The 265,449-nt window shown below is 44.5% G+C and overlaps 6 protein-coding genes and 5 non-coding genes across 14 annotated transcripts; 4 read left to right on the top strand and 7 right to left on the bottom strand.

The window, feature by feature from the left end:
• Positions 1 to 18,137: 18,137 nt before the first annotated feature.
• On the top strand, positions 18,138 to 33,204 carry PPDPF (pancreatic progenitor cell differentiation and proliferation factor). Its single transcript, XM_026697361.2, has 5 exons — positions 18,138 to 18,292; positions 26,786 to 26,876; positions 28,902 to 28,979; positions 31,355 to 31,451; positions 32,776 to 33,204. Exons 2-5 carry the CDS (start codon positions 26,822 to 26,824, stop codon positions 32,888 to 32,890), a joined length of 345 nt encoding a protein of 114 aa, XP_026553146.1. The 5' UTR covers positions 18,138 to 18,292; positions 26,786 to 26,821; the 3' UTR covers positions 32,891 to 33,204.
• An 11,362-nt stretch (positions 33,205 to 44,566) lies between these two features.
• Positions 44,567 to 71,149, bottom strand: PTK6 (protein tyrosine kinase 6). Its single transcript, XM_026697360.2, has 8 exons — positions 70,652 to 71,149; positions 68,986 to 69,107; positions 65,212 to 65,375; positions 53,734 to 53,887; positions 52,364 to 52,525; positions 50,769 to 50,950; positions 49,377 to 49,530; positions 44,567 to 48,459 (listed from the first exon to the last, which is right to left on the bottom strand). Exons 1-8 carry the CDS (start codon positions 70,888 to 70,890, stop codon positions 48,263 to 48,265), a joined length of 1,374 nt encoding a protein of 457 aa, XP_026553145.1. The 5' UTR covers positions 70,891 to 71,149; the 3' UTR covers positions 44,567 to 48,262.
• Positions 71,150 to 73,444: 2,295 nt separating this feature from the next.
• On the bottom strand, positions 73,445 to 73,560 carry LOC113434563 (U5 spliceosomal RNA). Its single transcript, XR_003373815.1, has one exon. It is a non-coding gene; the product is annotated as a U5 spliceosomal RNA (small nuclear RNA).
• Positions 73,561 to 76,082: 2,522 nt separating this feature from the next.
• On the bottom strand, positions 76,083 to 121,059 carry SRMS (src-related kinase lacking C-terminal regulatory tyrosine and N-terminal myristylation sites). The gene is made up of 8 exons (XM_026697358.2): positions 120,353 to 121,059; positions 96,246 to 96,367; positions 90,818 to 90,984; positions 88,161 to 88,302; positions 85,086 to 85,241; positions 80,538 to 80,719; positions 78,574 to 78,730; positions 76,083 to 77,484 (listed from the first exon to the last, which is right to left on the bottom strand). The coding sequence occupies exons 1-8, from the start codon at positions 120,706 to 120,708 to the stop codon at positions 77,291 to 77,293; spliced, it is 1,476 nt and encodes a 491-aa protein (XP_026553143.1). The 5' UTR covers positions 120,709 to 121,059; the 3' UTR covers positions 76,083 to 77,290.
• Positions 121,060 to 124,239: 3,180 nt separating this feature from the next.
• LOC148126003 (uncharacterized) lies at positions 124,240 to 138,645 on the top strand. Its single transcript, XM_087928900.1, is given in 6 exon segments — positions 124,240 to 124,391; positions 124,621 to 126,315; positions 126,318 to 126,419; positions 126,455 to 126,531; positions 127,941 to 128,190; positions 136,404 to 138,645. Coding segments are annotated over 6 exon segments (4,092 nt in total). The 5' UTR covers positions 124,240 to 124,312; the 3' UTR covers positions 138,293 to 138,645.
• Positions 138,646 to 145,519: 6,874 nt separating this feature from the next.
• LOC113434287 (uncharacterized) lies at positions 145,520 to 149,466 on the top strand. Its single transcript, XM_087928885.1, is given in 3 exon segments — positions 145,520 to 145,639; positions 145,861 to 147,970; positions 147,973 to 149,466. Coding segments are annotated over 3 exon segments (2,262 nt in total). The 5' UTR covers positions 145,520 to 145,574; the 3' UTR covers positions 148,060 to 149,466.
• Positions 149,467 to 156,976: 7,510 nt separating this feature from the next.
• LOC113434286 (peroxidasin homolog) lies at positions 156,977 to 256,366 on the bottom strand. Of its 4 annotated transcripts, XM_026697357.2 has the most exons (22): positions 255,351 to 256,364; positions 202,434 to 202,505; positions 198,336 to 198,407; positions 197,113 to 197,184; positions 194,102 to 194,173; positions 192,449 to 192,520; positions 189,790 to 189,959; positions 185,936 to 186,053; positions 183,229 to 183,398; positions 180,172 to 180,444; positions 177,636 to 177,752; positions 174,696 to 174,854; positions 173,859 to 173,971; positions 170,498 to 170,654; positions 168,695 to 168,803; positions 166,849 to 167,006; positions 163,611 to 165,114; positions 163,126 to 163,260; positions 161,999 to 162,207; positions 159,172 to 159,286; positions 158,392 to 158,479; positions 156,977 to 157,717 (listed from the first exon to the last, which is right to left on the bottom strand). In XM_026697357.2, the coding sequence occupies exons 1-22, from the start codon at positions 255,512 to 255,514 to the stop codon at positions 157,619 to 157,621; spliced, it is 4,218 nt and encodes a 1,405-aa protein (XP_026553142.2). In that variant the 5' UTR covers positions 255,515 to 256,364; the 3' UTR covers positions 156,977 to 157,618. The 4 variants fall into 4 exon arrangements, 3 of the variants coding, with proteins under 3 accessions (XP_026553142.2, XP_087784999.1, XP_087785000.1); XM_087928873.1 differs by lacking the exon at positions 158,392 to 158,479 and having other exon boundaries at positions 255,351 to 256,366; XR_015742671.1 differs by lacking the exon at positions 156,977 to 157,717 and having other exon boundaries at positions 162,081 to 162,207; positions 255,351 to 256,366.
• On the bottom strand, positions 211,286 to 211,400 carry LOC113434566 (U5 spliceosomal RNA). Its single transcript, XR_003373818.1, has one exon. It is a non-coding gene; the product is annotated as a U5 spliceosomal RNA (small nuclear RNA).
• LOC148126002 (U5 spliceosomal RNA) lies at positions 217,534 to 217,648 on the top strand. The gene has a single exon (XR_015743375.1). It is a non-coding gene; the product is annotated as a U5 spliceosomal RNA (small nuclear RNA).
• Positions 228,010 to 228,124, bottom strand: LOC113434565 (U5 spliceosomal RNA). The gene has a single exon (XR_003373817.1). It is a non-coding gene; the product is annotated as a U5 spliceosomal RNA (small nuclear RNA).
• LOC113434564 (U5 spliceosomal RNA) lies at positions 244,584 to 244,698 on the bottom strand. Its single transcript, XR_003373816.1, has one exon. It is a non-coding gene; the product is annotated as a U5 spliceosomal RNA (small nuclear RNA).
• Positions 256,367 to 265,449: the final 9,083 nt, after the last annotated feature.

Below are 265,449 nucleotides of genomic sequence, written 5' to 3'. Positions count from 1 at the left end.
CCATCCGTTGTTTCCCTTGTTCTGTTGTCTGGTGTTTTGGAAAATAAGTTGAACCCCCTCCTCTTTGTGACAGCCCCTCAAATACTAGAACATTGCTCTCATGTCTCCCCTTATTCCTTCTTTTCTCTAGACTGGCCAAATCCAAATCCCGCAACCGTTCTTCACATGTTTTAGTCTCCAGGCCTTTAATCATCTTAATACCAGGAGACGGTGAGTTCTAGTCCTGCCTTAAGCATGAAGTCCAGCTGCGGGATTTGGGGCTAGTCACTCTGAGCCCAACCCATCTCACAGGGTTGCTGTGGGGAAAATAAGGAGGAGGAATATTGGATATCATCCGCTGCCCTGAGTTATTTGTAAAAAATAATGAAGGCGTGATACAAATACATCAGTCCAGAGCTCTCACTCAATGCATTAATGACCCGACTGAAATGAACACAGTTTGGTCACAATGCAAAGTGTGTCCAAACATTCTTTGAAAAGACTATTATTTTGGAAAGAGTAGAAGTAAAGAAAATAGCATGACCAACATCCTGATGTGTGTGTATTTTTGTTAGTTGCAAAGTCATATCCAACCCATTTTGACCCCATGGACAACGTTCCTCCAGGACTTCCTGTCCTCTATCATCGCCTGGAGTCCATTTAAGCTCATGCCGACTGCTTCAGTGACCCCATCCGCCCATCTCATTCTCTGTCGTCCCCTTCTTCTTCTATCGCCTTCAATCTTTCCCAGCATTAGGCTCTTCTCCAGCGAATCCTTCCTTCTCATGAGGTGGCCAAAGTCTTTTGAGTTTCATCTTCAGGATCTGGCCTTCTAAAGAGCAGTAGGGGTTGATCTCCTCTAGGACTGACCGGTTGAATTGCCTTGCAGTCCAATGGACTCGCGGGAGTCTTCTCCAGCACCGCAATTTGGCGCTTAGCCTTTCTTATGGTCCAACTTTCATGCATATACATGTGTATATGAATGTATGAAATATATTAAAACCTGGAAACAACAAGGCAAATAAAGCAACTCTCAATTACTGGATTTCATGGCACTCTGATCTTTGTCACATTTCAAGCAATTGCACCATTTTCTACACTTTAAAATACCACTGACCTAACTAAGTATACATATTTTATATGCAGCATTACCCATTATTTCTACGCAGCATTATTTTGATGTAGAATCTCTGGCAGCCAAGGGGTAGTGGGGAGAAAAGCATCATAGCTTCCTTGTTGCTCGTTTTATACATCTTACAAAGCTACACCGGGATGAATTATTAAAGATTCTTCTTCTTTCTTTCCCATTTCTTCAAAACCGTTCAAGCAAAATGCTTGCTAATGGACACCGGGCAACCTCGAAACACTTTGATTAATGCCATTTTAATCCCAAGGGATATCATATCATCCATAAAGTATTCTTAGCTCATCCCTATGATAATAGTGACCTTTTGCAATGATTAACAAAATCTGCTTTTCATCATCTGCCTTTGAAAACAGTAGCATCGGAACTGTGTGTACGGTGGTACTCTGTTTATCCTGGGACTCTAGAATTCAGACAGACAAGCTGTCATGCCCCAGCATATAAATTTTTATATACTGTTGTTGCTCTCTAGCCCCATCTAGTTACCAGAGACACAAATGCCAAGTATATTGTTTGAAGCTGACTCCATCCCTTTACCCAATAGCCTGCACTCTCAAAACAAATGCACACTGGAAAGCCAGACTCCATTTCCTTTAGTATTTTGGAGAAGGCAGGAGCCATCTTAAGAATGCATCTTAATCTGTGGCACATGGACAAACCCACATCCAACACACAGAGCATCACTGGTGAGATTTAAATGGCTTGTATTTATTAATTGTTATGTTCAGCAGGAACTCAATACTGTCTATCTTGCATTTGGTTCTGATTGTATGTATCCCTATTTCCCCAAGTTTCACCATATCATGTTCTTTCAATAAAGCATTCAGACCTGTGCACATGGTCTGTTTTATTGGAGGGTAGGTGGGTTTAGCTACATATCGAGCTGCACACAGACTTATGTGTAGTGAGGACAGAACACAAGCACCTGCCACCAGATTTCATTATCAACAAAAAAGTCAAAAATGACTAGAAGGGGGCATTGCCATACCTGGAGACCTCAGAATAGAAGTGAAGTGGAGGAAAATCACAAAATATAAACAATTGCAAAAAGAAGTAGAATGACTTTGGCAAAAGAAAGCAAAGGTTCTACCAACAGTAATAAGAGTTTTGAGTGCAATCCCAAAACACCCTGGAGAATCGCAGAAATAACTACAGGAAGTCCTTGACTGGCAAGAGTTCATTTTAGTGGCCGTTCAGAGTTACAATGGCACTGAAAAAAGTGACTTGTTCTGGCCTTTACAACCGGTAGCTGATTATAAGGCAGACAGATTAAACTCCACAAAGGCATCCATACAAAGTCTCTTTATTGGTCCATCAAGCATCCTCAAATATAACTTACGGTTACGTCAAGATTCATCTCAATGTCCAGTTTGCTGCATAGCTGACTTTATGGTGTAAAAGGATAGTGCTCTTTCATCCCATAGTATGGAGCAAAGGTGAGAAACGCCAGCACGATGCTGGGGTCCGAGCAGGAGTGAGGGAACCTCCCCCAACCCACCAAGGGTCAATTCAGTGACCGATCAGGATTGCAGATGTGACCACATGACATGGACTACATTTCCCAGGATACCTTAACTATATTTACCATGATGCATTCCCTTAAAGGGATAGCTCCCTATTCCTAACTAACTATCCCAGTTCCCTATTAACTATATATTGGCTGGACAGCACATGACTGCTTTTCACACTTACAACCCTTGCAGCATCTCTATGGCCACGTGATCAAAATTCAGACACTTGGCAACTGACTCGTATTTATGACGGTTGCAGTGTCCCAGGGTCACATGATCCCCTTTTGTGACCTTCTCACTAGCAAAGTTGGTGGGGAAGCCAGATTCACTTAACCCTGTAACTCATTTAACAACTGCAGCAATCCACTTAACAACCATGGCACGAAATGTCGTAAAATGGGGCACAAGTCACTTAACAAATGTTTCCCACAGCAACGGAAATCTCAGGTTCAATTGTGGCCATAAGTCAAGGACTACCTGCACTACATTTAATTAGTGCTAGACCTACAAGTTAGTTAAATTTATCTATCTGTCTGTTTGTCTGTCCGTCCATCTGTTTGCTCCACCCACCCATCCATCCATCCATCCATCCATCCATCCATCCATCTGCCTGGAAACATTAATTCCACATTGTTAGATTGTTGAATTTCTGAGCTGAATTTGAATCAGAGCCATTTTGGTTAAAGACATATCACAATGAGGAATTATTGCTGCACCAGCATATGGCTGCATAGAGTTCAATTTTCCGATCATCTATAGTAGAAAATTAATCTATAAAATTAATCTATTCATCTTGCACTGATGATGTTACCTAGTTTGGGTAATGAAGAGTCTGCAAGAAAGCAAGCAAGCTCAGAGACCGCTCATGTCAACCTTGAGTGACAAATATTCCTCTTTATTAGAAAATCAATCGGTTTAATGCATGCAAAATAACAGATAGAAACCGGATAAGAGTTTCTGCTCTTCAGAACTGCCGAAGTATTCCAGGGAATCTTTCAAACAATTTTGTACCCACCTTATAAAGTATATTTTGTACTTGGCCTTATAAAGTATTATTGTTATATATATAAAACATATGTGTGCGTGTGTGTGTTCCTTTGAATATATATATTCATCAGAATTTCATTTTTAATGTGTGCCAGTGTGTTCACAGAAAAAAGTGACAATAAAAGTTATCTTAACATTACTAGTATATATTACTAAAATGTACTAATATATATATATGTGTGTGCATGTATGCATGTATATACAGTACTTATAGATATTATTATATTATTACTAATATATATACTGTATTTACATGACATATTGTATTTTCTTTGTTTCCTTTTTCCTTGTTGGTTTTACTGTACTTTTGTATAAACTTCCGTTTTAATTCTTCATCTTTTTATGGTTGTGAGCTACCTATAGTAGTCCCATTGTGAGATAAGCAAAAAATGTAATAATAATAATAATAGCAAAGAACTGCAGCAAAGAACTGGAGCAAAGAACTGGTGGGATCATAAGCCTGAGAAAGTAGTCAAAAATGAGCATACAAAACTACTGTGGGACTTACTTACTTACTTACTTACTTACTTACTTACTTATTTTGTCAAGCGATTATAAGATAACAGGTATATGTATAAACATAGTTATGAATACATGAAATGGATAGATATAAGAAAAATAAAAAGAAACAATAGGACAGGGACAGTAGGCACGTTGGTGCGCTTATGCACACCCCCTACAGACCTCTTAGGAAAGGGATGAGGTCAATAGTAGACAGTCTAAGATTAAAGTTTTGGGGATTTGGGGAAAAAACTACAGAGTCAGGTAGAGCATTCCAGACACTGACCACTCTGTTGCTGAAGTTGTATTTCCTGCAGTCAAGTTTGGTGCAGTTTACTTTGAGTTTGTATCTATTGTGTGCTCTTGTATTGTTATGGTTGAAGCTGAAGTATTCATTGACAGGTAGGACATTGCAAAAGTATAATTTTATGTACTATACTTAGATCGGACGGAAGGTGGAGTAGTTCTAGATTTTCTGGGTCTAGAATTTCAAGTCTGGTGGTGGTGGTGCATGATGGAACCCAGAAGAACAACAGGCAATGACTGGTGTGCCCGGAGACATAGCTCTACGTGCCACTTCCAGCAAGCGTGCCATAGGTTCGCCATCATGGTCTTATACCATTTCAGACAAGTGGCTGTCCTGTTTTTTCTTTAAAACTTCCAGTGATGGAGCACCCACAACTTCTGGAGACCAGTCATTCCACCGGTTAATTGTCCTCATTGTCAGGAAATTCCTCCTTAGTTCTAAATTGCTTCTCTCCTTTATTAGTTTCCATCTGTTGCTTCTTGTCCTGCAGGTAGGACATTGCAGTGTATAATTTTATATACTATACTTAGATCGGACTTTCAAATAAAGACTGACAAAGTTTTGGAACACGATACCTCGGATATCACGATTGTGGAGGAGAAAAAAGTGTGGATCATCGACATTGCCATAGCTGGTGACAGCAGAATCGACGAGAAACAACTTGGAAAACATCACCAGATATCAGGAGTTGAGAATCGAACTGCAGAGACTGGCATAAACCAGTGCAGGTGGTTCCAGTGGTAATCGGCACACTGGGTGCTGTGCCTAAAGATCTAGGCAAGCACTTGAAAACAATTGGTGCTGACAAAATCACCATTGGTCAGCTGCAGAAGGACACCTTACTGGGATCTGCTGGCATAATGCGCCAATACATCACGCAGTCCTAAACGCTTGGGAAGTGTTCAACTAGTGATTTGTGATATGAAACCCAGCATAGTTATCTCGTTTGCTGTGTATACTGTAGTTTTTTGTGTAGTATAACAACAACAACAACAACAATAATAATAATAAATGGATCTACTCAGGGATGGGATTCAAAAATCCCAACAACCAGTTCTCTGCCCGGTTGCTGGGTGGGTGTGGCCATGGTAGGTGTGGCCTACTAGAACTTCCCAGGAGGGCCATTTTTCTCCTTCCCCAGAGTTCGGAGGCTTCCCTCACGGTCCAGAGGCCCTCCGGAAGCCAGAAACAGGCCCGTTTCCAGACTTCCGGAACTTCCGGGAGTCCTGTTTTTCCCCCTCCCAGAGCCTCCGTGGGGACCCTGCCCTTACCTGCATCAAAAATGGGCTGCGTGGAGACTCCGGGGAGGGGAAGGGAGAGGTGGGACAGGCCAGCCAATCGGTTCAACTACCAGTTTGGTGAATCAAAAGTAAATTTAACAACCAGTTCGCTCAAACCAGCCCAAACCGACTGAATACCACCCCTAGATCTTATGTAATAAAATAAATAAGGAAGAAAGGATTGCTTGGATTCTTTTTTAGTTTAGTTATTTTTTGGACCTAACTAACCATCTTTGTGACTGATGTTATTTTACACACGCACATTCTTAAAATTGAATATACACCCGTCCTAGGGTAACTGGTTATAATTTATGGTCTTCGTGTTAATGCACAGATGAAGAAGGAACCGTCTCGGTCTGTCATGCTTCTTATTTCAACAATGAAACACAGCCCAGCAGCCAAGTTGCTGTTATAAATAGCAGAGCACATGATTAAGACTCAGCCTTCTCTAAGCAGTTTGGCCAACATTAATATGCCTTTCTCCAATATGCCTGGATCGAAAAATATTTCAAGTCAAGTATTTCAGAATCCTTCCTACATATCAAGGCACCTGTTTTGCTTTACCCATTCATCTCTGAATAAATGTCACTGGATGATTTGCAGCCTCCATTTCTTCAGGTGCACGCAAAACCTCCCTATGCAAGGGTCCCCTTTGGAGACTTCAGTTCAGCATTCAATACCATCATGCCAGACATTCTTCTAATTAAACTAAGACAGCTAGTGGTACCTGAACACACTTGTAAGTGGATCATATGCTTTCTAACAGACAGGAAGCAGCAGGTGAAGCTAGGCAGAATAACACCTGATACCTATACAATTAGCACACACACCCACACAAGGCTGTGTGCTTTCTCCACTTCTCCCTATATACCAATGACTGCATCTCAAACGATCCATCTGTTAAAATACTGAAGTTTGCAGATGACACAGCAGTGATTGGTCTCATTCAAGACAACGACGAATCCGCATACAGACAGCAGCTTATACAACTTGCCTCGTGGTATAACCGGAACAATCTGGAACTGAACACACTCAACACCGTAGAAATGGTGGTAGACTTTAGAAGAAACCCTCCCATACTTTTATCAGTGCAGTTGTCACTTCCAATGGTCACTAAACGAACGGTCCTAAGGCAAGGACCGGGGAGAAGAAACTGAAAAAATAAAAATAGTAGAAGAAACAATGGATAGAAACTCATCAAAGAGAGAAGCAACCTGGAATTAAGGAGAAACTTCCTGACAGTGGAGACAATTAACCAGTGGAACGGCTTGCCACTGGACGTTGTGGGTGATCCATCACTGGAGGATTTTAAGAAGAGGTTAGACAGCCATTTGTCTGGAATGGTATCTAGGATCTCCTGCTTGGGCAGGAGGCTGGACGAGAAGACCTCCAAGGTCTCTTCCAGCTCTATTCTGATTCCAGTTCAGTTGCCAAGCGTCCCCATTTTTGATCACGTGACTACGGGACTCCTGCAAGGGTCCTAAGCATGAAAAACATTCCTCTTATTTTTTTCCCAGTGCTGTTGCAACTTGGAATAGCCACTAAACAAACGGTTGTAAGCCGAGGACTGCCTGTAGCTGAAAAGGACCGAGTTGTGCTAATGTGGCAACACACAGCAACAATGTCGAGTGGAAAAAGCACCCGTACAAACTACCCGTGTTGGCGAACCTATGCCACGTGTGCTGGAAATGGCACACATCACCATTTCCCTCAGCATGCAAGAGGTCTCCCGGAAGAGCCCCACTGCGCATCTGCCCGACAGCTGATTGTCAGCTATCTGGCGCACATGCACAGGGGTTGGAGAGGTGTGTGCGCGGGAGATGCACGCACATGCACAGGGATGCACTGCACACAAGGGGATTGTGTGTGCATGTGCAGACATGCAAGGGGGAATCACGCGTGCATGTGGAAAGATGTGCAGCATGTGAGGGGGGAATCGTGTGCACACGCGCAGATGCACGGCATGTGAGGGGGAATCATGCCCACATGCACAAAGACGCGTCGCGCGTGAGGAGAGAGCTGCACACGCATGCACAGATGCATGGCACACAAGGGGGGTCACTTGCGCATGCCCAGGGAGCATGGGGGACGGGGCAGCACGCATTGCCTTCTGGGTGCTGGCATGTGAGCTCACAATTATCGGCACGGGAGCCGAAAAAGGTTAGCCACCACTGCCCCAGAGGGATTTTTCGGAGGCCTGTAAAGGGGACAATGAAAGAGTCCAAATTTTGGCTGCTGCCCAACCGAAGTCAGGAACTTAAAAATAGCCTCCGAGGTGATGGCTCAGGTCAGCTGGGGGCTAAATTTAACCCTGGACACCTCTCGGTGGGCAAGCCGCTTTTCACCTCGCTTTAAGCTTGTTTTAAATGGTAGCCCATGCTTCGCGCATCCAGTTCAGACAGGCTGGTGTCACTCATGAGCTTTCGAAGGCACAGTTTGGAAGTTCCATATACAGTTAGTCCTCGACTTAAACAACAGTTTGTTTAATGACTGTTCCAATATTTCAGAAGCACTGAAAAAGGTGGCTTATAGCCAGTTTTCACACTTAATGACCATTGCATCATCCCCACAGTCACGTGATTCAAAATTGAGACGCTTGGCAACTGGCTCATATTTATGATGTCCCCGGGGTCACGTGACTCCCCTTTTGCGACCTTCTGACAAGCCGAATAAATGGGGAAGCCAGGTTCAATGAACAACTGTGTTGCTGACTTAACAACAGCGGCAAGAAAGATCATAAAACGGGGCACCATTCACTTCACCGATGTCTCACTTAATGTTGTGGTCTGCTGGCAGCCTGCGGAGACGGCAGCAGGGTCAAACAGTGGGGAGGAACATGGGCCAGTCCGGGAGTCTGGGGAGGACTCAGTCCAGGGTCCTGCGTCCGATACAGAGATGGAGCCAGGACCATCTGGGAGTGTGGTGCTAACTCCAGAGCCTCCAGAGTCTGGCAGCAGCGAGGCAGAGGATCCCGGGGAGCCTGTTCCCAGTGCACGTATGCGCAGAGCTGCCAGAAGGCAAGAGCAGTTAAGACAAAAGAGATGACTCGGGAGTAAGGCTGGGAGGTGATTGTCCCCTCCCATAAGACATAAAGGAGGAACAAAGGAACAGGAACCTTTGCAGGAAGCAACTTTGCTCGCTCTTTTCAGATTAAACCTTAAAGCTCTGTTTGGACTTTGTACTCCAACTTTTTAAAGTTAATTTGGCACTTTAGTTGTTGGCAGCAATTCAAAGGAGATAAAGGTGGCTGCTTATCTCGAGGGACTGTTTGGGACACATTACAGGTCGGGAATGCACATAATTCCCAGCCGTTGGAATAAAAAGAATGTTCTTTGGACTAAGCGTGTGATTAATTATGGTCTTGGGAATCTTTAGTCAGAACACTATGAGGGGTGTCAAACTCAATTTCATTCAGGGGGTCCTGGGGGGGGATGGCTGACTGGGTGGGTGTGGCCAATTGGGTGGGTGTGGCCAGCTTGACACCACTCCCCAAACTGCTGGCATGTTTCCTCTTCGCATTGGCTAGACCAGGCCGAAGATACGCTGGCCCGATCTTTCCTCCTCGCATTGGGTAGACCAGGACAGCCCTATGGGCCACATCCGGCCCACGGGTATACCTCTCGTGTATGGAGTCAGTTACGAGGAAAAGCTGGAATGGGGTCATTTTCCTCATGGCATCATGCCCAGAGAGATCATGTGCCCCTTTCCCACAGATGCCCATGGTCATAAACTTTTCTCACCCCCTCCATTGTGACTGTGCAATTCTGCCTCCACCATGTTCGCACTGGCCCTCATAACACACACCCCATACCGATGTAGCCCTGAAAGGTGAACCTTAAGCCAAAGGGGGTTAATTTTGAACAGTATTTTTCCTCAGACTTGGCAACTTTAAATTTTTTGGACTTCAATACCCAGAATTCCCTAGCAATCAAAGTTTGAGAAACACCTACCATCAGTGGTGGGATTCAAAAAAAAATTATTACCGGTTCTGTGGCCGTGGCTTGGTAGGCGTGGTAGGGGAAGGATACTGCAAAATCCCCATTCCCTCCCCACCCCATTAACCTGCTTTCCAGCTCCGTTCTCCGTGCAGGGCAACCAAGAAAGATCCAGCCAATCAGCTGGGACTCGGGAGGCAGAGAATAGATGGGCCAGTCAGAGGTGGGATTTGCCGATTCTCCAAACTACTCAAAATTTCCACTACCGGTTCTCCAGAACTGGTCAGAACCTGCTGAATATCACCTCTGCTGTCGAGCCTGTCTTTCTTTGAGCAACACAATCTTTTGCTGTTGAATTTTTTTTTCCTTCAGCACTAAAAAAAAGTGGCTTGATATGACAATTTTTCATACTTTTACAACCGTTGCAGCATCCCCAATGGTCACGTGATCAAAATTCAGAGGTTTGATTTTGATTATCAATGTATTAACAGCAGCTAGGATTGTATTTGCACAAAATTGGAAAAATGGGAAAATTCCGAGGGAAGAGGAAATAATTAAGAAAATAATGGAACGTGCAGAAATGAGTAGATTGACAACAGCAATTAGAGAACAAGAAGAAAAAGATTATTATAAAATTTGGAATTTATTTTATGAACGGTTGGATAGAAGAGTAAAGAATTGAAACATTTAAGTACAGTATAATACAGTATATTGTTATTGATAAATGGACGAGTTAGATAAAGTAAGAAAACAAATTTGAAATATATTATTGAAAGTCAATAGCTATAAAGCTAAGGATAATATAACAAGTCATACATGTTATATAAAACACTGATTTGAATGATTATAAACAATTACAAGTAAAATATGTATGATAATATTATTTTATGCACAAAGAAATATGTACCCAACTGACACACTGTGGACCAGAAAGAAGGTTTTATATGTTTGTTTTTGTTGTGGTTATAAAAATAAAAAACTTTTTATAAAAAAAAAATTCAGAGGCTTGGCAAATGACTCACATTTATGACGCTTGCAGTGTCACGGCGTCACATTTCCCTTTTGTGACCTTCTGACAAGCAAAGTCAATGGGGAAGCCATATTCGCTTAGCAACCATGTTATTAACTTAGCAACCATAATGGTTCTCTTAACAACTGTAGCCAGAAAGGTCACAAAATGGGGCAAAACTCACCTAACAACTGCCTCGCTTAGCAACAGAAATTTTGGGCTCAATTGTGGCTGTTAAGTGTAGAACTATTGGTAGTCCAAACACAGATTTAGTGGGTTTTTTTCTTTCTCTTGATCAGAGGCACTTTTGCTTTCCAGGTGCTCAAGGAGGTGAAAGAGATCACTTGGACAGATCCCTTTCCCCCTTCCCTGTCCTGAGAGCAGGGGTGGGATTCTACCGGTTCGCACCTATTCGCTAAAACTGGTTGTTAACATTCTAAGCAGTTCAGAGAACCGGTTGTTAGAAGAAATTACTGGCCTAATCCTGTAAGAAAGGCAGGAAGGAAACATTCTGGTGTTGCTTACAGAAACTGCCTCTCCATTAACTCTTATTCCATTCTTGGCAGGACTAGAATTCCTGTCTCAAGAACTTCTTTGGAGTTTTATTTCCCTCTTTTGCTGGTACTTTGCTTGCGTGGAGTGACCATTCAAAGTTACAATGGCACTGAAAAAAGTGATTTATGACCATTTTTCACACTTACGACTGTTGCAGCATCCCCATAGTCATGAGAGGCCAGGCGAGGAGATGCGTGCCTCCGATGTGAGTGATGTTGAGTTGGCCACGCCCAGCCAGTAACAAGGCACGCCCACAGAACCGGTTGTTAAAAACTTTGAATTCCACCCCTGCCTGAGAGCCCTGATTACTATCAGACTAAATTTAATTTGAAGGCTCCTTGATGGTCTCTGAGCTTCCTTGTTTCCTTGCCAACTCAGAGAGCATCAAGGACCCCTCGTTTCAACCCTGAGCTACCAATATTCACCCTAGTTGGTAAATTTAATTTTTTCGAGTCCTAAAGTCACCTTTCCACCGCATTTAAAAGCACCTCTTCCATTATTCTCGAACAGCCAAGGAAAACAGGGAAGGACCAATTTCTTGCCTTGGCTGCTTCTTTATCTAACTGCAAAGAGCTGCATCCTGTCGCTATGGAAACCGATGCATTCCAGCCTCCCCTCTCACCCTCTGGGTGTTTGCTAAAATACTCTAATGCCCAATCAGTTCAATCGTCGAGAAGGAATTGCTGGAGCAATAAAGCAAACTCCTGCCATCCTGCACTGGAGGCAGTCTTCATTTGGCTGATCATTTCCCTGTTGGAAAACCGTCAAAGGATGGTGGAGCCATCATCATTCTTTCTCCGAGAACAAAGACAACCGGAACTGGCCCTACCGTTGGATAGAGAAAGTCGCTGTTTATTTCAGGCAGGAGATACAGATAGCTCTCAACTTACAATCAAAAATTGGGACCGTTGTTTGCTCGTTAGGGCGTTTGTGCCCTAACCAGTGGTGGGATTCAGCCCATTCATACCGGTTCAAGAGAACCGGTTGTGAATTTTCTGAGCAGCTTGGTGAATCGGTTGTGGGAAGAAATCATTAGGGCAGAGAAGAGAACCGGGTGTTAAATTATTTGAATCCCACCACTGGCCTAACCCCAAAGTTCAGCAAAAATGCCACAAACTGTGGTCACGGGGAGGCTGCAAACAGCCGTGAAGGCAAACCACTTGCCGAACACCTGAAATGCGGTTGTCAACCCTGAAGTGAATCTGGCTGAGGCCATCTTGGAAGTGTCAGGGTTGCCATGCAACAGAGGGAGGGTGGGGGGAAAGAGCTAGATGGGGTTTTGTACCAAAAAATAATAATAAACCATTTCCTGTGGGAACCAAGGACCTTCTCACAGGTGGCTGGCCAGAGGAGGAGTGAAGTAACCAAGCAACCAGCTAGCACCTGGACTGGTCTACATGACCAGTGACTTGGGCGAAAAGAGGAGGAAACGTTTACTTTTGAATTAGGTGAAAGCTATGAGAACTTCAGCATCGGCTTTCACCAGTTGTGCCAATATGATGGATCCAATAAATTGTTCTTTGAGGAATTTGCCTGCCTCGGAGTTCTGCTTTCTGTGGCTGCATTCAGGGGTGGGCTTCAAAAAATTTAGCAGGGGGCTCTCTGCCCAGTTGCTGGTGGGCGTGGCCATGGTGGGCGTGGCCTAGTTGGCCTCCTGCACCGTGGCCGGGAGGGGCTTTTTGCCCTCCCGGGCTCCGGAGGCTCTCTTGAAGCTGGAAATGGGCCCATTTCTGGCCTTCCTGAACTTCCGGAAGGCCCATTTTTTGCCCTCCGAGCCTCCACATGCACCCTGCACTTCCCTGCATCCCAAACGGGCCGTGTGGGGACTCCTGGGAGGGGAGGGGCAGGGTGGGTGGGGTCAGCCAGGAGTGGGATTTGGGGGTTGTCCAAACTGCCCAGAATCTTAGCTAGGGGCTCTGCCGGACCCCTGCGAACCCCCAGCAGCCCAGCCCTGGGCATTACAGCGGTCACGTGACTCCAGAACCTCAGAACCGGATCAGAAATACAAGCAGTCCTTGACTTATGACCACCACTGAGCCCCTAGTAGTCTGTTGCTAAGTGAAACATTTGTGAAGTGAATTTTGTCCCGTCTTACGACTTTTACTGCAGTTGTTAAGCTAGTAACACAGTTGTTAAATGAATCTGTCTTCCCCATTGACTTTGCTTGTCAGAGGGACACAAAAGGGGATCACATGACTCTGGGAACTGTCATATGACTGCAACCGTCATAAATAGGAGTCAGTTGCCCAGCGTCCGAATTTTGATCACATGACCACGGTGTGTGTATGCCGTAACAGTTCTAAGTGTGTAAAACGGTCATAAGTCACATTTTTCAGGGCTGTTGTAACTTTGAATGGTCACTAAGTGAGCTGTTGTAAATTGAGGGCTACCTGTAGGTTTTGGAGGGATCCATCGTAACTTTGAATTGTGGCTAATGACTGGTCGTAAGTCGCGGACAGCCTGTACTGAAAACATTTCCCTGTAATTCAGTCTCTAATGAGATAAATAGCTTAGCTTATTAATCCACTGATTAATTAAGCTGCCCAGAGTTACTGCGTGGCAAGAGGGACGGCTAATACATTTTACAAATAAATAAATTGCCTTTCTCCCTTGTGCACTTGTGTTTGAAATGATTCCTTATTCTCACGTCAAATGCTTTAAATGTCGGTGACTTTACAGCAGGGGTGTCCAACCTTGGCAACTTTAAGACTTGTGGACTTCAACTCCCAGAATTCCTCAGCCACAAGCTGAGGAATTCTGGGAGTTGAAGTCCACAAGCCTTAAAGTTGCCAAGGTTGGACACCCCTGCTTTACAGTAACTTAGAGATATCCAGAAAAAAGCAAAGCAGCCTTAGATTTCAGCAGGGGTGGGATTCTAAAATCCCAGCAACTGGTTGCTGACAGGTTGCTGGGTGGGTGTGGCCATGTGGGCGTGGCCTACCGGAATTTCTGGGAGGGGCATTTTTTGCCTTCCCCAGGGTCCGGAGGCTTCCCTCAGGCCTCTGGGAGGGTGAAAACGGCCTCCCCCTGTTCTGACCCAAACCTTGTTCCAAGGAAACAAACACGAAATGGAGGTAACAGCAAAACCTTTTAATGATTCTTTATGAATTCTGTTCCTTCCCGGTGAAAAGGCTGTTTCAAACTAATCGTCTCTGATAAGAACGAGCCTTGCCAAGGTGGTACAAGGCTGCCAAGAACAACAGATAAAGTTGCCAAGGAATATTTCAAACACAAAGAGTCTCCAAACACAAACTAAGAGAGTCCGAACTTCCACAAGGTTTGAGCGCAAAAACTTCTTTGCTTCCTGCAAAGAACTGCCGTTTCTCAGCTGGCTTTTATCTCTTGAGGGAGGGGCCATTACTTTGCAGCCTTACTCCCGAGTCGCCCATGCTTCTGCAGCTACTCTTTCCTTCGAGCAGCTCTGCACGCACGCAAATTTGGCACAGGCTCCTCAGGGACCTCTTCATCACTGCTGCCAGCCTCCACAATCTCCGAAGGCAGCACTCCACTCCCTGATGGTCCTGGCCCCATCCCTGCATCACACACAGGCCCCTCACCTGAGTCCTCGCTCTCCGAGACCTCAGCCGTCTGCACCTGTTGCCGGCGAACCACAACATCCCCGGGCTCTGGAGGCCTTCCAGAAGCCGGAAACAGGCCCGTTTCCGGACTTCTGGTACTTCCGGAAGGCCGGTTTTCCCACTCCCAGAGCCTCCGTGTGGATTCTGCACTTACCTGCATCGAAAATGAGCCAGGTGGAGACTCCTGGAAGGGGAGGGGAGGGGTAGGCAGGGTCAGCCAGTCGGTTCAAATACCGGTTCTGTGAACCAAATGCAAATTTAACATCTGGTTCACCTGAACCGGTGCAAACCGGCAAAATCCCACCCCTGGATTTCAGGTAGTTCTCAACTTCCTATTATTTCTTATTGACTGTTCCAAGTTACAACGGTCCTGAAAAACGTGATTTAGGGACGTTTGTCACACTTAGGAATATTGTAGCATCCCCACAGCCACGTAATCAAAATTTAGTTTTAAACATTTTATTATGTATAGAATAAAATACAAAACAAATAATAGGACACAGGAGGGGAAGGAGAAAAGCAAAAAAAAAAAAAAAGGCATTGACTTCTGACTCTCTCTGTTGCAGTAGATCAAGCATTGAACCTCAACTTTTGTACTTTTCCAAAACCATAAAACAGATAATAGATAATCAGAGTTGGAAGGGACCTTATAGGTCATCTAGTCCACCCGCCTGCCCAAGCGGGAGACCCTACGCCATTTTGGACGAATGACAATCCAATCTCTTCTTGAAAGTCTCCAGTGATGACGCTCCCACATATAAAGTAGCCACTTCTATAACAACAAATCAATCTAATCAGTAAAACCCAAAATCAAAATTTCACTTTTTTTTTAACCACCTCAAGCACGAAATCCAGAAGCGGTTTCCATCTAGGAACAAAAGATCGTTTTTTTTTTTCTTTGATCAAAATGGTTAATTCGGCCATCTCTGCCAGTTCCATCAGCTTCTGCAGCCATTCGTCCATGGTTGGAATCAAAATGTCCTTCTATTCTTGTGCATACGGCAGTCTTGCTCCTGTCAACGTATATAAAAAGTTCAAAATTCCACATTTTTCCGCCCAAGTCTTTTTCTATTAAACCCAGAAGAAAAATTTTTCACCTTTATCTTCCTCTTAAGAATTTTCTGCATTGAAATATGAATCTTGCTCCAAAATTTCTTTGCTTTAGTTTAGCACATCTCCACCATAAAGGACAAAAGTTCCCTTCTTTATTTTTACTATTTCCAACAGTCATTTGAAATATCTTGATACATTCCCTGCAACCTTGCAAGATCAATGGGGGAAGCCAGATTCACTTAACAACCGGGTTACTAACTTGACTGCCAGTGGTTCACTTAAAAACCGTGGCAAGAATGTTCGTGAAATGGGGCGAATCTCACTTCACAACTGTCTAGACTTAAGCAGCGGAAAGTTTGGGCTCAATTGTGGTCGTAAGTCAAGGATTTGTTTGAAAGTCAAAAGCAGAAGAAAGCAACCCGTGTTCTGTTCCATATACATATTCTGAGGTAGCAGGATAGCAATAGCAGGGTCTGGCATTTAACCTCTAGGGCTATTTTTTTTTTTTTTTTTGGTGCTATTTCACATAAATCAGCCAAAGGACCATTTGTTTGTGGGAACAATCTCTCTTTCAGGCGGAAAACATGCACCTCTGGTTTGGAAACAGAGACGCCATTCTTGCAGGACAATCACCCCTCCCTGGTCTTAAACACTGCATTACTGTTTAGTAAGTATTCCTCAAGATCTTTTCTTTGCAAATGTAATAGAATTGGTGTGGTAGTGTGGAAGTTAGCTGCTTTTCTATGCGTACTTTACCCAGGAATCAGAATCAGAAGAGCTGAAGGGCACCTCGGAGGTCTTCTAGTCCAGCCACCTGCTCAAGCAGGAAATCCTATACTAAGGTTGTGGCCTGCTAGCAGAGCTGGAGGCTGATTTGGACAGCGAGGAGGTTGGGGAGGAACATGGGCCGTTCCTGGAGTCTGGGGAAGGCTCTGACGATGGCTCTGCGTTGGAGGCAGAGATGGGGCCAGGGCCGTCTGGCAGTTATCAGCCGCCTTGGGAGTCGGACATCAGTGGGGCAGAAGAACAGCGGGAGCCTGTTCCCAGTGTGCACATGCACAGAGCTGCCAGAAGAAGGGAACAGCTAAGGAACAAGGGTCGACTCGGGAGTAAAGCCACAGGTGAATGGCCCCTCCCATAGGGAATAAAGAGGAGCAAAAGGGGAGTGGGGTTTGCAGGAGACAATTAGCTCAATTCATGAGGGTGAAGTTCTGTTCCTGACTCCTTGCCACGTATTGTCTGCTACAGCATGGCGTTTGGAAGATAACGGCCTGGCAACTCTCCAAGCCTAATAAAAGTCTGTAGTTGGGAAATCTCTTGAAAGACTGTTTGCCGGGACTTTGCCGGAGAGGAATGCCCTTTAAACTAAATAAAAGGGGTTTTATTGGGACGAGGAGTCGGCTTCGTGCTTTTGGGAAGCCTAGAACAGAACAAGAGTACAAGTAGTCAACTAACGACCACAATTGAGCCCAAAATTTCTGTTAAGTGAGACATTTGCTAAATGGGTTTTGCCCCGTTTCATGACCTTTCTTGCCACGGTTGTTAAGTGAATCACCGCAGTTGTTAAGTTAGTAAAACCCGGTTGTGAAGTGAATCTGGCTTCCCCATTGACTTTGCTTGTCCGAAGGTCCCAAAAGGGGATTGCAAAGTGATTGGCCCAAAATCACCCATCCTGCTTTCTTGCCAAAGGGAGAACTAGAACTCCCCGTCTCCTGGTGATCCGGCCCAAAGTCACCCAGCTGGCTTTCATGCCTAAGGCGGGACTCAAGTCCCCCTCTTTCTGGCTGATCCACCTCACAAGGTTGTTGTTGTTGGGAAAGAGGAGGAGGAGGAGGAAGGAGCATTGGTATATTCTCTGCCTTGAGCACAGCAAGTAATTATAAAAGCAGGATCAAAATCTAATACCTAAATAAATAAAAAATAGAAAGAGCGCCTGTCAACATAGGGACCTCCAGGAGGGGGGAAGGAGGGGGCTCCGGTAGCTTCCCCGTTTCTTACAGGTCCTCCCTCGCCCCCAACTCGCCCCCGAAGGCGGCTTCTTACCTCCTCCAAGCCAAGACCGGGCTCCGTGGCTCACCGAGCGGCCGCAAGAGGGCGAGATCGGCCCGCGAAGCCGAGAAGCGCCGGTGGGGAGGCTCCCTCGCCGCCTCGTCGGAGAAGGGAGCGTGGCCTGAGCTGACGCAGGCACCCAGCCCGGGCTTTGCCTATATAAAGGCGACCGCGCCGCCCTCCGCCTTTAAACCATCATCGCCTGGGTGTTTTTCGTGGACGTGGAGACTCGCAGCAGCTCCTTCGCAAATGGGCTCGCCCGCCTAGCGGTTGCCTTCCTGAGCCAGGTCACCTGTGGTCTCAAGCCGTCGGGATTCTGCTGGGCGCAGCACTAAGACTTCAAGGTAAGGCGGGGGGGGGGCTTCTTTGCAAACTCTTGCCCCCGGTTTTGTGTCTTCGGTCCCTTCCTTCCACGTAAGGATTCCCACGTTGGGGTATATGTGACAGAGAAAGAGAGAGAGAGAGAACGCCTCTGTTTCTCGCGCGTGGAAGCCCCTAGCGCCTAAACGGCTTAACTTGCCCGGGAAAGCGCGAGGGGCTGCGTTCACACAACGTCCTAAACTCGACACGTGTCAAGCACGGGGATGTGTTGGAGAGGTGGGGTGAGGGATCGGACCCCACCCCCTAGATTGAAGGGCGGCTCGGAACCAGGGTTGGACTCGAAAAGGAGAGCGAAGGAAACGTGCCAGGCGAATCCTGGCACGCTTTGTGACACACACGCACACACAAGACACAAACCGGGAATCGTCAAGGCGCGGCCATGTTTTCGGACCTCTTCCGGTTGGGGTCCGTAGCTTTATAGTCCTATAAATGTTCCGGTTTGTAATGCGACTTCTGGGGAGTAGGATCCGTGAATTGGGGGGGTGGGGGGGAAAGGGTGCTTACTGGTGAGGAACGAGCATTACTCACGCCTAACTACTCCGGAGTCAATCTTAGCTCAGTTCGGTTTCTCCCGTTGCAAGCGCGTCTTTTGACAGTCCCAGCCGAAGTCCCGAGAACTTAAGCTTTGGAATTGGGCTCAAGACCCAGCTTTTACACCTTTAGGATCGGGATGCTACTACGGCTGGGGAGGGTGGTGGCGATAAGTAGCGGAAAGCGAAAATGATCGCGGGGGGTCCTACGTTTGAGCCTGCAAGGGGAGGCGAAGGGGGCGCCCGTTGGGTCGGTATGTTCTGTTTTGTTAGAAACTAAAATAAAAGAAACGTGTCGGTTTCGCTTAGCGGTGGTCGTTCCCAAGCCTGACCGGCGACACGTGTCCTGGTTTTTTTTTTTTCCTCACCGCTTTCGCGACCGTCCCTCCGGATCGGAAAAGAGGACGTGCGGCTTGAACGTTCTGAGCTTTCATCAAACGTTCCATTCCGGCCCTCCGCGTTCCATGCGGTGTCTCAACGTTCCATTCTGTGTCTCAGCGTTCCATTCTGTGTCTCAACGTTCCATTCGGGTTTCCGCTTTTCTCGGTAGCCGTCAAAAACCACTGAAACGGGGGGGGGGGTCTTTTGGGGGGCGGGAGGACCCGGGTGGAATATTTATCAAGGTTATTTTACCTCTCTAAAATCCGTTCGCCTTGAAGCGGCTGCTCGCCAGGATGGCAGCCTTGTTTACTCTCTGCCCCCGCCCCCACCCCATCATAATGTTAATAGTTAATCTGCGTTATATCGGAAAGAAGTATTTTTAGTTATTCTGACCAGCCGCCGGGTTTATTTGGCTGACGGCTGTCTGGTGGCCATATTGGCCCCAAATAGTGAAAAACCCGAGCAGTATAAAAGGACAAAAACAAGAACAAAAATGCTAACTCGCTTTTTTGAGTCTTACACTAATTCGGTTTTTTTTTTAAAAAAAAAAAACCCACCATGCGCGATTTCTTCTCCCAGTGCTTCCTGCGGCGCGCACGAAAAAACCACACATTCTGCTAAATGCAAAGGCTGTGTGCTTAAAAAACAAAAACAAAAAAAACCGAGCGGAGGCAGTTTCTTTAAAGTAAGCAGGCGGTAAGCCAGTTTATTCCGGTTTTTCAGATCGGAGGTTTCTCTTCCTTCAGTCAAACAAAAGGCACACACAAGAGAAGTGAAGCAAGAATCAGTTCAGCCTTCCCCTTCGAACTCAGCTGCATTTTAAATGACTCAAATTGGAAGGTTTATTATTCTTAAGACCCAAGTTCTCCTTTTCTGGTGGTAAATTGAGAGGGTGCTTCAATCCTCTGGGGATGTTTAGAGAGAAGGAGGACTAAGGGGGGAACATGACAGCAGTCTTCCAGGATTTGAGGGTCCGTCACAAAGAGGAAAGGGTCGACTTATTTTCCAAAGCAAAAGGCGGCAGGACAAGAAACAATGGATGGAAACTAATTAAGGAGAGAAGCAACTTAGAACTATGGAGAAATTTCCTGACAGTGAGAATAATGAACCAGTGGAAAAACTTGCTTCCAAAAACTGTGAATGCTCCAACACTGGAGGTTTCTAACAAGAGACTGGACAGTCACTTGTCTGAAATGGTATAAGGCTGTGTTGGCAAAACCTATGCCACGCGTGCCGGAAGTGGCACGCAGAGCCATTTCCCCCAGCACGCAAGAGGTCGCCTGGAAGAGCCCCACTGCACATGCATGCACCACCGCCCGACAGCTGGTTGTTGGGCATCTGGTACGCATGCACAGGGGGCGGAGGGGTGTGCAGGGATGCGCTGCGCGTGAGGGGAATCTCATGTGCATGCGCAGACGTGCGCCGTGCAAGAGAATCGCATGGGCAAAGACATGGTGCGTGAGGGAATTGCACGCATGCACAGACACATGGCACGTGAGGAAATCATGCGCAAAGGTGCGTGCGCAAGGAGGGAATTGCATGGGCAGATGCACGGGAGCCGAAAAAGGTTAGCCGCCACTGGTATAAGGTCCCCTGCTTGAGCAGGGTGGTTGGGCTAGAAGAGCAATTCTTTAAGGTAGCTTTGTCTTTGCAGGCGTACTGCAGTTGTAAAGTGAGTCATGGTCGTTAAATGAATCCGATGTCCCCCATTTACTTGTGAGAAACCAGCTGAGAAGGTCCCAAGTAGTGATCACAGAACCCCAGGATGCTGCAACTGTCATAGAACCATGCCGGTTGCCAAGTGCCTGAATTTTGAGACCATGGGAATGCTACGATGGTCATAAGTGCAAGGAAAAGTCATAAATTGCTTTTTTCAGTGCTGTTGTAACTTTAAAGGATTGCTAAACAAATGTTTGTAAGTCAAGGACTGCTTGTGTAGCTGCTGAGGTGACCAAAGGTGACCCATGGAATTCCTTCTTCCTTCTATCCAGTTGACCTGTTTTCCTCCTGCATTTCACCCTGTAATTGTACTTTACTCATACATAACCTATTGAGTAATTAGAGATTATTTTCCACTTTGCTGTTGTGGTTCGTCAGCAGCCGGTGCAGATGGTAGTGGAACCGGACAGAGGGAAAGAATGGGGACCAGTCAGGGAGTCTGGAGAGGACTCGGACGAGGGTCCTGCATCCGATGAAGACATGGGGCCAGGACCATCTGGGAGTGGGGTGCTGCTTTCAGAGTCTGGCAGCAGCGAGGCAGAGGAGCAAGGGGAGCCTGTTCCCAGTGCACGTGTGCACAGAGCTGCTAGAAGGCGAGAGCAGCTGAAGCAGAAGGGGCGACTTGGGAGTAAGGCTTGGAGGTGATTGCCCCTCCCATAAGGGATAAAAGTCAGACCTCAATGACGGAAAGCTTTGCAGGAAGCAAAGTAGTTCGATAGATTCCAAGTCCTCTTTGAAACTCTGGTTGGGTTGGTTTCTGTATAATTGGAGATTTCTGTTTTGGGCAGCATTCCACAGCACTGAAAGGCGTGTGCTTATCTTGGGGAACTGTTTAGTCCTGGCTGGGAATTAAAGCATTTCCCAGCGTTGCAATAAAATACGTTTTGTTTTGAAAACGAGTTTGTGTTTAAGTTCGTTTGACAAATCTGGGTCAGAACACAAATGTTTGTAAGTCAAGGACTGCCTATATAGCTGCCGAGGCTTCCAAAGGTGACCCACGGAATTCCTCCTTCCTAATATCCACTTGACCTGTTTTCTTCCTCCTCTCACCCTGTAATTGTACTTTACTCATACCTAACCTATTGAGTAACTAAAGATTATTTTCCATCTTGCAAACCAAGCGGCGTTCCCTTGTTTTTCAGGCCTAGTCAGCAGAGGTCAAGTAACCCTTGACTTACGACCGCAATAGAGCCCAACATTTTTGTTGCTAAGTGAGACAGTTATTAAGTGAATTTTGGCCACATGTTACAGCCTTTGTTGCCACAGTTGTTAAGTGGATCACTGCGTTTGTGGAGATAGTAGCACTATTGTTAAGGGAATCTGGTTTTTCTGTTGACTTTTTCCCAACCGTCGCAATATTCCCCCTGGTCACGTGATCAAAATTCGGCTGTTTGGCATCTGACTCATATGACGGTTACAGAGTTCTGTCATCATCTTCTGAGACCCTCAGACAAGCAGAGTCGATGGGGAGGGGCAGATTCACTTAACCATGTCACTAAAAACTGCAGTGATTCACTTAACAATTGTGGAAAGGAAGGTCGTAAATCAGGGCAAAGCTCACTTAACAAATGTCTCACTTAGTGTCAGAAACCAATTGTGGTCATAAGTTGAGGACTACCTGTAGAAGAAAAAAAAATTAACGGAATACAAAAGAATGTTTAACCCAAATTGATTTAAACCTGATTTTTATTTTTTTTATATTTATTTGCCCTCACCTTTTCCTTTAGAATGGACTTCCTAAACGGCACTAAAATGTCAAATATATCCTGAAAAGTGTCTGCTCCTCTATTAGAATTGGAGAACCAATTAAGTTGAACTGGTAGTGGTTAGTTTAATGTACTTTGTGGTTTGATTTAACGTAGATAATTAAGATATTGACACTTTGGGAAAAGTGCAGAGAAGAGCAACCGCGAAGATGATTTAAGGTCCTGGAGACTAAAACATAGGAAGAACGGTTGTAGGGTTTGGGTTTGGCTAGTCTAGAGAGAAGGACTGGGGTGACATGATAGTATTCCAGTATTTGAGGGGCTGCTACAAAGAAAGGAGGAGGGGATCAATTTATTCTCCAAAGCTCCAGAGGGCAGAACAAGAAACAACAGATGGAAACTAATCAAGGAGAGAAGCGACCTGAAACTAAGAAGAAACTTCCCAACAGTAGAGGTTTTAAAGAAGAGCCTAGACAACCACTAGTCTGAAATGGTATAGTATCTCCTTGCTTGAGCAGGGGGCTGGACTAGAAGACCTCCAAGATCCCTTCCAGCGTCTATTCTGATGGATTGTGATTTGCTAATCCAAGTTACAGAGAAGCACCCATCTTTAAGAGTGTGCGAAGGTCCCCTTGAAATCTGCCAGTGCAAACAAGAAAATGTGTCGACGCTTCCATCTTCAAAGAGGTGCTTGGGATTTACTCCCTCGTTTTAAGTGGAGTTAGTCAGAATTTTAGGCTGAGGTGGCATTGAATCCTAGCAACTCAGCAACAACTGAGTAGGCGTAGCATGGGGTTGCCAGCTACTGTGGGAATGATTCAGATCGCAGGATGACTCACAGCCTTTTATGTCTTAAGCCCTACTAAGTCACTCTGTCTAGAAAGGGGGAACCCCACCTAAATAATTAGAAGCCTGGCTTTTCCAAAATGTACATGTGTGTCTTGTCTGTGAGTGCGTGTTTACAGACTGAGTTGTTGTCTTTGTCAGTCACAGCAACTTTTAATGAGGGAAAAAAATGGCAAGATGGCTGACAATTTAACCGATATATATATAGATAGTCCTTGCTTAGTGGCCTCAAAGGGGTACTAAGACAACTGGGTTGTTAAGCAGAGCAGTCGCTAAGCACCACTGGGAGTGTGCTTTTGTTGTGGTTTGCCGGCAGCAGGTGTGGATGGCTGAGGTCTCGGAGAGCGAGGACTCAGATGAGGGGCCTGCGTGTGATGCAGGGATGAGGGCCAGGACCATCAGGGAATCGAGTGCTGCCTTTGGAGATTGTGGAGGCTGGCAGCAGCTGTGAGGAAGAGGCCCCGAGGAGCCTGGGCCAAAAGTTCGCGTGCGCACAGGGCTGCTCGAAGGAAAGAGCAGCTGCAGCAGCACAGGCGACTCGGGAGTAAGGCTGCAAGGTAACGGCCCCATCCTGAGAAGATAAAAGCCAGCTGAGAAACTGCAGTTCTTTGCAGGAGGCAAATAAGTTTGATACTGGAGCCTGGTGGACATTAGGAATATCTGAGTTTTAGAGTCTCTTTGATTTATTGTTTAGGAACTTTATCTGTTGTTCTTGGCAGCCTTGCAAAAAACTTGGCAAGGTCTCTTCCTTCTCAGAGCTAATTAGTGGGAGGCAGCCTTTTATCTGTGAAGAAACAGGATTCGTAAATGAAACCTTAAAAGATTGTGCTGCTATTTGGGTCTTGTGTTTGCTCTCCTGGAACCAGGTTTGGGTCAAAACAGCTTAGGTTTCGTTCGCTTTAAAGCAGGAATGTCCAACCTTGGCAACTTTAAGACTTGTGGACTTCATCTCCCAGAATTCCTCAGCCAGCTTTGCTGGCTGAGGAATTCTGGGAGTTGAAGTCCACAAGTCTTTAAGTTATAGTTGGACACCCTGCTTTAAAGAGCTGAAAAGCAGTGGTAGATACAAGGGTTGGTTTTCAAGTTGCTTTTTCCTCACTGTTGTGACTGAGAACAGTCGCTAAATGAGGATTGCCCGTAGCTGTAAAAACTAACTGAGCCTGATGCAGTGTTTGTCATTGAAGGAAGCGGCCTTTCCCTGAGCTCAACCACCCCAATAAATCCCAGTCTCCCCCCAATATATCCCAATATTTAAAAGTGTGCAAACAAAAAAAGAGAAGCAGTTGTATTAAAATTGGTGCTTGGGGTGTTTTGTAGTAGATAAAAAAAACCATTGTAGCCTTTCTACAAGCTAATTACAATCACAAATTGTTAACAGAGGGCTTTGAAGTTTATTGTTGATTAAACTGTTAACGATTATAGTAGCTGGATGTTATAACAGGTCAAATTGGGTTGCAAATAGATGTAGAAGTTTATAAACCTTAGACCTGTGAGAAAAGTATTATTCTTGCAATATATTTGTCAGTGCTCATCTAGGTGGGAGTAAGGCTGCTGTGTTTTTGTCTTTAGTCTTTTTAATCCACATTATTAAATGTCTACTTAGTTTTGCTTTGTCCTTGTAAAAATCTCCATTTCTCCTCCCTTTTGGAGTTTGCATTTTAATTTTCTGTATTAAAAAAATAAAAATTTGAACCGTGGAAGTAATTGTAGGATCAGAGACTTAAATATTGTAGTCCTCGACTTACAACTGATCGCTTAGGTACTGTTGAAGTTAGGACAGACCCCATTTTACAACCATGACACGGAAACAATGCAGTCATCGTAAATATGAATCCATCTGAATTTTGATCACAAGTGCGAAGGTCGTAAGTCTGAAAAACTCATAAGTCACTTTTTTAGTGCCTTTGTAACTACAAACAGTCACTAAACAAACTGTTGTAAGTCGAGGATTAGCTGTAAATCTTGTGGCCTACCAATAGAAACTTTTTCGTATCTGTCTCGAAGATAGAATAAGAGTTGGAAGGGACCTTGTAGGTCATCTAGTTCAACCCCCTGCCCAAGCAGGAGACCCTATCCCATTTCTGACTGATGGCAGTCCAGTCTCTTCTTAAAAGCTTCCAGTGATGAAGCTTCTACAACTTCTGAAGGCAACTTCTGTTCCATGGGTGGATTGTTCTCACTGTCAGCAAATTTCTCCTTATTTCCAGGTTGAATCTCTCTCTGTTCAGTTTCCATCCATTATTCCTTGTCTGGCCTTCGAGTTTTTTAGAAAATAATTTGACCCCTTCCTCCTCTCTGGGGCAGACCCTCAAATATTGGAACTGTCATGCCCGTGGTGCAGACTGACTCTGAGGGAGAGGAGGAACAGCTGACAGGGAGTGGAGGTGTGGCTCCGGAGGTTGTGAAGGAGGCTGGGGAAGGGCAGAGGCCGACTGGGCAGTCAGAAGAAGAACCGGGCCCATCCCCTCTTCATCCTAGGATATGCAGAGAGGAATGGAGAAGGAAACAAATTGGCTTACGAGAGAGGAAGTGGCCATGATCCCCCTCATTGGTTGCAGCTGGGGAGAAAAGTATATAAGAGAGACGGTTGAAACACAGCGTTGCCAGAAGCAAAGCGTGTTTTATTTTGGGCTGAAATTATCTTGGTTGGAGACCTTCCAACAGACCGTGCCTTGTTATCTCCTTGAAGTTGGTAATTACTTATTCTGGTCCGTTGTGGAAATTCCTTCATTGTAGTTTGTTTTGTTTTTTTATTTCACCTCTATCTGTTCATTAAGTTCGGATTGTATTGCTTTCTTTTGAAGACTATTTTTGAATAAGTTTAATCTCCAACTGAGAATTATTGAACAGTGGGGCCAAGTTGGAGGCATTAAAGAACATTTATTTACGTTTTGGATTTTATTACGTTTGTGTTACACTCCGGGTCATCACAGGACCACTGCTATCACAGTTCCCCTGGTCCTTCTTTTCATCAAACTAGACATTACCCAATTCCAGCAACCGTTCTTCGTATGTTTTAGTCTCCAGTCCCGTAATCATCCTGGTTGCTCTTCTCTGCACTTTTTCTAGAGTCTCAACATCTTTTTTTATAGGGTGGTGACCAAAAGTGGATGCAGTAGTCTAGGTGTGTGGTCTTACTAAGCCTTACTAAGTAGGTACTAGACATATCTCTGCCTTGGGAGAGAAGTGGAGGGAGTCCTAATTTGTTTTATGACTGTTTTTTCTACCTTCTGATAAGAGGCTTAATGTTTTGTTTTTTTCTTATGTGTCCCAGGATTTACAACTTGCGCAAGAAAGAAGACCAAGAAACATGGCAGCAATCCCGTCCAGTGGCTCCCTTGTGGCAACCCACGACTACTATCGAAGTAAGAGAAGAGAAAAAAAACCCATTGTTAGCCCTTGCCGATGGCAGGTCAAAGAAACTCAACAGGATTGGGACATGCTGGGCTTTTTCTACCTTGTTGACCTCAGAAGGGTGTACGGTACAGATCTGCACACCATGTCACATCAACATTGCTTGGACTAGATACCTCTGAAGTGGGGTGGGAAGAAGGGGGATTGTCCTACTATACCCACTCCCCACTTTGTAGGGAGTTCTAGACTCACCTAAGCATCCAGCTGGGTGACTTTGGGCCAATCACAAGGAGACTGGGGTGGGAGTTCTAGACTCACCTAAGCATCCAGCTGGGTGACTTTGGGCCAATCACAAGGAGACTGGGGTGGGAGTTCTAGACTCACCTAAGCATCCGGCTGGGTGACTTTGGGCCAATCGCTAGGAGACTGGGAGTTCTAGTCCTGCCCTATGCTTGAAAGCCAGCCGGGTGACTTTGAGCCAGTCTTCCTCTCTGCCTTAGGAAGGAAGCAATGGCAAACCACTTCTGAAATCTTGCCAAGAAAATTGCAGAACTTTGGTCAAATAGTTGTCACAACTCAGTGAAGGCACTAAAAACAACATCTCCAAAACAAGCTTCTTTCCTTACTTTGTTTACAAAGAAAGAAGTCATTCGTTTCCTAGTAATAAGTAATCCAACAAGTTTTGAAGCTGATCTCCATTTCGGCTGTTGAATCAGATTAATTTAAGACTCCGCTGGTCACATGAAAATCCTTCACCTCCTGTTCCCTGACCTGAAGGCTTATCGGAATGGGGGTTGCCTGAAACTCTGTCCAAGTTCTTGCAATCAATCCTTCACTGTTTATTTTTCTACCCTGGGTGGAGTTTTGGGACACAAAGGCACTAAGGTAAAGTTCATTGGTCTAGTGCGAAACTTGGCAGCGTGGGAGGTGCGCTGCATTGTTTGCAAAGGATTGTGTTGTGACCTTTGGAGCGTTTGTGTGGGAAGATGGGATATGCCAGTTGTGGCTAACCTTTTTGTGGGCTCCTGTGCCAAAAATTGTGTGGTCACTCATGTGCCAACATCCAGAAGGCAATGCGGCCCCCCCACGCCCCCTCCATATTTTCGGCCTCCCAGAGGCTTGAGGAAAGCCTCTGCAATCTGAAAAATAGACGCGTTTCGTCACTTCCGGTATTTCCAGAAATACAGGGAGTGATGAAACGGGATTATTTTTCAGGCAGCAGAGGCTTTCCTCAAGCCTCTGGGAGGCTGAAAAAGGCCTCAAGCAGGCTGAAAATCAGCTGTGAGGCGTATGCAGGCACAGTGGGGTAAGTTTGCCTGAGGTGCACGTGCCGGCACAAACGGCTCTGCGTGCCACCTGTGGCACACGTGCCATAGATTCGCCATCACCGGGATATGCTCTGAGTTATGGGGTTTTAAAGCTACAGGTTGTTAGTTTTGGAAAGGTTTTCTGGGTTTCTTCTTTCAACCCCAAACATCTCTCCATTGCAACCTTTTTGAAAAATGGTATTGATAATACACGTGATGCATTTCATTTAATCATTACGCAAGGTGAGCGTTTAAAGCAGAGGAATCTAACCTTGGCAACTTTGAGATTTGTGGACTTGGCTGGTGAATTCTGGGAGTTGAAGTCCACAGGTCTTAAAGTTGCCAAGATTGGACCTCCCTGGTGTAAGCAATTACAGTTTAAAGTCTTAGTGTGACCCCAATGAATGTCTGTGAAAAAGGCTTTGGATATTGTTTATTTCTAAGTACAGATAATCCTCAATTTACAACCACAGTTGAGACTGGACCTTCCGTCGCTAAGCAATGCAGTCAGTGAGTTGCATCTGGTTTTTTTAATTTCTTTGCCATGGTGGTTAAGTGAATCTGGCTTCTCCTGTTGGCTTTGCTTACTGGAAGTCCCTTGAGAGAAGAATAAAATGGGACAAAACTCATTTGCTTAGCAACAGAAATGTTGGGGTCAATGGTGGCTGTAATTTGAAGACTACCTGTAGCAATATTGTGGCTAATCTGGTGCTTGGTCTTCTCCTGCAGGACGGTTGGGTTCCACCTCCAGTAACAGCTCCTGTGGAAGTGCTGAGTACTCTGGAGAAGTCATCCCGCACCATCCAGGTCAGTATTTTATAGAAGGCCAAAATTCATTCTCGCTTTGAGTTGAAGGCCTTTGCAAATCCAAGTCCCTGATTTAATGTACTAAGACGACCGGAAGAATGTCAATGGAGAGGAATGTTTACTAAATGGGGGATAGAATTTTGCGCATAAATATGAGTGCAAATTGTGTGAATGTTGACTGGACTAAATCACCATGCAGTGCACTGGATCTGTCTTTTGGGGTCAAATCTCTCATTTCTTGAAATTTGTCTGTTAAATCCATAGTCCATTAAATCCATAGTCTGTTGAATCAACATGCTTGTTCTTCTCATATGACTAAAGGCTTTTAAATCCTTTTTATGAAGCTTTATGATGATTTATTGTCAGGAAATTGGCTTATGCTCTGGAGTGGGCCTTGGATTGGATTGGTTTGCACTCATGTTGTGCTATCAAGCATTGCATTGCGATTGCTTTTCTTGTAGTAGTCTCTTCTCAATTTTGGATTTGGGTGAGCTGAGACCTAGGAGTCCCACTTAAGCAGGACTAACTTAGTTTAAGTTGGTTGGATTCAGACTCGCTGAGAAAGTGGCTGAGATTTTCAGTAGCCAGTTCTAATCCAATGACTGTAAACTAGGTATTTGTAGTCTTTTTTGCTCTCTATAAGAGAGCTTTTTGGTATCTATAAAGTTCAGAGGTGAGCGCGTTGATTTCAGAACATTCTATGTTCTTAGCTATTTATTCTGATTTTGCTATGTAAGGTGCATGAACATCTAAGCGCACACTTTTTTGTGAAAAGACGGCTCCATGGAGAAAGGTTGAAGTATAACAGGAAATCCTCGACTTGTGACTGGTCACTTAGTTGACCATTCAAAGTTATGGTGGAGCCCCTGGTGTATCTATGATCTAAACCAGAGGTCTTCAAACTTGACAGCTTTAAGACTTGTGGACTTCAACTCCCAGAATTCCTTCTCCAGTCCTGTTAGCTCAGGAATTATGGGAGTTGAAGTCCATAAGACTTAAACTTGCCAAGTTTGAAGACCTTTGGACTATGGAGTCATAAAAAGAAAAAAATGTTGGCTGGCAGGTCATTTCCCATAGAAATAGGAGAATTTGTGGGGAAGTAAATCCACCTAATTTTTCTGCTTTCTTTGCACATCTTTAATTTGGTTCAGGTTGAAGAGGAAGGACATTCTAGCCAAATTCAAAGCAGATGCAAAATTGACTTCCTGCCATCTGGGTGCAACTGATGAGTTGGTCTCAGTCCTTCTTTGGCCAAAACATTACATCCATCAGCAATCTTATGGTGCTGACTCTTATGTTACCCCTTCCTTTTGCTAAAGAAGGAAATGGAAATGTCCTTGTGTGATTAACATTGATTGGCAGGAGAGTAAATAATTCAAAATACCTTCAGTTCTTTCACTTGGGGTTATCTAAGGGAAGAAGGGTGGATCTAAGAAAATTTGAGCATAAGCAAATAATCTTGTTGGCAGAGATTTTGCTGGCTGGCCTTCTCTAAATTGAACCGAAGCCCGACGTGCTGTAGAAATATTACATTCTGCACTCACCTCTTTTCCTCTTGCATGTTCACTCTAGTCAAAAAGAAGAGTCTAGAAAGATAGTCCTCACTTTGCAACCATAATAGAGTCCTCCAATAATGATTGTAAAGCCAGTTGTCACATGATCAGACCGGATTGTACGATCCTTTTTGTGGCAGTCCTTAAGCAAACCTCAGGTCATGAATTGTGAACCCTTTGTTCACGAACGGTCATCTTTACCAAAACCTAGAAATAAAAACTGGCTTCTGCTATGTAAATAAAGTCAAGTAAGGGCAAATGTGGCTGGTTTCTGAGTATCCAAAATACAGTCACAAAATTGCAGGCGGCTGTCCGGACTTTGGAACCGGGTTGTAAATACCTTTTGGCAGTCCGTTGTACGTTTGAACAGCTGTTAAGCAACCAGTCGTAAGTTGAGGACTACCTGCAATCTAGAACCAAAAAGACCCATTGTAAATCCATTCTTAGTGCAGGAAGTAGCACACTTTGAGTAATTTCGTGTCTCCGTCAAACCAGTGTATCCTACCAGGATGAGGTGGTAAGAACAGTAGGAGAACTTTCTGGGCCACCTTGAGTTTCTAAATTAGGGGTCTCCAACCATGGCAAATTTATGACTTGTGGACTTCAACTCCCAGAATTCCCCAGCCAACATGGCTGACTGAGGAATTCTGGGAGTTGAAGTCCACAAGTCTTAAAAGTTGACACTTGTTGGAGAGCCCTGTTCTAGAGGATCGGAAGGCTATAAATTAAATTAAATATTTGATAAGACAAAGTGGTCTCTAAGCTCAACCACTTTCCTGTTTCTAATAACTGGTTTTTGCTTCGTTTTGTCCTTCCTTGTAGGACTTCCCAAGTCTGATCCTGGACATTGGTGGGCTAGTTTTTTCTTTGGAAAACACACCCATCCAGTGATGACAACTGTGTCGGAATCTCCAGAGAAGTAAGTGAGCTGGGATTAGACCAGAGTTTGTCAACCTTGACAACTTTAAAAGGGGTGGCCTTCAACTCCCAGAATTCCCCAGTCCTCTGGTGGGATGGGCGTGGCTTGGAGGAGGGCTTTACAGGTAGTCCTTGACTTATAACCATTCATTTTGCAGTCATTTGAAATTACAAACGATGCTGAAAAAGGGTACAGTCCTCCCACTTACAACCTTTGTAACACCTCCTGAAGTTCACGTGATTGCAATTAGCTCGCATTTACGGCCAACTGTGCTGTCCTGTGTTTGAGCAATTATGATTTGCAACCATTTTTGATGGTTTCTAGCAAAAAAACCAAAAAAGTTCCATTCAGAAGAATGGTCTTGTGGTTTGTGCTTAACAACCACAGATTCGTTTAATGACCATGATGGTTTGCATAATGTTCATCATAAAATCATATGCGACCGCAATGACTTAATGACAGAAATTCCAGCCCCAATTGTGATAGTAAGTCAAGGACGACCTGGGTGGGATAATTTTAACGTGTGAGTGGGGTGAACATGTGTTGTGGCCTGTCAGCTGCTGGCCCCACCAGCAGCCAAATCAGAGGAGGAAGAGGAGGAGACATGGGGGTCAGGGTCAGCATCAGGGCAACCTGTGAGCTCCGAGTGGGAAGAGGGAATGGAGCTGGCAGAGAGAGAGAGAGACACGGAGGCAGAGCCTGGGCCGTCCATCAGCCCTCAGGTGGAGAGTCAACAGCCCCCCAGGTCTGGAGGTAGCTGATGAGGAAGTGGAGGAACAGCTGAGTTCAGTGCCTGACGCTCAGAGGAGAGGAGAGCAGTGGAATTCTATGAGCCGATCCTTGGGAAGGAAGAGCCACCGCTCCTAGCAAGGCCCCACCCTAGCTCTGGGGATAAAGGCAGGGGCGGAGATGAATAGGTGTGGCAGACAACTATTCACCTTCCAGCTGGATACACTTGTTAGCTTGTGAGAGAAACTTTGCCGGAATGCGAGGAGAGGAGAGCAGTGGAATTCTATGAGCCGATCCTTGGGAAGGAAGAGCCACCGCTCCTAGCAAGGCCCCACCCTAGCTCTGGGGATAAAAGGCAAGGGGCGGAGTTGAATAGGTGTGGCAGACAACTCTTCACCTTCCGGCCAGGTGGACTTGTTAGCCTGCAAGAGAAACTTTTTGCCATGGCATTCCTAATAAAGGAATCTTTTGAGTTCACGCCAGAGAATTTGTTGCGTTTCGAGAGCTGGGTCAGAACAACATGGCAGAATGGAGTTGTAACGTAAGCAGTACATATCTGAAAAGTAACATGCTCTTACCTGGGCTATTTTTACAGCTCAGGAACCTTCCAGGTAGCCAATGGCATGATCACCTGTGACCTGGCCCAGGAAGTCATGAGGAAGCGCCACGCCAGCGAACCCAGCAAGACCAGCCCGGCTCCCACCGCGTGAGGAAGGCCGGCGTTCAACAGCTGACGCTTCTGATTTGACCGCTAAGGGGCTACCGCCCATTTTCCACTCCCCTTCCCTGTAGACTAGTTTAGGCTGCTTCTGAGTACAATTAATTTAGACGTAGGGCTTTTATAAAAATGAAAATGACAACGATAAATATATATATATTCCACACGCACCATTCTTTTCTACTCTCTTGGGGATCAACACAACTACGTCTTTTTTTCCACACTGCCGCCTTGTTAAGGCATTTTTCTTTCGTTTTGTACTTGTTGGATGGGAACTAATAAATAAGATCTGAGCAGCCTTTTAAACTGCTAGCGTCTGTGGTGAATTCTTGTGAACTCGAGATTAAATCGTGGGGGGACAAATTTTTTTTTCCTCAACATTTGTCTGAACAGGTCACTGAGTCTTGGTTTCTATCGAAAGATACAAAGTGCATGAAAAGCAGCACCACAACAAGCCAAAGATGCTTGTTTTTATTGAATTTCGGTTTGTTTATTTTGGAGGCTGTTAATTCCCTGCTGGAGAAGAATTTGGACATCAAATAATGTCGTTCTGAGCCTGGAGTAAAAAAAAATCCTATTCATGAACCTAGGATCCCTTTCTGAACCGGGTGCCTCTAGATTGAATTAGCCATTTGAAAAGGGTTTTTTGCATGTATGTAAAAATAAGGTTTAAAACTAGACATGGAAAACTCAAATCAGCCACTTACGATGGAGAGCGGTGCTACTGCAACTTCTTAGTTCCCCTTGAGTTCTTGGTGACTTTCACTGCCAAAGATCATTGAAGGGAGAAGTCATGTGGTTTAGTAATTAAGGATTCGGGCTAGACACCAGGAGGTGGTGAGTTCTAGTCCTGCCATAGGCATGAGAGCCAACTGGGGGACTTTGGGCCAATCACCAGGAGATGGGAAGTTCTAGTCCTACCTTAGGCAGGAAAGCAGGCTGGGTGACTGTGGGCCAATCACCAGGAGACGGTGAGTTCTAGTCCTGCTTTAGGCATGAAATCTGGCTGGATGACACTGGGCCAATCACCAGGAGACCGTGAATTCTAGTCCCCTCTTAGGCATGAAAGCTGCCTGAGTGACTTTGGGCCAATCACCAAGAGACTGAGGTCTAGTCCTGCTTCAAGCATGAAATCTGGCTAGGTGACTGTGGGCCAATCACCAGGAGACTGGGAGTTCTAGTCCCCTCTTAGCCATGAAAACAGGCTGAGTGACTTTGGGCCAATCACCAAGAGACTGAGGTCTAGTCCTGCTTGAAGCATGAAAGCTGTCTGGGTAACTTTGGGCCAATCACCAGGAGACGGTGAGTTCTAGTCCTGCTTTAAGCATGAAATCTGGCTGAGTGACTTTGGGCCAATCACCAAGAGACTGAGGTCTAGTCCTGTCTTAGGCACAAAGCCAGCTGGGTGACTGAGTCAATCACCAGGTAACAAAGAGTTCTAGGCCCACTTTAGGCACTTGGCCAGCAGGGTGACTGGGCTAGTCTCTCTCACACACACACACCCCTCAGCCCAACCCAGCTCAAAGGTTTGGGGAGAAAATAGGAGGAAAGGATTAGGTATGTTTGCCACCTTGACTTATTTATAAAAATCAAGGCCAAGTAAGTGTCTTCTTGTGCCATATGCATCATCAGAAGTTGGTGATCCTATTTTTATCAACAGCCACATGAAAAATGCTGCTAAGTTTCCCACAAACCAGTCTCTTAGATTTTGAAGCCATGATGTTCTACCTGGACCTTGTTTGCCTTCAATAGTTTTGGGTTTATCATGCTTCTAGTGGACTGGGAGATTCTTAGCACCCCTGCCCCATTTAAGAGTGCCCAGCCTCGGGGCTGTGTTAGGCTTTGCCACCTGTAACATCATTTTCCTGGGAAATATATAGTCTACAACAGGGTTCTCCAACCTTGGCAACTTTAAGACTTGTGGACTTCAACTCCCAGAATTCCTCAGCCAGCTGGCTGAGGAATTCTGGGAGTTGAAGTCCACAAGTCTTCAAGTTGCCAAGGTTGGAGACCCCTGGTCTACAAGTCTTCCCTTTGCTTTCTATACCGCTGCACACACATTGTTCAAGTGGCTGCCACCACACAGTGTGCTAAACTTCTGATCAATGATGTGGTCTCTGTCTTCAGTTGATACCGATGAGCCAGCTGTCACTCACCAGTCCTCTTGGTCTATGGGAGGTATTTGATTCCCTCCAACTCACCATTACAGCATAAAAACCATACTTGGTAGGGGCCCCCAATCCGCCACCTGAGAACGCACTCTGTGTAAATATAAATAAATTAAACATGGATCATCTGTGAAGATCAGTGAGGGCCTCAGACTGTGCTGGTGGTTCTCCACAACCAGTTCCAGTCTGTTGACAGATGGGTTGAAGTCCTTCATGGAGCTCCTGGTTTGTAGATGCCTCAGGGCTTCACATTCTCATATTGTCTTGTTTACCATCGACATGAATCTGTTGGACAGGGTCATCCATCAAACACGGGGTCAAGTGCCATCGGTAGGATGATTCCTTGCTGTACGCTTTGACCACAGTTGCCGAGTGATACCATTGAGGTCTTGCATAAGCGCCTGGAGGCTGTTCAGGTCTGGATGAGGAGGAACAGGATTAAAATCAACTTTGATATAACCAATTGTGTGTGTGTTCCATGTTCCCCCACAACCTCAGACTCTGCGTCTTTCATTCTGAATGAAGTAGCATTTCCAGGAAAAATGCAAAGTAGTGTTTAATTTGGAGGTCCTCCTAGACTTACAGCTTCTATCCAAAGCTGAAAAGCAGCATTGGCCAAGGGACACCATTGTCTAGATGGTTCTAGAAGTCCCTCAACTGTTACATGTGGACTGTTGCAAAATAAGTTGCATGGGGCTGTTTTTGAGGCCCATCCAAAGCTACATCTGCTCCAGAATACAACAATGCAAACACTATGAGTGTATCTTCCCATATAGGCAGTCCTTGACTTACAAACCTTTGTTCAATGACTGAAGTGACCATTTTTCACACTTAATGACCGTGGCAGCATCCCCACATGATCTAAGTTTGGACGCTTGGCAATTGGCTGATATTTATGAGGGCTGCGGTGTGGTGGTCATTTGATCATCTTTTCTGACCTTCTGACAAGCAAAGCCAAGCCCTACGAGCAGAACCATCAAGACACTTGATAAAAAGAATGTGATGTGATTTAGGAAATCCTCCCAACTTGAGGTTAGCTGGACATATCTGTGATCAACATAGAAACAATTTGCTATTGTTTTTTCTGGTTTTCTTATCTTGCTGGTCTACTGGCTTGAGAGTCTCCCATCCAAGTGTTAAACTGGCCTGACCCTACTTAATTTCTGAGCCTAGACATGGTCAGCAACAGAGCGCCACCTGTTGAAACCTAAGTATAATTACAAAAGTATCTCTTACTTAATACCTGATATACAGTATACTCTGCATATTTAATATACATTCTAGTTAGTAAACATTTCAGATAGTCCTTGACTTAAAGCTATTTATTTAGTGACCAAAGTAACAAGGGCCCCTAAAAGGTGACTTATGACTGTTTTTCACACACTTGCAGCATCCCCTTAGTCACGTGATCAAAATTCAGAGGCTTGGCAACTGGCATGTATTTATGACGGTTGCAGTGTCCAAGGTCATGCGACCAGCTTCGGCGACCTTCTGAAAAGCAAAGTCAATAGGGAAGCCAGATTCATTTAACAACCTTGTTACTAACTTAACAACTGCGGTAAGGTTGTAAAACGGAGCAAAACAAAACTCACTTAGCAATTGCCTTGCTTATTGACACTTTGGGCTCAATTGTGGTTGTCAAGGAGCACCTGTACTGTTGCTAGGCAGCTTTGGGAAGCTCTTGGGTTTCATCCAAGTTTGTGAATCTTTGGATTGACTGGCAGATTCTGCGTTCTCCTTTTAAAGCTAGACCTACTCTGAAATCAACTCAGCTCCAAGTAGCTACACAGCCACAAACCTACAGTTGTAACCCTTCAGCCTGTTAGTACATCTTCAGTTGCTGTAGGCTAATCATCTGTAATAGATCTACGCTTTTGTTCCTGGGCCCTACAATTCCTTTATAAGGTTTTTCTTTTTTTTCGCCTACTCTATTTCTGGCCTTGCAGACTCCTGGGTTTTCCGCCCATCAACTACTGGACTTGTGTTATCCTCAGCCAAGGCTCTGGCATCAAGAAAAGACCCCCCACCCATCCACAGGCAGGCTCTTACTCCAGCTTTTCTAGTATTATATGTGCTCATTCATTGCTAGGAAATGGGTCGGGCTTTGAATGGGGAAAGACTGATGCAACCGTCTCAGGGGGACGCCCCAGGAGGAAGTGGCTTTTTTTTTCACCCATCTAGGACACTTTTCTTAAATTGGTCTGCTTTTCACAGTTTTCACCTCCACATTCATCACTCACTGTTTGCATGTTATGGGTGTCAGGGCTCCAACACATCCACCCCTATTCAAATCATAAGTCTCCAGCCACATCTCTCAAAGTTAAAAAAATAATAATGTTTGATTAGGAATAGCCATGTTGGCGTTAGCTGGGTGCAGCCAACACTAAAATACATCATTCATTTCCCCCTTGACTCTGGTCTTCTCCCACCCCCTGGATGTATATTCTCCAATGGGACACTTCCATAGACAAGAGTCATCAATCATGCTCTCCAGTAAAAGTCTTGTGCATGGACAGCTTTGGGCTGCCAAGGTGATTATCTAAGGCATTTGAGGAATGCACTGCTTTCACACACTCCCTTTCTGCTGGCAACTAAAACAACCAAAGGAGTTTTTATTTTTTTTTTAGTTGACAATGGTACTTGTAATCTTGATTTGTGACATCAAATTGTTTTTGATTCTTAGCTGCCACATAGGTAGATGTTTTCCATGATGAGATGTCCCTCATCTGATCTTTCAGGTCTTCTAAAGGTACCCCCGACACTACTGGTCTTGATTGAGTCCATCCAAGATTATGTGCCATCAAGTGTTGTTGTATTTACTCTTAGTACCATATAGGTAGATGTTCTCCATACTGAGATGTCCCTCTCCTGGTCTTTCAAGTCTTCTAGTGGTGTCCCCACTAGAACCTCTGGTCACGACCATGATTCATTCCATAAATTCGTCTTCTAATGTTTTGTCTTCAGGAACTTCTGGGTCAGTGGTCGTGTTTGATTGCTACCTGAGTATATGTTCATGACCGGATTCAAAAATTTTGTGAATTTTTGGGTTGGAACCCGTTTTGGTCATGGTCAGAAGCATTTGTGAGCAGGGGTTCTACTACAATGAGATGTCCCTCACCTGGTCTTTCAGGTCTTCTAATGGTATCCCCCTCACTACTGTGACCTAGTCCATCCATGATTATGTACTATCTAGTTGGTTTTGATCCTTAGTCACCACATGGGTAGATGTTCTCCATAATGAGATGGAGACCCTCTCTTGATCTTTCAAGTCTTCTAGTGGTGTCCCCATCTCTACTGTGACTGAGCCCATCCACAATTATGTGCCATCAAGTTTTTTTTTACTCTTAGCCACCACATAAGTAGATGTTCTCCATGATGAGATGTCCCTTAACTGGTCTTTCAGGACCTCCAATGGTGTTCGCACTTCTACTATACTTGAGTTCATCCACCTTGCTCCTGATCTTCCTTTCTTTTTCCTTCCACTTTTCCCAGCACTATGGATGTATCAAAGGAACTCAGTCTTCTCACTGACTGATCATGTGCCATCAAGTCCATGTTGACTCTTAGTGACCACATAGATCGATCTTCTCCATGATGATCCTCCCCTAGCCTGATCCTTCAGATCCTCCAATGGTACACCCATGACCATTGCAACTGACTCCATTTAACTGACTCCTGATCATTCTCTTCTTCTCTTCCCTTCCTTTTTCCCCAGCATTGGAGCCTTCTCCAAAGACATGGGTCATCTGCTAGTTTGGAGGACCCTTCTATATCAGGGGTGTTCAAACTCGACAGCTTTAAGACTTGTGGACTTCAACTCCCAGAATTCCTCCTCCAGTCATGTTAGCTCAGGAATCCACAAGGCCAGCTGTTCCACTGGATAATTGTTCTAGCTGTCAAGAACTTTCTCCTTAGTTCTAGGTTGGTTCTGTCTTTTATTGTTTTCCATCCATTGTTTCTTGTCTTGCCTTCTGGTGCTTTGGAGAATAGATTGCCCCTCTCTTCTTTGTGGCAGCCCCTCAAATATTGGAAGATGCTATTATGTCACCCCTACTCCTTCTCTTTGTTAGACTAAACTTATATAGTTCCCCTCAATCGTTCACCAGAGGCTTCAGGCTACAGTCAGCCACACTAATCATCTTAGAAATGATGATCTAACATTTTTCTTTGGGTTGGGATGAGATTGGAGTGGCTCCCAAATTTGGAAGCTGCAGAGGAATGAGAAAAGCCATGTAAAGTCCTCAAAGTGGGATTGGAAACACATTGAAGCTCAAAATAAGAACCAGCTTGTGAGATTTAATACACTTCAGATGTCTTAAAGCATCCTTTTGTATTCCAGACAGAAAGCTAAAAATGGCATCCCTGTCCATTTCTGAGCCAAAAATCGAAACTTATTGCAGCCAAAGCACAAAACTGCCAGCCAAACGATACAGCTGTCTTGAATTCATAACAGTTGGAGTCTGAATAAAACATTTGTTTATTAATTATTATGAATTACTTACTCTGGTTTATATGCGGCTCCTTTTCTGTACTCTTTGACTTTCTGAAGAGTGTTACAAATCGGGTTTGAAAATATAAAAATAAAAGAACCAGTTAAACAACACACGAAGCAACTAACTCAATGCAGCTCCAGTTGGCTCTCTGGGTTTGTCAGATAGACCATAGGAGACACTGGGTGACAGGCAGGAACTAATTAGGAAGATACTCAAATCACTATCAAGCAAACACCTGTATATGGAGACCTGAGATATTCACAGTACAGCAAAACTTTCCTGGATATGATGTACATTTGTTTTCTCACACACTTACACACTCATAGCTACTGAGCTGCTTCCTTCTCGGCTAGGCTGCCAGAACCTAGTTAGAGGGACAATTCTTTAAGTTAGTGGGTTTCAGGACCCCTGTGATCCCCCAAAGTCCTTGATTTAGTTAAGGAGGAAGAGGAAGAAGAGGAGAAGAGGGGAAAAGGAGGGAAGGAGGAGGAAGACAGGAAGGAAAAGAGGAGGAATGAAGGTGAAGGAAGGACAAAGAGGAGCAAAAGGGAGGGCAGGGAGGGGAAGAGGAAGAGGAGGAGGAGAGGAGGAGGAGGAAGAGAAGAAGAAGAAGAAGAGAAGGAGAAGGAGAAGGAGAAGGAGAAGGAGAAGGAGGAGGAGAAGAAGAAGAAGAAGAAGAAGAAGAAGAAGAAGAAGAAGAAGAAGAAGAAGGAGGAGGAGGAGGAGGAGGAGGAGGAGGAGGAGGAGGAGGAGGAGGAGGAGGAGGAGGACCAAAATTGAGACATTTTGCTACTGACTCGTATTTATGGCAGTTGTAATGTCCCAGGGTCACATGATCACCTTTTGTGACCTTCTGACAAGCAAGGTCAATGGGGAAGCCAGATTCATTTAACAACCATGTTACTAGCATGACAATTGCAGTGATTCACTTAACAACTTTGGCTAAGTCATTAAATGGAGCAAATCTCACTAACAGCTCTCTCCCAATAGAAATGTTGGAATCAATTATGATCATAAGTGGAGTACTACCTGTATATGCACATAAAATCTCTGTCATCTGGAAATGTAACTCGCAGAGTCACCCTGTCTTCTGGCTTTCTCTCCTTTCTCCAGTTCTGTCTCACCCCGATTGAAATTTTAAATCATTTTAGCCACTTTATGCAGCCATTAAAGGGGACTGCACTTCACAAACACTTGATAAATTGCACTAGAAAAAATGCTTTCAGACTCCTGATGAACTGGATGTAAACATCAGTGCTATGAAATTTGTGTAGGATTGCCCCACCCATTGGCTGGAATCCGTGAAACAAGGCAACATTGTCTGACTCTGCCCAATTTTGGATGAAGTCATTTGAGGACAGTTGGTGGAGTCTTGAGTTCATCCATTACGCAACCAGAAACAAAAACAGAATCCAGTAAAAACAAGCCTGAGAACTATGGCAAAAGAGCATCACTAGACAGTAGTCAAATAGAAAGTCAAAATCCAGCCAAAACTCTGTTGAGGCCAACATTTTTGTTGCTAAGTGAGACAGAAGTTGTGGGTACTCCAACACTAGAGGTTTTTAAGAAGAGATTGGACAACAGTCTGAAATAGTATAGGACCGTGATGGCAAACCTATGGCACTTGTGCCACAGGTGGCACGCAGACTCATTTGTGCCAGCATACGAGCTGCAGGCAAACTTAACTCATTGCGTATGTGTGCGCCTCACTGCTGATTTTTGGCCGGTTTGAGGCCTTTTTCGGCCTCCCAAAGACTTGAGGAAGGCTTCTGCAGGCTTCAGCAAGCTTTGTAGGCCGAAAACTAGCCCCGTTTCGTCACTTCTGGTATTTCCGGGAAAACAGGAAGTGATGAAACGGGGCTAGTTTTCGGCCTGCAAAGCTTGCTGAAGCCTGCAGAAGCCTTCCTCAAACCTTTGGGAGGCCGAAAAAGGCCTCAAACTGGCCAAAAATCAGCTGTGAGGCGCAGTGCAGGTAAGGGGGCGGTGGTGGGAGGATTATGCACGCATGCGTGGGGGGGCGCGCGCATTGCCTTCTGGGGGCTGGCATGCGAACGTGAGCATGCAAGTGCGGGCACAATTTTTGCCACAGGAGCTGAAAAAGGTTAGCCACTACTAGTATAGGATTTCCTGCCTGAGTAGGGGGTTAGTCTAGAAGACCTTCTAATTCTGAAACAATTCTGAAATGTCCTGACGGTTAGAGCAATTATTCAATGGGACAACTTACCTTCAGAAGTTGTGAATGCTCCAAAACTGGAAGTTTTTAAGAAGAGATTGGACAACTTGTCCAGAATGGTGTGGGTCTCCTGCTTCCAACTCTATTATTCTATATTCTTTGTAATGCTGCACTCACAACCTTTCAGATTTTGACCATCCCATTCCATCAGGCACTATTGCCTGATATATTTGACCGGTGCCGTACCAGTTGCTTAAGCTATTCTACCATTTATTGTCAGTGAAAGATCTGATCCTTTGTTTGTTTGGGGTTCTTTTTTGGCCATTTTCTATAACTCATCTCTTTTCTTTCCCCACTTTGTGTATTTTAGCACTCCAAAACAAACAAAATGATCCCTCACTCTTCATTGTTCCCCTAAATTGTGCGGTGTGCTCTCAGCTGCCTGCTTCCCCCACCCAGGACCAGGAATTTCTGGCTCTTCCTGAGTTTAAACCAAGGTTATTTTTAGATGCCAAGATTTTTCAAGGCTTGGCAGGCAGCAGAGAGGAAAGAATTACAGGGCCGGAGACTGAAGAGAGCAGATGGATGGAATTCCATCTGCCTGGATAAATTGAGCTAAGGAAGTGGGCCCATTTATTCACAGCAACCTAGCTAGAGAACTTTTGATTGCCAGTACAAGATTTTTTGTCAGATCAGAGGCTCTTCCAGGGTTAGAGAAACTGCACCGGTTAAATATTAGTTTGGAAACAGTTTCATCAAGATAGAAACTGCTGTGAATTGCACTCTGGAATTCTCGGTTTTTCTGGATTGGTTGCCAGAGGCTGTGAAATTTGTTTTCTGGATTCACATAATAAAGGGATTCGTAAATGAACAAATCAGGGATTGGTGCTACACCACAACAAGAAGGAAAAAAGAAAAAGAAAAAAAAAGATTTTATACATATGTATTGCAGGAACTCCCTTGCTTCCTCTCGCCCCTCCCAGAGCAGCCACTTACTGTACCTGCCTGCTGGGAAGGGGAGGGGAATAGAAGAGAGGAGAGGGGAGGGAAGGATTTTTATGAGGCTCCTGTCCACCATTAAACCATCTTTCCAAACAGCCTCCGTGTTTCCAGTGTCTTTTTCCCACTTGGAACTGAACCCAGAAGGATATTTCTTCCAACACTTACTTTCTTTTCCTTCCTTCCTTCCTTCCTTCCTTCCTTCCTTCCTTCCTTCCTTCCTTCCTTCCTTCCTTCCTTCCGTCTTTCTCTTTGTCCCTGTCTCTTTCATTTTTCTTCCATTCCTTTCTTTCTTTTCTGTCATTTTATTTTATTTTATCTCCTTCCTTCCTTTCCTCCCACTTTCTATCCTTTCGTCTCTCTTTCATTTTTTTCTCTTTCATTCTTACCTTTCTTTTTTCCTTTTTCGTTCTGTCTGTCATTTTATTTCTATCTTATCTTTCTTTTTTTTCTTTCTTTCTTTCTTTCTTTCTTTCTTTCTTTCTTTCTTTCTTTCTTTCTTTCTTTCTTTCTTTCTTTCTTTCCTTTCCCTCCCTGTATCTTATTTTTCTTTTTATCTTGCCTGCCTGCCTGCCTGTCTTCCTCTTATTCTGCACTTGTGCATAATATGCCTTAATTCTAAACGGGAAGAACTTGCTGGCTACCTACAGAGATTATTTTTGCCTAATGGGAAGATCAAAAGAAGCGTTGAGTTTCTTGAGCTCCTATTTAAAGCAGTCGCTTGGAGCAGGATGAAAAAAATGCTGACTCCACAGCGCAGAGACAAATGGATTTGGGGTGTGTGTGTGTGGACTCTGCCACCTGTTAGAAGTCTGGCTACTCGACCGCTGCTCCATTATTCAGCAATATTTGCTGTCCGAAAAGCAGCCATTATTTAGGGGCTTGTAAAGGCCAACTAGGTCCAGTTCTCAGGGCAAACATCTCTAGGCAGTGCCTGTCTGGAAGAGAATCCTGGCTTTATATTTACCTACTGGGAAGAACAGAGCTTGGACACCCTTCCAGCCATCTGCTGAACTGCCATTGTGTCACCCAGATCTACTTGGCAAAACTGAGAGTGCCCGGCTGCCAATTGCACCCATTAAGTGCCCTTTTGCTGCACTTGGGTGGCTGGAAGCTGCTGCACGGTTGATGTGATTAAGTTTCAATCAAGCACACAACGATGCTCCCAGCTGAGTCACAGCAACACAGTATGAGAGACCTGCGGTGAAAACTTAAAGAGAAGCTGGCAGAGAGGATTATAATTTATATTCTCTCGTTCTTTACCAATTTCTTTTTTTATTATTATCTAGGAAGTTAGCACCCACCCCTCTCCTAGAAAATTGAAATATCCTATGAAATATTAAAAAGGCAGAATATTTCCCCTAAGAAGAGTAGAAACTCAAGAGCAGAAACACCTCAGAAGCAGAAAGTCACCCCCACTTTTGTTAATGGGTGGGCCATTAAAACTTGGGCCAGAATACTTTGCATAACGAAGATCTCCAGGTAAAGCTATAGCAATTGCCCAAAGCCCTTTCATTACATCATCATCATCCAGTAAGGCTCAACCAAGCCTGGGACTCAGGACAGCCTATAGAGTTGTCCCTGCATGGCCCCATGGGAGTCTGACAACCAATCAGAATACAAACTCCAATTCCAATCCCAACAAAGGTTATAAAACTCAGGGACTCTCAGCATATCTTCCCTTCCTTCTCTTTTCCTTCACCTTGGAGCAGGTGATCATTCTTCTTTGGAGCTTCAAACCCTGTGGTCCTGCTGTCCACCATTAAACCACCTTCCAAACAACCTCCATGTTTCCAGTGTCTTTTTCCCTACTTGGAACTGAACCCAGAAGGATATTTCTTCCAACAATTATTATTTATTTCATTTTTAAAAACAAAATTACAAATCTCTATTTACATTAACAGCATTGTGTCATTTGTAATACCTGTTTCTTTTTGTACTTATACATCAGTTCTAATTCCTATATTCTACCCATTTGTACCACCTATTCAGGGGTGGGAATCAAATTTTTTAACAACCGGTTCTGTGGGCATGGCTGAGTTGGTGGGCATGGCTTGGTGGTCATTTTATTGGCTGGGTGTGGCCAACTCAACATCACTCACATTGAGGCACGCATCTCCTCGCCGGGCCTCACATGGCTGTGAGGATGCTGCAACAGTCGTAAGTGTGAAAAATGGTCATAAGTCCCTTTTTTCAGTGCCATTGTAACTTTAAATGGTCACTCCACACAAGCAAAGTACCACCAAAGGGGGGAAAGAAACTCCTGAGACAGGAAGTCTAGTCCTGCCGAGAATGTCATAAGGGTTAATGGAGAGGCAGTTTCTGTGAGCAACACCAGAATGTTTCCTTCCTGCCTTCCTTACAGGATTAGGCCAATAATTTCTTCTAACAACCGGTTCTCCAGACTGCTTAGAATGTTAACAACCAGTTCTAGAGAATAGGTGTGAACTGATAGAATCCCACCCCTGCACCTATCCCAAACCACGTAATAGTCCAATTCGTCCTTGCCTATTAATTCCACTGTGAATTTATCCATTTCCACACAGTCCATTATTTTTTGTATCAGATCTTCTTCGGATGGTATTTTTTTTCTTTTTTCTAGCCCTGTGTGAAAGCTATCCTTGCCGCCATTATAATATGTATAATGATGTATTGGATAGACTTGCTAATTCTTTACCAATTACTATATTACTGCTTCTTACAAAGGGTGACATCATACCAATGGTGACTCTTGTAACCAGAAAGCTTTGAAGCCAGATGGAATTTCGTTGCACTTGATTCTTATTGCAAGCTTCTAAAGCTCTGCTTCAAAACCTTGGTAACTTGAACTTCAACTCCCAGAATGCCCCAGTAAACACGAGAGTTGAAGTCCAACCATCTTAAAGTGGCCATGCTTGAAAAAAAGCCACTCATCAATATGATTGGTTTAGTGGTGGGTATTTCTGTCTCTCTGAAAAAAAATGCTCTTGGCACCGAATTTATACTTTATACCAACTTTGCTTGTCAGAAGGTCATAAGAGGGGATCCCATGACCCCAGGACACTGCAATAGTTGTAAATATGAGTCAGTTGCTAAGCATCCAAATTTTGATTACATGACTATGGGGATGGCACAATAGTCGTAAGTATGAAAAACGGTTCTAAGTCACTTTTTTTTAGTGTTCTTATAACTTCAAATGGTCATTAAATGAATCATTGTAAATCAAAGGATTATCTATATCTTTACCTATAAATCTTCAACCAACAGGAAAATATGGCTTAAAATTCAGGAATCCTTCCAGACACGCTTCCCAGGTCAGAGTCACACAATATTCTTAACCTTCAACCAAAATGAATGAGCAATGTTTCTTATTATCCCATCAAAATAAATCTGCCAAAATAAACAAACCATCGAATGTGCTTCATTCACGTAACATGTTAAGATAATGGTTGGATTCCCACAAGTGGCTGAATCACCAATCCTAGAGTCGTGCATATTCGATGGACAAACTCAATTTGGGATCTTTTCCAGTCTCTGAAGCAAATGAGAATACATTCAAGTTTGAATTTCGCAGAACCCAAGGGCACCAAGAGGCAATATATACAGATTCATCAGCCCAGTTCTTCTGCTTAGCTTTTTCCAGTCTTTTTCCATTCTGCCAACATTGGACCCAAATTTTTGTCTTGGATTTCAACAGGCTCGCTATCCACAGGAAGATTTGTGAGGTGTGGTGGGTGCTAATTAAGTATTGCGTTGCAAAGTGTAACAAAAGACAAGGAAGTTTAGTCGTGGCCCATTGGATCATTCATAGAACATTGAATAACAGAGTTGGAAAAGACTTTGGAGGTCGTCTAGTCTGACCTTAGGGCAGGAGACCCTATTCCAGTGATGGCGAAACTTTTCAGTACCAAGTGCCCAAAGTACGCAGGCACATCCCCAAAATGCAATGTGTGCCCGTGCCCTGTGCATGCACCCCGTGCATGTGTGCATAACCATGTGTGTGAGACCCCCTGCACCCACCACACGTGTGTGTGACCTCCCTGTGACCCCATGCATGTGCATGCAACCCCTGCATGTGCACCCCCACATATGCATGCGCGCCCCACCCCCTGCATGGCAGAGACCTGAAGACCAGCTGGCCGGCAGGAGGCACATGGGTGCATGCACAGTGGAGCTGAGCTGGGGCAATGGCTTGTGTGGTCAGAGAAAGCGCTCTGCTTGCCACCTCTGGCATGTGTGCCAAAACTTCACTATCACGGCCCTATTCCATTTCAGAGAGATTTCTTCTTGAAAGCTTCCAGTGGGGCCACAACTTCTGAGTCAGTGTCATGCCACTGGTGGAGACTGACTCTGAGGGAGAGGAGGAAGAGCCGACAGGGAGTGGAAGTGTGGCTCCGGAGGTTGTGGAGGAGGCTGAGGAAGGGCAGAGGCTGGCTGAGCAGTCCCAGGCCCATCAGGGGTGGGATACTACCAGTTCCCACCTATTCGCTAGAACTGATTGTTAACCTTCTAAGCAGTTCAGAGAACCGGTTGTTAGAAGAAATTACTGGCCTAATCCTGTAAGGAAGGAAACATTCTGGTGTTGCTTACAGAAACTGCCTCTCCTTTAACCCTTATTATGTTCTTGGCAGGACTAGACTTCCTGTCTCAGGAACATCTCTGGAGTTTTTTTCCCTCCTTTGCTGGTACTTTGCTTGTGTGGAGTGACCATTCAAAGTTACAATGGCACTGAAAAAAGTGACTTATGACCATTTTTCACACTTACGACTGTTGCAGCATCCCCACAGTCATGAGAGGCCAGGTGAGGAGATGCGTGCCTCGATGTGAGTGATATTGAGTTGGCCACGCCCAGCCAATAACATGACTACCAAGCCATGCCCACCAACTTAGCCACGCCCACAGAACCGGTTGTTAAAAAATTTGAATCCCACCCCTGAGGCCCATCCCCTATCCATCCTAGTGCACGCAGGGAGGAGAGGATAAGGGAGAGACATGGTCTACTCAGGAGGAGAGGGCCTTCATCCTCTTCATGGGCTGCAGCTGTGACAACTGGATAAGAGGACGGACATGCATACGGGCGAGCGCTGGAAACAAAGCGTGGAAATATCTCTAGTTTATGGTTCCTCTCTGAGTTTGGCGTCCTTCCCAGTGTGCGTTATCTGTGGACGTCCTCCAGCCCTTATCTTGCCTGGTTTGTGTTGCTTTTTTCCTTCTTCATGTAACTGTTTGTGTGGGAGTTTTTTTGTCTTCTGTCAAAGATATTTGGAGCTTGGAAGCAAAGTGAAGGAATAAAAGGGGCTTAACCTGTTTTCTGTGGCCGTGTTTGTTTCGCATCCCGCCCTGGGTCATCACAGTCAAGCTGTTCCATTGGTTGCCTACTCTCACCTTTAGGAAATGTCTCTTTCATTCTAGGTTCAAAGCCTTTTGGATTAAACCTACATCCCAACAGGGCTGATGGTAGGATAATTTGTCAATCACCTTGATCTTACCCTCTACCCCTTGTGGTCAGGTGATGGTGTGTTGGGGGCACCACTTCTGCCCTGAAGGGCAGTTTAAGAGAAAGCTTCAAAGTTCTCATAGCTGGTGAAGTTCCGGAGGAGTTCTCTGATGTTCTGGAAGTCCGGCCTTTGGTTGGGATCCAGGTTCCAGCATTGGCACATTAGGGAGTACATGACAGGAGGGCACCTGGGCGGGCAGTGCATCTGGAAGCCATTTTGAACCTTGGTGGAGACCTCCAAGTTACTCATGCCTGTGGGAAAGGAAGGGAAAACGCAGCCTTATTGACGTATTCCGCGTATGGCATGAAATACCCGGAGAGCAGTAGATGTAGTCCTCGACTTACGCCCACAATTGAGCCCAAGATTTCTGTTGTTAAAGTGAGATACTTATTCAAGGAGTTCTGCCTCATTTTACGACCTTTCTTGCCGCGGTTGCTAAGTGAATCAATCAGAGAGGAAACCCCCCCCCCCAATGCCCTGTTTTCAGCCTGGACGGCCTTCAGCAGCACCCTGGTAGAGTGCAGAGGGTCTCTGAGTCCCCCTCCCACACACCACGGTTTGGCTGCCAGAGGCGCTGCAGGCCGGTCCTTTGCTATTTCCAGGTTGGCCCTGCCGGCCAGATTTAAGTACCTCGCGGCCTGGATCTGGCCCCCGGGGCCTTGAGTTGGACACCCCTGTTCTAAAGGGATCCAGAAGGGAGAAGCCTGATCCGATCTGAGAGTTTTGCAGTGAAAATTCAGCACCAGAAAAAAATGAACACAGATGGCTGATGCTTCATTTAACATCTTTATAAACAGAATAAGTAGATTTTACAAACCGGCTGTAGATTTCTCCAACAGGGAGCAAACTCAAACAGAAACGTGTTGCAAGTTCAGAGCAGAGCTCCGGTTTTCAGCAAGCAAGCAAGCTAGTTTTGCAGGCAGGCAAAAGGAGAGAGGCCGTTTCATCTCCATAGACAGAGCTCAACATAGCTTCGGAGCTGCAGAGCTTAACGTAGCCACGCCTAGGCTACTTCTAGTTTCAGTTTCCAAACTGTCCTCATTGGCTGATTTAATTGCTATGGCTATTCATTGGCTGATCTTGTTACCAAGCTCTATTTCAGTTCGTGAATATACTCTGACAGGGTCCTAAGGATACCCAACCAAACTCTGTGCTCTCGTCCCCATACCTGGATACGGGTTCTGCCCGCGGGTCATGATTTCATACAGGAGGATGCCAAAGGACCACACGTCCGATTTGATGGAGTAGCATCCGCAGGAAAGGGCTTCCGGTGCGGTCCACTTGTAAGGAAAGCTCTGGGTGTAAGAGAGGTAGATATCTTCCTGCAAAGACAGAAACAGAGGGTGATCCACTTTGTACGGTGTCTTTGGAAAACTTGACATTTCTAGATCCCCTCAAAAAGGGATCTGTTATGTACAGACAAGGTCCAATCAAGGGACCGAGTGTCGGGGTCATAATCCACAGTTTCTGAACATTATAGGTCGTCCTTGACTTGCAACATTTCAATGAGTGACCGTTCAAGGCTACAATGGCACTGAACAAAGTGACTTACGACCGTTTTTCACACTTATAACCGTTGCAGCATCCCTAGGGTCATAGGATCTAATTTTGGGTGCTCAGCATCTGGTTCTTATTTATAACGGTCGCAGTGTCCTCGAGTTATGTGATTCGCTTTTGCGATCTTCTGACAAGTAAGATCAATGGGGAAGCCAGATTCACTTAACAACCACGTCAGTAACTTAATCGCAGTGATTTATTTAACCACTGTGGTAAGAAAGGTCGTAAAATGGGGCACAATTCATTTAACGAACGTTTCGCTTAGCAACAGAAAATTTGGGCTCAGTTGTGGTTGTTAAGTCGGGGAGTACCTGTAATATCAGGGATACGTTACATTCCTTTTTATTTTTCATATTATTCTTAGGTTGCATTAGTTTGGTTTTTTTTTTAACCTTTATACTTTTAAACATCACTAAAAGCTATTTAAAAAACTGACCAATTGCCATCCCTAACTTTTCAGCAATAATAATAAAGTTATATTTAATTTAATATATAAAAATATATTGACAGATCCAAATCTTTATTTATTTATATATATATATAAATATAAAACAATGCCAAATAAGTTGATGTAGTATAGAGAGATCCAAATCTGTCTCTGTCTATCTATCTATCTATCTATCTATCTATCTATCTATCTATCTATCTATCTATCTTCTATTTATGTCTCCCTCCCTCCCTATATCTATCTATCTATCTATCTATCTATCTATCTATCTATCTATCTATCTATCTATCTTATCTACCTACCTACCTATCGTTTATCTACCATCTACCATCCATCCATCTATTTATATTTCTACCTCTACCTCTACCTCTACCCCCCACCTCTCTCTCTCGTAAATTGAGGATTACCTATCCACTAATCCTTGATTACCAGTCTTAAACGGAAATAAAGTTTGACTGGACATATTCATTCTGCCATTTGGCCTTTCTGGATTAAATCCTGGATTAAATCCTATTTCTCTGGATGCCGTTGCGTCTCAGAAGGATTGAAAAATACCTCGATCAGCCTGGCCATCCCAAAATCTCCCACTTTGCAAATATAGTTTTCTCCCACCAGGACGTTCCTGGCAGCCAAATCCCGATGTATGAAATTCTGCGATTCCAGGTAGCTCATCCCCTCGGCCACCTGGGAGGCCAAGCAGACCAGTTCCACCAGCTTCATCTGTTTCCCCTCTGGACCTGGGAAGAAACGGACAGTGACATAAGAATCCCCCAGACCATGAGTTCCCCCACCACCACAAAAAAGTTTCACTTCTTTTTTAGATGGAGATAGCAAGAGGAGGCATCTCATACACGGAGCTCAGAGAAAGATAGATTAACAGATTAACAGAGTTGGAAGGGACCTTATGGGTCATCTAGTACAACCCCAATGTAGGTCATTAGACAACCCGGTGCCCACAGGCACCAAGAGGAGACTCCCATTACGGGGACCACACACTAGTGGGCCAGAGGTTTTCAGGTGGATGGTGGGGAATGGAATTCTTCAGTCAGAGCTGAAGAAGCTTCTTGGATGAGCAGTGAAATGTCTTCAAAGAAAAACCAGAAAGTCCAGTGGCCCCTTGGGGAAAAAAGCACCTTTGGGACAACCATGACCTGGAGGACTGAGCATCTCCATAGGCATCTTGGAAAGAGGAGAAAAGACTAGAGAAGGACTTAGAATAGAATAACAGAGTTGGAAGGGACTTTGGAGGTCTTCTAGTCCAACCCTCTGCCTAGGTAGGAAACCCTACACCACTTCATACAACTGTTATCCAATCTTTTCTTTAAAACCACCAGTCTTGGAGCATTCACAACTTCTGGAGGCAAGTTGTTCCACTGATTAATTATTTTGTCAGGAAATTTCTCCTTAGTTCTAGACTGCTTCTCTCCTTGATGAGTTTCCACCCATTGCTTCTTGTCCTGCCTTCAGGTGTTTTGGAGAATAGCTTGATTCCTCTTCTTTGTGGTAGCCTCTCAAATATTGGAACCCTGCTATCACGTTTCCCCTAATCCTTCTTGTCATTAGACTAGACATACCCACTTCCTGCAACTGTTCTTCGTATGTTTTAGCCTCCAGTCCCCTAATCACCTTTGTGGCTTTTCTCTGCACTCTTTCTAGAGTCTCAACATCTTTTTTACATCGTGGCGACCAAAACAGGATGCAGTATTCCAAGGGTGGCCTTACCAAGGCATTACAAAGTGGCGTTAACACTTCACGTGATCTTGATTCTATCTATTCTGTTTATGCAGCCTAGGACTCTGTTGGCTATTTTTTTTTGCCAGCGGCTGCACACTTTTGGTCACCAAGGAGGATGCAATGGACCATAACACCATTTTGTGAACAGGCCATCTTCTGGCGAGCTTCTGTGGGGTGGGTTGCTGATGTTCTTACAATGCACTTTTGTCCTCATTTGGGCAAAATCTAGGCTTAGCTATGGATACTTTTGGACAGAGGGGCGGAACCAGGAAAAAGGCGATGGTCTTACCCCAGAGGTCTCCAAATTGGCGACTTTTAAGACTTGTGGACTTCAACTCCCAGAATGGGAGTTGAAGTCCACAAGTCTTAAAGTCGCCAAGTTTGGAGGCCTCTGCTTCTTACCTTTCTGGTCTTACCTCTCAAGAAGGCGAGCAAGTTCCCTTTGGTCATGATTTCAGTGATGATGTAGACGGGATCCCCGGCCGAGCAGATGGCATAGAGAGAAAGAATATTTTTGTGCTTCAACAATCTCAGGGCCTCGATCTCATTTCTGAAGGTGTCCTGGCACGTCAGATCGGCTGGGATGGGACGAAAAGCAATGGTAAATTTCTCCCTTCTGGTATACCTCAACTCCTGATTACTTTACCAGGCGTATAGGTAATCATCGACTTACAACCACAAGTGAGGCCTGTTGTAACTTCGAACAGCCGCTAAGTCAAGGATTACCTGTATTTAAGTCAAGGATTCATAAGTCAAGGATTACCTGTATTTAAAAAAAGGGGGGTGGGGCTTCATTTGCCTGAAAAACTCCAGCGGATGGATCTCGTCATCAGAGAGAGTATCTTAACTTACTGCACCTCTGTATGGTTTGCCAATTGCACAGTGGCAGATAGGACAGCGCTCCAGAGGGTTAGCGTCATTGCCCAGAGGATCATGGGTTGCCTTCTCCCCTCTTTGGAAGAGCTTTATAGCTCCCGCTGCCTTAAGAAAGTTCAAAACATTCTCAAAGATCCATCTCATCCTGGGTTCCTTTTTTTTTTTTAACTATTACCATCTGACAGATGGTACAGGATAATAAAAACAAGGACAAACAGGCTGAAAAACAGCTTCTATCCCAGGGCAGTAGCTCTTAAAGAATTCTACTGTATAGTCTAATATTAATGCAACATCTGGGGTTTTCAATTCAATGTATAGAAACGGTTCTCTACGGATGGTGAACCTATGGCACGTGTGCCACACGCAGAGCCATTTGTGCCGGCACACAAGTTGCAGGCAAACTTGACTCACTGTTGATTTTCGGCTGGTTTCAGGCCTTTTTCAGCCTCCCAAAGGCCTGAGGAAGGCTTCTGCAGGCTAAAAACTAGGCCCGTTTCATCACTTCCTGTTTTTCCGAAAATACCAGAAGTGACGAAACGGGACTAGTTTTCGGCCTGCAAAGCCTGCAGAAGCCCTTCCTCAAGCCTCTGGGAGGCCAAAAAAGGCCTCAAACTGGCTGCAAATCAGCTGTGAGGCACAGTGCAGGTAAGGGGGTGACGGGGTGCAAGGGTGGGGATTGCGTGCGCATGCATAGAGGCGTGGGGGGCATATATTGCCTTCTGGGTGCTGGCACGCCAGTGCGAGCGTGCCAGCACGTGCCCAATTTTTGGCACAGGAGCCCAAAAAGGTTAGCTACCACTGGTATAGAATGTGTGTTTGTGTTTATTTTCATAGTCATAATGTACACTGAAGACAATGACAATAAACTAAACTAAATCATCTGACTTTCATTTCCATGAGACTACTTTACCTCTCTTTAACACTTTGATAGCAACTTTCACTTTCTCTTTCCAAAGTCCCTCGTAGACTTCTCCAAAGGAGCCTGAGTCCAACTTCCGGATCAGACGGAATTCGTCTCTGGGCCTCTCCCAATTGTCCCAGTGCGGCATGGCCTTTGGCTCCGGCTTGGGTCAAAAAGAAAGTCAAAATGGGGGTTAAGTTTTCTCCAAGATTTATTTCGTGTACCGTTGGCAACTTTTCTTCTCCCAATTTCAAGTAGTCCTCGATTTATGGCCATTTGTTTAGTGACCGTTCGAAGGCTACGGCCCTAAAAAAAAAAATGACATAGGGCCGTTTTTCACATTTACGACCGTTGCTCAGCATCCGCCCAGTCACGTGATCAAAAATCGGATGCTAAGCAACCGACTCATATTTATGACGGTCGCAGTGTCCCTGTGGGGGGGGGTCATGCAATTCCCCTTTTTGTGACCTTCTGACAAGCCAAGGGGAAGCCAGATTCGCTTTACAATGGTGTTACTAACTTTTAACAACTGCAGTGCTTCTCTTAACGACGGTGGCAAGCTAGGTTGTAAAGTGTGGCAAAACTCACTTCACGACAGTCTTGCTTAGCAACAGAAATATTGGGCTCAGCTGTGGTCCTAAGCCGGGGATTAGGTGTATCGCTTGCCCTGAATTTTTTGTTTTGCCAAAAAAAAAAAAAACGGAAAAAAAAACCCGGAAGAACAGCTGCAAAACTTCATTTCTGCAGGTAGTTTCAAGATGCTGAATGGCTGATATTGTTTGACCTGAAATGCAAAACTTCCTTTTAAACAGGACTTTCTTTTTGTTCGGGGCGGGGGCACTTGGGGAATTAGGGGAGGGGGAGGAGTGGGCCCAGCAGGCTGCCTCCTCTCCCAGCCAGTTCCAGCCTGTTGTCACCGTCCTTTTCATCACACCTTTATGCTATTGGATTGGCTAATTGTGGACATGGGTGCCAGGTGGGGGCTAAATAGAGGAAATTAGCTGAACATTTCCCACGGGAAGTTTCAGACTCCGCCGGACTTCTCTGCAATTGCTTGTCTCAGTAAAAGTCCCTTTCGGAATGCTAATGGTTTCGAGAGTTTCCTTTCCTGAAAAGGTAGATGAGGCAGGTCCTTACATTAGGCAGAGTTTGCAAAACAAAAGGCCAACCCAGAGAGGCAGCTGTCATACCGTAGGGCAGTGGCCCCCAACCTTTTTTGTGCCACAGCCCGCTACCGGCATCACAGAATGATCCGCGGCCCGGTACCGGCATCAGCACGCATGACAAGGCAAGGCGAGCCGAGCGACCGGCCAGCCAGCCGTCCCCCGCTTCTCCCCACCACCTTCAACTCCTCCTTTGTACCTTTGTCGATGGGCTTCACTTCGGGACGGTCGCTCAGCTCGCCTTGCCTTGGGTGCTGAAAGAATCCTCGTGCCTTAGTTTCGTTCGAAGCCCCCCCCCTTCGATGAAACTAAGGCGCGAGGATTCCTTCAGGACCCAAATGGCGCTTTCCAACCGGAAAAGCTCACCCGGAAGCACTTTCTCGTCAAACAAGATGGCGGTGCCCAGCAAACCAGCGGCGCGGTAGGAAATGTTCCATGGACCGGTACCGGTCCGCGGCCTGGTGGTTGGGGACCCCTGCTGTAGGGAATCGTGAGAACGATGTCTAGTCAAGGCAGGGACCAGGAGGAAACTGAATGCTGGTGGAAAGCCTTCACATAAGGAAAAAACCCTGCCACACGGATAGAGGAAGCTGTGACCCTGCAGGACTCAGCTAAGCCCAGGTGTGCCATAGGTGTTGGAAAGAAGAACGACTGGGATGGAGGACAAAAGGAGTCAACCTTGCCCGAGGCAATCATCAACGCGGGTGGAAAGAGGAGCTGAAAGGGCTGGAGGCCGAAGAGGAGGAAGGGGACGAACCTAGTCTCCTCAGGAAGCAAGCCATGCGATACATGATAGATGCCTTCCAGAACATGAAGACGCAGGAGGCTCTGGCCTGGATGTCGGCAGATAATGGCCATCAAAGCCGACCAGAGGATGTAGATGGGAGGGCTTCACCCTTGGACACCACTGCAGGAGTAGCTGGCACCCCAGCTTGGGCGGCAATGGTGGCAGGAACTCCACAGGTGGGCACAAAGGGGGCCAACGTCCCAAGATCAGATGACGGGGCAGTTCCTCAAAGACAGAAGAACCCCCCGCTCGGTGTGAGGTTTGATGGAGACCCTCAACAACTAGGGTTCTTCCTGCTGCACGTTCTCATCTACATGCAGGAGTACAGCCACGAGATCCCCACCGAAGGAGCCAAGGTGAGGGTTGTCATGCTGGCACTAGAGGGGGCCGCGGCCAGTTGGATGGTCACCCTCCACAACGCGAATGCTCCTGAGTTGAGAAACTTCAACCAATTCATGACGGCTCTACGGCGGCGATTCGAAGACCCTCCTGGCTGACTGCAAAACCAAAGGCCGCATAAAAACTGCACGGCAGGGGCGCCGGCGGGCGGCTGAGTACACTGAGGAATTTCGAGACCTAGCCTGGCGTCTTGACTGGCCAGAAGACATCCTAGTGAGTTACTTCAAAGATGGGCTAAACAACGACCTGTACACCACTTGCATCGCGAGAGGAGACCCATCTCATCTCCACGACTGGTATGTGCTAGCCGAAGAAGTAGAGATCGACCAAGCTCGTAAAAGGTACCGCTCGGGCAAAGTGTGGAAGAGATCGCCTCCGGAGAGGAAGAGAGCCCAAGTCCAGCCGACGCGCTCCACCGCCTGCTTCAAGTGCGGCACAGAAGGACACCGAGCAGCGGAGTGCCAAGCTAAGTGCCCTGCTAAGAACAGGGACCAAATGCCGGGCAGAAAAGCCACAAAGCAGCAACCGCACGTGAAGCAGACGACCCTGAAGAGCTGGAAGGTCATGGAGGTCACCCACTCACTCGCTTAAACAAGAGGAGGGAACTGCCATCCCACTGGAGAGAGACCAGTGGTCGACCGATACCGACTCTGACTATGACCCTCCGGTAAGTGGCCCAATCTAATCTCTAATACTCCCGTGATCCCTAGTGATTAGATTAAGATTAGATTAACAGAGTTGGAAGGGATCTTGTAGGTCATCTAATCCAGGGGGCGTGGCAACTTTAAGACTTGTGGACTTCAACTCCCAGAGTTCCTCAGCCAGCTCAACTTTGACAACTTTAAGACTTGTGGACTTCAACTCCCAGAGTTCCTCAGCCAGCTTTGCTCTGGGAGTTGAAGTCCGCAAGTCTTAAAGTTGCCAAGGTTGGAGACCCCTGATCTAGTCCACCCCCCTGCCCAAGCAGGAGACCCTACACCATTTCTGACAGATGACAGTCCAGTCTCCTTGAAAGCCTCCAGTGATGAAGCTCCCGCAACTTCTGAAGGCAACTTCTGTTCCATGGGTGGATTGTTCTCACTGTCAGAAAGGTCCTCCTTGTTTGCAGGTTGAATCTCTCCTTGTTCAGTTTCCATCCATTGTTCCTTGTCTGGCCTTCGGGTGCTTTAGAAAATAGCTTGACCCCTTCCTCTCTGTGGCAGCTCTCATGTCTCTCCTGGTCCTTCTCTTCCCTAGACTAGCCAAGCCCAGTTCCTGCAAACATTCATCGTATATTTTAGCCTCCAGTCCCCTAATCATATTGGTTATTGTCTTCTTCATTTTTTTAGAGTCTCTACCTCTTTTTTATGGACTAGTGATTTTTTTTGAAAGACTAGTGCTGGCCCACCTGAAAACCATCAGAGACCCTCTGTTAGACTCCTTGCAATTGGCCCACTGAACAAATAGATTGACAGATGATGCTGTTAATATGACTCTGCACTACATCCTACATCTTGAAACGCCAAAGACCTCTTCGTAGACTTCAGCTCAGCATTCAATACTATAATTCCAGACATTCTTCTAACTAAACTAAACCAGCTAGCGGTACCTGAACACACTTGTAAGTGGATCATAAGCTTCCTAACAGACAGGAAGCAGCAGGTGAAGCTAGGCAGAATCACACCTGATACCTGTAAATTAGCACAGGAGCACCCCAGGGTTGTGTGCTCTCTTCTCTTCTTTCTCTATACCACTGACTACATCTCAAAGGATCCCTCTGTTAAAGTACTTAAGTTTGCAGATGATACAACAGTGATTGGTCTCATTCGAGACAACGATGAATCTGCGTACAGGAGGTTTGTGCAACTAGCCTTGTGGTGCAGCAAAAACAATCTTGAATTAAATATACTCAAAACTGTACAAATGGTGGTAGATTTTACGAAAATCCCTCCTATACCACCACCAACAATGCTAAACAACACAGAATCAATAGTAGAGACCATGTTTCTAGGTTCTATTTCAAGACTTAAAATGGACATCTAACATTGTTAGGAATAACAAGGTTACCTAACGTAGTTTGGGTAAAATAATATATATAAACTATGATAGTAAGTTTAAGTGTGTGTCACTTTAAACTGCAAAGCATGTAATTTTGGGTGCGGTTGTGAACCGCCATAAGAGGGAGCAAGAGAACCTGCTGAATTGCTGACGATTCCTGATGATTGATGGTTTGATGGATTGATGGTTTGCTAACTGCGTGTTTTCCCTACTGCTGAGTTGCTGAAGGAAGAAAGGAGGTTTGACTTCTTCATATCTCTACTGCGAGGAGATATATTACTGGACTGATATTTATAAGTTTACTGACCTCTTTTTCAACACTGGATTTTGCAACTGAATAATCCCTGGACGGACTGAACTAGTGAATGATATATGGACTGTTTTGACTATGCTAAAACTATTACTGGAATAAACTATTTAACTAGCACAGTGTATCTGTTTTACTGAGTGTAAGCTACAAAAACGTTTATCTCATATATTTTGCCTGCCTGCCTGCCTGCCTGCCTGCCGTGCAGATTCTGCTAGGGTGTATCCCTAACAAACATCAAAAACGTCATCAAAAAAGCACAACAAAGAATGTCCTTTCTGCGTCAACTCAGAAAGCTCAAACTGTCCAAGGAGCTGCTGATCCAGTTCTACAGAGGAATTATTGAGTCTATCCTCTGCACCTCTATAACTGTCTGGTCTGGTTCTGCAACCCAACAGGACAGACACAGACGTCAGAGAGTAATTAGGACTGCAGAAAACACAATTACTACCAACCTGCCTTCCATCGAGGACCTGTATACTGCACGAGTCAAAAAAGGGGCTGTGAAAATATTTACAGACCCCTCACATCCTGGACATAAACTGTTTCAGCTCCTATCCTCAAAACGACGCTATAGATCACTGCACACCAGATTAACTAGACACAAGGACGGTTTCCCCCCGAATGCTATCACTCTGCTAAACAACTAATCCCCACAACATTGTCAACTTATTTACTAAGACTGTATTACTATTATTCCTCTACTACTAGTTTATAATAACACTTCCTTAGAATTAGAATTCTTTATTGGCCAAGTGGGATTGGACACACAAGGAATTTGTCTTTGGTGCATAAGCTCTCAGTGTACATAAAGGAAAAATAAAATACATTCATCGAGAATCATAAGATAACAACACTTAGTGATAGTCATAGGTTACTAATAAGCAATCTATCTCTTCCCACTTATGACTATAACTGTGTTGCTTGTATCTTTACAATTTATATTGTTTTATTTGTTTCCTAGTATGATTCGATTGCTTATTAGTAACCTATGACTATCACTAAGTGTTGTATCTTATGATTCTCGATGAATGTATTTTATTTTTCCTTTACGTACACTGAGAGCTTATGCACCAAAGACAAATTCCTTGTGTGTCCAATCCCACTTGGCCAATAAAGAATTCTAATTAATTCTAATTCCGATTCTTATCTATAGTGTGGTGACCAAAACTGGATGCAGTATTCTAGATGTGCTCTTACGAAGGCTTTATATAGAGTGGTATTAGTATATCAGTTGACCTTAATTGTACGCCTCCCTCGTTTCAAGTTCTTTTCGATAAACGATCTCAATTCCTCCAGCTCCCGTGGGGTCATCGAATACAGCTTCGGTTTCGGGAGCGTCACCCCCGGTAGGAATTCAATGCTACAATCGGTTGACCGATGAGGAGGGAGCTCATCGGAGGCCTCTTCACTAAACACCTCTCTTAAGTCCCAGTACTCTTTCGGGATTTTCTCCTCCCCCTCCACGCGCTCGGCCCCCGCGGAAGCTGTCTCAGCAGGGCTTCGGAGCTTCGGATAGGGTTTCTCCTCCCCTTCCGGCGGGGGTTGCTCCTCCCCTTCCGGAAGCCGATCGGTGCGGGTCCGTATCCACCCCTCTCTCCAGTTCACATGGGGATTCCACTTCCGAAGCCAGGCCAATCCCAATGTTAGAGGCTGTTCCATCCCAGGGGCCACAATAAAACACAGGGTCTCGTGGTGGTTTCCCACGGTCCTCTGAAGGGGTTCCATTATAAAACGTGCAGGGCAACCTCCCGCCTCAGATCCATCCAGTTGGCAAAAGGATATGGACGTTCTCAAAGTTCTCAGTCCGATGCCCATACCCTTGACTACTTTCATGCTAATTACTCACCTCGTGCACCCCGAGTCCAATAAGGCCAGCATCTCCCCCTCGGTCCCTGAGGTGGGCACCCTTAACTTTATTGGGATGGTCATGGGCCCTTGGTTAGGACTTACCGGGACGTCATCTTCCGAGTCGGTCTCGCTCTTGTCGAGGGGTGTCGGAGGTCCCAGCTCCTCTCCCGTTGGAGGGGCGACCTCGACAACCTCCCCTATCTTTATCCCGGTTTCGCGAGGCTTGGTTGGGGAGGTTTTGGGCTTCCTCCCTGGCCCCCGCACTCCCTTTGGATCCAGCTTGACCCAGCAATCCGCTATCCGGTGGCCCTCCTTCCCACAACGAAAACAGGCGGTAGATTTGGCTCTTGCCATCACCCTTCCCTTTCGGGGTTTAGGGGTCTCTCGGAGACGTGGGGGGAGCAGGTTGCTCCATGCGGGGCCTCCTCTGCGTCTGCTTCGGGCTAGATCTATTTCCACTTCTTCCGCTAGCAAGTACCACAACTGCAAGTCATGTGGATCCCTTCTGGAGATGCACATGTGGTATATATCTTCATTTAAGCCATCTTTGTAGGCTTCTATCAGAGCCTCCTGGGACCAGCCTCGGATGCGGTATGCCAGCTGTCTGAACTCTTGGGTGTAGTCAGCCACCGATCTTCCCCCTTGAGTTATGGTTTTCATTCTGATCCTGGCCCTTCTCTCCGCCAGAGGGTCCTCAAACCTCCTCCTCAAGGCAGTCATGAAAACATCGAGGCTCCACAGTTGCGGGGAGTTATCATTATACAAAGTCACCACCCAGTCTGCTGCCAACCCCTCCAGGGTCCTGGTAACACATCTTACTTTGGCTGCTTCAGAGGTGAACTCCCTTTCATATTCTGCCATATAGAGCCCGACTTGTACCAGGAAAAACCCCAAATCCTTGGGATTTCCTCCAAACTTCACATCTAAGGGGGGCAGGTGGCGTCTCTCAGGCATCACACCTATTGCTGGGGCTCCCCGGGCGGCCGCTGGCTGTTGCGCTGACGCGGGCTGGGCTAGTGGGGTGGGGGCAGCCCGACTTTCCCAGGCTGAACTCGCTCCTGCTTCCCCCTCATACTTTGGAGCCATGCCGGGTTTCTCAGAAGCGTCCAGAAAGAATTTCCCGGCTTGATCCAGCCTGCATTCCATCTCCTCCCCGTCTTGCCACAGCCGTTCCCTCGCACCTCTTCGACTTACAGTGATTCCAGGAGGGGGGGGGGTCTTCCGGATCTCTCCATCCAACTCCTAACGACCATCTGGGCATCTCAGCTGGGGTTTCTTCCAGAGTAAGGTCAGCCAGCAGGTCAGCGGCTGGCATCTCTGGTAACAGCATCGACTGCAGCTCCCTGGTCATCTTCATCGCATCGGCTGTAGCTCTCTGGTCATCTTCATCGCTGGCTGGAGATGACATGATGTGAAACCCCCTCGGAAGAAAAATTGGTGTTTTCTCCGTTTGGGCTGATGGTGAGATTCGGAATAATGTCAGTGTGTGCTCCCTTCAAAATCCAAGAAAGAAATACTCAAGACTCCACAGATTAGAGCAAAGTTATCCTTTTACTGGAAATTAAAGCGGAAGCTACAAGATGGAATTCCGAATCTGAGAAATTGGCGCGCAGATCACATATACAAAGGAATGGAATTGTTCCCACCCCGCCAAAGTCCAAAAGACTCTTCCAATTAAAAGTTCTGAATATGATCATGTGGGCATCTTCAGGTGGCGATGAGGCCTCTGTCCGTTGACCTTGACATATTTTGATAAGACTTCGCAGCTGCGCAAAAGGGGATAGAAGCTAGCAAGGAAATGGAAAGTTGAAGAGAAGAATTCATACACCCCCTCCCCTTGCTTACCCACAGTAAAGGAATGCAAAACACCTCCAGCTCTCTTCCCCCCAAGTCACCCCTCCCCCCCTGTTGCTAATGACAGCCGAAAGAATTAAACCTGGCAGCAGAGAAGATGTAGCCGAAGAGATCTTGAGGCTGAGACCCTCTGTTAATGCAATTTAGGATTTTTCTTTAGAGATACGATTCCCGGGGAGAAGGCAGAGAATGTCCTTAAAGGCGCTTCCAGACTCGGGGTGCACCAGATGCTTAGTGAGCGCTGCCCTGGTAGAGAATTGGGGGATTCTGCCCAAGAAGGCTAAAAACCCCAATAGCCTTTTGCCAACTGGACCAGCTCAGTCGCTGGAGACCTCCTGGCCACTTTCGCCACTGGGAGTCGAAAATGGGGCCCCACTGAGAGACGCTAGACTTCCTAGTAGTCTCCGGGATGGAGAGAAACCCCACCCCTTGTCCTGGGGATGGCCTAGCTGAGAAAAAGGAACCCAGTAATGGACTAGAGAAGGGGCCATTGAAATTCCCGCCCAAGGACAAACCTCCAGGCAGCAGAGGGTGTTCGGCTAAAGACAGCCTGTATTTCAAAAGGAATTTTTTTACTGTGATTGCAGAGAAGTCCGGCGGAGTCTGAAAGTTCCCGTGGGAAATATTCAGCTAATTTCCTCTATTGGGCCCCCACCTGGTACCCCATGTCCACAATTAGCCAATCCAGTGGCACAAAGGTGTGATGGAAAGGACGGCGATGAACAGGCTGGAACTGGCTGGGAGAGGAGGCAGCCTGCTGGGCCCACTCCTCCCCCTTCCCTAATTCCCCAACCGGTTATACAGCGAAAGGGAAAGCGTGCAAAGCGTGCAGCCCCCAAGGTGCAGCCCCCTCCTCCCCTGTAGAATGGCAGCTTTCCAGCAGGGAAGATTGCTGTACTATTTTCACAGCTGTATCCTGCCTAACAACCGGGGAAATATTTACTTCTGAGCCTCGTTTAAGGATGTGGTTAGGATCAGTGGTGGGATTCGAATATTTTTAATCCCGCTTCTGTGGGCGTGGCTTGGTGGGCGTGGCAGGGGAAGGATACTGCACAATCCCCATTCCCTCCCTACCCCACTAACCTGCTTTCCAGCTCCGTTCTCCTGTGCAGGGCAACTAAAGAAGACCCAGCCGATCAGCTGGGACTCAATGGGAGGCAGAGAAAAGATGGGGACGGGGCCAGTCAGAGGTGGGATTTGCCGGTTCTCTGAACTACTCAAAATTTCTGCTACCGGTTCTCCAGAACAGGTCAGAACCTGCTGAATTCACCACCTCTGGTTAGGATCCTTAAATTCCTAAATCATCCCACGATAGCCCACAGAGATCCTATTTTTCCTCTGACATCTCCGATTGGTTGCTGCCTCCATCAAAGGAGATCCAGTCGCTAAGACAGTGTTTTCCAAAGGTGGAAATTTTAAGAGGTGTGGATTTCGACTCCAAGAAGCCAGCATGGCTGGGCGGAAGAATTCTGGGCATTGAAGTCCAGACTTATATAGTAGCCAAGGTAGAGAAAGGCTGGGCTAAGGTGAGCAGAGTGCCACCTGGTGGAGATATCGGTCAGCTCACTTCACAGGCCGTACCATAGCAACGCTAGTTTGCGGAGGCAGATTGAGTGGTGCGGAGGTAAAAGGTGGGTTAAGACCCCCAAGGCACAAAAATCAATCTGAAATATCACCATTAAAAAAACAATAAAAATTAGAAAGGCCTCCAAATATTCCGCTCCACTCATTCTGAAGGAGGAATTAAACAAAAAAAAATACTAGAAAGGACTCCCTGGTTGTATTTTTATATGCATACCAGTAAATCCATGCCGGTTCCCAAGCACCTGAATTTTGATCACGGGACCTCCAGTTGTTATAAGTACGAGGACGAGCCACAGGTCACTTTTTTCAGCGCTGTTGTAACTTTGAACGGTTGCTAAACGAACGAATGCTTGTAAAACAAGGACTATCTTTATCGCTACCCATCTCATCATAACGTTGCAAAGGTTGAGACTGGCCTACACATATATAAACAACAGCAATAGCCAGGGGTGGGATTCTACCAGTTCGCACCTATTCACTAGAACCGGTTGTTAACATTCTAAGCAGTTCAGAGAACCGGTTGTTAGAAGAAATTACTGGCCTAATCCTGTAAGGAAGGCAGGAAGGAAACATTCTGGTGTTGCTTACAGAAACTGCCTCTCCATTAACCCTTATTACGTTCTTGGCAGGACTAGACTTCCTGTCTCAGGAACTTCTCTGGAATTCTTTTTCCCCTCCTTTGCTGATACTTTGCTTGTGTGGAGTGACCATTCAAAGTTACAATGGCACTGAAAAAAGTGACTTGTGACCATTTTTCACACTTATGACTGTTACAGCATCCCCACAGTCATGAGAGGCCAGGCGGGGAGATGCGCGCCTTGATGTGAGTGATATTGAGTTGGCCCACCCAGTCACATGATCACCAAGCCACGCCCACCACCTAAGCCACGCCCACAGAACCAGTTGTTAAAAAATTTGAATTCCACCCCTGGCAATAGCACTTAAGATTTATATACCACTTCACAGTGCTTTTACAGCCCTCTCTGAGCGGTTTTACAAGTCAGAGTGTTGCCCCCTCCCCCCACAAAAAACAATCTGGGTCCTCATTTTACCGACCTCAAAAGGATGGAAGGCTGGGTCAACCGTGAGCCGGTAAGAATCAAACTTCTGGCATTTGGCAGAATTGGCCTGCAATACTGCATTCTAACCACTGCGCCACCACGGCTCAAACAATGCAGACCATATGCAATAAATGCATGCAATTGATGTACGCCACACATGCATGCCACAGGTGTGTGCCACGCCCAGGTGCGTGCCACATACAACTGAGCGTGCCAGTTGGACACTTGAAAACCAGTCTCTCCTCATCCCCAGATGAAGATCAGAAGGTGTAGGTCAGGGGTGTCCAACCTTGGCAGCTTTTAAGACTTGTGGACTTCAACTCCCAGAATCCCCCAGCTTAGCCACGCTCGGGCAACTTGCTAGCTGGGGAATTCTGGGAATTGGAGTCCGCAAGTCTTCAAGTTGCCAAGCTGCAAGTCATTCGGTGTCCAGCCCTCTCTCACCTTGTAGCAGGGCGCCAGAAGTTTCAAGCCGTGAGTAAGAACCTTTTCCTTGTAACACGTCACCAGGGTGAGCAGGTCAGGGAACGTCCTCGTTCCGTTCATGTAGAACCTCCCTTCGCCGTCTCTCAAGATCTTGTAATGTCTGGTCAGGTTGCCGTCGCGGACTGTCAAATTCAGGAAAGCAAATTGAAAACAAGGCAAGGGAAGACTATTATGGGGTGGGGGATTCAGAACCCCCCCTCTCTCTAAAGGCTTTGGTTGCTTACTGTCCCCATAAGGAAGAAGGAGTGGTGGTATTCAGCAGGTTCTGACCAATTCTAGAGAACTGATAGCGGAAATTTTGAGTAGTTTGGAATACGACCTCTGACTGGCCCCGCCTCCATTTATTCTCTGCCTCCCGAGTCCCAGCTGATTGGCTGGGTCTTCTTTTGTTGCCCTGCACAGGAGAACGGAACTGGAAAGCAGGTTAGTGGGTGGGGAAGGACTGGAGATTTTGCAGTAGACTTCCCCTGCCATGCCCACCAAGCCACACCCACCAAGCCACGCCCACAGAACCGGTAGTAAAAAGTTTTGAATCCCACCACTGGGAAGAAAGGATAAGATGCTGGCTTGCTGGGTGCTGCATTGTGGAAAAGAGCAAATAAGGTGATTTGCAGATTATTATTTTTTTGCAATGGGTAGTGAAAGAAGACAGGATTTCAGGGGTTAAGCGATAAAGGGGATCCTGGAATAAAAGCGGATTGTTTTAGGATCAGAGCATTTATGGCAGCATCTAGCCAGCCCTGATTGATCGTAAATCAAACGAAGTCAGGTCAGATCTGGTTATAATTTGGATGGGAGACCATGAGGAAATCTTCTAGGCAGGGTTGCGAAATCAAAATGTGATATTCGAAGAAAGGGATGGCAAACCACTCCAATCCTATTGCCCAAGAAAACAAGGGCGTGTGTGCACGAAGCCATCCTGTGCCTTTGTTTACCTTTGGGGAAATTGGCAAGGAGACCCAGAAATACCTATTGAAAATGCTTCCAATTCTTGCTCAGTTTGAATTGCCTTGTAGAATAGGAATGGAAAGAAAGAGAGAGGGAGAGAGAGAGAGAGAGAGAGAGAGAGAGAGAGAGAGAGAGAGAAAGAGAAAGAAAGAAAGAAAGAAAGAAAGAAAGAAAGAAAGAAAGAAAGAAAGAAAGAAAGAAAGAAAGAAAGAAGATGGAGGGAGGGAAGGAGGGAGGGAGGAAGGAAGGAAGGAAAGGATGCAGAGAGGGGGAAAGGAAGGAAGGAAATAAGGAAGGAAGGAAGGGAGGAAGGGAGGGAGGAAGGAAAAGATGGGAGGGAGGGAGGGAGGAAGGAAGGAAGGAAGGAAGGAAGGAAGGAAGGAAGGAAGGAAGGAAGGAAGGAGGAGCAAGGAAATATTTGGCATCTATTTTAATGAAGTCTTTAGATCCACGTTTGTCCACTTCAGCAACTTTAAGATGAGGGAACACCAAGAATTCTGGGAACTAAAGTCCACACATCCTAAAGCTGCCTTAATTCAACTCTGACCATGCCACAGAATGCCCTGCGCTCTTTTTGCACGTACCAGTGTACAGTGCACATTAAAAAGGGGAGTGGGCTCAGTTAACATAGTTGAGGTCTCTATCTTGACTCTTTTAATCCTGCAGCCCCACGTAAAAGTTTTGCAAATTCTGGCCCAAAGAGATAGCCCTTTTTTTTTAAATCCTTCCTTTTAATTTCCTCTGTCTTCTTAAGAGTCGTTTTAGAGGGTGAGTCAGATCTCCCGTTTCTATTCTAAGCTATTCCGAGAGGCCAAAAATCTCCTAGTCATTACGGCCGCTCCTCAACTTATGACCACAATTACGTGACTCACGACTGATTTTACAATCTTTTTTGCCGCATTCTTATGTGAATCAGTGCAGTTGTTAAGTGAATCATGCAGCCATTAAGCAAATCTGGATTTCCCCCCCATTCCGACTTTGCTTGCGGAAGCCAGTGTGATGACCCAAAGGGACGTAGCACAAAGGCAATACAGTCAGATAATCAGTAGGGGTCCCCCAATGTCCTGGTTACCTTCTGGGCTAGAGAAAAAAACTCTCCCAGGGACAGCCTTTAGCTGCAGAGAATCAAGTCCAAAACGTGGTCAACAAAAACTGTAACTATAAGTCCAATCAAGGCAAAATCAAAGTCAACACAAGATAAATTCACATTTGCTCCCAGCAGCTGCCTCACTCAGCTTGCATCTCTTTTAAACTCTCTTCCCAGGTGTGCCTAATGAAGGGAATCAGGACCCACTCCTCCTCCATAAGCCATGCAACCCACGTTGCTCTCTTTTCTGTTCCTCCCTGTGTGCCCTTGGATGAAGAGGGGAGGTGGGCCTGGTTCTTCCTCTGAACTCCCTCTCCCTTGTTCTATCTCTCCCCTGCTCTGGCTAGCCGGACTTTGCCCTTCCCCAGTTTCCTCCACAGCTAACAGAGCCACCCTCCCACTTCCTGTCAGCTGTTCGTCTTCCTCCTCGGATTCAGACTCCGACAGGGGCATGACAGCCAGCTGGGAAGGTCACACATGGCGATCACGTGACCCTTGAGGCTTTGCAACCCCGTCATAAGTACACGACAGTTGCCACGCATCTGGATTTTGATACTGTGACCAGGGGGAGACTGCGAAGATTGTAAATGAGAGGGCTGGTTGTCATTTTTTTCCCCCCAGTGCTGTTGTAATTTTGGATGGTCACTAAACCAAGGGTGTCATACTCAGGGCACGTTGGGTGCTTAGATCTGGCCCACGCGGCCAACCCAGAAACAGACCGGCCCCTGGTGCCTCTGCCAGTGAAAACACCCTCCCCCGCACCGGGCTCCACTTTTGCTGGCAGGGGCCCAGGGGTGGGATTCAAAAATCTCAATCACCATTTCGCTCCCTGGTTGTTGAGTGGGCGTGGCTACGGTGGACGTGGCCTACTGGAACTTCCGGAAGGGCCATTTTTTACCTTCTTCAGCATCCAGAGACGTCCCTTGGACACCTGGGAGGAAGAAAACGGCCTCTCCTGGGTCCCAGAGGCCCTCCAGAAGCCGGAAACAAGCCTGTTTCGGGACTCCTGAAACTTCTGGGAGGGCCGCATTTTCATCTTCCCAGAGCCTCCACGTGGATCCTGCACTTATCTGCATCCAAAACGAGCTGGGTGGAGATTCCTGGGAGGGGAGAGTCAGGGTAGGTTGAGCCAGCCGGTCAGTTCGACTATCGGTTGGGCGAACCAGGTGTAAATTTAACATCCAGTTTGCAAGAACTGGCCTGAACCGGCTGGATGCAGAGAGGGCTGTCAAAACAAATTAGGAACAAATTAGAAACGTTTCCCCTTTTGCATTTGAGCATGCAGGAAGGGACAGGAAGAAAGGGAAAGAGGAAAGAAAAAGAAGGGAACGCGGGAAGAGAGCAGGGAAGGAAAAAGAGCGAAAGAGGGGAAGGAAGAAGAGAAGGAAGAAGGAAGGTAAAAGAAGGAAGGAAGGAAGATGAGAATGAGAATGGGGGAGGGTTAGCACTTGGACACCACAGGTGCCCCCGACACGAGTCCCACCTACCATGGCCACGCCCATCCCGACCACACCTGCCATGGCCACGCCCGGTATGGCCACACCCATCCCCTGGCCCTCCAAGGTCAAGCACAACCCTGATGCAACCCTCAATGAAATTGAATTCGACACCCCTGCACTAAACAAACAGGTAAAGTGGAGGATTACCTTCACAAGAATCCGGTATGTTTTGTTTTTTTTTTCAGCACAAAGTCTTACCTGAAAGTACGAAATCCGCTCCAATTTTCTCACTGATCCGAACCAGGAAAGCACCGGATTTGTTTTTTTCCGACATCAGCCGGAGCACCGCTTCTGAGCGAGAGATTTGCCCAAAGAACCACCTGTATGGCGACAGTAGAGGGGAAAAGAAGAAGAAATAGTGAATTGTATCAGATTCTCATCCATCTATTCCAACAATCTTTTTCACAAGTGGGGGGAGGGGTGAACAGGGGATGATGGACTGGAGAGAGCCATGTATTCCTGCTCCTCTCCACTTCCTATGACATCACTGCTGTGTCTGCAGTTTCCACCTCTATACAGCTTGGCTGGCTGACTTGAGCCGTCTGCAGCCTGGTTTCTATGTGCGGCAGTGACGTGAAGCGTGGGATGGATTTCCTAGCGGGCTAGTTGGGAGGTTGGCGGGGGGGGAAACTGGGGGAACTGGTGTGTTTGGAGAATGCTTCTTGGAAAACAAGCTGAATTGGAACAATGGTCCTTTCCGTGAAAAAAATGTCCAGGGAAAAATGTTGGTTATCCTCAGGAGCTGAAAGAAGATTCACACGATGATGAGGAGTGTGTGAAATGTTGATGGTCTAATCTAGTGCTTCTCAACTTTGGCTGCTTTAAGATGCCTGGACTTCAACTCCCAGAATTCCCCAGCCAGCATCCGGATACTTTAAATGTGCTAAAGTTGAGAAGCTCTGCTCTAGCCTCTTTGGCTACCTCCCTGCCTGTCAGTGATGTGTGGACTTCAACTCCCAGCATTCCCATGGTGGCTGGGGAATTCTGGGAGTTGAAGTCCAGACATCTTGAAGTTGTAAGATTGATAAACACTGCTCTAGCCTCTCTGGATGCCCTTATTCCTTTTCAATGATGTGTGTACTTCAACTCCCAGAATCCCCCCCATTTAAAAGTAGTTAAGACTGCTGTAGTCTCTCTGGGTGCCCCATTTCCCTGCCAGTTATGATTCAAACAGTTTGAAAAAAACATCTGGATTTCAAGTACTCCTTTCAGCCAATGTTTATTTGCACAAAACTGCATCAAGGCCCCAATATCAGTAGCACTTAGAGAAGACTTATATACCATCTCACAGTACTTTATAGCATTCTCTGGGGAATTTATGTCAACGTATTGACCCCAACAATCTGCGTCCTCATTTCAATGATCTCGGAAAGATGGAAGGCTGAGTCAACCTTGAGCTGGTCAGGATTGAACTGCTGGCAGTGGGCAGAGTTGGCCTGCAATACTGCAATCTAACCACTGTGCCGCCATGGCAATGGCATGCAATAGAATAGAATAGAATAGAATAGAATAGAATAGAATAGAATAGAATAGAATAGAATAGAATAGAATAGAATAGAAGGTAGGGGTAGGATAGAATAGGATAAAATACTTAGTCTTATATACCACTTCACAGTGTTTTTACAGCCCTCTCTAAACGGTTTACAGAGTCAGCGTGCTGCCCCCCCAAACAGTCTGGATCCTCATTTTACCGACCTGAGAAGGATGAAAGTCTGAGTCAACCTTGAGCCGGTCAGGATCAAACTGCCGGCAGTGTGCAGAGTTGGCCTGCAATACTATATTCTAACCACTGCGCCAACAGGGTTCCTTAAGCTTCGCTGCCAAAACCTACGGAGGATTCGAGTTGTAACCTGCTAGTACTTACGGCTCCGTCTCTACCGTCTCTTTCTTGGCGAGATAGTTGTAGGGAACGTAGCCTTCCTCGCTTCTTCCTCCCTGAGCATCCACCTGCTTGGCCCAGCACCATTCTCCGGTCTTCTGAATCACCTCAAACAAGTCCCCTGCTTGGAAAGTCAACTCCGTTTTGGTTCGGGCTTGAAAATCCCACAAGCTGGTGTAAAGAGAACAATTGGCTCCGGGCACCGGATCTGTTTTGCAGGCCATGGTCGAGCGCAGGATTGAAAACCGGGAACGAATCAACTAGTTACTTTGTCGGCCTTTCTGTCCTCCCCAGCTGCAAGTCCTGTTCAAGTTAACATAGGTATGCACTCCTTCTGGAATGTAGCAAAGGGATTTCTCGTAAACCCAGGGAGGCGTTCCCCAGAGCAGGTAAGCCCTACTACCAGCCACAAGGTGTACAAACCGGAAAAGCAGAGAGGGAGGGAAAGAAGGAACAGGGGAAAATCCCTATCTGCCTCCTATTGCTAAATGAACCTTCGTGATACATTTCAGCCCAGCCCGTTCTGACTTGTTACAATGGCCTTTTTTAAATTTTCTTTTTCAAAAATACAAAAGGTTTTTCCAGTGTGTGGTGGTGGGGGGTAAGGAATTTATGAGTGGGTTATATACAGAGTAATACAGAGTAATAGAGTTAGAAGGGCCCTTGGAGGTCTTCTAGTCCGACCCCCTGCTCAAGCAGGAAACCCTATATCCGTGATGGCGAACCTATGGCACTGCGCATCCACGCGCCTCACAGCTGATCTTTCGGCTGGTTTGAGGCCTTTTTTCGGCCTCTCAGAGGTTTGAAAAAAAAACCTCTGCAGACTTTGCAGGTTGAATAATAGGCCCGTTTCGTCACTTCTGGTATTACAGGAAATGACAAAACGGGCCTATTATTCTGTCTGCAAAGCCTGCAGAGGCCTTTGGGAGGCTGAAAAATGCCTCAAACCAGCCCAAAAAATCAGCTGTGATACACAGTGCAGGTAAGGGGGCGGCATGGGGGGGGGAGTGCGCGCACATGCGCAGGGTGCATGGAGGACACCACGCAGTTGCCTTCTGGGTGCTGGCATGCGAGCACGCATGCGCAAGCGCGCAAACAATTTTTGGCACAGGAGCCCAAAAAGGTTAGCCACCACTGCCCTATACCATTTCAGATAAACGGTTGTGCAAAAATATTTCCGGTATTGGAGAACCCATAACATCCAAAGGCTAACTGTACCACTAATTGTTCTGTCAAGAAATGTCTTGTTAATTATAAAATAATTTAATCATATGAATTATAGTTATATTCTGTTGGAAGTTAAAACCCACCCCTCTCCTGGAAAAATGAAATATCCTAGGAAATATTAAAAGGGCAGAATATTTCTTCTAAATAGAGTAAAGTAGAAATTCAGAGAGGCAGAAACTCATCCCCCTCTCCCCCACCTTTGCTAATGGGCCGTTAAGGACTAGGCCAGAGTATTCTACATAATAAAGGCCTCTACCCATCTCACCACCTGGCCTGGGAAGATTGTATCGGCCAACACTTAGGTGAAGCCATGTGGTCCAAAGTCTACAAAGTTAGCTAAGACCTCCAGCCCCTGGGAGTCTGACAGCCAATGGGATACATTTCTTACACGGGAACAGGAAACACGAAGATGGAGGCCCAACAGAAGTTATAAAACTAAGGGTCTCTCGGCAACTCAGCCCTTTTCCTTCTTTCTTCATCCAGGGCATGTGATCCTGTCCACCATTAAACCATTTTTCCAAACAGTCACCATGTTTCCAATGTCTTTCTTCCCCACTTGGAACTGAACCCAGAAGGCTATTTTACTAACCAGTTCTGTGGGCGTGGCTTGGGGGGCGTGGCAGGGGAAGGATACTGTCAAATCTCCAGTTGGAGGTGGTATTTGCCGTAACCTGCTGAATACCACCTCTGAGGTGGTGGTTTGGCATCCTTGCAACATAGGCCTTACTCTGGAGAGGACTTCTGTGTCTATCTAACATCTTGTCCTGCCATCCATATTACACACAGCAAAGAAGTCACTGCAGCGCTGCTGTAATACAGGAAAACGCACATCGAAGCGTTGTTGCACTGCTCTTCAAACTTGGCCAGTTTAAGACTTGTGGACTTCAACTCCCAGAATTCCTGAGCTAATGTGACTTGAGGAGGAATTCTGGGAGTTGAAGTCCACAAATCTTAAAGCTGTCAAGTTTAAAGACCCCTCTGCTTTAGTCATTCCTACCTGAACCCACATATTTTTTTTTGTATAAAAATGCTTCAGAGTTGTGTCCCTCCTCAACCACAGCCTGACACATCTTGGGCAGCAGAGGTGGGGAATCACTAGGTCCTCCAAGGCTTACACCAGAGGACTCCAACCTTGGCAACTTTAAGACTTGCGGACTTCAACTCCCAGAATTCCTCAGCCAGCAAAGTTGCCACTGGCTTACACGACTCTAGGTCCCACATAAGCGTCACTAGGATACGCACACTTTACCCGTTCTCTTGTGATAGACAGAACAAGGGTCTTCAACCTTGGTGGCTTTAAAACTTGTGGACTTCAACTCCCAGCACCCCTGAGCCAACAGGACCAGAGGAGGAATTCTGGGAGTTGAAGTGCACAAGTTTTAAACCCGCGTTATAGCACCCTATTTAAGAAAGCTATAACAATAACTCTCCTCCAGGAAAAACCTGTTCTGCATTCACGCAACACGCTGCACTCTAGCACAACTCTAGATTAACAGCCTAGAGTTACACACCACAGATATAAACTCTCTATTTTTAGAACCAGGTAAAGGTAGCCCTACCGAAGCAGGGCCTCAAAAAATTAACACAAAACTCATAAATGTTCCTCTCCACGGAAATCTTTAGTAAAAGGCGAAAGATTTATACGATCTGAAGAGAAACCAGAGTATACCTAATTTTAATTCAACAGAGCAATCCCTGCAACGATGCCTATTCAATACATCATGGTGACCCTCCCGATGGGCAAATAAGTTACATTGTGAGTATGTGTATCGTTACGAAAATGAACAATGGCGAAGCTGAAATGGAAAATAATTTTTTGCAAATTGCAGAAACGACGGCAAAATTGCATCTTCTTGCTGCGCAATGCATCATGGGTGCGGCTGAAGGGAAATGAGGCCTCTCGGGTCCGCTATAGGTTCCGCCCCGACTGCATGCGGGCGCTCGTAACTCGAGCGCGACTGGGGATTTGGAGTTAGTTTTTGCTCACACTTTCGCCAATAATTTGCCGAATTTTAACCAATCCGGAGAGTACGATTCAGTGCAGGTACAAACGATCTTTCATGGTTGTCGTATTTATTTATTTTTAATAAATAAAGGCACTCTCTAATAATGTATAACTTGATATCTCCCACAGCTTTTCTCACTTGGTATCTTCCAGGTAAATCGGAACTGCAACTCCCAGGAATCCGAGCAGTTTACTTTTGGCTAGGGAATTTTGGGAAATGTAGTTCCGACATATGTGCAAAGCGCTGAATTCAGAAAGTTGGGTTGAGAAAGAGCTGAAACATTTAAAATGTGTTCTTTTTTTCTCTAGGAACAGCAAAAACTCTATGGTAGAAATCTGTGACTTTCCCAAAGATTCTGCTTTTCCGTTGATGCAAATTCAGGACAGGTTAATAATATTCTATGGAGAAATAAGCTTTAATACCGTCTTTCCTTCTCTCAGTTGTTTGGGTTAATTGTCTGAAGTTTGTCATTTATGATTTATGTTCTGCTTTAGTCCAAGAGGTTATAATAGCAAAAAATTAGCTTGATCTCCTTATCTGTTATCACATTCAATATTATCAATATTCACAGGGATCCTTTGAAGCAGGATAAGATCTGTTAAACATGGAATATAACCTTGAACAAATGTTATTAGAAGATCATTAAAATTTGAAAACATTTTGGCTGCCCTGAAAAAAAAAATTAAGGAAGACCTGATCTTAGTATTGCTTGGATGAAAAGTCACTTCAGATCTGCAGGCTGTGAACTAAAATCTCACAAAAATACAGTGTGAAATCACTTCTATTACAAGAAAGGGATGTAGACCTGGCCACAAAGTTTAGAGAAACGGTGCTTGACTCCACAGAGACTTCAGTAAGGAAAGTAATGTTGCTTTGCTTCTCGAGCTATTAGACTAGTCTTCTTTGTAGGTAGCATACAAATTAAGGAAAGGAGGGAGTGAGGGAGAGAAGAGGAGGAGGGGGAAAAGGAAAGTAAGGGGAGAAGAAGGAGAGGAGGAGGTGGGAGGAGAAGAAGGAGAGAGGGGAAGGAAGGAAAGGAAGGAAGGAAGGAAGGAAGGAAGGAAGGAAGGAAGGAAGGAAGGAAGGAAGGAAGGAAGGAGAGAAAAGGAGGGAGGGAGAAGGAAGGAACAAAGGTAGGATGGAGGGACAGAGTGAGGGGGGGAGGAGAAGGAAAAGAAAGAGGGAGGAAGGAGGGAGAGAGGGAACAGTAGGAAGGAAATTAATTGAATGTAACCTTAAATTCATGGGTCAAAGCTCATTCGAGGTTGTCCTCAACTTACGACCGGTTGGTTAGTGACTGTTCAAAGTTACAACCTACCTGAAAAAGGGGACTTACGACTCAGGTCCAAAGTTCCAACAGTCACACACACACACACACACACATGTCATGTGGGTGCACTTTGGGGCACATGGCAACACGATCAACATTGGCTGCCATGTGCAGCATCCCACGCTTGCATGACCCTGGTTTATGACAGTTTTGCCAAAAAATGGCACGTGCTTCTGGTTTTCCAGCAAGACAGCACCCATAATGAAGCATCAGTTCGCTTAACGTCCACCGCAGAACGCATCATGAAATGACTATTACGACAGGTTCCATTACGGTCGTAAAATCAAGGAGTACCTGTCCTTTTAGCCAAAATGTATTGGAAAGGGGTAGGGAGAAAAAGGAAGGGGAGAGAAAGTAGAATAGGGCCTGTCCCTCCCTCTCCCCGTCCCTCCCTCCCTCCCTCTCCCTCCCTCCCTCCCTCTCTTCCCCTCATACAGGTGGGCTCCATGACAATTTGCTGCACCCAGTTGACTGCAGGACACTCGCTGCAGTATAAGAATTACACTAATATCAAAGAAATAGTGGAATACAGGTAGTCCTCGACTTACAACAGTTCATTTAGTGACTGTTCAAAGTTACCATGGCACTGAAAAAAGTAACTTATGACCATTTTTCACAGTTATGACCTTTTCAGTATCCCCATAGTCACGTGGTCACAATTCAGACGCTTGGCATGTCAAGCCTGAAATTGACCTATGTGTAGCCATTTTAGTTAGACTTAGTATACATTCTTTTTCTTACTTTCTCTGTGGCAGTCATGGGGGGGGAGGGTTTTGTGCTTGCCACATTCCTAAGTAGTGGAGATAAAGAAAGTTGTTTTGGCTAGGTGGTTCTTCTTCCTGTGGGAAAATGAGCTGTCCGTGCTTAGGCCCCTTGAGGTGGAGATTTATGACATCAAGTAATGTTGAATTACTTCTATTGGAGAATGTGACTTTTGGGGGTTGTTTCTATATTGTGGGGTAATTCTGGGTTGTGTCAGATCCAGAATTACCGCGGACTTTGCCAATTTGATGCTTTCCTAAATAAAAGAAATTGTCTTGGAAGATGGACTTTGCTCTTTTCTTTTTTTAAATGGATTTCATCACTTGGAAACCTGACATGGCAACTGGCTCGTCCTTATGACCGTTGCAGCACCCCAGAGTCACATGATCCCTTTTTTTTTTGCAACCTTCTGACAAGCAAAGTCAACGGAGAAGCCAGATTCACTCAACAACCAGATTACTAACTTAATAAGTGGTTTACTTAACAATTGTGGCGAGAAAGGTGGTAAAATGGGACAAAACTCACATAACAAAATTCTCACTTAACCACAGACCTGTTGGGCTCTGTTGTGGTCATATGTCGAGGACTACCTGCAGAATCTTTGAAGGAAGGAGAGCAAAAGGAGAGAACAGAATGCACTGTGAAGGACCTAAATTCAAAATATTTTTAAATGATTTTAAAATAATGAAATGGAATCGCTCAATGGTCCCACAGCGAGTTGTCTGTGGCGAGTCGGCCGCTGCAAATTGGCCTGTGGCGAGTTTGTCCCCTTCCATCCTCACCCATAGAGACAAACGTAACAAAGCTACGTCTCTCTCTTTCCGCACGGACTTCTTTCTTTTTTGTCTCATGGGGTGGGGTTCCGTTTTTCTTCGGGCCATCTTGGACCGAACACATTGCTCCCAATCGATGCACCAGGAACACCCAGAATGTAAGAAATCAGGTGGCTACATTTGTACACGTTTATTGACTAAAGGAAGCCATTTGGGGCCTACAGCGAGGAGACTCCATAACTTGCACAGGGAAGGAAATGCCGCGTTTCTGTTTCTGTCCACCAGGAGCTCTTGGCTGTACGGTATCTCTTACCGTGAGCTATTTTCGGACCACTAGAACCCATAACTCCACCTGCTGAGGTTGAAGAGCTCACGTAGTCCGCCTTCAGGGCACAAATGTTCCTGCAGGCTCAAGAGACTCTGAGAACCTGGAAGGTCTGCAAGACTTCTACCAGCTTGTTGAGCACAAAGGGATGACGGTTGTTGCAGAAGGCGTGGGAGGCGCCTCCCCCGCCCCCACCAACTTTCAGGAGAAGGAGTGACGTGCCCATTTGTAAATCGAAAAGAGTGCATCCCTCAAGTTGAGAAAAGTCGGGCGGTCTTCGGGATGGGCCTTCCAGCATTCCAGCATGATGCTATAGACCTCAGGGGAGCAACTGTTGGGGCGAGGAAGACGGTAGCCCCGAGTGATCTGCTGGATGGTCTCCTGATTGGTCATCCCTAGAAGAAGACAGAGGAGAGAAATGGTCAGGTTCACGAGGAACAGCGAGGTGGGACAGGTAAGGGAGGACTCTCCTTACACAGAGATGGGGTTCCTTGCCCATGTCAGGGTGACCAAACCGTTCTGGAGGATTTCCCGCACCCCAAACTTCTCAAAAGGGACTGTAAAGCTTCGATTTCTCACTTCTAGCTGGAGTGTTGACTTGACCCCAGCCCTCCTTGTTGGGGCTTCTGAAATTGGAAGTATCTGCTTGGACGTTCTAAGAAAAAAAAGGATGGTCAGGCCTGGCCCAGGAGATGGAGTTGGGGTGGAGAACTAACATATCTCCAGGATGATTGGGCATATTACAATGTGTGTGTGTGTGTGTGAGAGAGAGAGAGAGAGAGCGATGTTGTGGCCCGCCGGTGACTGACGGAGCTGGCAGCAGAGTCAGACAGCAAGGAGGTTGGGCAGGAACCCAGGCCAGTCCTGGGGGCTGAGGACGGCTCGGACGAGGGCTCTGCGTCAGAGGCAGCGATGGGGCCAGGGTAGGCTGGCAGTCATCAGCTGCCTTCGGGCTCTGACAGCAGTGAGGCGGGGGAGCTTCTGGAACCGGTTCCCCCAAAGGAAAGAACAATTAAGTACTCGGGGTCAACATGGGAGCAAGGCCACAGGTGGAAGATGAATGGCCCCTCCCATCAGGATTAAAAGAGGACCAAAAGAGGAGGGGGCTTTTGCAGGAAACAATTTGTTCATTCCAGCCTCGTGAAGATTTGTCTGTGTAGCCTAGAGATTCTGTGCCCAGCCCATGTGGAAATATTTACATGTGGAAATATTTACCAGGCGACTTTCCAAGATAGATACGATCTGAGCTAATAATTATACCTTTGCAAGACTGTTTACCAAGCCGTTGGCTGAATGGGAAGGCAATACATTCACATTCATTTAATAACAAAGGTTTTGCCGGGACTCAGAGTTTGCTTAATGCTTTTTGGGGAAACCAAGGGCAGAACAAAAGAGAGAGAGAGAGAGAGACTCCTTCTTCCCTCCCAAGAGCTTTCTGTTGTCATGATCCTCTCTGTAGGGCATCCATTGAAATGAAATCGTACCATCGTAGGGGCACTGTCCGTAGCTAAAAACCTCATAGAGTAGGATTCCGTAGGACCAAACGTCCGATTTGGGGGAGTACGTCTGGTAAATGGCAGCTTCCGGTGCCGTCCACTTAACCGGGATCATGGCGCTGCCGGTGGTGGAGTAGATGTCATCCTGAAGGAAAGGCAAGAACAGGTGATCAGCCAAAGGCAGGGGAGATGCTTTCACCCGGAGATTCAAGGAAGAGAAGCTAAAACTGGCTTGTTCAGAATGAATAATACAGTTGGAAGGGACCTTGGAGGTCTTCTAGTCTGACCCCCTGCTCAAGGAGGAGATGTTATACATTCCAGATTAAGTGGCTGTCCAATCTCTTGAAAACCTCCAGTGATGAAGCACCCACGATTTCTGGAGGTAAGCTGTTCCACTGATTAAATGTTTTCACTATCAGGGAATTTTTTCTTTGTTCCAGGTGTGATCTCTCCTTCATAAATTTCCATCTATTACTCCACGTCTTGGCCTCGGATGCTTTCAAGAATAGGTTGTCCCCCTCTTCTTTGTGACAGCCTCTCAAAGATTGGACGACCGTTGTCCCTAGTCCTTCTCTTCATTAGACCAGCCATACCCAGTTCCTGCAACCATCCATCATGTGTAGCTGTTCAGACCCACCTTTGTGGGACCGCTTTGTCATCTTTGGTACCCTCCAGATGTGCTAGCAGAGAAACTCCCTGAACACATCGGGAGGATATCAAAAGCCATTTATGGGTTTTGTCTGAGAGTTGAGCACCTAACCCTGAAGAAGTTAAGAGCTGGATCTACACTCATTTCCTCTTTTCTTCCTTCTTTCTTTTTTTTCTTTCCTTCCTTCCTTCCTTCCTTCCTTCCTTCCTTCCTTCCTTCCTTCCTTCCTTCCTTCTTCCTTCTTCCTTCCTTTCCTTCCTTTCTTTCTTTCTCTTTCTCTTTCCCTCCCTTCCTTCCTTTCTCTTTCCCTTCCTTCCTTCCTTTCTTTCTCTTTCTCTTTCTTTCCTTCCTTCTTCCTTTCTCTTTCCTTCCTTCCTTCCTTCCTTCCTTCCTTCCTTCCCTTCCTTCCTTCCTTCCTCTTTTCTCTTTCTCTTCCTTCCTTCCTTCCTTCCTTCCTTCCTTCCTTCCTTCCTTCCTTCCTTTTTATATTTTGCTTGTTTGTTTTAGATTTGTTCCAGATAGGTTGGCGTACAGGTAATCCTCAACTTAATAACTATCACTGGGGCCAGAACTTCCACTGCTAACCAGGATGGTTATTAAGGGAGTCATGCCAGATTTTACCACCTTTTTTGCCATGACGCTTCAGCACATCACCACAGTTGTTAAGTGAATCTTGTGCTCATTATCAAGCTTTCCCCATTGATTTTGTTTGTGGGAAGTTAGCTGTGAAGGTAATCCCAGGTATGCTAAGAGGATGGCTGGTACGTCGGCTTTTTCATTCGGATGTTTATATTTTTGGAGTCAACAAAAGAACTGTAAATGTCTGGGCTCTGTCCTGATTTTTGGAAAAAGTGCAGAGAAGAGCCACTAAGTTGATTAAAGGCCTTAAAACATATGATTAAAGGCCTTAAAACATATGAAGTACTTTGAGGATCTGGGTATGGCTAGTCTGGAGAAACGGACTAGGGGTGACATGATAGCAGTCTTCCAATATTTGAGGGGCTGCCACAAAGAAGAGGGAGTCAAGCTATTCTCCAAAGCTCCAGTAGTTAAGATAAGAAACAATGAATGGAAACTACTATAAATAGAGAAGCAATCTGGAATTAAGAAGAAACTTCCTAACAACGAGACAATTAACGTGTAGAAGAGGTTTTCTGAAATGATGGGGGTCTCCTGTTTGAACAGGGGTTGGACTAGAAGACCTCCAAGGTCCCTTCCAGCTCTGCTTTGATTGGGTAACAGCTAAATCACGGAGGGCGTGTGGAGTGGGGTGCAGGGGTTGTCAAAGCCTCCTTGGATGCACCTTGAGGAGCCTGGCGAGGCCGAAGTCGGCTATTTTGCAAGCAAGGTCATCTCCCACTAGGATGTTCCTCGCCGCAAGGTCTCGATGGATGATATGTTGCTCCTCCAAGTAGGTCATCCCATCAGCCACCTGGCAAGAGATGCTGAGCAGGTGGTGTGTGGTCAATTCCTTTCCTGCAGCACCTGAAAAATCAACAAGGCGCCAGGGTTAGAAGGCAGGGTTGCAGGCTAACTTACTGCCCATTGCCAGGAGTTCAAATCTCACCAGGCTCAAGGTTGAATCGGCCTTCCATTCTTCCAAGGCAGGTAAAATGTGGACCCAGATTGTTGGGGGCAAGAGGCTGACTCTGTAAACCACTTACAGAGGTCTGCAAAATGTTATAAAGCAGTATATAAATCTAAGTGCTCTATTCTATTCTATTCTATTCTATTCTATTCTATTCTATTCTATTCTATTCTATTCTATTCTATTCTATTCTATTCCTTATTCCTTATTCCTTATTCCTTATTCCTTATTCTATTCTATTTTGTTCCATATTTTCTATTCTATTCTATTCTATTCTATTCTATTCTATTCTATTCTATTCTATTCTTTATTCCTTATTCCTTATTCCTTATTCCTTATTCTATTCTATTCTATTCTATTCTATTCTATTCTATTCTATTCTATTCTATTTTCTATTCCTTATTCCTTATTCTATTATTTTATTCCATATTTTCTATTCTATTCTATTCTATTCTATTCTATTCTATTCTATTCTATTCTATTCTATTCTATTCTATTCTATTCTATTCTCTATTCCTTATTCTATTATTTTATTCCATATTTTCTATTCTATTCTATTCTATTCTATTCTATTCTATTCTATTCTATTCTATTCTATTCTATTCCTGTATTCTACTCTATTCCTGTTTGATTTGATTCTATTTTCCGTCCCATCCCATGCAGTATTGCAGGCTAACTCTAACTCTGGCCATAGTCTGGAGTTCGATCCTGACTGACTCAAGGTTGACTCAGCCTTCCACCCTTCTGAGGTGGGTAAAATGAGGACCCAGATTGTTGGAGGAGGGGGGGAAGAGGCTGACATTGTAAACCTCTCAGAGAGTGCTATAAAGCGGTATATAAGTCTAAGTGCTATTGCTATTAACCTTTGACCCTTTGCTAAAAACTCACTTTTATTTACAGCAGGCTTGTCCAACCTGCGGCCCAAGGGCCGCATGCGGCCCAGGTCACCTTGTAATGCGGCCCAGTGCCCACCCCAACTTTTGTGCCCGAGCCAGTGAGGAGGAGGAGGAGAAGCAGGCGCGAGGCAGGGTGAGGCGAGCGCCAGGCCAAGCAGCAACAGAAAAAGCAGGCGCCGTCAGAGCGCCACCTCCTGCTGTTGCCACCACCGCCATCACCGCCGCTTCTGCCCCCGCCGCTTCTGCCCCCGCTGCCACTTCTGCCCCTGCCGTCTCTGCCGCTTCTGCCCCTGCCGCCTCTGCTTCTGCCCCCGCCACCACTGCTGCTTCTGCCCCTGCCGCCACTGCCCCCGCCGCTGCTTCTGCCCCCGCCGCCGCTGCTGCTGCTTCTGCCTTCCACTCCTGCCTCATCCAGCCGGGCCATTTGCAGGAGGAGAGGTAGGCGTGAAGCGGGTGAGCTTTCTCCCCCCGCAAAATTTGGCCAGAAAATAAACCATGATAAAAAAAACCGTGATTAAAAAAACTGTGATTAAAAATAAATAATTTTTAATTAATAATTAATAATAAAAACATCTCACTAACTTCATTTCCAAATAAATTTAATATGTTAACTATGTTTTCTATGTTTTTTTTTTGGATGATCAGGTATTGTTACTGTTATTTTATTTTACGTGCGGCCCAAACCAAATTTTCATCTTCTAATGTGGCCCAGGGAAGGTGAAAGGTTGGACACCCCTGATTTACAGGTAATCCTTGCTTTATAACCATTCATTTTAGTGACCGTTGAAAGTTACAACGGCACTGAAAAGGCGACATGTGACTGTTTTTCAAAAGTTATCACCCATGGCAGCCTCGCCGTGTGATTCAAAATTCAAACACTTGGCAACTGGCTCATATTTAGCATGGTTTGCGGTGTCCTGGGATCCTGTGATCATCTTTTGTGACCTTCTGACAGACAAAGTCAATGGAGAAGCCAGATTCGCTTAACAACCAGGTTTACTAGCTAATTAACAACGTCAGTGATTCACTTAAAAACCGCTGCGAGAAAATTCATAAAACTCACTTAACAATAGAAATTTTGAGCTCGGTTGTGTTCATGTCAGTGACTATGTTTTTCTGGCAAGAGAGGGCACTGTTGTGTCAGAAGTTAGTCAAAGGAGATGAAAAAACAACATCTGCTGAGGTCCTTTTACAATACTAACATTAGGGGAATTCTCTAGCACCCTTGCTTAAAGCACAATCCAATCCTTTCTAGGTAATTTCCCCACAAAATATTACCTGAAGCAAACTTAAACCCACAAGTCTCACTTTCTGGATTAAGCAGCTTAATTTTGAAGCAAAATGTTAACTGCCAACTTCTAAGCTTCTTTCCACCCATTATAGCAGTAGGGTGGATTTTTTTTTTCCTGATTCAATCTAATCGTAATTCTTAGAGAAATAACATCTGGGTTTGACTGACACATCCCACAAGGGCCTGGAGTCCCTCAAAGCGGGAATTCAGACTTCTAACCCTCAGCAGAAAACCAGTTTGACGGTTGCATCTCTGTCCAGTGTCTTAGAACAGGAGTCAGCCATCTGCGGCTCTGGAGCCGCATGTGGCTCTTTCATTCCTCTGCTGTGGCTCCCTGTTGCCGGTCGGCTCTACAATTGATAGGGCTTTTGGTTAGAACAGTTAGAGGAAAAAGGACGCCGTGCTAGGAGGAGACTCTATGGTGGGGGGAACTGCCACAGAGTCTGGCTGGCTCCAGAATTTAATGGGGGGGCTTCCATTAGGATCTTTGTGGCTCTTTGAGTGTTTAAGGTTGCTGACCCCTGCCTTAGAAGGAAGAGGCTACACTTTGTAAACACAATGCACCGTGCAAAGCTATTTTGCTCTGGGATGACGCAAGAAAGAAACTCATTAGCAGGCAAAAGCATTTAGGCTCTTGGAAACAGAGAACGTTGGCTCCAGACTCGTTCTCCTAGGGAGTTGTCCCATCTTAGGTAACAAACCAGATCTGGAAAGAAGGTCAGGTCCTTCAACGCAGGAAACTTCTCATGGGAAGGAGCCAGACTGGCTTCTCTTGGACAAGAGATTTCTCAGCCGAGAAGAATCTCCCTAGAAAAGGGTGGCAGGTTGGGGATGGCGAAATGGCATTGGGAATTCGTCAACTTTGGCTGAAACTGGAGATGCCTCAGATGGCATCCGAAGCCAAGGAAGCTGCCCAACTGCCCGGTGGAGAGGAAATTTGGGGAAGGAATAGCAATTTTCCCAGGGGAGTTTATAAAATTAAGTTTAAGGAAGAACCAGTTCTTGGGTGGTTCCCAGCTGGTAGGGTAGCCTTTAGCAAACCATGGAAGGCTTTTGACTCAGTCTGTCTCTCTGTCTGTCTGTCTCTCTGTCTGCCTGCCCCCTCCCCACCCCCTCTGTGTGTGTGTGTGTGTGTGTGTGTGTGTGTGTGTGAAAACAGAAGACTAATACAAGTAGATCTTGGCTTACAACCATTCACTTAGTGACTGTTTGCAGTTACAAGGGCACTGAAAAAAGTGACTTATGACCGTTTTTCACACGTATCACCATTGCAGCATCCCCATGGTCATGCGATCAAAATTCAGACGCTTGGCAACTAACTCATACTTATAACCATTGCAGTCTCCCGGGGTCATGTGATCCCCTTTTGCAGCCTTCTGACAGGCCAAGTCAATGGGGAAGCCAGATTCACTTAAGCGCTGTGTTCATAACGTAACAGCTGCAGTGATCCACTTAACAACTGTTGCAAGAGAGGTCATAACAGGGAGCAAAACTCATTTAACCACTGTCTTGCTTAACAACAGAATGTTTGGGCCAGAGGTGGGATTCAGCAGGTTCTGACCAGTTCTGGAGAACCGGAAATTTTGAGTAGTCCAGAGAACTGGCAAATCCCACCTCTGACTAGCGATTTTACAGTCTCCTTCCCCTGCCACGCCCACCAAGCCACGCCCACAGAACCGATAGTAAAAAAAAAATTGAATCCCACCATTGTTTTGGGCACAACTTAGTTGTAGGTGAGGACTACTGGTAAGTGTGTGTGTGTGTTGTGTATGTATGGGATGGCACCCATGAGGCGGAGTCATACAGATCCAGCGGGTAGCCACAAGCCATAAGATAGAACCTCTACCATGTTGTGTGACTTACAATTATTCATTTAGTGACCGAATTTGGGGCTCAATTGTCATAAGTCGAGGACTGCCCGGATTCCAGATGTCTGAAGAATGCTGGATTTCTGCAGGCTGCGTTGCAGCCTATCCTGGGTTTTAGTCATTTGTCATGCCCACCATTTTCACCTTGGGCTGGTCAACCATACGAAGATGGGGTCTGGAAGCATCATCCGAGAGTGGTGATACTCACTGTTGAGGTAACTATGGAGGTTGCCCTTCCGCATCAACTCTGTGACGATGTAAACTGGCTCCCCCACAGAACAGACCGCCAGCAGTTTGATGAGCCTTGTGTGCTTCAAGCTTTTCAAGTTCCGGATCTCCTTGACAAAGTCGTCCCTCATGTCAGCTGTGAAGGAGACAAAAAAAGGACATTTGAAAGATGGATGGCTTTGCACAGACAATGTCTGGGATTGTTCTCTCATTCCAGCACATCTGGAAGCCCTGGGTCATGGTTTCTCCACCTTGGGAATTTTCTGGAGGGTGAACTTCAACTCCCAGAAGTTGACAGCCAGTGTGATTATTGATGAGAATTCTGGGAGTTGAAGTCAATCAACCAATCAGAATAGAGCTGGAAAGGACCTTGGAGGCTTCTAGTCCAGGGGTCTCCAACCTTAGCAACTTTAAGACTTGTGGACTTCAACTCCCAGAGTTCCTCAGCCAGCTTTGCTGGCTGAGGAACTCTGGGAGTTAATCCAGTTGAAGTCCTGGGACAAGTCTTTAAAGTTGCCAAGGTTGAGCTGGCTGATGAACTCTGGGAGTTGAAGTCCACAAGTCTTAAAGTTGTCAATGTTGTGCTGGCTGATGAACTCTGGGAGTTGAAGTCCACAAGTCTTAAAGTTGTCAAAGTTGAGCTGGCTGAGGAACTCTGGGAGTTGAAGTCCACAAGTCTTAAAGTTGTCAATGTTGGAGACCCCTGTTCTAGTCCAACCCCCTAGTTAGGCAGGAAACCCTAAGTCCATCCACCCGGAAATGCCCAAGGCTGGGAAACAGAATAACAGAGTTGGAAGGGACCCTTGGAGGTCTTCTAGTCCAACCCCCCGCTCAGGCAGGAAACCTTATAACATTTCAGAAAAATGATTGTCCAATCTCTTCTTAAAACCTCCCACAACTTCTGAAGGCAAGTTGTTCCACTGGTTTATTATTCTCACAGTCAGGAAATTCCTCCTTAGTTCTAGGTTGCTTCTCTCCTTGATTAGTTTCCATCTGTTGTTTCTTGTCCTGCCTTCAGGTCTTTTGGAGAATAGCTTGACTCCCTCTTCTTTGTGGCAATCCCTCAAATATTGCAACCCTGCTTTCATGTCAAGGGAAAAGATTCTCTTACAGTTTCTCAAGCAACAGATTCCTGAATTGCTAGACCAAGCTCACAGGCTCACTCATACCCTAGTCACCTTCAGATTGATTACTGCAATGCACTCTTCAGAAGGGCTGCCCTTGAAGAGTATCTGGAAGCCTCGGCTGGTACAGAATACAATAGAGCAGGCAACTATGTGTGTTCCTAGAACAGTGCACGTTATAGCTCTGCTCCCCAAGCTTTCTTGGTTGCCAATTTGCTTCTCGGTCCAATTCAAAGTGTTTTTTTAAAAAATATCTATGGTTTTTATATGGGGTTTTACCTGCAGTTCCTAGATTCGCCTTGGGGGTCATAGCAGTAGCTACTTAAATTTGAGTAATAAATACAATAAATGAATAAATTCCCAGGGAGTAGTGATTTCTGGAGAAAGTTCTAGATACCTTCTGTCAGGATTTAAACTGAAGGGTGGGAAGCCAAGTAGCAGGTGTTTGCAATAAAAATTAGAACACTTGCTAGAAGCACTAAATAAAAGCAAGGATGTCTTGCCTAGGAAGCTTCCTCCAAACTTGTCTTGCTTTTTGGAAAAAGACACACGCCCCAGGATCATAGGGCTGGAAGGGGCCTTGGAGATCCTCTAGTCCAACCTCCTGCTCAAGTCGGGAGTCCTTACTGTAATCCAATCTGATTTAATCTAATCTAATCTAATCCCAGTGGAAATTTTCTTTCATCAGATTGAATGAGAACTGGAAGAAGAAGTTTCTGTCCAGCTTGGATAGCTTACATTGGACTTGGAACATGGGTTCTAGGATCCTATCATGCCCCTGGTGGAGTCAGACTCTGAGGAAGAGGAGGAACAGCCGACGGGGAGTGGAAGGGTGGCTCCAGAGGTTGTGGAGGAGGCTGGGGAAGGGCAGAGGCCGGCTGGGCAGTCAGAGGAGGACCCAGGCCCATCCCCTATCCATCCTAGGGCATACAGGGAGGAGGGGGTAAGGGAGAGATATAGTCTACTTGGAAGGAGAGGGCCTTGATCCTCTTCATGGGCTGCAGCTGTGACAACTGGATAAGAGGATGGACATGTGTAGGGGCCAGTGCTGGAAACAAAGCATGGAAAAATCTCTAGTTTATTGTTCCTCTCTGAGTTTGGCGACCTTCCCAGTGTGTGTTCTGATATCTGTGCATGTCTTCAAGCCCTTATTTTGCCTGGTTTGTGTTGTTTTTTTAACTCTTTATAATTTAAATGGCATTTCCTCCTTCTTGTAACTGCTTGTGTGGGAGTTTTTTTAATCTCCAGTCAAGGATATTTGGAGCTTGGAAGCAAAGTGGAGGAATAAAAGGGGCTTCATTGTTTTTTGTGACTGTGTTTGTTTTGTATCCCACCCAGATCCAGAAACCTACAAACCGGCTAAGTGCAGAATATCACCTAGTATCAGAGTTTAACATAGTACCAAATTTTTTAAAAAAATGTGTTCAGCATTCACCTGAACTAAGCTCCCTTCCGCATGTCTTTTCATTTATGAGCATGGAATGACCCAAGAGGTCAATTGACCTGGTTTATTAACAACAATTGGGACTTTGATTAACTGCTGTGGGAACAATTGTTATTATTACTTCTAATAACAACAGTGTCTTTAGGGAGGGTGCAAGACAATTATAGGGCAAAAACTGTGCCAGTTTTGTGATGCTAATCCTGTGATTATGTGCTTGCACCAGATGCCGAGATGCAAGGATGTCAGGATGGGGTTTAAATTGTGATCCCCCAGTGCCTGTTCTATTGTTATCATGGCTTATCATTTCTCCATCTAATTTCCAGCTGGGGGAAGTCATTCTCATTTCCTTGTTTAGCTGGTGGATTCAATCTAGGGTGCCCGTCGTTCAGCTCTGGCCTACCCATGGAAGATTGGTTAATCCACCTCTTAAGAAACAGGCAGACAAGACGCATTGCACAAGAGAGGACACGTTCTGCACCCCACAAACCTTGTTTCATAATTTTGATGGCCACAGGCACTGTGTTCTTCCACATTCCTTCCCAAACTTCTCCAAAACATCCTTCACCCATCTTCCTCCAAAGGTGGAATTCAGACCGGGGACGTTCCCACTGATCCATCTCAGAAGTCCTCTGTAGAAGGGGTAAGATGAGAGACAAACGATCCAGATCACAGAATAAGAGAGTTAGAAGGGGAAATTAGAACCTTCTAATCTAGCCCAATCTGCTCAAGAAGGAAACTACATATCGTTCCAGGCAAATGGTTGTCCAATCCCCTCTTAAAAATCTCCAGTGTTGGAGCATTCACAACTTCTGGAGGCAAGTTGTTCTGCTGATTAATTGTTCTAAATGTCAGGAAATTCCTCCTTAGTTCTAAGTTGCTTCTCTCCTTGATTAGTTTCCATCCATTGCTTCTTGTCCTGCCTTCAGGTGCTTTGGAGCAGTGGCCCCCAACCTTTTTTGTGCCACAACCCGGTACCGGCATCACAAAATGATCCGCGGCCCGGTACCGGCATCAGCACGCATGACAAGGCAAGGCGAGCCGAGCGACCGGCCAGCCAGCCATCCCACGCTTCTCCCCGCCACCTTCAACTCCTCCTTTGTACCTTTGTTGATGGGCTTTGCTCTGGGACGGCTTCGGGACGGTCGCTCAGCTCACCTTGCCTTCAGTGCTGAAAGAATCCTCGCGCCTTAGTTTCATTCGAAGCCCCCTGACTTCGATGAAACTAAGGCGCGAGGATTCCTTCAGGACCCAAACGCCGCTTTCCAACTGGAAAAGCTCACCCGGAAGCACTTTCTCGTCAAACAAGATGGCGGCGCCCAGCAAACCGGCGGCCCAGTAGGAAATGTTCCATGGACTGGTACCGGTCCGTGGCCCGGTGGTTGGGGACCCCTGCTTTGGAGAATAGCTTGACTCCCTCTTCTTTGTGAAAACCCCTGAGATATTGGACCACTGCTATCATGTCTCCCCTAGTCCTTCTTTTCATTAAACTAGACATACCCAGTTCCTGCAACTGTTCTTCATATGTTTTAGCCTCCAGCTCCCTAATCTTATTTGTTGTTCTCTACATTCTTTCCAGAGATTTTTTTAACATTCTGGTGACCATAACAGGCCAGGCCTGGATAAAGGAAGGAATAAAGAAATCTAGAACAAAAAGGTTGCCGGACCACTGAGATAATTAACTCCAATTCATCATTGTTTCATTTTTCTAGTCTACCAACCCTGAAATCTCCTAGTGGTGGAGAGCTTCTGGCCTTCTAGGATCAACCATCAACAGTCAAGGAAGGAGACAAAATTTAAGCTGCAGACTAGCCCTTGGAAGAGCAGCCGCGAAGGCCTTGGAAAAGATAATTCAGATTACAAATATCAAAACCACGGAAGCCATGCTATTCTTTGTGACACCCTACCATTTCAGACAGATGGTCGGTTGCCCAGTCTCTTCTTAAAAACCTCCAATGATGGAACGCCGACAACTTCTGGTGGCAAGCTGTTCCACTGGTTAATTGTCCTTACTATCAGGAAATTTCTCCTTAGTTCCAGGTTGCTTCTCTTCTTGATTAGTTTCCAACCATTGTTTCTTCTCCTGCCTTCTGGTGCTTTGGAGAATAAACTGACCCCCTCCTCTTCTTTGTGGCAGCCCCTCAAATACTGGAATACTGCTATCATGTCACCCCTAGTCAGTAGTGGGATTCATTTTTTTTTTTACTACCGGTTCTGTGGCCGTGGTTTGGTGAGCATGGCAGGAAAGGGTTACTGCAAAATCCCCATTTCCTCCCCACCCCACTAACCTGCTTCCCAGCTCCGTTCTCCTGTGCAGGGCAACCAAAGAAGGCCCAGCCGATCAGTTGGGACTCAATGGGAGGCAGAGGATAGATGGGGGCGGGGCCAGTCAGAGGTGGGATTGGCCGGTTCTTCAAACTACTCAAAATTTCTGCTACTGGTTCTTCAGAACTGGTCAGAACCGCCTGAAAACCACCTCTGCCTCTAGTCCTCCTTTTCTCTAGGCTAGCCAAATTCAAATCCTGCAATCGTTCTTCATGTGTTTCAGTCACTAGGCCCTTAATCATCTTAATTGCTCTTCTTTGCACTTTTTCTAAGGTCCACAACATCATTTCTATAATATGGTGACCAAAACTGGATGCTGTATTCCAGGTGTGGCCTTGCTAAGGCTTTATAAAGCAGTGCTAAATACTTCACGCGATTTTGATTCTATGCCGTTTATACAACCAAGGATTGTATTAGCTTTTTGGACTGTTGGAGCACACTAGTAAGATCTGGGTTATAGTTAGTTTACACGAATGAAAGTAAAGACGTGTTCCAGCATAGTGTTGCAGGATCCAATCTGTGACAACTTCTGGTTCCAAGCATAATCCCAAAAGCTCGGAAGAATAAACCTTTGGTTCCGGTGACCGACTCAGATTGGAACCAGTCAATTGTTTACTTTGGAAGTGATCGATTGAAATTAACTGTTTAAGTGTCGAGAACAAAAGAACATTTCAAAAGATAAACTGCTCCAAAGATAAAGAAACAAACAAACAAACAGCCATCCATTCCCCAATAAAAGCCCCACATTCGGGCACGGGAAATTTGTCAGGAATGGAGAGAAAAAAAAATAATCACATGGGGGTGCCATGTTCTTCCACTTACCTTCTGGACACAAGGCTGAGACAGAGGGCATTGAATGATTTTCCAGTTGGCTTTGTAATAAGCCAGGAGCTCTTCCAGACTCAGGAAGACATGAGCTTTTTCCAAGTAAAAACTTCCGGCAGGATTCGAGTAGATTCTGAAATGCCGCACTTTGCCATGGTTACGAACTGAAGATTGAAAGAGAAGAGAACGTGATAGGATTTGGGCAGGGGTGGACTTCAAACATTTTAGCAAAGGGTTCTCTGCCCGGTTGCTAGGTGGATGTGGTCATGGTGGGCGTGGCCTAGTTGGCCTTCTGCACCACGGCGGTGGGGAGGGGTGTTTTTGCCCTCCCCGGGCTCCCGAGGCTTTTCTTGATCTTCCAGGAGGATGAAAACGGCCTCCCCGGGCTCCGGAGGCTCTCTGGAAGCTGGAAACAGGCCCATTTCCAGCCTTCCTGAACTTCCGGGAGGCCCGTTTTCTGCCCTCTCCGAGCCTCCACATGCACCCTGCACTTCCCTGCATCCAAAATGGGCCATGTGGGGACTCCTGGGGGGAGGGGAGTGGGGGGGGCAGCCAGGAGTGGGATTTGGGGGTTGTCTGAACTGCACAGAATCTTAGTTAGGGGTTCTCCTGAACCCCTGCAAACTCCCAGCAGCCCATCCCTGGATTTGGGTCAACTTTGCAATTTCCTTTCCTATAGTTTAGTAGCCACCAGCATTGTTTGTTACTTAGCTCAATGGTTTATTTTATTTTATTTATTTATTTTTATTTTATTTTCCACCTTTAGTATTCTTACCAGTAACTTAAAGTGGTGAATAAATCTAGTACTCCTTCCTCCTCCTATTTGCCCCACAATGACAATGCTGTGTTGCATTATTAGGCGTAAGACCATTTGTTTAACAATGAACAGCCTTGCAAAAAACAACTTGGTACTTGCAGTTATGACCATCATAACACCCCTGTGATCATGTCATTGCAATTTGGGCACTTGGCAACCGGCTTACATTTACAACTGGTGGCAGCACCCTGCAGTCATGTAATCACGACCACATGATTTGCTTAATGACCAACATTAGAGCTTGTCGTCCAACCCGCTGCCTCCCAGGAATACCATTCTGGATAAATGGAACAGTTCGCCCCCATAAATTGTGGGTGTTCCTACGCTGGAGTTTTTTAAGAAGAGACTGGACAATAGGTTGTCCAGTCTCTTCTTAAAAGCCTCCAGTGTTGGAGCACCCACAATTTCTGGAGGCAAGCTCTTCCATGGATTAATTGTTCTGACTGTCAGAAAATTTCTCTTTACTGTATTTCTAGTTTGGGGTCTCTCTTTGATAAGTTTCCACTAGTTACTTCTCACCCTACCCCTTAAGGTACTGTTGACTCCCTGTTCTCTGTGAGAGCCCCTCAAGATCCTGCTGAGATGTTAAATCCAGAACCAACTCCAGAATTTTATTCTACCTGCTTATGTAGTATTATCACTTACTGTAGCTACCATATAGATAAGACTTGCTGTCATCTGGAATTTTTGCTTATATTTGAACGAAGAGACTGCAGTTTACATCCGTTATTTCTGGTCCTAGTTTCAATGACCATGAAAAAATAATTTCTGACCATCTTCCTTATGGCACCTTTCTTCCAGAGGTGGTATTCAGCAGATTCTGACCAGTTCTGGAGAACCAGTGGCGGAAAAGTTTGAGTAGTTCGGAGAACCTGTAAATCCCACTTCTGCCTGGAGATTTGACAGTATCCTTCCCCTGCCACGCCCACCAAGCCACGCCCACAGAACTGGTAGTAAAAAAATTTGAATCCCACCGCAGCTTTCTACGTATCTGAGCACTGATATCATGTCTCCAATTGGTGTTCATTTCTCCAGGTTATTCTACCTGCTTATGTAGTATTATCACTTACTGTAGCTACCATATAGATAAGACTTGCTGACATCTGGGATTTTTGCTTATATTTGAATGAAGAGACTGCAGCTTACATCCGTTATTTCTGGTCCTAGTTTCAATGACCATGAAAAAATAATTCCTGACCATCAGGTTTCTTCAGCCTGTCCTCCTGAGATGTCTCCAAGTCCTTGTCTTCTGAACTCTCTCCAATCTGTCAATTTTCTGGAAAACTGTCCAGAATATGACAAACCAAAATGTGTTCTCACCAACCACAAGGAGGGAAGAATAAGGATGCTGCACGTGTTTGAGGGGAAACTACATTTCCCATGATTCCCTGAGATGAATTAAGAAGGCAGAAATGCCTCTGGGGCAGAATGCTTGGAAATAATCTCGGCATGTTTTGGAATGTACACCAACTTTTCCTTCATGGTGGATGTTGACCTAGGTTGGGAAAAAACAGGAACAGATGGAAGTTGAGGCAGTGACGCTACCTATTCCTTCATTCATGACATTTTTTTTGCCAGGTACGGCATGCACAACTGCCATTCAGAAGGTTTCCTTGTGTTTAGCTCAGCCATGCTAGGCAGGTGCCCTCAAGCTGTGTTGTGTTGGCACCTCTTAGAATTTCTGGCTTGGAATTCCGGGGAATTGAAGTCACCACAATTCACAGCTGCTCAGCTGTGAAAGGATGAGAATTCTAGATGGCCTGTTGCCATTGTTAGTCACTCCTAATTGTGCAAAGGCTTGGTGTGGCTTGAGGCTAGTTCATCCCTTGCTCCAACATCTGACGTATGTAGGCAGAATACCTTTGTTTATTGCATCACTTAGTGTAATTACACACAAGAGAGGGAATAGAAGGTGCAATTAGTAATTAACTTTTTTAAGATTCAAATTTTCTGGAATAAATTTATCACACAGATTAGGGTGGAGGAGACACTCATTTCTTTTGTGTTGCAAATTGGAAATATTTCTTTTCAGGGTGCCCAGGGATTCCTTGCATGGCAAATAATTCACCCTGCTTTACTGCTCAATATCCAGAGAAATTATCCAGTTGCCTGTTAGCTGTAACATGTGAGCAACTAAGGCCTTGTTTCCCTTTAATCCAGTGGTGGGATTCAATTTTTTTTACTACCGGTTCTGTGGGCGTGGCTTGGTGGGCGTGGCAGGGCAAGGATACCGTAAAATCTCCAGTCAGAGGTGATATTTGCCGGTTCTCCAAACTACTCAAAATTTCCGCTACCGGTTCTCCAGAACTGGTCAGAACCTGCTGAATACTACCTCTGCTTTAATCCTAATGATATTAACTGCAGCCTTTCTCCCAGTTGGAGTAGACATCTTAGGTCACAGCAAATAATGAAAACATGTTGGCTGAAAAGAAAACAGAAAAAGAGAAAAAGAGAAAGAAAAAGAGAAAGAAGGTTTGAAAGAAAGATCTTGAGGAAGGAAGGAAGGAAGGAAGGAAGGAAGGAAGGGAGGAAGGAAGGAATTGAAACACATTGTAGGTTGGACCGAGTTGTGCAAAGCACAAATGTTTGCATTCCAAGAAGAACTTCATTTGCACACATTTGCCCTTCCACTCCCCAATCCCTCAAAAGTTGCCTGACTACAATTCACAATCGACTTAGCTCTTGCTAACCAGAAAAGTCGAGCAGTGAAAATAGCTGCCCTGCCTGTAACTGATCCAAATCCTTTCGCAAAACGATCACCAGCACCACCTAACAAAAGGCAAAACTCTGCATTAAAGGAAAGCAAAATAAATATCTCGAGTCTGCCTCCACCTCCACTCCTACGTCCTCATTCTGCCTGGTGTTTATTTGCCTGGCTGCAAAATATCCCAGTGGTTTCTATGGGAGGGAGGAGAGAGACACAGAGCTACCCTGCCACCTTTCTTATGGGAAGACCTGCTTCTGCTGCTAGGAAATAGGAGTGGGAGGCCAGGCAAAGCAGGAACTGCAAAAACGAGTAATTGAATTGCCCTACAAGATTTACCAGAGTCTGATTGTCTCCAAAACAAACTAATTTTACAGTGTTTGATACCACTGACAATTAAGGAGAATGGTGTTGGCTTCACAAGGGCCATCTAATCTAACTTCCCTTGCTCAATTCAAAATACATTAACCCATTTTTTTTTTCCTTCTGTTGAAAGGCTTGGAAAATGCCTTTCTTCTGAGGATTTGATTTTCCTGCTGGGAGAGCTCCGGTGCAAGGATACAGACAACTGCTTGAAAGCTGGATCTTTTTATTTTCCAGGAAGGCGAGAGATAGCAAGAAGTCTGCGTTCCTGGGGCTAGCTAGCTTTGTATGATAAGCCCCTGATTTTTATACCTTTTTTTCTCCTTTTGTGTGTGTGTGCTTGTGTTTGTATTTCTTAATGTTTTAAATCCTGTCAGGGGTTGTCTTCATTTCTGCCTGAGGGTAAACTCCACGGGGTGGTTTGATTGGATTATCAGTTTCGTCCTAATGTTTTCTTATATTTGTTTTGTGGCAATCTCCTGTCTGTCTCCTTTGCAAATATATTTTGTGTCTTTTGTCTGTTTGTTTTGCTGATTTGGCATGTTTTCTTTTCTTGTTTCCCTAGTTTTCTTAATTATTTGGGCTTTTGTCTAAGGGGCTTCTTTAATACCTTTTATTTGATTCCTTTTCCTATGCAAGTTTGTTTTATGGCTGGCTTGATGTTCCTTTTGGGCTTTTCCTGCTTGGTGACACCATTGTCCTCGTGAAGTTTCCTTTCCACACTTCCTTGGAAACTTTTTATGAGGAGTTGGACTCCAAATCCCGAAATCCCCCGCCAGTCCTAAAGATAGTCCCTACCCTGCCTCTATTTGAAGCACAGTCAGGGAAATCCATTTTTGCACAGGGCAGAAAGCTCCAGATCATTCTTAATGTGGGGCCCTTGGTGCTGTCTGAGTTTGGTTGTTTTCTTGCAGATGTTTTCATTATCCAGCTAGAGACCAAATTCCACTCCTTTCTGGCACTGATTAGGTTACCTAGTTGGGTAATGGAGTATCTGCAGGAAAAGAACCAAGAGCCCACAGTTCTTCCTCTTTCCTCCTTTCCCCTTCCTCCTCCTCCTAAACTCCACTCCCTTCTAGCACTGATGAAGTTACATAGTTGGGTAATGAAACACCTGCAAAAAAAAAAAACGCCCCCCCACCAAGCTCAGAGAGCAGCAAAGACCCCACAGTCCAACTCTTAAGCATCTCTTCTACTGATTGAGTTTTACAGCCAGGACCCAATTTTAGCCAAGCTGGTATCCATGATGGCATGAAACTCTACCTGTTTTTAAGCATGATAAAAGATCTTTGATTGTATTATCAGCCCCATCATCTTGATTTTTTGGGGGACCATGGCTTGGTTTGATGATACCATCACAATCACCATCTTGACTAGGTTGACCATGTGAACATCTCTGCTGGCAAGAAATAAGGAGGAAGAATCCAGCTTGATCTTCAATTTGGTAGGCCCAAATCCAATTAATCCTAAAAACAATTCACCTTTGGAGGTCAACTATGATAAGAGGTCTACCGTGGCATGAAGAGTAAGATGTAGTTTACCTGACAGAGAGTATTCTCCCTTGTTACTCTCACTGTCTCGAATAAGGAAGGAGCCGTGGTGATTTGGGGGAGAGAGAAGTAGCTGGTTGGCTTTATTTCTTGTGATTCCATTTATGTACCAGCTGAGAAGAAAAGAGATGAGAGCCGATTAAACTATAAGCCAACCTTTCAGTTGTCTTCGGTACAAATCATAAGGAAAGAAACACATTTCAAACTTCTAAGTCATGTCCAGGGCAGCCCAGAAGTGTTTTCGCTTGTTCCAGATTTTTTAAAAAAATTGTTTGAATTTTGTTTAAAAATATTTACACAGCACTGGTACACTGGAACATGCCCACGAGGCTTGAAACCTGATGTTTCCACCACGCTTATCCTTTACATAAACAATGAAATTCCATCCTCTCTGGTAGAACAGTGATTCATTATTTTGGCTTGTCATGCACTGAAATTTATCTGGAACATTTTCAAGTTCAGGAAAAGACCAGTTCTGCTCATACCATCCCCCTGAGACTTTGTCCAGATATTTCCATATTTTAACCATGATTAATTTGATGACTATAATTTAAAAGGTATAGCAATTTCTTATTTGCAATGTGTTTTTTTTTCCCTGGCCCTCACATAGGTGAGGGATCCTTGGTGCTCTCTGAGCTTGGTGGTTTTCTTGCAGATGTTTCATTACTTAAATTAGGTAACATCAGTGGTAGGTAACATCACCAGCACTGATGATGTTACCTAGTTTAGGTAATGAAACGTTGGCAAGAAAACTGCTAAGCTCAGAGCGTACCAAGGATCCCTCATTTCAACCCTGAGTTACAATCATTCTCTTTTATTGGCATCAAGTATGTGTCACAAAGCTAGATTTGGTGGGGATTGAATTATACAAGATTCAGTCTCAGATTTTCTGTTGTAGTTACAATATCACAGCAGAGGTTGGGTGATGTTATAAAAGGCTAAAGCCCGACAGGTCTGGCTCCTAGTGACTTCCACGGACACACCTTGCCTCCAGAAATTGTAAGAGCTCTATCACTAGAAGTTTTTAAGAAGAGTTTGGAGATCTCCCATCCAAACTTTAGGTAGGCGTGGCTCCACTAATTCAAATGTGCAGGTATATTATAGGTGGTAGCTGGCTCACTAGTAGTAATTGTAAGAGGGATCTTGGATTGTCCAGGTGGATAATCACTTAAATAGGAGCCAGCGGTGTGCTGCAGCTGCCAAAAAAGCCAATTCAGTCCTATGTTGCATTAACAGAGGGATAGAATCAAGATAGTCCCGCTTTATAAAACTTTAGTAAGACCACACCTGGAATACTGCATCCAGTTTTGGTCACAATATTATAAAAAAAAGATGTTGAGACTTTGGAAAGAGTGCAGAGAAGAGCAACAACGATTATTAGGGAGCTGGAGGTTAAAACATATGAAGAACACTCGCAGGAATTTGGGTATGTCTAGTTTAATGAAAAGAAGGGCTGGAGGGGGGGACAACGCAGCAGTTTTCCGATATTTGAGGTGCTTCCACAAAGAAGAGGGGGTCAACCTATTTTCCAAAGCACTAGTAGGCAAGACTAGAAACAAAAGATGGGAATTAACCAAGGACAAAAGCAACCCAGAACTAAGGACAAACCGAACAATTAATCAGTGGAATGGCTTGCCTCCAGAAATTGTAAGAGCTCTTATCACTAGAAGTTTTTAAGAAGAGTTTGGACAACCATTGGCCTGAAATGGTATAGGGTCTCCTGCTTGAGCAGCGGGTTGGACTAGAAGACCTCCAAGGCCCCTTCCAATTATATTGTTCTGTTCTTTTCTGTTCTAACGAGATCCACTAGGAAGCTTCCACCATCTTTGGTGGGTTAAAATGACGATGCTATAAACGCTATTTCTCCCTGTAACAAATGGGGGGAAGTGGGGTCAGAACAAAGCATATTCCAATGAGCAGATACAGGAATTACAGTAATTACATGGAAAGTTTTAAGCGAGTCTTCTTCATCAAAAGAAAAAGAGCTCCAAGATAAGTGTCTAGTCTCAAAACCTCACTGAAATAATTAGCCTTTCTTTTGTTTTAGTTTCCTGCAGGATCAGTCTTGTTTAAAGCTTTTGGTGAAGTAAAGGTGTCTTGACATGTGCTGGAAAGAAAGAACCTCTTCAGTGAGGACTGAATTTTTATCCTTCCCAACTTTCTCACTCTTCCAACTGCAGTTATTGCTATTGTTGTTATTGCTTCCAGCAACATTCTTCCACAATTGATTTTCTTATCCCTTCCACACCCAAGGCCACTATACAACCAGCGGTGGGATTCAGCCGGTTTGTACTGGTTCATGCAAACCAGTTGTTAAATTACACACACACATACCACTATCAAAGTGGATCCTGGGCGCTGTGCTGCATTGGAGAAACGGGCAACGGATCAGCTGGCATGAGGGAAAGAGGAAGCCACTTTCTTCTCCCTGCTCCTCCTCCTTCCCTTGTGCCAGCCGCTCTGTCGCCTGTTTCTTCATTGCAGCGCAGCACCCAGGATCCACTTTGATAATGGGAGGTGGGTAATTTAACAACCAGTTCATTCAGGGTCAGGTTGGCCATCACAGGAGGCTAGTCCTGCATATGTGGAGAAGCTGGAGGACCAGGATGGGCCACGCCTCCCACAACAGCCAACCTGACCCTGGGCAAACCTGTTGTTAAATTATTTGTAACTTGGTATGTGGCTTGTGCAACCTTTATGCAAACGCCTGCTTTGTATCTATGGAAACTCTCAGCCATCCAGGTCATGGTTGTCCTAAAGGTGCTTTCTTCAAGAGGCAACTGGACTTTCTTGTTTTTTTCTTTGAAGATGTTTTGCTTTTCATCCAAGAAGCTTCTTCAGCCCTTGACTGGATGGTGGGGAAGTGGAAGGATTTATGTGGAGCCACCAAAAAAAGCACCTTTGAGACAATTTTCTGCTTTGGTATCCAAGTAAATTTCCACTTCCTATTTGCTCTGCCTCTTGTTCTTCTTGGCTTCAGACCCATAAAACCCCAACTGTTCAAATGTTCTAAATCAAGAGTCTTCAAACTTGGCTTGTGGACTTCAACTCCCAGAATTCCTGAGCTAACATGACTAGAGGAGGAATTCTGGGAGCTGAAGTCCGCAAGTCTTAAAGCCATCAAGCTTGAAGACCCCTGATCTAAACTCTCTTCGCATATTTGACAGTCTGAAGCTCCTGGGAACGGACTCCTCCCTGTAGTGAGGGTTGCATCATGGATACCCTGAAATAATGAAGGTATGTCAGAAGATCCAGACCAAGTGATTCACACCTCTTTGATCTTCCACCTGGTCCATCAACAGAAAATGGTAAAAGCTTTCCCAGAAGTGAAGGTGATGGAATGAAACATCAAAGGAAGATTATGGAAGCCCCATCAGATCTCTAGCTTGGAGCTATGAACGTTCTGGAAGAAGGGTAGATCTTACAGAAGGGAATGGAAGATGATCTTGGATTGAAGACCTCTCCTCTTCGTTCCATAAATGGGGCAGAGGGGTCTGAAAGCACCATAGAACTGCCTAAAGCACCATTCTGACCCCACGTTTTTTTTCTTTAGGTATGTGGGAAACAAAAAATATAGGCTATTGATCTATCAGATTCAACAAGGCCTTTGGATGATAGCAGGCCCCAGAATAAGAAGACATGAACCAAAGTTTTAGATAGGATGATTTCAAAATGTACCAGAACTACTTGTAATCCTGCTGAACCGTTGCTAATTGTGAGACATGATTTTGCAAAGTATGTAGTTTTATAAATATAATTGGACATGGAAGGACGAAACCACGAGAAATAAGGAACTGAAAGTAGCTGAGGGAAGGAGGTTTGAGATGTACACAGGTATATGTGAAGACTGCCTGTCTGTAAGTAAGAACAAGGAAGTAAGTTGTGAAATGCGTGCAGAAAAGTATAAAAAGAATGTCTTGGGATGTATTCAGAGCCACCGGCCATGGCTACTCCTTGCCAGATTCAGCCATGTCCATTGTTCTGACCCAGGCTTCGTCAAACGTAATTAATCACAAACTTGTTTTAAAAGCAAAACCTATTTTATTGCAACACTGGGAATTCTTTTCATTCCCAGCCCGAACTAATCTTAAACTGTTCCCCAAGATAAGCACACACCTTTCAGTGCTGCCAAAAACAGAAGTATCCAAGTAATTATAACAGAAACCAACCGAAGTATAAGAAAAAAAAACAACTAAATACACAGAGCATGAGGATGACTTGGAACCGATCTAACTACTTTGCTTCCTTGCAAACTTTTATCCCTTATGGGAGGGGCAGTGACCTCCCAGCCTTACTCCTGAGTCGCCCCTTTTGTTTCAACTGCTCTTGCCTTCTAGCAGCTCTGCACACATGCACACTGGAAACAGGCTCCCCTTGCTCCTCTGCCTCGCTGCTGCCAGACTCCGAAAGCAGCACCCCACTCCCAGATGGTCCTGGCCCCATCCCTACATTGGATGCAGGACCCTCATCCAAGTCCTCTCCAGACTCCCTGACTGGTCCCCTTTCTTCCTCACTGTCTGAGTCCGCTGCCGTCTGCACTGGTTGCCGGCGAACCACAACATCAGGGGACCTCATTGCAATGAGTTATTGATGTAAGTTGTGTTATGATAGCTATTCATGTTCCAAATTGCTCATGAAATAAAACCTCTGACTCTTGAAGTAAGAATTGTTTTTTTTGTATTGCTGTTTCCTGTTCCTTTTTATTGGGATATTTTTTTATAACAAGTGGAACAAGCCAAGCCAGCCAGAAGATGTTAGTACCACTTTATAATGCCTCAGTAAGACCACACTTGGAATATTGCATCCAATTTTGGTCCTCACAATATTAAAAAAAATGATGTTGAGTTTCTAGAAAGACTACAGAGAAGAGCAACAATGATGATTAGGAGTCTGGAGGATGTAACACTACCCTGGGCAGCTTGCAAACAAGTAAGTTGGCATTGTTCCTTCCTCGGGTTTCCTTTTTCTCTGCAATAATTGCCCCATTAGGCCAGCTGAACAGAACAGTGAATCAAGAAAGCTGTCCAAGAAAGAAAAAAAAAGAGAAAGAAATATCATGGAGCCAATTCATCACTGATATTTAGTTAGTTTACTGTATTGTCATTGCACCTGGTACAACGAAATCAAACACCATTTTCAGTGGACATCATGACCATGAAAATAAACACAAACACGCGTCCTTCACACTCCACACATTTGAATTGAAAACCCCAACACCGCAGCAACACTTCACTATACAGCAGAATTCAAAAGAGCTACTGCCCTGGGATAGAAGCTGTTTTTCAGCCTATTTGTCCTTGTTTTTATTATTCTGTACCGCCTGCCAGGTGGTAATAGTTCAAAAAAAGGGGGTGCCCAGGATGAGATGGATTTTTGAGAATGTTTTGAACTTTCTTAAGGCAGCGGGAGCTCTAAAGCTCTTCCAAAGAGGAGAGAGGGCAACCAATGATCCTCTGGGCAATGACGTTAACCCTCTGGAGCGCTGTCCTATCTGCCACTGTGCAATTGGCAAACCATACAGAGATGCAGTAAGTTAAGATACTCTCTCTGGTACAGCGGTAGAAGGTCACCAGCAGTTTTTCATTCAGTTGTTGTTTTCTGAGAAGTCTCAGGTAGTATATTCTCTGCTGGGCCCTTTTGACCAGGGCTGCTATGCGGGCACCCCAAGTTAGGTCCTCTTTTATGGTAACACCCAGAAACTTAAAACTGGCCACTTGCTCCACTCAGTCTCAAATTTATTGATTTAATTTATATCCTTCCTTTTCATTCAGGATAGCGTTCCCTCCTTTTATTGGTCTCCACAACAACCCTGTAAGGTTGGTTGAGCTGAGAGAGAGAGAGATTGGCTCAAACCCCTCCAGTCTGTGGCCGTGGGAAGATTGCTGTCACTCTCTGGGGCCTGTCCAGGACCTTCACCGCTACACCATATTGATTCTTCCTTTTGCTCTGTCGTGCAATCGGGCCTCCAAATTAAATCAGTGTTTTTTCTAATTTGAGCTGCCGCTTCCAAACAGGTGAACTTCAACTCCCAGAATTCTCCTCAGTGGCTATGCTGGGTGAAGAATTCTGGGAAATGAAGTCTATACTCCTCCCTCTGGAAATTACCCTGGTGGGAAACCCTTGCTTAAGAAATCTGGAAATGATTTATTAGCTAGTTGCATTAGGGAATCCTGGGCAAAATTCCTGGACTGAAACTGTATTTTTGTAGGCTGGAATATATAGCATGTCTGGCATAATTTCACCATCTGGATGTGAATTAAGCCTAAGGCCACTTATGTTTCTCTTCTGTGCCAGTTGGTTGGCAGGCCTAGTGCGAAGGAACTCTGTGCAAATCAATGGAGGTAATAAGCTTCTCATTTTATTTAAAGAGATAAACAAGTCAGAAGTGATAACTTTGCAATCAAGTCAGGATCGTAAGCCATCTTTAACTCATGGTTTCTCATTGGCTTCTATTCCTGGCTTCTCTGGGACTGATTAAGTGCCTTTAAATGATGGTCTATCTCCACAGCATAGATTTTCTCCATAATGGTCTGTTCTTAAACTTGTCCTTCAGGTCTTTTGACAGCATCCAAAGCACCAGAGGGCAGGACAAGAAGCAATGGATGGAAACTAATCAAGGAGAGAAGCAACCTGGAATTTAGAAGAAACTGCCTAACGGTGGGGACAATTAACCAGTGGAACAGCTTGCCTTCAGAAGTTGTGGATGCTTCATCACTGGAGGTTTTGAAGAAGAGACTGTATAGTCTGAAATGGTAAAAAGGATTTCCTGCTTGGGCAGGGGGCTAGACTAGAAGACCTCCAAGGTCCCTTCCAGCTCTATTCTGATTCTGATTTGGGTAGGCATAGGCACATCATGGCATCTGACTAATTCATCTAAGCATCTTTTAGATGTAACGAGGCTGCAGAACTTGCGTTGTTCCTTCTTGTTGTGATGTAGTAAGTGGATTTTCACATAATCTGATGTATGCAAGATGCCTCTGGACTCCAACTCCAGAATCACCTGCCATTTGTAGGGGCCTTCAACATTCCCACTGCATCCAACCTCAAAACAGGTAGTCTTCAATGTATGACCATAATATAGCCTGCCTATCAGGGTTGTAAGTCATGATGGTCTTAAATAGGCTCACCCATGTAACTGACCCAATCTTACGACCTTTTTTTTTGCAGGAGGCGTGAAGTGAACACCACGGTCATTAAACAAACGCTATAATTGTTACACAAACAATGGCTCACTAATGGGCTAGTTTCGCCCAAAACCGGAAATGAAGGTTGGTTTTCCTACAAAGCTGTTGTAAAACAGTCATGTGACCATGGGAAGCTTCAGACAGCTGTAAATGTGGACTGGTTCCCCAGTACCAGAAATGCAGTCACGCGATTGCAAGTTACTGATTATTGTAACTTCAGAACAGGGTTGTTAGCATCCCTGTGGAGATCCATCATAATTTCAAGTGGTCGCTAAATGAGTGGTTATGAGTCGAGCACTAACTATGCAGAAAACATAAGGTAAAGTTTCCTTGGAGGAGCATTTGACAGTTAGTGATTAATGAATGAATGAATGAATTCTTTATTGGCCAAGTATGATTGGACACACAAGGAATTTGTCTTGGTGCATAGGATCTTTGTGTACATAAAAGAAAAGATACATTCATCAAGAGTCAAGAATCATAAGGTCCAACACTTAATAGTAGTCATAGGGTACAATAAGCAATCAAATCCTACTAGGAAACAGTCAATATAAATCATAAGGATACAAGCGACAACGTTACAGTCATACAGTCACAAGTGGGAGGGGATGGGTGATAAGGAGTGATGAGAAGATTAATAGTTATAGTAGTGCAAACTTGGAAATTGTTAGACAGTGTTGAGGGAATTATTTGTTTAGCAGAGTGATGGTGTTAGGGGAAAAAACTGTCCTTGTGTCTAGTTGTTCTGGTGTGCAGTGCTCTACAATGTCATTTTGAAGGTAGGAGTTGAAACAGTTTATGTCTAGGATGTGAGGGTTCTGGAGATATTTTCACAGCCCTCTTTTTGACTCGTGCAGAATACAGGTCCTCAATGGAAGACAGGTTGGTAGTTATAGTTTTTCTCTGCATTCCTAATTATCCTCTGAAGTCTGTGTCTGTCCTGTTGGGTTGCAGAACCAAACCAGATAGTTACAGAGGTGCAGATGACAGACTCAATCATTCCTCTGTAGAACTGGATCAGCAGCTCCTTGGACAGTTTGAGCTTCCTGAATTGGCGCAGAAAGAACATTGTGCTAAAGAGGCTAAATCATATGATGAATAGTTAAGGGAAGATAGGTATATCTAGCCTATAAAGAGAAGATTAGAGGGACGTGTGACAGTAGTGCTCCAGTATCTCAGGGGCTGCTACAAAGAAGAGGGAGTCAAGCACCAAAGCACCTGAAGGCAGGACAAGAAGCAACAGATGGAAACTAATCAAGGAGAGAAGCAACCTGAAACTCGGGAGTAAAAACAAGCCTGAGAACTATAGCAAAAGAGCATCACTAGACTGTAGTCCAAAACCAGCCAAACCTTTGTTTATATATCTATGAATGTGCAGATGGTCCTCAACATACAACCACAATTGAGCCCAACATTTTTGTTGCTTAGCGACAAAGAAGTTTTGGGTACTCCAACAATGGAAGTTTTTAAGAAGAGATTGGACAATCATTTGTCTGAAAAGGTATAGGATTTCCTGCCTAAGCAGGGGGTTGGACTAGAAGACCTCCAAGGTCCCTTCCAATTCTGAAGCAACCTGGAACCAAGGAGAAATTTCCAGATTGTTAGAATAATTAACTAGTGGAACTACTCGCTCCAGAAGTTGTGAATGCTCCAGCACTGGAAGCTTTTAAGAAGAGATTGGACAGGCACTTGTCCAGAAAGGTATAAGAACTCCTGCCATGAGCAGAGAGTCGGATTATGAGACCTCCAAGGTCCTTTCCAGCGCTATCATTCTAGGTTCCTCTGGGTCATTTTTAGAAGATCCCCAGCTTGGCATTTCCAGGTGGTTTACATCCAAATGCCATTCTAATCCTAATGAGCAGTTTTCAGATCAGCCAAGCTGAAATGCCTATTGCCACCAGCTATGATTCAATGGACCAGGATGCCAAAAATGCCATCTTAGTTAGTGTCCTTCTCCTGAGCTCCCACCAATTGTACAATCTCTTCAACCAGTGCTCCATACATAAAGAAAACAAATTACAATTTCCTTCCTGGACGCATATTTTTCAGCACACTCATTGGTAAACATTGTCTGAAAACCACCAAGTTCAGAGAACACCAAGGACCCCACAATCCTCCTCTTCCTCCTCCTCCTTCTCCTCCTCCTCTTCCTCCTCCCAAACCCCACTCCCTTCTAATCCTGATGATATTACCTAGTTGGGTAATGAAACGTTTGCAAGAAAACCAAGTTCAGAGAGCACCAAGGACCCCACAGTTCAACCCTGAGCTAGATATATTCTCTTCTACTGGTAATTTCTGGTCTTTTTGATCTCGCATCGAAAAGACCTACTGATCTGCTCCTCTACAAAGCAGTTGCTCATCCAGCAAGTTGGAAAACCCCCACAATATTCATTACAATTGCATAACATTAGCCTGCAGCTTCAACCTCAAGCTGTTGACTTCATGTCTCAAAGTACTTTTGGCCCAATGGTGGAAATATGACTATTTAGCATATATTTCTTGTTTCTTGAACCTGCAGTGCATTCATTTCCTTCTTCCTTGTTATTGCAAGCTACAATTAACCAGATAGGTGGAACGTAGCTCTCAAATTTGGAAGCAAACTTTCCAGAGCTGAAAACAAGGATTTTGAAAGCATTTCTCACCTCATAAATTCACCTATAAGTCTGGAGAAACTTAGTCAGCCACATTCCGACCTACTGATGCACTTCTTGAATTTCCTCATTATTTGTTTTGACTTTAAAAAATGCCTTTGATATCAAATTGTAAATGCAAAGCAATTTACAGATGTGTCCATGTGGATGATGAGTAAGGTGTTTCATTTCAGATTGCTGTATTCTTAATTTTTATTATGATGGTTAAGCCATGCAAAGTCAGACTGGAATGAACTAAGAAAACATAGGGAAGAAATGATTAAAAGTTATTCTTGATTCCTTTTTTTTTTTTTTAAAGCATGGAAATAACATTCTTTTCTGATTTTAAAAAGTCAGCAGATTTGGGGCTCACTATAATGAACCTATTTATATTTCATATTTTTTTGCTTAGGTCCAAAACTGGTATGGATTCATTGCTGGAGTGGAAACATGTTATGTGCCAGGGAATCTTTGGGATCCAGTGGGATCCAGGCACAACCCCAGGATGCCACTTTAGGGAATTTTTCTGAGGTTAAAAAAAAAAAGGCACAAAAACAATGCTTAGGGTATGAACACATTTTCTCATGGGGTCCTTGGTGCTCTCTGATTATTTTCTTGCAAACATTTCATTACCCAACTAGATAGCATCATAATGCAGACTCTGCTCCTTTCTACAACTGATGATATTACTTAGTTGGGTAATGAAATGTCTGCAAGAAGACAACCAAGCTCAGAGAGCACCAAGGATCCCACAATCCTCTTCCTCCTCCTCCTCTTTTTCTTCTCTCCACAAACCCAGCTCCCTTCTAGAATTGATGATGTTACCTAGTTGGGTAATGAAATGTCTGCAAGAAAATAACCAAGCCCAGAAAGCACCAAGGATCCCATATCCTCCTGCTCCTTCTCCTGCTCCTACTCCTCCTTCTCCTCCTCCTCCTCTCCGCAAACCCAACTCCCTTCTGGCATTGATGATGTTACCTAGCTGGGTCGTGAAATGTCTGCAAGAAAACCACCAAACTCAGAGGAGGACTCCACAGTTCATGCCTGAGCAACAAATATCCTCTTCCAAAGTTTTCCTGGACCAGGTATGTCCTGTCCATGATAAGAGCTATGCCTGATTTTAGACAGGAGAATCCGCCTACGCACCATAGTATTAAAAACCGATTGAAAAAACAACAGGAAACGAAGTAACTTGTAGAACCAGTGGAAAAACATTTTAATAGAGGAAATCTCCTCCAACGTGGATGACACGGTAACATTTTGCAGATAGTAAGTGACCAAGCGGATCAGAACTGTGCAAGCTATGGTGACGCTCCATGGAAATGAAAGCTGGACTTTGAAGAGGCAGAAGTGGCTTGGAACTTTGGCATTGGAAAAGACTTGTGAGAATGAAATAGACCAGAGGTCTTCAACTTTAAGACTTGTGGACTTCAACTCCCAGCATAGCTGGCTGGAGAATCCTGGGAGTCCACAAGTCTAAAAGTTGCCAAGTTTGGAGACCTCTGCCAAAGGCAGCCAAGAAAATAGCAAGAACTGGAGGGGACATTTGAGATCTTTTAGTCTAGCCTCCTGCACAAGCAGGAGACCTTGTACCATTTTGGTCAAATGTTTGTCCAATCTTTTCTTGAAAACCACCAGTGATGAAGCATCCACAACTTTTGGAGGCAAGCTCTTCCACTAATTAACTCCTCACAGTCAGAAAATTTCTCCCGCCTTCGAGATTGCTTCTCCCCTCCATTAATTTCCACCCATTGTTTCTTGTCCTGCCTTCTGATGCAAGTTTGGACAATAGGTTGAGCCCCTCAAATATTGGAACCCTGTTATCACGTCACTCCTAATCCTTCTTTTTAGTAGACTGGACATGCCCAATTCCTGCAACCGTTCTTCGTATGCTATAGCCTCCAGTCCCCTAATCATCTTGGTTGCTCTTCTCTGCATTCTTTCCAGAGCCTCAAGAAGATCTAATGACAAATAAACCACCATTAAACAAATCAACCAGAGTTCTTAGTCAAGGCACAAATGACCAGGATCAAGTGATCCTACTTCAGAAAAATTATGAGAAGACCCAGCTCTGTGGAGATGGCTTTGATGTCGGGAAAGCTGGAAGGAAAGAGAAGAGGATGACCAACAGCCAGATGGAACAATTCAGTTATGGTGATAAAGGGGCCACCATCATGTCATCAGGTCATCATGGAGACTATGTCAGTGATGGCTAACCTTTCTGTCATCGCATGCCAAAGTGTGTGCACGTGTGCGCACGCGTGCCTGCACCCATAATGCAATGCACATGTGACATCCCCCCTGCACTCCCCCTGCACATGTGTGTGCAACCCCCTCACTCCCCCCGGTTTACATTGAGTTTGTATCTGCTATATGCAGTATTGTTGCAGTTGAAGCTGAAGGAGTCATTGACGGGTAGGACATTGTAGCAGATAATTTTGTGTACTACGCTTAAGTCCAGCTGTAGGCAGCGTAGTTCTAGGTTGTTGAAGCCCAAAATTTCAAGCCTGGTGATGTAGGGCAGAGGTCGCCAACCTTTTGGACCTCGGGGACCACCAAACTTATAATTTTAAATCCCAGGGACCACTAACCAGTTCTGTGGGTGTTGCCTAGTTTGTGGGTATGGCTTGGTGGTCATGTGACTGGCTAGGCATGGCTTGTATGTAAATATTATAAATATTTATATAAATATTGAATTTTTTATTAAAAAAAGAGCAACTTTTATCCAAAATCAGACAAAGCAGGCAGGCAGATTGAGTTGCTTACAGAATCACAGATTCATTCAGAGATCTATCTATCTGCCATTGGCTAGCTCAGTCTGTCACATAAAATTTGCTTGCAAGCAAACTCACAAAATTTGCTAGCAAGCAAACTCACAAAATTAACTCACAACACACCATGTATGTAAATATTGATATTTTTTAATAAAAAAGAGCAACTTTTACCCAAAATCAGGCAAAGCAGGCAGGCAAATTGAGTTGCTCACAGAATCATTCAGTGATCTATCTTTCTGCCATCGGCTAGCTCACTCTCTCAAATTTGCTTGCCGTGAGTCTGCACTGAATAATAGAACCTTCAGTCCTAAGGGAGGTTCGGCTATGCTTAAAAGCAGAGCCAAAGATCAAAAGACTAGCTAGAAAGCAAGAAATCCAACCATTTTCTGCTTCCTAGCTAATCTAAATCTCCCGGCACAGCAGAACAGCTGATAATCGGAAAAAGAAAAAATAGCAATTTAGCAGGCAAGTTTGCCGAGTAAGGAGTGAGTGGGCCGGGAGGGTTCCCACAGGCCATGTGGGCGGCACAGCCTTGTGTTTCTGCGCAGCCTGGATTAATTACTTTGGGGGGGGGTACTCTGGGGGTGAGATTTCTCTGCAGCCCACCAAAATTTTCTCATGGCCCACCAGTGGGCCACAGCCCACCAGTTGGCAACTGCTGATGTAGGGTATTCTCTTGCGAGCAGAGGAGTGTAGTACTCTTCTCACGAAATACTTCTGGACTCGCTCAATTGTATTAATGTCCGATATGAAACTGAATGAATTTGTCTGGTTTTTTCAGCCTGAAAATTGATTTGGGCCGGCCAATCAACTTTGACCATTAAGTCACTGTTCCAGGCCATTAACTCTACTTTCATCTTCGTTTTAGCCAGGGTGTGTTTTATTTTAAGCCACTTAAACTAACTATAATTTTCAGGGCGGAGGCCTGTGGGTCCCTGATAAATATTAGCCTAGCTTGACAGCTGGCTGAAAAATAATTTCCTTTGCTTGGACAGGATGAGAGAAGAATTCTTTCAACACAATCACCCTCCCCCCTCAAAAAAAACCAACATTTTAAAGAAAACACAATAGGAAGAGCCGCAAATACCTGCAGGGTGTTTCATAAAGATCATCCTGTCAAAACAGGATTTGGAGCTGAGCATTTTTTTACATTTCTCTCTCTCCATCCGGAGCATATTATTACTCAGCCAAACTATTCCCCCCCCCCGCCCCCCAGGAGTGGTGTCACAAGGTTGGGTCAAAAAAGTCATTTATGACAGCACGACGGTATGATGGAAACTAGGCCTTTTCTTTTACAGGTAGTCCTTGATTTATGACCAGAATGGGGATTGGAATTTCCATTGCTAGCAAGGCGGTTATGTGAGTCACAACTAATTTGATGACCTTTTTTTTTTTTTTGACCTGGCTGTTCAGCAAATCACTGAGGTTGTGGAGTGAACCAGGTGGTTGTTAAGTGAATCCAGCTTCCCCCTGCTGGCTTTGATTATCAGGAACCAGCTGGGAAGTGATCGCATGACCCTGGGATGCTGCAGCCATCATAAATATATATACCGGTTGCCAAAAGTCCATGGAGATTCTTAGTCATCCAGCTCATGGTTGTCCCAAAGGTGCTTTTTTCAAGAGGCAACTGGACTGTTTTTTTCTTTTTCTTTTGAAGACATTTCACTTCTCCTCCAAGAAGCTTCTGTTCTGACCCAGGCTTCATCAAACTTAATAAAACACAAACTGAATTTAAAAGTAAAACCTTTTTTTAATGCGACGCTGGGAATTACTTGGATTCCCAGCCAAAACTCATCAGACATTAGTTCCTCCAGATAACAGCATGCTTTTCAGTGCTGTAGAGTCCTTGCCAAGAAACAGAAGTCTGATTAAGGCTAATCATAAACCAACCCCAAAAAACCCAGAATAAACTGACCAGAGTGCAGAGCTTCATGAAGGACTCGGAGATTACTGAACTGCTTTGCTTCCTGCAAAGCTTTTCCTCATTGAGGTCTGACTTTTATCCCTGATGGGAGGGGCAATCACCTCCCAGCCTTACTCCCGAGTCACCCCTGCTGCTTCAGCTGCTCTCACCTTCTAGCAGCTCTGTGCACATGCGCACTGGGAACAGGCTCCCCTAGGTCCTCTGCTTCGCTGCTGCCAGACTCCGAAGGCAGCACCCCACTCCCAGATGGTCCTGGCCCCATCCCTGCATCGGATGCAGGACCCTCGTTCAAGTCCTCAGCAGACTCCCTGACTGGTTCTCTTTGGTCCTCACTGTCTGATACCTCTGCTGTCTGCACCGGCTGCCGGCGAACCACAACGGCTTCATCAGCTCCGACGGGATGGTGGGGAATGGAAGGATTTATACTCCTTGCAGATAGCAGATACTCCTTGCAGATAGCTGGTCATTTGCCTCCATTTTAGAGAGTCATTGAGGCCACTTGGAGTTTTGTCTGTGTCTTCAGAGTGGTGCAAATGGGTGTGGAGCCTTCTTGGAACTGCTGAAAGGAGCTGTGCTTTCTGTAGGATGTTTTTCTGCCCTGTGTCCCTTCACCGTTGAAGGCAGGTGCAGGAGGCTGTTGGGGATGAGTCTGTGCTGTCTGCATCTCAGACTGAAGTGCAAATGGTGCCTGTAGTCTGCAATTATTCCGGAAATCCGTCCATACCCCTGCACCATCCGAAGGGGGTTCATCCCAAAGCGATTAGCTAAATGTCTATGGAGATTCACAGTCATTCAGGTCATGGTTGTCCCAGAGATGCTGGCTGGTTGCCGAGTGCCCAAGTATTGATCACATGACCGTGGGGATGCTGTGATGGTCGTGAGTGCAAGGAACAGGAGTAAGTCACTTTTTTCAGTGTGGTTTTACAGATTGTCCTTAACTTACTGTCATGCTCTTGTTGGAGTCTGATTTTGAGGGGGAGGGGGAGCAGCTGACAGGGATGGGGAGTGTGGCTCCTGTAGCTGTGGAAGAAATGGGGGAAGGGCACAGTCCAGTTGGGCATTCAGAGCCAGGGCCACCCCCTCTTCATCTTAGGGCACGCAGGGAGGAACGGAGAAGGGAGCAACGTGGCTTACAAGAGAGGAAAAGGCCCTGATCCCTTTCATTAGTTGCAGCTGGGAGAACACGATATAAGTGGGGCGTTTGCACATGGCTCCTTGCTGGAAGCAAAGCATGCATTATCTTGGTCGAGGTTTATCTGGATTTTGGCAACTGTGGGTGCTGTGGGTGCTGTTATCCTTTGAAAGTCTGCAATTTATTTATTTGTTTATGTATTTATTATTTATTTAATTTTATTTCGCCAAGCGATTATAAGATAACAGGTATAAATGTAAACATAGTTATGAATATATGAAATGGATACATATAAGAAAAATAAAAAAGAAACAATAGGACAGGGACGGTAGGCACGTTGGTGCGTTTATGCACACCCCCCTACAGACCTCTTAGGAAAGGGGTGAGGTCAGTAGTAGACAGTCTAAGGTTAAAGTTTTTGGGGTTTGGGAACAAACCACAGAGTCAGGTAGAGTATCATCCTGGCCTGTCGTGTTAATTACTTCAGTGTGGTTTGTGTTGGTTTTTTTTAATTTCTAATTATCCTTACTTTGAGTTCGGACTCCATCTCTGTCCTTCGTAGACTGTTTTTTGAAGAGTTTGATATCCAGCCGAGGATAACTGGACATTGGGGGCCAAGTTGGAGGCATTAAAGGGAATTTATTCTACTTTGGTGACTTTGTTATTTTTGTGTCACACGCCCTGGGTCATCACACTTACAACCATTTGTTTAGTGACCTTTCATAGTTACAACAGCACTGGAAAAAGGGAATTATGACCATTTTTTACGCGTATGACCTTTGCAACAATCCCACAGTCACATGATCGAAATTCAGGCGCATAGCAACTGATTCACATTTATGATGGTCGCAGTGTCCCAGGGTCATGTGATCCCCTTTTGCCATCTTCTGACAAGCAAAGTCAACGGGGAAGCCCGATTCACTTAATAACCATGTTACTAACTCAACAACTGCAGTGATTCACTTAAGAACAGCAGCAAGAAAGATGTAAAATGGGGCAATAGTCACTTATTAACGGTCTTGCTCAGCAACTTAAATTTTGGGCCCAATTGTGGTTGTAAAATGAATTACCTTTATGTGTGTTTTGTTGAGTCTGGTAGATCGGCTCTGGATAGATCGGGTCGCATTGAGAGGCGAGGCGCAAAGTGTACATTCATCTCTTTATTGAATATACAGAACGGTTCAAGACCTGCGAGCCGCTTGGCTTTATTCAGCCGGCTGGTGGCTCAGCGGCCAATGGCAGCGCTTTGAATCTCCCACGATCGGCTCAGCCAATCGCGGTAGATTCTTAACGCACCAATCACAGGAGTTTAGTTAGCCAATCAAGTTGCAGTCCATATGGACCAATCAGAATTCAGGGCTTCAAGAATGTTAATACAGAACATGTTTCACATATTTGTTTGTACCTGGTACAAACAAATATGTGAAACATATTTTTTTGACCACACCTGATGAACATCCCTAATTCCAGAATATGATCTCTGAAAAAGCACAATTTTCTTATGGAAGAGAAACGTCACTAGGAGAATAGGTATAGGAGGAAGGAGAAGGAGGAGAGGGGAAGGAGGAGGAGTTGGAGGGGAGGAGGAGAAGGAGGAGGGAGGGGAGGAGTGGAGGGAGAGGAGGGGAGGGGAGCAGGAGGGGGAGCAGGAGGAAGAGGGGGAGGAGGAGGGAGGAGGAGGAGGAAGAAGAAGAAAGAAAGAAAGAGAAAAGAAAGAAAAAGAAAATAAAAAGAAAAGAAAGAGGAAGAAATCTTTTTAAAAAGTCGTAGACACAGGTGACCCAACAGATTCATTTGCAAAAGAGTTCACCTTAGCTTGTTTTGTGTGTGCCTCTGTGTGTCTGCCTGAGGTGTAACATGTTGTGCAACTTTAGCCCATTTGGTTAATGCATGATTCAGTTGATTGTGCAAAGCCAGAAAAAAGGGTTAATTCAGCAACCGGGTGAAGTGTGACACACAAACACAGCCCATTTCTCATGTTTCTGCAGCAGTGAGCAAAACACAACAAACAAAAAGGTAAATAGAACCCCTCGGGTCACCATAAATAAATAAAGGGTCTGAACGGAATTAATTGAAGAGAAATAGTAAACCATCTAGATAAAAGGTGACACAGGTTAAAAAAGAGGCGGGACTTCAATGGTCCGTTGCAAAAAAATGTTCACCAATGCCCCAAATCCCATGACCTCCTCTTACCTCTTGTGACTTATGTCCCACTTCAAGCAGAAGAGAGCTGGAAGGGACCTTAGAGGTCTTCTGGTCCAGCCCTCTGCTCAAGCAGGAGACCTTATACCCGTGATGGTGAACCTATGGCACACATGCCGGAAGTGGCACACAAAGCTATCTCTCTGGGCATGCCAGCCATCACCCGTTGCTCTTCCATGTTCCAGTGCACACTGGCCAGCTGGTCTTCATGCACGTGGGAGCGCCAGAAACCAGAAGAACAGCATGCATGTGCAAAGACCAGCTGGCCAGCGTGTATGCACGTTAGAAACCGACTGGCCACCAGGTCTTCTGGTTTCTAACACGCATGTGCACAGGGAGACCAGCTGGCTAGCGCACATGCACATTGGGAAACCGGCTGGCTAGCTGGTCTTCATGCACGCATGTGCATTAGAAGCCAAAAGACCAGGCAGCTGATGCATATGTGTGCTACAGGAGCTGCGCTTTTGGTTTTTGGTGTGCACAGGTGCACGCATTTCTGCACTCGGTTCCTTTTTGATGTGCGCGCAGTCCCATTTCAGGTAGTCCTCAACTTACAACAATTTGTTTAGTGACCATTCAAAGTTACCGCGACTCTGAAAAATGTGATCTATGACCAGGGGTGGGATTCTACCAGTTCGCACCTATTCGTTAGAACTGGTTGTTAACATTCTAAGCAGTTCGGAGAACCGGTTGTTAGAAGAAATGACTGGCCTAATCCTGTAAGGAAGGCAGGAAGGAAACATTCTGGTGTTGCTTACAGAAACTGCCTCCCCTTATTACATTCTTAGCAGGACTAGACTTCCTGTCTCAGGAACTTCTCTGGAGTTTTTTTTCCCCTCCTTTCCTGGTGCTTTGCTTGTGTGGAATGACCATTCAAAGTTACAATGGCACTGAAAAAAGTGACTTATGACCCTTTTTCACATTTACGACTATTGCAGCATCCCCACAGTCATGAGAGGCCAGGCGAGGAGATGCATGCCTCGATGTGAGTGATATTGAGTTGGCCACACCCAGCCAATAACATGACCACCAAGCCATGTCCACCAACTTAGCCACGCCTACAGAACCGGTTGTTAAAAAATTTGAATCCCACCCCTGCTTATGACCATTTTTCACAGTTACAACCTTTGCAGCTTCCTATGGTCCCGTGATCAGTATTCAGACGCTTGACAACTGGCTCATATTTATGACGGTTGCAGTGTCCCTGGGGTCATGCGATCCCCTTTTGTGACCTTCTCACAAGCAAAGTCAATGGGGAAACAGGATTCTCTTAACGACCATGTTACTAACTTAACAACTGCAGTGATTCACTTAACAACTGTGTCAAGAAAGGCCGTAAACTGGGGCAAAACTCACATAACAAATGTCCTATCTAACAACATAAATTTTTGAGCTCAATTGTGGTTATAAGTCAAGGACTACCTATATTGAAGCAGGTAATCCTTGACTTATGACTGTTGCTTAGCAATTGTCTGAAATTACAATGAACTCCCCCCAAAAGTACTTATAACCTAGATTCAAAGTACTGATAGCCGCCCCCAGGAGTCGAGTGACCACATCTGGCGTTATTGCTAACTGACTCAAATATATGGTCATTTCAGAGTCCCACATTCAAGTGAGAGTGATTTACAATGTTTTTGCCAGAAACAGATTTGGACAGAACTCCTGAGAAAAATATTAAAATCACTCAGGGCAAAATGCCAAACGTTTCCTTTGATTTGATGGACAATTTAGGGCTGGTTGATACAGCAATTCAAGAGTGGATACCTACTTTTCCGACAGGCACAGATTCTTTTCAAGAGCAGACTTGATTTGGACATCAAAGAAGTTGGCTAAGAAAGAAGAAGAATTAAAGGAATTCCCAGAGAAGATGAGTATTGCTCAACAAAGTAAAGCTTTTAGAAAGCAATTATCCATTTTAACAGTAAAAGCAAAGGAGATAAAAATGAATTATGTAAAGGGAAAAAAAACTGAGTTTGTGAATAAGCCAAGGAAGCAGACAGCACATAAAACATAAAAAGAGAAGAAAGGTATTGAAATTACAAGGAGATATTGTATTAATCATCAATGCAGTCCTACAAAAAGCATTTTCATCAACATTATTTCAATTTGTATAAAGGAAGTGACATTGCTCTAGAGAAAATAGATGAAGATCTAAAGAAATAAAATCTACAGAGATTTTATAAGAGAGAGATTATGAAAGGACCTATAACAATAAGGAAACTTTCTGAGGTTATAAAAATATTAAATTAGGAAAGATTCCTGGGCCAGAATGATGAACAGCTTTTTATCCCAAAGGTGGTTTTTCAAAAGATCACTGGACTTGAAAACTTCAGTCACCAAGAACTGAAGAAGCTTTTCATATGAGAAGGAAAACATCTTCAAAGAAAAATGAAGAAAGTCCAGTTGCCTTTTGAAAAAAGCATCTTTGGGACGACCATGAACCTGGATAACTGAGAATCTCCAGAGACACACTAGTTTCTTTTATTATTATGAACTTTTACAATCTTTACAAAACATGACAAACTCTGCCCTACAGAGAGGAAGGATTCTAGAGAGTTGGAAAGAAATCAGTAGCATTAATAACTACAAAGGGATAAACGTTGACTTTAACAAAAAAAAATACAATACAGCTGATATCCCTATAGCTACAAGTTGTTCATATTGATCATCGCTAATAGATGAAAATACTTTTGCAAGAATTTATTCATGAGGATCAATATCGGGTTTTAATTAAATTACAGTTAAATATTAACAAGGTTAGAAATGTGTTAGACATTTTGGAAGGTTATATTTTAAGCAATATAATGGAAAACTAGCTGTGTTGATCTTAGATGCAGAAAACTCCTTTGACAATTTGATCTGGGTTTTCTTGTTAAAGGTTTTGAAGGATGTGAATTTTGGGGAGAACTTTATAAAATACCTACGATCGTTTTACATTTCAGAGAAAGCAGAAACAATTCTTAAAGGAGACTTAACAAAAAAGCATGTGAAATACAAAAAGGAACGGAACTCATTGTCTACTTTCTTGATAATTTAGGTTCTTGAAATTCTTCTAAGATGAGAGAATTGTGGCAATACAGAATTAAAAAATAGACTTTTATTCTGCTTTTGCAGAATACTTGATGTTGTTCTGGAAAATCCTTCAAAGGGAATTGAAATATTAACGAGCAAATTAAAATGTCTATGGAGATTCTCAGTCACCCAGGTCATGGCTGTCCCAAAAGTTTTTTTTTTCTTTCCCTTCTTTTTCAAAAGGCAACTGGTCTTTCTTTGTTTTTCCTGGAGGACATTTTGCTTCTCATCCAAGAAGCTTCTTCAGTTCAGAAGAAAAAAAAACACCTTTGGGGCAAATTAAAAGAATACGATGCATTAACAAGTTTCATGACAAACAACATGAAGACAATGAATGTTAACAAAAATATGAAAATAGAAGATCAAGCAGAACTGATGACTAGAATGGGTTTTAAGATTGAGAAGAAGACCAAGTGAGTATCACTATGACAAATATGAGTGGCATATTATTTCAAAATAATGGCTGGCTGGGGAATTCTGATAGCTGAAGTCCACAGGTTTTAAAGTTGCTAGGTTTGGAGACCCATAGTGTACTACATTAAAAAAAAAAGGAGGCTTACGTGATTAAAAATGGCCAATGAGCCGGTTTCAGATCAGATTAGGCATAAACATTCCATAAACAAATCCAGAACCTGGCTAGAGATAGATCATCATGGAATCATCATCATGATTCACTAGGAGTCAAAATGACTTGGTAGTGTATCATCAAGCAATTGAGCCACCATTTTATTTTTGATTGGACTTTCCATTCATCAATGCTGAGCTCAAGAGTCAAACTTGGATTTAATCGAATAACAGAGTTGGAAGGGACATTGGAGGTCTTCTAGTCCAACCCCCTACCTACTCAAGCAGAAACCCTATACCATTTCAGACAAATGGTTGTCCAATTTTTTCTTAAACACCCCCAATGTTGGAGCACCCACAACTTCTGAAGGCAAGACCTTCCATGGATGAATTGTTCTGTCAGGAAATTTCTCAGTTCTGTGTTGCTTCTCTCTTTGATTAATTTCAACCTAGGATGATTTTAGGTAACCCACTGAGGTCTCCAAGTGGATCCAAATGGCTGCACCACCTGGGATTCTAACTCATGTTGCAGAGATTCTATTTTCCACCCATCGGGATGGTTTGTTTTGTTCATTTGTTTTGTTTTGGTTATTTATTTATTTATTTCCCACCTTTATTAGTTTAATAACTCAAGGTGATGAACATATCCAACACACCTCCCTCCTCCTATTTTCCCCACAACAGCAACCCAGTGAGGTGGGTTGGGCTGAGCCACAGTGACTGGCCCCAAGTCACCCAGCTGGTTTTCATCCCTAAGGTGGACTAGAACTCACCATCTCTTGGTGATTGGCCCAAAGCCACCCAGCTAGCTTTCATACATAAGGCAGGACTTGAACTCACAATCTCCTGCTTTCTAGGCTCGTGCCTTAACCACTAGACAAACTGTCTCTCTAGGATGGGAACAAATGTCACAACAAGATCCATCACTAAGTAGCTTTAATCTATATGGGGCGATTTACATCCTATTTCCTAATTCAGAAAAAGATACTGCTGAATGCATCCTTCTCATAGGACCATAGGTTAAGCTGTGAGATGCTGCGTAATTTGAATTTGGGCTCTAAACTTTTTCAAGGAACTCACCAATTGACCAGCTTTCTCCAAGATGATGCCCTCAAGTTATCCTAGTGACTACAAGTCCCAGAATTCTCTGCTTGTTCTTTGTCCCTAATGGGTAGACATTCTGAGCGTTGAAAGGTGCAAATTGTAGGGAGACTGTTTTAAATAAATAATGTTCCCCAGGATTGGTCACATTTGCTTTCAGCCTGCCTTGGGAAAAATGATTAACTTCCTCAAAGATTTATCCTGCCTGGAAAACAATCAGTTTAATGTACGCCAATTACTGTACATTTAAAGTGACAATAAAGTTATTCTAAGTTCTATGTCTAATCCTAACTTCCTCTGATACATGTGAAGACACCAAAATATTTCCATAAATATCCATCACAAGGCCTTGGAGTTAGGAAAGGCAGGTAGTCCTCGACTTACAATTGAGCCCCAAATTTCTGTTCTTAAGTGAGACATTGGTGAAGTCAGTTTTTTCCCATTTTGTCATCTTTCTTGCCACAGTCATTAAATGAATTACTGCAGTTGTTAAGTTAATACCATGGATGTTAAGTGAACGTGACTTCCCCGTTCGCTTGTCGGAAGATCGCAAAAGGAGACCACATGACCCTGGGATGAGGTAACCATCATAACTGTGGCATCTGAATTTTGATCAGTGATCATAGGGATGCTACAACGGTCATAAATGTGAAAAACAGTTGTTTTTTCAGTGGCCTTGTAAGTGGTCACAAAATGAACTGTTGTAAGTCGAGGGCTACCTGTACTGTACCTCTAGCAAGGTCTGGGGAACTAAAGAACTTAGGGCAGATAAATAGAAATAGTAAACACACACACAGCTTTTTTCTGATATGCCCATTGCTTATCAAGCATTAGCTTACTCTAAATAGCCATTTATAACTCAGCTTAATTGACTCTGCAGTGCATCACATACAAAGAAACTCAATCAAGCAATTGTAAAGAAAAAATATACGTTCTCTCTTTTCCAATGGGAGCTATTTAGCACATCTACCCGAACCTCCGGATGAAATGTTGTAGCCTATTGTTGATGCTCTTTCTGTTGCTGCTCATCAGATTTCTTTATTACATTTATTTGTTAAATTTATTTGCCGCCCATCTCACCATTGGGCTACCCTGGGTGGCTTACAACGGTAAAGTGAAAAATAATGATAAAAATGCAAACATAATGCTAGCAAAGCAATGAAACAAAAATAAACGATAAAAGTACAATAACACAAATTAAACGGTGGGTGGAGAGGGAGCAGGCAGCGCAGGGGAATGATAGCTATAAGGCTACAATATCTGGGCTTCAAGTTTCAGGACAACCACTAGAGAGCAGTAAAGAGATATGAAAAATCTCTCTTAGAAGCCCTCTAGTGGCCATTTTGATGTTTCCACCCTCAAGATTGCTGTGTAATAAGTAGCTTTGCCTGTTTGGAAAGTTTCCACAACTTCCCAAACCTTCCTTCCTAAATGTTGCATGACACTTCTCATTTTAGAAGTCTTTTGAGGGATAGAGATGACAAGTGACAGTCCCACGTCTTTGGTACTTACGATTGATGGCTGGCTGGTTCCTCACTTCCCTTGCTGATATAGCTGGCTGGAACATAGCCCACCACTCTGTCTCCAGAGAAACGCCTTGCAAGGACATAACCCCCCTCTTCTTTGAGGACATAAAGTTTGTCCCCTCTAGTGACACTCAGCTCCTCGGCATTCTTGGCAGTGTAGTTGTACAGCACCCCACGAAGGGAAGCTTTGTCTTCAGCAGGGTCAGGATCCAGGGTGGGATGTAAATATCCTGGGATCGGTTCCCAGGACTCGAAAGAATGGTTACTGGAGGCTCCGTTGGGCACACACTTGTTCCAAAATGTATGAAAGAAATGCAAATGTTTTCGGATGAAATTGTCCATCCCTTTCTTGGGAAGTTTCTCCAAGGAGATTTAGCTCTGCCCTTCCAACAAGCTGCTCGGGGTGAAGAAGGAAAGCCCAGTCACCTTCATAGCTTCTTCTTTCATTGCTCGTTGATCAATGAGTCAAGGTTGCCTTCCCGTCTTCTCTTTCCCAGAGCCAGCAGAAGTGAAGTGAGATGCTTCCTGGGTCCTTAGATACCTGAATGTGTTTGTAGGCCACGGGAACTCCTTCTTCCCAAAGTGAGACTTGACGTTCAGGTGTAACTTGTTTGCTGCAGGCTGAGCTCATAAGTTTAGGCTTGCCACCACATCCGTCTCAGCTGGATGTTTATTTATTACCCAATCAACGCACTCACCTCTCGGGCTACACGTCTCTTACAGAGTTTTTCCATTCACTTTTTGTGGCCATCAAGTAGTCTCTTCTGGGGAACGTCAGTGGAGTTTCTCACTCGTCCAGGTCATGGCTGTCCCAAAGGTGCTTTTTCCAAAAGGCAATTAGACTTTCTTGGTTTCTTTTTTGAAAATGTTTTGCTTCTCATCCAAGAAGCTTCTGAACTGAAGGAGCTTCTTGGATTAAAAGCACAATATTCTAAAAAAAAACAAAAAACCCAACAACAAGAAAGTCCAGCTGCTTTTTGGAAAGAACACCTCTGGGATAATCTTGAGAATGCAGCATCTGCAAAGCCTTTCAAAACACTCTTGCAAAATAACGCTGAGATATTTGTTCCTATGATCCTTCCACCCGTGTTTGGGAAATAGCAATCAGGAACTAATTTCTTGCCTTTTAAATCAATTCTCCCAGCTGTGATTTTTAATCTTAAATTTATACACATTAATAGTGGCTCTTCAAAGTCTACCACTGCACCTAGATAATGTGTTAGATCAGTGTTTCTCAGTCTCAACCATTTTAAGATGCGTGGATTTCAACTCCCATAAGTCCCTAGACAGCATGGAATCATAGGAGTTGAAGTCCACTCGTCTTAAGGTGGCTGAGATTGAGAAATGTGCTAGATAGTAAAACTGGTGATTTCCAATTTGAATTCCAAGCAAAACATACAAATTACGGCTATCCTGTTTCTGATTGTTCTCATGATTACAATCTCTGCTTTGTGGGTGATTGCAAAACTCACCTACCATCCCTTTTCTCCACCTGTGTTATGTTAACTTCCCCAGTGATGAAAACCTTTGATTTGTTTATTTATTTATTAGATTTTTATCCAGCCTTTATTATTTTTACAAGTAACTCAAGGCGGAGAACATATCCAACACACTTCCACCTCCTATTTTCCCCACAATAACAACTCAGTGAAGTGGGTTGGGCTAAGAGAGAGTGACTGGCCCAAAGTTACCCAGCCAGCTTTCATGCCTAAGGCAGGACTAGAACTCATTGTCTCCTGGTGATTGGCCCAAAGTTACCCAGACAGCTTTCATGCCTAAGGTGGGACTAGAACGCATTGTCTCCTGGTAATTGGCTCAAAGTTACCCAGACAGCTTTCATGCCTAAGCTGGGACTAGAACTCATTGTCTCCTGGTGATTGGCCCAAAGTTACCCAGACAGCTTTCATGCCTAAGGTGGGACTAGAACCAATTGTCTCCTGGTAATTGGCCCAAAGTTACCCAGACAGCTTTCATGCCTAAGGTGGGACTAGAATTCATTGTCTCCTGGTAATTGGCCCAAAGTTACCCAGACAGCTTTCATGCCTAAGGTGGGACTAGAACTCATTGTCTCCTGGTAATTGGCCCAAAGTTACCCAGACAGCTTTCATGCCTAAGGTGGGACTAGAACTCATCGTCTCCTGGTGATTGGCCCAAAGTTACCCAGACAGCTCTCGTGCCTAAGGTGGGACTAGAACTCATCGTCTCCTGGTGATTGGCCCAAAGTTACCCAGCCAGCTTTCATGCTTAAGGCGGGACTAGAACTCATTGTCTCCTGGTGATTGGCCCAAAATCACCTAATTGACTTTCATAGTTAAGGAGGGGTGAGGAATTCAGTCTTTTACTTTCTAACCTAGAGACTAGAGACTAGACCAAAAAACGCTTGCCTTAACCACTGGCCCAAATCCCTTTTTTTCAGCAACAATATAGACTTTAGGGAACTTTACCCTTTAATGCTATTACTATACTATGGTATTAATAATAGTGCTGTTGCTACATCTGTTAATACTACTATTACGACAACTATCGTTTATGCTATTACTCTTACTACTACTATTTTTTCTACTTCCTCTTTTACACTGGAATTGTTGGGAGACCCAATTTTTATATCAATGCTAGATGTGGGTAAAGAAATAAATAGGGACTGCCTTCTTGAAGGAGTTATATAGGTATGATCTCTCTCTTCTTTAAATTACATGTTACGTCAGCCAGACCAAATCTTGCCTGCTAATTAAGTCAAAGGGCACTGAGCAGTGTAATATTATACGTGTTCACCCAAAAGTAATGCATAGAGTACCAGTAGGACTTACATCTTATTAAAATGTATGTTCCTTTTTTTTAAGGTATGCCCTTTAGACGTGTTTTGACTCCAACAGAGTAAAACGGAAGAATCTGGGAGCAGTATCTATGTAGGTAGTGACAATAAAGAACTAAATGATGAATAAATGGCATTATAATTATTCTTTGCAACACAAAGAATGAGAGAAAAGGAATGGGATAGGAGGGTAAAGAGAGGACACTTTTGTCAGTTTGACACTTAAAATCCTGAATGTGAAGCTTTGATGGCCACCCTCTTCAGACATAGACCAAGTATGATACGGATAGTCCTTGAGTTACAACAATTCATTTAGTGACCATTTGAGGTTACAAGGGCACTGAAAAAAGGGACTTCTGCCTGTTTTTCATAGTTATGACCATGGCAGCATTATGTCGTGTGATCAAAATTCAAACGCTTGGCAACTGATTCCTATTTGTGACGGATGCAATGTCCTGGAGTCATGTGATCCCCTTTTGTGTCCTTCTGACAAGCAAAGTCAGAGGGGAAGCCAGATTCACTTAATAACTGTGTTATTAACAACACTTAACAACAATAGCAGGAAATGTCATAAAATGGGGCAAAACTCACTTAAAAACTCTCTTGTTTAGCAACAGAATTTTTGTGGTTCTAAGTTGAGAATTACCTGAATTACCTGTATTACCTCTATCGATCCATCTATCTATTCACCCCAATTTCTCACCCTTTCTTTGTTAACCCAAAGGTACTTTTTAAAAGAGGCAACTGGACGTTATGTTTTTTCTTTGAATATATCTTTACCTTCTCATCCAAGATGCTTGGAAGCATTTATAAATAATAAATCCCCCTCCCCCATACAGTCAGAACTGAAGAAGCTTCTTGGATGAGAAGCAAAACATAAGTTCAAAGAAAAACCAGAAAGTCCAGTTGCCTCTTGAAAAAAAGCACCTTTGAGACAACTATGACGTCTCCGTACACATGATTTCTTTTTTAAGCAAATCCTTGCAGTTTTTAAAGGGGTCACTCAGCGTTTAAGCCAATCCAACTTTCCCTGTGGACTTTGCTTGGCTGGGAGACGCTCAGATCACGTGACTCGGGGGGGGTGTTGCAGCCCTCATGAATAATGCATAGCGGTTGCTAAGCGCCCAGATTTGAATGACGTGGCTGGGAGGACATTGCGAACGTAAGTGCGAGGACTGGATGGAGCGTCAGGACTGGCGGGCTCCCGATGCAGGTAGGGCGCAGGGAACTCCCGGGCAGGGAAGGAGGGAGGGAGGCTGACGGGGAGCTCGAGACCCGGCCTGAAAGGCGGGGCGGAAGGATTTGTCGTCCTTCAGCCTGACTGAAAGGCCGGTGAGGGAAGCGGCTTCGGCCTTCTTCCCCGGGCGGGCTTGGGACTGCTCTCGGCGGGGAAAGGGACGAAGCCCTGACGCTCCTCTCTTCCTCCTCCTTCCCACCTTCAGGAGGACGGACGGTCCTGGCGGAGGAAGAAAGCGCCGCCCGAGAGGAGAGGAGCGGGCCTCGCGGAGCAGCCCTGCCCACCTCAGGAGGCGGCGGCGGGAAGAAAATCCCGGGCGCTGCACGGCTGCAGAAGAGCCGTCCGCAAACCGGGATGAGGCGGAGCCGAAAAGGACCCCGTGAAAGGACGATGCCCGGAGGGAGAAGCGGAGAGAAGGAGGGAAAGGCGGGGACAAGCGGAGCCCGCGAGACGCTCCCGGAGCGCGGAGAGTCCTTCAGCCCAGACGGAAAACGCGGGAATCCCCGAAGAAGAAAAACCCAAAACCAGGGAGAAAAGAAACACGAATGTACAGAATGTGGAAGATCTTTCAAAATAAGTCAGCAGCTTCAAAACCACCTGAGAACCCATTCAAAAGAAAAACCATATCAATGTCTGGAATGTGGAAAGAGCTTCGCTGTGAGGGGAACTCTTTATTATCACCAAAAAATTCACACTGGAGAAAAACCTTATAAATGCCTGGAGTGTGGAAAGTGCTTCGCTGTGAGGGGAATTCTTGATAATCATCAAAGAATTCACACTGGAGAAAAACCTTATAAATGTCTGGAGTGTGGAAAGAGTTTTACTCAGGGTGGACACCTCCGTCAACATCAAAGAATTCACACAGGAGAGAAATCATATCAATGTCTGGAATGTGGAAAGAGCTTTGCTGAGAGGAAAACTCTTGACATTCATCAAAGAATTCACACAGGAGAAAAACATTACAAATGTCTGGAGTGTGGAAAGAGCTTCACTGTGAGGGGAACTCTTGATAATCATCAAAGAATTCACACTGGAGAAAAACCTTACAAATGCCTGGAGTGTGGAAAGAGCTTTAGTCACAGTGGAAACTTCCGTCAACATCAAAGAATTCACACAGGAGAGAAACCATATCAATGTCTGGAATGTGGAAAGAGCTTCTCTGAGAGGAGAGGTCTTGAAAATCATCAAAGAATTCACACAGGAGAAAAACCATATCAGTGTCTGGAATGTGGAAAGAGCTTCTCTGAGAGGAGAGGTCTTAATAATCATCAAAGAATTCACACTGGAGAAAAACCTTATAAATGCCTGGAATGTGGAAAGAGATTTAGTCATGATGGAAACCTCCGTCAACATCAAAGAATTCACATTGGAGAAAAACCTTATAAATGCATGGAGTGTGGAAAGAGCTTCACTGAGAAGAGAACTCTTGATATTCATCAAAGAATTCATATGGGAGAAAAACCTTACAAATGTCTGGAGTGTGGAAAGAGCTTTACTCAGGGTGGACACCTCCGTCAACATCAAAGAATTCACATTGGAGACAAAACATATCAATATCTGGAATGTGGAAAGAGCATCACTGTGAGGAGGGGTCTTGATAACTATCAAAGAATTCACACTGGAGAAAAACCTTATACATGCCTGGAGTGTGGAAAGAGATTTAGTCAGGGTGGAAACCTTCATCAACATCAAAGAATTCACACTGGAGAAAAACCTTATAAATGCCTGGAGTGTGGAAAGAGTTTTACTCAGGGTGGACACCTCCGTTATCATCAAAGAATTCACACAGGAGAAAAACCATATCAATGTCTGGAATGTGGAAAGAGCTTTGCTATGAGGAGAACTCTTGATAATCATCAAAGAATTCACACTGGAGAAAAACCTTAAAAATGCATGGAGTGTGAAAGAGCTTTATTCGGGGTGGACACTTCTGTCTACATCAAAGAATTCATACTGGAGAAAAACCATATAACAGCCTGGAATGTGGAAAGAGCTTCAATGAGAGGGAAAATTTTTAATATTAATCAAAGAATTCACACCAGATCACCTCCGTCAACATCAAAGAATTTACACCAGAGAAAAACCATATAAATGCCTGGAAAGAGCTTTACTCAGGGTAAGCTAACACCCAAGAAGATAGGCTCCAGATCCAGATGGATCTTGACAGACTAGAACACTCGGCCATATCTAACAAAATGAAATTCAATGTAGAGAAAAGTAAAGTCCTACACTTAGGCAAGAAAAACCAAAAGTACACATATAGACTGGGTGAAACCAGGCTCAATAGCAGTAACTGTGAGAGGGATCTTGGAGTCTTAGTGGACAACCAGCTAAATATGAGCCAGCAGTGTGCAGCAGCAGCCAAAAAAGCTAATGCAATCCTAAATTGTATCAACAGGGATACAATCAAGATCAAGGGAAGTACTAATACCACACTATAAAGCCTTAGTAAGACCACACCTAGAGTATTGCATCCAGTTTTGCTCACCACATTATAAAAAAGATGTTGAGACTCTAGAAAAAGTACAGAGAAGAGCAACCAGGATGATTAGGGGACTGGAGGCTAAAACATACAATGAACAGTTGCAGGAACTGGGTTTGGCTAGTCTAGTAAAAAGAAGGACCAGGGGAGACATGATAGCGGTCTTCCAATATTTGAGGGGCTGCCACAGAGAGGAAGGGGTCAAGCTATTTTCTAAAGTATCTGTAGGCCAGACAAGGAATAGTGGATGGAAACTGAACAAGGAGAGATTTAACCTGGAAATAAGGAGGAACTTTCTGACAGTGAGAACAATGAACCAATGGAACAGCTTTTCCTCTGAAGTTGTGGGAGTGCCATCACTTGAGACTTTCAAGAAGAGATTGGACTGCCATTTGTCAGAAATGGTGTAGGGTCTCCCGCTCGGGTGGGGGGTTGGACTTGATGACCTATAAGGTCCTTTCCAACTCTGATTATCTGTTAAATCTGTTAAGGGTGGACACTTCCGTCAACATCAAAGAATTCACACCAGAGAAAAAACCATATAAATGCCTGGAGTGTGAGGAGAAAAAGTGTGTGAAAAGAGTGTGAAAAGAGCTTCACTAACAGAAGAAATCTTTATAAACATCATATAAACCATTCAAATGGTTAAGTATATTCTCAAGTATTTAATTTTCTTAACATACAGATGCACAATGATGAAGACAATTATATAAAACTACTTAGGCAAAATTAGATTTGGAAAAACCTACATCAGTGCTAGGAAGGATTGCTACGGTGAAAATGAATATCCTACCAACATTGCTGTTCGTGTTCCAAACAGCACCTATAAAAATTGAAAAGAAATTGTTTGATGATTTGAATAAATTGATTTTGATAGTTATTTGGCAAGGAAAAAGTGAGAATAAAATTGAAGATGTTACAAGAATCTATGGTAAAGAAAATGGAGGGTTTGGACTACCAAATTGGTTCTTATATTACCAAGTATGTGATAACATGGCTGAACAAATGAATAACTCTCAGGCACAAAAGACTGTTATACTTAGTGTGGAAAGAGCTCTACTCAGAATGGACACCTCCATGAACATCAAATAATCCACTCCGGAGAAAAACCTTATAAATGCCAGGGGTGTGGAAAGAAGTTCAGTTGGCTGAGAAACCTTTATACACATCAAAGAATCCACTTGGGAAAAATCCTCTGTAAATGCCTGGACTGTGGAAAGACCTTCAGTCGGAAAAACAGCCTTAATAGGTATCAACTCATTCATTCCGGGGAAAACTATAAATGCCTGAAATGAGGAAAGCGTTTTATTGACCGATATCAAAGGATCAATCATGATTCACTAGGATTCAATCTGTCATAGAGAAGAAAATTTAGAAATGTACAGAGTGGGAAAAATCCTTTAAAACAAATGGAAATATCCAAAACTACAATGGAACCTCGGGTACAAATGCTTCTGACCAAATCAGGTGACGACCAAAATTTTGGGAAAATAGTTGCTTCTGGTGGCGAGTAGATTCTCTGGTGCCGATCCAATACAGCCGTGGTGATTTTTCCTGCCATGGTGATTTCTGCTTCTGCTCATGCACAGAATTGTAGGCAAATGTGCAGTCAGTCTCACTTCTGTTTGTGACCAAATTGGGTTGCAACCGAAGTCCTGGAACGGATCATCATCACCCGAGGTTCAATCAATCAAACATTTATTGTCAATTCAAAACATGTGTATAATGAAATTGAAAATGATAATCTACATGGGAGAGGAACCTTCTAAATTAATAGAGCATGGCTAACATGTTTTAGAAACAGCAAAATCAGTTTAGCTCTGATGAAATGCTCTAAGGTTTCTCAAGGTATGAGAAAAGGCAGGTGTATGGATTCTTACACTTCATTGCCATCTCAAATTGTATGTGTCAACGTGAGGAAGGACTGTATCATTAATTCAAATATTCCAGGTCATATAAACTGAAACATTTTACTGTTCTTTCCATTACTAATCAGTAAATAGTACCCACAGTTAACATTGGTTCAACTTTACTATTGTTTCATTATTGTTAAATAACGGAACATTTTACTATCTCCTTTATTCTTATGGTTTGTTTAGCAGTTTTGCTATTCTATATTACCTCATAGTTTAATTTGAATTATATAACAAATCATTAAGTGTTTTGCATGATCACATTTTTTCCTATAAATGAGTCCACAACTTGCAAATCGTGCAAGGAATATGAGCAACGGTATTCAATTGTACATTCTTATATAATCATCGCAAATTTAATTCAGTCAATCAATGGTGCTGTAGTTTAATATATTACCTAGGAAGGTGGGCCAGAGTTGGTCTTTCCCTTTCAGTAGTAGAAGTTCATGCTGAAGTTAACCTTCTACAGCAACCCCCTTTTATCTTCTCTTCCTGGCTTTGTAAATATACCCCAAGTATGAACTACTTTCATCTCAGCCTTTCCATCTTGGCTGGAGCATATCTCTCCCAAACAGGTGTTAGGCAGCAAGCAGAGAAAGCCAGATGTATGCCACAGTATCTAAAGCTGCTTCCTTTCAGGTATCTTCTCAGTGCCAGATGTAACCCCTCTCTCCAAAGTAGCTTTGTCATCCAGCTTTAGAGATCTTGCTAAGTTTTGCCAATTACTATTTTTAGTGCAACAGAAGGTGGAACATTTGAATACATGACAAGATCTTCTTACTACTTGTAATTGGCTTTTAAGCACTGAGTAAGCCAGACAAATCTTATTTCATTCTTGGGTTAGACAGCTTCAATGCCAGATGGATTCATAACCGACATACAAACCACATTCAACATGCAGTCCTTAATGAAATTATACTATCTGGAGGGAAATAAGTAGTGGAGTTCCCCACAGTTCTGCCTTAGGCCAGTACATTTTAATATCTTCATAAATATTTTAAGATGGGATTTATGGAGAACTCATCAGATTTGCAGATGACAGCAAGCTGGCAGCAAAAAGTAGAAACCAATAAGAGTACCCCACCTCCCAAAATTGAGAAGGAGAATCTGTTGGATCCAGAGCCATCTCTGGACTGTGGTTTTGCATGTCCAGTTTATTGCATGATCACAATGCAAACCCTGCTTTTTTTGAGAAGTAATGTGACAGGAATTAAAAAGGCTCTCCAGAGTTCGACAAAAATTTCAATGAAACATAATGAGCCAGTGTATGTCTGCTGTGATCCCAAATAAACTGAAAATAAGTCTGCAATAAGAGTGGATTTTTTTCTCCCAATTACTGTGATCACCCCCTAGAATAGCGTCTACTTTTCCAAATCCCAGATTTCAAAAACTAGAGTGGAAAATGGAAAGCATATAAAAAGGATAAGTGGTGGGTTGATAACTACCTCCCGACACAGTATTTTTCAAACTGAGCAACTCCTAATTCCCTAGCCAGCATGACTCAGTGGGGAATTTTGAGAATTGAAGTCGACACATCTTAAAAGTTGCTGAGTTTGAAAGACACTTCTCTAATAGAAAGGAAGCTTGAGGCTTTTTACCACAGAAAAAAGGGGAAAAATAGGAAAATGCATGAGGGGTTATAAAATTATCTCCCAAAATCCACATTTAAACTCTGTGTTTAGAAAAAAAGAGGGGTGTTTTAAATGGAACATCTGCAAGATTGTTACAGTTGATCAAAAACCCTATGTGGATTGTATAGCTGAGGAGTCTTTGGAATTTGAAGATTTAGCTACAGACAATTGATCTCTACCTATAAATGCTTTCTCTGTGAATTCTCTTTTTCAATAATCCTAAATATCTGGTAACAGAGAATTTGCTGGTTCTTGAGCTTCCTTAAATTCTGGAAAATATTACAGGAAAATTTGTTTTGCAAAGAACAAATGTAATGATCATATTCAAGGTTGTTAGCACCAACTGTCTCTGGAGATTTCCTTATTCCAAGAGCCAATATATTATATTGACCACTGTGAACTACAACAGAATTCATGTTCTTACTTAATGATGCTAAGAACAGAAATCCCATTGTTAAGCAACTCACACATAAGTTTAAAACCATGTGACTATGCCACTTAGGGTTGTCAGTTATGGCAGTCCCAGTGAGGACTGTGAGTTATTTACTTTATGTGATCATAACTTCCAATTTCCTGGTGGCTTCCCCATTGACTTTGCTTGTTGGAAGCCTGACAGGGAAGGCTGTGAATCAGAATCCCATGACAATGGGATGCTGCAATGGTCAGAAGTGTCAGCTAGTTGCTGATTGTCGGAAACTCAAACGTGGTTGCGTCAGACTTCCTGCTGGTTTCCCCATTGATTTTGCTTGTTGGAAACCAACAAGGAAAGCTGAAAATTATGATCAAATGACAACTTGAAACTGACAATCAGAAGTGTGTGCAGATCACTGAGCTTCTGAAGCACAATTATGTGGCTGCAAAGGTACTGCGATGGCCATGACTTTGAGGATCAGTTGTAAGTACCACTCCTTCAGTGCCATTGTCGCTGAACGAGTGTTCATGAAGCAAGGACTACCTGTATAGCATAGCACCACTGAATTTTCTGAAACTTCTCAATGCAATGGGAGAGCATTTGATATCTTAATTTGAAATCAGATTCAAAACAGTTCTAGCTAAAGCGATGGAATAATTCTGCAGTAGAAGCTACTATAAAGATCTTATTACTTTGGCTGGCGCTTCAAATATAGGTCCTTGGAGTGATTCTGAATCAAGAACTCACCTTCACCTTAACATCATCATGTAAACTATCCTTGAAATGAAATTTAGGGATCCTGAGGTCTCTGGAAGAACTACAATCCTAAACTTTGATAAATCACAACAGCTATGCTAGGTGAATACCAGCTGGACATGTGGCATTTAGTCTGGACATGTATGAGAACATCTTCCCAGCCTCATATTTCTCCAGCCTCACCTCCTAATTGTCTCATCTCAGCAGCAACAGGCTGTAAGTGATAAGGCATGACGTACAGGAAGGCAGTTGAGAACCTGGAGAAGTATCCAAGGACAACGTATGGATAAATGTTCTGATGTCAATCTCCCAAATGTTGCAGTTTTGTAGTATGCTTCATCTTAGAAACTGCCTGGAGTTAAAGAAATTAGAAATGTCATTTGTGAAAAAGTTTAAGCAGCTGGAGAGATTTCAAGCAGCTTTTGCGGTAAGGGCTAGCTTAATGTAACAAAGAGAAGTTTCCAACCAGCCTGGTATTCATCTCTGACGTATTCACAATTAAAGAATGACAGGTCAGCAACAACTGAAGGGAATATTGTTGATTTAGTCCATGTTCCCAGCTTGTTTTTTCTAATACATGCTTGTTTCCAGCTAATTATGTCCTTGCTTAAGTCTTCAGCCTGGTTAAATATCTGTTGAAGCTTTTCTTGATATGATTGGTTGATTATTTGGATTTTGTCATCTGTTGGCTTTGCTTGATTGTCCTTTAGGTGGACCTAAAGGACGATCTGAAGCTAAGAAGCAGTGAGGTCTTTGAACCAGGCATTTTGCAGAAGAGAAAGTATATAGCTGCTAGAGGTGGCAACATTTCTACTTGTGAGTTGACTGCTAAACTGGATTAAAGGCAGTGTGTTTTTCACCTGACCTATTGATAAATATCTATGGAGATTCTCAGTCCTCCAGGTCATAGTTGTCCCAAAGGTGCTTTTTCAAGAGGCCACTAGACTTCCTGGTTTTTCTTTGAAGATGTACCACTTCTCATCCAAGAGGCTTCTTCTGCTTGGATGAGAAGTGAAACATCTTCAAAGAAAAATTAGAAAGTTCAGTGGCCTTTTGAAATGCACTTTGGGATGACCTATTGATAGTTTAACTTTTTGTCCTTTTGTCTATAAAGGAGGTATAAGGGAATATCTTCTGTTTTTCTCTCTCACGGGCTTGTCTCTCTTCAAGATGTAGCTTAGGAAGAAACAAGGCCTACCTTTTTACTTCTATATCAAGAATGTCTACTAGAATTCACTGCTAGCTGGGCTAAGCCTATAAATCCATATGAGAACTGGGGTGACATGATTGCAACATTCCAATGTTTGAGGGGCTGCCAACTGAGTCCTTTCTTAAAAATTCTTTAAAATGTTAATCCTGGGGGTATCTTCCATTTAATAATATCGTGCTGTTCCTCCTGCTGTTCGCTTCTTCCACTGTCTCCTGCACAAAACTTATTCCAGTCTAATCTTCCCCTTCAGGGTGGCATTTAGACCACTGCCTCAGGCGTCTTTGGGAGGGAGCCTTGCCAAGTTGGAGAGGGAATTTGCGGCTCCCCTCTTCCCGGCTGATGGTCTCCCTTTCCTCTCCACCCCTACAAGGTGGCTTCTGCCCCAAATCTGGATGATCGGGGTTCTCCGATGCCGAAGCACGGACCAAAGCCGTGCACGATTGCGGTCAGCGCTCTGTCTTCGGGGAAGCTCAAAACTGGAATCTCTTGGGAGAGACTTCTATAATCACAAATGAGAGAGGATATCTCTCTGACCTGGCATAGGTGATGGTCAGCTGGAAATCTTTTACGCTGATTTTTTGGTATATTTATCCTACATTTACTTTAGTAAGTAAGAAGTAATTTCAATAAGACTATATTCCAAATGGGTGCTGTTCAAACTTGAAAAATGTAAGATGTATGGACCTCAACTCCTAAAATTCTGTGAATTGAAGCACACACATCTTAAAATTGCCAAGTTTGAAGAATAATGTTCCTTTGGGGGGGGTACCACTTGAGGTCACATCAGGGTATTCTTGAAAGATGCCACTCCCCAAGCTCAGAGGCTGAGACCAAAATGAGAGAGATAGGTGGTTGAGTTATGAGCATGAATCAAGCAGCCAGCTAGTCAACCATCCATCCATCCATCCAACAAACAACCACCCAGCTAGTCAACCATCCAGCTAGCCAATAAACAATCAACTAAACAGCCATCAGGCCAACAGCTAGCTAGCCAGTCAATCAACCAACCAGCCAACTCTCACATTTCCAGATTTTTGCAATACTGAATATGAGAGGGAACTTAGGATCCACAAGGAACTCAGAGAGGGAGATATAATTATGGTCATAAAGGAACATGATTTTTCCTCTCACTAGACATGCTATGCTATAAGAGCCATGGAAGCGCAGTGATTAGAATGCAGTATTACAGGCTAATTCTGCCAACTGCCTGGAGTTCGATCTTGACCGGCTCAAGGGTGACTCAGCCTTCTATCCTTCCGAGGTTGGTAAAATAAGGACCCATATTGTGCGGGGCAATAGGCTGACTGTCTAAACCACTTAGGGCTGTAAAGCACTGTAGGACAGATTCCCCACTGAAATGGGAAAAAGGTTAATCTGATGAAGGGAGTTTAACAATGAATACGATCACCAAATGAATAAATGGCATTATAATTATTCTTTGCAGCAAAAAGAATGAGAGAAAAGGAGGGAAAGGGAAGAGGACACTTTTGACAGTTTGACACTTAAAATCCCAAATGTGAAGCTTTGATGGACACCCTCTTCAGCCATAGAGCAAGTATGATACGGATAGTCCTTGAGTTACATCAATTCATTTCGTGATCATATGAAGTTACAAGGGCACTGAAAAAAGGGACTTGTGTCCATTTTTCAAAGTTATGACTGTGGTAGTTACTGAGATCCTATAGATGGCGCTAGATGCTAGCAGCAAACTGCAGTTGTCTAGAAAACTTATATGGGGCCTCTTGGCTACTGGCACAATCTCATTCCCTATATATTGGTGAAGGTGGAAAGTCCCGGACTTTCCAGACATATAGGTGATCTCATTTTACTAACATCACCACTATTCCAAAGGATTGGTTGGAAGCTTGTACCAATGTGTTTGGGAGGTTGCACCCATGTACGATCTATTCTCCAATCCAGATGCTGCATCTATGTTGCCTTTGTCTTCTTGGAAAAACCCTATAAATGTAATAAATGCTGCCCATGCAGTCAGACATTTTTGCACCACGAATAATGACTGGTCTTTGATCACCACATATGACCATTGCAGCATCCCCTTGGACATGTGATCAAAATTCAGATGCTTGGCAACGGATTCATATTTATGACAGTTGCAATGTCCTGGGATCCTTCTGACAAAGTCAGAGGGGAAGTCAGATTCACTTAACAACTGTATTATTAACAACAATTGCAGTGATTCACTTAACATCAACGGCAGGAAATGTGATAAAATGGGGCAAAACTCACTTAAAAACTGTCTTGTTTAGCAATAGAATTTTTGTGATTACAAGTTGAGAACTACCTGTATTTAAAGACAAACTTCAGACTGAAGGAAATAAAATGAAAAAAATTATTGCGGTCGTTTACCAGCACAGATTGAAGCAAAATAAGAAGAAAGCAGCAGGTTTAGTCATATGGAGTGGTCAAAAAAGTCAAGATGGCGATCCCAATAGTGTAAGAAAGATCCACCTGTGGAGCAGAAATATGTGGTTTTTGTGTGCAATACATGCGTTCATTCATTCCATATCCGTTTGTCTGTCTGTCTGTCTCTCTGTCTGTCTCTCTGTCTAGTCACCCCAATTTCTCAATCTTTCTTTGTTGACCCAAAGGTTCTTTTTTCAAAGAGGCAAATGGACTTTATGTTTTTTCTTTGAATATATCTTTCCTTTCTCATCCAAGATGCTTGGAAGCATTTATAAATAATAAATCCCCCCCTCCCCAATCCAGTCAGAACTGAAGAAGCTTCTTGGATGAGAAGCGAAACGTAAGTTCAAAGAAAAACCAGAAAGTCCAGGTGCCTCTTGAAAAAAAAAGCACCTTTGAGACAAAACCATGACGTCTCCGTACACATGATTTCTTTTTTAAGCAAATCCTTGCAGTTTTTAAATGATCACTCAGCGGTTAAGCCAATCCAGCTTTCCCTGTGGACTTTGCTTGGCTGGGAGGCGCTCAGATCAGGTGACTCCGGGGGGGGGGGTGTTGCAGCCCTCATGAATAATGCATAGCGGTTGCTAAGCGCCCGGATTTGAATGACGTGGCTGGGAGGACATTGCGAACGTAAGTGCGAGGACTGGATGGAGGGTCAGGGCTGGCGGGCTCCCGATGCAGGTAGGGCGCAGGGAACTCCCGGGCAGGGAAGGATGCTGACGGGGAGCAGCAGGCCCGGCCTGAAAGGCGGGGCGGAAGGATTTGTCGTCGGCCTGACTGAAAGGTCCGTGAGAGGCGGAAGCTTCAACCTTCCTCCCCGGGTGGGCTTGCGACTCCCCTCAGCGGGGAAAGGGACGAAGCCCTGACGCTCCTCTCTTCCTCCTGCTTCCCACCTTCAGGAGGACGGACGGTCCTGGCGGAGGAAGAAAGCGCCGGCCGAGAGGAGAGGAGCGGGCCTCGCGGAGCAGCCCTGCCCACCTCAGGAGGCGGCGGCGGGAAGAAAATCCCGGGCGCTGCACGGCTGCAGAAGAGCCGTCCGCAAACCGGGATGAGGCGGAGCCGAAAAGGACCCCGTGAAAGGACGATGCCCGGAGGGAGAAGCGGAGAGAAGGAGGGAAAGGCGGGGACAATCGGAGCCCGCGAGACGCTCCCGGAGCGCGGAGAGTCCTTCAGCCCGGACGGAAAACGCGGGAATCCCCGAAGAAGAAGAACCCAAAACCAGGGAGAAAAGAAACACGAATGTACAGAATGTGGAAGATGCTTCAAAACAAATCAGCAGCTTCAAAACCATCGGAGAACCCATTCAGGAGAAAAACCATATCAGTGCCTGGAGTGTGGAAGGAGGTTCGCTGTGAGGGGGACTCTTTATTATCATCAAAGAATTCACACAGGAGAAAAACCTTACAAATGCCTGGAGTGTGGAAAGTGCTTTAGTCAGGCTGGAAGCCTCCATCAACATGAAAGAATTCACACAGGAGAAAAACCGTATCAGTGTCTGGAATGTGGAAAGTGCTTCACTGTGGGGAGAGGTCTTGATAATCATCAAAGAACTCACACTGGAGAAAAACCTTACAAATGCCTGGAGTGTGGAAAGAGCTTTAGTCAGGCTGGAAGCCTCCGTCAACATCAAAGAATTCACACAGGAGAAAAACCGTATCAGTGTCTGGAATGTGGAAAGAACTTCACTGAGAGGAGAACTCTTGATAATCATCAAAGAATTCACACTGGAGAAAAACGTTACAAATGCCTGGAGTGTGGAAGGAGCTTTAATCAGGGTGGAAGCCTCCGTCAACATCAAAGAATTCACACAGGAGAAAAACCATATCAATGTCTGGAATGTGGAAAGAGCTTCGCTGTAAGGATAAGTCTTGATAATCATCAAAGAATTCACACTGGAGAAAAACCTTATAAATGCCTGGAGTGTGGAAAGAGCTTTAGTCAGGGTGGAAACCTCCGTCAACATCAAAGAATTCACATTGGAGAAAAACCATATCAGTGTTTGGAATGTGGAAAGAGCTTTGCTTTGAGGGGAACTCTTTATTATCATCAAAGAATTCACACAGGAGAAAAACCTTACAAATGCCTGGAGTGTGGAAAGAGCTTTTGTCAGGGTGGAAACCTCCATCAACATCAAAGAATTCACATAGGAGAAAAATCTTATAGATGCCTGGAGTGTGGAAAGAGCTTTAGTCAGGCTGGTAGCCTCCGTCAACATCAAAGGATTCACACAGGAGAAAAACCGTATCAATGTCTGGAATGTGGAAAGAGTTTCACTGTGAGGAGAGGTCTCGATCATCATCAAAGAATTCACACTGGAGAAAAACCTTATAAATGTCTTGAGTGCGGAACAAGCTTTAGTCAGGGTGGAAACCTCCGTCAACATCAAAGAATTCACACAGGAGAAAAACCATATCAATGTCTGGAATGTGGAAAGAGCTTCACTGTGAGGAGAGGTCTTGATAATCATCAAAGAATTCACACAGGAGAAAAACCTTACAAATGCCTGGAGTGTGGAAAGAGCTTTTGTCAGGATGGAAACCTCCGTCAACATCAAAGAATTCACATTGGAGAAAAACCTTATAAGTGCATGGAGTGTGGAAAGAGCTTTAGTCAGGGTGGACACCTCCGTCATCATCAAAGAATTCACACTGGAGAAAAACCATATCAATGTCTGGAATGCGGAAAGAGCTTCGCTGAGAAGAGAACTCTTGATAATCATCAAAGAATTCACACTGGAGAAAAACCATATAAATGTGTGGAATGTGGAAAGAGCTTTGGTCACATGAGCAGTCTTTATATACATCAAAGAATCCACTGAAGAGAGAAATCTTACAGATGCCTGCAGTGTGGAAAGAGCTTTACTCTGGGTGGACATCTCCGTCCACATCAAATAATTCACACCGGACAAAAACCTTACAAATGCATGGAATGCAGAAAGAGCTTTACTCATAGTGACCTGAGGTTCAATCAAACGTTTATTGTCAATGCACACGTGTATAATAGAATTAAAAAGTATAGGAATCTACATGGGAGAGGAACCTTATAAATGGATAGAGCATGGCTGACATGTTTCAGTAACAGCAAAATCACTTTAGCTTTGGATGAAATTGTCCAAGGTTTCTCAAGGTATGATAAACTCGAATATTTATTACTGACCTAATTACACCTAAAAAGGCAGGTGAATGGATTCTTACACTTCATTGCCATCTCAAATTGTATGTGTAACCGTGAGCAAGGACAGTATCATCAATTTAAATATTTCACGGTATCCAAACTTCTGAAATATTTTACTATTCTTTCCATTTACTAGTCAGTAAATATTAACCACAGTTAATATTGGTTCAGTTTTACTATTGTTTTATTATTGTAAATAAAGGAAAATTTTTACTATCTCCTTTATTCTTATTGTTTGTTTAGCAGTTTTGCTGTTCTGTATTACCTCATAGTTTAATTTGAATTACATTACAAATTATTAAGTGTTTTGCATGATCACATTTTTCCTATGAACGAGTTCATATCTTGCAAATTGTACAAGGAATGTGAGAGCAACAGTATTCAATTGTGCATTCTTATATAATCATCGCAAATTTAATTCAGTCATTCAATGGTGCTGCAGTTGAATATATTACTTAGGAAGGTGGGCCAGAATCGGTCTTTCCCTTTCAGTAGTAGAAGTTCATGCTGAAGCCAATCTTCAACAGCAACACCCCTTTTATCTTCTCTTTCTGGCAATAAATATACCCCAAGTATGAACTGCTTTCATCTCAGCCTTTCCATCTTGGAAAGTATTAAAGTATTAAAAAAGATACACCAAAACAAAAGGTAGTTTATTATGTCATGACTTTAATGCTTAAATAATAACAAGGTACACAAAACTATATTGTTACAACATTTTAAAATATTAATCAAAACTATTACATAACAAAATTTTACAAAAAACAATAAAACTCCCAAATTGCTTTTCTATTATCGTCCCAAGTTATAGTTTTCTTGTGTTTAACACGAGCATCATCAGCTGTGTGATGATGTGCCCGTAACCACTTCTTTACTATAGGAACAGGGTCCTATTCTTGCACGGGTAAGCCAATTAGGCTGATGGTCAGGAGGTTTGTAATATTGGAAACTGTAAGGCCACTTCTGCCTTCTGAACATATTATGTTCATCTGCGAGAAGCCCTTTTCTGCCTCTTCTGAACTGACTGCAATTGTTTTAATAATATCTCTAGCCTTTTTAATGCTGAAAGGAATTGTATCATTTTTAGAATCTTTCAGTACATTTTCTATGAAATCACAATAATTAATATTGATTTCATAATTGAAAATTTGACCAAATGCAATGAATTGTCCTTCAGCTGCTCTCCGTGGAACCACCACTTCTTCAAAAGTCTAGCGGCCTCTTGGAAAAGCACCTTTGGGACAACTATGACCTGGAGGACTGAGAATCTCCATAGACATTTATCAATAGGTCAGGTGAAAAACACACTGCCTTTAATCCATTTTAGCAGTCAACTCACGAGTAGAAATGTTGCCACCTCTAGCAGTTATATACTTTCTCTTCTGCAAAATGCCTGGTTCAAAGACCTCACTGCTTCTTAGTTTCAGATCGTCCTTTAGGTCCACCTAAAGGACAATCAAGCAAAGCCAACAGATGACAAAATCCAAATAATCAACCAATCATATCAAGAAAAGCTTCAACAGGTATTTAACCAGGCTGAAGACTTAAGGACATAATTAGCTGGAAACAAGCATGTATTAGAAAAAACAAGCTGGGAACATGGACTAAATCAACAATATTCCCTTCAGTTGTTGCTGACCTGTCATTCTTTAATTGTGAATACGTCAGAGATGAATACCAGGCTGGTTGGAAACTTCTCTTTGTTACATTAAGCTAGCCATGACTGCAAAAGCTGCTTGAAATCTCACCAGCTGCTTAAACTTTTTCACAAATGACATTCCTAATTTCTTTAACTCCAGGCAGTTTCTAAGATGAAGCATACTACAAAACTGCGCCATTTGGGAGATTGACATCAGAACATTTATCCATATGTTGTCCTTGGATACTTCTCCAGGTTCTCAACTGCCTTCCTGTACGTCATGCCTTATCACTTACAGCCTGTTGCTGTTGAGATGAGACAATTAGGAGGTGAGGCTGGAGAAATATCTGAAGCTGAGAAGATGTTCTCATGCATGTCCAGACTAAATGCCACATGTCCAGCTGGAATTCGTCTAGCATAGCTGTTGTGATTTATCAAAGTTTAGGATTATAGTTCTTCCAGAAACCTCAGGAACCCTCAATTTCATTTCAAAGACAGTTTACATGATGATGTGAAGGTGAAGGTGAGTTCTTGATTCAGAATCACTCCAAGGACCTATATTTGAAGCGCCAGCCAAAGCAATAAGATCTTTATAGTAGCTTCTACTGCAGAATTATTCCATCGCTTTAGCTAGAACTGTTTTGAATCTGATTTCAAATTAAGATATCAAATGCTCTCCCATTGCATTGAGAAGTTTCAGAAAATTCAGTGGTGCTATGCTATACAGGTAGTCCTTGCTTCATGACCACTCATTCAGTGACAATGGCACTGAAGGAGTGGTACTTACAACTGATCCTCAAAGTCATGGCCATCGTAGTACCTTTGCAGCCACATAATTGTGCTTCAGAAGCTCAGTGATCTGCACACACTTCTGATTGTCAGTTTCAAGTTGTCATTTGATCATAATTTTCAGCTTTCCTTATTGGCTTCCAACAAGCAAAATCAATGGGGAGACCAGCAGGAAGTCTGACGCAACCACCTTTGAGTTTCCGAAACTCAGCAACCAGCTGACACTTCTGACCATTGCAGCATCCCATTGTCATGGGATTCTGATTCACAGCCTTCCCTGTCAGGCTTCCAACAAGCAAAGTCAATGGGGAAGCCAGCAGGAAATTGGAAGTTATGATCACATAAAGTAAATAACTCACAGTCCTCACTGGGACTGCCATAACTGACAATCCTAAGTGGCATGGTCACATGGTTTTAAACTTATGTGTGAGTTGCTTAACAGTGGAATTTCTGTTCTTAGCATCATTAAGTGAGGACGACATGTAACCTGTTGTAGTTCACAGTGGTCAATATAATATATTGGCTCTTGGGGTAAGGAAATCTCCAGAGACAGTAAGTGCTAACAACCCTGAAGGTGATCGTTACACTTCTTCTTTCCAAAGCAAATTTTCCTGTCGTATTTTCCAGAATTCTTCCCAAAATTCTTTTCTGTTTCCTAGAAACATCCAATTATGCATTTCCATTTTTCTGCCCACTATGCAAACCCAAGCTGGACAAATTTAAGGAAGCCCAAGAACCTGCAAAAATTCTTTTCTGTTACCCGATATTTAGGATTATTGAAAAAAAGAATTAATAGAAAAACCATTTATAGGTAGAGATCAATTGTCTATAGATATTGGCTATATTGATTACCCAAAATTGTTTTATTATGCAATTTATTCAATGTACTATCTCAACAAACCCACCATGCCAGTAAAAAAATCCAATACCAAACCACAACCTAAGAAGAAAAAAAATCCCCACCGATGAACCACAAGATTCCTGCACATGCTTTATATGGTCTGTAACTCTAAAGGTTAATGAAAATTCCATCAAATGTTCTCTGTGTGAAAAATACGCTCATCATGACTGCCTGGAATTACCCAAGCAAATGACTCAGTTCCTAGAAACATCCAATTATGCATTTCCATTTTTCTGCCCACAATATAGCCCTGTTCGAAAGAGTTGACTATAGAAACACGAATATCATCCCTTGGCACCATAGTAGCATCCCTGGACACTTTAAATCAGGCTTGTCCAACCCGCGGTCCACGGGCCGCATGCGGCCCAGGTCACCTCGTAATGCGGCCCAGTGCCCACCCCAACCATCGTGCCACAGCCAGCGAGAAGGAGGAAGAGAGGCAGGCACGAGGCGGGGCGAGGCGAGCGCCAGGCCAAGCAGCAAGAGAAAAGGCGAGCGCCGTCAGAACGCCACCTCCTGCTGCTTCTGTCCCCGCCGCCGCTGCCCCCGTGGCGGGGGAAGAAGCGGCGGCGGCGGCGGGGATGGTGGCGGGGGCAGAAATGGCGGCGGCAGAAGCAGCAGCGGGGGCAGGGAAAGAAGCGCCGGCGGCGGCAGAAGCGCCGGCGGCGGCAGCGGGGATGGTGGCGGGGGCAGAAATGGCGGCGGCAGAAGCAGCAGCGGGGGCGGGGGAAGAAGCGCCGGCGGCGGCAGAAGCGGCGGGGATGGTGGCGGGGGCAGAAACGGCGGCGGCAGAAGCAGCAGCGGGGGCGGGGAAGAAGCGGCAGCGGCGGCAGAAGCGGCGGCGGGGCAGAAGCCTTCCCCGCCGCTGCTTCTGCCCCCGCCGCCGCCGCTGCTGCTTTTGCCTTCCAGTCCTGCCTCATCCAGCCCGGCTATTTGCAGGAGGAGAGGTAGGCGTGAGGCAGGCGAGCTCCCCCCCTCCCCGCAAAATTTGGCCGGAAAATAAACTGTGATTAAAAAAACGGTGATAAAAAATAAATAATTTTAAATAAATAATTAATAATAAATAATAAAAACATCTCACTAACTTTATTTCCAAATAAATTTAATATGTTAACTATGTTTTCTATGGTTTTGGGGGATGATTGGGTATCGTTACTGTTATTTTATTTTATGTGCGGCCCAAACCAAATTTTCATCTTCTAATGTGGCCCAGGGAAGGTGAAAGGTTGGACACCCCTGCTTTAAATGAAAGATTAACTAACCTTGAGGAAAAAAAAGAAGACACAACACAAAAACCTGAACATCCAATAGCTACAAACCAACAACTGCAACCTAATCCAATAGCTACAAACCAACAACTGCAACCTAATCCACAAAACACCATAAATCCAACAAATACTGATATCCCAATCCTCGTCAGAGAAGCTGTCAAGCATGAACGAAATCATCCTAACGCCATCTTATTTGGTCTAGAGGACATCAATAACAATGATGATATCACAACTGTCAGGAACATCATCAGTGACTATCAAGCATCAACCATCTCCCCTGATGAAATACTGGACATTTCTCGCATTGGCCGAGAGCTCAAAAACAGAGACGGCTCTGTCGCCCCATGCTTCTGCAGAGTCATTTGCAAAAATGAAATAAGCAAACATAAATTCATTTATATTATAAATTTACTTGCCAAAAACAACACCAACCATAAAAACCTCCAATCTCATCCTGACCTAACCTTACAGCAACGTGCCTGCTCCCATATACTACACATAGAACTCAAAAATCATCTAGACAATGGAGAGAAGGACCTGTACATTGATTACCGTGCAGACTGTATCAAAAGAAAGTCACACAACCCACAACTCAGCACAAACCTTCTTCAACCAATCCACCATCACCCAGCATGCATGCCCCTAACTATCTCAATTCAAACTACAACTGGCCTTAAATGCAAGCTACTCAATGCAAGAAGCCTTGTAAATAATACACCTGAATTTTTCCTCTTACTAAATATGGCTGAATTCGACATAATATTTCTCTGTGAAACATGGCTCAATGCATCTCTCCCTGACTCCATTACCTCAGTAAGAGACTATCATGTTTACCAATCCGATCATGAAATCCATAGAGGAGGTGGTGAGATTGGACTGCAGCTTGTCAGAAATGGTGTAGGGTCTTCCGCTTGGGGAGGGGGTTGGACTAGATGACCTATAAGGTCCCTTCCAACTCTGATTGTTACCTTGCCTGCTGCTTAAGAAAAAGGCCCCTCAGCAGTGTAATTTTATACATGTTTACCCAAAAGTAATGCATAGAGTGCTAGTAGGACTTACATCTTATTAAAACTTACGTTCCCGTTTCTAAAGTATGCCCTTTAGAGATTTTGACTACAACTCAGGGTAAATCAGAAGAATCTGGTGGCGGAATGTTTGTAGGTAGTGGCAATAAAAAACTAAATGATGAATAAATGGCACAATTACTCTATGCAGCAAAAAGAATGAGAGAAATGGAGGGAAAGGGAGGAGAGGACACTTTTGACAGTTTGACACTTAAAATCCTGAATTTGAAGCTTTGATGGCCACCCTCTTCAGCCATAGAGCAAGCATGATATGGATATTCCGTGAGTTACAACAACTCACTTGGTGACCATTTGAAGTTACAAGGGCATTGAAAAAAGGGACTTGCGTCCGTTTTTCACAGTTATGACCATCGCAGCATTCCCTTGGAAATGTGATCAAAATTCAAACGCTTGGCAACTGATTCCTATTTGTGACGGATGCAATGTCCTGGAGTCATGTGATCCCCTTTTGTGTCCTTCTTTAAAGCAAAGTCAGAGGGGAAGCCAGATTCACTGTATTATTAACAACACTTAACAACAATGGCAGGAAATGTCATAAAATGGGGCAAAACTCACTTTAAAACTGTCTTGTTTAGCAACAGAATTTTTGTGGTTATAAGTTGAGAACTACCTGTATTTAAAGACAAACTTCAGACTGAAGGAAATAAAATGAAAAAATTATTGCAGTCATTCATCAGCACAAGTTGAAGCAAAGTAAGAAGAAAGCAGCAGGTTTACTCATATGGGGTGGTCAAAAAAAGTTAAGATGGCGATCCCAATGGTGTCAGAAAAGATTCACCTGTGGAGCAGAAATATGTAGTTTCTGTGTGCAATATATACATTCATTTGCTATCTGTCTGTCTGTCAGTCAGTCTGTCTGTCTGTCTATCTACCTACCTATTTATTCTATTCTATTCTATCATCTATCTATCTATCTATCTATCTATCTATCCATCCATCCATCCATCCATCCATCCATCCATCCATCCAGGTAGTCCTTGAAACAGTTGGTGCCAGAATTTCCATTGCTAAGCAATGCATTTGTTAAGTGAGTCACCCCAATTTCTCACCCTTTCTTTGTTAACCCAAAGGTTCTTTTTTTAAGACGCAACTGGACTTTATGTTTTTTCTTTGAATATATCTTTCCTTTCTCATCCAAGATGCTTGGAAGCATTTATAAATAATAAATCCCCCCCTCCCCCATCCAGTCAGAACTGAAGAAGCTTCTTGGATGAGAAGCAAAACGTAAGTTCAAAGAAAAACCAGAAAGCCCAGCTGCCTCTTGAAAAAAAAGCACCTTTGAGACAACCATGACGTCTCCGTACACATGATTTCTTTTTTAAGCAAATGCTTGCAGTTTTTAAAGGAGTCACTCAGCGGTTAAGCCAATCCAGCTTTCCCTGTGGACTTTGCTTGGCTGGGAGGTGATCAGATCACGTGACTGGGGGGGGGTTGTTGCAGCCCTCATGAATAATGCATACCGGATTTGAATGACGTGGCTGGGAAGATATTGCGAACGTAAGTGCGAGGACTGGCCGGAGGGCGCCCGATGCAGGTAGGGCGCAGGAAACGCTTTAAGATTCCCGGGCAGGGAAGGAGGGAGGGAAGCTGACGGGGAGCTCGAGACCCGGCCTGAAAGGCGGGGCGGAAGGATTTGTCGTTCTCCAACCTGACTGAAAGGCCCGTGAGAGGAAGCGGCTTCGGCCTCCTTCCCCGGGCGGGCTTGGGACTCCTCTCTCCTGACGTTCCTCTCTTCCTCCCCCTTCGCTCTTTCAGGAGGACGGACGAGCCCTGCGGAGGAAGAACGCGCCGCCCGAGAGGAGAGGCGCGGCCTCGCGGAGCAGCCCTGCTCACCTCAGGCGCGCCTTCCCCGGGAGGCGGCGGCGGCGGGAAGAAAATCCCGGGCGCTGCACGGCTGCAGAAGAGCCGTCCGCAAACCGGGATGAGGCGGAGCCGAAAAGGACCCGGTGAAAGGGCGATACCCGGAGGGAGAACCGGAGAGAAAGAGGGAAAGGCGGGAACAAGCGGAGCCCGCGAGATGCTCCCGGAGCGCGGAGAGTCCTTCAGCCCGGACGGAAAACGCGGGAATCCCCGAAGAAGAAAAACCCAAAACTGGAGAGAAAAGAAACACGAATGTACAAAATGTGGAAGATCCTTCAAAACAAACCAGCAGCTTCAAAACCACCTGAGAACCCATTCAGGAGAAAAACCATATAAGTGCCTGGAGTGTGGAAGGAGCTTCGCTGTGAGGGGGACTCTGTATTATCATCAAAGAATTCACATTGGAGAAAAACCTTATAAATGCATGGAGTGTGGAAAGACCTTTGCTGAGAGGAGAACTCTTGATAATGATGGAAGAATTCACACAGGAGAAAAATGTTACAAATGCCTGGAGTGTGGAAAGAGCTTTAGTCAGGGTGGAAACCTCCCTCAACATCAAATAATTCACACAGGAGAAAATCCATATCAGTGTCTGGAATGTGGAAAGAGCTTCACTGTGAGGAGAGGTCTTGATATTCATCAAAAAATTCACACAGGAGAAAAACCTTACAAATGCCTGGAGTGTGGAAAGAGTTTTAGTCAGAGTGGACATCTCCCTCATTATCAAAGAATTCACACTGGAGAAAAACCATATCAATGTCTGGAATGTGGAAAGACGTTTGCTGAGAGGAAAATTCTTGATGATCATCAAAGAATCCACACTGGTGAAAAACCTTATAAATGCATGAAGGGTGGAAAGAGCTTTACTCAGAGTGGACACCTCCATCTGCATCAAAGAATTCACACTGGAGAAAAACCGTATACATGCTTGGAGTGTGGAAAGAGCTTTACTCGGAGTGGAAACCTCCGTCAACATCAAAGAATTCACACAGGAGAAAAACCATATCAATGCTTGGAATGTGGAAAGAGCTTCACTGTGAGGAGAGGTCTTGATAATCATCAAAGAATTCACACAGGAGAAAAACCTTACAAATGTCTGGAGTGTGGAAAGAGCTTTAGTCAGGATGGAAACCTCCGTCAACATCAAAGAATTCACATTGGAGAAAAACCTTATAAATGCATGGAGTGCGGAAAGAGCTTTAGTCAGGGTGGAAACCTCCGTCAACATCAAAGAATTCACACAGGAGAAAATCCATATCAGTGTCTCGAATGTGGAAAGAGCTTCACTGTGAGGAGAGGTCTTGATAATCATCAAAGAATTCACACTGGAGAAAAACCTTACAAATGCCTGGAGTGTGGAAAGAGCTTTTGTCAGGATGGAAATCTCCGTCAACATCAAAGAATTCACATTGGAGAAAAACCTTATAAATGCCTGGAGTGTGGAAAGAGCTTTAGTCAGAGTGGACATCTCCGTCATCATCAAAGAATTCACACTGGAGAAAAACCATATCAATGTCTGGAATGTGGAAAAAGCTTCTCTGAGAGGAGAATTCTTGATGATCATCGAAGAATTCACACTGGAGAAAAACCTTATAAATGCATGGAGTGTGGAAAGAGCTTTACTCAGAGTGGACACCTCCGTTATCATCAAAAAATTCACACTGGAGAAAAACCATATCAATGTCTGGAATGTGGAAAGAGCTTTGCTGATAGGAGAATTTTTGATGAACATCAAAGAATTCACACTGGTGAAAAACCTTATAAATGCATGGAGTGTGGAAAGAGCTTTACTCAGGGTGGACACCTCCGTCTACATCAAAGAATTCACACTGGAGAAAAACCATATACATGTCTGGAATGTGGAAAGAGCTTTGCTGTGAAGAGAACTCTTGATAATCATCAAATAATTCACACCGGAGAAATACCATATAACTGCCCTGAATGTGGAATGAGCTTCAATGAGAAGGGAAATTTTAATATTCATCAAAGAATTCACACCAGAGAAAAAAAACATATAAATTCATGGAGTGTGGAAAGAGTTTTAGTATCAGAAGAAATCTTTATAAACATCATATAAACCATTCAAATAGTTAAGTATATTCTCAAGTATTTAACTTTCTTAACAGACAGATGTGCAATGATGAAAGAAGACATATAAAACTACTTAAGCAAATAAAATTAGATTTGGAAAAACCTACATCAGTGCTAAGAAGGATTGCTACGGTGAAAATGAATATCCTACCAACATTACTGTTCTTGTTCCAAACAGCACCTACAAAAATTGAAATTCTTTGATGATTTGAATAAATTCATTTTGATAGTTATTTGGCAAGGAAAAAGTGAGAATAAAATTGAAGATGTTACAAGACTCTATGGTAAAGAAAATGGAAGGTTTGGACTACCAGATTGGTTCTTATATTAGAGCTCTACTCAGAATGGACCCCTCCATGAACATCAAATAACCCACTCCGGAGAAAAACCTTATAAATGCCAGGGATGTGGAAAGAAGTTCAGTTGGCTGAGAAACCTTTATACACATCAAAGAATCCACTTGGGAAAAATCCTCTGTAAATGCCTGGACTGTGGAAAGACCTTCAGTCGGAAAAACAGCCTTAATAGGCATCAACTCATTCATTCCGGGGAAAACTACTATAAATGCCTGAAATGAGGAAAGCGTTTTATTGACTGATATCAAGGGATCAATCATGATTCACTAGGATTCAATCTGTCATAGAGAAGAAAATTTAGAAATGTACGGAGTGGGAAAAATCCTTTAAAACAAATGGAAATATCCAAAACTACAATGGAACCTCGGGTACAAATGCTTCTGACCAAATCAGGTGACAACCAAAATTTTGGGAAAATAGTTGCTTCTGGTGGCGAGCAGAATCTCTGGTGCTGATCAAATACAGCCGTGGTGATTTTTCCTGCCACGGTGATTTCCGCTTCTGCTCATGCACAGAATTGTAGGCATATGTGCAGTCTGTCTCACTTCTTTTTGTGACTAAATTGGGTTGCAACCGAAGTCCTAGAATGGATCATCGTTGACACATGAGGTTCAATCAATCAAAAGTTTATTGTCAATGTACAACAGGTGTATAATGAAATTGAAAATGATAAGAATCTACATGGTAGAGGAATCTTATAAATGGATAGAGCATGGCTAACATGTTTCAGTAACAGCAAAATCAGTTTAGTTCTGGATGAAATGCTCTAAGGTTTCTCAAGGTATGAGAAACTCCTTGAATATTTATTACTGACCTAATTACATCTAAAAAGGCAGGTGTATGGATTCTTACACTTTATTGCCATCTCAAATTGTATGTGTCAACGTGAGGAAGGACTGTATCAATTCAAATATTCCAGGGTATATAAACTTCTGAAATGTTTTACTGTTCTTTCCTTTACTAGTCAGTAAATAGTAGCCACAGTTAACATTGGTTCAATTTTACTAGTGTTTTATTATTGTTAAATAAAGGAACATTTTACTATCTCCTTTAATCTTATGGTTTGTTTAGCACTTTTGCTGTTCTGTATCATACCTCATAGTTTAATTTGAATTATATTACAAATTAAGTGTTTTGCATGATCATATTTTTCCTGTAAATGAGTCCACATCTTGCAAATTGTGCAAGGAATGTGAGCAACGGTATTCAATTGTACATTCTTATATAATCATCACAAATTTAATTCAGTCAGTCAATGGTGCTGTGGTTTAATATATTACCTAGGAAGGTGGGCCAGAGTTGGTCTTTCCCTTTCAGTAGTAGAAGTTCATGCTGAAGTTAACCTTCTACAGCAACCCGCTTTTATCTTCTCTTCCTGGCTTTGTAAACTTACCCCAAGTATGAACTACTTTCATCTCAGCCTTTCCGTCTTGGCTGGAGCATATCTCTCCCAAACGGGTGTTAGGCAGCAAGCAGAGAAAGCCAGATGTATGCCACAGTATCTAAAGCTGCTTCCTTTCAGGTATCTTCTCAGTGCCAGATGTAACCCCTCTCTCCAAAGTAGCTTTGTCATCCAGCTTTAGACACCTTGCTAAGTTTTGCCAATTACTATTTTTAATGCAACAGAAGGTGGAACGTTTGAACACATGACAAGATCATCTTACTACCTGTAATTGGCTTTTAAGCACTGAATAAGCCAGACAAATCTTATTTCATTCTTGGGTTAGACAGCTTCAATGCCAGATGGATTCACAACTGACAGACAAACCACATTCAACATGCAGTCCTTAATGAAATTATACCTATCTGGAGGGAAATAAGTAGTGGAGTTCCCCACAGTTCTGCCTTAGGCCAGTACATTTCAACATCTTCATAAATAATTTAGATGGGATATAAGGTGAACTCATCAGATTTGCAGGTGACAGCAAGCTGGCAGCAAAAAATAGAAACCAATAGAGTACCCCACCTCCCAAAATTGAGAAGGAGAATCTGCTGGATCCAGAGCCATCTGTGGACTGTGATGGTGCATGATGACCAGTTTATTGAATGATCAAATGCAAACTGCTTTTTTGAGGAGCAATTGTGACAGAGGAATTAAAAAGGTCCAGAGTTTGATGAAGATTTCAATGAAACACACTGAGCCATTGCATGTCTGCTGTGAAAAAAATTAATTCCCTTCTTGAGATGATCCCAAAATAAACTGAAAATAAGTCTGCAATAAGGGAGTGGGTTTTTTCTCCCAATTATTGTGGTCACTCCCTAGAATAGTGTCTACTTTTCCAAGTCCCAGATTTCAAAAATGAGTGGAAAATGGAAAACGTTATTAAGTGTTTTGCATGATCACATTTTTCCTGTAAATGAGTCCATATCTTGCAAATTGTGCAAGGAATATGAGAGCAACAGTATTCAATTGTACTTTCTTATATAATCATCACAAATTTAATTCAGTCAATCAATGGTGCTGTACATGGGTGGGATTCAAAAATTTTAACAACCGGTTCTGTGGTATTGCTTGGCAGGTGGTGGGTGTGGCTTTGGTGGTAATGTGACTGGGTGGACCTAGCTTGGTGATCATGTTATTGGCTGGGTGTGGCCAACTCAATATCACTCACATGGAAGCATGCATCTCCCCGCCTGGCCTCTCATGACTGTGGGGATGCTGCAACAGTCATAAGTGTGAAAAAAGGTCATAAGTCCCTTTTTTCAGTGCCATTGTAACTTTGAATGGTCACTCCACACAAGCAAAGTACCAGCAAAGGATGGGGAAAAACACTCCAAGAAGTTCCAGAGACAGGAAGTCTAGTCCTGCCAAGAATGTAATAAGGGTTAACGGAGAGGCAGTTTCTGTAAGCAACACCAGAATGTTTCCTTCCTGCCTTCCTTACAGGATTAGGCCAGTAACTGGTTCTGCGAACTGCTTAGAATGTTAACAACCAGTTCTAGCGAATAGGTGCGAACTGGTAGAATCCCACCCCTGGTGCTGTAGTTTAATATATTACTTAGGAAGGTGGGCCAGAATCGGTCTTTCCCTTTCAATAGCAGAAGTTCATGCTGAAGGCAACTTTCAACAGCAACAGCCCCGTTTATCTTCTCTTCCTGGCTCTGTAAATATACCCCAAGTATGAACTACTTTCATCTCAGCCTTTCCATCTTGACTGGAACATATCTCACCCAAACGGGTGATGGGCAGCAAGCAGAGAGATGCCACAGTATCCAAAGTTGCTTCCTTTCGGGTATCTTCTCAGTGCCTGATGTAACCCCTCTCTCCAAAGTAGCTTTGTCACAACAGCTTTGGAAACCTTGCTAAGTTTTGCCAATTTTTAATGCAGCAGAATGGGGAATGTTTGAACACATGACACAAGGTAAAAGCAGAAACTTTAGGGTGTGCCTGTGAACTATTTTGAAAATGTGTGGAATGGAGGCCAAGGGGTGGAATTGAAAATAAAGTCCGAATTCTTGCTAACAGCTCAAATGAAGCCGGTCAGTAAAGGATCACTCAGTGTTAAGAGATCTTCAAGAATCCAAACAGAGAATTGCTTATTATCGAAGCAAGATGAAAGAAAACACAATCAAACCAGGTCCCACAACCCAGAAATAAACTGGGGAAATCTCCAAAGAAACATGTCTAAAAATAAAATTTAACATGGATCAAGGAACAACTTGTGAGTGATCCGCATTCAGGGTTGGAAAGCTTTATTAAAGGCAAAGTGTTAATATGAAGACTCCAGGTGGCTTCTTAAAAGGTTCACTTATCTTTAAGAGGCGATAAGGTTTATAAGTACTGGGAATTTGAAACTTAAAAACTATAAACAGGTGAAAAAAAATTAGCCTAGCACATTTTTCTCTTTTCCACATCATTTTGACTACGCTTGCATTTTGCAATGACAGCTGGTTTGGTGAAGGAAAGTAATACATTCCAAATAATATAGAAAGAGATACTGAATTTTATGGAGGAAGCCATAGCCAGGAAAAAGGAGGCAAGAGAAATAAATGGATCAAAATGTGTTCAGAAAGAAAACAACAGCTTTATTTGTAATTTCCTGGAGCAAAATTAGAAATGAATAGTTTTCCCCCCCTCCCAAAATTGAGAAGAAGAATCTGCTGGATCCAGAGCCATCCGTGGACTGTGGTGATGCATGATGACCAGTGTATTGCATGATCACAGTGCAAACCCTGGTTCTCTTGAGGAGCAGCGTGACAGAGGAATTAAAAAGGCTGTCCAGAGTTTGACAAAGATCTCAGTGAACACACCAAGCCATTCTCTGTCTGCTGTGAAAAAATTAAATTCCCTGTTTGAGATGATCCCAAAATAAACTGAAAATAAGTCTGCAATAGGGGCATTGGTTTTTTATCCCAATTACTGTGATCCCACCCTCTAGAATAGTGTCTACTTTTCCAAGTTCCAGATTTCAAAAACTAGAATGGAAAATGGAAAGCATGTAAAAAAGGAGGGACAACATGGTAAGTGTGGTGGGTTGATAACCACTTCCCTACACTATATTTTTCAAACTCAGCAACTCTTAAGATGCTTGGACTTCCAACTCCCAGAATTTCCCAACCATCATGACTCTGGGGGATTTTGAGAATCGAACTCCACACATCTTAAAGCATGGCTGAGTTTGAAATACACTGCTCTAATAGGAAGGAAGTTTGAGGCTTTTTACAAAGAAAAAAAGGAAAAAATAGGAAGATGCATGAAGGGTTATAAAATTATCCCCAAAAATCCATATTTAAACTGCCTGTTTAGAAGAAAGGGATATTTTAAATGGAACATCTGCAGGATAAAATCCTATGTGCATTGTAGACAATATAGCTGAGGAGTTTGGAATTTGGCTAGATAATTGATCTCTACCTATAAATGGTTTTTCTGTGAATTCTCTTTTTCAATAATCCTAAATATCTGATAATAGAAAATAATTTTTGGAAGTTCTTGGTCTTCCTTAAACTCTGCAAAATATCACAGGAAAATTTGTTTTGGAAAGAACAAGTGTAATGTTCACATTCAAGCTTGTTAGCACCAACTGTCTCTGGAGATTTCTTTTCCCAAGAGCCAAAGGTAACCTCTATCTAAAATATGTTATACTGGCCACTGTGAACTACAACAGAATTCATGTCCTCACTTAATGATGCTAACTAAGAACAAAAATTCCATTGTTAAGCAACTCACACATAAGTTTAAAACCATGTGACTATGCCACTTAGGGTTGTCAGTTGTGGCAGTCCCAGTGAGGACTGTATGGGTTATTAACAAAGGACCTTATGTGATCATAACTTCCAATTTCCTGCTGGCTTCCCCATTGACTTTGCTTGTTGGAAGCCTGACAGGGAAGGCTGTGAATCAGAACCCCATGACAATGGGATGCTGCGATGGTCAGAAGTGTCAGCTGGTTGCTGAGTGTCGGAAACTCAAACGTGGTTGCATCAGACTTCCTGCTGGTTTCCCCATTGATTTTGCTTGTTCACATGACAACTTTAAACTGACAGAATTGTGGGCCAATCACTGAGCTTCTGAAACACAATTATGTGGCTGCAGAGGTACTGCGATGGCCACGACTTTGAGGATCAGTTGTAAGTACCACTCCTTCAGTGCCATTGTCACTGAATGAGTGGTCATGAAGCAAGGACTATCTGTGTAGCATAGCACCACTGAATTTTCTGAAGCATCTCAATGCAATGAAAGAACATCAGATATCTTAACATGAAATCTGATTCAAAACAGTTCTAGCTGAAGCGATGGAATAATTCTGCAGTAGAAACTACTACAAAGAACTTATTGCTTCCGCTGGCACTTCAAATATAGGTGCTTGGAGTGATTCTGAATCAAAAACTCATCTTCACTCATCTTCTTTCCATGAAAAACCCATCTTCATGGAAGCTATTTTTGAAATGAAATTTAGGGTTCCTGAGGTCTCTGGAAGAACTACAATCCTAAGCTTTGATAAAATCACAACAGCTATGCTAGGTGAATTCCAGCTGGACATGTGGCATATAGTCTGGACATGCATGAGAACATCTTCCCAGCCTCAGATATTTCTCCAGCCTCACCTCCTAATTGTCTCATCTCAGCAGCAACAGGCTGTAAGTGATATGGCATGACGTACAGGAAGGCAGGTGAGAACCTGGAGAAGTATCCAAGGACAACGTATGGATAAATGTTCTGATGTCAATCTCCCAAATGTTGCAGTTTTGTAGTATGCTTCATCTTAGAAACCTCCGGGAGTTAAAGAAATTAGAAATGTCATTTGTGAAAGAGTTTAAGCAGCTGGAGAGATTTCAATCAGCTTTTTAGGTCATGGCTAGCTTAATGTAACAAAGGGAAGTTTCCAACCAGTTTGGTATTCAGCTCTGACGTATTTACAATTAAAGAATGACAGGTCAGCAACAACTGAAGGGAATATTGTTGGTTTAGTCCATGTTCCCAGCTTGTTTTTTCTAATATATGCCTGTTTACAGTAATTATGTCTTTGCTTAAGTCTTCAGTCTGGTTAAATACCTGTTGAAGCTTTTCTTGATATGATTGGTTGATTATTTGGATTTTGTCATCTGTTGGCTTTGCTTGATTGTCCTTTAGGTGGACTTAAAGAACATTCTGAAGCTAAGAAGCAGTGAGGTCTTTGAACCAGGCATTTTGCAGAAGAGAAAGTATATAGCTGCTAGAGGTGGCAACATCTCTACTTGTGAGTTGACTGCTAAAATGAATGGAAAGAGACAGATAAGGCCAGTAGTGCCTTCACAAGGCAGTGTGTTTTTCACCTGACCTATTGATAAATGTCTATGGAGATTCTCAGTCCTCCAGGTCATAGTTGTCCCAAAGGTGCTTTTTCAAGAGGCCACTAGACTTTCTGGTTTTTCTTTGAAGATGTACCACTTCTCATCCAAGAGGGTTCTTCTGCTTGGATGAGAAGCGAAACATCTTCAAAGAAAAGTTAGAAAGTTCAGTGGCCTTTTGAAATGCATTTTGGGATGACCTATTGATAGTTTAACTTTTTGTCCTTTTGTCTATAAAGGAGGTATAAGGGAATATCTTCTGTCTTTCTCTCTCACGGGCTTGTCTCTCTTCAAGATGTAGCTTAGGAAGAAACAAGGCCTACCTTTTTACTTCAATATCAAGAATGTCTACTAGAATTCGCTGCTAGCTGGGCTAAGCCTATAAATCCATACGAGAACTGGGGCGACATGATAGCAACGTTCCAATGTTTGAGGGGCTGCCATTTTCCAAAGCAGCAGAAAGCAAGAAAATAAAGCAATAGATGGAAACTAACTAAGGAGAAAAGCAACTTAGAACCAACCAATCAGTGGAACAGCTTGTCTTCAAGAGTTGTGGCTGCTCCACTGGAGGCTTTTAAGAAGACACCCATTTGTCCAGATTGGAATAGGGTCTTCTGCTTGGACAGGGGCTAGATTAGAAGACCTCCAAGGTCCCAATTCTGATGTTCTGTATTCTGCACTTGATCACTATGTTATGAATATTTTTTACTTTTTCCAGTGGGATACTCTGTTTCTTAAATACTCAATATGTTTTCAATGCTCTGCTCATCTTTTGGAACAGGTGTTCATCCAGGGCTCCAGCTGAATTCAAACCTTCAAATTCAGAGTCCATTATTCTGGGTCCAAAGTTGTTGACATGATTTGTAATCCTTGGTGTTTAAGAGATACATGCCTCAGATCTGGAAGACAGGTGAAAGCTCAAAACATCTCCAGGATCTGATGCAGACAAATCAACCCTGAGATTGAGAATGATGGTCTCTTTCGAAGCCAGCTGGCTTTTCTTGAAGGGAGAAGTAACTGCAAGGTGCATGCAGTTGCTTGAAACAGCCTGGGAGTAAGAGATAAGTAAGGAAACATGAGTATTACTAAGTGAAGTATGAAAGGTGTTTCTAGGCCTGCTTGTGCAATACAACCTGGGCCTATTGCCAGACTCAACTAATGCAGCATAGAAAGAAAATGAAATATGTTCAAGAGCATCTAATTTACTAGGACTAGGGGTTGCCACAAAGAAAAAGGAGTCAATCTATCCTCCAAAGTTCCTGAAGGCTGGACAAGAAGCAACAGATGGAATCTAATGAAGGAGTGAAAGAACCTAAAACTAAGGAGAAATTTCCTGTCATTGAGAACTGTTAATCAGTGAAATAACTTGATTTCAGAAGTTGTAGACACTCCATCGCTGGAAGGTTTAAAGAAGAGATTGGGCAGAAATGGTATAGGTTCTTCTGCTTGAGCTAGAAGACCACCAAGGTACCTTACAACTATGTCATTCTGTTATTCAGCTTTAATGGGAAGCAACATATAGGCAATGTGATCTAGGATTAAAACCTAAATATTGTAAAGTCAGGTCTAGTTAGTACTTCAACCGGAAGCTGTCAGAGAAAACCATAGCTGTGGACTAAGTGGAAAGTAAATAACACTCAGGCTGCAATGGGTCAATGCCAACACAAATCACTTTCATATTATCACCCAGAAAATAACATGGATGAATCCACCAGGGATCAAGCTTAACTTGAAAGTATCTCAGAAGGTGGAAATCTTTAGTTTGACTTTGGCTGATATCGAAATGCTACACAGGGTTACATATTTTGGACATTTTAATATGACACCATCAAGAAATCCCAGATCTGCAAACTAAACAGGAAAGCTGAAAAAAAATATCCCGAGGCCATAGCAAACCACCTCCATTGTGATATAAAGAAAACTACATGGATATGTCCGTGAAGTCAGTAAGGATCAAGATTTACTTGTGGGAGCCTTGACCTTCTAACTTTTCCCCTGAAAACAAAGCTCAGGCAGAAAAATGACCATCATTGGATCTGCCTGTCAGTACTTCTGCTATTTTAACACTAATAATATCATACAAGATTGTGTTTTTTTTAGAAACAGAGATAGGTACATGGCTTAGGAAAGACCAGCTGCTCAGAAGTGAGTCTTGCAATCCAAGTAGTACTCCTAAGAACTGGTGTCTTTTATAAGCCACAATGACATCAACATGGCAGTACAGGAATCCTGATGTCATGCCATCAATGAAGCGATTATGTCCATTGCACCACTGGGTGTTAGAAGTGCATAAGTTGAGTCATTTGATTCCTGAGCCTCCATTTGTCCCATCTATGGACACCAATGCTCTTGGCCCTGCTCCAGAAAACATTCCGCAAACCGGCCTTCCTTCTTTCACCCACAGATTGTCCTCTCACTCAAGCAGCACCTAAATGAGGTCATCTTTTTTTCTCCTTTGCTCCATTCTCTTGATGCCGGCCACATTTGGTAGCAAGGATTCTTTGGTGTCTTCTCAGTTGACCTTCCAAGCCATTGACCTGGCAGCAAAGAAAATCAGGAGAGCGATTAATAGATTAGTACCAGGTGGGAAGCAATGAACGTGGCAGCGATTCTTAAATTTAGTGTCCTTCAAAGATGCTAGACCAGGGGTGTCAAACTCCCGGCCAACGGGCCAGAGGCATCACATGCTGGCCATGCCCACCCTCTGTTTAGCAAAAGTGATGGGTCATGTGACGAAGACGTGACGATGTGAGTTTGACATTCCTACGATAGACCGTTGCCACAACGGCCTGCCTTATAGTATGATGGAAAGTACAGTTTAAGACACCAAGAGAGTAAAAGATTGAGAAAGGCTTCAGTAGAGATAACCTGATGGATTGATTTGATCACTAAAGTCCCACAAATATAATGGTATGATTTGGAAAATCATCATTGGCAAGGTTTTTGCTTAGTCCAAATCATGAGGTAAGCAAAGCCAGTCATATAAAAGACTATTCATAAAAAATGTTACCAACGTTATTTATTTATTAAATTTATATGCTGCCTGTCTCCTTTTCAGAGCAACTCTGGGCGGCTTACAGAAGCTTCAGGTTCCATAAGAGGTTTTGGATAGACTTCACAGAAGAAACAACAACAATAATCCCTTACAAATGTCAAAAACATTGAAACAGCAGATGATATAACCCAGATCTCCCCATCCCCCGCTCAGTACCTGTTTCCGAAGAGAAAAGATAGTTTGTTCAAGTTCCTTCACTAAAGATCTGAGCTCTTCTTCTGGGTTGAAATGTGATTCCTCCACCCTAACAAGAAGTGAATAAAAGCAAGAGTAGAACTTTGCTGGAGTGCACAGGTGTGTGCGAGCGAGTATTTGTGTGGGAGTTTCAGGTAAACTTAGGGGAGAGATATCCTGCTTAGAGCAACCAAAGGACTATTAGGTGGAAGGAAAGGGCTGAAGAAAATGCTAACCCTTTGCAATTTTAATCTTATTTTTAGATTTTTATCCTTTATGTGTCGAATCACACTTGGACAATTATTCTATTCTATTCTATTCTATTCTATTCTATTCTATTCTATTCTATTCTATTCTATTCTACCCACTTTCTTATTTTTATATATTGCTCAAGGCAGCCAACATTCATAATTCTACTTCCTCATTCTATTTTCCCTACAAAAATCAACCTGTGAAGTAGGTTGGGGTGAGAGAGAAGGATTAGCCCAAGGTCACTCAGCTGGCTTTCATGCCTAAGGTGGTACTAGAACTCCAATCTCCTGGTTACTAGCCTGGTGCCTTAACAACTAAAATAATAACCACTAGACTATACTGCAATTTCTCAAACCACATCTGGTAGTCTTAGTCCAACGTTTCTCAACTGGCTGCTTCATCTGACTGGGGGATTCTGCGAGTTGAAGTCCACACAGAGGATGAGCTTTTCAAAAGAGTCCATTAAATCTTAGCTACGTAAGTGTAAGAAGAAGAAGCTGAGAAAGATACCTTGGTTGTCCTAAGATGGCCTTGGATGGCTTTTCTTCTGGATAGCTGAAGTTGGATGATCTTTTGCTTCGGAACTGCTGCGAGAGAGCCCTTAATTGACCCCTTGTGTTGCAATCTAGGGCAAGAAGAAGAATTTGACAACCTTTGAAAAACTCATACATGTCCATATCTGTTGTCTTTCTTCATTCTCTCTGCGTGTAGCAGATACAGGGGAATCAGCTAAATCGGTTTTATATAAAAGCACATGTTCACTTCTCTTTCCAACAAGCTAATCTCAGGTCAGCAACACCCCTTGACATTTTTTTGTTGGACAAAACACATAAGAAACGGCCACGAATTTGATATCTGAAAGGACTACATCCAAACATCAATGGAGGAATATTTATGTTCTCCAAGACATTCTCTTATTTAGGATGCTAGTGGGGCCACGCTTGGAATCCTACATCCACTTCTGGTCACCCTGATGCGAAAAAAAAGATGTAGAGACTGTAGAAAATGTGCAGAGAAGAGCAACAAAAACGACAAAGGTTCTGAAGGGCAGGACAAGAATTAACAGGTAGAGGATCATTAAAGAGAGATCCAACTTAGAACCCAGGAGAAGTTTCCTGACAGTGAAAACGATCAATCTGGAACAACTTGCTTCCAGAAGTTGTGGCTGCTCCATCCCTGGAGGTTTTGAAGAACAGACTGGACCGCTGTTTGTCCAGATTGCTGTAGTGGATTGGACCAGAAGACCTCCACCACGGTCCCTTCCAATCCTATTGTTCTGTGTTCTGCGCAATCCTTGAAAAGAGATGCCCCCCAAATACCATTCTCTGGGAGACAGCTGAATTTAAATTCATCAGGGGATTCACCTCCACGTGTCCCAAAGAATGAAGTTTCCCAACACGCGTGTATCAACGTGCATTTTCCTTAGGATTATACTCCAGGAACGTTCATCACCACCTTCTACAATTAGTTTAAAATAAAATATCTGTAACTCAGGGTTGAATTGCATTGCATTCAGAAATCCAATAAAAGACAATATCTATCAGGGTTCAACTGGTTTCTGAGCTTTTTTTTTTTTTTACAGATATTTCATTACCCAACCAAGCAACATCATCAGTGCTGGAAGAGTCTGTTACAGCCACTATGTAGGAGAGACAGGCAGGAGACTAGCATTTTATTTCCTTTTTATCCTTTCATTTTGTTTGTTGTTCCCTCTGCTCTGTTTTGCTGGTTTCTCTTCTGTTTAATTCCTCCTCCTGTATTTCTTGTTTTCCTTCTGTAGTTTGCGTCTCCATTTCTAGGTTTTCTTCCATGCGCTGTATTTTACTCAAAATGTCCTTAAGGCTTTTGTTCATCATTCCTTTTATGGCTTGAAGTTCCAGCACCACTTCACTTCTCTTTATTTTTTATGTCCAATTATCCAATTGTCCCGCAGTCTTTGTTTGAACCAGTGTCCTTTTTCAATCTATAAGTCCAATATCCTGAAATCTTTATGTCCCAAAGTCAATCAATCTATTCCTTTTCAATAATCCAAGGGGGTATCTTCATACATTCCTCCACCAATTTAAGTTTAATGTTCCGGTTTTTTGGAGTCTTTTAACAATACAGTTCCTTTTATTTTTCCTTTAAGTTCCTCTTTAAACAGGTCACACAAGACTTTAGGGATCTACACGATTTTTCTTTAAACAGCAGGTGGCGGTCTTGTGTCAGTTTTCACTTTCCACCTTTTTTTCCGGTTCCTTTTGTCTTTAGTCAAATTTGCCAATATTTCCAAATATTAGTTATATATTCTTTTTTTTTTCTCAGTCAGTTACAGCATTTTAAATAATGCCTATCCAGTGCCAAATCCTGTGCAAAATCACCAGTTCCAATTTTCAAATATTCTTTTAAGAAATTATCTTCCTTTAATTTATTTCCCTTCCATTTGTTTTTTTTTTAATTAGTTCTTTGTATTCTTTTCTAATCCTAGGTCGTTGCCAATTCCCAATCCTTGTGAGTTCTCTTTCCTGATATTTTAATTGGTGTTATCTTTTGAAGTTCAGAAATATTTTCACCCAGTTCACACACCATCAACTCTTCACTCCTGCACAGTCTTAGGTTTCAGACTGACCCTGCCTTCGTGGCAGCCATTTTGATTGCTGCTACATCGTCTTCAGATGAGGGGGCTTTCCATGCCAGGGAGGAGAGATGCGGCTCTCTCTACCTGTTGGGAGATCCCCCTTTCTTCACCACTCCTTTAGGGTGGTTCTGGCCTTGATTGCGGCCCTCCAACGAGGAGAGCTCGAAGCAAAGCCACGGACGATCACAGACCTCGCCCAAAGGCGGAGGAATTTCAGCTGGAAGTCCATTCTTGTTTTCTTCTTACAAAGCCCATGGCTGAGCTACCAGTACTATATATCATCAGGCCTTTCTTCTCCACGTTGAAGCAGGCTATCGCTTCCATCCTCTGGATGAACATATATGAATTGTTTCCCACTTTTAAGAGACCAAGGGCAGGGCCCCAGAAACAGTGGTAACAGATCATGCTTTATGTAACAATCTCTGCCCCCCGTATCTCCCAAGCTAATTGAGGAATAAAATGTCTGCAAGAAAACAATCAAAACTCAAAAAACACCAAGGAACCCACAGTCCTCCCCCTCCCCACAATCCCCACTCCTTGCAGCCCTGATGATGTTACCTAGTTGGGTAATGAAAGGTCTGCAAGAAAATAACCAAACTCAGAGAGCACCCAGGACCCCACAAAATTAGCTTTTTTTAAAAAAAAGAAAAAGATTTTAGCTTGACAGGGCACTTTTTGGACCTATTCCAGAAAAGTGTCACCTTGCTGGGATTTCTTCACCTTCGCAGCAGTCTTTCCACAAGCGCAGATCCACCTGAGGAATTTCATTGCAGTCCACCATGCCTTGAGGGTAGGAGGCTACCTGAAAGACATCCCTCTGGAGATGCTGGATGTGGTCGCTGTTGTCACAGATGATGCGGGCCAGGGACCCCTGCTTGATTTGCGTGAGCTGGGCTGAAGTGAACACACCTGGGTTTTCATACCAAAATCTAGTGGAGAGAAGCAAAAAGGTGAGGATATGAAACATCTGGAGAACTTCAGGCCAAGCTTGAAATAACACAGAGAGAGGCAACGTTTCCCCCTATTTGCCAGTGGTAGTTAAAATCCCTAGAGGGGGCTGAGCTAAAATGTTTTAAAAGAATTTGAATCAGGTATAAGATGTTACTGTCCCTTCTCCATCAACCTTCACCTATTTGGATGGACAGCAATGTCTGCCTTTTAATTTTCTTTAAATGCTCCCTACCCTGCAGGGGCCCTGATGTAGCATAATCTATTTTGCCGCTGCTCACAAGTACGGTGAACTACCTATCATGTAACATCTTTATTTTGAAGGTTTATTTACTAAGAAGAAGATAATACAATGTCAAAATTCTGTTCTTGAATAATTCTGGAGGTCGTAGATGGGGGTCATAGATGGGGGTCATAGATGGGGGTCATAGATGGGGGGTCATAGATGGGGGTCATAGATCGAGGTGGAGTTTCTGTAGTCACAGAGGAGAGAGGGTGTCTATCTGAGGGTGTCAGTTAATTTTGGGCCTAAAGGAGCACCATTTTCCCCCTCTAGATATGCTAGGCTATATATTGCCAAGAACAAATGGAATCTCAAATATTCAAATAGGAGATAATTCATGTAAAACATGCCCTTTGCCAGGGCTGGTGAGCCTCGATCAAAGCAACAGATTTCCCAAGGAAATGGGGGAAAGACAATCTGGTATATGGGATTTAACAATAAATAAAATAATCAAATACTGTGTTTTGTTTATAATTGTTCTTCTGGATTGAAAGCCAACTAGCATGATCTTTCTGGCAAGGTTGATGGAGGTTGACTTTTAGTTCATCTGCTGCCTGCAAGCCTGAAGAAGCTGGCAGAAGCTGGGACTTGTTTCTGAGGAAAAAATGGGAATTACCTGTCTCCATCTCGGAGTCTTCTGAACTGGGTCACCAATAAGCACATGAGTGTTGGCCCTACTCTGGTTCCTGGGATAAGATCTTCTACCATCAAGGCTGGAAAGAGGTCGATATTCTTTGTAATTCCATATAAACTGCAGGAGTGGAGGAGAAAATAGATTAAGAGACATGGTGCAGATTCAGTGGAGAACAGCAAGGATTCTCATGGGGGTGAAATTTGTATCTTTCAAGAAGAGACAAGAGAAGGGAAGGTTTCAGCTTTAAGAAGTCATAACAGGTAAACCTAGCACGATATTGGAAAGATATCTTGCTTGGGATATTAGGCTGGGAGACTGACGTTGGAAAAGCATTGACACAACAAGTTGAACGGAGAAGGAGGAGGAGAAGAGATAGAGAGGGAGGAGGAGAAGGAGAAGAAAGGAGATGGAGACACAGAGTAGGAAGGAGAAGGGAGATGGAGACTTCATTGTCCATGCTCCCATACCTCCTGAGTTTCTCCCTGATCTCCAGGTTTTTAATTTCATTCCTGAGGTCATCAAACTCTTGAGCAGAGGTGAGGTTGCAGAAGACCCGGAAGTCATTGTAAGGAGGGATACCATGATCGCGTCCTCTCTGGATATTGATGGCTGCCAGGTCCAGGGATATTGAGTGCACCATTGAAAACAGCTTCTCAGTCAGCTCCATATTGAGGAGTTCAGAAGGCACCCGCATTTTCCCAGGCACCCCAAAAAGCCCACGCAGAAGGGGATCAATGCCACCCTCCTGGGTGATCCTGAATGGGGAGAAGAACGCCTTGTGAAGTGGGACATGGCCTTGCCGGATGGGCTTGAACGTTTCATTCAGTCGGTAGAGTTGCGGATGGATGAGGGTGTGGCCGAAGCGAAAAGCCGCGGTGGCAAAAACATTCAAGATGCCAGCATTGGTGGTGGGATCGTAGCCTTTGTAATCTCCCATGACCTTCATCCCAGCTTCTCCAAGGATCTTGGGAAGCCAGTGGGAATAGGTGATGTGCTGCATCAGGGCTCCCACAATCTTGCGAGCCTCATGATAGGTAGTGTCCCCATCCCAGTGAGGGTTCAAAGACTGGAGCTCCGTGGCCACCCGATTATGCTCGCGGAACCACAAGGTGTGCATGGAAGTCAATCCCAGTTGCTCGTTGGCCCGATGATCCCCAGCCAAGAAACACGGCACTGGACTTTCACTTTCATCCCGCATGCACTCAGTCGGTGGCCCAGTGGCAAAAGGCAGGAGGGGTTTTCCTGAACTCAGAGCCACCTGGCCTGACTTCAGAAGCCCGTTTTGGTTACTGAGATTCCGCAGTTCGAGAGACTCCTGTTCGGTGCTGCCATAGACATTGGAAGCATCGATGAAGGAGGTGAGGTGGTTGATCTGCTCCCGGGGGTAGACTGAGTTCAACAGCAGGGAGGTCATCCCACTGCCACACACGGGGCTGGAACGCACAAAGAACATGCACCGTCCTCGGCGTACCCGGGGGTCGTTCTTGGGGATCATAATGGAGAAGCAAGGGGGATCGTTGGTGCACACTTGACTGCATGACGCCCCATCCGAGAAACGCGCCATGCTGATCGCGGCCACTGTCTGGTCCAAGTCGTGATCCAGAAACTGCCCCCACTGCATAAGCATGTGAGTGAACTGGTCATCTGGGGTGATGGTTTCCGTGCCAATCAGGGCGGTCGAGACCAAGCGAGGCAGAGGAAGGGGGAGATCCCTGGAATCTTCCGCCACGGAGAAACCCCGAGGGAGGTTGAAGCCGTTTTGGTAAGCGGGCTTCAGTAGCCGTTGGAAGGCCGTGAGGGATGCACCCCACATGGGGTGCTGGAGGTTATTGCAAGACCCATCATGGGTTCTGTACTTCTTGTGGAAGCAGATGTCGGAGCAGTTGGGGGTGCGGCGGTGGGCGGAGCAGCCTGATAAGTTGGCAATCATGTTCAGGTAGTGAGGGGAAACTAGGTCATTGTAGCGGTAGCCTGCAAGCCAAAGTTAAAATGTTCAATTGGAGTTAGAATTAGAATCAAAGTGGATGAACTACATTTGTAATCTTCTTCTTCTTCTTTTTCTTCAGCGTTTGTCTCGCGCTCTGGCGAGGTCCGCTAGAACTACATTTGTAATAAACAATAAATGTAATAATATAGTAAATGTAATAAATAATAAATGTTTCCTGCCTTCATTATTTTTTACAAATGACTCAATCAAGGTGGCGAACATATCTAACACACCTTCTTCGTCCTATTGTCCCCACAACCACAACCGCATGAGATGAACTGGGCTGGCCCAAAGTTAGTCAGCTGGCTTTCAAGGCGGGACTAGAACTCACCATCTCTTTGTGATTGGCTCAAAGTCACCCAGTTGGCTTTCATTTTAAGGCGGGACTTGAACTCATGGTCTCCCACTATCTAGCCTTCTACATTCTGCAATCTGCTTAACTTTACTGCCAAGTCCAGCATTGTTCCTTATCTGGCGAGGGGCGGGGTGGGCCAGGATGACACTAAGGAAGATAATTTCTCACACTCATTAAGAGTAAGTTCATGAAGGCAGCATCTCTTTCAGTGGTCCGCGGTGTTTCTTCCCAGCTTCTGGGCTGTGTGAGTGTATGAGATGCAGAGGTGGCATTCAGCAGGTTCTGGACCAATTCTGGAGAACTGCTAGCAGAAATTTTGAGTAGTTTGGAGAACCGGTAGCAGAAATTTGGAGTAGTTCGGAGAACCGGTAGCAGAAATTTTGAGTAGTTCAGAATACCATCTCTGACGGGCCAGCCCCCACCTATTCTCTGCTTCCTGAGTTCCAGCTGATCGGCTGGGTCTTCTTTTGTTGCCCTGCACAGGAGAACAGAGCTGGAAAGCAGGTTAGTGGGGTGGGGAGGGAAGGGGGATTTTACAGTACATGTATATCCTTCCCCCCCCCGGAATGGGGTAGAAATGGGCATTTTACAGTCTCCTTCACCTGCCTCGCCCACCAAGCCACGCCCACAGAACCGGTAGTAAAAAAAATCAAATCCCACCACTGATGAGATGCTACCAACAGATCCATCTATGTCTATCCCAGGCATAATTTATCAGTTTATGACCACAATTGAGCCAAACATTTCTGTAGCTAAGCAAGACAGTTGTTAAGTGAGCTTTGCTCCATTTTACCACCTCTCCAGCCACAGCAGTTAAACGAATCACTGCAGTTGTTGAGTTACTAACATGGGTGTTAAGTGAATCCGCTTACCCTATTGGCGTTGCTTGCCGGAAGATTGCAAAAATTGATTACATGACACTGCAAAAGTCATAAATATGAGTCAGTTGCCAAGCTTCCAAATTTTGATCATGTGACCATGGGGATGTTGCAACGGTTATGTGAAAAATGGCCATAAGTCATTATTTTTCAGGGCTGTTGTAACTTTGAACAGTCACTAAATGAAAGGTTTGTAAGTCGAGGACTACCTGTACTAGGTCTCTAGAGGTTTGGAACGCAGCCATTCAATATTGAATGATGTAATTTATCTTTTTTTAAAAACGGCTTTCCAGATTTCATAATGGGATAATTTTAACAGCCTAAGACTCCAACAAAGGGTGTCTAGAATATAGGAAATGCCTGCTAAATTTTGCAGGAAGCAAAATTCTTCCACCACTTTGCAAGAAAAAACGAAATCAGTTTTTTTCTGTCCTGGAATTTATTATTACGACTAAAAAATGCAGGGGCAATATTCCACATTATACCTGTTCCATTCATATCCACGAATAATCCTTGCTGCACGTGATCCTGAATGAGCTGCAGGGTTCTTTCAAAGATTTCTCCAGCCCGAGCGGTCTCGATGGTATAGGGGTCCCGTGGATATCTGAAAAGGGCCAGCAATTCATTCGGTGTTTTGGGTCTCCTGTTTGGGGAGGGACAGAACGTGATTCTTTCAGTCATATCTTGCAAACTTTGGTTTCTGAATTGTTATATTTTTTCCCCAATTACATTCCTGATTGGTTGAACAGAATAGAATTCTCTATTGGCCAAGTGTGATTGGACACACAAGGAATTTGTCTTGATGCAAATACTCTCAGTGTGCCTAAAAGAAAAGAGACATTCGTCAAGAGTCAAGAATCATCAGGTCCAACACTTCATGATACTCATAGGGTACAATAAGAATAGAATGGAATGGAATGGAATGGAATGGAATGGAATGGAATGGAATGGAATGGAATAGAATAGAATAGAATAGAATAGAATAGAATAGAATAGAATAGAATAGAATAGAATAGAATAGAATTCTTTATTGGCCAAGTGTGATTGGACACACAAGGAATTTGTCTTGGTGCAAATGCTCTCAGTGTGCCTAAAAGAAAAGATACATTTGTCAAGAGTCAAGAATCATCAGGTCCAACACTTCATGATACTCATAGGGTACAATAAGAATGGAATGGAATGGAATGGAATGGAATGGAATGGAATAGAATAGAATAGAATAGAATAGAATAGAATAGAATAGAATAGAATAGAATAGAATTCTTTTTATTGGCCAAGTGTGATTGGACACACAAGGAATTTGTCTTGGTGCAAATGCTCTCAGTGTACATAAAAGAAAAGATACATTCGTCAAGAGTCAAGAATCATCAGGTCCAACACTTAATGATAGTCATAGGGTACAATAAGAATAGAGTAGAGTAGAGTAGAGTAGAATAGAATAGAATAGAATAGAATAGAATAGAATAGAATAGAATAGGGTAGGATAGGATAGGATAGAATTCTTTATTGGCCAAGTGTGATTGGACACACAAGGAATTTGTCTTGGTGCAAATGCTCTCAGTGTACATAAAAGAAAAGATACATTCATCAAGAATCAAGAATCATATGGTCCAACACTTAATGATAGTCATAAGGTACAATAAGCAATCAAATCATACTAGAAAACAGTCAATATAAATCGTAAGATACAAGCGACAAAATTACAGTCATACAGTCACAAGTGGGAGGGGATGGGTGATAAGGAGTGATGGGAAGATTAATAGTAATAGTAGTGCAGACTTTGTTCATAGTTGGACAGTTACCAATAGAAGAGAATATCCAGTCGACACACTGTTTAAATGAAAGATGGATTTATTGTAAATATAAAATAAAAAACTTATGGAAAAAAAGAGAATATCTGTAGTTCAGTGTCCAACGGTGGGGTCCTTGGTGCTCTCTGAACTTGGTTGTTTTCTTGTAGATGTTTCCCAACTATATAACTTCATAAGTGTTGGAAGTGGGGGTGTTTGCAGAGATAAGGAGAAAAAGAAGGAGGAGAAGAGGAGGAGAAGGACTGTGGTGTCTTTGGTGCTCTCTGAGCTTGGTTATTTGCTTGCAGACATTTCATTACCCAACTAGCTAAACTTTCAGTGCTTAGAAGATGCTTAGAAGGGATTGTAACAACCTCTATGTAGGACAGGCAAGAAAAACACTAACAACACATTGATGAACACCAACTAGCAGTCAGAAGACATGATGAAAGCTCCTTAATTGCACAACAATGGTCAGACTTGAGTGGGCAACCTAGATCAAATCGAGTTCAATGTGAATGAAATTCCTGATAGTCCTTACTTGCTGAACAGTTCAGTGCGTGTCGAATTGATGGCGAAATCCACACTGCTGATGGCTTCCTGGATGGAGGTGGCTACAAAGGTATCCCCGCTCCTTCTGATGTTCGTGGCTTTGTTTTCCCGGTGAGAAAAAGAAAAGAATAAGACCGTAATTAATTTAATGGGTTCATTAAAATTAAGGAAGGGCTCGTTTGACTAGCATCTCAACAACTTCAACTCCCAGAATTCCTGAGTTAACATGACTGGAGGAGGAATTCTGGGAGCTGAAGTCAACAAGTCTTAAAGCTGTCAAGTCTGAAGATCCCTGTTGTAGGTAAAGCAGGTACGCCTTGCTTACTGAATGCTTGGTGCAATGGCTGTTCAACGTTGCAACCGTTGAATAAAAAGCAACTTGGCAACCAATTCTTGCATTTATAGCCAACCTAGCATCTCATGGTCACGTGATCTCCCTTTGCGACAAACAGTTAATGGAGAAGACCACGGCAAAATTGTAATTCTTGTTCACGTGATCTTAACGTGAAAGATAACCACAATCATACAATCAAAGCCCTGCCTCTTTTTGTGCACAATCACTTACTGAAGGTCAGGTCTTCAGTTACCTTGTTGGCCACGCTCTTAACATTTTTTCCCCCCAAGTTTTATTAGATTTTTATTATTTTTAAGTATACATCAATATCAATACATGGATGTAATTCATTCTGATACAAACATCAGTAAAGATAATCATAATAGATGTTATATTAATCAAACATATAATCCTAGTATTAATAATATACATGGGGTATATTTGGAGTCATTCAATATTTCAATGTTCCATTTTAATGCCAACAATATAAGCACACGTGGTAATACTGTCTTTCAACCTCTGATCTTTTCTATCAAATTATTACTTATATTCTGTTATACAAAAAATATAACTGCTAATATTCTCCCTGTTTCTTATTTCTACCTCTATTCTAGCTCCTAATCAGGTCCATTGCTAATCCTAGTATTAATACACATGTTTACATTAAGACATAGTTCTTCATTATTTGGTTGTTCAAAGTCACAATACGTCGTTCAAGTATCACTCTTCCTATTATTTAAACATACCTAATAATACAGTACCATCTTTCAACAGTGTTGAGGTAATTCCCCGTTAGGAGAATGAGTGCATGCAGAGAGACATAGTGAGAGAAGTGTCTGAATAATACACGCACAGCACACAGCTACACTGTGCAGTTAATGTAGGTTTTTACTTTCAATAAACGTTTAAGCAAAGTCAACACAGTCCAAGTCATTCACCGGTAAAGCAGTCAGTGTTCAGTCCAGGGATAATTCCAATATCAAAGTCCAGTATCAAAAACAGTTCAGTAACAGACTTACATCAAATCCAGGAATAACAGTCAATTGGGGAAAAATGGAGGAACGGCAAAACTCTCTCCAGCAGAAGGAAACAGAGACTCACTCACACTCTCTTCCCAGGTGTCTGGCTCCGTCTTGTGGCCATTTGCAGAACCACACCCGATTGCAGTTTTTGCAATCTCTTAAAGACATAGTACTAAAATGTCTATCCTGGTTTATATATTTCCAACCCAAATAGCTGTTAGGTGACTTATATTCCTAACGAACGTCCAATCTTTTCATCTAACTCTTGCTTCATATAAAGGTGCGCATTCCTATTTCTACCTCCATTTGCCATGCTCTTAACATTTTGATGCGCCCTCTCCTTGGCAGGATGTTACAAGGGCTCTAGAACTCTCCTTCCTACCTTCCCTTCTAGGCAAAAATGAAATAAAATCAGTTTTGAAGGAAGGAGGCTTACCGATGATGGTTAGCTGCATGGCCCTGGCAGTTAACCCAGAGCTACTCCTGGCTATACATTCGTATTGTCCTTGATCTGCCAGCCCCAAATCGCGGATGGATAAAGTACCTTCCTGGCTGATGTGGAACTTGCCACTCTCTGTGATCTGAATCCTGTCCTGGGGTAGAAAAAAGGAAAGAATCTGGAGCAAGAATAGAATTTGGTCTGGTGGGGAGACCATGATCTGGTTCACAGTCATCCACCAAGGTCAAAAAAGTCAAAATGGCACCCGCAAGTAGAGCCACAAGCTCAGTTTAATGCATTACATCAACCAAGTATAAATATACGTAGCCCTCGACTTACAATCACAATTGAGCCTAAGATTTCTCTGGCTAAACGAGACACTTGTTAAAGTGAGTTTTGTCCCATTTTATGACCGTCCTTGCCACAGTTGTTAAGTGAATCACTGCAGTGAATAGTAATCCAGTTGTTAAGTGAATCTGGCTTCTCCATTGACTTTGTGTGAGAAGGGGGATCACATGACCCTAGGACACAGCAATGGTCATAAGTATGAGTCACTTGCCAAGCATCTGAATATTGATCACAGGGGGTGGGCTGCTACAAAGTGTGAAAAATGGTCAAAAGCCACTTTTTTCAGTGCCGTTGTAACTTTGAACGGTCACTAAATGAACTGCTGTAAGTCAAGGACTACCGGTATAAAATGGGTGGCCATATAAATGTTTTAAAAATAAATCCACTATAATTATTTTTGGGACCCTCCTGGCTCTAATCTTGAGATAATATGGAGTCTTGAACTGATAACTCTGGCCAGACCTGTCTTCCTTTGAGCCAAACACAACTGACAGGGATACTTTTAAAATTTAATTATATAGATACTTTCATTTTCTTGCATATCAGTGCTCATCTTCCTCTTCCCTGTCTAAAAAGCAGCCGCAGGATTTCCTGTGGGTGTCCTATCCAGGTTTAATGTGCAATCCTGCCAGACTTTTGGCAAAATCAGTCCAGGATGGCAAGGGACTAGCCCACACTGAATTTCAGCTTGCATAAGTGTGTCCCAAGTCGTTAAACTGAAACAAGAGGTTAGGGTTAGGGCACGGGTGGGATGCAAATATTTTTGATACTGGTTCCGTGGGCGTGGCTAGGTGGGCATGGCCACGGGACTGGGTGGGCGTGGCTTCTTTTTGTGTGTGTGTTCAGCACCCTTCCCCCAGTGGTCCATTTTTTCCTTTTGCTTCCTGGGCCACAGGAAGCTTCCTGGGGGAGCGTTTTTGCTCCCAAGAGCAACAACTGGACGTAGCAGTAAGACAGCAAGGGAGAATCCCGGCATATCTGATCATTGGAACAGCTGTGTGTCAGCAGGAAATAACAAAAAAGAAATACCGGTTTAGTCTAATCATAGATTAAACATGTTTCACTACCGGTTCATGCGAACCGGGCTGAACCAGTAGAATCCCACCCCTGGGTGAGGGCTAGGGGTTAACAGCAGCAACTTTAAAACACCCGGGTTGTGCAGCTCTGACACACCGGCAACTGTGTTTCCTGAACGTGACCAGTAGATGTCACTAAAGGTACTATATATTTAAGGAGCACAAAAAATACTATGCATTACAGATAGTCCTCGATTTACAACCGTTTGTTTAGTGGCCGTTCAAGGTTATAATGGCACTGGGAAAAAGTGACTTATGACCATTTTTCACATTTATGACCGTTGCAGCATCCCCATGGTCACGTGATCAACATTCAGAGGTTGGCAACTGACCTGTTATTGATGACGATTGCATTGTCCCAGGCTCAAGTGATCCCCTTTTGCGTCCTTCTGACAAGCAAAGTCAATGGGGGAGCCGGATTCACTTAACAATGGTGTCACTAACTTAATAGCTATAGTGATTCACTTAACAACCATGGCAAGAAATGTCTTAACATAGAACAAAACTCACTTAACAAATGACCCGCTTAACAACAAAAAAGTTTGGGTCTTCCTCTGAGGCAAACTTAACTTACATGGACACTTTTAAATATTTAATTATATAGATGCTGTCATGCCCCTGGTGGAGACTGACTCTGAGGGAGAGGAGGAACAGGCAACAGGGAGTGGAAGTGTGGCTCTGGAGTTGGGGAGGAGGCTGGGGAAGGGCAGAGGCCGGCTGGGCAGTCAGAGGAGGACCCAGGTCCATCCCCTCTCCATCCTAGGGCATGCAGGGAGGAGAGGATAAAGGAGAGACATGGTCTATGGGGAAGGAAAGGGCCTTGATCCTCTACATGGGCTGCAGCTGTGACAACTGAATAAGAGAACGGACGTGCGTAGGGGCCAGTGCTGGAAACAAAGCATGGAAATATCTCTAGTTTATTGTTCCTCTCTAAGTTTGGCGTCTTTCCCAGTGTGTTCTGATATCTGTGGACATCTTCAAGCCTTTATCTTGCTTAGTTTGTATTGTTTTTTACTCTTTATAATTTAAACGGCATCTCTTCCTCCTTGTAACTGCTTGTGTGGGAATTTTTTTTGTCTCCAATCAAGGATATTTGGAGCTTGGAAGCAAAGTGAAGGAATAAAAGGGGCTTTACCTGTTTTTCATGACTGGTTATTTTGTATCCCACCCTGGGTCGTCACAGACGCTTTCATTTTCTTGACAAAAATGAAATAAACTATCTCCCACACCCTTCTTTCTCTTCCCTATCTAAAAAAACAGCCCCAGGATTTCCTGGTAGTGTCCTATCCAGATTTAACGTGCAATCCTGCCAGACTTTTTGCAATATCAGTCAAGGCAAGCACTGTCATAAAATGGCCCAAAATTTGCTTAACAATTGTCTGGTTTAGCTACAGAAATGTTGGCTCAACTGGGGTCGTAAGTCAAAGATTACCTCTATATCAGTATTTCTTAACCTCTATAGCTTTAAGATGGGTGGACTTCAACTCCCAGAATTCCCCAGCTAGCATTTCTGAAGGCACCAGGCTAGAAACCAGGAGAATGTGAGTTCTAGTCCCACCTTAGGCATGAAAGCTGATTGAGTGACTCTAAGCCAATCACAGAAGACTTGTGAGTTCTGGTCCTGCCTCAGGCACCAAAACTGGCTAGATGACTTTGGCTAGATGACTCTCAGCACAACCCACCTCACAGGACTGTTGTTGTGGCAACAATGGGACGAAGGAGGAGGATTAGATATATTTGCTGCCTTGAGTTGTTTATAAAAGCAATAAACGGTGGGATATAATTTAAATAAATAAAATAGAGAGGCAAACAGAATTTGCTCCTCCTTCAAAATAAGACATCCCCATTTAACCTCAGAAGCCCACACACTCGATGTCCCCCAGCCATCGAGACGAAAGGTGATCCTGCTTGTGTTAAGTGATAAACCATCTGACCTTTGCCCATGTTATCGTTGGCTGTGGGTTCCCTTGGGCGGTACAAGGGATCTCAATGTCTTGGCCGACTTCTGCAACCGTATCTTGAGGCGGATGAAGAAATACGGGCATAACTGTTTAGGAAAGAGAGAACGGGGAGTGAAAGCACAGAGTCAGGTTTAACCGGTGGCATGACTGGTCTCCAGAAGTTGTGGGTGCTCCATCACTGGAGGCTTTTAAGAAGAGACTGGACAGCCATTTGTCTGGAATGGTGTAGGCAGGGTCTCCTGCTAGAGCAGGGGGGTGGACTAGAAGACCTCTGAGGTCCCTTCCAACTCTGTTATACTGTATTCTGCATTTAATTGGGGAATAGAAGTTAAGGGAAGACTTGTCTTCCAGATGGGTTGGCCATGACCGTTGTTGAACTGCAAACGTTCTGGAGAATGCTAGGTTGGGGAAGACCCATTTCAAGGCCAATTCAGATTCTATCAGTACCTGAAATTCTTCTTGCCGCTTGACGACAGGAACAGAAGCGAGAGGGTGGGATTCTCAGGGGACTTGGGAGGCACTGGGGGAATTCAAGTGAGCCTGGGAAAGTTCCTACACTTCAAGGTCACGTTCTGATAACTTTTCGAACGGTGTGGACTGTTTCTCAAAACACGAAGGACGTGTTGGATCGATGGACAATGGATAGTGGGTGGGTGGGAGAGCTAACGGGAAAAGGGGGAATTTACCTAGGCTTTTTTCCACGGGAACCTTTAGAACTGGCTTTGCTTCTTCTGTGCCTATATGGATCTATCAGTAAAGGGCAGAAGGAAACCAACTGGCTGGAGAAGATGAGATCAGGAAGACACTTACCACGTGGGGTGACCTTGAGGTTTGCAGAAAATCTCTGGGCTCCAACTGCATTGATAGCATGGCACTCATAGTGGCCTTGATCGTGAAGGGACACTTCGACCATCTGCAGGGTTCCCGTGGAGAGGACGCTGTATCTCCAACTGTTTGGTAACGGACCACCTACGAACAAGAGTGACCAACACGGTGTTGCTGAAGAAATCCTCCCATGAACTTTGACCTTCACAAAGGGATGGAGAAGTCGTAAAGGTGCTTTTTCGAAAGGCAACTGGACTTTGTTTATTTTCGTGAAGACGTTTCGCTTCTCATCCAAGAAGTCTCTTCGGTTCCGGCAGTCAGAACCGAAGAAGCTTCTTGGATGAGAAGCGAAACGTCTTCAAGGAAAAACAAAGTCCACTTGCCTTTTGAAAAAGCATCTTTAACCTGGGTGACTGAGAATCTCCATAAGATGGGCAAGCTTTCCTTGAAACCAGTTGGGTCCAGTTGATGAGAATGGATCGTTAATTTTAAGGTGTTCACCCTGGATTTCTTTCAATGTGAGGAACATCACACTGGGCCTTGATGCTGAGCCTCCAAGTCCAACTGTAACTCTCCTTTGATCTTCTTCTCCAAGAAGCAATGGTGCTCTTCCAAGGTTGCAAGCAGAGGTGGGTATTCAGCAGGTTCTGGCTAGTTCTGGAGAACCGGTAGCAGAAATTTTGAGTAGTCCGGAGAACCGGCAAATGCCACCTCTGACTGGAGATTTTACAGTATCCTTCCCCTGTCACACCTACCAAGCCACGCCCACAGAACCAGTAGTAAAAAAATTTGAATCCCACCACTGGTTGCAAAGTATTTTCTAGATAAATATGGATTAATTGGGGGGTGAAAAGGGAAAAAAATACTGCAAATGGTCTTCTGAACTTGAGACAGGGGAAAGAGAGAGAGCAGGAGTGGACTAATCAGTTATTGGAACTAGCTACTAGAAATGCCTACTTTAGTCTCTAAGCTTGGCAACTTTAAGACTTTGCGGGCTGAGAAATTCTGGGAATTGAAGTCCATATGTCTTAAAGCGCACAAGTCTTAAAGTTGCCAAGGTTGGAGACTCCTGCTTTAGATGATGCCCTTGTTTGAAAGTTAGGAGGATGGACAATATTCTTTGGAGATGCTGGTGGAAATTAAGAGGAGAGGTGAAAGACCTGGAAACCTGAAATCAAGTCCTATAAGGAATAGTTGAAAAGGTTATATTAAGTAAAAGGGTATATGCAACACTTATAGTAGGGTTTCTAAAGTGTATACTAGAAGCGTCTAACCTTAGCAAGTTTAAGACTTGTGGACTTCAAATTTAAGATTTGTGGACTACAACTTTAAGACTTAGAGACTTCAGCTCCCAGAATTCTTCAACTAGCATGGTTGACTGAGGGATTCTGAGAATTGAAGTCCAGAAGTCTTTAAAACGTCCAGGGTTGGACACCCTTGGTTATCTTACTTCACTGAGTGTGTAGATCTTTCTTTGAAGTATGCCTACTTGTTAATTTTGGACCCCCACCCATGTGTGCTCAGAAAAGTTTGTCTTTTAAAAGATTTTCCTGGTTTGCTACTTATTTGTGTGGTTTAATTAGTTTAGCCTGGTTGCCAAAATTATCAGCTGAAAGAAGTTAAGTGATCTTTGCAAAACTGTATTTGTTTAGTTTGTAATGTAGGGTAGTTTCCCAGTTTTGGTTGCTTGGACTTCATGTTACTAATTAAAAGGAGAGTCAAAGGCAGTGCAGGCCTAAAATTAGTCTGGGATCTAATTTCTTCCCACACCTTTCCTTAGAACAGCATTTCTCATCCTCAGCATTCTTAACATGCTGACAAGGGAATTCTTGAAGCTGAAGTCCTTCATGATATAAAAAAGATGTTGAGATTCTAGAAAAAATGCAGAGAAGAGCAACCAGGATGATTAGGGGACTGGAGGCTCAAACATATGAAGAATGGTTAGAGGAACTGGGCCTGGCTAGTCTAGGGAAGAGAAGGAGCAGGGGAGACAGGATAGCAGTCTTCCAATATCTGAGGGGCGGCCCCAGAGAGGAGGAAGAGGTCAAGCTATTTTCTAAAGCACCTGAAGGCCAGACAAGGAACGATGGATGGAAACCGAACAAGGAGAGATTCAACCTGGAAATAAGGAGAAACTTTCTGACAGTGAGAACAATCAACCCATGGAACAGAAGTTGCCTTCGGAAGTTGTGGGAGCACCATCACTTGGGACTTTCAAGAAGAGACTGGACTGCCATTTGTCAGAAATGGTGTAGGGTCTCCCACTTGGGTGGGTGGTTGGGCTAGATGACCTACAAGATCCTTTTCAACTCTGATTATCTGTTAACTGTTACACAAAACAGGTGGGAAGGTTCGACATATTCTCCAAAACACCTGAAGGCAGGACAAGAAACAATAGATGGTAACTAAGGAGGGAAGCAACCTAGAACAAAGGAGGAATTTCCTGACAGAACCATTAATCAGTACTCCATCACTGAAGGCTTTCAAGAAGAGATTGGACAACCACCTGTCTGGAATGGTATAAGGCCAGGAACCGGAAGAGCAGCACGCAGGAGCACTGGAAACTGGAAGAGCAGTTCCCCGGTGCGCTTCCGGTTTCCAGCGCATGCATGCATGCTGACCACCTGGTCTTCCAGTTTCTGGCACGCAGAAGAGCAATGGGCAAGAGCTGGTGTGCCCAAAGAGATGGCTCTACATGCCACTTCCGGCACGCATGCCATAGGTTTGCCATTATGGGTTATAGGGTCTCCTAATTGAGCAGCGGGGTTGGACTAGAAGACATCCAAGGTTCCTTCCAACTCTGTTGTTCTGTTAAAGTTGCTGAAGTTGAGAAACACAGTTTCTAGCCCAATCTTGGTGGTCTCTTTCAGCTCATGATTCGATGACTCTAAATCCTTACAGAAGACAGCAATGCCAAGAAAATACCTTCTTTTGTCCAAGATATGGCTGGGCGAGGATGTCCATCCGCAGAGCAGGGCAGGTCCACATTTTGACCCTCAGTCACGGTCTGATCATTGGGAGCTATCAAAAATCTGGGGGTATCTGCAGGAGGAAAAGAAGGAAAAGAGACATCTTCTACAAGATGCGTGGGAATGCGCAACCTCCTTTTCACCAAGCATCACATTAAAACCCCGGAGAAAAATTGAGAAGACCAGACTGGCTGGGGAATTCTGGGAGTTGAATGCCACACCTCTTCTCAGGGATGAGCTTGACAAACATTAAATTATACTTGAAAATTAGCAGGAGGGGGTTTCCTAGTTGAGGTAAGTATCAGTCTCAGGTTGTGGGTTGCATTCACACAATCAAGGGTCCATCTCTTTTATACTACACAGGGTGGGTGTTTATTGCCCTCATCCTGGCACCATCTTGATTTTTCTCGACTTCCTCTGGCATCACCCCTGTTCTCTGTGGCAATTTTGCCAGTTGTGTTGAAACGAGATGTGTCACGGATTGAATCTTTATATGAACAATCAGGTCATGGATGGGCAAGATTTGGAACTAATTCATTGCTGTTCTTTGTCCCCTATCAGCATTTGAATAGCAGTAGCCCTTAGACTTATATACCGCTTTATAGTGCTTTCTAGCCCTCTCTAAGCGGTTTACAGAGTCAGCCTCTTGTCTCCAGTAATCTGTGTCCTCATTTTACCCACCTTGAAAAGATGAAAGGCTGAGTCAATCTTGAGCAGGTCAGGATCAAACTGCTGGCAGTTGGCAGACTTAACCTGCAATGCTACATTCCTTCCTTCCTTCCTTCCTTCCTTCCTTCCTTCCTTCCTTTCCACTTAGCAATAGCACTGAGACTTATATACCACTTATATACTTCTTATATACCTCTGAGGACTATATACCGCTTTATAGTGCTTTTACAGCCTTCTCTAAGCGGTTTAAAGAGTCAGCCTATGGCCCCCAACAATTTTGGGTCCTCATTTTACCCACCTTGGAAGGACGAAAGGCTGAGTCAACCTTGAGCCTAGTGAGATTTGAACTGCCAAATTGCAGGCAGCCGGCAGGCAGCAGAAGTAGCCTGCAGTAATGCACTGTACCACCAAATCGTCTTTTTTTGATAAGGACCCAAGGGGGGAGATTTTTAAAATTTTTAAAAAATAATTTCAGGTACCCCTGGACTTACAACCATTCGTTTAGAAATCTTTCGAAGTTACATTGGCACTGAAAACCATGACTTACAACTGGTCCTCCCACTTTCATCCTGCAGAATTTCCACAGCATTTCAAACTCCTCTAGTCCATTGGCAAACAATGTATATTTACAATGGTCACAGTGTCCTGAGGTCATATAATCGCCGTTTGGGACCTTCCCAGCTGGCTTCCAACAAGCAAAATCAATGGGGGAGGGGAGCAGAGTTCACTTAACAACCGTATGATTCACTTAACAACTGCAGTGATTTGCTTAGCAACCCGTGAGAAAATAAGTTGTAGAAGCAAGACATAATTCACTTAAGAAGCATTGTGTTTAGCAATGGAAATTCTAGTCCCAATTATGTTCTAAAGCAAGGATTACTTGCAGAATCTATAAATGAACAGAACTAGCTTACATCTAGGCGGTGCAACTTTCAAGTTAATCTTTTTTTTTCTTTTCACGCTCAATTACAGGTTGTCCTCGACTCACAACCACGAGTGACCTCAAAATTTCTATTGCTAAGCAAGACAGTAGTGAAGTGAGTTTTGCCCAGGGCTGGGCTGCTGGGGGTTCGCAGGGGTTTGGGGGAGCCCCTAGCTAAGATTCTGTGCAGTTTGGAGAACCCCCAAATCCCACTCCTGGCTGGCCCCACCCACTCTGCCCCTCCCCTCCCAGGAGTCCCATGTAACCTGTTTTGGATGCAGGTAAGTGCAGGGCACGTGAGGAGACTCGGTGAGGGCGAAAAACGGGCCTCCCGGAAGTTCGGGAAGGCCGGAAATGGGCCTGTTTCTGGCCTCCAGAGAGCCTCCGGAGCCCGGGGGGCTGTTTTCGCCCTCCCAGTCTCAAGGAAAGCCTCTGGAGGCCAGGGAGGACAAAAACAGCCCCCTCCCTGCTGTGGTGCAGGAGGCCCGACTAGGCCACTCCCACCATGGCCACGTCCCCCCAGCAACCAGCCAGGGAACCCCTTGCTAATATTTTTGACGTGCACCCCTGGTTTTGCCCCATTTTACAACCTTTCTTGCTACCGGTGTTAAGTGAATCAATGCAGTTGTTCAGTTAGTAACCCGGTTGTTGAGCGATTCTGGCTTCCCCGTTGACTTTGCCATGACCCCAGGACACTGCGCCTGTCATAAATATGAGTCAGCGTCCAAGCGTCTGAATTTTGCTCACATGACCACGGGGACGCTACAACGGTCGTGTGGAAAACGGTCGTGTCACTTTTTCTTCAAGGGCCTTTGCAGCTTTGAAACGGTCGCTTAAACGAGGACTAGGCTTTTGGTCTAATTTATCACCTAAATTTGGCCGATAATAGTCTCACAGCTACCTTGCACGATGATGTTTGCCGTTGCCGTAATGGATCCTTCCCTGTTGGAGGCTTTGCAGCTGTATTTGCCTTCATCCGACAAAGTGACATTTTGGATATAGAGGCCGCCCGAGCTGGTGATGTTGAAGCGCGGATTTTGGGGCAGGGCTGACCCTGAGCTCAGCATCCAGACAACGTGAGGCAGAGGGTGTCCAGACACCCCACACTCCAGAGTCACGCTTTCCCCCACCAGGACCTCTGTGTTTTGGGGACGGATGACAAAACTAGGTTTGGCTGAAAACATAAAGGACAGAAAAAGGCTCGGTTAATAAACAAACTCAAACCATTTCGCAATATTCCAACTGAGTATAGCAGAGGTCTTGAAACTTGGCCACTTTTAAGACTGGTGGACTTCAACTCCCAGAATTCTCCTGCCAGCATAGCGGGAGTTGAAGTCCGCCAGTCTTAAAAGTGGCCAAGTTTCAAGACCTCTGCAGTATAGAATGACAGAGTTAGAAGGGATCTTGGAGGTCTTCTAGTCCAACCCCCTCTGCTCAAGCAGGAGAACCTACACTAGTGATTCTCAATCTTTTCTTCAGCATGGTCCCCCTCCCTTAAATATCTTTTGTGGCCATGGACCATAGCCATCCCCACTCCTCCAAAAAAATCTAACTCAAGATTTAAATCATAACATTTTTTAAAGCCTTGAAGGACCCTCGGTGACGACTTCATGGGCCCCCAGACCACATGTTGAGAACAACTGGCCTCTACCATTCCAGACCACCTCAAGGGATGGAGCACCCACAAATTCTGGAAGCATGCTGATCCATGGATGAATTGTTCTCATCTCACGGTCGGGAAATTTCTCCTTAATTCTAGGTTGAATCTCCCTTTGATAAGTTTCCATCTATGACTTCTTGTCCTGCCTTCATCAGGAGCTTTGGAGAAGAGGTTGATTGTCCTCCTCTTTGTGACAGCCCGTCAAACATTGGAAGACTGCTATCATGCCAACCCAATCCTTCTCTTGGATAGGCTAGGCATACCTAGTTCCTTCCTAACCCTCAAAACGACACTATAGAGCCCTGCACACCAGAACAACTAGACACAAGGAGTTTTTTCCTGAATGCCATCACTCTGCTAACAAATAATTCCCTCAACACTGTCCAACTATTTACTAAGTCTGCACTACTATTACTATTAATCTTCCCATCACTCCTTATCATCCATCCTCTCCCACTTGTGACTGTATGACTGGAACTTTGTCGCTTGTATCCTTACGATTTATATTGACTGTTTCCTAGTATGATTTGATTGCTTATTGTACCCTGTGACTATCATTAAGTGTTGTACCTGATGAGTCTTGACTCTTGACGAATCTTTTCTTTTATGTACCCTGAGAGCATTTGCACCAAGACAAATTCCTTGTGTGTCCAATCACACTTGGCCAATAAAGAACTCATTCATTCATTCATTCAATCAATCAATCAATCAATCATTGTATGATTTAGCCTCCAGGCCCGATAATCTTTGTCGCTCTTCTCTGCACTCTTTCTCAACATCTTTTTTGTATCATGGTGACCACAAGTGGATGCAGTATTCCAAGTGTGGCCTTACCAAGGCATTATAAAGTGATATTAGCTCTTCACATGATCTTGATTCTGTCCCTGTATTAATGCAGGCTATAACTGTGTTGGCTTTTTGGGCAGCTGCAGCACACGGCTGGCTCATATTTAAGTGGCTGTTCACCAGGACTTCTAGACCCGTCTCACAAGTTGCTGCTATTGAACCAGGTGTCACCTATTCTATATCTGTGCTGTGCCTTTGGTTTTTCTTGCCTGAAAATGAAGCAAAAAGCACTGTATTAAAGTGTTTTATTAGAGCGCCAGTTTGGTGTGGGAGATGGTGAGTTCTAGTCCTTTTTGGGGCATGGAGTCAATTGGGTGACTTTGGGTCAGTTCTTCTCTCTCAGCCTTAGGAACAAGACGGCTATGGCAAACCGCTTTTGAAAATTTTGTTGAGAAAACTTGGATGGGATTATTTTGAGCTTGGTTATAACATGACATACAAATATCGCACCTGTGTTTTCTTAGTTCAAGTTTAGGATTTTGGCCTGTCTGTGTGAATCTAGCTTGACACCACCACTTGTAGCCTGAGTCAAAGCAGTGGTGGGATTCAATTTTTTTTACTATTGGCTCTGTGAGCGTGGTGGGTGTGGCCTGGCCTGGTGGGCGTGGCTTGGTGGGAGTGGCAGAGAAAGGATACTGCAAAATCCCCACTCCCTCTCCACCCCACTAACCTGCTTTCCAGCTCTGTTCTCCTGTGCAGGGCAACCAAAGGAGATCCAGCTGATCAGCTGGGACTCAATGGGAGGCAGAGAATAACTCTTTTTATTATTCTTATTATTCTTTGTCTTATTGACAAACCAAATAAAATAAATAAATAGAATAATTGGGGGCAGGGCTAGTCAGAGGTGGGATTTGCCAGTTCTCTGAACTATTCAAAATTTCTGCTACTGGTTCTCCAGAACTGGTCAGAACCTGCTGAATTCATCACCTCGGACTCAAAGGCCATGTTGGTTCTTTAAAATTATCCCGAAGGCCACAGTGAGTCTTTGGCAGAGAAGGATTGAACAGGGGTATCCAGAATGAGGGGGTCAAAATAGCCAAGGGGCCAATCACAATGTGTGCAATCAAACCCACACTCCATTTCAAAAATTCATCATTAATTGATTTGAGGGTGCCGTTGTGATTGCCCTCTTGGATTTCTTAAGCAGCCCCTCACGGATGAGCCCGAGACAAAGTTCTCCAGATGTTTCTCCTTCCCAAAGTTCTCCTTGCCACGTCATTCACTCACTCATTCACTCATTTGCATTTTATGGGATGGCAAAGCCCACTCACAACGTCGGTGTGTTTGCAAACTTTCCCAAATTGGTCCTGCTTCATCAGTCAGTACAGGTAAGACAGGTCAGACGCTACTACCTTTCATGGCCCCCTCCTAAAACCAGCACAAAAAGATTATCCATCTGATTCCTATAGGCCCTAGGGGGAAAAAGATCTTCGTTTATTTGGAGGACATTACAAGGAACGCCGAAGTAGCGCAGGGCAACCTCAGGGGTCTTCGCTTCGCCCACAATGTTCTTGGCCAGGCACTGATAGATTCCCCTGTCAGATTCTTTAGTGTCTTGGATCATCAATGTGCCATCCTGTAGCAGGTTCAGCCGCCCATCGTCCTTCATGTCAATCTCGTTGCTGTAATGCAAAAAAAGGGAAGATGGCAGCCAGCTTCATTCCTCCTTTGATCTAGGGAAGGATTGGACCACAACCAGTGTTGCTCCTAGATAACAAACAATCCAAACTATCTCTGCGTCATGCCCCCATGATTCTATGGGGGAAGAGGAGCTGGAACCTGAACCAACACAGATTGAGGGGGTGGCTTGGTTGGAAAATGGGGAAGGGCAGGGCCAGTCAGGCCAGGGGCTTTCAGGATTAGGACAGCTTTTAGACAGGGAGGAACGGGACAGGATGAACGTGAAAGACAGAGCTCAGGCAAGAAGCAAGGACCATCCCCTCCTGATCCGAGAGCACGGAGAGTGAAGAGAAGGAGAGAACAGTGCAGACTGAGCCGGCTACTCGGGAGAAGAGCGTCCCGCCCCTCTTCACAAGGCACACCTGGGAAATGAGGCTTAAGGAGATGCCGTGGGGGGAGGCATTTGTCAGGGACAAACTCTGAGTTCCTGAAGTGTTGCGTGCTGACATTTGAGCTTTCTTGGAATCCTTGCACCCTTTCTGGCTTTCTGGACTGATTACCTGGATCCTTTGCTTCCTGAATTCCTTGATTTACCCTGCTGGATTTATTACTGTGCAACCATGGTGTACCCAGTGCTGGGCTGGACTATTTGCAGCCAGAGGCTGTTTGAGAGGTTTGTGTGTGTGTGGGGGAAGTTGTCATCACTTTGCTCTGGGACTTGCCAGAAATGTGGGAGTGTTGGGGAAAATTTGGAGCAATAAAGGGGCGGTTTGAACTGCCAGCTGCTTGTGTTGTCTTTGTGTCATGCCTGGGTCATCACACTCTACCTGAGGTGGGGAAAAGGGTTGCTGTCAAATTATCCAACGGTGACCTATGGTCACCTTAATCAGCATGAGCCAAGACAATTTAAGACTGTCAAACAAGTGCACAAACTCCGGAGTATAAGTAGCCCTTGACTTACGACCACAATTAGCACGAGAAGTTCCACTGCCAAGCAAGGCAGGGGTTAAATGGATCGTGCCCGATTTTGCAACCTCTTTGTCGGCAGATCTTGAATAATGTCAGGTGAGGCTCCATTCAAAATCCAAGAAAGACACTCTAAGACTCCATTGTTATAGAGAAAAGGACTTTTACTGGGAATCAAGTGGTAGCATCAAAAGAATTCTAGATCTGATCTGTGAAAATCACATACACAAATTTATGGCGACCTTCCCACCCCCACTAGTTCAAACTGGCCATCCGATCTGTGATGTGTATGTCATGTGGGGCATCTTCAGGTAGTGTTTCAGACATCTGGCTGGCCAGGACGGTTGGCCTTGGCCCACTTAGATAAGAAGTTACAGTTGTGCAGTAAGCAAGTGTGAAAGTTTTAACATTCACCATCTCAAGCCTCCAGCACTCTTCCACTTTCCACGAAGCCCAATTAATTTTCCCTCCCCCCATTTCTATGGCAGCTGGAAAGACAACCAGAAGAAGGGTTCTCGAAGGCTGACGCAGTCATTAAATGAATCCCTGCGGTTGTCAAGTGTGGGTTGTTAAGTGAATCCAGCTTCCCCGATTGACTGTGCTTGTTGGAAGCCAGCTGGGAAGGACACGTCAATCGACTGTGTAAAGGTATGTGTGAGAAAGACCTTGAGGGAGTGAGCAAAGAGATGCTGCCAAGGGAATGATCAGATAAGAGACAGCACAGCTTGCAGCTGAATAATGGGCCAGGTTAGAAGCTCAGAAGAGACTTTCCCTAGTAACTCAGGCTGTAAAGGAGACCAAGAAGGAGGATTCCACTTTCACACAGGCAAGATTCTGTCAATGTAGCTTAACAATTCAGTAGAACAAATGCATCTGGTTGTGATTTCTATCTGCTTTACCCTGCGAAGTTGACACCAATCTTGTAACTCTGAAAGTATAATCCTCCCACCGCTTTACATCTCAAGAAACTAGGGAGGATCTCTATTGAGCCTCTTGCCCTATCATCTGTGGGCTATGCCAGGGGTCCCCAACCACCGGGCCGCGGACCGGTACCGGTCCGTGGAACATTTCCTACTGGGCTGCCAGTTTGCTGGGCGCCGCCATCTTGTTTGACGAGAAAGTGCTTCCGGGTGAGCTTTTCCAGTTGGAAAGCAGCGTTTGGGTGCTGAAAGAATCCTCGCGCCTTAGTTTCATCGAAGGGGGAGGGCTTGGAACGAAACTAAGGCGCGAGGATTCTTTCAGCACCCAAGGCAAGGCAAGCTGAGCGACCGTTCCGAAGCGAAGCCCATCAACAAAGGTACAAAGGAGGAGTTGAAGGTGGTGGGGAGAAGCGGGGGACGGCTGGCTGGCCGGTCGCTCGGCTCGCCTTGCCTTGTCATGCGTGCTGATGCCGGTACCGGGCCGCGGATCATTTTGTGATGCTGGTGCCGGGCCGTGGCACAAAAAAGGTTGGGGGCCACTGGGCTACGCTATCTCTTTTCTGACCTTTCCCTTGGTATTGTCTCTTGGCTCCATCTTCCAAGATCTTTCTGACACAGACTGGCACGCTGCTTCTGCCATCTTGCTTACTTACTTGTTGTGAAGCCAGATAATCTTAGGTTTCGGATTTCCCTCTGCCCGGCAGATGAAATAGACGGTGTTGCCCAGGGTAACATCGATATCTTGCGGTTTGGTTGTGATGCGAGGACTCTCTGAAACGGACAAACAAGAAGGTGGTTCTTCAAAGGCTGAAGGACCCCCTACATGACTCTGGTGTTTCAGTGAATGTTCCTAACTGCCTCTTCTTGAGCCAAAATTCAGATTGACTCCTTAAGGCCCTTAGGGTGGTACATTAAACTGAGCTTAAATTGAGCTCTGATCTGATCCAGATCGGATTTAATTCAGCTCCTATATTAATTTTCTGTAGCCAGCTTCTGCTCAGGAAGTATATCAGAATTGGAAGGGACCTTGGAGGTCTTCTAGTCCAACCCTCTGGCTCAAGCAGGAGACGCTATACCATTTCAGACAAATGTCTGTCCAAACTCTTCTTAAAAATCTCCACAACTTCTGGTGGCAAGCAGTTCCATAGATTAATTATTCTGTTGGGAAATTTCTCTTTAGTTCTAGGCTGGTTCTCTCCTTGACTGATTCCTGTCCTTTGCTTCTGGTCCTGCCTTCAGGTGCTTTGGAGAATAGCTTGACTCCCTCTTCTTTGGGGCAGCCCCTGAGATACTGGAAGGCTGCTATCATGTCTCATTCGACTAGACATACCCACTTCCTGCAACTGTTCTTCATATGTTTTCGCCTCCAGCCCCCTAATCATCTTTCTCGCTCTTCTCGGCACTCTTTCTAGAGTCTCAATATCTTTTATTATATCCTGGCAACCAACACTGGATGCAAATATTCCAAGTATGGTCTTACTAAGGCATTATAAAGAATAGCATTTCACAAGAATGAAAAGGGATTCAAAAGAATAAGAACTGAATTCTTAAAGTTTGCTGTAAATTTTCTGTGACATTTATGAGTAAATAAAATTGATGCATGTGATTTGACAGGATGGCTCAAGAAAAAAATTGACAAGTCCACCAGGTCAGAGGTTTGGGCTGTATTCTGGATATGTGTTTGTATTACAGGTGGTCCTTGACTTACCATCATTTTTAGTGACTGTTTGAAGTTACAATAGCTTTGAAAAAAGTATTTTTTTTTTTTGCTTGTAACAAGCCCAGTAAATGGGGAAGCCAGATTCTTTTAACAACCGTGTTACTAATTTTAACAACTGCAGTGATTCACTTAACAACTGTAGTAAGAAAGATCTTGCTTTAGGTTTGAACTTCTCAAGTTACAAGTCCTCGAGGCTGGGGTGAGCTGCAATTCTACTTGTCCTTTTCTTGAATTATCCTGGGTTGAATTGTCCTGTGGCAAGTTGGTTATGGTGAATTTTCCTGGGGTGAGTTGTCTGAGGTGATTTGGCCAGGGTGTGATGGCCAGGGTGAGTTGTCCCATTCCGTAGACCGACAGCCCCCTAACTCACTTATATAAATATCAGGAGGAGGGAGAGGGCAGGCATTTGTTCATTTCTGAAGGCAAGCCGTTCCATTGCCTAACAGTGAGAAGAATGAACCAGTGGAAGAGCTTGCTTTTAGAAGTTGTGGGTACTTCAAAGAGACTGGACTGCCAATTATCTAAAATGCTACAGGGTCTCCTGCTTGAGGAGGGGGGCTGGACTAGAAGACCTCTAGTTTTCCATATTCCTATTCTATTCTGTTCTGTTCTGTTCCGTTCCGTTCCATTCCATTATTCTGCTCTACTCCATTCCATTCCCATTCCATATTTTCTATTCTATTCTATTCTATTCTATTCTATTCTATTCTATTCTATTCTATTCTATTCTATTCTATTCTATTCTATTCTATTCTGTTCTATTCTGTTCCATTCTATTCTATTCTATTCTATTCTATTCTATTCTATTCTATTCTATTCTATTCCATTCCATTCCATTCCATTCCATTCCATTCCTTTTCATTCCATTCCTTTCCTTTCCTTTCCATTCCATATTTTCTATTCTATTCTATTCTATTCTATTCTATTCTATTCTATTCTATTCCATTCCATTCCATTCCATTCCATTCCATTCCATTCCATTCCATTCCATTTTCATTCCATTCCTTTCCTTTCCTTTCCATATTTTCTATTCTATTCTATTCTATTCTATTCTATTCTATTCTATTCTATTCTATTCTATTCTATTCTATTCTATTCTATTCTATTCTATTCTATTCTATTCCATTCCATTCCATTCTATTCCATTCCATTCCTTTTCATTCCATTCCTTTCCTTTCCTTTCCATATTTTCTATTCTATTCCATTCCATTCCCTTAACTTGCAAGGTTCTGTTATTGCAGCCAATCTCAATAAAAGTTAGTTTTGGCTTCCTAGGCAATTGATTTCCCCAGTCTGATCCACCTGGCGTAGCTGACATCAGTCTTGTAAGAACCATAACTTTTCTCTAGATGGCGCTGTTTCCCAACAATTATTCTACTCTCACTTGTTCCAGAGTCAGCCATTCAATAAGAGGAGCCTATGTGGGCCCAGAAAGTGCTAATTAAGGGTCAGAGTCAGCCAAGTGTCTGAACCCAGCCCAGAAACCGAGGTCAATATCTTTGCTGATTCGCTTAACGGCTTCCAGAGATTGTTGAGATATGAATCGAGACAGATAGTCCTTGATTTATGACCACAATTAGGATCAGAATTCCTGTTACAAAGCAAGATGGTTGTTAAGTGAGTCACACCCTATTTTACATCCTTTTTTTGCCATGGTTAAGAGAAATACTGCAATTGTTAAGCAAATCACACAGTCGTTGTGTGAATCCAGCATCCCGCACGGACTTGGCCTGCCGGAAGCTGGCTGGGAAGGTCACATGACCCCAGGACGTTGCAATCGTTATAAATACATGCCAGTTGCCAAATGTCTGAATTTTGACCACGTGATCATGGGGATGCTGGGGTGGTTATTAAGTGTGAAGGTCAATCATAAGTCATATTTTTCAGGGCTATTGTCACTCTGAACTGTCACTAAGTGAATGTGTAAATCAATAATTATCTGTGGGGTCTTTGGTGCTCTCTGAACGTGCTTATTTTCTTGCAGACCTTTCATTACCCAAATAGGTAACATCATCAGTGCTAAAAGGGAAAGGAGGAGGAGGACTGTGGACTCTCTCTCTCTCTCTGAATGTGCTTGTTTTCTTGCAGACCTTTCATTACCAAACTAGGTAACAACATCAGTGCTTGTAAGGAGTGCAGTTATCTGTACAGTCAGAGGGATACAATCAAGATCAAGTGAGGTACTAATACCACTCTATAAAGCTTTAGTAAGACCACACCTAGAGTATTGCATCGAGTTTTGGTCACCACATTATAAAAAAGATGTTGAGACTCTAGAAAAAGAACAGAGAAGAGCAACCAGAATGATTAGGAGACTGGAGGCTCAAACATATGAAGAACAGTTACAGGAACTGGGCTCGGCTAGTCTAGGGAAGAGAAGGACCAGAGGAGACAGGATAGCAGTCTTCCAATACTTGAGGGGCTGCCACAGAGAGGAAGAAGGGGTCAAGCTATTTTCTAAAGCACCTAAAGGCCAGACAAGGAACAATGGATGGAAACTGAACAAGGAGAGATTTAACCTGGAAATAAAGAGAAACTTTCTGACAGTGAGAACAATCAACCAATGGAACAGAAGTTGCCCTCGGAAGTTGTGGGAGCTTCATCACTTGAGACTTTCAAGAAGAGATTGGACTGCCATTTGTCAGAAATGGTGTAGGGTCTCCCGCACGGACGTCGGGTTGGACTAGATGACCTACAAGATCCCTTCCAACTCTGCGTATCTGTTATCTTATCAGTCTGGAAAAATAAGTGAATAAAATAGATAATGGATCGGATGGTATCACTCACCACAGTTGAATTCTCGGGTGGTCAAGGTGATGACCGAACGACCGAACAACTCAGGTGGGCTCTCACAAGTGGCAGCCGCTTGCGTGTTGCCCTGTATGGTGTATTTCCTCAGCAGCTCTGCCAGCCACATCAGGTCACAGTCACAGAGCAAAGCATTGGAATCCAGCCGTCTGGGAGGAACCAGAAAGAAAAAAGAGAGAAAAAGAGTTGACTTTATGAGTTTAACAGTCCTTCCTGTTTAACCACAGATACAGGAATGTCGTCTGCCAGACAAGCTAAGAGTAAGCTACAGGCCAGTCAGGGAAACACCAAGGCCACTCCCACCAACACTGTTAGGGCAAGCCACTACTAGTACACTACTAGTAAAATGAGAGCAAACCCCACTTCCTACTAGCACTGATGAAGTTATGTAGTTGGGTTATGAAACATCTACAAGAAAACCCAGCTCAGAGAAGAGTTCCTTCCAACTCTGTTATTTTACGAATTCTCTTCACTAGACTAGCCATGCCCAGTTCCTGTAACGGTTCATCATTCATTTATTTCCCCAATATGTTCTTCTCCTTGGGGGGGAAAAAAGCATTCCAAATTTCCATATCTTTCTTCATGAAATCAAAACAAATAGCTGTGGGGGGGGGAAAGGACAAAATTGGCACAGCGCTAGTCGTCTGATCAATGGCTGGATCAGATTGTTTGAGATAGTCTATGTTTCTCTGCAATTAGTCTCTTAGGACGTTGCCTGCACAAATATTTATTTTTAAACAATCCTCTGAGGCAAACATGCCATTTTCTGCTCTTTTTATTAAAGCACAATTCTTTTCCAAATCCAAAAAGCGTTTCAAAGAGGATTTGGCTAAGCAGCCACACAGCTCAACCAGCAACGTGTTTCCACATCAGAGTTTATATAGATTGCTTCACGGATCAAGCTGGATCACGTAAACAAATGAGGAGGAATGTCCTTTTGAACAGCTGAAGGGTCTGACACAAGATCACGTTTTATATGCTTCCTAATATGAGGCTTACAGATAGTCCTCGATTTATGACTGAAATAGAGCCCACAATGTCCATCCTAAGTCATGATGGTCATAAGCTGAGGCAGCCACATGTTTGACTTAGTTTTATGATTTTTTTGTGGTGGTTTTGAAGCAAACAGCACAGTCATAAAGCGAATATGGTGGTCATTAAATAAATCAGTGCATGCCAAGGGGTGGGGGGGGTAGGTGGAAAAAATGGCCAGTTTCCAGCAAAAAAACATCGCAAATCCTGTCATGCGACCGCAGAATGCTGCAACCGACCATCAAGGTGAGCTGGTTGCCAAGCAACCAAAATATGGTCATGTGACCATGGGGACAGGTACTGTCATTGGAACTCCGGAATTGGGTGATATAAGTATCTTTTTTTGAGGTGGGGGGAGTCCATTGTAACTTTGAACGGCCATTAATGACTGATGAGGACTAAGTCAGGACTATTATAACTTAATCATTCATATTTCGTATTTGTTGGATAATCATTAGGGGCGTGTGAGTTCAGTTTCAGTCTGGGGAATTCTGGGAGTTGAAGTCCACACAGGTTCACGTGTGTGGACTTCATCGAAGACATGATAGCAGAATTCCAGTATTTTAGGGGCTGCCCCAAAGAAGAAGGGGTCAAACTTATCTTCCAAAGCACAAGAAGGCAAGAGTAGAAGCAATGGATGGGAATTAATTAAGGAGAGAAGCAACCTGGCATCGAGGTGAAACTTCCTAACAGTGAGGACAATTAACCGGTGGAACAGCTTGCCACCAGAAGTTGTAGGTGCTCTAACCCTGGAGGTTTTTAAGAAGAGACTGGACTGTCACTTGACTGAAATGATATAGGGTCTCCTGTTTGAGCAGCGGGCTGGACTAGAAGACCTCCAAGGCCCCTTCCAGCTCTATTCTGATTCTGATTAAAGTTGCCAAGATAGAGAAACAGATATTTTTTTCTTGCCTCTGTTATACATTGAGTAAAAAATATAGGGCTCATTGTGACCTTCTTATAACCTCAAGGAGCAAAATCCAGCAGCCTCAAACGGGCACTTCTCCTGAACAAAATAATGTTATTTTCCAACTGTCCAACTCAGATCAGGGGGTGAGAACACTTAAGAAAGGTTTGTTGGAAAAGGACAAGGAGATACCCAATGACCTGTTTTTTTGGGAGGTGGATGGCCAGTCATATTTATTGAGGACCAAACCACCGGATTGCTGAAGAAGGATTTGTCCTGGTCCTTAGATTAGAAAAACAAAACAGGATTTCCTGTACAGGCAGTCCTCAACTTACAGCCATTCATTTAGTGACTGTTTGAACTGCACTGGGAAAAAAACGTGACCCCGTTTCACACTTATGACTATTGCAGCATCCCCAATGGTCACGTGCTCAAAATTCAGATGCTTGGTAACTGACTCGTATTTATGATGGTTACATTGTCCCGGGACCACGCGATCACCTTTTGCGACTCTCTGACAATCAAAGTCAATAGGGAAGCCAGATTCACTTAACAACCATGTTACTAACTGAAGCATTCACCGTGGCCAAGAAAGGAAATGAAATGGGGTAAAACTTACTTCGCCCCTTCCTTGCCTGAGGATAGAAATTTTGCGAGTCGTAAGTGGAAGGCTGCCTATAAGGCGTGCTGTCTACTTACAGGCGTTTGAGAGATTCGAGTTGGGCCATAGCTCCTGGCTGGATCTGTGAAATTCGGTTGTTGTTCAAAAATCTGTGTTGGAGACAACAAAGAGAACGTGCTTGAGTGACCATCAAAGACTTGGGAATTGAAGGTAGGCCCACGTAGGTGAGTGTTTATCATTGGTCGGTCTTCTCAAGGGGTGGGATTCTACCAGTTCACACCTATTCACTAGAACTGGTTGTTAACATTCTAAGCAGTTCAGAGAACCGGTTGTTAGAAGAAATTACTGGCCTAATCCTGTAAGGAAGGCAGGAAGGAAACATTCTGGTGTTGCTTACAGAAACTGCCTCTCCATTAACCCTTATTACCTTCTTGGCAGGACTAGACTTCCTGTCTCAGGAACTTCTCTGGAGTTTTTTTCCCCTCCTTTGCTGGTACTTTACTTGTGTGGAGTGACCATTCAAAGTTACAATGGCACTGAAAAAAGTGACTTACGGCCATTTTTCACACTTATGACTATTGCAGCATCCCCTCAATCATGAGAGGCCAGGCGAGGAGATGCGTGCCTCAATGTGAATGATATTGAGTTGGCCACGCCCAGCCAGTCACATGACCACCAAGCCATGCCTACCAACTAAGCCACACTCACAGAACCGGTTGTTAAAAAAAATTGAATCCCACCCCTGGTCTTCTCTAACCACGATCTCAAACTATGTACGGAGCTCTGACATTAATGCTGCAAAACGTTCTCACAATAGTGGCTCCTACATACAAAAACAACAAATGAAGTGCAGAGGTTGTCTTGGGATTCCAAGCTTCTCCAAAAGAGAAGAAGGTCAAAGAACACCAGGCACACCCAGAAGAAGAGGGAAAGGCAACATCAAAGGACGCACCAAAGCAGCATCAATTAACAATGGTTGAGGTTGCCAGAAGATCACAAACCAGAATTCTGTATCTCCCTCAACAGGAGCGGGAGGGGTGGGGGAAGAAGAAGAGGAGGAGGAGAAGGAAGAAAAAACAGGAAGGAAGAAGGAACAGGAGGAAGAAAAGGAAGAGGAGGAGGAAGAAGAAGAGGAGGAAGAAAAGGAGAAAGAGGAAGAGAAGAAGGGAAAAGGAAGGTAGAAGGAAAGGAGGAGGAGGAGGGAGAAGAGACAAGGAGGAAGGAAGAAGGAAGAGGAAGAAGAAAAGAAACAGGAAGAGAAGAAGGAAAAAGAAAGATAGGAGGAGGACGGAGAAGAGGAGAAATAAGAGGAAGAAGAGGATGAGGAAAGAGAAAACTTGCTCCTGTTCCAAGCTGACCCCAAAATGGTCTCGGCTGCAGAAGGGCTATGAAAGATCCTGGGCTTATGGGCGATCCTGAAGTGGTACCACCACCATTAACAGAAAGTCCCTTACACCTATGGTTGTAAAATAAGAACCACACTGTGGTTTATTCCATTTTTGGCACTGTGGGCTGTATGAAACTAAAGCTTCCTGTTGTAAAATATTATTCCAATCCAGTTGGTTGGGCTTTACTGTATAAATCATTATTCATAATCTAGATTTCAGGGCACCTGGTGAACCCAGTGCCACCGGCTGCCTTGTTGAAAATCAGAATCCCTTTGGAGTCTACATGAAATACGGATGAGGAAAAGTTACTCCCAATTTGATGTCCATCACCTCACGACTTACAGTCTTTCCAGCTTGGGGAGGTCATTAAAAGTTCCCACTTCCAAACTTTCCAGGTTGTTAAAATGCAGGTAGCTGGTATGAAAAGGGATAAAAACAAGGAATCAAAAGAGGTAAGTCATTTCCAAAGTTAAATATATTAAACCGCAAGCTATTTATTTATTTACATTTCATCTTTCTTAACCACCCCTCTCCCTCGGTGTGGGGATCTGGAGTGGTGTATAATATATAGATAGTCCTCGAGTTACAACAGTTCATTTAGTGACCATTTGAAGTTGCAACGGCGCTGAAAATGTATGACCGTTTTCACACTTTTTAAAAATCGTTGCAGCATCCCCAAGAGTCCCGTGAACAAAATTCGGCCATTTGGCAACTGGCTCCTCTTTACAACGGTTGCAATATCCCAGGGTCAAGTGATCCCGTTTTGTGATCTTCCGATAAGCAAAGTCAATGGAGAAGCCAGATTCACTCAACAACGGTGCTGCTAACTGAATAATTCGCTTAACAACTGTGACAAGAAAGGTCGTAAAATGGGGCAAAATTCACTTAATAGTTGTCTCACTTAGCAACAGTAATTTTGGGCTCAGCTATGGTTGTAAGTCAAGGACTACTTGTATATGGTGGGTTGGAAACTTAGTTGGCAACAAGAGAGTCAGAAATTCAAAGTTTTCTCTATTGGCGTAAGAATTACTTCCTCAAAACAACTTCTCCCTCACGTTGCTACTACAGACCCTGGGAAAAAAAATACCAGTTGTTATCCAGCCTGCAATAACAAGTACAGACTTATTCTTTCTCTCCTTCCCTGTTGCCTGGTTATCCTGGACAGACGCTTCGATTCCAACCCAATTGTTTAGTTTGTCTAGCCAGGAATGTAACACATTCAGCACTCTGGAGTTTTCTCAACCCTCCCGATGCATTTTGACATGTGGTAAAGTATTTTAAATGGGATGAGACCGAGTAGAATGACTATTCATTGCACGTTGAGTTGGATATGTGCAGGGGTGGGATTTAAAATTTTTCAGCAGCCATTTCTCTGCCCGGTTGCTGGCTGGGTGTGGCTTAGTTGGCCTCCTGCACCATGGCGGCCGGGGGGAGGCGGCTTTGTTGCCTCTGGGAGAGCAAAAATGGCCTCCCCAGGCTCCAGAGGCCCCGTGGAAGCCTGAAATGGATCTACTTCTGGCCTTCACAAACTTCCGGGAGGCCCATTTCCCCACTCCTCAGGCTCTGGGGGCTCTCGGGAGGCCTGAAACAGGCCCGTTTCCGGCCTTCCAGAAGGCCCGTTTTTCACACTCCCCGAGCCTCTGCACAGGCCCTGCACTCTCCTGGGAAACAAAACAGGCCGCGTGGAATGGCGGGGCGGGGTCAGCGGGGCGAGCCAGTTGTTGTAACTACCCGTTCGGCGAACCAGATGTAAAATTAGCATCCGGTTCATGCGAACTGGTGTGAACCGGTTAGCAGCCCACCCCTGGATATGTGATAAGAGAGCTGCAGAGCCTGACTCACAAAAGGGTGGAGGGATTAAGGGAAAACAGCGAGATCGGTGCAAGCATTTTTCCAGAATCTGATCATAGTCCAAAAAGATATTTGAGGCTCCCATTCAGCGGCTCAGTTTTTACAAGATGGATTTAAGCAAAGGGAAGGAGAGGCTTTTTAAGATCCAAAAAAGAGCTTTTAGGAATCAAAAGCTGTTCCTACAACCGAAACCCCAAATAACAGAATAGAATAAGAGAGTTGGAAGGCACCTCAGTTGTTAAGGGAATCCGGCTTCCCCACTGACTCATTGAAGGTCGCAAAAGGGTCGCAAACATCACTCCAGGACACTGCAACCGTCATAAATACGAGCCGGTTGCCAAGCATCCAAATTTTGATCACATGACCACGGGGATGCTGCAACGGTCGTAAGTGGGAAAAAGGGTCCTAAGTCCCTTTTTTTCAGTGCGGCATAACTTTGAACGGTCGCTAAATGAATTTAACAGTCGCTAAATGGTTGTAAGATGAGAATTACCTGTAGATATTTATAAGTACATTTAAACCGGGGTGGGCTTCAAAAATTTTGGCAAAGGGTTCTCTGCTCGGTGGCTGGGTGGGCGTGGCCTAGTTAGCCTCCTGCACCATGGTGGGGGAGGGGCATCTTTGCCCTCCCCAGGCTCCGGAGGCTTTCCTTGCGCCTCCGGGAGGGTGAAAACGGCCTCCCCAGGCTCCGGAGGCGCTCTGGAACCTGGAAACGGGCCTATTTCCGGCCTTCCCAAACTTCCGGGAGGCCTGTTTTCCGCCCTCCCTGAGCCTCCGCCCGCATCCTGCACTTCTCTGCATCCAAAACGGGCTGTGTCCTGGGAGGGGCGGGGTGGGGTGGGTGGGGCCAGCCACGAGTGGGATTTGGAGGGTTCTCCAAACTGCACATAATGTTAGTTACAATGAACAGTTGCAGGAACTGGGCCTGGCTAGTCTAGGGAAGAGAAGAACCAGGGGAGACACGATAGCGGTCTTCCAATATTTGAGGGGCTGCTACAGAGAGGAGGAAGGGGTCAAGCTATTTTCTAAAGGCCAGACAAGGAACAATGGGTGGAAACTGAACAAGGAGAGATTTAACCTGGAAATAAGGAGAAACTTTCTGACAGTGAGAATAATCAACCCATGGAACAGAAGTTGCCTTCAGAAGTTGTGGGAGCGCCATCAGTTGAGACTTTCAAGAAGAGATTGGACTGCCATTTGTCAGAAATGGTGTAGGGTCTCCCGCTTGGCTGGGGGGGTTGGACTAAATGACCTACAAGGTCCCTTCCAACTCTGATTATCTGTAATCTGTTTTATCTTCTTGCAACTAACTCTTGCCAAGACCCACACGGTCATCTTGGCAAGCCAAATAGGGTTTTTTTTTTAAGAACAACTTGCATTTGTAATTTTTGGGAGGGAGGGAGGCAGGCAGGAGAGGTGGGGGTTTTGCATGGCTAAAATCCAGAGTGGAAATTCCACCGGTCTCTGTGCAATTTCTAACCAAAAGTTTGGCCCCAACTTACAGCTGTTCCAGAGAGTGCAGCCCCTTGAAAGCCTGACTCTGGATGCTTTGGATTTCATTCTTGTAAAGGTAACTTGGAAAAGAGAGAGAAAGAGAAAAAAATTAGGAAGAATTAGGATGGGGAAATCTTTGGCAGCGTAAACAACATTGTCTGGGTGTATGCAAGTCTTTTAATAACAAGCAAAATAACTCAAAGCTCATGCGCCATTATACATGTAATTCTCGACTTATGACCAATAGCTTAGCAAACGTTCGATGTTCCTACGGCCATTGGCAGTCACGTGGCTGTTTTACGACTGCCAAAAACTGGCATATACTTCCCGTGTTCAGCAAAACCACCAGCCTATAACAAACCACTGCAGTCTTTGCTTAAGGACCACTGAGAAAAAGGGGTCGGTCCTATATATGTGTGGTCCACTTTACTGCCGTCACAACTTACAACTGTGATGGCAGGCTCCATTAGAGTCTTAAGACAAGGACTACAACATCTGAGATAGCAATAGCACTTAGACTTATAATTTAATACCTATGGAGTATGCTTTTAATCATGCATTTGGGTGTGAAGGTTAGGTTGAACAAACACGCTATACTAGAATATATATTTTGAGCCTTTTGAGTTAGTCTTGACTCCTCCTGACTGCCTAGACCAGTTTGTTTATTTATTTTTATCCCAACTTTATAAATAACTCAGGGCAGCAAACAGGCTTAATACTCCTTCCTCCTTCTATTCCCCCCCCAACAACAACCCTGTGAGGTGGGTTGGGCTGAGTGAGAGTAACTGGCCCAAAGTCACTCAGCTCGCTTTCCTGCCTAAGGTGGAACTAATACTCACCATCACTTGGGGTTTGGCCCAAAGTCACCCAGCCAGCTTCCATGTCTAAGGTGGAACTAGAACTCACAGTCTCCTAGTGACTGGCTCAAAGTCATCCATGTGGTTTTCATGTCTAAGGTGGAACTAGAACTCACAGTCTCCTAGTGACTGGCTCAAGTCACCCATGTGGTTTTCATGTCTAAGGTAGAACTAGAACTCACAGTCTCCTAGTGACTGGCTCAAGTCACCCATGTGGTTTTCATGTCTAAGGCAGAACTAGAACTCACAGTCTCCTGATAATTGGCCCAGTTGGTTTGGGAATTCTGGGACTTGGTCCACTCATCTTAAAGCTACCACGTTTGAGAAACATTGGCTTAGAGAGTCTCAAAAGCTGTGGAAAGGTCAATACTCACAGGTATTTCAACTTCTTAAGCCCTTCAAAGGAGTTTTGCGCTATGTGCTTCAGTAAGTTGTTGTTCAAAAGCCTGGAAGCGGGCAAAAGAGACAGATTAAAGCAATGGATGAATCCATTATCTGGAGATTTCCAGCCGAGTTCTGATGTTTTCCTCGTGAACCGATTATCATCCATTGCTCATCCGAGGATTATTCGGAGACTTCAGAAGTAACACAATCAACTGTGAGAACCCAGCAGATTGGTGGATATTTAACACCCCCACGCACCCCCAATTTACTGGGAATAGAAGGAAAAAAAAATCAAGAGGTTTGTGAAAATCTCTTCACCTCCTGGAGGAAAAACAGGATTTAAATCTTAACAAAACCGCTGCAGTTAAGTCTGGAATTAACTCCACCCATCAGGCAGCATAGCTCTAGGCCACCTGGCAGGGATGTGGCCTGTGGAGTCCTTGGTGGCCTCTGAGCTTGGTTGCCTTCAGACATTCTATTACCCAACTAGGTAACGTCATCGGTGCTAGAAGGGAGTGGGGTTTGCTCTTTCGTAGTTTTACACATCCTTTCCGCCAGCCAACACCCAGATGAGCAGGGATTAACATCAGACGAAGAATCGGGCAGAAAACAATACCCTAGTCAAGGAACACCAAGGAGGAAGCCACAGCCTTAACCAAGAATGCCACGGCAAGTTGCTGCATGCAAACATTCCCTTCTAGCACTGATGCCGTTACCTAGGTTGGGTGATGAAATGTCTGCTCAAAAGACAACCAAGCTCAGAGAGCACCCCTTCCTCCTCCTCCTCCTCCCCACAATCCAGGGGTGGGATTCTACCAGTTCGGACCGGTTCCATAGAACCGGTGGTTATGATTCTGCGCAGTTTGGAGAACCGGCAAATCGTGGTCCCCTCCCCTCCCCGCCCAGTCAGAGCTGAAGTTTCCACAATCTGCAACTTTTAGAATAGAACGGAATTCTTTATTGGCCAAGTGTGACTTGACACACAAGGAATTTGTCTTGGTGCAAATGCTCTCAGTGTACATAAAAGAAAAGATACATTTGTCAAGAGTGAAGAATCATCAGGTACAACACTTAATGATAGTCATGGGGTACAAAAGAATAGAATAGAATGGAATGGAATGGAATAGAATAGAATAGAATTAGAATAGAATAGAATGGGATAGGATAGGATAGGATAGGATAGGATAGGATAGGATAGGATAGGATAGGATAGGACAGGACGGAAGAGAACAGAATTCTTTATTGGCCAAGTGTGATTGGGCACACGAGGAATTTGTCTTGGTGTAAATGCTCTCAGTGTACATAAAAGAGAAGATACATTCATCAAGAGTCAAGAATCATAAGGTCCAACACTTAATAATCATCATAGGGTATAATAAGCAATCAAATCATACTACGAAACAGTCAATATAAACCGTAAGGATACCAGCAACAAAGTCACAGTCATATAATCACAAGTGGGCGGGGATGGATGATAAGGAGTGGTGAGATTAATAGATTAGTAGTACACACTTTATGAATAGTTGGACAGTGTTGAGGGAATTATTTGTTTTGCAGAATAATGGCGTTCAGGGAAAAAAAATGTTCTTGTGTCTAGTTGTTCTGGTGTGCAGTGCTCTATAGTGTCGTCTTGAGGGTAGGAGTTGAAACACTTTATGTCCGGGATGTGAGGGGTTTGTAAATATTTTCACAGCCCTAAATATTTTCACAGTCTCATGCAGTATACAGGTCCTTGATGGAAGGCAGGTGGGTAGTAATGGTTTTTTTTTTTTTCTGCAGTCCTAATTACCCTCTGAAGTCTGTGTCTGTCCTGTTGGGTTGAAGAACCAAACCAGACCGTTATAGAGGTGCAGATAACAGACTCAATAATTCCTCTGTAGGACTGGATCAGCAGCTCCTTCATGAGAGTTTGTTTTAGGTCTCCACTTGAAACATCTGCTGATGGTTGCCATGGCCTCCATAAACAGCACCGGTCAAACACATCTGGACAAGCGGCCAAAAGATTTGGCTGTCTGTATTTTGGCTCTGGGGAGAACAAGCTGTGGTCTGTTTCCACGGAATGATTTGCGTCCAGCAGCATCTGTCGACATCGCCAAGGTTTGCAAAGCAGAGTTGGTGATAAGCTGCTTGGCTAAACGTTTTGGCCTGGATTTCCTTGAACCAATCCAGTTTTTTTTTTCCTTTTCTCACTTTCCTCAGTTCTAATCAGGCTTGGATCCTGGGGTTGGAATCTTCTCCTTTTTCCTTTTTGTAAAAAATAATTTGCTTGGCTGTATTTTGCTGCTTCAGAAAAAATCATGTCGGTGCATCGGTAGGAAAAGGAACCTGGAACTTCCATCCTATGTCGTGACGGCAATAAGCGAGGCGCCCTCAAAACAAACTTGTCTTTACAGCATTTTTGCAATGGTCATTAAGCGAGCATGGGACTTGTTAAGCAAATCCATTGGCTGGGTGGTTTTTTTTTTTGCTAGAAAACAGAAATCCACTTCTTTTGGCGCTGGCAGTGTAGCACATATTGCGCTGTTTCTTTGAGCTGTTCTATGTTTGGACTGATGTTAGCTTTGATAAGTGTCTATCCACCACGTTCTTTGTTGATGTGGTTTCCTTTGACTACTAACTCTTCCCAACACAAATTGCTTTCTCTGGTGGATTTGATACAGCCAAAGAAAGTGAGACACAGTTTCGTGATTTTGCCTTCTAGTGAGTATCGGGTGCTGTGTGCTCCGATGCTTACTTGTTAGTCATTTTTATTGTCCAAGGCTGAAGGCGACTAGTGTTTTTTGTTTCAATTTATATATGTATGTGTTGTGACTGGAAGGATCCATCCTGCTGGGAGTTTTGACTCTGATGACTCTGACGATGGAAGGTTGGAGCCTGCTGTGAATGTGGAGTCTGAATTATCAGAGGACACAGACGTGAGCCAGGAGGATGAGAGATTGTCGCAGAGACAATCCTCCCCAGAACCTTCGACTTCGTTCATGCCAGCATATGATCAACAAAATGAGACAGAAGTTTCCAGCGAGGAAACTGACAGATCGTGGATTGACGCCAGAACTAGAAGAACCAGGAAATGTCAATCTGAAGGGAGGCGTCAGGACAAACATTGATTGGAGAGACTGACACGCCTATCCAGGTGATTTAAAGAGGCGTGCTGACTCTCAAGCTTTGCTTGGAAGCAAAGTGTTTGATGAGTCGGAAGAATACATTTGAAGTGGCCTTGTGAGTTATGGACAATTCTGATTAGCCTGACAGGTTCCGGGAAGTCTGCCAAGGACTGGAAAACTGTGCTAATTTAACCCTTTTGAATCCGGTTTTGTTTCTGCTTGAATATTTTGAATTCTGAAACCTTGTCTTCTCATCTATGAATATAGGTGAGACATAACATGTATGTATGTGCACCTTCATAGCCCTATCGGTTCTAATACAGGGAAATATTTGTAGCTCAGGACTGAGATGACGGATCCTTTTGTTAGCACTGATGACGTTATTTAGTTTGAGTAATGAAACGTCTGCAAGAAAACAACTAAGTTCAGAGAGCACCAAGGACCCCCACGGTCCTCTTCCTCCTCCTCCTCTCTGAAAATCCCACTCTATTCTACCATTGATGATGTTCCTAGTTGGGTAATAAAACGTCTGTAAGAAAACAGCCAAGCTCAGGGGGCACCAAGGGCCTTTCTTGATTTGGCCCTCTGGAACAGTCCTCTGTCCTACATAAAACAAGCCTTCCTAGAAACCCATGTTTTAGAATAGAAAGTTGGAAGGCGCCTCTGAGCTCCCGAAGCGCAACTCATGAGCTATGACCTCCTGGAATGCAGTAAAATGCAGGTCTTTCCAAACAAAACAGAGCAGGTAGTTCTGCTCGCTCATCCTGAGCCAACAAATCAAGCTACCTTGAAACTCATCCAGCAGACCGTGACTTAACTTAAGCATCGTGCCCCAGCCAAGAAAATCAAAACGGTTCATAGCTCAGTGGGGTGATTTCTGTGAGGTTAGGCCAAAAAAACAAACCAACCCACAGCTTGTGGCTTTCCACCAGTCCATTTTAGGTAAGGTGGGGAGAAATGAGAAGGGAGCGCACGAGAACTTACAGCGTGTCAAGATTCTTCAGATTCCTGAAGACACCTGGCTCGATGCTTTTGATGCGGTTGAAACGCAAATCCCTGGAAAGAATGAGAAAAGAGGTTAGTCCATCCCCCCCGTGCGTGCTTGGCTCCCCGCCCCGCCCCAAATCATCATGATAATTGACTTTTTCGTAGGTCTGTAGGTCTAAGAAGCTCAGCTAACAATTGCACGCCTCTGTCTTATTCCCCTAAGGCCATGATGGCAAACCTATGGCCACAGGTGGGACGCAGAGCCATTTGTGTGGGCATGCGAGTCCCAGCCAAACTTAACGGCATTGCGCAGGCGCACGCCATTTGATTTTCGGCCTGTTTGAGGCCGTTTTCGCCCTCCCAGAGACTCAAGGAAGCCTCTGCAGCCTCAGAAGGCTGAAAAATGGGCATTCTAGAAATACCAGAAGTACCGAAACAGGCCCGTTTTTCGGCCTCCCGAGGCTGCAAAGGCTTCCCTTGAGCCTCCAGGAAGATGAGAACGGCCTCCCTCCGGGCTCCAGAGGCCCTCTGGAGGCTAAAAACAGGCACTTCTGGTATTTCCGGAAGGCCTGTTTTTTGGTCTCCCGAGGATGCAGAGGTTTCCCTCAAGCCTCCAGGAGGGTGAAAACAGCCTCATACAGGCTGAAAATCAGCTGGGAGGCACGTGCATGCACAGTGCAGGTAAGGAGTCGGGGCGGGGGTGTTGCGCACGCATGTGCAGGGGGTTGGGGCACATTGCCTTGTGGGTGTTGGCACGTGTGCATGCGCTTTCGGCACACCACAACAAAAAGGTTCGCCGTCACTGCCTAAGGCACCCACTTTCATAGATTACACACAGCTCTGGTGCTATATAATATCTAGAGCTTTTCCAGGTGTTCTTGACGGATGAGCAAATTTCAATCCATGCAATATGATTGTGCAGGCCATCCTACAATCTGGGTGTCTATTTTAACTTGGCATTCCAAGCGCCTCTGAGTTAGAGCCTAAAGCGTTTATAAAAATTCTTGATGGAAATAAAAGTCAGCACCACCGCGACGTCTTAAATGGAAGCAGGAATCGCCTGCAGGTAAATGCAAAACCACCTATTAGAAAGAGAAGAATTCCTTCTGCATTTCCTCAAGCAACAACATGAGATTGCAAAGCTCTGGAAGCGTGTTTTTTTAAAAAAAAAAAAATAAGTAGGGAATTTCAGGACTAGGCATTTTTTAAAACACATACTTTTCTGTCAAACTGGAGGAGAACTTGTAAAAGGGGGAAAGAACAGGATGACAGCACTAGGATAGTGTTTGTCTATTGGCAACTTGAAAACTTTTGGACTTCAGCTCCCAGAATTCTCCATGCTGCCTGGGGAATTCTGGGGGCTGAAGTCCACAGATTTTAAATTTGCGAAGGTTAAGAAACACTGCAGTAGATTCCATACTGAGCAGGGAGAAAACTTCCAAATCTATAAAGCCATGGATTTGTCTGGCAGGCCTGAAATGGATTTTTGCATCCAAGGTTCTTATTTCAGAACAAGGAAAATGTGAGCTGAAAACTCATCTGTATCCAGCTGTATTTCTTCCCAAAATTAATGAGTCATGGACAATTCGATCTCTTTTCTTTCTGGAGGCATACAGTATATGGCAAAACAGAAGTGAAGTGGAATCCTAATGCAATCCTTGGCTGCATAAACAGAGGGATAGCATCGAGATCATACGAAGAATTAGCATTGCTTTATAACAAACTTAGTAAGATCACATTGGAAATACTGCATCCAGTTTTGGTCACCACATTATAAAAAAGATGTTGAGACTCTGGAAAGAGTGCAGACAAGACCAACTAAGATGGCAAAGGGCAGAGGTGGTATTCAGCAGGTTCTGACCACTTCTGGAGAACCGGTAGCAGAAATTTTGTGTAGTTCGGAGAACCGGCAAATACCACCTGACTGAAGATTTTATAGCATCCTTCCAGGGGTGGGATGCTATCGGTTCTGCCCGGCTCTGTAGAACCTGTAGCTCTGAAGAACAGCAGACACAGAACCGGTTCTGTGTCTGCTGCTCTTTGGCCCACCCACCCACCTGGGCTCTTACTTGACCTTTATTTCCTGCTTTTTCAACTTCAGCTGCTTTGTGTGGCACAGCTGAGGCTGAAAAATCAGTAAAAAAGGCTTTTTTCAAAAGCTGTGCACCAGCGCAGTGCTTATCAGCTGCCCAGAAAGCATCTAAGTATGGTATATAAAATCATACATTGCAACGTCCTGCCTGTCAATGAATACTTCAGCTTCAACCATAACAACACAAGAGCAAACAACAGATACAAACTCAAGGTTAACCGCACCAAACTTGATTGCAGGAAATGCGACTTCAGCAACAGAGTGGTCGACATCTGGAATACTCCACCTGACTCTGTGGTTTCTTCCCCAAACCCCAAAAACTTTAACCTTAGACTGTCTACTATTGACCTCACCCCTTTCCTAAGAGGTCTGTAGGAGGCGTACATAAGCGCACCAACGTGCCTACCGTCCCTGTCCTATAGTTTCTTTTTTTTATTCGTATCCATTTCATGTATTCATAACTATGTATATACTTATACCTATTATCTTGTAAGGTGATTGACAAATCTAAATAAATGAATAAAAATAAAAAAACTTTCTTTTTATTTCATGCACGCACAGCGTAAGTACTGAACCGGTAGTAACACCGATTGAATCCCGTATCCTTCTCCTGCCACACCCACTGAGCCACGCCCACAGAACCGGTAGTAAAAACAAATTGAATCCCACCACTGGCTAAGGGTCTGGAGACTAAAACATAGGAAGAACGGTTGCAAGATTTGGGAATGATTAGTCCAGACTCTAAAGAAATGAAGGCCTAGGGAATGACAAGACAGCAGTCTTCCAGTATTTGAGGGGCTGCCACAAAGAAGTGGAGAGTCAACCTATTCTTTGAAACACTAAAAGGAAAAACAAGTAACAATGGGTGGAAACTAATGAAGGAGAGAAGCAATCTAGAACTAAGGAGAAATTTCCTGACACTTAGAACAATTGACCAGTGGAACAACTTGCCTCCAGAAGTTGTGAATGCTCCAACACTGGAAGTTTTTAAGGAGAGACTGGACAACCATTTCTCTGAAATAGCACATAAGGTCTCCTGCTTGGACAGGGGTTGGACTAGGAGACCTTCAAGGTCCCTTCCAACTCTATTATCATGTGTTCTGTTTTCTAAAGTGAGATCCTGAAAACATTTCAGAGGAAGCACAAAGAACAGTAAGCTGGTAGGATAAAGATAGTGTAGGAAGTCCTTATTTAGTGACCACACTTGGGACCAGCAATTTGGTCATTAAACAAAGCACCTGATAAGTAAAATGAATTTCTGATCTTTTTTTTTCCAGCTTTCCATTCTTTTACAGACCTGCAAAGGTCGTGAAAGAGTAGACTGGTTGCAAAGTTGCTTTTTCATCGCTAGCTGCGAACTGTCGCTAAACGAGACAGTCACTAAATGACTACAGTGTAGTCCTTGGGTTATAAAGGCAATTTCTGATATCCCAATCTTCGTCACTAAGTGATTGTGGTCCTATCACGTGACCACATCGTTTAGTGACAGCAATCCCACACAGTTCCAGTTGCTGTCGTAACTCCAGGGCCACACAAGTCATTAAACAGGAAAAGGTTGGTGGGAGCAGGGGTGGGATTTGACTGGTTCAGACCAGTGCTATAGAACTGGTTGTTATGATTCTGTGCAGTTCAGAGAACCGGGAAATCGTGGCCCTGGCTGGGCCTGCCCCTCTCCGCCCAGTTGACTGCATTCTTCCCTGCCCAATCGCTCCTTAAATTATTTCTTTCCCCCTCCCCTCCCAATGATCAGCTGTTCTGACAATCAGCTGTGCCGGGATCCCCCTCACTGTTGTTGAAAGGCTGGAAGAATGCCTTTCTTCTGAGGATTCGGTTTTCCTGCTGGGAGAGCTCTGGTGCAAGGATACGGACAACTGCTTGAAAGCTGGATCTTTTTATTTTTCAGGAAGGCGAGAGATAGCAAGAAGTCTGCGTTCCTGGGGCTAGCTAGCTTTGTATAATAAACCCCTGATTTTTATACTTTTTTTCTCCTTTTGTGTGTGTGTGCGCTTGTGTTTGTATTTCTTAATGTTTTAAACCCTGTCAGGGGTTGTCTTCATTTCCGCCGGAGGGTAAACTCCGCGGGGTGCAGAAGGCAAACTTTGCGGGTTGCTTTGATTGGATTATCGGTTTCGTCCTAATCTTTTTTAGCTTAATGTTTTCTTATATTTGTTTTGTGGCAATCTCCTGTCTGTCTCCTTTGCAATATATTTTTGTGTTTTTTGTCTGTTTGTTTTGCTGATTTGGCATGTCTTGTGTTTGTAAGGGTTTTCTTTTCTTGTTTCCTTAGTTTTCTTAATTATTTGGGCTTTTGTCTAAGGGGGTCTTTAATACCTTTTATTTGATTTCTTTTCCTACGCAAGTTTGTTTTATGGCTGGCTTGATGTTCCCTTTGGGCTCTTCCTCCTTGGGTGACACCACTGTCCTCGTGAACTTGCCTTTCCACACTGTCGTACTGCTTTGCCCAAGAGGCTCTCCTGAGGCCCAGGAAGGCGAAAAATGGAGGGGGGGCACACACCCCCTCCATTTTTTGCCTTCCTGGGCCCCATGGAAGCTTCCTGGGAGCAAAAACACCTCCCCAGAAGGCCCCAAAATGGAGCATAGGGGAGGTTCCTGCATGCCCCCCCCAAGGCTCCATTTTTTTTTCATTCCTAGGCCTCAGAGAAGCCTTCTGGGAGCAAAAACGCCCCCCCCCAGGAGGCTCCCCTGAGGCCCAGAAGGCCCCACAATGGGGGAGGAGAAGGGGGTTGCTGCAAAAAAGAAGCCATGCCCCCCCAGTCACATGGCCACGCCCACCTAGCCACACCCACAGAACTGTCTGTTACAAAATTTGAATCCCACTCCTGGGTGGGAGCCCCCAGGCAAGCTCACTGATTGGTGCACAGGTGCCATAGGCAGGTGGCTTTAGAGCATGGACAGGCGAACAGGTTCCACACTGGAGTAAGGGGATTCTGACAGCAAGTCGGTTTGGAGCACTACTGGGTGAAAAAATGTTGATTAGGAGTAACTTCTGACTTCCTACTGGCTTTCCCGTTGATTTTGCTTGTGGAAGCCTGCAGGAAACATTGGAAATTGTGACCGCGTGAATGCAAATTGTGGAAAAATTGTAATAATTAAGCAGGCACCAAGTCCCCGGATCACGATTATCTGACCAGTGAGACCATTGTAAAAGCTGGTTGTAAATTCCACTCGTTCCATACCATTGTAACTTTGAACTGTCACTGAATGAGTGATCATAACTCAAGGACTCTCTGTGCCTGTATTAAAATAGGATTAATGGACACCATCACCCAAATACAGAAGTTGCGCTACATCCGGGTAGATTTGCCAAGTGAAACATTGATGACTGGAAATAAATATTCCCAGGGCCCAGTTGGATTATATACGGTACATCCTAAGCTGCATTCTTGTTAATGCAATTAACCTGATTATCGAATAAACTCATTTTCTAGGTTTGGACAAGCCACTCTCCTTAAATTGAATTAGCAGGCTAGATATGCATGACTCTGTCTGCTTCAGATGTCAATCCAGGTTAATCCTAGGACCTAGCCAAACTCAATCCTGTGAAAATATAACTGTGAGAAGTGAATCATGCTGTTGGAACACAACTGTAAGACTGAGATTTAAATAATAATAAAAAACCTTCCACTTTGATCCTTTTTTGTCCCACTGCCAACCATAAAATCTCATGGCTAGGCAGATTTTTTGCCTGACACAACAGGTGCTGCAAAGTTTTTATTTATCAACAATTCTGTGACATGAATACCACACAAGTATAAACCTGTAAAAAGTACTCGAAGGGATTGTTGGGAGAAATATCCTTCTGGGTTCAGTTCCAGGTGTGGGGAAAAGACACTGGAATCATGGAAGTTGCTTGGAAAGGTTTTAATGGTGATTCGGACTTCATGACTTGGAGATCCTGGGTGAAACGGGCGATCGCATGCTTCAAAGACATTGGGTGAAGGAAAAAAGGGCCGAGATGCAGAGAGTGCCTGAGTTTCATAACCTCTCCTGGGCCCCACCATAGTGTTTCCTGTTCTTCTGTAAGAAATCCAGATGGATCTTGACAGTCTAGAACACTGGGCTAACAAAATGAAATTCAACGTAGAGAAAAGTAAAGTCCTACACTTAGGCAAGAAAAACCAAAAGTACACATATAGACTGGGTGAAACCAGGCTCAATAGCAGTAACTGTGAGAGGGATCTTGGAGCCTTAGTGGACAACCAGCTAAATATGAGCCACCAGTGTGCAGCTGCTGCCAAAAAAGCTAATGCAATCCTAAGTTGCATTAACAGAGGGATACCATCTATCACTCTATAAAGCCTATCACTCTATAAAGCCTTAGTAAGACCACACCTGGAGTACTGCATCCTGTTTTGGTCACCACATGTTTCTCTTAATATAGTATGTTTATTTTAATATTATTCATTGGGTGGTATCCAAGTCTGTGCATAAGGAACCTCAAGAAAGTATTGGACAAAGAGTTACGTCCAGGTTTCTTTATGAATTTCCCTCATGCAATTTCCATGTGTTTTATTTTTGCAAGTTTTTGACATTCCAATCATTTATTCTTCACAATGGATCGAGCAGAAATTGGCAACCATACCCTTCTGGTACTTTTGCCGTTTTTTTTTCTTTAAATGCCCCTCCCTCCTTGAGTAGTTCCGATCCATCAAAATTCACTCATCCCCACAACATCCCATTTTTCTTGCTAGTCATTTGTGTTTGGATAATTCTTGAAGTAGAAGTTCAAGAGAGCCCATCCATGGAGGCTGGCTGGCTGGCTGGCCTTTGGATGACGTTGCCCCGAGGCCCTTTGTAAAGGACCTGTTTCATAATTTGATAAAAGCAAATGGGGGCCTGTGATTTTCCATGAAATGGGCACCGCTCAGTGCTGAGAAAAGAACATTTAGGCAAGGAAAACCAAGTGCAGGGGTCCAGAATTAGGTGGTAATTAGCTGGCTCAACCGCAGCAACTGTGAGTGGGATTTAACAGGAGAAGCACTTTATGAGCCAGCCGTGTGCTGCAGCTGCCAAGAAAGCCAATGCGCTCTCAGGCTGCATCAACAGATGATCCCATGAAGCGCTTGTACCACGTTATAATGCCTCAGGAGGACCATACTTGGAATACTGCATCCATGGTTGCCATGATGTAAAAAGGATTAATGTAGTAATTAGAGAGCAATTAGGACTGCAGAAAAAACAATTACTACCCACCTGCCTTCCATCGAGGACCTTTATACTGCACGAGTCAAAAAGAGGGCTGTGAAAATATTTACAGACCCCTCACATCCCGGACATAAACTGTTTCAACTCCTTCCCTCAAAACGACACTATAGAGCACTGCACACCAGAACAACTAACTAGACACAAGGAGAGTTTTTTTTCTGGAACACCATCACTCTGCTAAACAAATAATTCCCTCAACACTGTTCAACTATTTACAAAGTCTGCACTACTATTACTGTTAATCTTCCCATCACTCCTTATCACCCGTCCCCTCCCACTTGTGACTGTATGACTAACTTTGTCGCTTGTATCCTTACAATTTTTATTGATTAGGATTAGGAAACCCTAATCCTAGTATGATTTGATTGCTTATTTGTACCCTATGATTATCATTAAGTGTTGTACATTATGATTCTTGATGAAGACATAATTGGAATAAAAATGAAACGGGAAGATATGAAAGTACTATGAAAATTGTTATAAAAACTAAATTAAATTAACAAAAGAATTCGGTTCTATGATGTTGACACTCTAGTGCGGAGAAGAGCAAGAAAGATTAGAGAGTCTGCAGGATAAATTGTATGATGAATGGTTAAAAGAGGTTATGTCTAGCCTAACAAATATTTTTTTTATCATGGCTTGTGGGTGCACATTATGATAAAAAAAAATATTTGCACCCATTAAGAAACGTGGAAGCACTGCATAAAAAAGGAAAGTTTACAGCCCATTCAGAAAAACGATTCCTTTATTTTTAGAAACAGGTAAAAGTAGCCCTACTGAAGCAGGGCCTCAAAAATAGGAAAACCCACTGAGAAATAGTTAACTGCCAAAAGAAAACATTCTTCCTCTGCCATCCAGATTAACAGATCAACAGATTAACAGAGGTGGAAGGGACCTTGAAGGTCACCTAGGCAAACCTCCCTTCCCCCCCCAAGCAGGAGACCCTACACCATTTCTGACAGATGGTAGTCCGGTCTCTTCTTGAAAGCCTCAAGTGATGAAGCTCCCACAACTTCTGTTCCATGGGTTGCTTGTTCTCCCTGTCAGAAAATTTCTCCTCCTTGTTCAATTTCCATCCATTATTCCTTGTCTGCCTACAGGTCCCTTGGAAACTAGCTTGACCCCTTACTCTCTGTGGCAGCCCCTCAAATATTGGGGCACTGCTATCCTGTCTCCCCTGGTCCTTCTCTTCCCTAGACTAGCCATGCCCAGTTCCCGTAACCGTTCTTCATACGTTGTAGTCTCCAACCTTGGCAACTTTAAGGCTTGTGGACTTCAACTCCCAGAATTCCTCAGACATTTTTGCTGTCTTTCCCTCGTTTAACTTTGCTGTCTGAGGAATTCTGGAAGTTGAAGTCCACAAACCTTAAAGTTGCCAAGGTTGGAGACCCCTGCAATCATCCTGGTCGCTCTTCTCTGTACTTTCTCGAGACCCTCAACTTCATTTACATACTCACGCATGACATTGACACGAAACTTTAGATCCCGTTTATTAACTTCTTTCTCTCTTTTTTTGGAACCAGGTAAAGGTAGCCCTACCGAAGCAGGGCCTCAAAAAATTAATCGAAACTCATAAATGTTCCTCTCCACGGAAATCTTTAGTAAAAGGCGAAAGATTTATACGATCTGAAGAGAAACCAGAGTATACCATTAAACACTATCGGCAACAAGGCCCTACCGTAGCAATAGACACTGAGGTTACGGCGCCAAAGGCGCGACCATGCAAATACACGTGTACCCTGGGTGAACAGGAACCCTTTTTCGAATATTCCCGCCGGTTCCAGAACTGAGTCTTTCGCACGAGCGAAATGTTGCTTCCACCATAGGAGAGTCGCGGGTCCTTTCTCCTCGCAAAGCATCACGGTTGAAGCCAATGCAAATGAAGCTACTCCTTTCCCCGCCTCCCCGCCCAGTTCTTTTTCCGTTGGCTGCGATGCTACCGATGAGAACCTGGACGCTCCAATCGGAGCCACGCCTAAAGTTACAATCGGGATGCCAAACGGATGTCAGCTACATGAGGTCTTTTTCTTTTTTCAGAAGTGGGTGTAATTTTCCCTCCGTATCGTTATCAAAGGTTTCGACGCCTCGTTTAGCTGACGGTCAGTTTTTGCACCCTTTAGGCGGGACGCCGATCAGAGCGCCGATTTTTCTGCGGGAACAAAGCGTTAAACCTAATCCAAATTGAGCGGGGAGGCGGCGAAAGGAATAGCCTCATTTGCATTGGCTTCAACCGTGATGCTTTGCGAGGAGAAAGGATCAGCGATTCTCCCATTGGTGGATGCAATGTTTCGCATAGTGCGAAAGTCTAACTTCTGGAACTGGCGAAAATGTTCGAGAAAGCCTGCCTGGTCACCCACGAACACGTGTTTGTGCGCGATGGCGCGCGGGACGCCGTAACCTCAGTGTCCATGGCCGCCGTAGGGCTCGGTGTCTGTGAGAAACAAGGTTATACGCGCTTTTCTCTTTACGTCGATTGGAGAATCCAGGAATGGGTTAATTTAATTTTTGGAGGCCCTGACATGAGAGGGCTGTTTTCGGTTGGTTCAAAAAACAACAACAACAACAACAACAAACAACAACCGGGCATGTGAATGGATTGCTGAGTTTTCCTTTTTCTGCGTGTTATTGCTCACTTTCCTTTTAATATTTGGGTGGTTGGGGAAGGTGAACGTGCGTTTATTCTTATGGCTTGTCTCGGTTTATCGGGCGACGCCGCGTCGTGCCCAGAAGGTTGAGGGGCCGCTGCTTAGGGCAAGAGTTTCGAACCATTCCCACTTTAACGTTGGAGGACTTCAACTCCCAGAATTCCCCAAAAAAGGAAAGCAGGCTGGAGAATTCTGGGGGTTGAAGTCTGTCAGACTTAAAAGAGGTTGGAGACCCCCTGATCTACGGGACAATCTATGGATTGTCCTGCATCTTTGCATTTGGCTGGATCCAAAATGGGGTGGGGGCTATGTTTCTCAATGGTTCAATACCTCTCAGTTCGTTTTCCTATTGGTTCAAGAAATATTTGTTGGTATATAGCAGGGGTCTCCAACCATGGTCACTTTTTAAAACTTGACTTCAACTCCCAGAATCTCTCAGCCAGCTTTGCTAGCTGAGGAATTCTGGGAGTTGAAGTCCACAAGTCTTTTAAGTTGCCAAGGTTGAAGAGCCCTGCTATATAGGACCATAGGGCTGCAAGGGACCTTGAAGATCTTCCAGTCCAGAGGTCTCCAACCCTTTCTAGCTCTGTCGACTAGTGGGGGGAGGTGGGGAGGGTAGGAGAAGGGATGGTTGAGGGCACAAACCTGCTGCTTACACAAATGGAGCTTCACGGGTTTGCCTGCAGCTTGTAAAGTCTGGTTCCCAAGGGGCCCGGGGGTTGGGGGACCCCTGTTCTAGTCCCAAGGCAGGAGGGGCCATGCCATCCCAGACATATGGATGCCTAATCTTTTCTTGAAAATCTGCAGCAATGGAGCACCCCAACTTCTGAAGACAAGAGGTGCCACTGGTTAATTGTTCTCATTGGCAGCAAATTTCTCCTTAATTCCAGGTTGCTTCTCTCCTTGATCAGTTCCCATCCGTTGCTTCTTGTCCTGCCCTCAGGTTCTTTGGGAAATAGGCTGACCCACCCTTCTTTGTGGCATCCCTTCCAATACTGGAAAACAGCATGTCATTCCTGATCCTTTTCTTTATTAGGCTGGAGTCATAGCAAAGTCCTGCAATTTATCCTGCAGATCCCTTCATGGTCTTTCTTGCGCTTCTCTACACTCTTTCGGTGTCCCCAATTCGGGTCTGAGCCTGGTGCCCAGGCCAATGGGGGATGCCAGACAGGAGGTGCAGGATTTTCAAATTGCTTCTTATTGGAGTATTCCCAAGGAAAAGGGCTCCGGGCCAAAATGCCAAGAACAAAGGTTTAACCTTTATAAAGGGGAAGGTGGGATAATAAGAAATATCATCTAATATCCAAAACTGGAGACAATATTCTCTATTTGCTCCAGGCCATCTCTATTCCTAACTTGTATCTGAGGTTTGCAAATTGCCTAACTCTTTACTACCCAATGGGAAATTCAGATTCACTTCACAACTGTGTTAACTAATTTAAGAACTGCAGTGATTCACTTAATAACTGTGGCCAGAAAGGTTGTAAAATGGGGCAAAACTCGCTTAATTGACTTGCTTAGCGACTGAAACGTTGGGCTCAATCGTAGTCGTAAATCAAGGACTACCCGTAGAGGTAGTAAGTAGCCTCCAAGGCAGGAGACGAACTTCCTGTATTTGACTGCTTTTCTCTTCAATCCACTTTTATTTCCCCAAGGAGCGTTTTCTTTGGGCCTCATCTCTTCCGGGTTCCAGACTCCATGTTTGCGAACTGGCACTGGGTTTCTCCCAAGATCGGGCCCCTTGTTTATCTTGGAGACAGGACTGAATTCAAGGTTCTTTCCTGCTGTGCAATCGGAGTATTAAACGGAGCCCGATCAAGATAAAAGCATTGCTGAGGGAGAGGCGAGGAAGAAACATCCCTGAGGCCTTTTAGCAAAAGACTGAGCTCCCTTGACCATCCCGCCAGATGTTCAGGACAGACGGTGCAAAGCAGCAGAAGAAACAGCAGATCACAGACTCGGCTCATGCAACGAGATCCCCAAAGCCGATTACAAAACGACACCTAACACAGAGGCCCAAATGAGTCACTCGAACATCTGTCAAAAATGGTCCTGCGCCAGCCCTGAAAACGGGTGGGAACGCTAAGAGGTGAAAGTGTGTGGAAAACGAGCAGGTTAAAAGGGTTTCAAACCCAGGTAGGTCCTCGGCTTACGACCACAACTGAGCCCAAAATGTATGTTGCCAAGCGAGACATCGGTTGGGTGGATTTTGCCCCGTTTTCATGACTTTCCTTGCCACGTTGTTAAGCGAATCGCTGCGACGTTAAGCAAGTAACACCGTTGTAAAATGGAATCCGTCTTCCCCATTGATTTTGTTTGTCAGGAGGTCGCAAAAAGGGATCACGTCATGTGACCCTGGGAGGCGGCGGCCCCCGCCATAAATGTGAACCACTTGAATTTGGATCCCGTGGCCACCGGATTGCTGCAATGGCCACGAAGGGTGAGGAACCGTCACAAGTCACTTGCACACCCTTGGCTCACCAGGCAGCATCCTGAACTGCTTCTGGGCAGAGGAAAGTGAGAGTAATTGCAGGGGGCAATATTAGGAGATGGTGCAGCTGGTCCTCGACTTACAACGCTTCATTTAGAGGCCGTTCAAAGTTACAGCGGCACTGAGCAAAGTGGCTTAGGATTGGGTTGCACACTTAAATACCACTGCAGCGTCCCTATGGTTCAGGTGAAGAGAAACCAGGCGGTTAGCAACTGACTCGTACCTATGACGGTGGCAACGTCCCTGGGGGAGACTATGGGATCCCCTTTTGCAACCTTCTGGCAAGCCCAGTCAACGGAGAAGCCCAGGTTAACTTAACAACCACATTCCTTACTTAAACAACCGCCATGATTCCCTGAACACACGTGGCCCTAAAAGGCCGTAAAATGCGGCAAACTTCACTTAACAGCTCAGCCAAAAGAAATCGGGGGCTCCGCTCCGGTCGTAAATGGAGGATTACCGGTAGCCAAATGCAAAAGGCCACTGTGTGTGCCAGGATCCCTTCAATCTCATCCACCCACCACATCCCAGGTCCCTGGGCAGAACTCGGGAGGCAGGCAGAGAAAAGCGCCAAGTCCAGCTGACTGCGGGATCCGCCATCATAACGCCATTAGACTGACACGCCACTCCACCCTCAGCAAAGGGTCTGAATTCTGGGGGGAGGGAGGGAGGGAGGGAGTAAAGAGGTCGGAGGAACCTTTTGGGGGGGGGCACCTCCAAGCTTTGGTCTGCATCAGACAGGCAGGAAGACTCCACCAAAACCAAGACCAGAGGAGCAGCTGAGCTTAGAGAGAGACTCCGCCTGCATTCAGTCCCACCAGGAACCTGGAAATACCCCTCCCTCCCTCCCGTTCCTCCTCTTTCCTTCTCCTTCCATCTTTTCTCCTCCTTTCCTTCCTTCCTTCCCTCCTCCCTCCCTTCATTCTTTCTTCCTTCTTTCCTTTTCCTTCTTCCTTTCCCTCCACCCTCCTTTCCATTTCTTCCTCTTTTCTCCTTCTATCCTCTTCTTCCTCCCGCCCTCCCCTTTTTCTTTCCTCCCGCTTCCTTTCTCCCTTCCTTCCTTTTCTCCTTCCATCCTCTCCTCTTCTTTCCTCCCTCCTTTCCTTCCTCCCTCCCTCCATTCTTCTTCCTTCCTTCCATCCTCTTCTTTCCTCCCTCCCTTTTTCTTTCTTCTCTCTCCCTCCCTCCCTTCCATTCTTTCTCCTTCCCTCCCTTTTCTCCCTTCCTTCCATCTTTTCTCATTCCTTCCTTCCCTCCTCCCTCCCTCCCTCCCTTCCTTTCATTCTTTCTTCCTTTCCCTCCACCCTTCTTTCCATTTCTTCCTCTTTTCTTCTTCTACCTCTTCCTCCTGCCCTCCCCTTTTTCTTTCCTCCCCTTTCCTTCCTCTTCCTTTCTCCCTTCCTTCCTTCTTCTATTCTCCTTCCTTCCTTTTCTCCTTCCATCCTCTCTTCTTCTTTCCTCCCTCCCTCCTTTCCTTCCTTCCTCCCTCCCTCCCTCCTTCCCACTTGGGAGGGGACAACCCCCAAGGGCTAACGGGGAGGCGGCAGGGCAGCAGAGGCCAAGGAAAGGCAGGAGAGGATCTGATGAAAACTTCCCTGTTCGTTGGACCGCCTTACTCCGAACTTACACACCAAATCAGCAGAGCCCGTGGGAACTGCGCCGGAGGAAAAGGAATCCGGCTTACGGCAGAGGACCGGAGGGGAGAGAAACGCCGGGTCCCCCTTTCTCTCCCCCCCGAGTTCCCAGCACAATTTGGGCTTGGTGAAATCTGGACCGCTTCCCCTGTCTGCGCCCGCCCGCCCCTCTCTCGCTGGGACGGGCAGCAGGGCGATTCCAAAGAGGAGCCGAGACTCTCCGGAGAAAGCGAGTCGCTTCGTTTATCGTCCGTATTTCCTTGCTCGGGGCAAGGCTGGAGTGAAGACACGGAAACTTTGCACAACTGAAGCCTCGCCGGCCGTTTCCGTTGAGAGGCAGATCCACTTAATCCGAATCGGGTCTCCTTCGGGCTTCGAGGCTCTTTTAGTTTGAACCTGGCCTTGCAATTGAGGCGGCAAGGGGGCCTCTGAGCATGGGCTGAGTGCTGCACTTGCGCCTGAGATTTCCCCCACTACGGACGGTCCTGCCGTTTCCCCAGTTTTGCGGGAAATGAGCAACGGCGCTTTAATCCGAAGCAAGCGAGGGTTGCAATCGTTAACATCAGAGAGGGAAAGAAGAGCCTTCCAGTCCAAAACCCAGGTTTGCAAGGTTGTGAGAATAAGAGTAACAAAAACAAGCCCAACGCCCTCCCGAAACCACGTTGACGCAACGTCACTCTGCACCCTGCACGTGACTCGGCGTGACTCCGGTTTGAATACGATCAAACTGACCTGGGCGGGGAGATAATCAGCTTTATTTGCATTCATGGCGACCGTGAGGCTTTGCGAGGATCGACCACGCCCCCTCCCCGCCTCCCGTGCCTGCCCCGTGACTTTTTTTGCAATTTTTTCCCTACGTGCGAAAGGCACGGTTCTTTAAATCGATGGGAAAAGTAGTAGAGATATTTGTCTCTACGGGATGACACGTGTTTTGATACATTCTCTTCGGACGCCGTAACCTTGGTCGCCCTGGCCACTGTAGCGGTTTGCGTCAGGGAAGATAAACATTATACTCGGGTTTCTCTTCAGATCGTATAAATCTTTCGCCTTTTACTAAAGATTTCCGTGGAGAGAAACATTTATGAGTTTCGATTAATTTTTTGAGGCCCTGCTTCGGTAGGGCTACCTTTACCTGGTTCTAAAAATAGAAAAAGTGGTTTATAAATATCTAAAATTCCGTGTCAGCGTTCTGCGTGAACTTGAAAATAGAGTCCACAAAAAGTACGGAGAAGAACAACCAAGATGAGTAGGAAACTGGAGGATAAAGCATACAGTGAATAGTTGCTGGAACTGGGAAGAGAAGGACCAGGGGAGACAGGAGAGCATCTTCCAATATTTGAGGGGCTGCCACAGGGAGAAGAAGGGGGTCAAGCTATTTTCTAAAGCCCCTGAAGGCCAGACAAGGAACAATGGATGGAAACTGAACAAGGAGAGAGATTCAACCTGGAAATAAGGAGAAACTTTCTGACAGCGAGAACAATCAACCCATGGAACAGAAGTTATCTTTGGAAGTTGTGGGAGCTTCATAAGAAGAGACTGGACTGCCATCTGTTAGAAAGGGCGTAGGGTCTCTTGCTTAGGGGGGAGGGAGGTTTGCCTAGATGACCTTCAAGGTCCCTTTCAACTCTGTTGATCTGTAAATCTAGATGGCAGAGGAAGAATGTTTTCTTTTAGTTTATTCTCATGGCTTGGGGTCCCCAACCCCCCATCTAGGAGTCAACACCAAAACATGTGGAATGCAGGCAGCACAGAAAAACCACACCCTCCTCTGGTCCACAAAGTGCCTGGTGCCCAAAAGGTTGAGGATCACTGCTGTAAGCTGACCTATGGTGTTAGGTATAACATTGGTCACCTAACTAGTTTGGGTAAGATAAAATAATATATATAAGCTATGATTCTTAGTTTAAAGTGTGTGTTACTTTAAATGCAAAGCATGTATTTTGGGTGTGGTGTGAAAACACCATAAGAGGGAGCAAGAGATGCTGATGAGAAGCTGACGATTCCCTCACGCTTTGCTGGCAATTACTGGAGTTGCAGAAAGGAAGAGAGGAGTTTCTGAGTTTGTTGCATATCTCTCTCTACTGCGAAGAGATAAATTACCGGACTGTTATTTTGTAAGTGTACCAACCTCTCATTTCTGACATTGGAATTTTGCAACTGGATAATCCCTGGACGGACTGAACTAAGTGTATGATATATGGACTGTTTTGACTATGCTTTAACTCTTGCTGGAATAAAACTACTTTAATTGGCACTGTATCTGCTTTTACTGAGTGTAAGCTACACAACACTTATCTCACATATTTTTGCCTGCCTGCCTGACTGCCCTGCAGATCTTGCTAGGGGTATATCCCTAACACTGGTTATGGGCCCAGCTGCACAGTCAGACTAACCAGGATATAACAGGCTTATATAAAGTGAGAGTTAGTGTAGTTACACAATACTGTAAACAGACAGCTGTGTTTAATTATAGTTTAATATCCAGAGTAAGATGGCAGAAGTCAATTTACCAAGTTTGTCTCTAATATCCAAACTGGATGGAACAAACTATGTTTCATGGTCTATGAAATGCAGCCTACTTCTACGCAGAGAAGGTTTGTGGAATATAATACAAAACCCACCAGAGGTAGATGCTTGGGATCCAGAGGATGAAGATGATGCCCAGAAGTTACAAGAATGGAAACTGAAAAATGAGCAAGCTCTCTGTATAATAGGTCTGACACTCAGTGACCAGCAGCTTGTCCATATTCGTGGAGAAGAAACAGCTGCTAAGTGCTGGGAGAATTTAAAGAAGATTTATGTTCGAGACAGTGTAGGAGCTCATATCAATCTTACACGGAAGCTGTTCAGAACACATCTTCAAAAGAATGGAGACATGTTGGCTCATATAAACACTATGAAGAGAATTTTTCAAGAGCTGCATGAAAAAGAGCTTATCTTCACTGAACTGCACCAGGTTTATATAATTTTGTCTTCTTTGGATCAGAGTTATGATGATTACGTAACTTCATTGGAAGTGCTGCCGAAGGACAACCTCACATTAACTGACATTACTGGCAGATTAATTGAAGAAGCCAGGAGAAGGCTTGAAAGGGATCAACTCAGAAGGGAACAGCCACAAGAAGAGGAATTATCTTCGTCAGCCTACACAATTAGAAAATGTTTTAATTGTGGAAGAAAAGGACATTTGGCCCGATTCTGCAAGAAAGCAAAAAGCCAAAATGCCAGCCAGAATGCTAAAAGGCATCAAAAGGATAAAAGATGCTTAGAGTTAGCCATGTATAGCAACCAAACTGTGAACAATAATAATTTTTGGGTTGTAGATAGTGGAGCATCGCACTGTATAACAAAAGATAAGACAAGATTTATTAAGATGTCCACGAGTTCACAGCAGATATCATTAGCAAATGGTTGGAAACTGAAAGCAAAAGCTCAAGGTACTGCATATTGTTCTTGCATAAAAGAAAATGTAAAAATGTTATATGTACCACAACTTAAGTTTAATTTGCTTTCAGTTAGAGTTTTGATTAAACTAGGTTATGTAGTTACCTTTAGGGGAGAAAACTGCATAATAGAAAAGGAAGGTAAAAAAGTGACTGCAACTTTAAAAGGTGAATTGTATGTGTTAAATGATGATCAATTAGAGGTGGCTAACACTGTGTATAATAACGTTAAACCTCATGATGAATGCATACATTTGTTACACAGACGTTTGGGGCATATAAATTTTAAAATGCTCAAGCAAACAGTTGACCTGTCTAAAGGTATAAAACTGAAGCCTTGCAGTAAGTATTTGCACTGCAATGCTTGCAGTCAAGAAAAAAGCAAGGTAATACCAGCAAATAGAGTTAATGGATTTAAAACTAAGGAGCCTCTAGAGGTCGTATTTGCTGATATTATAGGTCCTAAAAAACCAAGTGTGGGAGGTGCTCGTTATATATTAAGTATAATGGATCATTATTCTAGATATGGTTTCTGTTATTTAATGAAGAGTAAAACGGAAACATATCAAAATTTCTTTAATTGGTTGAAGTTTGCAGAGAGGAAAACTAAAAGAAAACTAGTAACTCTTATAACTGATAATGGTACGGAATTTATAAATAATAAATTCCAAAATAGACTGAAGATGGCAGGTGTAGAACATAAAAAGTCTGCACCATATAGGCCACAACATAATTCCTTTATAGAAAGGCAAGGCCAAACACTGCAGGAAATGGCTCGTACTATGTTGTCAGATTCAGGATTACCTGAGAATTTGTGGGGAGAAGCAACAATGTGTGGTAATCATATATTGAATAATGTTGTTAACTCAACAACAGGTGAATTACCATTCACACGGTGGCATGGTAGAAAACCTGACTTAAGCTATATGCACACATTTGGAGCACCAGCATGGGTGCATATTCCCACACAACTGAGACATAAGGGACAGCATAGGGCTAAAAGATTATATTTTGTAGGTTACAAATCAAACCATAGATCTTACAGGTTCTGGGAAGAGGGCACAACTAAAATTTATTGTAGTGCTAGTGCTAAATTCCTGGAACATGTGGGATGGCAAAAATTGGAAGAAGATTCGAATAAAAGTGTAGTCATAGAAACCTACAAGGGCCCAAACCACCATACTAGTAAAAGTCCAATTAAAGATAAAGTAAAGGAAGTGAAAATAGAACCAATTAAAGAAGAAATAAGTGAAGAAGAAATAGATGACCAGGAACAGGTTATAGATAAAAGTCCACCTGTGAGTCCTGTTCTACCTAGAAGGTCAACACGAGTGAGTAGACCACCTGATAGGTATCAGGCAAGTATGGTTTGCCAGATTAGCAAAATTCCAACCACTGTGGAGGAACTAAAATTGTATCCTGCGAAGGATCAGGAGAACTGGCATACAGCAATGAAAAAGGAACTGAATTCACTAAGACAGATGGGAGTCTATGAGAATGCTAGATTACCTCCAGGTGAAAAGTCCATTGGATGCAAATGGATATTTAAATTAAAAACAGGTACAAATGGGACTGTTACCCATAAGGCTAGGTTGGTAGCTCAAGGATTTAATCAAACTGCATGTGATTATGATGAAGTGTTTGCACCAAGTCTAAAGGCAACAACCTTGAGAGCAGCTTTAGTGTGGGCAGCTAAGAAAAACTATATCATAAATCATTTAGATGTAGAAACTGCCCATCTGCATGCACCATTGCAGCACACTATATACCTAAAGAAACCTGTAGGGATTAAGGATGATAAAAATAATAATGACTGTTGGAAACTTAAAAAGAGCCTCTATGGATTAAAACAATCTGGTTATGAATGGAACCAATATATTGTTAAGGAGTTAAACAATATAGGGTTTAAAGCAGGTTTAGCTGATCCATGTTTATTTAAAAGAGAGAAAAATGGAATAGAGTCATTATTGTTGTTTACAGATGATATTGCCTTAATTACAAAAACTAATAATGAAGCTACTGAAATAATATTATTAGGTAAGAGGATAAAAGTAAAGCAATTAGGAGAGATTAAACAGTATCTCGGATTGACAATAAATAAAACCAATAGTGGCTATAAGATATCTCAAGAGGATAAGATTTATCAATTACTAAAAACATATAAGATGGAACTTTGTAAACCAGCAAAAACTCCAATGAGTCAGGAATTTTGCCGGACTGATGCTCAGAGTTCAAAATTTGATAAGACTATCTATCAGTCGTTAATTGGTAGTCTATCGTACATTAGTAATTGGTCAAGGCCAGATATTGCCTATAGCATTAATCAATTGGCTCGTTTCAACACTCAACCCGATGAACGACACTGGCAAGCAGCAAAACGTATCTTAAGATATCTTAAAAGGACAATGCACTATGCATTGTATTTGGAGCCAAAAGATGATTTGATTTTAAGTGCATATGCTGATGCAAGTTTTGCAACAGATATAAACACTAGGAAATCAACTTCAGGAATGGCTATACTATTAGGAAAAGCATTAATTGGTTGGAGGTCAATTAGACAGCAACACATAAGTATGTCCACAATGGAAGCAGAATTTTCATGTTTATCTTTATTATGTACTGATTTAATTCTGTATAAACAGTTGTTGTTGGATATGGGATTAACTGTTAATGATTCTATTGTTGTGTATGAGGACAATCAAGCAGCCATACAGTTGGCTACAAATATTGCTGTAAAAACGAGATCTAAGCATACAGATCTTAGATATCTGAATGTAAGACCATCTGTAAAAGATGGTTTAATAAGATTGGAGTATTGTATGACTGAGCAAAATATTGCTGATCAGTTTACAAAAGCCCAAGGTACAGTGAAACACAAAGAGAGTTGTGATGACTATGGGTTAAGATTGTAAATAGCTATATATATTATTATATTACCCAAAAGGGGAGAATGTTAGGTATAACATTGGTCACCTAACTAGTTTGGGTAAGATAAAATAATATATATAAGCTATGATTCTTAGTTTAAAGTGTGTGTTACTTTAAATGCAAAGCATGTATTTTGGGTGTGGTGTGAAACCACCATAAGAGGGAGCAAGAGACGCTGACGATTCCCTGACGCTTTGCTGGCAATTACTGGAGTTGCAGAAAGGAAGAGAGGAGTTTCTGAGTTTGTTGCATATCTCTTTTTACTGCGAAGAGATAAATTACCGGACTGTTATTTTGTAAGTGTACCGACCTCTCATTTCTGACATTGGAATTTTGCAACTTGATAATCCCTGGACGGACTGAAATAAGTGTATGATATATGGACTGTTTTGACTATGCTTTAACTCTTGCTGGAATAAAACTACTTTAATTGGCACTGTATCTGCTTTTACTGAGTGTAAGCTACACAACACTTATCTCACATATTTTTGCCTGCCTGCCTGACTGCCCTGCAGATCTTGCTAGGGGTATATCCCTAACATATGGTATAACAATCTATGGATTGTCCTGCATCTTGGCGTTTGGCTGGATCCTAAAGGGGGAGGAAGGGAGGGAGGGGTCGGTTTATCAATGGAACATGTGCTTACCTACGTCTCAATCGGTTTTCCTATAGGTTCAAAGAATAATAATTGATATTTGTTGGTCTCCAACCTTGGCCACTTTAAGACTTGTGGACTTCAACTCCCAGAATAACTTCAGCCAGCTTTGCTTTGCTTAACTTTGCTGGCTGGGGAAATCTCGACCATAGGGGGTCTTGCAAGGGACCTTGGGGAAGATCTTCTAGTCCACCGATCTCCAACACTTTCTGGCAGCAGTAGGGGTGGGGGCGTGGGAGATGGGGTGGTTGCAGGCACACGCCTGCTGCTTACACAAATGGAGCTCCACAGGTTTGCCTGCAACTTGTGAAGTCTGGTTCCCAATGACCCAGGGTTGGGGGGGACCCCTGTTCTCGTTCCAAGGCAGGAAAGGCCATACCAACCCAGACACAGATCTCCAATATTTTCTGGAAAATCTGCAGCAACGGAGCACCCCAACTTCCGAAGACAAAGAAGTTCCACTGGTTAATTGTTCTCACTGGCAGCAAATTTCTCCTTAATTCCAGGTTGCTTCTCTCCTTGATCAGTTTCCATCCATTGGTTCTTGTCCTGCCTTCAGGTGCTTTGGGAAATAGGCTGACCCATCCTTCTTTGTGGCATCCCTTCCAATACTGGAAAACAGCATGTCATTCCTGATCCTTTTCTTTATTAGGCTGGAGACATAGCAAAGTCCTGCAATTTATCCTGCAGATCCCTTCATGGTCTTTCTTGCGCTTCTCTGCACTCTTTTAGTGTCCCCAATTCGGGTCTGAGCCTGGTGCCCAGGCCAATGGGGGATGCCAGACAGGAGGTGCAGGATTTTCAAATGGCTTCTTATTGGAGTATTCCCAAGGAAAAGGGCTCCGGGCCAAAATGTCAAGAACAAAGGTTTAACCTTTATAAAGGGGAAGGCGGGATAAGAAATATCATCTACTATCCAAAACTGGAGACAATATTCTCTATTTGCTCCAGGCCATCTCTCTTCCTAACTTCTAGCTGAGGTCTGCAAGTTGCCTAACTCTTTACTCCCAGAATTGTGACAAGCTTTACAAATGCATATTTCCTCTGAATAAACATTCTTTGTTCTTGCTAGACAGACTCCCCAGTTACAGGCTCCCTGGTTTATTTTCCAGGGTGTGTCATGACCTGGCTTTCTTTTAGTAGGCTTTCTAGGGTCTCGGCATCCTTTGTACATCGTGGCAACCAAAACTGGAGGCAAATATTCTACGTGTGGCCTTCCCAAGGCATTATAAAGTGGTACCTCTCAACCCTTCATGTGATCCTCTGTTGATGCAGCCTTTAGGACCGCATGGGCTTTTTTGGCAGCTTGCAGCACACTGCTGGCTCCACCAGGAATGCAAGGCATCCCACAAACACGTGTCCCTGGGTGAACAAGAAACCTTTTTCCGAACATTCCCGCCGGTTCCATAAGGGACTTTCGCGCTAAGCGAAACGCTGCATCCATCACGGGAGAGTCGCAGATCCTTTCTCCTCGCAAAGCATCACGGTTGAAGCCAATGCAAATGAGGCTTACTCCTCGCCCCGCCTCCCCTGCCCAGTTCGTTTCCCATTGGCTGCGATGCTAGCGATGAGAAACCTGGACGCTCCAATCGGAGTCTCGCCTAAAGTTACAATCAGGAGGCCGAACGGATGTCAGCTACATGAGGTTTTTTTTTTTTTTCAGAAGCGGGTGTAACTTTTCCTAATCAAAGGCTTGGAAGCCTCTTTTAGCTGACGGTCAGTTTTTGCACCCTTTAGGCGGGACTCCGATCTGAGCGCCGATCTTTCCTCGCCAACAAAGCGTTAAATCTAATCCAAATTGAGCGGGGGGCGGGGGGGGAAAAAGGAGTAGGCTCATTTGCATTTGCTTCAACCATGATGCTTTGCGAGGGGAAAGGATCCGCAGCTCTTCCGTGATGGATGCACCGTTTTGCTTCGTGCGAAAGACCCGGTTTTGGAACCGGCGGGAATGTTCGAGGAAACCAATTCCTGTTCACCCGCGGACACGTGTTTGTCCGTGGTCGCGCGCGGGACGCCCTAACCTCAGTGTCCATCGTCGCTGTAGGCCTCCGTGTCGGTGGCAGAGCAGAGCAACGCTCTTCTCCTTGTACGTGGACGACAGGTCAGACGATTGGGTAACTCGTCTTAATTTTTGGAAGCCCTGATTTGAGAGGGCTGCCTTTGCATCGTTTTAAAAATAGATCTTCATAGGGCTGGGGATAATGTAAAGGAATCCAATTATTCCCCCAACCGTTGGTGTGTTCCGTGGGATTGTTTGGATTCTTGTTCACGCATGGACACGTGTTTGTGGGATCCCTCTTTCATTCACGGTGTAGAAAGCCAATGTAATCCTAAAGCTGTATCAACAAATTATCCCGTGAAGAAGTAGGTATGCCTTCACTTTATAATGCATTGTATGCCATAGGTAGAATATTTATTGAATTTATATTGCTGCCTATTTGCCCATGGCAACTGGAGGCAGATTACAGAATGTAAAACCATATTTAAAATAAAAACAAAAAGCTAATAAGAATCAAATAAAATTAATAAAATACAATAGAACAAAATCTGGGGGAAATCATCCCCAAGGGGGGAATCATCCCCAATTTCCCCTGCCCCAACGACAGCAAAAGATCACACGAGCCATTTGATGGGCTCCATCCTGCTCTGGGTTCTGGTTGCCAGGATGTAAAAAGGATGCCGAGACCCTAGAAAGCCTACTAAAATAAAGCCACACACCCTGGAAAGTAAATCAGGGAGCCTGTAATTGTGTGGGGGGGGGTGTCTGTTTAGCAAGAACAAAGAATGCTTATTCAGAGGAAATATGCATTTGTAAAGCTTGTTACAATTCTGGGTAGTAAAGAGTTTGGGTACTTGCAGACCTCAGCTAGGAGTTAGGCAGAGAGATGACCTGGAGCAAATAGAGACACAACAGAACTAATTGTGGAATTATTGCCTCCAGTTTGGGGTATTAGATGAAGGATGAAGCTTGTTCTTAGCAATTTGGCCCAGAGCCCTTTTCCTTGGGAATACTCCAAATAAAGAGCAATTGGTTCTGCATCCCAACAGGACAAAGACTTCAGAGAGTAATTAGGACTGCAGAAAAAAAACAATGGCTACCAACCTGCCTTCAATCAAGGACCTGTATAACACACGAGTCAAAAAGAGGGCCGTGAAAATACAGACCCCTCACATCCCAGACAAACTGTTTCAACTTTCCCTCAAAACTACGCTATAGAGCCCTGCACATCAGAACTAGACACAAGTTTTTTTCCCCAAGCACCATCACTCTGCTAAACGAATAATTCCAACGCTGTCCAACTATTTAGTAAGTCTGCACTATTACTGCTAATCTTCTCATCACTCCCTATCACCCACCCCCTCCCACTTGTGATTGTAGGACTGTAACCGTTGCAGCCCTATGATCCTCCATAGCAGGGATCTCTGACCAACCTTGGCCACTTTTAAGACTTGTAACTCCCAGAATTCCTCAGCCAACTTTGCTTTGCTTAGCTTAGCTTTGCTGGCTGAGGAATTCTGGCAGTTAAAAGTTGCCAAGGTTGGAGGCCCCTGCTATATACCAACCAACAAATATCAATTATTATGCCTTGAACCTATAGGACAATCTTACTGAGAGGTAGTTAAGCACGGGTTCCATTGAGAAACCTAACCCTCCCAACCCCCTTTTGGATCGAGCCAAATGAAAAGATGCAGGACAACCCTGAGATTATTGTCCCGTAGGTCAGCTACAGCAGCGGCCCTCAAATCTTTTGGGCACCAAGCACATGGGATCGTGGACCAGAGGAAGGTGCAGTTTTTTGTGTGCTTCTTGCATCCTGCATGTTTCTACAACCCAGTGTCTGCCCATGGGGGGGGGGCGGTGTTGGGAACCCAGAAGCCATGAGAATAAACGCAGAGAGAAAACATTCTCCTTCCCCAGACATACAGATCAACCTGAAGGGACCATGTAGGTCATCTAGTAGTCCAACAACCCACCCACCCCCCCACACACACACCATTTCTGACAAATGGCAGTCCAATCTCTTCTTGAAACACTCCCACAACCTCTGCTGTTCCATTGGTTGATTGTTGTCACTATCAGAAAGTTTCTCTTTATTTCCAGGTTGAAGCCATTGTTTCTTCCTTGTCTGGCCTACCAGGTGCTTTAGGAAATAGCCTGACCCCTTCTTCCTCTCTGTGGCAGCCCCTCAAATATTGGAGGACTGCTATCCTGCCTCCCCTGGTCCTTTTCTTCCCTAGACTAGCCAGGCCCAGTTCTTGTAACCATTCTTCGTAGGTTTTAGTCTCCAACCCCCTAATTATCCTAGTTGCTCTTCTCTACTCCTTGTAGTCTCTTCAACTTCATTTACATGTTACAAGGTAAAGAGGACCAACCATTGACAGAGAACGACTTCAGAGGGCAAAATTCACAGCCCATTCTTTCAAATACATTCTCTATTTTTGAAACCAGGAAAAGGTAGCCCTACCGAAGCAGGGCCTCAAAAAATTAATCGAAACTCATAAATGTTCCTCTCCACGGAAATCTTTAGTAAAAGGCGAAAGATTTATACGATCTGAAGAGAAACCAGAGTATGCTTTCCTTTGGCACCGACACCCATCCCTACGGCGGCGATGGACACTTAGGTTATGGCGTCCCGTGAGATCGCGCCTAAACTCGTATCCCTGGGTGAACAAGAATCCTTTTTCGAACACTCCCGCCGGTTCCAGAAGCCGGACTTTCGCCCGGAGCAAAACGCTTCATCCCTCACGGCAGAATGGCAGCCTTTCCTGCTCGCAAAGCACCACGGTTGAAATCAATGCAAATGAAGCTCCTCCTCCTCAGGTTGGATTAGGTTTAACGCTTTGTTAGCGGAACGGGCGGGAACGTCTGCAAAAGGATTCTTGTTCACTCAGGGACACGTGTATGTGCGCGATCGCGGGGACGTCTTGCCTTTATAATAGTGGAGCTAGCAAGTGTATTGCAGCTGCTGCCAATAACTAAAAGTAAATCAGGAATGTTTTATAGATGACATGTGAAATGTTGGAAATCCCGCCGAACACCTGACACATATTACCATATGTGGTGGACATGTGATGAAGCTAAAAAATATTAGACAAACATACGTTCATGGCTGGAAGAGATGATACAAACAACCTATTGATTTAAAACCAGAAATATTCCTGTTGGGAATCCTACCTAAAACTTATAGCAAAGAAAATGTATATTTCATTATTCATGTGATAACTGCAGGGAGAATAGTATTTGCTCAAAATTGGAAAAAGAAACAGACCCCCACTGAAGAAAATGTGATTAGGAAAATATTAGAATGTGCAGAAATGAATAGATTAACACTTGGAATTAAAGAGAGTAAACTGACTATTATAAGGTATGGGAACTATTCTATCAACGATTAGAGAAAAAAATATGAAAGCTAGATATCATTAATGGATTAGTTTAGAAGGACAAAAGATATATATTTTTAACAGAAATAAATAAACTAAGAAGATAAAGAGATAGTGATATTAAGTACAATAAGTACAATAAGATAAGACTAGAGAATAATACTATGTAATGAATATGATTGTAAACATTAACTGTATTGCACAAGATATTTGTAACCAGCCGATAATACGTTTGTAATAAAAAATAAAATTAAAATTTTATTAAAAAAAGATAAAAGGAAGTAAAAGAGGAAGCGTATAAGGAACCACTCCTTTATTGGGGATGTCTTGCTAACTATGCTTTCCACCTGTTGTCTATTCCATTTGCACAACAGCATGTGAAATTCATTGTCAATCAGTGTTGCTACCTAAGCGGACTGTTTGATTTCACAGAAGTGTGATTGACTTGGAGTTAACATTGTGTTGTTTAAGTGTTCCCTTTATTTATTTTTTTGAGCAGCGTATATTTTAAATATTATTTCATTATATCAAAATCGTAAATGCTTAATCATAACGGGGGGCAGAACGGAGGGAAAGGAGGGGCCTCTCTTGTCCTTTGCGGGGAAAGAGGGAGGTGTGGGGCCTGGAGGCTGGGAAGATCTGGACAGGAGGCGGTGGGGAGACCAGCTCCCTCCCAAACAGAAGGAAAGCAGAGCCCACCCCCCCGTGGGGTCTCCGGTCATTTCATCTCCCCCCCAAGTCAGAGGAAACCTTTCCCCCCTTTACCAGGTGTGGCTTGCTGGAGTTGGGGGAGAGTAGGAGGGCCGGGCTGGAAGTGCTGAGGCAGGTGGGCTCCTAATAACCAGACAACACCCCCTCACTTCAGCCTCCACACAAGAAGAGGACTCCCTGAAGGCTAAGCTCCAGGTTTCTCCGGCTGCTTCCAAGCAGAGAAGGGTCCCTCCCTGTGTGGAAGCGGAAGCGGGGGGTGTCGAGTCCAGAAAGGCTCCAGTTCTCACCTGCACAAACAGGCTGGTGATTAGGAGGCCGTCTTCCTTGGTGCTGTTTTTGGTCTGGGCATTTAGTCGCCCCCCCATGCCAAGGGAAAGCCAGCGGACCTTCTCCTCCGCTCCCCTTTCCCCCTGCCCGCTTCCTGAGTGAACAAGAATCCTACTTCGGAACAGAGGACTCTGCTGGAAACGTGTCTTGCGGGCCTTTCCAACACGCATTTCTCCAGGGCTTGCCCCGCAATTCTTTGCGTTCCTCCAGGCTTGGCTTGCTGAGGGGCGGGGGAGGGAGAGCAGCTCTCACATCTCTGCTGCTCCCCGACTCTCACGGCCCCAGCCATGGGCACAGGAGAAGAACGTGAGCAGAGGCATAGCTCTCGCTGGGGCGAAAGAACAGAGATCGGGGAAGGCACCGGCAACAGAAAGCAGCGCTTTTCAAAGGCGGCAGCTTCTGTCTTCGCATTCCCTGGGCAGCGATGGGGTGGCGTGGGGGCCCAGCAGAGCAGAGGGATGAGAGAACTGACCACGATGAGGAGGAGGAGGAGGCCCCAGCTGGTACTTTTCCCATCCCAGGCTGTCCCTACAGCCCACGGCCATTGAGGAACAAACAACCCTTGGCCAGGAGAGGCGAGCTGGAAGGTGCGAGAGTGCCGTGCAAATGCAAGTAGCGCGGTGCTCCTGCACCATCTCCATCGCCACTCCAGCCCGCTTGTGCCGCCAGCCCGCTCTTGCCGCAACAGCAGCATCAACGCATCCTGGCTGGCGAGGGCTGCGCTGCTTTTGGCAGGTTTGTGCTGGGCTGAAGGGTGGGGGCCAGCGGGTGGGCGGGCCATGGGGGTGGCACAGCCTTGTGTTCCAACGCAGCCTGGATTAATTGCTTTGGGGTGGGGGGGATGATTTTTCTGTGGCCCACCCACTCACAGACCAGTGGACCGCGGCCCACCGGTTGGCAACCACTGGTATGTAGGACCATTGGTCTCCAACCTTTTCTGAGTCTGTGGACTGGCGGCAGCAGCAGCCGTGGTGGTGGTGGTGAAGGCTAGGACTAGGAGTCCCCCAACCCCTGGGCCTGTTGGCAACCCAGACTTCACAAGCTGCAGGCAAACCTGTGAAGCTCCATTTGTGTAAGCAGCAGGTGTGTACCCACAACCACCCGTTCTCCCACTTCCCCACCACTGCTGCTGCCAGTCCACAGAGCCCAGAAAGGGTTGGAAACCTCTGGAGTGGAAGATCTTCGCCAAGGTCCCTTGCAGCCTCACAGTCCTATATACTAACCAATAAATATCAATTATTATTCCTTGAACCAATAGGAAAATGAAGAGGTATTGAAGCATGGAGAAACATAGCTCCCACCCCATTTGGGATCCAGCCAAATGCAAAGATGCAGGACAAGCCACAGATTATCCTGTAGGTCAGGGGTCTCCAACCTTGTCCCCTTTAAGTTTGACAGACTTCAAGTCCCAGAATTCCCCAGCCTGCTTTGCCCTGCTGGTGAATTCTGGGAGTTGAAGTCCTCCAGGGTTAAAGTGGGCAAGGTTAGAAACCCTCGCCCTAGGTCACCTACAGCAGCGGCTCCTCAACCTTTTGGGCATGATGTGGTGTCGGCCTATAAATCGGAGTTGGAGACCCACAAGCCATGAGAATAAACCCACGTTCTCCTTCCTCAGCCATCCAGATATTAAAATGAAAAAGAGCAACAATTGGCTGGATACACACTTTTTCATGCACACACTTTTTCAAAGGACAGAGAGGAAAACATTCATATCCAATTTCTCCACTTTTAGAACCAGGTAAAAATTGCCTTATTGATTCAAGGCCTACAAATATTAAAACGAGACTCTACCCAGACTCTGGACTCACTTCACTACAGACGAAAAGTTGTTTCGTTTCATCACCGACACCGAGCCTTATGTGGTGATGGACACTGAGGTTACGGCATCCCGCGCGCGACCGCGCACACATTCCCGTCAATTCCAGAATGGGGACTTTCACAATAAACAAAATGGTGCATCCATCACGGGAGAGTCGCTGCTGATTATCTGTTAAATGTATCACATTGGCTGTCAGACTCCATGTGGTGAGATGTGTAAGAAAGCTAATCCTGTCTTTGTTATGTAGAGTAGACTGGCTCAGAGGAAGAGAGGGGGAAGTAGGGAGACAAACATTTACCTCCATCTAGCTTAGGGGTCTCCAACCTTGGTAACTTTATGTCTGGAAGGACTTCAGCTCTCAGCTGGCTGGGGAATTCTGGGAGTTGAAGTCCTCCAGGCTCTAAAGTTTCCAAGGTTGAAGGGCCCTGATCTAGTGCGCAATTTAAAAACAAAAGGAAAACGTAACCCTATTAAAATCATCCACATATTAATTTTCAACGTTTAATGTTGTTATTTGGCACCATTTCTCACAGAAATTGGGAGATTAGGAAAAAAAAGCAGACTTAAGTTTTGATCAACAAACCAGGAGCAAATGAACTCACAAAACAGTGAACTACAGTTAGTCCTTAACTTGTGACAGAAAAATAATCGAGGCGGAGATTTACGTCACTAAACAAGACAGCTAATCTACCAATATATCATTAACAGAACTCGCAAATTTTCATCTTATATTTATAACTGGGCAACGGCAGCCCTATCGCATCAGGGCCTCCAAAAATTAAATTAACCCATTCAATGGACACTCTTCACAGCTCAAGAAAAGGGCTGTTTTTTGTCATCACCGACACGGAGCCCTACGGCGGCCATGAACACTGAGGTTAAGGCGTCCCGCGCGTGACCGCGCACAAACACGTGTCCGTGGGTAACCAGGCAGGCTTTCTCGAACATTTTCGCCAGTTCCAGAAGTTAGACTTTCGCACTAAGCGAAACATTGCATCCACCAATGGGAGACTCGCGGATCCTTTCTCCTCGCAAAGCATCACGGTTGAAGCCGATGCAAATGAGGCTATTCCTTTCCCCGCCCCCTCCCGCTCAGTTTGGATTAAATTTAACGCTTCGGCTGGCGAGGAAAGATCGGCGCTCAGATCGGCGTCCCGCCTAAAGGGTGCAACAACTGACCTTCAGCTGAACGAGGCTTCCAAGCCTTTGGTAACGATGCGGAGGAAAAGTTACACCCACTTCTGAAAAAAAACAAAACCTCATGTAGCTGACATCCGTTTGGCATCCTGATTGTAACTTTAGGCGTGGCTGCGATCGGAACGTCCAGGCTTCTCATCGCTACCACTGCAGCCAACGGGAAACGAACTGGGCGGGGCGAGTAATAGCCTCATTTGCATTGGCTTCAACCGTGATGCTTTGCGAAGAGAAAGGACCCGCGACTCTCCCGTGATGGATGCAGCGTTTCGCTTAGCGCGAAAGTCCCGCTTATGCAACCGGCGGGAATGTTCGGAAAAAGGATTCTTGTTCACCCAGGGACACGTGTTTGTGGGATGCCTTGCATTTCTGGTGGAGCCAGCAGCGTGCTGCAGCTGCCAAAAAAGCCAGTGCGGTCCTAAAGGCTGCATCAACAGAGGATCACATGAAGGGTTGGTAGGTACCACTCGGGAAGGCCACACGTAGACTACTTATTTATGTATTGAATTTATATTGCCGCCTATTCGCCCATGGCAACTCGAGGAGGCTTATAGAATGTAAAACCATCTTTAAAATAAAATAAAAAAGCCCAATAAAAAGCTAATAAAAAGAATCAAATAAAATTAATAAAGTACAATAGAACAAAATCTGAGGGGGAATCACCACCATTTTCTCCCCCCTCCCCAACTACAGCAGATCACACGAGACATTTGATGCGGTCGATCCTGCTCTGGGTTCCCAGATTACTTGTGTCCAGTTTTGGTTTCCACAATGTAAGAACGATGGTGAGACCCTAGGAAGCCATGAGCTTCCTGGGAAAAGAAAGCCAGGTCATGACACACCGTGGAAAGTAAATCAGAGAGCCTGTAATTGGGGGGTTTGTCTAGCAAGAACAAAGAATGTTTATTCAGAGGAAATATGCATTTGTAAAGCTTGTCACAATTCTGGGTAGTAAAGAGTTCGGCCACTTGCAGACCTCAGCTTGGAGTTAGGCATAGAGATGACATAGAGGCAAATAGAGACCCAACAGAACAAATTTGTAGAATTATTGTCTCCATTTTGGATATTAGATGATATTTCTTATTTTCCCATCTTCTCCTTTATAAAAAGATAAAAGATTTCTTAATCCTTTGTTAAGAGCAATTAGAAAATCCTGCACCTCCTGTCTGGCATCCCCCATTGGCCTGGGCACCAAGCTCAGACCTGAATTGGGGACACTAAGAGTGCAGAGAAGCGCAAGAAAGACCATGAAGGGATCTGCAGGATAAATTGCACGATGAACGGTTATAATATTTGAAGGGATGCCGTAAAGAAGGATGGGTCAGCCTATTTCCCAAAGAACCTGAGGGCAGGACAGGAAGCAACGGATGGGAACTGATCAAGGAGAGAAGCAACCTGGAATTAAGGAGAAATTTGCTGCCAGTGAGAACAATTAACCAGTGCAACTTCTTTGTCTTCGGAAGTTGGGGGTGCTCAGTTGCTGCAGTTTTTCTAGAAAAGATTGGGCATCCATATGTCTGGGATGGTATGGCCCCCTCCTGTCTTGGGACTAGAACTGGGGTCCACCAGCCCACTCCCTCACCACTGCTGCTGCCAGTCCACAGAGCCCAGAAAAGGTTGGAAACCTCTGGAGTGGAAGATCTTTGCCAAGGTCCCTTGCAGCCTCGCAGTCCTATATACCAACCAACAAATATCAATTATTATTCCTTGAACCAATAGGAAAATGAAGAGGTATTGAAGCATGGAGAAACATAGCTCCCACCCCGTTTGGGATCCAGCCAAATGCAAAGATGCAGGACAAGCCACAGATTATCCCGTAGGTCAGGGGTCTCCAACCTTGTCCCCTTTAAGTCTGATAGACTTCAAGTCCCAGAATTCCCCAGCCTGCTTTGCCCTGCTGGGGAATTCTGGGAGTTGAAGTCCTCCAGGGTTAAAGTGGGCAAGGTTAGAAACCCTCGCCCTAGGTCACCTACAGCAGCGGCTCCTCAACCTTTTGGGCATGATGTGGTGTCGGCCTATAAATCGGAGTTGGAGACCCACAAGCCATGAGAATAAACCCACGTTCTCCTTCCTCAGCCATCCAGATATTAAAATGAAAAAGAGCAACAATTGGCTGGCATGCACACACTTTTTCAAAGGACAGAGAGGAAAACATTCATATCCAATTTCTCCACTTTTAGAACCAGGTAAAAGTTGCCTTATTGATTCAAGGCCTACAAAAATTAAAAATAGACCCTATCCAGATTCTGGACTCACTTCACTACAGATAAAAAGTTGTTTTGTTTCGTCACCGACACCGAGCCTTATGTGGTGATGGACACTGAGGTTACGGCATCCCGTCAATTCCAGAATGGGGACTTTCACAATAAACAAAATGGTGCATCCATCACGGGGGAGAGTCGCGGCTCTGATTATCTGTTAAATGTATCCCATTGGCTGTCAGACTCCATGTGGTGAGATGTGTAAGAAAGCTAATCCTGTCTTTGTTATGTAGACTGGCTCAGAGGAAGAGAGGGGGAAGGAGGGAGACAAACATTTACCTCCATCTAGTGTAGGGGTCTCCAACCTTGGTAACTTTATGTCTGGAAGGACTTCAGCTCTCAGCTGGCTGGGGAATTCTGGGAGTTGAAGTCCTCCAGGCTTTAAAGTTTCCAAGGTTGAAGGGCCCTGATCTAGTGCGCAATTTAAAAACAAAAGGAAAACGTAACCCTATTAAAATCATCCACATATTAATTTTCAACGTTTAATGTTATTTGGCACCATTTCTCACAGAAATTGGGAGATTAGGGGAAAAAAAGCAGACTTAAGTTTTGATCAACAAACCAGGACCACATGAACTCACAAAACAGTGAACTACAGTTGGTCCTTAACCTGTGACAGAAAAATAATCGAGGCGGAGATTTACATCACTCAATGTATCATTAACAGAACTCGCAAATTTTCATCTTATATTTATAACTGGGTAACGGCAGCCCTATCGCATCAGGGCCTCCAAAAATTAAATTAACCCATACACTGGACGCTCTATACAGCTCACGAAAAGGGTTGTGTTTTTTTGTCATCACCGACACGGAGCCCTACGGCGGCCATGGACACTGAGGTTACGGCGTCCCGCGCGTGACCGCGCACAAACACGTGTCCGTGGGTGACCAGGCAGGCTTTCTCGAACATTTTCGCCAGTTCCAGAAGTTAGACTTTCGCACGAGGCGAAACATTGCACCCATCAATGGGAGAGTCGCGGGTCCTTTCTCCTCGCAAAGCATCACGGTTGAAGCCGATGCAAATGAGGCTACTCCTTTCCCCGCCCCCTCCAGCTCAGTTTGGATTAAATTTAACGCTTCGGCTGGCGAGGAAAGATCGGCGCTCAGATCGGCGTCCCGCCTAAAGGGTGCAAAAATTGACCGTCAGCGGAACGAGGCTTCCAAGCCTTTGGTAACGATGCGGAGGAACACCCACTTCTGGAAAAAAAAGACCTCATGTAGCTGACATCCGTTTGGCCTCCTGATTGTAACTTTAGGCGTGGCTCCGATCGGAACGTCCAGGCTTCTCATCGCTACCACTGCAGCCAACGGGAAACGAACTGGGCGGGGCGAGTAATAGCCTCATTTGCATTGGCTTCAACCATGATGCTTTGCGAAGAGAAAGGACCCGCGACTCTCCCGTGATGGATGCAGCGTTTCGCTTAGCGCGAAAGTCCCGCTTATGCAACCGGCGGGATTGTTCGGAAAAAGGATTCTTGTTCACCCAGGGACACGTGTTTGTGGGATGCCTTGCATTTCTGGTGGAGCCAGCAGTGTGCTGCAGCTGCCAAAAAAGCCCATGCGGTCCTAAGGCTGCATCAACAGAGGATCACATGAAGGGTTGGTAGGTACCACTCGGGAAGGCCACAGGTAGACTACTTATGTATTGAATTTATATTGCTGCCTATTCGCCCATGGCAACTCGAGGCGGCTTATAGAATGTAAAACCATCTTTAAAATAAAATAAAAAAGCCCAATAAAAAGCTAATAAAAAGAATCAAATAAAATTAATAAAGTACAATAGAACAAAATCTGAGGGGGAATCACCACCATTTTCTCCCCCCTCCCCAACTACAGCAGATCACACGAGACATTTGATGCGGTCGATCCTGCTCTGGGTTCCCAGGTTACTTGTGTCCAGTTTTGGTTTCCACAATGTAAGAACGATGGTGAGACCCTAGGAAGCCATGAGCTTCCTGGGAAAAGAAAGCCAGGTCATGACACACCGTGGAAAGTAAATCAGAGAGCCTGTAATTGGGGGGTTTGTCTAGCAAGAACAAAGAATGTTTATTCAGAGGAAATATGCATTTGTAAAGCTTGTCACAATTCTGGGTAGTAAAGAGTTCGGCCACTTGCAGACCTCAGCTAGGAATTAGGCATAGAGATGACATAGAGGCAAATAGAGACCCAACAGAACAAATTTGTAGAATTATTGTCTCCATTTTGGATATTAGATGATATTTCTTATTTTCCCATCTTCTCCTTTATAAAAAGATAAAAGATTTCTTAATCCTTTGTTAAGAGCAATTAGAAAATCCTGCACCTCCTGTCTGGGGTTCCTCCCAAATTGGGGACACCGAAAGAGTGCTGAGAAGCGCAAGAAAGACCATGAAGGGATCTGCAGGATAAATTGCACGATGAATGGTTATAATATTTGAAGGGATGCCACAAAGAAGGATGGGTCAGCCTATTTCCCAAAGAACCTGACAGCTGGACAGGAAGCAACGGATGCAAACTGATCAAGGAGAGAAGCAACCTGGAAATTTGCTTTGCCCTGCGGGGGAATTCTGGGAGTTGAAGCCTGCCAAGCCTAAAAGTTGCTAACGTTGGAGTCCCCTGCCATAGGTCAGCTACAGCAGTTATGGTCTAGAGGTGGCATAGGACCTGCCCATAGAACACAGGTTGGAGACCTACAAGCAATGAGAACAAACTCCAAAAGAAAACATTCCCCTTAATCAGCTGTAAGGACATCAGAATAAAAAGATGCTACAATTCACACAAACACACACAACCACTCTTTCAAAGGACAGGAAAGCTGAAAGTTCATAGGCCTCTTATGAAAACTTTGCACACTTTTACACCAAAGCAGAAAGAAACCCTGTCAATACAGGGCCTCCAAAAATTGAAGATAGAGTCAACCCAGAGTGGACTCAGTTCAGCACGACAAGATAAGGTAACTCATTTTGCCGCCGACACCGAACCCTAGAGGGACGATCGACACTTGAGATTATGGTATCCCACGCGCGACTGAGCACTAAGCCATGTCCGTGGGTGAACGGGAAGGTTTTCTTGAATACTCCCACCGGTTGCAGAAGGGGGACTTTCGCAGAAAGCAAAATGGTCCATCCATCACGGGAGAGCTGCGGGTCCTTTCTCCTCGCAAAGCATCATGGTTGAAGCCAATGCAAATGAGGGTACTCCTCTCCCCGCCTCCCGTCAGCTTGGATTAGATTTAACTCTTTGTTGGCGGAACCGAACATGCAGGATGAACGGTTCAAAGGACTTAGCTATGACTCCAGCCTAATAAAGAAAAGGATCAGGAATGACATGCTGTTTTCCAGTATTGGAAGGGATGCCACAAAGAAGGGTGGGTCAACCCATTTCCCAAAGCACCTGAAGGCAGGACAAGAACCAACGGATGGGAACTGATCAAGGAGAGAAGCAACCTGGAATTAAGGAGAAATTTGCTGCCAGTGAGAACAATTAACCAGTGGAACTTCTTTGTCTTCGGAAGTTGGGGTGCTCCGTTGCTGCAGTTTTTCTAGAAAACATTGGGCATCCATATGTCTGGGATGATATGACCTCTCCTGCCTTGGACAGGGATTGGACTAGAACAGGGGTCCCCCAACCGCTGGGCCCATTGGGAACCGGACTTCACAAGCTGCAGGCAAAAGCCGTGAAACCTCCATTTGTGTAAGTACCGTAGCAGGCGTGTGCCCGAAACATTCCTTCTCCTGCTCCCCCACCGCTGCTGCTGCTGCTGCTGCCAGAAAGGGTGGGAGACCTCTGGAGTGGAAGATCTCCTCCAAAGTTCCTTGCAGCCCTATGGTCTTATATACCAACCAACAAATATCCATTATTATTCCTTGAATCAGGAGGAAAATCAATTGAGAGGTATTGAAGCATTGAGAAAACTAAACCCACCCCCGATCCAGACAAATGCAAAGATGCAGGACAATCTAATACATTATCCCGTAGGTCAGGGGATTCCAATCTGTTTGGCGGACTTCAACTCCCAGAATTCCCCAGCTGGCTTTGCCTGCTGGGGGATTCTGGGAGTTGAAGTCTGACAGGCTTAAACGTGTCGAGGTTGGAGATCCCTGGTAGAGCATCGGCCTTTAATCTTTCGGTCATCAGGCACGTGGGACAGATGCAGCGTAATGGTCGGCTAATGCATAGGGGCGTGGGACTCGCAAACTAGAAGAATAAAGGGCGAAAGAACGCGTTCTTTTTCCTCTGAATGAACACAAGCAACAATTACCCCAAACCCGTAGAAACACTCGTTCAAACGACACTACTAGGAGAAGAAAAAACCTTAACTATTACTCGGTTTTTCTTCTATTTTTAGTACCAGGTAAAAGTAGCCCTATCGTTTCAGGGCCTCCAAAAATTGAAGAGTCATAACCCAGACTCTGGACTCACTTCGCCACAGAAGAAAAGGCAGTTTTATTTCCCTTCCGAAACCGAGCCCTACGGCAGCGATGGACACTGAAGCTATGGCGTCCCGCGCGCAACCGTGCACAAACACGTGTCCGTGGGTGAACAGGAAGGCTTTATCGAACATTCCCGCCGATTCCAGAACCGAGACTTTCGCACTAAGCGAAACGGTGGCATCCATCACGGGAGAGTCGCGGATCCTTTCTCCTCGCAAAGCATCACGGTTGAAACCAATGCAAATGAGGCTATTCCTCGCCCCGCCTCCCCGCTCAATTTGTGTTAGATTTAAGGCTGTGTTTGCGAGGAAAGATCGGCGCCCCGCCTAAAGGGTGCAAAAACTGACCGTCAGCTAAAAGAGGCTTCCAAGTCTGATAACGATGCGGAGGAAAAATTACACCCACTTCTGAAAAAAAAAAAGACCTCATGTAGCTGACATCCGTTTGGCATCCTGATTGTAAGTTTAGGCGTGGCTCCGATTACTGTTAATCTTCTCATCGCTCCTTATCACTCATCGCCTCCCACTTGTGACTGTATGACTGTAACTTCGTCACTTATATCCTTACAACTTATATTGTTTCCTAGTATGATTGATTGCCTATTGTATATGACTATCATTGAGTGTTGTACCTAATGATTCTCGACTCCTGACGAATGTATCCTTTCTTTTAGGTATACTGAGAGTATTTACATTAAGACAAATTCCTTGTATTTCCAATCACACTTGGCCAATAAAGAATTATATTCCATTCCATTCCATTCCATTCCACTCCACTCCACTCTTCTTATTCTATTCTATTCTATTCTATTCTATTCTATTCTATTCTATTCTATTCTATTCTATTCCACTCCACTCCACTCCACTCTTTTTCTACTCTACTCCACTCCACTCTTCTTATTCTATTCTATTCCATTCCATTCCATTCCATTCTTTTTCTATTCTATTCTACTCTACTCTACTCCACTCCACTCCACTCCACTCCACTCCACTCTTCTTATTCTATTCTATTCTATTCTATTCTATTCTATTCCATTCCATTCCATTCCATTCTTTTTCTATTCTATTCTATTCTACTCTACTCCACTCCACTCCACTCCACTCTTCTTATTCTATTCTATTCTATTCTATTCTATTCTATTCTATTCTATTCTATTCTATTCTATTCTATTCCATTCCATTTCATTCCATTCTACTCCAATCCATTCTTTTTCTATTCTATTCTACTCCACTCCACTCCACTCTTCTTATTCTATTCTATTCTATTCCATTCCATTCCATTCCATTCCATTCCACTCCAATCCATTCTTTTTCTATTCTATTCTATTCTACTCCACTCCACTCCACTCCACTCCACTCTACTCTTCCTATTCTATTCTATTCTATTCTATTCTATTCTATTCTATTCTATTCTATTCTATTCCATTCCATTCCATTCCATTCCATTTCATTCCATTCTACTCCAATCCATTCTTTTCTACTCTACACTCTACTCTACTCTACTCTACTCTACTCTACTCTACTCCACTCTACACTACTCCACACTCCACTCCACTCCACTCCACTCCACTCCACTCCACTCCACTCCACTCTTCTTATTCTATTCTATTCCATTCTATTCCATTCCATTCTATTCATTCCATTCCATTCCATTCCATCCATTCTTTTTCTACTACTCTGCTCTGCCCTACTCCGCTCCTCCTCCACTCACTCTTCTTATTCTATTCTATTCTTCTATTCTATTCCATTCTATTCTATTCTATTCTATTCCATGCCATGCCATGCCATTCCATTGCACTCCACTCCAATCCACTCTTTTTCTACTCTCCTACTCTACTCTACTCTACTCTACTCTACTCTACTCTACTCTACTCTACTCTACTCCACTCCACTCCACTCCACTCCACTCCACTCCACTCCACTCTTCTTATTCTATTCTATTCCATTCCATTCCATTCCATTTCATTCCATTCTACTCCAATCCATTCTTTTTCTACTCTACTCTACTCTACTCTACTCTACTCTACTACTCTACTCTCACTCCACTCCACTCCACTCCACTCCTCTTATTCTATTCCATTCCATTCCATTCCATTCCATTCCATTCCACTCCACTCCATTCTTTTCTCTACTCTACTCTACTCTACTCTACTCTCCACTCCACTCCATTCCACTCCTCCACTCCACTCTTCTTATTCTATTCCATTCCATTCCATTCCACTCCACTCCATTCTTTTTCTATTCTACTCTACTCTACTCTACTCTACCCTACTCCACTCTTCTTTTTCTATTCTGTTCTCTCTACTCTACTCTACTCTACTCTACTCTACTCTACTCCACTCTACTCCACTCCACACTCCACTCCTCTTCTTATTCTATTCTATTCTACTCTACTCTACTCTATTCTATTGTCCAAGTTTCTCATTGGTAGCATCGCAGCCAACGGGAAACGAACTGGGCAGGGGAGGTGGGGGCGAGGAGTAAGCCTCATTTGCATTGGCTCCAACCGTCATGCATTGTGAGGAGGAAAGGCTGCGATTCTGCCGTGATGGATGAAGCGTTTCGCTTAGTGCGAAAGTCCCACTTCTGGAACCGGCGGGAATGTTCGGAAAAGGGTTCTTGTTCACCCAAGGACAACGTGTTTGTGGGATGCCTTGCGTTTCTGGTGGAGCCAGCAGTGCATTGCAGCTGCCAAAGAAGCCAATGCAGTCCTAAGGCTGCATCAACAGATGATCACATGAAGAGTTGATAGGTACCACTTTATAATGCCTTGGGAAGGCCACACGTAGAATATTTGCCTCCAGTTTTGGTTGCCACAATGTAAAAAGGATGCTGAGACCCTAGAAAGCCTACTAAAATAAAGCCAGGTCATGACACACCCTGGAAAATAAATCAGAGAGCCTGTAATTGGGGGGTTTGTCTAGCAAGAACAAAGAACGTTTATTCAGAGGAAACATACATTTGTAAAGCTTGTCGCAATTCTGGGTAGTAAAGAGTTCGGCCACTTGCAGACCTCAGCTAGGAGTTAGGCATAGAGATGGCCTGGAGCAAATCGAGACCAACTGAACAAATTTGTAGCATTATTGTCTCTAGTTTGGATATTAGATGATATTTCTTATTATAACGCCTTCTCCTTTATAAAAAATAAAGATTTCTTAATCCTTTGTTCTTGGTTCTTGGCATTTTGGGCGGGAGCCAGGGGTGGGATTCTTTCTGGCTCTGTAGAACCGGTAGCTTTGAAGAGCTGCAGACATAGAACCAGTTCTATGTCTGCTGTTGCTTTGGCCCACGCGCCCACCTGGGCTCTTACCTGTCCTTTATTTCCTGCTTTTTCAACCTCAGTTGCTTTGCGCGGCACAGCTGAGGTTGAAAAAGCAGGAAAAAAAATGCTTTTTTAAACGCGCATCCGCATGCAGTGCTGCTCACCTGTCCAGGCAACAAGCTGACCACGATTCACATGCGCATGCAGCAAATTGAAACTCACCGAACCGGTAGTTACACCGGTCGGATCCCACCCCTGCCCGGAGCCCTTTTCCTTGGGAATACTCCAATAAGAAGCCATTTGAAAATCCTGCACCTCCTGTCTGGCATCCCTCATTGGCCTGGGCACCAGGCTCACACGTGAATTGGGGACACCGAAAGAGTGTAGAGAAGCGCAAGAAAGATTATTAAGGGATCTGCAGGATAAATTGCAGGACGTAGCTATGTCTCCAGCCTAATAAAGAAAAGGATCAGGAATGACATGCTGTTTTCCAGTATTGGAAGGGATGCCACAAAGAAGGGTGGGTCAACCCATTTCCCAAAGCACCTGAAGGCAGGACAAGAACCAGGAGATGCAAACTGATCAAGGAGAAAAGCAACCTGGATTTAAGGAGAAATTTGCTGCCAGTGAGAACAATTAACCAGTGGAACTTCTTTGTCTTCGGAAGTTGGGGGTGCTCCGTTGCTGCAGTTTTTCAAGAAAACATTGGGCATCCATGTGTCTGGGAGGGTATGGCCCCCTCCTGCCTTGGACAGGGATTGGACTAGAACAGGGGTCCCCCAACCCCCGGGGGACCGGACTTCACAAGCTGCAGGCAAACTTGTGAAGCTCCATTTGTGTAAGCATCAGGCGTGTGACTGCAACCACCCCTTCTCCCCCTCCCCCTCTGCTGCTGCTGCTGCTCCTGCCAGTCCACAGAGCCGGAAAAGGTTTGAGACCTCTGGAGTGGAAGATCTTCCCCCAAATCCCTTGCAGCCTTGTGGTCCCCCCAGAATTCCTCAACCAGCAAAATTAAGCAAAGCAAAAGCTGCAGGACAATCCCAAGATTATCGTTATGTAGGTCAACCTTTTGGGCACCCAGGCACGGATTTGTGGACCAGAGGAGGGTGTCGGTTTTTTGTGCTGCCTGCATTCTGCATGTTTGTGCAGGCCCATACATCAGGGGTTGGGGACCCCAAGCCGCCAAAAGAAAACATTCTCCCTCTGCCATCCAGATTAACAGAGTTGGAAGCGACCTTGTAGGTCATCTAGTCCAACCCCTCCCCCCAAGCAGGAGATCCTAGCCACAACTGGCAACTTCTCGCCGTCAGAAAGTTTCTCTTTATTTCCAGGTTAAATCTCTCCTCCTTCAGTTTTCATCCATTGTTCCTTCTACAGGCGCTTTGCAAAATAGCTTTATTCACCCCACACTCCTCCTCCTCCTCCTCCTCTCTGTAGGAGCTCCCCAAATATTGGAAGACTGCTATCCTGTCCCCCGTCTTTACTAGACTAGCCATACGCATGCTCTTACCTCCAGTTGCCTACCCGTCCTGGTTACTCTCCTCTGCACCTTTTGTACGCTCTCTAACGTTATCTACATAAACCACTATCACGTACAACCAAGAAACTTAAAGCTTACAGGCCACAAATACACCATTTTCTCTATTTTTAGAACCAGGTAAAGGTAGCCCTACCGAAGCAGGGCCTCAAAAAATTAATCGAAACTCATAAATGTTCCTCTCCACGGAAATCTTTAGTAAAAGGCGAAAGATTTATACGATCTGAAGAGAAACCAGAGTATGCGTTACTTAGCCAAACGACACCCATCCCTGGGGCGGCGATGGACACTGAGGTTAGGGCGTCCCGCGTACCGGCGGCCAAACACGTGTCTCTGGGTTTTAGAAACAACTTTTTCGAACATTTCTACCGGTCCCATAATCCACACTTGCGCACGAAGGGAAACAATTTGCAAAAAAAGTCACGGGGCAGGCACGGGAGGCGGGGAGGGGGCGTGGTCGATCCTCGCAAAGCCTCACGGTCGCCATGAATGCAAATGAAGCTGATTATCTCCTCGCCCAGGTCAGTTTGACCTTATTCGAACCGGAGTCACGCCGAGCCTCGTGCGGGGTGCAGAGTGACGTTGCGTCAACGCCGTTTCAGGAGGGCGTTGTGCTTGTTTTTGTTACTCTTATTCTCACAACCTTGCAAACGTGGGTTTGGGGCTCTTTCCCTCTCTGATGTGAACGATTGCAACCGTCGTTTGCTTCGGATTAAAGCGCCGTTGCTCATTTCCTGCAAAACTGGGGAAACGGCAGGACCGTCCGTAGTGGGGGAAATCTCAGGCGCCAGTTCAGCACTCAGCCCGTGCTCAGAGGCCCCCTTGCCGCCTAAATTGCAAGCCCAGGTTCAAACTAAAAGAGCCTCGAAGCCTGAAGGAGACCCGATTCGGATTAAGTGGATCTGCCTCTCAACGGAAATGGCTGGCGAGGCTTCAGTTGTGCAAAGTTTCCGTGTCTTCACTCCAGCCTTGCCCCGAGCAAGGAAATACGGACGGTGAACGAACCGACTCGCTTTCTCCGGAGAGTCTCGGCTCCTCTTTGGAATCGCCCTGCTGCCCGTCCCAGCGAGAGAGGGGCGGGCGGGCGCAGACAGGGGAAGCGGTCCAGATTTCACCAAGCCCAAATTGTGCTGGGAACTCGGGGGAGGGAAGAAAGGGGGACCCGGCGTTTCTCTCCCCTCCGGTCCTCTGCCGTAAGCCGGATTCCTTTTCCTCCGGCGCAGTTCCCACGGGTTCTGCTGATTTGGTTTGTAAGTTCGGAGTAAGGGGGTCCAACGAACAGGGAAGTTTTCATCAGATCCTCTCCCGCCTTTCCTTGGCCTCTGCTGCCCTGCCGCCTCCCCGTTAGCCCTTGGGGGTTGTCCCCTCCCAAGTGGGAAGGAGGGAGGGAGGGAGGAAGAAAGGAAAGGAGGGAGGGAGGAAAGAAGAGGAGAGGATGGAAGGAGAAAAGGAAGGAAGGGAGAAAGGAAGCGGGAGGAAAGAAAAAGGGGAGGGCAGGAGGAAGAAGAGGATAGAAGGAGAAAAGAGGAAGAAATGGAAAGAAGGGTGGAGGGAATGGAAGAAGGAAGAAAGAATGAAGGGAGGAAGGAAGGGAAGGAAGGAAGGAGAAAATATGGAAGGAAGAAAGGGAGGGAAGGAGGAAAAGAGGATGGAAGGAGAAAAGGGAGAAAGGAAGCGGGAGGAAAGAAAAAGGGGAGGGCGGGAGGAAGAAGAGGATAGAAGAAGAAAAGAGGAAGAAATGGAAAGGAAGGTGGAGGGAAAGGAAGAAAGAATGAAGGGAGGAAGGGAGGGAAGGAGGAAAAGAGGATGGAAGGAGAAAGAATGGAAGGAGGGAGAGAAGGAAAAAAAGGGAGAAAAGAGGGTGGAAGGAGAAAAGATAGAAGGAAGGAGGAAGGAAGGAAAGGGAGGGAGGAAAGAAGAGGATGGAAGGAAGGAAGAAGAATGGAGGGAAGGAAGGAAGGAAAGAGGGAGGGAGGAAAGAAGAGGATGGAAGGAAGGAAGGAGAAGGAAAGGAGGAGAAAAGATGGAAGGAGAAAGGAAAGAGGGAGGAACGGGAGGGAGGGGTATTTCCAGGTTCCTGGTGGGACTGAATGCAGGCAGAGTCTCTTTATCAGCTCAGCTGCTCCTCTGGTCTCGTTTTGGTGGAGTCTTCCTGCCTGTCTGATGCAGACCAAAGCTTGGAGGTGCCCCCAAAGGTTCCTCCGACCCTTTCCTCCCTCCCTCCCTCCCCCCCAGAATTCAGACCCTTTTGCTGAGGGTGGAGTGGCGTGTCAGTCTAATGGCGTTATGATGGCGGATCCCGCAGTCAGCTGGACTTGGCGCTTTTCTCTGCCTGCCTCCCGAGTTCTGCCCAGGGACCTGGTGGGTGGATGAGATTGAAGGGATCCTGGCACACAAAGTGGCCTTTTGCATTTGGCTACCGGTAATCCTCCATTTACGACCGGAGCGGAGCCCCCGATTTCTTTTGGCTGAGCTGTTAAGTGAAGTTTGCCACATTTTAGGGCCACAATTATAGCGGTTGTTAAGTAAGGAATGTGGTTGTTAAATTAACCTGGGCTTCTCCGTTGACTGGGCTTGCCAGAAGGTTGCAAAAGGGGATCCCATAGTCTCCCCCAGGGACGTTGCCACCGTCATAGGTACGAGTCAGTTGCTAACCGCCTGGTTTCACCTGAACCATAGGGACGCTGCAGTGGTATTTAAGTGTGCAACCCAATCCTAAGCCACTTTGTTCAGTGCCGCTGTAACTTTGAACGGCCTCTAAATGAAGCGTTGTAAGTCGAGGACCAGCTGCACCATCTCCTAATATTGCCCCCTGCAATTACTCTCTTTCCTCTGCCCAGAAGCAGTTCAGGATGCTGGCTGGTGAGCCAAGGGTGTCCAAGTGACTTGTGACGGTTCCTCACCCTTCGTGGCCATTGCAGCAACCCGGTGGCCACGGGATCCAAATTCAAGCGGTTCATATTTATGGCGGGGGCCGCCACCTCCCAGGGTCACATGACGTGATCCCTTTTTGCGACCTGACAAACGAAATCAATGGGGAAGCCGGATTCCATTTTACAGTGGTGTTATTTGCTTAACGTCACAATGATTCGCTTAACAACGTGGCAAGGAAAGTCATGAAAACGGGGCAAAATCCACCCAACCGATGTCTCGCTTGGCAACATACATTTTGGGCTCAGTTGTGGTCGTAAGTCGAGGACCTACCTGTGTTTGAAACCCTTTTAACCTGCTCGTTTTCCACACACTTTCACCTCTTAGCGTTCCCTCCCGTTTTCAGGGCTGGCGCAGGACCATTTTTGACAGATGTTCGAGTGACTCATTTGGGCCTCTGTGTTAGGTGTCGTTTTGTAATCGGCTTTGGGGATCTCGTTGCATGAGCCGAGTCTGGGATCTGCTGTGTCTTCTGCTGCTTTGCACCGTCTGTCCTGAACATCTGGCGGGATGGTCGAGGGAGCTCAGTCTTTTGCTAAAAGGCCTCAGGGATGTTTCTTCCTCGCCTCTCCCTCAGCAATGCTTTTATCTTGATTGGGCTCTGTTTAATACTCAGATTGCACAGCAGGAAAGAACCTTGAATTCAGTCCTGTCTCCAAGATAAACAAGGGGCCCGATCTTGGGAGAAACCCAATGCCAGTTCGCAAACATGGAGTCTGGAACCCGGAAGAGATGAGGCCCAAAGAAAACGCTCCTTGGGGAAATAAAAGTGGATTGAAGAGAAAAGCAGTCAAATACAGGAAGTTCGTCTCCTGCCTTGAAGGCTACTTACTACCTCTACGGGTAGTCCTTGATTTACGACTACGATTGAGCCCAACGTTTCAGTCGCTAAGCAAGTCAATTAAGCGAGTTTTGCCCCATTTTACAACCTTTCTGGCCACAATTATTAAGTGAATCGCTGCAGTTCTTAAGATAGTAAACAGTCGTTAAGTGAATCTGGCTTCAGCCATTGATTTTGCCTGTCAGAAGGTCGTAAAAGTTGATCACACGATCCTGGGAGGCTGCAACCGTCATAAATATGAGTCAGTTGCCAAGCCTCTTGTGTTTTGATCACGGGACCACGGGGATGCCTGCAATGGTCATAAGTGTGAAAAATGGTCATAAATCACTTTTTTCTGTGCTGTTGTAACTTTGGTCACTAAACAAATGGTTGTAAGTTGAGGACAACCTGTACTGAAAAGGCTTCTAATAAGAAGATGAATTTATAACCTGGGAATACAGGTAATCCTTGTGTTATGACCATAATAGAGCCTGCCCATTAATGGTCATAAATTGTAAAGGTCCAAACACAAACCTGATTTTATGACCTTTTGCAGTGGTCATTAAGCGGAAACCATGGTTGTTAACTGGCATGGTTTTGCCAAAAAGAGGAAGTATATGCCAGTTTTCACCAAAACCATGGTAAGGGAATCTCAGGTGACAATGGGCAAATGAGCTATAAATAAGGCCTGTTACGGAGTTTCCAAAATGTGGTCATGTGATCTAGTCCCGCCTTAGGCAAGAAAGACAGCTGGGTGACTTTGAGCCAATCACCAGGAGATGGTGAGTTCTAGTCCCGCCCTAGGCACAAAAGATGGCTGGGTGAGTTTGGCCAGTCACTCTCTTAGCCAAACTCACCTCACAGGGTTATTGTGAGGAAAATAGGAGGAGGAAGGAATACGAAGTATGTTTGCAGCCTTCAGTTATTTATAAAAAAATAATAAAAACAAGATAAAAAAAAAGAATAGAAAAGAAAAGAAAAAAAAGAAAAGAGAAAAGGAAGAAGGTAGGGAAAAAAGGAAAAAAGGAAGAAAGAAAAAGGAAAGGAAAGGAAGGAAGAAGATAGGAAAATAGGAAAAAGGGAAGAAAAAAAGAATGAAGGAGGGAAGAAAGAAAGGTAAAAAGCAAAGAGGAAAGGAAGAAGAGGAAGGAAAGAAGGAAAAGGAAAGGAAAGTAGGGAAGAAAGAAGAAAGGGAAGGAAAGAAAAGGGAAGAAAGGAGTGAAACATGCTCTGCTTTGAAATCCACATCTTGGCCAGACAATGTTTGAGTCAATTAGCTGACCACACCTGTAGGTTCTGCACCATTGAGACCCCAAAGTGTCTCAAGCCAACCGTTAACCCCCTTTTCCACAAAACCCAGGCATAAGCCAGCATCCTCCCCCACCCACCCATTGACACTGCAAGCTGCAATGCGGATTTTTCTGGACTGCTGCTGGGTTCCTTTCCATGCAGTTGACCTTGGGTTTCAAACAGACCCCGTGGAACAAATGGCCACTGATCTAATGGGGTTTGAAAATTTGCAGAGCACAAATGGCCCACAGCTGTTGTTCGCCTTGGAACCAGTTCAGCCCTTCGCATTTGGGGCCCCTCCAGCTCCAGCCAGCAGCAGAAGAAATGCCAAAATACAGCCTTTTTTTGGTCATTCATCCAGCAGGCTTTTTTTTTTCCCCCAGAGCTGAGTTTCCTGTGCATTTGCTCTCTCGAATTTGGGGAGAAGCAGGAGGAAGGGCGGGGAATGCATGGCTTATGCTTTAAGGAAAATTAGGATAACCTGAGGTATTTTCTGCTAGGAAGGTTAAGACAGCAAGGTGGCCTTTGATTAAAAACCCCGGACACATCCCTGTGCCGTGTTACGAGACAAAAACCGGCTCAAGGAGCACATGTTTAAAACAGATACAAATACATTTAAACGGGATTTTTGGTTATCGGAATATTAGGTGGGGTTGTTGAGGCTTTTTTAAATATACAAATGGTGGGCCCGAGGCGGGGTTTCTGAAATTTGACCGCTTTATAATGGGTGGACTTCAACCCCCAGAATTCCCCAGCCAGCATGGCTAGCTAGGGAATTCTGGAAATCGAAGTCCACCCATCTTAAAAGCGATCGAGTTTCAGAAACACTGAAACCTACTTATTTATCTTTGATGGCTATCATCGCAGGGGGGGCGGGGATCATTTTTTCTCTCTTCTTTCATTTTTTTCCTTTGCATCTCAGCTGCATAATGGCTAGCTAACTTCCTCTTTTAAGTTCTCCCATAGAGGCAAGCAACAAATCATATATTTTCCACTACACGTCTCTCCTCAGTTCCTCCAAAGACTCAGATCGCAGCCAATTCAGCAAACCTTGAGAAATATTTTAAATCTAGGCAACCTGATATATCTCTGGTGGATATTTTTTCCGAGCAAAGAGTATTCATTTTGTCCCGATGTTCTCAAAATGCTCTCTTTAGAAATGCAGCCATACTTCTCATACTTTTAATTATCTTGATATACGGGCAATCCTCGAAATTACGACCACCAATGAGCCCCAAAATTTCTATTGCTAAGTGAGATGTTAATCAGTTTTTGCTCCATTTTGCAACGTTCACTGCAGTTCTTAAGTTAGTATATATTTATGACGGTTGCAACGTGATCCCCTTTTGCGACCTTATGACAAGCAAAGTCAATGGGAAAGGCAGATTCATTTAACAACCGCGTTACTCACTTAACTGCACCCGATTCACTTAACGGTAGCAAGAAAGGTCATAACATGGGGCGAAACTCACTTCGCAACAGGTCTCGCTTAGCCACAGAAATTTTGGGCTCAATTTTGGCGTAAGTCAAGGACTACCTGGATAGAGTCCCTATAAAAGTGCTTCTCCAGCCCGGTCAGGTGGAAAGTGTTACGATCTTGTGAAAATTATATCCCAACAGGCACAGGTAGAGAACATGCAGCCCACCTGTCCAAAGCAGGTGGGAATCCTATTTACTTTTTCTACCAGTTGCACGCTTGATGCTGCTTGCTCTTTTTCACTTCCAATCTGAGCAGAAAAGTTTGCACAAAGCACAAATCTAGGAGGAATTCCACAAATCTGCATGTACCCCCTGCGCAAGCAGGAAAATACCATTTCAGACAGGGGGCTGTCCAGCCTCTTTTTAAAAACCTCCGGTGATGGAACGCCCACAACTTCTGAAGGCAGCTTCTGTTCCACTGGTTGACTGTCCTGAGCGTTATGAAGTTTCTCCTTGATTCTGGGTTGCTTCTCTCCTGGATTAGTTTCCATCCATTGATTCTTGTCCTGCCTTCTTGGTGCTTTGGAGAATAAGTTGACCCCCTCCTCTTTGTAGCCCCTCAAATACTGGAAGACTGCTATCATGCCCCCCGCCTCCCAATTACTTCTTTTCCCTAGACTAGACATACCCAATTCCTGCAACCGTACTTCATATGTTTTAGCTTCCAGGCCCTTAATGTAAAGGCACAACAAAGAATGTTCTTTCTGCACCAACTCAGAAAACTCAAAGTGCCCAAGGAGCTGCTGATCCAGTTCTACAGAGGAATGGCTGAGTCTGTCATCTGCACCTCTATATAACTGTCTGGTCTGGTTCTGCAACCCAACAGGACAGACACAGACTCCAGAGAGTAATTAGGACTGCAGAAAAAACAATTACTACCCACCTGCCTTCCATCGAGGACCTGTATACTGAAGGAGTCAAAAAGAGGGCTGTGAAAATATTTACAGACCCCTCACATCCCGGACATAAACTGTTTCAACTCCTTCCCTCAAAACGACGCTATGGAGCACTGCACACCAGAACAACTAGACACAAGGACAGTTTTCCCCCGAACGCCATCACTCTGCTAAACAAATAATTCCCTCAATACTCTTCTCTTCTCTTCTCTTCTCTTCTCTTCTCTTCTCTTCTCTTCTCTTCTCTTCTCTTCTCTTCTATTCTATTCTATTCTATTCTATTCTATTCTATTCTACACACACAATTCCCCAATTCACACAAAACCAGAGGGTTTGATACTACAGAATCAGGCTTCGGAAGTGATGCTAGAGGAGCTGCCCCAACCAACAGTGCAAAAATCACATTTCCACCTCATTTGGGGAACTGCCCCAAAACCCTGTGAACTGTTAGAACGGTTCGAAAAGGAACGCATCCCGGGTGTGTTCTCCCGCGTACTTAAATCTCCCTCCCAGCCGTTTGCAAAATCTCTACTCCCAGATCACCAATTTTCCAACGCACAAAGATTTCATTCATCCCTCCTGGCTTTTTGCAAGATGCCGTCAGCCGCAAGGAAGCACATCTGTGCACATTCTTTTAAAACAAGCTTGTTGTGTTTCTAGAACATAAGAGTTGGAAGGGGCCTTGGAGGTCTACTAGTCCAACCCCTCGCTCGAGCGGAGAGACCTATACCAGAGGTCTCCAACTATACCAGGGTTTTCCAAACTTGGCAACTTTAAGACTTGTGGATTTCAACTCCCAGAATTCCCCAGCCAGCCATGCCCTGCCATATTCCAATTTGTCTTTGCATGGAAATTTCTTGCCCTACATGGTCTCCCTTCTACTGCTCCAAAGTACAATCAACCCCCCAAAAATATGTCTTAATTTAATGCCAAGATTTCCAATTCTTTTCCTGGCATATCACCCAAATTGGCATCCAGTGAAAACTCAAAAATGACCTCCTCCGTATAATCTACATGAAAGCAAATCCCAAGAAAGCGGTATGCGCAATGGGTAAAAGGCCTCTGATCCTCACTCTTTGACATTAGGACAATCTTCAAAGGTAGGTGGTTGTTATTCTGTGGTGCCAGAGCCGTGGTGTCGCAGTGATTAGAATGCAGTAGTGCAGGTTAACTCACTGCTCACTCTAGGAGTTCGATCCCGACCGGCTCAAGGTGGATTCAACCTTCCGTCTTTCCGAGGGTGGTAAAATGAGGACCCAGATTGTTGGGGGCAATAGGCTGGCATTATAAACTGCTTAGAGAGGGCTGTAAAGCACTGAAGTGGTATAGAAGCCTAAGTGCTATTGCTATTCTGTTCTGTTCTAGTCTATTCTTTCTATTTCTTATTCTATTCTATTATTCTATTTCTTATTCTATTCTATTCTTCTCTAACTCTGCCAAATGCCAGGAGTTAGATTCTGACTGGCTCAAGACTTCCATCCTTCTGGGGTGGGTGAAATGAGGACCCAGATTGTTGGGGGCAAGGGGCTGACTTTGTAACCCACTTAGGGCTGTAAAAGCACAGTGAAGGGTTATATAAGGTCTAAGTGCTATTGCTATTCCTCTACAATTAAAAAAAGCAGAAACTCAGAGGGTCGCTCACTTTTGCAAGCCTCACTGCTGCATCTGTGAAAGGGGCCTGCTGAAAACTAACCTAGGCTGGCTCTCTAAGCTAAACCAGGTTCAAAAAAGTTTGCATGCCATGCCATGCTATGGAGAACAGACAACAAAGATGATAACCCCAAATATACGCCGTCTTCAACTTATGATCAAAACAGCCCAAAATTTCCATTGCTAAGCGAGAGACGGTTGTTAAGTGAGTTTTGGCCTGGTTTACGATCCCTTTTGCCACAGTTGTTAAGTGAATCACTGCAGTTGTTAAATTAGTAACCCGGTTGTTAAGTGAATCTGGCTTCCCCGTTGACTTTGATTGTCAGAAGGTGGCAAAAGGGGGATTGCATGACCCAGGGATATAGCCATGGTCATAAATATGAGTCAGTTGCCAAGCATTTGAATTTTGGTCATGTGACTATGGGGGATGTTGCAAAAGTCGTAAGTGCGAAAAATGATCATGTCCCTTTTTTCAGTGCTGTAACTTCGAATGGTCATAAGTCAAGGACTACCTGTAAATTGTTAATGATTCTCTTATTTACAGTTATTAGAAAGATTTAAAGTAAAGAAAAATGGTCACGGTTGCATTTGTCAGTACTATGTAACTTCAGTCACTAAATGAACTGTTGTAAATCAAGGATTAACTGGAGTTATCAGTTTTCTTATTTACAGTTATTAGAACGATTTAAAGGAAAGAAAAATGGTCAAAGTCACTTTTTTCAGGATTATTGTAACTTTTGAATGGTCACTGGTTGTAAGTCGAGGACTACCTGCAAAACTATTACAATTGGACTTAAAGACTATTCCTTTATTGTCCCCCAAGGTTTCCAATTTTCCCCCTGCAAAGCACCCCAAATGGCAGGCAATGAAAGCGTGAAAATAATACACTTTCGTATTATCTGTATCAATCTTCACATCCAAAATCCTTCTGCATGCAGAATGGGTGAAATGCCTCTGTGTTTAAGTATATATATATATTTATTTGGTTTTTATCATAAAGGATAAAAAAACGGAAAAACAAACAAAGCGCAAAACAAGCCATCAAAACAAACCATACATCGAGCAATACCATCATCAGCCCCAACAAAATTGGTAGATACAAAAGGAAAAAAGGTGCCCCAAATATCAAATAAATTTAAGTATTAAACATATATAATCCACCCCGGGCTGGATGCTGAAAAAAAGAGAAAACAATAAATTCTCCCCATCATTTAGAAATATATATCTACATTTATATACCTCCCCCCCACACACATCTGTCTATCTCTATTTATCATCTATCTATACCTATATATCATCTCTCTCTTTCTCTATCATCTATCTATATCATCTCTCTCTCTCTCATCTGCCTGCCTGCCTGCCTGCCTGCCTATCTATCTATCTATCTTTCTATCTATCTATCTATCTATCTATCTATCTATCTATCTATCTATCTATCTATCTATCTATCTATCTATCTATCTATCTTTCACTTCCTCTCTCTCTCTCTCTCTCTCTCTCTCTCTCTCTCTCTCTCTCTCTCTCTCTCCTATCTGCCTAGCTATGTATCTAGCTAGCCATCTATCTATCTATCTGAGTAAAACACTTCTAAGTTTGGTGTTAGAACAGCCTTGAAAAGTATCTTTCTATTATTCCCCTGCTATTAAAAAGAAGAAGAACCAAATCATTCATTTTTGCAAGCCTATCTCATCCCTGACAGGAAGCCTGTTGAAGACCAGCCAGGTTAGCTCTCTCTAGGCTAAACTGGCTCAGAAAAGCTTTGCGTGCCATGGTTTGATCTGAGAAGCGAACCCCGGATGATAATAACCCCGAGTAAAACCATTACTTACAGGACGTTCGTCTGCGGTGAAACTTCGGGAACGCTCTCCAGCATCAAATGCATACATCTGACTGTCGTCCTGAAGCACAAACATCGGCTGGGACAGAAACCGGCCAGGAGAGGTGTGGATAGGACAAGCCAAATACTGGAAAAGGCTAGAATTGTGCTCAGCATGGTTATTTACTGGGAAGGGGACGCTCACTGGGATTTTTGATCTGCAAAAAAAAAAGAAAGAAAGAGGCAGGCAGGAATTTCCCAGCTTTAAGAGCGAACACGGAGGAGGAGGAGGAGGAGGAGGAGATCACACACACAACACACACACACACACACGTACAGACACACAAACATATGTTTCCTGTTAAGTTTGACAAGCCCCCTCCCACCCTCGAGGCTTAAGATGCTGGTATAACATCTGAGAATGTAACGGGCAACCCTATTCGGCCTTCGCAGTTGGTGGTTAATTTCGCCCTCGGCTCTCTGCCATGACACCAGCTGGGTGTGCGGGGGGATTCACTGTCTCTTGGTCACTGGGAGATGTTGGCTCTACATTTTACAATCGAACAATGGTGCGTTGCAAAGAGATGTCGTTTGCAGAATTTGGGCATGGCTGGTCTAGAGAAAAGAAAGAATAGGGGTGACGGCGTTCCAGTATTTGAGGGGATGCCACGAAGAAGAGCGGGGGTCAAATTATTTTCCGAAGCACCAAAAGGAAGAGAGAAAAAAAACAAGAAACAACAGATGGGAAGCTAACGAAGGGGAGAAGCAACCTGGAATTAAGGGGAAACTTCTTAATAGTGAGAATAATTCACCAGTGGAACGGTTTGTCTTCGGAAGTTGTGAATGCTCCAATATTGGAGGCAACAGTTGAAACTATTTCAACTCCTTCCCTCAAAACGACGCTATAGAGCCCTGCACACCAGAACAACTAGACACAAGGGCAGTTTTTTCCTGAACGCCATCACTCTGCTAAACAAATAATCCCCTCAACACTGTCCAACTATTTACAAAGTCTGCACTACTCTTACTGTTAATCTTCTCATCGCTCCTTATCACCCATCCCCTCCCGCTTGCGACTGTATGATTGTGACTTTGTCGCTTGCATCCTTATGATCTATAAGGACTGTTTCCTAGTATGACGCGATTGCTTATTGTACCCCATGACTATCATTGAGTGTTGCACCTTACAATGGGGTGTAACTCTCTCGCCATCCACGGTTGCTTAGCAACAGGAATTAGGATCCCAATTGTGGTTATAAATCAAGGGGTATTAGGTACCAACAAAGATGTTATGTTATTATTAGAATTTCTGCAGAGTTTCTCTGCCCTTGTTTATCCATTTTGAGACCTTCATTTTCCCCTCTTCCTCAGAAGCTACGGATGGAAAGTAATCCAGGAGAAAACCAACCTAGAACTAAGGAGAAATTTCTGGACAAGGAGAACAATTAATCAGTGGAACATCTAAGGAGCTTCTCGGTCATCCAGTTATTGGTTGTCCTAAATATGTTTTTTGTTTTGTTTCAAGAAGCAACTGGATTTTCTTGTTTTACTTTGAAGACGTTTCACTTCCCATCCAAGAAGCTTCTCCACTTCTGACTGGATGGTGAGGAAGGGAAGGATTTATACTCCTTGCAGACAGCTGGTCATTTGCATCCTTTTTAGAGAGTTGCTGAGGCCATTTGGAGGACTATCTGCGTCCTCAGGGTCACCTGAGTGGTGCAAATAGGTGTGGAGCCTTCTTGGAACTGATGAAAGGACTGCGTTGTAGACAAGAGTTAGGGGGTGTCAATATCCCTCCCCCCTCTGTTGAAGGGAGGGTTGTTCAATTTTGACCTAGATGGCCTCTTTGACCCCTCTTCCAAACCAGCGGTCCCCTCTGTCCAAAATATGTGGACTTCGCTGTCTTCAAAAGAACGGCTAGAAGAGATTGCCCTTCAGAAGTTGTCGGTGCTCCAACCCTGGCGGTTTTCAAGAAGAGATTGGGCAACTGTTTGTCCAGATTGCTACAGGGTTTCCTGCCTGAGCAAGGGGTTGGACTAGAAGATCTCCAAGGTCCCTTCCAACTCAGTTATTCTGTTATTCTTTCCCTCTGCAGTGCCCCAAAGCAAAGGAATCCTTCCAAGCAGAGGCTCAACGGATGCCAGATCAGACAACCATCCATCCTAAATGAAAGGGATTATTCACCCTTGGCCAATTTTTAGACATTAACTCTAATTAAAACTAAATTGTCAAGAACCTAGCGGGTTGTAGAAGAAGGGTTAGATGCCTTTTCGATGTGTCTTTTTATCTGGGCTTCAGAGCGCACAGTGGAAGAACATAAGGGCACGGGGGAGTGAAAAAGAGAAGTTGAATTTCTACATGGAGTTTTCTTTTTTTTAATGTCGTCCGATGAATTGCTAGCTCCTTTGAGCCTTGATAAATGAACTTGATTAAATCAACTGCCAGTTCTCTGATGCTATAATTAACACTAAGACTTTCAGGGACATCCATTCCCTGGATATTTGTTCCTGAGAAGAATTAATTCAGGGTTTTTGACCATTTTAAAGGGTGGGGACTTCCACTCCCAGAATTCCCCAGCCTGCGTGGCTGACTGGGGAATTCTGGAAGCGGAAGTCTGCACCTCTGAAACATTTGCGTTTCTTCCTTTGTTTGCAAAGCGACGGCCGGCTGCCTAACAGAATAAATTTAAATAGCATCCCCTACTTGTGTTCACTCAACATGCTGAAGTTGGTTAAAGCCTGGTTGGATTTTGTTTGAGGTTTAATGTGTTGTAGGTGCTGGCCCGGAAACCTAGAGTGAGTTCTAGTCCTGCATTAGGCATGAAACTCACAGGCTAGGTGAGTTCTAGTCCTGCATGAAAGCTGGCAAGGTGACTTTGGACCAATCACCAGGAGACGGCGAGTTCTAGTCCGGCCTTAGGCTTGAAAGCCGGCTGGGTGACTTTGGACCAATCACCTTATCTCTTAGCCCAACACCCCTCACAGGGTTGTTGTTGTGGGGCAAATAGGAGGAGGAAGGAGTATTTTATGTTCACTGTCTTGAGTAACTTATGAAGTAATAAAACCGGGATTCCAAAAGCCTAATAAAAAATAGACTGACATTATGCCAGCTTGAAAAAAACGTCTCCTTTGTGAGGTTGGGCCCTGAATGTGTCATCCTGGGCTGCTCCAGAGGGTCAAAACAAGGTAGGGAAGAAGAGGTGAGAGTTAAGATTTAAAACATCTGGATGGAAAGCCTGGCCAATTCCCTCCCACTGAGTCATTTAATTGATTCCGCTGGAAAAAGGTTTGTAATGCGAAGTCACTCCTCAGAGGAACCAAGGAATAGCATTCAGTTGATAGCAACTTTTGCATTATAATACAACAGATTCAAAGAGGGGGGAGGGAGGGAGGAGAGAGGGAAGGAGGGAGAAAGGGGAGGGAAGGAGAGAAAGGGAGAGAGGGAGAGAGGGAAGGAGGGAGAGAGAGGGAGGGAGAAAGGGAGAGAGTGGGAGGGAGAGAGAGAGAGGGAAGGAGGGAGAGAGGGGAGGGAGGGGAGGGAGAAAGGGAGAGGGGGAGGGAGAGAGAGAGAGGGAAGGAGTGAGGGAGAGGGAGGGAGAGAGAGAGGGAGGGAGAAAGGGAGAGAATGGGAGGGAAAGAGAGAGAGAGAGAGGAGAGAGGGGAGGAGTGAGAGAGGGAGAGGGGGAGGGAGAGAGGAGAAAGGGAGAGAGGGGAGGGAGAGAGGAGAAAGGGAGAGAGGGAGGGAGAGAGAGAGGGAAGGAGGGATAGGGGAGGGATGGATAGGGGAGGGAGAGAGGAAGACAGAGAGGGAGAGAGGAAGGGAGAGAGAGGTGATTTTGCAAATATTGCAGGAAATAAATATATAAATAGTCCTCGCCTTATGACCACAACTGAGCCAAAATTTCTGTTGCTAAGTGAGACGGGTATTGAGTTTTACCCTGTTTTGCAACCTTTCCGGCCGCAGTTCTTAAAGGAATCACTGCAGGGGTGAAATTAGTCACATGGTTGTCAAGCGAATCGGGTTTTCTCCGGTTGACTTTGGTTTAAAGGTCGCAAAAAGAGGATCACGCGACCCCTGGGACATCGCAACCGTCGTTAAAGAGGAGTCGGTTGCCAAGCGGCTGGATTTTGTTCACGTGGCCCATGGGGATGCTGCCACAGTTTTAAGTGTGAGAAACGGCCATACATTTTCAGCACCGTTGCAAACTTCAAATGGTCACTAAAAGAACTGTTGTAGGTCGAGGACTATCTGTGTCTTGTACACCACACCAGATCCCCACTCCAAGGGAAATGGGGGTGGTTCAGAAAGATGAAACGTAAATAAATGCACACCTTGTGGTTTAATAAGCGGCCTAACTTTGGAAATGACTTACCTCTTCTGTGTTTATCCCGTTCCCAGGGGTGGGATGCAAATATTTTTACAACCATTTCGGTGGCCGTGGCTAGGGGGCGTGGCCACATGACTGGGTGGGTGCGGGTTCTTCTACTTCTTTTTGGCAGCACTCCGCATGCTCCGGGTTTTTTTTGCCTCTCAGGCCTCGGGGAAGCCTCCTGGGGGAGCATTTTTTGCTCCCAGGAAGCTTCCCGAGGCCCAGGAAGGCAAAAATGGAGTGCGGTGGGGCGCAAAGCAGTAAGACAGCGAGGGGAATCTTGGAACGGAACAGCTGATCATCGGAACAGCTGATCGTCGGCAGGAAAAAAAAAACAGAAAAATACCTTAAGGAGTGACTGGGCGGGGGAGAATGCAGCCAGTGATGTTGGGCGTGCGTGCGATGTCGCTCACGCGCCATAAGGACTGACTCGGCGGGGTGGGGTGGGGGGAGAGGGTGGATCCAGTCAGGGGCACGATTTGCCGGTTCTCCAAACTGCACAGAATCATAACAACCGGTTCTATGGAACCGGTGAGAATCCCATCCCTGCCCTTTTCTTACCAACTACCTGCATTTTTAACAACCTTGAAAGTTTTGGAAGTGGGAACTTGTTAATGACCTCCTCAAGCTGGAAAGACTGTAAGTCGTGAGGTGATGGACATCAGATTGGGAGTAACTTTTGCTCATCCGTATTTCGTGTAGACTCCAAAGGGATTCTGATTTTTAACAAGGCAGCCAGTGGCACTGGGTTCACCAGGCGCCCTGAAATCTAGATTATTGTGAAAAACAGTCCTAAGCAGAGGTGGTGAATTCTGACCGGTTCTGGAGAACCGGTAGCAGAAATTTTGAGTAGTTCAGAGAACCGGCAAATCTCACCTCTGACTGGCCCCGCCCCCACCTATCCTCTGCCTCCCATTGAGTCCCAGCTGATTGGCTGGGTCTTCTTTGGCTGCCCCGCACAGGAGAACGGAGCTGGAAAGCAGGTTAGTGAGGTGGGGTGGGAGTAGAGATTTTACAATATCCTTCCCCTGCCACGCCTACAGAACCGGAAGTAAAAAAAATTGAATCCCACCACTGGTCCTAAAGTCCCTTTTTTTCAAGCGCCGTTGTAACTTCAAACGGTCACTAAATGAACACCAACCCTGTCGCATGTGGAGGGCTACCTGTAATCTCCTTTTTCCAGTGATTTCGGGAATTCGGCAGGGGTTTGCTTTTCTTGGAAAAGCCTCCGGTGGTGTGTATGTGTGTTTTGCAAAGAAACGAGGCTATGGTATTTAGTCATCCTCTTGAGACAAAGCCCAGGAGCAAAATTCAGAGTCTTTTCAGAGAAAAAAAAATGGGAGAGAGGGTGGATGGGTGAGATAAGGCTCTTTGGCTCTTCTGCTGAGAAAATAAACTTTCGGCTGAGGTCAGGATAGGACGCCTGACACCCGTCCGACATTTCGTCCTCGGATTCAGGCATTCAAATCTGGCCAAGTTCCAGGACTGACTTCATCGGTTTCCGTGCGTGTCTTTGTGCGTGCGTGTGTGTGTGTGTGTTTGTGTGTAACGTTGCCCCAAGCTGGCTTTGCAGGAATATCCAATTACAGATAAGTCCTCGGCTTACAACCAATTCGCTTAGTGGCCATTCAAAGTTAGAGACTTATGACCGTTTTTCACACTTTAAGACCATGATGCACTTTGCAGTTATGGTAAGGAACATACCAAAAACTAGGGCAAAATGAGGCAAAGCTCACTTGAACCTATGTCTCGCTTAGTAACAGAAAGGTTGGGCTCAATTGAGGCCATAAGTCGAGGACTATTGGTGTTACCAGGACTAATGGAGTGCCAAATTTCCGTTGCTAAGCCAGGCAGGTCGGTTTGTTCCCGTTTTACGACTTTGTTTTTTTTTTTTGGCCGGTTAAGCAAATCCCTGCAGTTGCAAGTGAATCATGCGGTCATTAAGCAAATCTGGCTTTCCTGCCCCCATTGATTTTTTCGGAAGCTGCTGGGAAGGTTACACACGGGGATCACATGACCCCTGGGAGGCTGCAACCGTCATAAATACATGCCAGTTGCCGAGCATCTGGATTTTGATCACATGACCATGGGGAGCTCCAATTGTGGAGCGAAAAAGCCGTCATAAGTTCAGGGTCCCCAACCCATGGGCCACGGCTGACTACCCGGCCATGTTCTGACCTTGTTCCAAGTAAACAAACACCAGAGATAAAAGCAAAACCTTTTAATGCCTGTCTGCGAATTCCGTTCATTCACGGTTAAAAGACTATTAAAACTAATTATCTCTGATAACAAGCCTTGCCAAGGTGGTGCAAGGCTGCCAAGAACACTAGATAAAGTTACTAAGAAATATTTCAAACAGAAAGAATCTCCAAACACCAACCAAGATATTCTGAACATCCACAAGGCTTGAGTGGAAAAACTTTTTTGCTTCCTGCAAAGAACTGCAGTTTCTCAGCTGGCTTTTATCTTCTCAGAGAGGGGCCGTTACCTTGCAGCCTTACTCCCGAGTCACCTGTGCTGCTGCAGCTGCTCTTTCCTTCGAGCAGCCCTGTGCGCACGCGAACTTTTGGCCCAGGCTCCTCAGGGGCCTCTTCATCACTGCTGCCAGCCCCCACAATCTCCGAAGGCAGCACTCCACTCCCTGATGGTCCTGGCCCCATCCCTGCATCACACGCAGGCCCCTCATCTGAGTCCTCGCTCTCCGAGACCCCGGCCGTCCACACCTGCTGCCAGAGAACCACAACAGGCCATTGTCTGTTCGAAACTGCGCCACGTGAGCGTCTGGATGGCATGTGTTTAAGCATGTGGAACTTAACTTGTGCAAGCAGAGGGCCGGTGTGCATGTGTGCAGTTCGACTTAGGCAAAGTTGGGGATTGTTGTCCTAAGTCACTGTTTTGTGAAAAAGGCTATTAATTTAATCTAAACTACAAACTTCTCGCTGCAGGGATCAGATTGCACCATTTTCTTTCCACAATAATAAAGAGATAATTTTTTTGACCTTTTGTGAGATAAACCGTTTTTTGGAGGGGATCAGAGGAAAGCGATGGAGAAGGCACAAATTATTCAGGGTGCGGGAAGAAGGCAGGAACAGATATTGCTAAGTGATGCTGTGATGTGACATCTTGTTATATGATCCCCTTGCTTCAGTACAGAAAGTACAGAAAGTTCCAAATGCTCTTTTTAACTACTTGTACTCCTAATGGAATATTCTCAATATTCACACCTAATTTTCTGCTTTACAAACTTTTGCTGAAATTTCCTCTTTTCTGATGGAATCAAATATGGCCATTAGTTACGTGATTCATTTTAACCTGCTTCAGGTGCTTCCCAGGAGCAAAGCATAGAAGAAAATGATGTAAATTTATTTTCAGTGCCATTGTAACTTCAGTCACTAAATTCTACTCATCCTTCCTATTACCTATCTCCTCCTACTTTTGACGATAACCTTGTTGCTCATATCTTTATGATTTATATTATTTTATTTAGTTTCCTAGTATGATTTTGATTTAGTATTCTATGACTATCAGTAAGTGTTGTATCTTATGATTCTTGATGTATATTTTTTTATATAGAGAGCTTATGTACCAAAGACAAATTCCTTGTATGTCCAATCACACTTGGCCAATAAAGAATTCTATTCTATTCTATTCCTATTCTATTCTAATTTCTATTTCTATTCTAATTAATTCTAATCTATCCCATCCCCTATTCTATTCTATTCTATTCTATTCTATTCTATTCTATTCTATTCTATTCTTCTGCATTTTATTCCTATTCCTACCTATTCCATTCTAATTCTATTCTATTCTATTCTATTCCATTCTATTCCCTTCCCTTCCCTTCCCTTCCCTTCCCTTCCCTTCCCTTCCCTTCCTTTCCTTTCCTTTCCTTGTCTTTCCTATCCTATTCTACCCTACAAACTTTGCTGATGTTTTAGCAAGCTGCAAGCATTTCTAGCAAAGCTAGGACGAGGGCAACATCTAGTGGCAAAAATAAGTTATTTCTGTTGATTTGCTCCCGAATGGTGGACTCCGGTAGGGAGAGCTGAGAGGCAGTTTATTGTCTCTTGATTGGCGGTGCTTTCAAGAGCTCATTCCTGGGTTGCTCTAGGCGTTTTAGCAATTCTGTGGTGGTTACGTGCTCTTCGGTCTGTTAGTCCTCATGTTATGAACATTTAACGGTTGTTCAAAGTTATGACAGTCTTGAAAAAAGTGATTTAACCAATGGTTGTTGCACTTACGACCACTGTAGTTCCCTATTTGTGACCTTCCCAGGGGACGCCCAACAAGCAAAGTCCATGCGGGGATTCCCTTAATGATCATGTGTTTCATTTAACAACTGTAGTGATTTTTTTTTTTTTTTTTGCAGTACCAGTTAAGGTTGTCAGATTGGGCGCAACTCCCTTAATGAACTCCCCGTAAACCAGTGTTTTCGCAACTGCAGCAATTGTTTTGCGGACTTCAACTCCCAGAATTCTCCAGCCAGCCTGTCTGCTGGCTGGGGAATTCTGGGGGTTGAAGTCCACACGCACCAGTTGCCAAGTTTTGAGAAATACCGACATAAAGGTTGAACAGCACAGGGGCTAATTTGCATCCCTGCCTGAGCCCTATATGGGTGGAAACAGTTTCTGTTAGGTCCCCACCGGTATTATCCTGGACCGCTGACGGTGCCTTTGTGTGATCAGACAATTGTTTGTGGAGGCTGCTCATTTTCTCCAGAGCTTCTTGGTGGGCGGAGAATCAAATGCCACCCTTAGATTCACTCTGTACATGATGATAATCAGAATCATAACCCCAGTGATTAGAAAGTTGGATGTCCTTCACGATGAGATCACCGATTTCCTTTGAAGTGACCCAGGTTTAAATGCCTCAGGGGCAGAGATGGCATTTCTAATCTATTGCTTTGGCTAATAGGAACGGACGGATGCTTTTATCGCAGCTTTGTTTTGGGTTTCTCTGCTAGATAGATAACAGAACGACGGAGGTAGAAGGGACCTTGGAGGTCTTGTAGTCCCTGCTCAAGCCCGAGACCCTTGTCCCATTTTAGACAAATGGCTGTCCAAACTCTTTGTAAACATTTCTAGTGATGGAAACTTTTGGAGGCTAGGTAGGCAGGTAGATAGGTAGATAGATAGGTAGATGATAGAGACAAAGGGATAGAATAGAGTGGCATGGTGGCCTAGTAGTGAAGATGCTCGTCTCCCACTCAGAAGATTGAGAGTTCAATCCTAGGTAGCAGCAGATGTTTTTCCTAGAGCACAAAGAAAAAAATATCCGTTGCAAACTCTGTATGGTGTCAGGAAGAGCATCCGGCTAGTAAATGCTCAGCTCCATTCAGTTGCCCCGACTCTACCCCGAATTAAGAGATTACTGAGTTGTATAAAGGGAGTGTTTTAAACAGATAGCCAGAATTATATAAAGAGATACAGGTAGGTAGAGATAGATATATAAACTGATATATTTAGAATAACAAAGAGTTGGAAGGGAGCTTAGAGGTCTTCTAGCCCAGGGGTCGCCAGCCTTTTGGACCTCAGGGACCACCAAACTCATAATTTTAAATTCCAGGGACCACTAACCGGTTCTGTGGGTGTGGCCTAATTTGTGGGTGTGGCTGGGTCATGTGATTGGCTGGGCATGGCTTGTATGTAAATATTATAAATATTTATATAAATATTGATTTGTTTTTTTAATAAAAAAGAGCAACTTTTACCCAAAATCAGGCAAAGCAGGCAGACAGAATCAC

Source organism: Pseudonaja textilis, chromosome 3, assembly GCF_049901715.1.
Source record: "Pseudonaja textilis isolate UNSWEBS1 chromosome 3, rPseTex1.2, whole genome shotgun sequence".
Classification (NCBI taxonomy): domain Eukaryota; kingdom Metazoa; phylum Chordata; class Lepidosauria; order Squamata; family Elapidae; genus Pseudonaja; species Pseudonaja textilis.
The sequence above is the reverse complement of the archived record's forward strand: the minus strand, read 5'-3'. Positions and strand labels throughout refer to the sequence as shown.

Excerpts from the sequence above, each read along its gene's own strand:
- PTK6 (XM_026697360.2), bottom strand. The coding sequence starts at position 70,890 with ATGGCCTGCAAAACAGATCCGGTGCCCGGAGCCAATTGTTCTCTTTAC. Across the intron at positions 53,888-65,211 it reads TTCTGGCGCCCTGCTACAAG|CCGGAGCCAAAGGCCATGCC; the intron begins GTGAGAGAGGGC and ends TTTTGACCCAAG. Across the intron at positions 48,460-49,376 it reads CGGGCAGAACCCGTATCCAG|GCATGAGTAACTTGGAGGTC; the intron begins GTATGGGGACGA and ends CCTTTCCCACAG.
- SRMS (XM_026697358.2), bottom strand. The coding sequence starts at position 120,708 with ATGGACAATTTCATCCGAAAACATTTGCATTTCTTTCATACATTTTGG. Across the intron at positions 96,368-120,352 it reads GAACCAGCCAGCCATCAATC|CTGGTACATAAATGGAATCA; the intron begins GTAAGTACCAAA and ends TTTTCTTCTCAG. Across the intron at positions 88,303-90,817 it reads CTCAGCCTTGTGTCCAGAAG|AGGACTTCTGAGATGGATCA; the intron begins GTAAGTGGAAGA and ends CCCCTTCTACAG.
- LOC113434286 (XM_026697357.2), bottom strand. The coding sequence starts at position 255,514 with ATGCTGAGCACAATTCTAGCCTTTTCCAGTATTTGGCTTGTCCTATCC. Across the intron at positions 189,960-192,448 it reads CTCGAATCTCTCAAACGCCT|ACGGCTGGATTCCAATGCTT; the intron begins GTAAGTAGACAG and ends GGTTCCTCCCAG. Across the intron at positions 180,445-183,228 it reads GCGCTACTTCGGCGTTCCTT|CCAAACCTAGTTTTGTCATC; the intron begins GTAATGTCCTCC and ends TTATGTTTTCAG.
- PPDPF (XM_026697361.2), top strand. The coding sequence starts at position 26,822 with ATGGCAGCAATCCCGTCCAGTGGCTCCCTTGTGGCAACCCACGACTAC. Across the intron at positions 28,980-31,354 it reads AGTCATCCCGCACCATCCAG|GACTTCCCAAGTCTGATCCT; the intron begins GTCAGTATTTTA and ends CCTTCCTTGTAG. Across the intron at positions 31,452-32,775 it reads GTGTCGGAATCTCCAGAGAA|CTCAGGAACCTTCCAGGTAG; the intron begins GTAAGTGAGCTG and ends CTATTTTTACAG.